The sequence below is a fragment of the Melanotaenia boesemani genome, chromosome 3 (genome assembly GCF_017639745.1).
Source record: "Melanotaenia boesemani isolate fMelBoe1 chromosome 3, fMelBoe1.pri, whole genome shotgun sequence".
In the NCBI taxonomy this organism is placed as follows: Eukaryota; Metazoa; Chordata; class Actinopteri; order Atheriniformes; family Melanotaeniidae; genus Melanotaenia; species Melanotaenia boesemani.
This window is the reverse complement of record NC_055684.1, coordinates 23,546,102-23,834,459: the sequence shown is the minus strand read 5'-3', so window position 1 is coordinate 23,834,459 and position 288,358 is coordinate 23,546,102. Positions and strand designations below refer to the sequence as shown.

The 288,358-nt window shown below is 38.2% G+C and overlaps 8 protein-coding genes and 1 pseudogene across 13 annotated transcripts in view; 4 read left to right on the top strand and 5 right to left on the bottom strand.

Annotated features, from left to right (window-relative positions):
• igsf8 (immunoglobulin superfamily, member 8) overlaps positions 1-13,231 on the top strand; it is a 17,085-nt gene extending 3,854 nt beyond the window's left edge. Inside the window, exons 4-9 of one of the 3 annotated variants that reach the window (XM_041979601.1) lie at positions 1,309-1,770; positions 4,276-4,457; positions 4,695-4,947; positions 5,496-5,942; positions 9,120-9,290; positions 11,496-13,231. In XM_041979601.1, the coding sequence (XP_041835535.1) occupies positions 1,309-1,770; positions 4,276-4,457; positions 4,695-4,947; positions 5,496-5,942; positions 9,120-9,247 (1,472 nt within the window). In that variant the 3' untranslated portion in view covers positions 9,248-9,290; positions 11,496-13,231. Of the gene's footprint in view, positions 1-1,308; positions 1,771-4,275; positions 4,458-4,694; positions 4,948-5,495; positions 5,943-9,119; positions 11,456-11,495 lie in introns of those variants that run through there. The other 2 variants (XM_041979599.1, XM_041979598.1) reach the window with 2 other exon arrangements.
• Positions 13,232-14,255: 1,024 nt separating this feature from the next.
• Positions 14,256-26,465, bottom strand: soat2 (sterol O-acyltransferase 2). Its single transcript, XM_041979602.1, has 16 exons — positions 26,348-26,465; positions 24,395-24,554; positions 23,998-24,056; positions 23,708-23,847; positions 23,562-23,615; positions 22,272-22,379; positions 20,989-21,271; positions 20,714-20,789; positions 18,980-19,064; positions 17,743-17,788; positions 17,315-17,444; positions 16,803-16,900; positions 16,194-16,292; positions 15,905-16,040; positions 15,264-15,409; positions 14,256-14,404 (listed from the first exon to the last, which is right to left on the bottom strand). Exons 2-16 carry the CDS (start codon positions 24,471-24,473, stop codon positions 14,348-14,350), a joined length of 1,596 nt encoding a protein of 531 aa, XP_041835536.1. The 5' UTR covers positions 24,474-24,554; positions 26,348-26,465; the 3' UTR covers positions 14,256-14,347.
• Positions 26,466-31,816: 5,351 nt separating this feature from the next.
• On the bottom strand, positions 31,817-96,976 carry kif5ab (kinesin family member 5A, b). The gene is made up of 29 exons (XM_041979945.1): positions 96,488-96,976; positions 77,958-78,045; positions 73,173-73,246; positions 72,726-72,830; positions 72,265-72,313; positions 71,009-71,064; positions 69,654-69,741; positions 69,297-69,421; positions 65,594-65,698; positions 62,665-62,813; positions 61,428-61,576; positions 57,936-58,162; positions 57,143-57,211; positions 55,848-56,054; positions 51,994-52,140; positions 51,445-51,633; positions 50,792-50,909; positions 48,664-48,728; positions 47,549-47,658; positions 44,701-44,802; positions 44,137-44,197; positions 43,943-44,014; positions 43,714-43,818; positions 41,462-41,678; positions 38,063-38,321; positions 37,304-37,365; positions 34,887-34,914; positions 34,403-34,485; positions 31,817-32,900 (listed from the first exon to the last, which is right to left on the bottom strand). The coding sequence occupies exons 1-28, from the start codon at positions 96,614-96,616 to the stop codon at positions 34,416-34,418; spliced, it is 3,225 nt and encodes a 1,074-aa protein (XP_041835879.1). The 5' UTR covers positions 96,617-96,976; the 3' UTR covers positions 31,817-32,900; positions 34,403-34,415.
• Positions 96,977-98,195: 1,219 nt separating this feature from the next.
• dctn2 (dynactin 2 (p50)) lies at positions 98,196-113,615 on the top strand. Of its 2 annotated transcripts, XM_041979946.1 has the most exons (15): positions 98,196-98,399; positions 98,704-98,772; positions 101,620-101,625; positions 102,415-102,511; positions 104,170-104,231; positions 104,875-104,973; positions 106,194-106,354; positions 107,481-107,634; positions 107,874-107,939; positions 108,141-108,179; positions 108,382-108,459; positions 108,930-109,001; positions 109,667-109,769; positions 111,583-111,674; positions 112,816-113,615. In XM_041979946.1, exons 1-15 carry the CDS (start codon positions 98,364-98,366, stop codon positions 112,900-112,902), a joined length of 1,221 nt encoding a protein of 406 aa, XP_041835880.1. In that variant the 5' UTR covers positions 98,196-98,363; the 3' UTR covers positions 112,903-113,615. The 2 variants fall into 2 exon arrangements, with proteins under 2 accessions (XP_041835880.1, XP_041835881.1); XM_041979947.1 differs by lacking the exon at positions 101,620-101,625.
• A 5,727-nt stretch (positions 113,616-119,342) lies between these two features.
• On the top strand, positions 119,343-123,492 carry ddit3 (DNA-damage-inducible transcript 3). The gene is made up of 4 exons (XM_041979951.1): positions 119,343-119,502; positions 120,849-120,909; positions 121,384-121,592; positions 121,771-123,492. Exons 3-4 carry the CDS (start codon positions 121,437-121,439, stop codon positions 122,551-122,553), a joined length of 939 nt encoding a protein of 312 aa, XP_041835885.1. The 5' UTR covers positions 119,343-119,502; positions 120,849-120,909; positions 121,384-121,436; the 3' UTR covers positions 122,554-123,492.
• An 87-nt stretch (positions 123,493-123,579) lies between these two features.
• Positions 123,580-145,757, bottom strand: mars1 (methionyl-tRNA synthetase 1). Of its 2 annotated transcripts, XM_041979948.1 has the most exons (21): positions 145,524-145,757; positions 142,564-142,654; positions 141,914-141,992; positions 139,364-139,495; positions 138,723-138,798; positions 138,396-138,580; positions 135,831-135,940; positions 135,543-135,659; positions 135,035-135,238; positions 133,381-133,582; positions 130,488-130,562; positions 130,064-130,234; positions 129,321-129,416; positions 128,495-128,612; positions 128,113-128,326; positions 126,879-127,010; positions 126,604-126,708; positions 126,213-126,408; positions 125,468-125,539; positions 124,743-124,874; positions 123,580-124,155 (listed from the first exon to the last, which is right to left on the bottom strand). In XM_041979948.1, the coding sequence occupies exons 1-21, from the start codon at positions 145,624-145,626 to the stop codon at positions 124,006-124,008; spliced, it is 2,760 nt and encodes a 919-aa protein (XP_041835882.1). In that variant the 5' UTR covers positions 145,627-145,757; the 3' UTR covers positions 123,580-124,005. The 2 variants fall into 2 exon arrangements, with proteins under 2 accessions (XP_041835882.1, XP_041835884.1); XM_041979950.1 differs by lacking the exons at positions 123,580-124,155; positions 124,743-124,874 and adding an exon at positions 124,889-125,187.
• Positions 145,758-146,123: 366 nt separating this feature from the next.
• Positions 146,124-197,257, top strand: arhgap9 (Rho GTPase activating protein 9). The gene is given in 28 exon segments (XM_041980906.1): positions 146,124-146,347; positions 159,038-159,369; positions 163,606-163,792; positions 163,913-164,298; positions 169,820-170,071; positions 173,373-173,462; positions 177,831-177,845; positions 177,847-177,897; positions 179,446-179,543; positions 179,545-179,587; positions 179,718-179,816; positions 180,644-180,667; positions 180,669-180,707; positions 180,799-180,894; positions 181,344-181,439; positions 183,337-183,435; positions 184,329-184,346; positions 184,349-184,379; positions 184,382-184,438; positions 184,800-184,864; positions 184,866-184,886; positions 184,888-184,921; positions 188,027-188,125; positions 189,937-190,014; positions 190,367-190,420; positions 191,246-191,380; positions 193,021-193,126; positions 196,063-197,257. Coding segments are annotated over 27 exon segments (2,682 nt in total). The 5' UTR covers positions 146,124-146,347; positions 159,038-159,147; the 3' UTR covers positions 196,250-197,257.
• A 2,388-nt stretch (positions 197,258-199,645) lies between these two features.
• LOC121635268 lies at positions 199,646-226,629 on the bottom strand (annotated as a pseudogene).
• Positions 226,630-231,462: 4,833 nt separating this feature from the next.
• Positions 231,463-286,376, bottom strand: gli1 (GLI family zinc finger 1). Of its 2 annotated transcripts, none has more exons than XM_041980937.1 (13): positions 286,036-286,376; positions 246,125-246,234; positions 242,863-243,095; positions 242,425-242,523; positions 242,130-242,328; positions 240,723-240,891; positions 240,422-240,532; positions 239,985-240,125; positions 238,787-238,936; positions 238,279-238,443; positions 237,159-237,401; positions 236,741-237,041; positions 231,463-236,649 (listed from the first exon to the last, which is right to left on the bottom strand). In XM_041980937.1, exons 2-13 carry the CDS (start codon positions 246,193-246,195, stop codon positions 234,101-234,103), a joined length of 4,431 nt encoding a protein of 1,476 aa, XP_041836871.1. In that variant the 5' UTR covers positions 246,196-246,234; positions 286,036-286,376; the 3' UTR covers positions 231,463-234,100. The 2 variants fall into 2 exon arrangements, with proteins under 2 accessions (XP_041836871.1, XP_041836872.1); XM_041980938.1 differs by having other exon boundaries at positions 240,422-240,529.
• Positions 286,377-288,358: the final 1,982 nt, after the last annotated feature.

Genomic DNA, 288,358 nt, shown 5'->3' with positions numbered 1-288,358 from the left:
GGTTCTTTAACATATTATTACATATGTTTATCATCACTGTGGCTTTTTCTCAACCATAATTCGTAGCTACTTACATGCTGTTGGCTAAACAGACTCAACTGAATAGTATTTTCTCCACAAAAAACCAAACTTGTCAGTAAATTCTCCACAATTACAACAGCTTTAGCAACGCTTTAGTTATTGTTATCACAGGATGGGGCCAGTTTCTGTTTGTATATACATGCACATATAGTTGCACACATTTAGACCTTAAAATATGAATTTTAGGGCCTCAAAATATTAATTTTAATTAACTATTAATAACTATTTAATGAACAGATGTGTTTTCAGTGGTTTGATGAATGCGAGGGATGGATTCCCTTATTTTATGAAGGTTTTTCTCACAAAAGCTGCTTGTTTGTATTATTTTCTGTGCAGATGTTAAAATTTGACATTGATTTCATTTATACATTCTTATATATTTTATAACTTATGGGATGAAGAGTTGTGGAAACTGGAACTGAAAGTGTGATCAGTTTCATAATCTTGCTCACTCATTTTTTTGTTAGACATACGCTGATTTAAAGCACAACTTTTAGTATTTATGTAAAACACGTATTCTTTCAAATAAATATAAAATATTTAGTTTGGTTTCCACTGCAAAAGCCTTTTATCATCGAATACTGTCAGGAAGTTTGAAACGATGCCCCACCTTTGTAGCAGCTAGATGACAATCATGGTTTCGCTGTGACGTATACGGCTTACTGCTGCATCCAAGGATTATTATTCGTGAGGATTATACCATGACATGATCTTATCAGAAACTTTGCTTTACATCAGCCAGATGGATGTCTCAGTGAGAATTTGTAAAACAAGATTTGTCATTTGAAAATGTTATTTATACTTTCCATCTGGAGTTTCCACTCTGCTTCTGTTTGTGAACTTGTCACACTTGCAGAGCTCCATCTGCTCAAGCTGTCTAACATATTCAGGCATTTTTACACCAGCCGTATGCTTACTAGTTCAGTTTCTGTCAATCTTCCTCCTTGTGCACTGCTAAGTTTATCCATGTAGGATTCTGGGTGTTAGATTTTTAGATGAGCATAGTTGGTAACTTTTTAATCTTGTCCTTTTTTGGCAAAGCCACTCAAAGCCTGGTTAAAGAGTTGGAGCCACTTTCAGCCGACCCACTTCATGCTGTTCTTTCGTGCTCCAAACATAGAAACGTATAGACAGCACACAGACAATAGAAATTATTTGTTCCTCATGTCCGACTCCAGTAGATTCACAATGTGATGTAATTATCTGTATGTCTTTGTACATCTACAGTGATACCAGACACTCTCCAGGTCAGTTTTACACGGTCACTCACTGGGCAGCCCATGCCGGAAGGAGCTGAATTAACCCTAACCTGCTCAGCCAGCATCCAGTCAGAGCAGCTCACTCACCTGTCCATCACATTTGGGAAGCGTGGCAGTGGAGAGGCTTCAAGCAGTGGAGCCAGAGGGGAGGTCAGCAACGTTAGAGAAATTATCTCCATCGATAAATTTCTGGGGGTCGTCCCCGGGCGACTCTACAAAAAGCGCTATGACGACGGAGAAATCACTCTTGAGAAAAGGAACGGAGAAGGAGGGCAGGGTGTGTACATGATGAAGATGAGAGCAGTGCAGCCGGATGACACCGGCTCGTACTTCTGTGAGGCGTCACAGTGGATTCTGGACCCTGATCGATCATGGCAGAGGATTGCTCAGAGGACGCTGGATATTGGCAACTTGACTGTTCAGCAACTAGGTCAGTATAAGAATAACATGGAGCAGGGGCCACAGGTCACAACAAGCATGTTGCACAACAGCTGATTGTTTTCTCCCGTGAACAAAAAAGAATAATATCTTTTATAGCACCTTTAAAAACTGTGTTTAAAAAGTGCTGTACTAAAGCAAAATAGACATAGAGGTACAAATAAAAGAAATGTCTAAACATGTCAGATAAAAGATTTTGAAAGATTTTCACGAACAGGAAAATTTTAAATTTGAGAGTACAAAGAAACTTAATGTACATGAGTTAAGAAACATCAATAAAATTGTCAGAAGTATCAGCAGAACTCAGAAAAACAGAATGAATAAAATCAATCAATAAAAGCAGAAATCTCTATTTTAAACTGTTTCTGTTGTTTAATTATTTAAAAATAGGGAGCAAGCATATATATATAATATATATATATTATTATATATTCTCATGTAAATATGCAAGTCGATAGCCAATAACTAATTTTCATCTTTAGTCCCTAGGCTGGTAGATGGGCTTACAACAATAAAGTACAATGACATAAAACACAGACAACATATAACATAATAGGTCTGTTGATTTTCAACTCATTCCTCAGAAAGTAATCCTTTGGAATCTTCTGTGGATCTATTTGGATTTGATGGATGACGGTCACTTTCTTCATACGGAAGCAATGGGAGCCTGCCTGGACTCATAGAGTCAATGAGTACACTGGACTGTGTCCAGAGTTTTACGCTTGGATGTTTGCGTTACTTAGAGCTTAAGTGAATGTTTTGGCTTGCTGACCCTTTTGCTTGGCGCTTGTACGGGTGGTTGGTTGGATAAAAAGATGGACATTTGTATTCAAGCTGTCCTGCCTGTTAGCATCTTGGATAAAGTGCACTGAATGTAGTTTCAAAGAAAGTTTAACGCTGGCTGATATCTGGTAATGAAGGTTTAAACTAAACATTATATTCAGTAGTTTCATAATGAAAATCACTGTCAACAGTAGGTTGACTTCATCAAATGTCTCATTTAATTTATTTTAATAAAATAAAAAGGTGGTATAAAACCCAAAAACTGTATTTTGCCATGTTAAAAAAATGGGTAAAATAAATTGTTACACTTTTTCCTCCTGAAAATGATCATTAATTTAAAGTAGTTACTAAGGAATTTTCTCCAATTCTGTCTGTTCAGCACTGGAGTGGTCAGACCATCTAAATATACAGCCCCCGCGTTGCTTATCCAGCTGGATTTAATAAGTCAATAGCAGGCTGACTGCATGGCCAGATAACTGCCTGTGGCCTTGCTGTAGATCTGAAGGATTATATCATCTTTTCTCCCACCTTGGCCTCTTGTAGCCTGCAGGGAGAAATGACTATCTTTCTGTCAGACTGATGTGTCTATTCTTTTTAAAGTTGTACTGCTGTTTCAATCCCTGTTTCTTTAACCAGGTTTTTCATTACTTCTAAAATAACATGTTAGTGATGAGAGGAAGGACAGACACAGGTTTTAAAATGCAGCAGAGCTTAACATTTTTAGGTTGTATTCTTGAACTTCTGCAGTAAAATTGTGGCTATACTTAACGAATGAGAACTCATCAGTGCATGCATTGTCTTTTTTTAAATTACAGACACTCACAGACAAGCACGACTTAGTTGTGCATTTTTGTGTCCTGTTGTCAGAATAATACAATGGTCTCCTTTTGTTTGCATAAATAATGCATCTTTTATCAAGAGGCATGCGTGTTGTGGTTAAATGAGTTTTTGCACACAGAATGCATTAGTGTTGACATCTTATTATGCTAAGCTATTAGTGAGGTAGTTTATTTACGTGCAAACTCAAAGAGTGAAGATGGATTTATGCATGTGCTGTTGTGAGTTCATGACCCTTGACTGTATCTGTTGTTGATGAAGCTGATAAGGTGCACATTCAGTGTGATGGTGGGTTTTTAGAGCACATTTATTTTATGCATTATGAACAGAAGTTGCCATGAAGTTGCCATACATTTGATTACCAAGTCATTTACCTAGCATCATCTATTTGCTTCTGATTATTAATCACTGCATTGATATTCTATCTCTTAATACCATTCAGTAATATTGGTTTAGAAACCCAAATCTACCTGAAAGTAGAGATCTAAGTGTAAAATGGGAGCATTACTTCAACAAAGATGATTTTTTTTTCCTTTTCTGAAATATGTTTTATTACCACATTACCTCTCAGATTTATGTGCAAAACATTTCATTCATTGTTTTATTATAATGCTCAATTTTGATATACACTCCTGGAATTTATCATGTTTGAGGCAGTTTTGTTTGTTAGATTTTTGGTGTCTGGCTGAAGTGGAAATCCATTTTATCCTGTCCATTAAATGTATGATGTACCGGGGAAGCCAGTGTAGTCTTCCCACAACTTCTATTCACAATATATTACTTCCTATGATTTTTTTTCTTTTTATTGTCACAGTTTTAGTGCCTGTTTGAAGCCTCCACCCAGAAGAGTTTCTCATACTTCTCTTCCTCTCTCTAGCTGAGTCTCTGAGTGTAGCATCCTCACCCAAAGGCGAGGTAACCCTCCAGATTGGCTTCCCTCTCATCCTGACCTGTGAGGTGTTGGGGTTGCCATCTGAAGTAAATTCGGGCCTCCTGGTTCAGTGGATGAAAAGGGGATCTGTCAGCGGTGAGGCAGTAGTTGGAACCGGAGGAGTGGAGGTATTGTCATTCTCATTCTGCTCATTCATTTAAGATTAATGTGGTTTATTATTTGCAGCTCAGTGATTTTTCTTCTACCCAATAGGACAAGGCTGATGTAAAAGAATTTAAGTGAATACGCAACCCATAAAAATGACTGATATTTGACAGAAATTGTGATTTAAATGTATTAATAAGTCCTCTAAATTACATTTCCCTTTACAGTCTAACTGTACACTGTACTTCCTTTCTGTTTAGGTTGAGGTGGCCCGGATGAGCCCAGATGGTATTGTGAACTGGGGGGACGACCTCAGCAGAGCCAGTGGTGGCTCTATGGAGAAAGTGGGAGACGGAAAGTACTCTCTGAAGCTCTTCTCAGCCCGGCCCTCCGACTCAGGAGTGTATCGGTGTGTGGTGAGTGTGTATGCTGGCAGGAGGAACCCTAGCCTTGCTACGCCTGCAACGCTTACCCAGAGGTCAGAGGGAGTTACAGTCAACTTGAAAACCAAAGGTGAGGCCTCAGCTTAAATTAGGAGTGAACGATGGTTTGGTCATTTTGAAACTAAATTAGATGTTTTCTATCAGCACAAGTTCTGCACAAAAGTCTGGTTCTTTTCTGTTTTAATATTTTAGGAGCTTCTGTGTTATCCTGGCCTGAGAGATTGTTTGAAATTTAGGATTTATTGAGTGTCTTGTTGGCCAAAAAGCCTGGGATGTGTGCCATTTGGCTGCAAAATGTTGTGCTGAACTCTGTAGCAAGCCATCTAAATCTTTGTTACAGCATTACTGATGTGTCTCCAAGATAATTCTATTAAGAAAATCTGTAAAATATCTTAACAGAATATTTAAAAATGAAAATGTTTTTTCTGGTTTTCTTCAGCTCCTTGGATCAAGCACACACTTCTAAAAGCTTAAATTTGCAGTTTGATTCTGTTTATTTGATCATAAGATTTGTTTTGCCGCTCAACCATATCCAATGCCTCAATCACTGTGTTTGGTTTGTGTTTCATTAACTCTTGCTGTTTTTTTTTCTTTTCAATGTTCTGTTTCTTCCCTTAGATGTGTTGGTTTCAGCTGTGGCTCAGCTCCCTCGTGGCCCTTTGCTCAAACGGGGCAGCACCATCACCTTAATCTGCAACGCTACTGTGACTACCACAGGTCCTGCCCAGGCTCAGGTGCAGTGGCTGCGTTGGCCAATCCCTGAACCAGTTATCAGGAGGAAATCTGATGTTGCGCCACAAGATCCACCTGCTGTGCAAAAGCCTACACTGATAGCTGCTCTAATGTACAACGGTGTTTCAAACATCTACACCAACGGCAGTGAGATTAGCGTTGACCGGCTGTCAGCCGTCAGCTATAGACTGAGGGTCCACGTGGCAACATTGGAGGACCAGGGCATGTATGCATGCCATGCTCAGGCATGGGGGCAGGACCCACATGGAGGCTGGTACAACACTGGGGCCAAAGCAGAGTCAAACGCAGTGACTGTTTACCTCTACGCCAGAGGTAAGGACCTTCTTTTGGATTTTTTTCCTTTGCCATAATTATTGTAATGGTAGTTAGATATTTTAGGGACCAAACAATGATCCTTTCACTGAAAATATGGCTTCATATCTAATTTTTCTTCAGCTACAACCACTTAAATGTGGTTGTTACATGCAAAAAGGCTTTTCATCAGATCTTCCAGAGCAGTGGTCCCAAGGGGATCCCCCAAAAGGCATAGGGGGATTTCGAGGCTTTGACTGTTCAGAGCCAATGTGATTTAAATTAAGGCCATCTTCTACAGCAGGGAACTCCGGTCCTCAAGAGCCACAGTCCTGTAGGTTTTAGATATTTCTTTGCCCTAACATCTGATTTCAACAAAATTGATCAAGTCATCAAGTTTTGCTCAGTGACTTATTAATTTGAATTAAGTGTGTTGAAGCAGGAAAACATCCTAAACTTGCAGGACTCTTGAGGACCGGAGTTGCCGACCCCTGTTGTAGAGCTTTTGAGATTTTAGTGACATGTGATGCTCACAAGATTTATTTTGGCTTTCAGGATCACAGGGGTGGATCAAAGAAGGGGTCAGACTGACAAACTTTGGTTTTGGTCAGAGGACAGCCAGTGCAAATTTTAAGCATATACTCTGGATTTTGAGCAAATCTTTCACTTTCTGTTAGTTGATTCCACCAATAATCTTTTCTAAACTTTTAATAGTGAATAGCAGGGCTCATTTCCTTTGTATTTGCATCTTTCAAATGTGGTTAGTCTTACTTATTACTGATCTAGGTGTTTCAACTTTAGAGTTATGAAATACAACAATTTTGAATTGAAGTTGTGGTTCTTTAAATAATGGAAATTCACCCTGAACGTTTTTCTGCTCAGTTTTTTTTTATCCAACCTTTAGGGAAAATGTGTTAAAATATTTTAGTTGGACAGCTAGTGTTCACACAAGTCTTTCCAGCAGTAAGAGATTATTTATGATTCTTTCTGCCTCCCCTGCTGTACATTTGGAGGAGGTTTGGGTGCATTTTGTTTTGTTAGTCATCGAGATACAGTCTAAATATCCAGAATGTGTCTTCGATGTTTACTTTTTCTCCTGTTTGACAAAACATTTTGTACGCCTGGATCCTTGTTTACAGCTATAGTAAATGAGCTTCTGCAGTAATTAAATGAATCACCAGTGCAAACTGGGCTTTGTGTATTTTCTGTGTGCAACCTGGATTCACTTCAACCAAACAAAACTGTTTTCTTTGCTAAATTTGCAAGTTTCAATTTAGTTATTTGAATTAATTTGATAAATTAATTAAATCAGGATAGTAATTTTATATTGTGGTAATAAATGCTCACAAACATGATGGCAATGACAATATTTATATTTACTTATTTAGCTAGCATTATTTTTTTTATCATTATCATTACCAAAAGACTTAGAGGGGAGAAAAAGTATTTAAGCCTCAGCAAAATGAGAAACCCTGTCCTACATATATAAGTATCATCATCACTTTTTTAATTGGTCCCTCAAGAGGGCAGTTTGTTTTGCAGCAGACATGTACAATCATCAGTCATATTTAAAACACAAGACATAAAAAATAAAAAGCATAAAACACAAAAATATACAGAGCAGCTAATTAATACAGATGTGCCAAGTCCAATCATCTAAAAACAAGGTACACAATAAAAAATAAATAACCAACAATAGAGGTGCAAAGTATCTGCAGCGTAGTGCAGTTACCTCTTCATCTCTGGGGCATTTAGAGCCCAGATGGAGAGAGGCACAAAGGAAAACTTGTATCTGGTTTTTGTAGCAGGAGGAACAGGCAGGCGGAGACCAGAAGGAAGTAGCTTGTATTAATGGTTCAGAGGATGCATTTGTTAATAAAAATGGCTTTCACTTTCTTCATCGCCCTGATGTTAAATACGTTATCCAGGCTCCTGAATTTCTTCCCAGCTACTTTAGATGCTGTGCGCAGATTTCTTCCTAGGGAGTTCTTTTCCCTGATGGCAAGGTTTCCATGCCAACAAATGATTGAAAAGGAAATGACAGAGTTAATACAAGCACTATAAAACATTTTCACATGGCTTCTATCTATCTGAAATTTAGCAAACAAAGCATATCACAGTTCATATCAAACTTCAGTTTATCAATTATAGTGCCAAGATATTTGTAGTTGGTCACCAACTCAACTGGCTGGTTATTAATAACACAATATTTTTGCCTTGACTAGTTTTTCTAATTGTTTCATCATCATAGAGCTACCGAGGACATTCTTTAACTAACTGACCTCTTATGGTGAAGCTGCTAAGCAGAATTGTTACCCAATATATGTTGGCGTATCACATCATAAGCACTGGCGCTGCTGCGCCGCTCTGTCACCCGAGCCATGTTTCAGGTTTCCCCATGTTTTTGGTATTGTTGAGATTAGGACCTATGGGTTCATTGTCCTTTTTAAGAATCTAGTTGTGTCCAAGTTACAATTGTCAAGCTAATAGTTGAAGGTTTTCCATGTCATCAACTTCTATGTTTAGTCAAGTTTGATGGTGACTATTTTGGTGAACAGGCTTCTTTCAGTCAGTGGTGCTGTGAAACTTCCTGTGACTTGCATCTTTGCTTTTTCTTTTTATTTACTATTTTTCCAGATCATTAGACCCAGTACTCTGCTTTATTTTATTTATTTAGTTTTTGCTGTGGATAAGGTAATGGGTACTCATTAGGACTATGGGTTGCATAAAAAAGATGAATGTAGCAACCAACAAGGAAGTCCAATGCCATGGACTGCCAGCAGTCTCATTCAGCCTCCTTTCTAAAACCAACAAATTCAGATGGACTACTGAGTCATTTTTCCCCACAATAAAACATCAGGTCACTAATCATTTCAGGCTGGCCAGTGTACGGTGTATTTTAGATCTCAGTAAAGTGGTTACAACTCTGTTTTACATTAACCTACTTGATCTTTGCTCATTGTTTTGTGCAAAAACTGCTGTCAGATTTTTTTATGCTCTCTCTCATCACTGAAAGTAAATAAAGAGGACTCAGCAAGTTAAAATGGAAAGTAAAATGATCCTGATATCAAGTATGCTGACTTAAAACACTTTGTTGTGCTCACTAACATGAAACTAGCTCATGTAATTGTAGTTGCTCCATTATGATGTCAATTTCAGTTTATCACAATCTTGTTCTCTTTCTCCTCTTTTCTTCAGTTGCTGACCTTCTGCTCATCCCTTTGGTGATTGGCGTCTCATCCGCCTTGTTTGTTGGGATCTTCATCATTGCAACGGTAACCTGTTGCTTCATGAGACGCCTGGCGAGGCAGCGTGCCCAAAAATAAGTGTCTACTTTGTTGCTGATTTCTCATTAAGTGGCACAAAGAAGTGACACACACATTATAATGAGAAAAAAATGTCTTTCCCTTATGATTTCAAGACAAAAGGAAGTGGCATCTTTTCTGCTGATTTTCTGTGTTTTGTTCAATTTCTCATCAATGCAAAAAAAAAAAAAAAAAAATCTGCTTATTATTATTATTTTTTTTTATATATATTTTTTTTTATCCAAACCTCTGGACACAACATTGTTTAGTGGTGACACCAGTGGGCATGACAGATTTTTGCAAGTGAGTAAAGACATTTTTGGAACTTTTTTCTATGGTATCCTTGACCACAGTTTTAGTGATTTCCTTATTTCTCCTTATTCTTGTGTTTCCTTCTGGAAAAAGGTCAGAATGCATGTATAAAAAGTGTCAAAGCTGAAGAGGGTTTGTAAATTTGTTTTGACTAATCTAACTGTAGATATTTTTTTTCTGTACAGGCACTTGTCCTCTCGGAGGGTCCGTTATTACAGTGTGTTGCTACTAAACTCATCAGATGTTTTATATGATGCTGGATATGTACGTCATGTTATGACTAACTGTGCAAGTTTCCCATAAACAAGGAAAGTTCTGCATTTTCACAAATAGCTGATGGTGTTCCTGTTGCTTCTTTCTCAGATAGTATGTGGTTATTTTAACTCACAACCCAATAATGTGTAAATGTGCATGGTTGAGGTAATACTGCTGACAGTCACGTGAATGCTGATGGGAGCAGTTCATCCTCCAGATACTCGATATGAGCAGGGAGAGTCCAGCACCTACGGTCCAGCACCACACTGCATGCAAACAAAGTGTCTGTCTGTGAGTTAATAAGTAAGCTGCTGGCTGGGGACTTTCTGATGCAGACCAACTGAGTACCATTTGTAATTTTAGGCATTGTTTCCCCGTTATGCTTCTAGCTGTGATGAGTTTTCCAAACAGATTTGAAGATTTGCATTGTTTTGACTAAGATAAGTAGAGAGATAATATTGCACAGAGTTTAAATATGTAAATACTCAACATGATTTAGCTGTTCTAATATTTGTAGTGTAAGTAAGACTGTGCTGTAGCACCATGTTTCTTTGTCAGGCAGCTGTGTTTAACATTCTGCAGCACTCTTCTTTGCTCTTTCAAAATCACTCGGATAAAAATGGAACTGGGACCAAAGCTTCTTGGGATCCTATTACTTGACTATTTTACAGCTGAAAAGTAATTTCCTTTCTTTTTTTTTGGTGGGATTTTTCTGTTTGTGGAATTAAAGTTAAAGTGACTGAGATTTAAGAGCAGTACTGTAAAAAGAAATTCTTTTTTTTTACACTGTTTATGGATATTTGTCCCTAAGCTGAAGATGTCTTCAAGAGATCTACTTTTTGACTTGTCTCACTATCGGCGTCATCGTAGTCATCATGTGGTTTGGGGTTCTTATTTGTACTGCCAAGAATTGTTATGACTATGGCTCGAGTTGCTAGCCCACAAAAATCTGTTGGACAGATTTTCTGTGTCTACACACTTAAAATGGGAGAAATCCATTCTCTTTCTTTTGAAAGTAACACTTAAATAAAGTGTTTTCAGCCAAGCAGGTCCACATTGTCTGATCATGCATGGTTACATGGATGGAGTCTGTCAGTCTCTGTAGGAGTTCCTCTAAATCTCCTTCTCCTCCCTAAACTGCACTCTCTAAACCCTGATTATGAATATTTACAGACATTATGGAATAAAATCACAGCTCTGCTTGCTTCATGAGCCAGTTTGTTCCAGATGAACTGCTCAAAGCTGATCTGTTCCCACACATTGAACACATTCATACTCTTACACACACACACAGAGATATACACGTGCACACAACTGCAGTAGCAACAGGACAGTGGTGGCTGGCTGGTATTTCAGATGGAAGTAAGCGAATATCTGCGTGTTTATCTCTAATCCCTGGTTATGGCTGCAGTATTATGCTGCCCATCCCCCCCGCCTGTGTGTGGCTCCCATACGATTCATTTCAGTCTCTGCTTCCTGAGAATTACAGCCCCTCGTGAACGGTTTGAGTATGAAAACAGCTGTTTGAGATGTGTTTTATGTGAAACCCTTTCATGAAGGTGTTTTATAAATGCAGTTTATTGTTAAGTTTTGCTTTTCATGGTGCTTTGGCAAAACTGCCAGCTGATAAAACCAATAAACCACTCTGGATTTTTAATGTCACTTTACCTTCTCTGTGCCTTTTTGTTTATTTTTGACAAAGGTCCATCTTCAGACAACTTGGACGTGTTCCAGTTAGAGCCCACTGGGGACAACTGAGTCATTGCAGTCTGTTCTGTGGGGAGGAATTTAATCAGTCTGTCTGACAAAGTACTCAGGAATTAGTTTACATTTATCTTTCATCCTGAAGTATGAAAAACCAGAATATTTCTTATGGTTGCTAAAGTTTGTTTTCACTAAAGAAGAGGCTTGTATTTTAGCTCAAATTTGCATTAGCTATTTGTTAGTCTTTCATTTTGCATATATACAAAAGGTATTCCTGTAGAAACGATGCCATTGAAAGCTGTCAAGAGTAAGAAAAGGGAAGATACTTTTAACTGCAATTATCTTTATATAAACGATGTGGTACAGTGTTTTTATTTTTACAGTTCATGAATTTAGGTTTTTCTTTTGCAATTAGTGTCATCTATCCTCTTTCATGGTGCATAAAGTAAATTTGATCAAATAAGGCAATTGCTGTTGCAAATAGCAGATAATGTTTGCAGCTAACTGGTTATCACAGTAGAGCATTTTGTAGCTGAACAGTGTGATATTACTGGAGATCAAAGAAAAACTAATGCGAGAAACATGATTCCAAATTAATTACAATGTTAGATTTCTTATGGATTTATGAAAAGACAAAAGGCAACTGGATTTGTTCAAATGATTTAATGTGGTAAATACTGGGGTTGGCTCCTCTTCTTGGCCACAGTGTCCAAACTATATTTAAGTGAGGAGGCATAAAGTGGTGTGAAAGATTAAAATGCAAACTTCCATTCCTCACCTCAATTTCACATTGGATCCAAAATGTGCATTAGGAGGCTTTGAATATTAAATAGCTAAATATAATGGCAAAATCCATGAAAGCAAATATGCCACAGCCCAAGGATGTGAAGGAGAAGAGAATTTGGGGATGAACAGTATGTCAAACTTGATGTTAATTAAGAAAATGGTGTATTTAACTTTTAATAGTTGACACAAGTCTATTAAATTCCTCTCAGCCTCTAATATTTTCTGTCACACCTTTGCCTTTCTGAGCGCCAACTTTATGCTGTATCAGTTTACAGAGTATTACATCACTAATGCAAACACTGTACTAGTGTTAATCCTCTTCTTCCTGTGTGACGTTGCAGGCAGCCTAACAAAAGCTTTGTGGCATGCTGATAAGGCGCTGCAGCCTGTGGTTGATTGGTTACCATACCTGCTACATCGACCAATCCCTTCCTGCTGAATGTCTACCAAGTCAGGACTAAACCTGCGCCATGTGCTGCAGGACAGGGACACAGCCTCTAACTGTTACAAAGCCTCTTCATAGATGCCTCGCAACTGAAAGGTTTTGAGCTTTGTTAATCTCACCAAAGGAAAGAATGAATGATGACTAAAGCGATGAAATCTTAATGAAACTAGAAATGAAATTATTTTTTTTAGGTTTTGTAATGCTGTTCATAATAAATACAGCTGAAATAAATAATAATAAAAAAAACAATTATTTAGTTTATAGTCAGTAAAACTGTTTTGTGGTCTGAGTCTCTCAGAGCTCATTACATGGAAATATGTAAATTTAACTGCATTTAGGGAGGATATGATTTATATTTTTAGACCTCTTTAGCTTGTGAAAAATACAGTACTTTTTCCTCCCATAAATTACCATTCAGATGACTAGCTTAGCTTGAAATAAAGAATGGAAATAGGCAAATGAGTGGCCTGGCTTTGTCTGAATATAGCACCTCTAAAGCTCAGGAAAAAAGAACATCAGATGTTGCTTAGCCTGAATAAAATAGAAATGTATAATGACTTTGCACTGTATAATTGTCCAAACTGCCAATAAGCAGGCTACTTAATGATGAGTGTACACTCAATTCCAGACATGTTACTCTAGGTCAGTGATTCCCAAACTTTTCTGCAGGGCCCCCTATATTATTTATTGACAACAGTAATGTTTAGCCCCCCCCATCTAGTTTTGATACCTGTGCAATAACTATTAATTTGATTTAGTCTGGCTATGCACCTCCTGCCCATCCCCCAGTTTAGGAACCACTGCTCTAGTTGCACTTAAAAAAATAATAATCCAGCAACATAACACCTGAATAACAATGCAGAGATAACAGTGAAGAGCACATCTTAAAATTTAGAACAGCATATAAAAACATCCTCTGTAGCTTATTTACACATCATTCCTAAAATCAGTAGCTAGACTCTTCTCCTCTGTTGTTCCCCGGTGGTGGAACGATCTACCAAACTCCGTCCGATCCGCAGAGTCCGTATCCACTTTTAAGACCAAGCTAAAGACTCAGTTGTTTAAGGAGCATTTCCACATTTAGCTTAACTAAATGAGTCAGAAAGATTTGTCCAGCTTTTTGGCTCAACCAAGTACTGAAGAAGCTGTGTGCACTTATGCCCAAGATGATATTGTGTGATGAAATCATGCACTTATGCCCAAGTTGATATTATGTGATGAAATCATGCACTTATGACCTAGTTGATATTGTGTGATGAAATCGTGATCCTGTATTAAAAAAGAAAAAAAAGAAAAAAAAAAAAAAAAAAAAAAAAAAAAAAAAAACAATTATATGCACTGCACTAGCACTACATGACAGCACCTGGGTCCAACTGGACTCAAAAGCGGTCTGACTATCACTTAATTATGACGTCCCATCTTGTTTGAATTCATGCTTGTGTTGTTCTTCCTCTCAAATGTAAGTCGCTTTGGATAAAAGCGTCTGCTAAATGACTGTAGAATAGAATAGAATAGAATAGAATCTTTCAAGTTGTATCCTCCCTTTCTCTCTTTTTTGTTAAATCCTTAATGGCTTTCACAACCTCCTTAACTCCTCAAGCTCAGGACGAAGTTGGGCTTCATGTGCGGTAGCTGCAGGACCAGGATCGAGGCAACATCCCCTCCCAGAAGTTATCCTGTTGGGAAAAAATTGGAGAATTATTGGAAATGTACATGCAGCACTCCTCCCCATTCGTCTAACAACAATAGCTGCATATTTTTAAAAATGTGATGATTTAACATCTATTTGTCACGTTCGACAATCTAATGTTGCAGACTGGACTTCTATTTTTAGGGAGCGGTTATCTGTGTTAAGCCATTGTGGGTGTGAATGATGCCATTGGTTTTAGAGGATGTCTGAGGATTCACTGAAAAGCAGAGGTTTATAGTGGAGTTAAGTATGCCAAGTACATCTGTGCCCATCTGTCATACAAATCTGTCACACCCATGACTTACATTATCAAACCCCTGGCATAAGAAGGGGGCTTTCTAAGAGTTAAATACATGTTGTTTTCACACATTTATCACCATTACATGGGCTTATGTGTGTATGTTTTCAGAACATTTTTCTGTACAATATTAATGTCCGCTGGAGTTAAAGTTCATTCACCTGCTGACCTGTTTTCCATTTATCTGAGACTGGGGTCAAAGTACTATGTAGTAAGATCTTTCTAGTAATACAAATAAATAACTTGCTGTTATGTAAAATGCATGAAACACAGCCACCATCTTTTTTATGCATCTACCCCATCAACAACATGAAGCACTTTTTTGAAGCCAAGAGAACTACTTTTTTATTATTATTATTAAACCAGACTTAAAGAAGCAGTTCACTATATATTTCATTATTATTATTATTATCATTAAGGTCTAGAATAGTTGATGAATATTCCAGAGCAAAAAGACTATCTTCCATGCATTAACCAGCAGAGCTCTATAACCATCACATTAGTACTTTTAGCCTCATTGTATAAAATGTGTGTGTGGAGTACTCACCCCAGTCCGTGGACAGTGTATCTGGGCATACCACTCCTGGCAGTACAGGCACACCTGGACTCCCTGACCGATGAAGAGACACATCCACATGATGACGTTGAATACTGGGCTCTGTCGCTTGTCATTCATGGTAAAGTTGAATGCCACTGAAAGAAGATAACATCGGGGGGAAGTTGTTTGTTATGACTGCAGTTAACTGATAATGCTTTATTTGTGTTATGGCTGAAAAAACAAGTGAAAGGTGAGGTTTAAAAACCAAAACACTTTAAAAATTACTTCTGTTTGAGTTTGAGTGAGGTGAAAAAAAAATCCACAAGTGTACTTGTTTTATTATTATTGACAGCTCTTGAGAGTATTTAATGTGTTCTGGATTGAATTATGAGTCTCGAGACTATAACTTTGAAGGCGCAGCCCAGAAAGTAACAGGGGATTTATGCATATTTTTAGCAGGCTATGGACAAGCAACTGAGACTGTTTAATTTTAATGATGTACCCATATCTTTATATTTTCCATTTTTGTCCTTTGAAAAAGCTTTTAGGCCCCAATATGCTTCTCTGCTGCTGTGCCAGTGGATATATAATCATAATTTATGTTAATGTTGTGGTAGAAATAATTCCCTGAACAATATTGACATCCCCACCTCCAAAGACTGCAAATAGACAAAACATGACGGGATAGAAGAAGCCAAAGCCCATAGCCAAAGCATATTCATGGACAACGGCAGAGATGATGAATACAGAGAGCATGGCAGCTGTTCGGCATCTTCTTTTTGACAGCTGTGGGGATCAAACAGAATAGAGAGAAAGTTTGGGTCAGGGTTTAGGGGTCAGGCAGGATCAGCTGGTGTTAAACTACCAAAGTACTTCATAATGGGACTCAATGCTTTGGAAGCAATCAGCTTTAATCTTGGATTCTGGTATTTTACTCACCCAAAGGATGTCTCTGTATCCATAGTAATACAGCCAGTCATGAACGACTACGTTCCAAGTACGATAATAATTAGCAAAAGATGTGGAGTTCCACCAGTCCTGGAATAAAAAAAAAGAGTTCAGCATGAAAGGATCAGAATAAAAGAGGTAATTAGTTTTGAAGCTTTAAAACAACTTGCTTGGCTGTAACTAATCACATTGTTATAAATTATTTTCTTTTTACTTGTTTTCAGGGTATTCTAGTGAAGATTCTTTTAAGGTCACAAATTGATTTACCATGTTCATATGCTTTCTAAAAGCATATGAACATAGTAAATCAATTTGTGACCTTAAAACTCAACCATAGCAATGCTTTGAAAATTAGGCTTGGAGATGAAGACGTGGTATACCATTATTGGAGAAAATGAAAGAGGTTTTGGTTCAAGGATCTGAGTACTTCTTTTGAAACATTTATTTCTTTGTTATAGAAAAGAAGCAAAAGTTTAAGCAAACATCCTCCTCAGTATAGCTCCATGTGTGCCACATCCAACTGGGAGTATAAGGTGCCTGTAATCAATCAGGCATCAAACTGCTTTTATGATGCCACGGAAAATCAACTGTATCACACACCTTGTAGAACATCCTATCAGCAAAACGTAGTAGCTCTCCAAAAAGGTTAAGCCAGCAGTGCAGGAAGGCAAAGAAGCAAAGCAGGAGGAGCATTATTCCTGCAGCGAGGGGAAGAGAAAAACATCAAGAAGACCACTTTCCACTGGGCAGTTTCCAGGTTTCTTAGTAGAACCGTAACTTTACTCTGACACTTTAATACCAGCATTGATTCTAAAAGCTCTTTACTTTTAGACAGTAATAAACCTGCCAGTCTTTATTATTCGTACCTGATTGTGTAATAGCATCAGTCTTATCTTTGACTCAGAAACACTCCTTTCCTGCATTTAACTGGATGTAATATACTTAACAATGATGACTCACTGGAGATAACAGATGCTACGAACAGATACAATGTTGGGTTCAAACTCCAAGATAAATTTGAAACTATTCATCTTTTATGGATTTGACTTCTTTTAAATTTTTTTCCAAAATTTGTCTTGAAAACAAGTTGATTTTTGGAAGATAGAAAGTACCTGGCAATATGGAGTGAAACACAGCCAGAACCATGGTTCGTTTACTAAATGGCTGGTTGGTCTCAGGTCTGAAGACGGGGATACAGAGACGTACCAGGATGAAGTACCCATAAAATAGGCATCCCAGAATCTATCAATTAAGAATTTAAACATAAAAATGGACAGTTAAAAAAACAGAAAAGAGGAATTGAAATGGGGGATACATCAGCTAAATAAATGTGATCTGTGAAATCAGATCATTAAGCATGAATAGTTAGTGGCTGGTTCACGGTCACATATGCTCAACTTCGTGCTTTTTTTTAGCCCAGTAACCTAAAGGCCATCTCAGCAGACTGTAGAACAAAATTTCAAAATTAAGGTGATTTACTAAAAAAATAATAATAAAAAAAAAAAAGAAAAGAAAAACTTTACTTAAAGTTTTATTTTACCTTGCCAAGGGTAACACCAACATACTTCCACCGTATGTGGCTATTTCTGTGAAGGAAAAAAAAAAAAAAAAAACTTCATCATCGGATTGTTTTTACTATGACCTGCACTCTGATATATTGTGTCATTCCTCAATGACAGTGAAACTTCTCCCAGAGCATGCTTTGCAAACTGCCGATTGATTGTACTAGAAAAAAGCTGAATAGAGCAAAGCTACCCTTGGTAATACTGTTGTTTCAGTTAACCTAATAAAGTCAATATGAAATGTCAGGCAGAGAGAAAAGTAATTCTTTTCTCCTCTGTGGACCTCTCTATCATGTTTGCTTAGGCTGCTCAGCCTTATGGCGCAGTTAAAATTCCAGAGTTAGGTGACGTGGAATAAAGCATATAAATATGTTGTAAGAGCTGAGGCTGCATTCATTTTCCCACTCTCTGGCTGTGCTTGATTTGATTTTTTTTTGTTGTTAATATAATAACTTAAAAAAGAAAGAAATTTTTGGCTTATATTATTTTACCTTCCCTTATCTAATCTGAGCAGAAGAATTGCCTTTTTGCAACCCCACAAAGAAAAAGCTGTTCAGACTACTTTGTAAAAGGAAAAGTGGTGAACAAGGGACTACTACTAAGGGGGATAGCCTTGACTGTAAAAGAGGCATTTCCAACTATTCAAGAGCAATGTATTCTGTGGGAGAGAAGGCATTGTTTTGCTGTTGGCTTTGCAAACTTTTTTTTCTTTTATACATCAAAATCTATATTAACCCAAAGAAAGATAAATATCTAAAAAGCATAATATGTATTTTTTTTAACAAATAAACTGTAAACCTTTGTAAGACAGGATGAAAGTCTTTGCTGGTCTAAACTGGCCTAAATCAACTATGAGGAGAGAGGGAAGATTCTGCAGCTTCATAAATCTAAAACAAAACCAATCCTGAACCCTAAAGATCATCACAACAGAACAAGTCCCACCAGTTCCATCTTATACTGGTATTAATCTGTGATGAAGTTGTGTTCAGTGCTGTCTGACAAATGTAACAATAACTACTGTAGGTTTGGCCTACCGTGGTTAAGATGCAGGAGCTTTCTTGTTCGGTTTGGCTACAGTGTAAAAACTGTTATTTAAACGGGAATATTTCCTTCCTGTTATTCTTCGTCCAGAAGAATTACAGTGCAGATGTGAATGTAAGTGAACTTGACTCTTCTAGTATAACTGTTGTAAGGGATCCAGGCAGCGTGTCTTACCGAGGGTATGACTCCTTGTAGATGAGGGTCGGACAGAAGAGAAAATACAAATAGCTGGAAAATGATGGAAACTTGGGACTTTCTTCTGAAAAGCAAAGACAGTTCAGTTATTAACACTATCACACTCAGAATACCAAAAGACTTAACCATGCACAACACACTTGAAAAAAGTTTAAGTATAATTACTTGATTTTAGATCTGTGGTTCATACTTATATGTCTCATTTCATTCTTCCTGTTTTATTATGAGCCATATCATCAGTAATGTGAACTTTCCTGTTTGCAGATAATGATTGGTCACTGTGCTGTAATGCAAAACTAACAAATGTCTGCTTTTAAAATGATTTTTCAGTACATCATTATATTATAATGCAAGCCTTAATAAATCTAATTCTTGTCCTGATTTTCTTCTGTTCTTTGTTCTGGTTGAAGACAACCCTGTAAAACAACGTATTTAAAAAGCTATCCATTTTAAACAACAATCTTACTTTGTCATTTATTTCAAAACTGCAGTCAAATTATCCAGACTGTGGACACCTCTACATATTATCATTTTATTCAGGTTTCTTACCTTTCTTTGAGAGCATTTCCCTACAACATTGTCTTTTAAATGTTCTCATCCCATTTGGATTAACTATATTTCTGCATTTTTATGCTTTACAGCATCATCAGATATTCACACAATTTTGTCAAAAGATCCAATGCATCATTGGGGATCATTGCTTGGTGTTGTCCTGATAGTGGTCTCATGAATATTCATTATTATGTAAAAAGCCTTTGGCTGACCCAGAGGGCAATAATTCTCTTGAATTCCCTTCATATATTACTAACTGACAGCAGATTGGTGAAGGTTTGTTGCTCTTACCAGCCTGAAGAACACCAGCATCTACTTTTCTAAATCAACAGAAGTCCTTTTTGTTTTTGCCACTTTCTTAATTTCCACAGACATGTAATCTTACATAGTTAGGCAGGATGCATAACCCAAAATACAGTTTTGTGAAATAGAAACTCTGATGTACAATCTCTTTAAAAGTGAACCATACAGAACACCAGGACAGCAAATGCTTTTTGCTGATCAATGTTTTATCTTTATGGTGTCTTTTATTATTAGATGTCTTAATTCGTATTGATGTAGGCTTATTTGTGATATGTATTAATGTTGGATTTCCCCCTATTAAACTGAATTACTTTACGGTACAGTGAAATATAGAAACAAATAGTTTCAAACTAAACGCTAATACCGGAGGTTTTGTATATTTTTTCATTTATTTTTTCTTACTTAAATGCATAAATGCAATATTACATGATACTGATCAAGTATAATATTTGTCATATTTGTTTTAACTGGGTTTACCTTAACAACCTGTGGTATCTTTATAATATTCAGATGATATTTTGGATCATATTTGGGCAGAAAATAGTTTATCATTGTACACTGTAAGCCCTCAATTAGGTTTATCATTTTTATCTTTAAAACTACAATTCTCACCTTCTTAACTTGTAAACTATATTTTTTACAATAACAACTAATGGGGCTGCACATATTCTTGTGCTAATCTACAGTATGTAGGTCATTTTAATATTAGGTTTAATGTTATTGTGAGACATAATTTAAAAAAAAACCTGCTGAGTTTAGTTTTAGTCATTTATCTTATGAGTCTGGGAATGTCACTGTGAGTAATGATAGAGCCTGCGGAGTAAATATACCAGACACCAAAACAGTATGGTACATTACCTTCCTTTGGTGTATTCTTGATAATTATAGGAGCTGTTTCTCTTAAGAATGAGTAGGTTTTCATCTGGAATCGAATCTGAGAAAATTTGATATGGTTATTGTGTGGAATTAGACAGTTTATTAGTAAAAAAAAGTTTTCACTTTGTACAACTCTTTTTTAAATTTCCCTTCGGGAATGCCTTATTAACTTGTTATGCTGTTTCTGTGAGAATTCAAATGCAGTATACCTGCCCACCCAACAGGGGGGAAAAAAACCTGCTCACATACACACTTACCTGCTCCAGAATTACAATGAAGCGAGAGGCAGGTGGCAGCTGGTGATGCACAACCGTGTAGACTGGGAACAGTCCCAGTACGTAGGTCTGAACAGCCGTTAGAATTAGCCCTGTTCCCAGAGACAGGCCCAGCTTGGAGGGGAATTTGTGGTACCAGGATCCCCAAAACAGCAGAGTGTAGTAGGGAACAAACAGGGTATAAACAAACATAAAAGCCCAGGCCCTGGTGACTGTCTCCAGCTTCCCAAAGGCAAAGAACAGCAGGTCGAACTCCAAAACCAGTCTGAGGTAAATAAAAAAATTTAAAGAAAAAAAAAGAAAAGAAAATTAAGTAATTACATGGACATAGAAAAGGAATAATGCTAAGAAAGATTCTTTAACTTTTAAGATAAATGTAAAAGTCTATTTGAAATTTTAAAGGGTCCTCAATTAAGTGTTTCAATTAGTATCTGCTTTCAACATGACTCTAAATGCTAATATTAAAGCAACACTGACTTCAATAAATGGCAGGAACAATAAATACACTGAATTCTTTCTCACATTTAAGTTTTCAAAAAATAAACCACTCACTCCAGCGTGCAAGGGTGATATTGCTATTTTTCATTTTTATCTGTTTACCCATGTTGAAATCATTTTTTTTAAAGGTGAGAGTATCAGACAATTTTCATACAGACCAGCATTGTCAACGAGCATTTCAAAGTGTAAACAACAAATCAAATCATTACTGAACTGCCAAAGCAACAGCAGGAAAACTCAGAGGGATTGATTTGTGCTATCTTTCTGCTGCCAGATGAGCAGAGAGGCAGTTAGGAAAGGAGGATGAGACGCAGCGAGGAGAAACAAAAGATAAGAAGTGGAAAAAGAAGTTTCTGAAGGCCTAGGGGTATAATTGAGTCCTGCTTGGTTTGGCTCAGGGTTATAAAGTTTGAGATGTGACAGAATCATGGACATCAACTTTTTTAGTTATACGAACAGATGTTTGACAAATTAAAGAAAAAGCCTAAACGTTGGTGATGGAGGGGGGATTTGGTGGCTCTGCTATGGTGAAGGGGGGATTTTTCAAGGCTGGGTCCACTTGTTGATGATAAACAAAGAGCCATTAAAAGAACACAAGGAGCCACTGATGATGAGTATGAAAATTGTGTGAATCATGCTTTCTGGTTCTCACAATGACCTGATGCCACTTAGTTCGGTGCATTATCATCATTAACAATAATATATATTTGTCATGAACATATATTTTGAAAGAAGATAGTTTCATCCCTCCAGGGAGTTCCACAGACCTGCCCTGGTCGATGTAGTCAACAGCCAGGGTGCTCAAACAGAAGATAAGGAGTACAGCTATGAACATGTGGTAGATGGTTCTGATGTGGCTGATCTCAAATAATTCGCTGAATAAAAGAAGAAAATACAGAAACAAGAAAAAAATTTTAATACTTAGGCCAAAATGTGACTTTCATGTGCATTTGTTCATAGCAAAAAATTCACACAAATATTCTAATTAACACAGAATAGAGCTGTATCGGACTTTTAAGCAGTGAATATTACAAGTTAATGTCTACTGTATATTATATCTACTCTATAATTCTAAGTATGAAAATCCATGGGCCATTTTTTCTTTGAAAAGCTTTTATCTTTTACTAAAATAATGAATACTGCTTATTAAAAGGGAGTGCTAGCCTAGTGGGCTCAAGTCCTTGGACTGGAACGAAGGTTAACCCCCCTTAATTGCTCCCCACTGTAATATGGCAGCCCACTGCTCCTAGTCCAACTAGAATGGATTAAATGCAGAGAAATAATTTCCCAGTATAATAAATAATATAGGATAAATTGTTATTATAATCCCATGGTGCTCAGCAGCCAGGTAAATAAAAACAACATATGGACACAGTGTATAATTTTGCTGTATTTACACTGAGTAGAGGTTAAAATAATTTGTCAGTTCATTTATTGAGCAAAATGCTAAATGTGCTTTTCTTCAGACATCAGACATGTTCTCTATTTTGTTCCCTCTCAGAACAGCAGATTTTTATGTTTTATGGCTTAAAATATTGTTGGCGGGGATCAATGGCTCTTTGATGTAGCATATACCTAGTAGTAAAGCTACATACTGCAAAAACAACTGCATACCCAAACCTTCCCTCCTACACACATATACTGTAGGAGAAACTGTGGTGGTTGTAAAAAATGCAAAAAGCTAGTGTCTGGTTTGTCTAGCCTGGAGAAACATGGCTAGATGACAGTCAGTGTGAGGAAGAGAACCTGCTTCAAATAAGCATTAATCGGTCATTTCTAAGGTAATGAAAATAAGATAACCCTTACTTCCATGTGCCTGGAAAATCTACAAAATTTGCCATTGCCAAAACTTCTCTCTTAATAAAGTTTGCCCCCCTGTCTGTCTCATATAATTGCAATAAAAATGCTTGCGCAATATTGATTGTTCAGACACATGAAGTGAGAATGAACAGATTTCTCTTACTATTTTTATACAAACTGTATTAGTTGTAAAAATAATCTCTCTAGTGGAAGTTTTACAATAAACATGATAAATCTTCGGATTTAAGAATACTCACTCCAGCAGTGATGCTCGTTCCATAAACACTTTGCCATCATCCATTCTCTGAGATCTAACACAAGACACACAGAGAAACAGTCCGACATATGTCGCTGCAGAGAGTTTAATATATCTTCCAGACAAAAAAATGTGTCTCCTTCTCACCTTGAAGCTTGTTTTTTTGTTGTCTTCCCATTAATTGTTGACTTGACATATGTGGAGGACTGGACTGACTCATTTAGAGCTCTGTCAAGAATTTCACTGAGGTGATCCTGGACCTCCTCTAGAACTTTTACCTTTACTTTCTGCACACACACATAGACACACACACAAACAAAATATTCCCAGCTTATATTGTGAACTTCAGTGTCCATTTTTAGTGAGGTCCTTTGTAAACCACTATGTTAAAACCCCCAATGTTTCATGTGTGTTTCTGAGGAAAGTTATTTAATTACCTGCGTATATTTTTGCCACTGCCTGACATCTTCTTCCTGCACATTTTCGTGACTTGCAGCTGCAACAAGGGGAATACATTTAGCCTAAATTGTCTGCTAATCTTTACAATATGCAAGACATATTCTACCAAAACTATAATCTTCCACTTTCATCAGCATTAAGCGGAAAGAAAGGAATCAGAAGATTAACACTTTGTATATTTTTCTGCAGAAATATGAGATGTTGCATTTTAGCAAAAGATGTGACTTTTTGGGTTTTGTTGGCCTTGAAAAGATTCAAACCACACCAAGTAATACAAAACCTTTTACCTGCTCCGCTTTGTTTTTTCTTTATCACAAAGATAATAAATTAAACTACTTCCCAAAACATACAGTACAAAAACCTTTTTGAGCATACCATGGCTAGAGATGTCATCGGACTGACTGGTCTTGGTATTTCGATGCCATAGTCCATTAGGGGGCTCAGCAGTTGTCATGGTTACCACTGGACCAGACCACGACTATAAGGACCAATAACTAGATCTCAACTGGAGGATGGTGCACTTCAGACACACTCTCTGGAGATAAATGATGGAAAAGACAACCAACAAGGGGAATGGAAGTGATTAGTGCAGTATTTGTGGATATGATATTTTGATCTAATGTCTCAAGTTCTCCTATCTTGACCAGTGCATCACTTGAAGCATGGATATGTGAATGCTCTGCTCTCTATAGAATGGACATAGAAAGACCTAATCACATATGTCATTTCTCCCTCTTAAAGTGTTTGACGTCAATGGACAATGTTGTAACATTGCTTTATGTTTTAATCCCCACAGTGCGTGCTAGCTGGATTTATTCTGTGTTTGTTTGCTTCAGCTTTGAAACAGGAGATTGCTTCAGATCAGTGGAGAATTACTAGCAGGATGAGTTACTGCATGATGCGGGAACATATAGGTCAGGAGTTTTGAACAATGGTTATCCTCAGAGCGATCTTCCAAGATATCACCAGTTATTGTAGTTCAAGCCAAAAAATGTAAATAATGATAAAAAGCTTCCTGTCACCGGAGAACACTTACACACTAGAGATAAGATACACAGAAAACTCACTGAAAGGTTGTGTTGCACAAACTTCCAGCAAGGGGTGAAAGACATGGAGTAACCTCATTTATTAATCTATGTTGTTTAATCACTCCTCATGAGAAATGTCAATATAACAGATAATCTTTGCACAAATAAACTGGTGTTATGAATGATGAAAAAAAAAATCACCTTTATGTAATCTAAATTTAGTTTAAGATGAGTTGAGTATCATTTCTTGTCATATTCCTTCTAATAAACTTGGCATGCTCATAACATTAGTAAAATGTGTGTTAAGCAGATGTGTGTTTTTGATTAAATAATTCTGGTGCTTTTAAAATTGGAACTTGGGTTTATGCCCTACTTCCATGTACACAAAACAGTGGGAAAGTCCAAAAAGAGGCAAGATAAGATGACTGTTTGGTTTTCTGTAGCTACAGGTAACAATGTTGTTTTGATACTGGACCGTCAGGCACAAAAGAACCTTTGAACCATTCAGCTCTTTTTTACATCAGCATATTCACTTCAACTTTATTTGTATAACCCAACAACATCATCTGAGGGCACTTTACAGACAGATCAATTTAGGCCAATTCACTGTGAACCAATTAGTATTTACACAAGCCAATTTCATAAACAATAATAGCCTAGCTAAGGAAATATTAGATTTATTTACTGTTAAGCATATTACAAATACAGGAAGTCCCACAGCCTGGTCAGCTCTGTTTTCATTACTTATTATTTCATTTTGGACAGTACTGTGGTTCTTGTGAATGTAGATACAGGGAAACTGAAATAAGTTTATAACTTGTTTTATTGTCAAAATACTAAAGATATTGATTTGATTTTAGAGAGGAAAGCTGTAATATAAGCTATGAGATATAAATGTATTCAGTCACAAACCAGATCAAATATATGACCGTTAAAGTGAAATGTGCAAATCAGGTACACCAATTATAGTAAATTTAATTTAGTAACATTTAATGTTGTTAATGACCATATTAGTCAAACTTAACTAAACTAATGTTAAAGCCATCTATGGAAGTAGATGTAATATTGATAAAAACAAGCTCAAAATGGAATAAATTATACTCTGGCTTTTACAGCTCGTTGGTTTTGAGTCTATCACAAAAATACTATAAAGTACTGATCAGATTTGCTCTCAGAACAAATACATATTAAGAAAATGCTGTAAAAACTTGATCTTATCAGCGTCATATCTAAAACTACAACTCAAAAACTAAACTGAAATAAGCAAAGTGACAGATGTGTCAGGTAGATTTATACTCACAGTCCTCAGGCAGCAGCCCACTAGATGAGAGGCACCTTTGTGTTGACGATTCCCTCTGAGAGAGACTTGCTAGTCTATGTTTAAGCAAGACTGTGTCATGGCTCTTGTGATCTGTGTTGTCCTCTTTTACTGATATTTTGCACTTTGGCCTTTTGGCTCTTGGCCTGAGCCAGCCAGAGTCTCTGCTGCCCAGCCCCACTTCACCCCGTCTGCTGCTTGAAGTCATACAGAATATCCAGACTCAATAATGCCTTTGATTTCACATCTCAAAATCTAAATTTGTAATACTCATTATTAAATCACGTTCCATATAAAATGTGTTTGTGTTTGTTTGGCACAGTACAGACATATATAAATACAAACTGCTGATTCATCAGCTGCTGAATGAAATTTTTTCCTTTAATCTGATTTAAACATGTGGACAACAGTTTGTCAAACTGCAACTACTGGTAGTCTAATCATTCAGCTTGACAATTTCAATATAAGAAATTTTTTTCAAAGTGAAGCAATTGATGTTTTAAAATTACCTAAATGTACGTGTCTAGATTAATTTATAATCAGGAAATGTTGCTATATTTAAAACCTTATTTTGTTTTTAAGGAAAAAACAAACAAAAAAAAAAAAAAACTATTTAAAAAAAAATGTTTTTTTTTTATCAAGCAGTCTCTTAACATGTTTAAATATTTTTAAAAATAAAAATCAGGTATGTAGGTACCTGTATTGTATATAGGTAGGTATAGTTAAATGTGGGTATTTTGGTTTTGAAAAGTACACATGTACAGTTTTGGACTTATAGATATACGAACTTACCTGCTAATAACAAATAAGGACGACACTAAATGTACGTTATCCAGAGTAAACTACTGCCAATACAGGTCATCCAAAATGCATCCTTAACAATTATATGCTCGAAAATAATTCCTATTTGGCAGTTTTAAACACAATTTTGACCTGATTTTAAGCAATGTAATCCAAGTAAACACAATGCATCACACACTCTTTCTTTTGTGTACTTTTCCAGTTTCTAAATATTGAATCTTGACAATAATCTTAATAATGAAACTTTAAAATCATTCTGTTTATCACAAGTTTTATTTTTACATAGAGCTACTACAGAACTTCATCAAGACTCAGGGCAACATTACTCAATTTTATACTTTACAGTAAATAAGAATAACATCCTGAATGATTCTGTCCTAACAAAAGAGAGAAGAAAATACCATGAGATTTTAATGGCATTTTATATGAGCAAGCAGAACAGATACACCACTGTCATCAGCTCATGTCAAATAACTTACTCACTTCTACAGTGCTGAGTTATCCCTGTGATTCCCTACATGATCACAGTAAATGCAACTTGTATTACTTTGCTAATCTGAGCATCTCAAGGCTACTTTTGCTACAGCTTCCATTATATCAAATCAAATCAAATTTTATTTTATTTATAAATCGACTTTCTGGCACAAATCAACACAATTGTTTACATAATATGTAATATATGTAATTTATAACAACATGAAGCTTGCATAAGAACAAAATTTCATCACAACAACTACTGATTTGTTTTGTTGAGAGAAGACATTGGCCCCACTGCTGCAGCACTTTTCAAAGCTGCTTTCACTGTCCTGGCTCTCTATCAGCCTGTGAGTTTACTGCCAGCAATTATAACCTCTAAATAATTTTTACAGCTCAAAATATGTCTATAATCACAAAGAAGTTGAGAATAATTCTTATACAACACGCCTTTTATTATAGCATTAAAGGAAAAAAAGTAATGACAAACCAGCAAGTTTATGGACACAGGATCATATTTATTGAAATTAGTTTTCATGTGATAAGAAAGCTGTTTCTCAGCAGCCACAGAAAAGAGTACTCCATGCACTACATCACATACTATAAACAAATCAAGCAAGACACAGCTGTACAAACAAACACAGACATTTTGTCTCTAACTTTTTTGAAACCACTCTACCATTCCTGTTGTTTCTGTATATTTCGGATACAGTATCACACATAATTTTTCTTGCCAGAATATTTTCGTTGATTGTTTGCAATTAATGTCAGACAAACAGAACAGTGAGACAAATAAGTATAAAAATAACAATTCTTCACTCATCCTCGCAGGTAAGTTTGCAACCATAGTGCATGTCAGCAGAATATCTGTTTCAATGATCGATCGCAGGTTGGCCATTCACATTCAGCACATGTAGGTTATGTAAACACATTTAACCTCAAATTCAGACAGAATACAAACAGTTGCAGTGTTACATACTCAGAGAAAAGAGGGATGAGGAGGTACAAACAATAACACCATCAAGAAAATATTGCTATAAAGTCAGTATAGTATATTAATTGGATGAGTCGGTCTGTAACTGTGTTCAAGAGGGGAAAAAATGAAAAAATACCAAATTATAAATTATACAACTTAAAGTATCCTCGTAGTTTCTTTCTAAATTTCACTGTTAAAATGATTTAAAACTTATTTAAATCATTTTGTGTGTTCATAGTTATTTTAAAATTGTTTTACTAATAAAAAAAAAAAAAACTTTGCAGTTTGGAAGATTTCCCTCTTCTGCTCAGGTTTTTTTTTCCATGAGTTTTCATGTTTTGTCCTGACTGGAGCTCTACACAACATCTGGGTCAAACAAGTTTTCTTAATAAAGGGGTTACTGTTTTAGTCACTTTAACAAAACTTAATTACTTTACATGTTTACAGTTAAAACATGTAGTATAGTTTAATTTTAGGTCCATCCTTAACACAAATCTGTTTGTTGTTATTGTATGTACTTCTTCTTCTCAACTAAACATATGCATATGTATGATTTCCACCATCATTTGCGGGCTAGTATGACTGGTAATTGGTTTATTTTATTTAAAGGGTCTCAGAATGCGAAAATACAAGAGCACTTCTAATTAAAGAAAGACTTTCCTAGAACATAAACAGCATACATAAAAGTGCACACAGGCACCGTTGCAGTGCGGCCATCGTCAGTCTTGACTCTCTAATCCTGACTGTCTGATCAGGAGGTCAACAGAGAAAGTTTGACAGTGGGTCAGAGTGACAGATCATTGGTGCGTTAAGACAGTGAGACTATTAACTTATCTGTTCAGATATCTCAGACTGCACCCACTTCATGTATTTTCAAAGGTCAAACACCTCACTGGCTGCTGAGATGCTATATCTGTGTATGTGTGAGTGTGTTAGTGGGATAAGACAGGGTTGCATCAGCTCTTGATAACCTGCAGTAACCCTGGTGTCATAAACTAACTGAGCCTAAAGGTTGTAGGTTATTGCAGTACAAGGACTTTGTAAATGATGCACTATTATCAGTGCTTTGGTTTCACTCTGAGGCAGTGCAACAAGGAACCAGAGTTCATCGTCACTTTAACTAATTCCTGTGGAATGGCAGCTGCACACATACATACACAAAACAGTGGGAATCCAAAGGTTTTTTCATTCTGGTAAAAGAAATGCGTCTAAAAATAATTCATTTGCAAAACACAATATAAATGAATCACAGTGAACAACAGGTATAAATTAAGAATAAGTAGCAAATAAATAACATTTTAAATAGAGCAAATAATAAATAATATATATATATATATTTCTTTCTAACTTTTTCTAGGAATATAAAAATAGTTGCTACACATTTTTTTCTATTCTGCCATGCTGTTCGATGACAGGACAAAGACTGAATGTTTCACTACATTCCCTGACAGGCATTTTTTTTATATGTATAATAAACACCTTAAAAGTCTCTTCACAAATACAAGATGAGTCATTTATAACAATCATTCTCTGTGTCTTTTGTTTTTTATTATGGTTCAGATGAAGTTTCTTTTCAGATTAGTCAAAGCAAATAATGTGCATTAAAAGTCAGACATGCTGCAGGGACTGCTGTCAACAATGGAATAATAAAGTGTGTTTTTCTTAACATTCAGTTAACCATCATTTCTTCTTTAAGAAAAATCCTTTTCCTTCCTTTGTAAGACAGTGTGGGTGTCAAAGCTTTAATGGTCAAGAGTGTTGCAAAGAGGATTTAAGAGTCTGTTGCTTACTTCCACTAAAAAGTGAAAACTTTGCAATGTATGAACTTATGTATGATCCGAGTTTAAAAATCAAATATGAAAGGTCATCTTTGTCTTAAGAGGCTTGGTCAAGTTTTATTTGTTGCAGGTGTGGATGTATATATATCCTAACTTGTTGTTGGTCTAAGTCAGTAGTTCCCAACTTATTTTCCCTGAGGACCCCCTTCCTGCAACTACCAACTGTCACCACCTGTCCTGCCACTTTGCCACTTGCAGTTCCCTGATCCTCCACACCTGTGTCTGATCCAGTCATTACAATTAGGACAACCAGTCACACCTGCCACTCCTTGTTTCACCAGCCTTTATCTATCCCAGTTCCGCAGTCATTCCCCACTGGACCTTGATGCTCTTATCCTCATGGACCCATCTCCTCTGCTGTGAAGTAAGATGCTTCCTGTTTATTCCCTGTCCAATAAAGATATGATCACTGTCTTATGTCTCTGTGAGGTCCATGCGTAAAACCAACAAGCTGTTGACCACTGCTCTGTGTTGAAACCATCAGCTTTCATCAGCTTCTTCTCACCATAAATTATGCGTTCTGGCTGATTCCATATTTTGATAAAACCAAAGTTGTCTCTGTGTGCCATGGCCTTCATTTAAATCACACTACTCCTGAACAGTTAAAGCCTCTGAGACTCTTTGGGGGACCCCCTTGGGGGTCCAGGGACACTAGGTTGGGAACCATTGGTTTAAGTGTTCCAATCCTGCAACCATAGCATATAAAAAATTAATATCATACTGAAATTAGACTTGTCATATGTGATTGTGGTTGGAGGGGAAGGGGGTATCCTACCCCATCTCCTTTATTTGCTGATGCTACTGCTCCATAGAGCTGATGCAAAAAAAAAATGCTTTACATTTAGCTTTTGTACATTATTAATCTCTCCTTACTGAACTATATTCAATAAAACAATTTTGAACGTTCATATTAAACATAGCCAGAATTTCAGAGGACAATATTAATATGTATAAAAGCAATACTTGTGGACTTTAGATTGTTGTGGATATGAAGCTAGAATTGTTTTATGAACAGATAATCTGTTCATGAATTATAGGAAAAAATAATGTAGGTAGGGAAGGGACAAGATTGCCCCAGCTGGAGAATTGTAGTTTCCATTTTTAATTCACTGATCTTCGAAGTAGCATTAACCAATTGTGTCCAAAAGTTCTCTTTGGCTACATGTAAGTTAGCATAGAGAAGCAAAAGTCGGAGAACACACACTGAAATACAACTGTGAAACTTTAATCTAATGAGTATTTGTCTTTGTATTAACATTTGAAAGCATTAACATTGACATATTCACAAGATATGATCGAAGCCTTGAATTATTGTCAGCTGTGAACTAGTTATTGGCTTTCAGATTGATTACAGTCCACTCTGGTGGACTCCTAAAGATAAAAACCTACAAATATGCATGACAGATTCCCTTTAACGGAAGAGTGGTGGAATTCTGTTACTTTCCTGTTTTCAAGAAAATAGTTCAACTGGTTTTGCAAATTTTAGACCAAAATCCATTAGGGAATCGCAATGTTGCAGTTAAAAATATCAATAGAAAACATATCTTTATTCTTGGCTTCAATCAGCATCTTCAGTTCTCCAACTGGTAGTGAAATGCATTTTTTAAAGGAATTAATTAATATTGTTGGCCTGTTTTTAGCTATTTACTGAAAAACAGAGTGAGCATGTCAAATAGTGCTGAAAGACAACCCAGTGCATCATTGGTTTCTTGGCTTGTAATATGTTTTGATCACAGTAAACAACACACTGAATATTGCTCTGTAAACTGATGTCTGTCTTTTTAGTTTTCCATATACAAAAACTGGCAGAGTCTTCTGTATTCCTGCTGTGACCAAAATATTTTGAGACAGTTTTGCATCCCTAGGTTTGTACCTTTATCCTGTATTTTCCAAAAAATACTGAAGACAAACGTAAAAAAAAGCATGCAGTAAGAGGTATAAATGTTAGTAAGGTGAGCGCAGGTTTTCTACTGTTTTCATGTTGTCAAACACATTTTGGTTTGTATTTTCAAATCTTTGTGTTTTCACATAGTCCGTATGTTTACCAATGGTGATACTAATAATAAATTTTCTCTTAACTGCACTGTTTTTTGTCCGCAGTGTCAAACAGAACCTCTCAGTGGTAGCCTATTGTACTGCACCTTCTTTTCCTCACCTCTCTGTTTGTATCCTCTTTGAACTTCCAGTCATGGGGGGTGTAGGGTGCAGCAGCAGGTGTAAGCTGCCAAGTTGGGGATTTGGGATGCAGTGTATGCCAAACTGTTACTATCATACACCCCACACACCAGAGTAAAGAAAGAAGGAATCAGAGAAGAGCAAACAGGGTTTTAAAAATAGACTGGAGGACTTTTACAATGAGAGAGGATGGGAGAGAAAGGGAAGTTGGGAAGGACGGCAATCAGCTGCATGCAGATTTACAGAAGTGGCCTCAGACAAAATTGTCTGCCTAAAGAGAGAAAGACACAGAAAACAGTGAGAATGAAAGTCAGACGGATTTTAGGATAAATGGGGAGAACAAAAGATTATAGAACAAAAAGAGACAGCTGCTTGAGTCATGTCCCGGCATTGCCAGAAGGAACATGTCATTTTATGTCTGATGCCTTCAAGGGGAGTTAGTTATGTTGGGAAACTCATCTCAGAGAGCAAATTTAGTTTTTGCTGTAAAATTCACAAGCTGCAAAGTTTAATATTCTGCAGAAAACTTTACCCCAGTTTACAAAATTTGGGTAACTTTTAGATCCTCCTTATATAACAGCTTGGTTGCAGTCCTGAGACTGCAGATAGAATATTTGGTTTTATTTGAATGAAAATAAAAAATAATCTCAGTAATTACTGAATAACAACATTAGTTTTGCAAGTTAAGTTTGAAACTTAAAAAAAAGAAAATGAAAGATCGAGCTCTAAAAGATTTGGCCAAAAATTATAACTTAACAAAAAACCCTGCAAGAGCAGTGGGATGAAGTAAGCAGAGGTTATTTTATTCCTATTATTCACAAGTTTCCTTTTGCAAATTGAAAGACTGGGCTGCTATGTACAACTTAGTAGATTAAAAAAAAAATGGTGCTAATAGCAGATAAATGAGGCTGTCCGTAAGGCAGTTTGGAGGAAAGTGCATCTAGTTTGTGTAATGCAGGAAATCCTATTCTTCCAGTCTAGCAGCTGGCACAGTCCCAGGTGGAAACTCACATCCAAAAAGAGATATAGTGATGTTTCACAAAATAGGATCAGCTCCAATAAATCAATTTATACAACACATCACACTAGTACAGTTAATTTCTATAAAAATATAGCAAAAATAAGAAAAGAATGTTTCTGTTCCCCTCAGTGAATGAAGCTACTAGCTGCATACTTTTCAGCAAATGCTTCATAATGAGCTTACAGTTTTAATTAATGCCCAAACTCACATTGCGGCATACTGCAGGTGACACCAACCAGTAATGCCACACATTACTTCTGAAGATATGTATTTCAATGTGAGAGGCCTGCATGTCATACAAATTCATTGGCATCGAGAGATTTGACATTCCTGTTGTTCACAAATCAAAAAGTAAGTTTGTGTGGTATGTCTGTGGCTTTTAACATTTCCAGCCAAATGCAGCTTTGTGCCAAGGTCTACAACACCCATCTTTTTTTATATTTTGCTTCCTAGAAGCCAGACTTTCTTGTAATCTTTTAAAGTGCTATTGAGTGCCAGACTTTATGAAGGTCTTTCAAAGTGTTTCTTTATATACATTCTGCTTTTTTAAAATTAATTTTAAGTCCAGTTCTTGCATTTTCTTTAATTATTTTGTTAAGGTACTAAACAGTCACCTATGAATCATTCAACTGATGTGTCAGTAAAGATACTCAAGTAAGTAGCTTTTGATTTATTCTTTGTCTGTGGTGCATTTTCTTTACAAAGAAAAGAAAAGCTCACTTAGCTGTTTCTTTGTATTTCTGTGTTCTTACCTGCTGAGGTCTATTAGCTGGCTGAAGCCTCGGGCTTCAGGTTGTGGAGTTTGACTGGGTCCTGGTTGTCACAGACATTGGTTCTGGACGCAGAATTCACATTCAGACACAGGCTAAGCAACACACCGCAATCACAGGTTGTAGCAGCAGTAGCAATGACAACAACAAGGGGGCAGCGAAGCAGCAGAGACAGCAGTGAAGAGCAGCTCCTAATGTGCTTGTTTTTAAAGCCCAAGTGGAATCAGTGCATGCAAAATTAATGTGACAATATGACTCTTTAAGTTTTTTACTTTCTGTTAGCAAAAATGTGTCACCTGTACTGTATTAAGGTATACTGTGTTACTTGTAGACACTAATTTGTTTACAAAACCCTGCACAAGTTATGTGTTAAAGATTTCAGCTCGATGCTGACAACACAGGAGCCACAGCAAGGTAGACAGCAGTGGGTGTTTTGCAGTGATCAAAATGCATGCACTAGTCTTACCTGTTGTCATTGATATCTGTGGTGTTTCCTGCGGACAGAAAGAGTGCATAAAGATGCAGGCAGGTGCACAGCGACAGGGATGGTGGTGTGTAAAAAGGAGAGTGGGGGTAGTGGGTTTGGCACGTAAATACAGCTCAAAGCCTTTGATGATATATGACTTTGGAACAAGCAGCTGCTTGAAACAATCTGACAACCCTATCAGCTAATTCATGAAAGTTGGTAAAAGCCTGAGGTCATCTTTACAAGAAATTAATATTGACTGCTGATTGGTGTATATTTTTTTATCATCTGTCATCACCTTTCCTTGTAGAGCTTTCATGAATGGTTTAACTTACTGTAATAAAATCTAATGAAATGAAAAATGCTGCAATATCATTAAATTTCTAAAAAACAATATATATAAAAATATATTATATATATATATATATATAATATATATAATATATAAAAAATATACAGACATAAATGCAATTTGGTTATGGAATGACAAAGGCAAGACAAGTTTATTTATATGGCAATTCAATTCAATTCAAAGTGCTTTACATAAAACATTAAAAGCTTTACACTGGGGTGAAGAAGAATCATTAGAACAAACTTTAAAAGGAAATAAAAGATCTTTAGACAGACAGACAGATGGCACAAAGAAAAGTTTTTAACCCTGATTTAAAACTGCTAAGTTTGTTCCACATGTGAGGAGCATAAAAGCTAAAGGCTGCCTCTCCATGTTTAGTTCTGACTCTGAGAACAGAAAGTAGATTTGACCTTGATGACCTGAGGGATCTGGTTGGTCTATAACAAATTAATGTAATTTGGCCCTAAATTATTCAGTGAAGTGAATGTGAAGAGCAAGTGACAAAGGAACGTTGAAATTATTGTTTATTCTTTCACAATTTCATTAGATCTTGCTGGAGGAGGGCAATCTACCTACTACTGCTATTTCTGCTTGAACAGCTGATAACAAAGTACCACCTGGGCCACAAGTTTCAAAGACTCCCATCCAGGGAATGTTCTTTCGTTAAAAGCCTATCTCTCCTAACAGCTGCAATTACCAGTAGATGATCATTGCAGCAGAGCAGCACTTAATATGGGAAATGGGATTTTTAAACTTAAGAAGCTTCTCTGAGGCTCTGACTGAGCTTTCCTAACTGAAAATCATATCACAAAATATTGTTTTGTGTGTTACAACACATTGGTAAAAAGACAGCTTCACCTGCTATAAGCTTGTATTAATTCATTCATTGTCAATTCATTGTTATGCACTGAAGCAAAATTATTTAATTTGTGTACAACTTCAAGCTTCAAATGAGTAGAACTTCCCTCAACACCCCCCCCCCCCAAAAGAAAAACAAAAACTCGAAACATAGTGACAATTCATAAAAAATTTTTTAGAGCAAAATAAACTGTCAAGGCTCCATGTGGCAGACTACAGAAAAGCAATGAGAAATTTGGGGCACAGACCTTGAAGATCCATTTGGCTTTGAGATATAAACTTTCCCATAAACTCTTATTGAAATTCATGACACTGAGTACAAGGATGAACCAGCAAGAACTTTAGCTTCAGAAGTTTGACCTAGTAAGTAAACTGAATTAAATGCAAATGACTTTCGTAACAACAGGACAGACATATATTTCACATCAGCTACAGCAAGTTTATGATGGAGCAAACCATCTAAAAACTAAATCCAGCCTGATTATATCCAAAAAGGACTCAAAGGACAACAGTAGTCAGATCCGATCATGAATAAAGGGCATGTGCTGTTGCAGCAGATTGATGAATCAGCTCTAACCCCGTTTGAGACTTTTATTGATATTCCTGGTAAATCAACTGGGTGTGATGTTGTTGCACAACACAACAGCTGTCATCACTGGGTCAGAGGCTGAGTTGGGCATCTAGCCTGTCTGTATGCACTTTGAGTAATGATACTGCAAGCCTAATCTATCTCCTACAGTGTTAACACACACATTCACACACATGCATGAAGATGCACAAAACCCTTGCAGAGCAGGAGAATCTTAAATTTGACTGCACATGTTTTTGTTAAATTGATATAATGTCAATCTATATCTTGTTATAAAATGGAAAGTTTATGCAAAGCTGTCTGACCTACATTGAAACCCACCGCCTCTCTCGTCACACTGACAGCTAAAATCTACTGACCATAGGCCCATGATGTGAAAATGAGAGCATGAAAGTGGAAAAAAAATGCATTATGATAACTGCAGCAAAATGATCACTGTAAACTAGTTTAAGACATCATTCTGTATATAAAACAACAATCAAACATAATGGCTGGTATGAGGGCATAATGGGCATCACTAAATAACCCTCATAAAAGAAATGAAATTACCCATGCCGATCATAATCTAAGCATTACTCGTTATTTCAAAAGACTTTCTCTAAGGGGGGGATGGCTCACCATTTTCTGAATCTAGCATCTCAGGAGTGTTGTCTGCTGTGCTTGCTGGTTCTGCTGGAACCCTGTAAAAACAGATATCTATGTCAGTCTTGCTGTGCAAGATTTTGGTATTTTGGTCTTTGAATCAATTAACATATAACTTTAATTAAACACAGAAAGTAAGTGTAGATCTGAACATAAATCAAATTATCACATTGCATTTGTACAGAGAAAATCCTTTTCAGTTTCAAGATAATTAATTGTTCAAGTTTTTCATGATGAGAACACAACACAGATTTATCACTTACAAATTAAGAAAGACATTGCAAACGTTTAGCTTTTAATGACAATTCCATAATTGGAAGGTTGTCGTGACAACCAAACCACACTGTGGTTAAAAGTTACAGAAAGTCCAACTAGTGAACCTTGATGTAAGATATTTTTATCAAACCAAAGTATCAGAGTTTAAGAAAGTGTTTCAAAACACTAAAAAAATAGACCTGTCAGTGAGTCATCTGAGATAATAACTATCTTGGAAATGAGAAGTAGGAGGACTTAAAATTATTTAGTCCAAATACAATGTCCATGAACAGAAGAGAACTTGCTAATAAGTTGATCATGTATTAAAGCTGAGAAGCTGAGAAATTAACTTTGAGATACCCCCAGTCTGCACCAGAAATGTTGAGGGGTTATTTTGTCAAAGTCAATGAGGTAAAAAGTTGATAGAGAATACCAAAGAACCACCTGCCATCTTTACCACATGAAACTGGGATTACTTACATGTTGTTCTGGGCATCACTGTCGTGTGTGTCATTGTTCTGGGAGCCAAGGTGTTCTGTAGGGCTGTTCTGGTTGGAGATGACCTCAGGTAACCTGGCCTCATTTTCTGGTGTTGCTGGAGCAGCAGGAGCAACTGCTGGTCGGTTGTTTTTGTTGTGGAAAACAGCATTGCAGAAGGCAATGGGATGTTCACTATAGCCTCGGATGAAGAATGGGTTGGTGGGACAGACTGGGTAGTGACCAGGGCGCACAGCTTTTGCTGCAACAGAGGATGTATTGACTGAGCCATTCATCCAACAAACACTAATTCACACATAGAACATCTTCCGTTTGACTAAGATTGTATATCACAGCGTAACTGAGGGGGAAAAAAAAAGTAAAAATGTTTTGATGCATCTGGAATGCTGTGATCATATTAATGTAAAGCAGTTTCACAGCTGTTATCGGCTGCATTGGTATAATCCTGTGATAGAAATGGTCATTCTAAAATCTCTCACATAATCAATGACTCATTTCTCATAGCAGCAGCAGCAAATGTCTCTAATTTCTTTAATGCAATTATCTTCAGATGAACCAGTGATGAGAGGAGCTGGTGATCAAAATGGATTACAATGCTTTGCTGAGGATTTGCATTCATTCCACCTCTCAATATGAGCATTCACACTGTATGCACACTAAATAAAACCTTACATGAGCAATATTTCACTAAACTGTTAAATCCATTCAAGCATAAATATTTCTTAACGTTTGAATTGTTGCTACATTTTAGTACAACCTACTTTATACAACACATACAAACATTGTTGTTGAATATAGTGTACAGGGACACCTCATAAGCAATGACATTACAATATATATGTATTTATAGCACTTCTGTTTCCTGACTTTGGAATGGATTGACATCTCCATCAGCAATAAGTGCTGCAGCTTGCTCATGCAGTGTATAAAAAAACAGTGATGTGGTAGAGGGAGAGAAAGAAATGATAGATAAGAGGAAGGAAAGCATACGATGGATGTTATTTGTGAGGAAGGCACATGAGGGACATGAAAAGGATGGCTGCACCATGGTGAGAGATTTCTCTCACTGTGGGATGCAAAGGAAAGAAGCATCAGAAACAGTGTTTACATCTGGAAACCAAAACTGACGGTGCTTGAATTTGATTCTCTTGCCCCTGTAGTAATAAATATGGATTTGTGATGTTAATTACAGATTAATAGTTTCCTTTATTTCCCTTGATTCATTTCGTGGTATTGTCTCTTTTCACAGTTTTGTCTTTGAACAGAATATGTGTAATAGTGCAATAGTGAACTGGGAATCTGTACCACCTCTACTGTGTGCAATGCTTTTTTATATTGTTTTATTTAACTCATCTTATTGTTATTATTGTTATATTTATTGCATTCTGTTTGCCTCTATTTTGCTTTGTACCTGTATATATTGTGTCTTGTGCTTGTCCTGCTTTACTGTTGGTGTTGTGTTGCTGCTGGTACCCAAATTTCCCTGAGGCTCTCCGGAGGGATTAATAAAGTATTTCTATTCTATTCTATTCTAATAGTGAAATGTTGATAATCAAACACACATTTTGGTGTTGCTTTTAACACACTTTGTCATTTTATAGCCTGATGCTATCCAAAACTATCCAGAACTTTGATTTGGACATGCAGGCAAATGCACCTATTACACACTTTAGATCCCCTGACTTCTTTTTCATATCTTATTGACCAAGGACGTGATGCTTTCATTCTTGTTTTATATACATGCACAAACTTTTACTAAATTAAACCACCTCTGACTTTGAAACTGAGATGCTTAAATAACCCATCCATCCATTTTCTATACCCATTTCATCCCATTGGAGGTTGTAGGGGTGGGGGGTGGAGGTTATCCCAGTTGCCAATAGGCAAGGGGTGGGGTACACCCTAGACAGATACAATCCATCAAAGGGCAAAACAGAAACAAGACAAACAACCATGTACACTCACGCTTACTCTTTGAGCCAGTTTAGAATCTGTGGACAAAACCAGCTGTATTTTGTTAATATGGTTAGATTAATGGACTTTTAGAACGTAGAAATAAAAAAAAAAACAATCACAACTAGGACTGGGTATCGTCACAAATTTCCTGAACCAATTTAATTCACAACATCTTATTTAGATTTGATTTAGATTATATCAATACCAATTTTCTTACAACTAATTATGTGTGTTCTGTATTTATTTCAAAGTACATATGTGCATAGTGACATCACTTCCTGTTGTGGTGAAACATGCAGGTGCACTAATATGAGCGGTAATACGCTGCAAAGGCTTTAGAGATGAATGTAATCCACATAGGTGAATGAAAAACTATGAATGTGACATCATCTCGGCAAGAGACGCAGATTTTGGACGGAGGCAACACAAAAAACCTGTTGTGTGTGTGTATATATATGTTAAGATCTCACCAAACCTCGGTAAGTGAACCTGAGAGTAGGGTCATGTTACCGGAAATGACATTAAAAAAATCGACCTACAAGTTTTATACATTCATTTTTTTTTTTTGTTTGTTTAATAGATTAAAATTGATTACTCAATTTTTTAAACCCAACTCTACTCACAATATCTTATAGTGTGTTTGCACCATTTTTATGCCTATATCTGACATAAATCCAGATGATGTGTTAAAAAAAAAAAACAAAGCTATTTAGAGCAAGTTCTCATCTTTTCAAATCCAAATTATTGGCATGCTGCTTACTTCTGCGAGCCTAAATAATTTTTTTTCAATTCTTTTAAGCAAAAATGTAATTTTCCATCTGATCAGCTCCTTGTAGAATCTGTTTGAACTGGATAAGTGATATTTTACTAAGAAAAAAAGAAGGAAAGAAAGAAAGAAAAGAATATGTTGTGAAAGCCTGCAAACTGGGTTTTCCTGGTATGCAGAAAACCCAGGAAGAGTTGAAATGTCCCCTTTCATTCAGATGCTCAGTATTTTGATGCCCAGCTCCTCTACATCTCAAGCTGTCCTTAAGCAAGACACGGAACCCATGTTTCCCCCAGTAAGCCAAATGTTGTGTGACTGTACAAAAGAAAATGTACATATGAAACAAGATGTTTTGTGTGTGTTTGTGTGAATGACAGACACACCTAAAGCACTTTGTAGAAAATGGATTAAGGTTTAAAGACACCATTTACCAGTAAATAAACAGAAATAATATAATACTCAGACACCAAATATAATGGTTGCAACTTCTCACAACTTACCTGTAGATGCAGTAATAATACTGTCATGTAGTCTAAATACTGTACATAGCTCATAAAGAAACATATTATGCAGCGGTGTGATGTAAGGTCTAGCTCTGCTTACAGTGTCTGTTACTTAAATACAAACAGCTGAATGTGTGAGTGAGGTGTATGCGTTACCTATTTGTGCAGCATGGGGCCGACGAAAGGGATTTCGAGCCCTCATCACGTCTTTGATTCGTTCCACCTCCTGCTGGTAGCGATGACGGTCATTCATGGCCCCCTCCTTTGCCTCTTTCAGCGCACCCTCCAATGCCTTAACTCGCTCAGCTGTAGAGCGAAGGCGTTTCTCCAGTTTTGGTAGTTCACAGCGAAGATCTGCATTGTCACGTACCAGCTGGAACACACACAGGAACATACATGCAATACACCCAACATCAGACAGAAAGAATGCCAGTACAAAAAAGAAGACTAATGTTTGTAATATTTTAAGTCTTGAGTCTTTGTTTTTTTAAGAATTTTGTTTAACTTTAGACTACTGACTAACAAACCCTGGAATTATTTGTTGACTGTTTGCTTTGATGAGTAAGTTGTATCGCTTCAGCTGGAAAAGCAAGATGCCTGCATTTAGCTTAGAACACAAAACCTCTTTGTCACTTGATGCCAAATTGGTGCAGTGAGCTGAAAGGTAGGAACACCATGTGCAGCCTTATAGTGGTTTTAAAAACAATCAGCATCTCAGACTTAGCTGAAAACACAAACCCAGCCTCCCAGGTGGCTACAGGACAGTGATCTTTTGCAATTAAGACTCAGAGATTCACTTAAATACTAATCATGTGTAAAAAACAATATGGACATTAAAGGGAAACTAATTCCCAAGCTTACAAAGCTTTATACAGAATGTCAGAGTGACTGTCTGCTATTTAACTCAAGCTTACAATTAATGCAGATACCTGTAATTATTAACATCACTGCTGAGTTAGAATACAATTTCTGATCGCATAGTTACTGAATATACAAGACTTGAGATTATGAGATCTTATAGTAAGTAAGTTATACAGTATAAAAAGCACAATATAACAATGATGATGGGTTAAAGAGCTGCATTGCTCGTGGATTATTCTATGATTTGTCTAAAGAGGAAAAACTTATTGAAGGTTTAAAATGTCTTCATGTAATGTTTGTTATGTTTTTATTTTATATATATATATATATATATATATATATATATATATATATATATATATATATATATATATATATATATATATATATATATATATATATATATATATATGCGTGTTTATGTGTGTGTGTGTGTATTATATGTATGTATGTGTATATATATTCACATCATTTCACTGTACATGACGTGCTTCCTGAAAGTGGGGGGGTAAAAATACTTTAAACAGTCTGCAGGCTCATCTGTCCTGCAGTGCTACTAAGCACAAGACCTGAGGATTTCACATCCAGATGAATTTATCTAGCTGGCAAAAATAATAAATTTAGTTATTCCATCTGAGGCCTGACAGTATTATTTTATCATTTGTTGCTGAACCATTTTAGAGAAAGAAGAAGAAAAAAGAATAGCAGACAGATTCTCGCAGAACGTGAATGATTTTATAAAAGAAATCATGACTGTTGTGTGTTCACAGCTATCTGGACAGAAGGATGATTAAATCTGTGCACCTTGTAATCATTGTGCACTGTCCCAGTCTCTGTCTTTGAGAGCCTTAATCACGTAGCATGGGGAGTATTCTGATTTACAGCCATGACTTTCCTCCATTCCTACAACATCAGCAGGCGGTGGATGGGATGGAGACGTCCAGCAGTTGCTTTAGGATTGTTTTTTTTCCTGACAAACTACTGCAGTGCAGCTCTCACCAATATGCCTGTCTCTGATCGTTCCCCGGTGTGCAGAACATTCAGCACATCAACACACAGACCACTGCAAAGGTCCATTTATGAATATCAAATGAAGACATGAGGTGTGTGAGCGCTTAAGTCCAATTTTTTAAGGGTCTGTGTATAGATTAAAGAGAAGAGAGAGACTGAAGTGTTTGTTTGCACCTGTGTGAGGATGAATTCATTTGTGTTTATAAAATTTGAGTTCATGCTGTGCAGCTTCATTTCCCTAAACCAGCCTGGTTTAATGCTTCCTGCTGCTCTGTTTTCAAGGAGACACTTGTGTGAAGTTGCAGTAGTAAGATGATTGATAGTACTATCATTGCCTTTGCCCATAGGACAGTAAAAACAAACGGTGCACACTGCATTGTGTTTTAATTTGATACTATTAGCCTCCCTCCTATGAGGCTCAGGCTAAACCAAAGTACAGTAATGATGTTTCATGTTTAAAAGGTAATGGACAGGTAAAATGTTTTCTGTCTCTATTACTATAATCCACACTCTTTATATAGCAACTAGTTGGTTACCTGTTTGTGAACCTTTGTAAGCTGCTCCAAGTTGTTTTCAAGAAAGGAAATCTTTTGTTTCTGAGTGATAAATCCCCCAGTATCATCAGGCTCCATCTCTGCACTCTGCAAGTAGAAACAAATATCTTTTAGAATAGTGTACACAAAAAAATACATTGCTTTAAAAAGTGCTTTACTGTATAGAAGAGTCTTTTTTTTTTAAATAGCAGTTCTGTTATGTTCATCTTACTTTTCTAACTCGAGTCGTGAGGTCTTGAACAAAAAGCTTGCGGAGGTTGTGCAGGGTGTAGAGCTCACGAGCCTACAGTATGAAGAGAAAATTTACAGGGTGGAAATAGCACAGTTAAACCAGTTACACAGTATTTAGGGGATCAGTAGCTCCCGAGGGAGCTGAATGAATCATGACAGCAAATAATATCTTACAACAGTCTCCTCCAGCCCTTTGAGATCTTGTTTTGACTGTTCATGACGCTCATGGAGAAATCTATGGGTAAACAGATAGTGGGACAGAAATATTGAAAACTCAAACTGAACTTTTCTTTACCCAAATGATTACCTCATTCATGACAGAATAATTCATGACTTGAGAACAAAGGCAGCATAGACTGGCTGCCCCACTCGTGGGGTCGTTACCCATCTGCCATCTGATGCAATAAGCTGCAAAGGTCAGTGCAGAAAGAGATCTATTAGCAGCCAGCTGATACCTTATTCAAATAAGCTCTAATGGAGATGCAAAAAAGAGCTGGACAGGAAGAATCAGACCACAAGTACAACTAGCAAGAAATGGGTTAAAACAGCTAAAGAGTCACACACATTATAAACAGACTGTTAGACTTCCAGCGTGAGTAGATAATAAATAGAAGGGAAAGAAGGAAGAAAAATGACCAGCAGATATGGAAGACATGAATCTAAAGAGGCAGCTTGCCTCCTGGACTCCATATGGTGAGGTGTTTGAGAGCTAGCCAGGACAGTAAAGCAGAGACTCACGTCAGTTCCTCCAGCTGCTGGCTCTTGTGATGCTCTTGAGTCCTGAGGCGTTCAAAATCAGTATGCAGTTGCTCCAGCTCCAGCTGCTTCTTCTGATTGCAGCTGAAAGTGCAAAAAGTGTTTCATTCAGGGATTAAAAAACATCTGGAAAATATTGAAATGTAGCTCTTAGAAAACTAAGCCAATAAATTATAATCCAAGGTTGATAAAAAATTTTGGAAAACAGAAATACATTACACTTTGCCAAAGAAAAGTTATACTCACACTTGAATGTTTCTACTATTTAAGTTGTCAATTAGCATATTTTTACCTGGCCTGCTTGTGGATAAAAAGGTTTATTCAAATCATCTAATGGGAAAATTTATCATAGCATGATTGCTTTTGTTATGTTCTTTTCTCTCTGTGTTTTCTATCCCCCTTTGCATCACATGAGAAAATAAATTATCTATCCTGAGTCTGTGCCTCCAGCTCAGTTACATGCAGCAAAAATGATGAAAAGGCACCATCTCTACATCAGGATTTATTTTTGCCCTAAATTCACATCAGAGATGTGCCATAACTATTTTAGCAGAGCACAAGGATACTTCACGGACCAAATTGTGTAATTAGGTTGCAACTAAAGGATTGAAATGTCCCCTTGAACTAAAACCACACCATATCTTAAAATAAATTAATAAATAAACAGGGCATTTGTAGACATCAATGAATGCATCCCACATTTTGGTAGTATTTTTAGAGGTTTTCCTTTCATTTCCTGATCTATGCATCTTGAATGAACATTTAATCTTCACTTGCCTTATTCTATTTAAAGGATGTGACAGGGATCTCTTTCTTTTTTTACATGCGTTCCACCTCACTGACATCCATCAATCCATTTTCAAGCCGCTTATCCAAATCAAGCTGTACAAGCTGGATGAGCAAAGTAACCCCAAATGTCTATTCACACAAAAATTCTCTGCAGCTGCTGCTCTGGTGTTAAACACTCACAGGCCAGATGGGAAATGTGCTTCAATTTCCTGAGGGGTCTACCCAGTGGTCTCCTCCCAGACAGTCATGCTTGCTGCATTACACGGTCAACTCTAAGCACTTGAAGGGTGCTGCTTGGCCAAGCCAGGCCAGAAACTCCTCATGCTGAGATTCAGCAGCGGCTCAGCTCTAAAGTCCTCCTACACCACAGTTTCCTCACCATGTAATCCACCCACACATATTCATCTTAGCCACTCTTGCAGCTATAGTGATGGATTAGACTTTCTGGGAATTCATCTATAGAGGCAATTTTAGGTACCTTATGTAGCTTCAATTTAAGCTTTTTGTTTTTTTTGCCATCCATTACAGCCTTAATTTGAGAAACTTCTGATGCTGATGATTTGCACACTAGTTAACCTTATATTTATTTCCTGGGCAATCATGTTTTTCATCTTGAGAATGGATTTTGCAAACTAGACAGTTTTTGAATGCATTGCAGACCATGTTGCTACGTGATGCTGCACAATTGAGAAAAATGTAAATGACTGTCTAATGTAAGAATTAACATATTTACCATTTTCACATGAATCGTTCAAAAGTTCTTTTTTTATTTATTTATTTATTTATTTTTGTGCTTTTTAGTCATCTTAGATCTCTTACAGTATTCCTGTTCAGAGTAGATTTAGCTTTAGCTTGTCCTTTGGGAAAGCTTGTTTTTCTCCATTAAGAGTGCTCTGATCACTGTCTACACACAAGATACCAACTACTCATAAGTATTTCATACAACCCCACTTAAAAGAGCATTATAAGTTAATTTTTTCTTAAGTTTTAGTGAACTATAAACATATTGCTGAGATTTGTCATGACTAGCACAGTAAAGAAAAGAGTGTGGAGTTTCAGTTTTCTGCTGAAGACCAATGCAGCTTGGTTTGAACTTGGACGAATATAAAAAATGTAGAGACTGAGTAGGTAATGTGATGAAGAAACTTTAAATATCCCACTAAAGTAGATATTTTCAAATCTAGAGGGTTCAAAAAGTGAAAGGGATGTAGTTATTAAATGAATAGTTATTTCAAACAAATACAGCACATCCCCTTAGACACAAAAAATTCCTTTTTATTTACATGTCCCCATTTTTATTCATATGTGTCATTGAAAATTTTCAGTATATGAATGTCAAAAATTACTTTTTGGTTTTTAGATATATGCTCACTTTGAATGTGATGTCAGCGAGATGATTTAAAAGAACGGTGATTCAAAGAACAGTTCAAAATACAGCATCTGTGATTATAACTGTGGGGGTTCATTAGGACACATGGCTCATACACATGGTAACTTGAGCATCATGGTCATGCTTTCATCAAGGCACTACTAAACTGCAGTCCACATGTTGTTTAGCATCAGGATTCTGGGATCAAACCCCGCTGACCTGCTTGCAACCCAGAACAAACACTCTGAAAACACTTGATGCATTATGAAAAGAAAATAGAAATTTCCCAAACTGTTGAGCAATTCCAATCCTGAAAGGATGCAAAAGTTATGAGAGATTTAATTTCAATATTAAGATTGCTTTCTTCTGTTTTCATTTACAGCAAAAAAAAAAAAAAAAAAAACTGTCAAAATATGTTACTGGTATCACATTCAAAATGAGCATTTATTTCAAACCAGTCCTGATAACCTTCACTGTGCTAAAAAGCCCACACCTATTCTAAAAAGAACAAGTAAATATTCCTTTAAAATGATATTCAGAGCTTAAGACTTTGTGAATTGATGTCTCTATACACCTACACCTCTTTTGATATTGTTGTACAGGTTGCAAATATATATAATAGAATATTGATTTAATATCAAACAAAGTGAAGAATTACAGTGAAGCACTGACTCAGTTAAGTCGTCGATGATCTTCTGCTTCTCATTGATTTCATCTCGAAGGCGGCCAAGCTGCTTGGTGTGCGCCTCACGGTGTGACTCCATCTGCTGCTCTAGGGCCCTCTGAGGTATCACCAACAAGAAAGAAAAAAGGAGAGCTAGATAAAGTATAGACTGACAGAGAGGAGGGAGAATGGCATGAGGTGGGAACAAAGAAGCACAAAATGACTAAATACCAAGGGAAAAAAATTACACGCACCAGTGCACATGTGAATATGAAGGGCCACAAGAGCATTGAACACACACCAAATTGTGTCAGCACTGCCACTGAAAATGATGTGAGACTCAGCTAATGAAACTGGAGCATGTTGCCTGGAAACACAAACACTGACGTGCAAAAATAATCACACGAATGCAAATACGAGCACATAATAAAAACAACAAACTGCCAGCTGTAGAGGATGATTTCACAGCAGAAACAGCATCTGTTTATTTCTGTTTGGAAAGTTGGTTCCATTTTTTTCCCAAAATATTGTAACCTTATTGGTATTTGTAACACATGTAATATTTATATTGTCATTCTGCTTACAGCAGAGTGTGTTTTTCCTACAATAAAGTGTCTTTTATCAAATTACTACCCAATTACGGATAAACAGAGAAGCCACACCCCAGACTGTATATGTAGAAAGATGCTTTAAGGGGCAGTGTACTTCAAAGGGAAAATCAAAAAAATTCCAATGATCATCATTCTCACTGCTGTTGCTAATGACAATAAAATGTGATAGGATGTACCCTACATTTTTGGAAACATTTAAAAGACTTTCAGGCTTTATGATGAGCCAGCTGCTGGCTGCACGTCTTCATGTGTGCAAGTGTCTTATTTCTTCATATAAACCCTCCAAAAACCAAGATGAAATATTTCTGAAAATGTTTTTTAAAGTGGTAAATCTTTTGTAATGTGTTGTCCTGGAAACACTTTTGCATTAGAAGCACACACAACTATCTAACATGCAACTGGACAACTGGGAATGACAAACATACATATGCACACTTTTAGCAAGCTGAGTGTAGAGGCGGTATAATAAGCAGGTAAATACCCTAAATTGTTCTCACTGTTGTCATAGTTACCTTTATATCACTGGAATTCTGGATAGACATGAAATTTTCTCCCCTGGTAACCTGTGACATGCTCTCTGAAACATACATTTTTTTCAACAAGAGACAGAAAAGATAGGTGTGAGAGAAACAAACATGAAGAGTGACAGTGTGTTACTGTTTGCAGGGTAACACACAAGAGGTGACTGTGACCTGACTTTGACAGCCTAGCTCTGCATTAACAGCTCTTGATGTTGATGGAGGTCACTGTGATCTTTAGTCCTTCCTTACCTAGGTGAGATAATATCTGTTTGTAAATTACATCTGTTGTGCTATGCCAACTTGATATAGACTCACTGCTGTTTCATGGGGCCAGATGATGAAATCACTGCGCTCTGCTCTTTGCACCAGTCTGTGTGAGTTCAATATGACCTGTGGCATTTTGTATTATTTCTTTAAAGACCAATGGGCATGTGTGTTGAGGAAATTAATTTACAAGCTTTCAGATCCACTGGTTATTTAATGCACTCCTCTGAAACTCCACAGGAGAAATGGCTTACATTGCCTCTAGCCAGATTTGTGAATTGTGTCAGTGCACTGGGAGTATTTGCAGTTAACTGGACCTTGCACAAATTTCAAATGTACATTTAATCTTTTGCTTTTTTTTACCCTGTTTTTCTTTTTCATGGGAGAACTTTTGGAATTGACTGAAATTACTTACTGAAGAAAAGAAAATTATTTAATTTTTTTTTTTTTTTTTTTTTTTTTGTCAAGGCATAATATTAGTCTGTGCCAGACAAACATTAAGCCTAACTTTAAAATTGACAAGACTACAGTTTATCAAGACTAGCCACTCAGAAAAATCTGAATTTTATCCTTCACTCTGTAGTGAAACATTGAACATCTGCCAGCATCTCAGTTTACTATTTTTATTTAATTAATCTGTATTGAAAGAAATTTGCTTATTTGTAGTATTTTTTACCTTAATGTGGATTTTTACTGAGAAAAAAACTAATCTTCTTTAACTAAATTTACTGTTTTAGCTCTTTAAGCCTTAAAATATGATCATTTTTTTATGATTTTCTTTTTTTCTTTTCTTTGACAGGTCACATACAAAGTTGCAGTGTTGATCCAATCTAGTTTTTTTTTAGAATTCCAGTTCCAAATCTAAATAAAGTAAAACTACTTGTTGTGATGTATTTAGTGCTCTTTTTTAAATTTGTAATCAGATCCCTCATTCAAATAAGCTCCGAAAATGGATACAGCCACAGCGACAACTGTGTCACTCCACATCTGCAGTTCTAATCATAGCTACAGTCGGCCCCAGCTGCAGCCAGTGAAAGAGCGGGTAAACCAGCTTCACTAGTTTTCATTTTAAATGCAGCTGTGCAGATTTGTGTTTGGGCCACTACAGCTGAGAGTTCACTGGTCCTTGCTGTACTGTAGTCAACAACCTGCAGATAGCTTAGCCTTTGTTTCATGGGTTGGAGGAAACTCAGATGTTGCTGTGAAGTACCACAAAATGATATCGTTAGACACCATCTGAGAATCATAAAATGAATGTTTCCTCAAAAAGTGTGAGTTTTTTCTTTTGTTTGTTTGTTTTTTTACTGTCTCTTTAAAAGCACAGCTTTATGAAGGGTGGCTTTTTGTCACTTTGTCACACTGTTCAGACAAAATAAATAAATAAATAACGATAGATTTCAGTGAAAAAAATTGTAATCCTTGGAAGAATCCAAATGACCTCTACTTGAGATGATGATGATGTTTCATTAACTTTTCCTCCAGTACTATGGTCAGGTCAGATTATTTAGTTATACAGTGAGATTTTTTTCTTTCCTTTTTTTTTTTTATTTTTTTTGTACGTTGTTGTTGTTAATTGTTTGAGTTTAGAACAATATGTTGTGCAGGTTAAAAATGTTAGCATGCTATGCTAACATGTTGAAAATGCACACTAATATGCACACAACTTAACATGGTAATGTTAGCAGTTTCTTTAAAGTTCTCATGTTCACTTGCTTGAGTACAGTGTATTGGCTTTGTTTGTGTACTCTTTTACTTTAAAATGTTTTTTAATCATTAATGCTGTTTTTCAATTTTTCTTTTCACTGACTAATTACATTTATGTAAATACTGGAACTTGGTTATTACTCAGTTGTACCTTGAGCCTGGAGTTTGACTAGCTCTGCAGTCAGAGAGTCATAGCTGTCCTCCAGCTGTCTCTTCTTCAGCTCCACGTTCTGCATGTACTCCGTAAGAGAGCGGAGCTTTGCCTCGTGCTGAAAATCACAATATGGATCACAGAAAAAGAAATTTAATGGTGACTGCTACCCAGGAGGACACTAAGGATATGCACTTGCCTCTTAGCTTAAGGAAAATTGTTTTTCACTGAATATTTATGATCTCTCGTTATTAAGGGAACTTAGTTTAAACACAGAAGACAGTAAAATTTACATTATGATGGCTTCCGGCAACCTCATCTATAGACAGTACGTAAGGCAGATTATACTTTAAGAACAGTGTGCAAGGAGAAAGTTTCCTCTGTAAAACACAGCGCTTAATCAGAGTAATATACATCAAGCAAAGGACTACATAACTATGTGTGATAGTAATAAAGAGAAGTTATTTGTGATGATAACTAATATTTTGCACTGGGAGATTTTTATGACTATTGTCTAATTTCCTTACAACGACAGTATTTCCCTCTGGAGTTACAGATTAACAAACTTTTTCATTCATCAGATGTTGTTTGTTTCTCCAGTACTAGTGTATGTATGTGCCTTCTTGTCCAGATATCACAGTCTTAATCGTCACCTGTGAGATGAGGAGATGGCATGATGACAGCTCTCTGCTCGTCTCTTCCATCTTGCAGTGACACTCCATTTGGAGGTTCTCCAGGTGCCGGCAGCGCTTCACCATGGACTTCACCTCTGACTTTATCTTACTGATGTAGAGTCGAGCTACAGTGAACTCTTCCTCGATTGCACCAGTGATATCCATGGGCTGGAGATCAATGAGGTACAGATGAGGTGAGATAGTTTAAAAAGTAGTAAAGTTAACGTTCGATCAAAATTGAGTGGGGATGACAAGTAGAAAATTAAAAGTGTGAGAGGGAGGAATCTAAGAGTTTTTGGCATCTTGTGCGTATAATCATTAGGCTGACAGCATCATTTAGCAGATGTTGTGACTTAACTGTGCTTTAAATATTACAGATAAACTATTGAAGACGTTCTGCTGTAGAAAAAAAAGGAAATTTTTTCTCAATTAACATCAGATGTTTCATGTCAGTTCCTTCAACTTCAAAGTTATTGCATCATCAAGTGAAAGTAGTGACTCTAAACCTGCATATTCTGTTCCACTCACCAGCTTGATTTCCCTGTTTCCAACAATGGTGCTGAACTCATGCAGGTCCCTCATGAGCCCATTGAGAATCTCAGCGATGCGTTTTCTTTGGTGGCTGCTCACTTCCTGGATATGGGACAACTCCATTTCTAAAGCCCTGAGGTGAGTCTGTGGGAGGAGGGAACAAGGGAAGGAGGGCAGATAAAGGAGACATGTTGTGTTAGGGGAGAAAGAGACCATGTGAAAGAAAACTGATGAGCAAGAGGAAAAATCCAGAGCAGATAGTAATGAGTAAAAAGAAAATTTAGATAAAAGGGAAACAAAATTGTGTAGCAAAGGATTGATAGAGATGTGGTTTAACATTTTTTAACCCTGAGCACACCAGTACTACTGAAAGAAGTATCTACATTTAAGTAAAAATACTAAAATTACATAAATATACCAAGAAAAGACAAATTAATTTAAAGCATGAAAATTAAAGTACATGTTTGGCACTAAACTACACAAGGTTTTTGTAACATGTCAGAAGTAAAAAAAGAAATGAGTTGGTTTAATTTTCGATGATGCATTGTGTTCTACAGGCTTATCCACTGCATAAAAATTTAAAAGGTGTTCATAACTTAAGCTGATAAATAAATGTACTGGAGCAGAGAGTGCAATATATTTCCTCTTTAATGAGGTGGAATGGAAATTCAAAATTCTGAAAATCTAAACTATACTCACTGTACTTTCTTATGGAGGTTGGTGGATAAAAGGATCAGGAAGGAAGAGTGATTGATGCATCTTACTTCTGTACAGCAGGCAGTTAAAAAAACTGTGCAACCCCAATGGCTTGAACCCAATGCAACCATTTAAATTTGATCAATACTATACTCTAAAAGGGTGCTACATTTTCTACACTTTTTCTTTACTCATGGTTTTCAAAATGATTTTCTTGGGCAAGAAGTGAATCAAAACATACATATATATATGTATTCTCAGTGTAAACAGGAAAAGAAAATAACATAACTTTGTTTTAATGGAATAGAAAATATAAATATGACAGAATATTATTTTATACATTTTTTATAGAATAACTACAAATAAACTAAAAGCCTAATGAGATTAAATACAAAGAAAATCATCCCCATTCATGTCTGTAGAAGTAAAATATTGTATGTAAAAAAAAATGTGACACTATTTTTTTCATAATTTATGTATCACAGGGTTAATCACGTTTCCAAGTCACCTCTCCAGTCAAAACATGAACTTAGAAGTAAAGGAAAGCATTTATTCCTTTTTAATAAATAAAAAGAGAGGACATGAAAGGTCGATGAAAAATTTCACTTTAGCTGAATTAAGATTTAGAAAAAAGATGCTAAAGTGATGAATGGAATTAATCAAAAAGGAATTTAAGTGACCAGATGGATGAAAGAAAGAACTAAAAGAGAGCAGATGAATGGCAGTGACAGTGAATGATGATATAGCCCCCTGCAAAAGAAAAGAGGAGTTTCCTCTGAAAACAAAGTCAAACTGTGAAGACAGCCGAATGATTAATGTACTCTGTGCTGCCCTGTTTCAACTGTACATTAAGAAAATATTGAAAACTAGAACGTTGCAATTATCAAAACAGGTGAGATGCTGAAAGTGGAGAAAAAATCCTAATGAGCCAAGATGAGGTAGAGGAAAAGCCTAGGAGGCTAAAGTAATGTGATTCTTGTTCCATCACTTTGTGTTGTATCCACTTTTATTGTATTCTTGATGATATTTGGTCTTCCATCTTGTCAGACTGCCAGGCCATATCTCTGAGAAGGAGTTCTGTTGGATGAGAGATGTGGGCAGAATGGACTAAGGGGAGGTTGTGTTAAGTGAAATGATTGAGAGGAAATGGCAGCGTCAGCTGGGCTTAGCAGACTAAATTGTGACTCATTACATTGCCAGGTCCTTTCATCAGTGTTTGGACCAGCTTCTGAGAAAGACAGAGGAGACGGCGTTCTGGCAGATTGTAGAAGAGTGCATGAAATATTCAAAAGATTTTAAAAGGGTTAAAAACAGCTCACTTGGTTTACTGGGTAAGTCATAACCATTGTACTGAGCTCAGGCCAGTTCTGCCACTGGTCTCCAATCAACCTCCCATGTTCAACAGTGGTCTTTGAATTGTGAGGAAAATCCCCCTGTGATACACAGAATTTTGCAATTCAATGTGAATTACCCTTTCCTAAGATGTATCATATAATCATGTTCATTGCAAATTGAATTCCATGACTGTACTGAGAAACAATGTTTGATTCCTTAATCTAGTGACATCGAGGAGATGCTACAAACAGGAAACTACTAAAAGGCAAATCAGACTATAGTTGTCATCCACGCCCCTGTACTCGTGTGTGTGTGTGTGTGTGGTTGTGTGTGGGTGTATGTGGCTATGGGGCATGTCTTTCTGTTTCCCTAGGGACCAAGATCTCCATCTGCACCTCATCTGGTAATTGGTGGCAGTATTTTTTCCTGCTTGGCCTTCCAGTCACCAGATTGTTAGTTTACCCAGGGGTAACAGCAGTCAGTAATTCTAGTTTACTGAAACGATTTTAAAAAGTCCTGTCTTTTCCCTGAGTTTGTTTTAATCCTTGTCTGTCTGCTCTTTCAGGAGCCCAGACCGGCCTGCCGCTGACTGTCCACCTGTCACAGCCCTTCAGTCCTCTGCTCTGCTCCAGCCTGTTCTCATATCTGTTCAGTGGTACTCAGCTGTGTGTTCGCTGTTGGATCCTGGTCTCGCCTGAAGAGCTATGTTTTTTTTTTTTTTTGTTAGTTTAGTGCATATACATTGCACAGACCAATTGCCTTCAAAAATGTTGTTCTTCATGCATATTCAGACAATTTAAACCTGCAAGTGACACTTCAAAGAGCTGCCTAGGAAAACATGTATTGGGTTCTTTTATTACCTGGACAGATGATGACCTTAAGCTACCATTAAATATAAGTAAATAACTGAAAAAATAGTTGGAAAAAAAGTTTAATGTAATATAACAGTACTAACCAGCATAACAAAGGGTTCTGATCATTTGCATTTGAGAGTCTATTACCCACTAATTAAAAACCAAGACCAGTTTTTGGAATAAAAGGACAACATTCCCTCAAGAGCAAAGCGGCACTTTACTTTCACCTGTATTAAAAGAGGGCTGACTTCAATCAAGCAAGCCACTGCACTCATAAATTAGTGAGTGTAGGGAGCCACTTGACAGAAAGTGCTATTTATGCTGACAAGTAACAGTAATCTACTGGTAGCAGTTAACCAATCACAGCAGCTCTTCATTTATACATATGTGAAAATATAACTGTGATTTGCAATTATTATGAAATGCTGTAAGATATAGATGCATCTCCATGGTAAACAGTCACTGAAGGGTCTCCCTTTATAGATTAGAACATTATTTATACCAGGTTTGATATACTAAACTAATCTTTGAGAGCAAGAGCTGATAAAAGTGACAATGTGGTTTTTGTGTTATGTAAGAGTCAAAAGTGTTCCCTCTGTGACTAAAGTTGACAGGATTTTTCAATATTTGGCAGTGGTGCCAGGTTTCCAAAATATTATTTTTTTTTTATTCTTTCAAGAATCTGTCACAGACTGCAGGTGCAGTTTGTCAAATGTGTCCCTTATCACCTTTCATACACGTCTAATTTTCTCCATATTTTAAATCAGTGATTTGACATAGTCTTTTTAGACAGGAGCTTATATAAACTGATGGATAGATCTCATAAGTGATTTCAAGGACGTCTTGGTCTCCTCATCTTTGCTTTTGTTTTGTCTTCACTCCTCCTTTCTACATTTCAGCCACAGAAAATGTTCACCTTTGTACTCTGAGATATTTAAACATAAGAGTCTTGAAAGTCAGACTCACCATCTTTTTTGCAAGCTCTTCAGCGAGGAGCTTGTTCTGCATGCTCTTTTCTTCTACTTCCAAGCTTTTCTGGTCATAGTTTACAGCCAGCTCCTCCAAAGCCTGAAGGACCTCTTTCACCTCTGCCTTAGCGGATTCATTTTCTGTTTGCAGCCTGCCAAGCTCCGACTGCACCTTCTCGCTGTCACCCCTGGATGATGCCAGTAGCTGAGGGGACATTTAGATTCAGATAAACATGAACTATATAATGCAAACACTTCGGTTAGAAGGGAGCAAAGTCAACTGTGGCAGTCACTCTTAGGCATAACTGAACAGACTAAACCATTTTCAAATATTCTTCTCAGATGATCAACAGGCATTGTAAGGGCTGGTTTTATTTTGCCACCAGGATGTTTCATGCTCTGCTGTAGCCTGCTGTGGGTCTTATTCCTGAATGGGTGTCATTAAACATAGATACTGTTCCTCCGGGAGTTCCTTAATATTTACACAAGCACATAGCCTCTGCTTGAACAAATGGATGTTATTCTACACAGTCTGTGGTTCAGTAAATGGGATTTTGCCAGCTCAGCCCACAGAGCGATTATTTGGGGATTCAGTATGAATAAACAAATTTAGCAAATATGATAAACTTTTCTTAGCAAAGAACCAATATTAGGTTACGTTGCCTCAGTTATGAATGCATACTATTAACACTTTTATTAATTAGCATTTAATAGACTAATTGAACTGCTGTTTTCCTTTATGTATCTATGATATGTGTACAAGTACTGTACTTCCAGATTAATAAAAATCCACTGAACTCTCAGCTAGTATAATCAAGCTCATCAATAAGAAATTGAATAATATATTACTGGAGAGCATTAATATACTTTTTAGCAACCTAAACTTAGCCATGTTAGAAAAAAAGCAACAAACAAGGAGGTATAATGCAGCAAAATCAACTTTAACTTCAGCTACTGCACATCAAGCTTCAGTCCGTCTCCTCTTTTCCTATTGATTCTTCTCTGAATAACTTGTACCTGAGCAGCCACTGAAATACAGTCTATTTTAAGTTGCTGTTAACATAAATACACTTACAACTAAGCAAGGACAATTTAATTTCCTCGAGTGCTTTCTGGCACCTGAAAAGAATTGTTTTTCCGTGTCATTCATCTCAAGGGTAGAATAAAAAAAAAACACTCATAGTTTACTTTTATTTAAACTGTGAGCGACACTGGCTTGTTTACAGGAATAGCAGCCCACTGAGCTATTTAACCAAAGTGATAAAAAAATGAGGTAAAACCAAGATCTTTTACCTCCTCCTGGTCGAGCATCTGCTCCTTCAGTTTCTCCACCATCTGGCTCTGATGGTTGATCTCATCGTCCTTTAGTAGGACAGAAGCACATGGCACAGATACAGTTGATTTGCAGTGGAATGTATTACAGTATAAACACTGGTACAGTACCATCCTGTGGGTTCAGTGTTTGATCACAGCAGGACATTTTCACTTCACTGTGCAAATAATACACAATATGAAGAGGTATGAGTACCGGTTAGTAATAAAAACTGTTATAGGTTAAAGCTCAGGTTATTGATGAAAGCATATCAAAATGTTTTTTTTGATGGTCTGTAATTAACATGTTAATTAATCATGTATTAATCAAACAGGCGGAGCAAGACCTGCTCAAAGCTAAACTTAACTACCTTAACCTCAAAATATTTACCCAGAAATATATGCATCGGATTGATTGACTTGCATGCACATACACACACCCAGACACAAGTGACTGAAAACATAAAGCCACTCTAGTGATGCTACTATTTCTGTATATTTGATAGAATGTTAACAAAAGCACTATTATGAAACATTAAAGAACTGTGGAGCATAATAAATGTGTCCAAGGATGATGTGTTAAAAGCTGTTATTTCCCCAATGATATTCATTCTATGCAGTTGCTACATTTGTTCCATAACCTTATGAATAATACATGCACATTATTGTATAATTTGCAGTCATGTGCGCATACTGCGAGCCAAATCTTAGATATAGTGTTTAATCAGCTCTACACTACTAAAGAAATGGTCCTCATGCTGCATTCATTTATCACCTTATCATCAAGCTGCTTGTAAAGTTTGCGGATCTCCTCTTCATACTTCTGCCGTTCCTCCTCTGAGATGTGAACAACGATGGAGGAGGCTATGGAACATGGGGTGCATGGAGTGCATGGGGTGCATGGGGTGCAAGGGCTGCATAAGTCAAGAGCCGGCTCCTCAGAATCTGGAGGCACCAAAAAGGCATCCTCTGATTCTTCAGTCAGCAGAATAGTAGTCTCACCTAGAAAAAAGAAAATATATATATTTCTCTTGTTAATGAGGTGCCCTTATCTCTGGAAAATCCGAACCTATAGGATTAATGCATGAATAAGGGATTATAAGGTTAATCTTCAGCATGTCCTTTCCTTACTCCTGAATACATTTAAATATTCAGTCTGGTGCTCTTAGTGCCATAAATGCTCTTTTTGCACCTCAATGAACACTGTTATCAAGAACGTTGCACACTAAATAACCATTTGGCTTTCTCTCAACATAAAAGGTCCTGATATGACTTATGCTGGGAAGCTGGTACAACATAAATCAAATGGAGCTGAAATGAATAAGGCATGAAGCGCACAGAAAAAAGGTTTAACTGATATTGATAACATTTTAAAATTATGATGCTCTGCAACCAGCATCACGGAGCATTTGACTGGTCTCTACATATAACAAATAATGCAATTAACTGAAAAACATTGCACTAAAAGACTATTATGACACAAAAAACTGGGATTATTACACTATCATTGAAGAGCATATGTCTTATTCACAGTGTCTGTATTATAATTGATTTTTTTCTTTATATCTTCTACTATCTCTAGCATATAAGTATAAACCTGTACTCCAATCCAAAGTAACTCACAGAACAAGCTTTTATTATATTTAATAATATAAGAGGGAATCTCTTGTGTCAATTTTTAGCTTCATATTTCTATTCTGCAACTCCACTAGAGTTGCCTTATGTGTGTCACAGCTCACATACTGACCCTTTATGCAGCCCCTCAGTCCATCCTCTGTCTGGTTGTATTAGCTCTTATCTCTTTGAGCATTCAGTACACTTGAAGTGGCTTGATATTTATATAAAGTTTTATGATGTCACATTGGTTATTTTTATAGTTCAGCAGCTCTTCTGTTTTTTCTTTGACATAGCTAACCCTTAAAGGAAGATTTCTGTCTGTTCAGATTTAAATCACTGATCGCTGAAGTAAGTAACGTTAATCATGATGTTGCAATGCAATGTTCTAATGAAAAACCATGGTTGCTGGTATTCATGTGGTTGTTACATACCACTTACTCGAACTAAGCAAGCCAGTGCTTCTCTAGTTAAAAGTGATCTAATTAACAAAAGCAGCCACTATTGACACCTACAGAGGCTTCCCACTGCAGACTGCAAAGAAATGCATATTCAGTTGCATTATCAAGATAAAACTGTGGCATCTATTGCACCTAAAGTATCATTGGTTTTAACTGACGAGTTTAGCAATGATGGACTAAAAATGGAGGTCAACAGCATTCACCTCAGGGAGTTCCTGGTCTCAAGTAAGCAGCAACAATGAGACCAGTGAAAAGGAAACGTGGGCGAAGATGTTGTCAAAATGATCTATTAGCAAATTAAAATCACTCAGTTGGGAGTGCGATAAAGAGGACAAGAGAACAGGGAAAGACTGTGTGTGTACCAAAGGATGGAGTAAGTGAATGGGATGAAGCATCATGAGAAACCGATAGATGTTCAATAAAGATGTGTTACAATGTGTTTGAAATTCAGGTCAACCACTCAGGGAGTTTTCTTCAGCATCAAACAAGATTTAATCCATGACTTGAATATTAAATGATCAGTACCACAGAGAGCACTGACATTTAAAAAGTCCAACAGAAGAAGACAATTGTGTGTCAATGTTAGTGTATGTGTGCATCGCTAATGCAAATGTGTGTGCAGGTTTGTGTATGTGTGTGTGTGTGTGTGTGGGTGTGTATGAGCGGTCAGGAGTTGTGATATCTTAGTGGATGTGATGTGAGCCCTTGTTGCTGTGAGGATTATTAAAACATAAGGATTCATAAAACATAAAGTCTGCCATATTGACTGCTTTTAGTATAATGTGATGGGAATCCATTTATGCAAAGTGCAAAAGTCAGAAAAAGTGGAATAGAGGCAGCTATAAAGCAAACTGTGTGTGTTTTGGGCACACGTCCAACAAGTCTGTTTGGCTGCCCTCTTCTTATATCTCCACAAGTATTTAAATTAGATCAAATGAGGTAAAATCTGCACTGATGGGGAATGAAAAGTCACGTCTGTGGGCAGGTGAAACTTTCATTTCTGTTAGTCAACTCTCTTCCATACATAAAAAGGGATTTAAATAGGAGAGATGTGCTATTGTTTCTCTCTGCAGACAATAATTTCTTGACTGTCATATGTTTACAGCAAAAGCTTTTTACCTGCACATGCTGTCCTTCCTTTATTTTATTATTTATTATTTTATTATTATCATTTGCATTGTTTTCATGCATGTTTTTTTACCTAAACATACATGATTTAGGATCTTGCAGATGTCATAATACTATGTAAGATTCTGCAACAATTTTCTCACTAAAGAATAAGGGAAAGTATTTCAAGTAATAGATATCACAATAATTTAGATATTATTTGTTACATACATAAATAAGTAAATTTTCTCAGAAGGGACAATGGAGTTTTGTCACTCTAGCCAGAACAAAGTGTTTTTTGCATATTTGGACTATAAACAAAGAATAAATAAACACATAAATTTGTATTTTAGACTTTAATTCCCACTATTCTGACAAGGAAGAAACTTGATCAAACTGTGGTTTTGTCCAGAGTGTCCCACACGCTACTCTTAAGTTAGAGTGTTAGCATGCTAATCGTTACTGCTAATGTTGGGAATGTATTTTGTTTTAAAGTTGTCATGATGCTAGCTGCCATAACCCTTCTTCATGGGTTCATAATTGAACCGAATTTAATGGCAATTCGTACTACTTTCTTTGAGATGTTCTTTCAAACTCAACAATGTCAATCTGAAGCTGAAGTAAGAGGAATATCTGAGCATTATGAAGAATTCATCCTCTGGAGATCATCAGTTGAAGGCAATGATGACTCAACATTTAAGGCTCTAAGCTCAAGCCTCAGTAAAAGCAAGCTGCCACTATTTAGAATATGAAAATGCTCTTGGACATATTGTATCTCTTCAGTGGGCTTTATCACTGACCCTGGCTTCCTAACAAGCTGTGATATATGGGAAAAAATAAACTTACGGTAGCTAATGTATATGAGTCAGATAAAGGCTTTTTCTTTGTCTGCACCCAATTTCATTGCAGTCCATCCAATCAACAGCAATAAATACTACACACAGCCAATAGGCTGGCTAAAAAATTCACTTTTTAAACTTCTCCTATTAAACACAGGTTCCTGAGCAGCCATTTTCACAGTTTACTGAAAAGAAAATGATATTCAGAGTATTTGTAAATCAGTTTGATATCAGTGTAAATATTACCATCCCTCCAGTGGTTCAGCTCAGCTTCAAGCCTTTGAATAGTCTCCTTCATTGCCTTGTTCTTCTCCTTTTCCTTTTCATACTTCTTCTTCCACTGCTCTGCTGTGAGCTCCAGATTCACTGATACAGTATTTCTAATGGTCTTGGCTCTAATTGGAAGGGTATAGCGAAGGACAGAAGGGGAAGGAAATGGTGTGAAGTTAGGAGGGTGACAGCAAGATAAAAACAAAGGGAGGAAAAAGAAAGTGTGAGGAAACAGAAAAAACTGTCACAGAAGCATTTCAGTTGTGGCTGCTCATGAAAATGGGCTTGCATCTCATTAATTCATATGCAGATTGGCCTTCTGCCAGTTGTGTTTGGTGGTGCATGTAGGGGGAGGGAGGTACAGAAGTTAAATGCATCAGACTGCTTAAAAATAAAATATATATATATACAATACAGCAATCCTACAAAATTATAAAGGGATGGGATGCAGATTATTCTTTTATTATAACACAAAGAGGTAGCGTCATTGAGTTATTAACATTCAAGACAAAATAGCCCCAATACGCAGTGGCAATCACCTAATTTCACACTCCAGTGACAGAACGCTATGTTTTTATTCCCAATATTAGTGAGATAAACAGACTTATCTAAAGTTGTCTCATCATATCAGGCTTTGGATAGCATACCATTTAGGCAGAGAAACATCAGGTGGCAGACAGTTTATGTTAAACATAATGGTAAAGGCTTGTTAATGCACAGCATCTGCAAACTATGTACTTAAATTCACAACCTAAGCAGAAAACATCTATTTTGACATAAAAAACCTAATTACTTTAATCTATAGGATTACCTTTTGTAATATTCTGTTGCTTTTTTTTTGTTTGTTTGTTTTTTAATCAAGCATAAAATTTTTTTTTTTAGTTGTGATCATTTAAAAACAAAGTTTTACATTAGAATATGAACAACATAATTTCCTTTAGTCTGTGAAACATTTTTTTTAATTTAATCTACCTCTTCGGTCATATTCTGTTGACATTAAGAGGTAAAGGGTGGAGATGCATAACCAGCCTTCTTTTCTACCTGTGACTTTCTCTGAGCAGGAACAAGCAAAAGCTGGAAAAGAGCAAAAAGTCTGCCTCTGTTGTGGTCTTTAAAAGCAAAGCTGATCATTCAGTAATGTGTGAACCTGCATTAGCAGCTGACAGATACAGGGATGTGTGTTGTTGTGCTGTACAGCGCAGATGCATGTTACCGTTGGCCAAACATCAGGGTGGATTTGGTTTCTGCATCGTTGTAGCTAGAGGGAGAGCAACAGATAAACATGGTGGTGCGGCAGTTCCCGCCCAGTGAGTCCTGAAGGATGCGAGTCATTTTGCTGTCTCGATATGGCACATGGGATTTCTACATAGGGATAAAGAAAGGACAGAAAAAAGGGAATCTAAGATTGCAATAAAAGCAGGGAAAAGACAGAGACATGGATTAAAAAGCTCAAAGACCTTCTGAATTGCTGCACCAGTATGCTTTTCTTTGAAATATGTGTCATTTAGCATCAGCAGTAGAGCAAAGAAAAAGAGCATTCCTCTTTTTTCTATCGCATCATTCACGGTATTACCATTTCAACCTCTGGAATGCATTCTTAAAGACCGTGTCCTTGCTCTGTGAATAACAAATGAATACTAGTGTATTTCTAAAAGACTGGTGAGCCATTCACAGTCTGTCAGCTTTCCCATTAGGTTTATGAGGAGTTTCCTGAGCCATCAGTTACATAATAAGAGATGGTGATTGCTCTCATTACAAAGATGGGGCTCAGAAGGACCACAGAGTGGGTCGAATGGATCAGATTACCAGTTGTAGCACCACTGGGAATTATGGATGAGTGGGACAGAAAATCAACTTATATGTCACAGTAGGTTTTATCTAACCCTGCTGCAAAAAGACAAAGGTCAGTGTGGGAAGATTCAAAAATCCCCTATTGCCAGTAGAGGTAAACTATGGCTCCATAATTTTTTGGAAACAGAAAATAAATAATGAAACACAACACAAGTGAAACAGTTACATTCATCTACAAGACAACTTTGCAGCTGAATAAAAAAGGCTAAGAAATTGTTCAATGACCCCATTTTCTGACTTAATTCCTTATACTTAAATGGGGCTGCAGCTTCAGCATCCCGATGTGTGATGAAGCACACATTCACCATCTCACAACATTCTTTCTAGGTGGTTACGTTCATGCACAATATTACAATATGTCTACATCTTACTGCATGCACATTTTTGACACTTGTGGAAGTAATTTTAATGCATATGGTAATCGATCATATTTACTCATACAACAATCACAAGTGTAATCATTCTTTTATCCATATAATACATTTATTCATTCATTACCCTCAATTACATTTCATAATGTGTATTTTCCTTATATAGAACATTGAAGTTATTATTCTCCCTTTGGGTTCTTGTGTGAGTTCAGGCTGACCACTTTTCTTTCAGACTCGTGATATGGGGAAAAGTTGAGACTGATGGGCAGCTGCTAGAAACAAACAGTTGTTTAGAAAATAGCAACCTGTTTGGGCGAGACAATTCTAGTCTCTCTTCTCCTTTTTATCAGTTTAGAGACTGGCCTTCAGCTGGGGTCAGCTTGAATAAAACTGATTCCTAAAATGCAGCAAGGCAGAGTCCTCTTGTCGGCTTCTGGGGTCAGCAAGACAGCTCTCGAACTTGCAAGTGTTGCCTGTATTTTATACTTCTCCTGTAATAAACCTTATATACTTTTACTCATCCCAGACTCTTGGTAATTTCTTCTACAACACACTGTTATTTTGGATGCTTATTAGGAAAAGGTAGGCATTAAACAGCTGATTCCCATGCTGGAGACCAAAAGTATGATACCAGCAAAGTTTTTAACAGTCTCTTCACTTTTCCAGTTTCCTTTCACTTGTGAATACCAATAGTCAGGAGTTAAAACAAGTAGTTAGGTTTGGATATCCCAAATACACATGGTTTGGGCTGACACATTTATCCACTCATCACATCTCACAATTACGCTGACCTACACAAAACTACAGCCTACAGTTGATAAAGGACCCTATTTACTGACTGAACTGATTATATGTAAGAAAGCAAGTTAATGTTGAACAGTGATTATTTTCGATGAAACTACTGCAAGATAAAAAGGAAAAAAGATATTCAAGGAGAGGATGCGAAGTCTCTGAACAGATTAGCAGAGCTTTTAAAATGAGAACTGTGCTTATATTGTGCAAAAATTCAGCTTAAACACTAGATTCTTTTTAATTAGGATGTCAGTGTTTAGTCATGAAAACATACCTTGCACACCACAGAAATAATAAAACAGCTCAGTGAGCTATCAGCTGTCAGTCATGACCCACACCAGCAGCCTCAAAGCCCCAAACCAAGTTTAACTTTGACCTTTCAGGCAGAATGCAACATATATACAATTTTCCCCATCGAGTCTGATGAGCATTGAAGGTAAAGAAGAAAAAGCCTTTTTCTTGGCATTAAAATGATTTACATGGATGCCCTTCTCATATTTGTCATCTAACTGAAACGTTTTAAAAGAAGGAAATAGTTTTATGGATACAAAACTCAAATCTGCAATTTACACACAGACTACACAGAAAATTAACGAAACATGTAATGACAATAATGAAAGATGAAAGCAGAGGTTAATAGATTTACTTACAGCTCATTACTACCCTACATTTTAGTTCCACAGTGGGTTTCATATTGTGCAAATCACTATATTTTGTAAAAGCCAAAGGAATCAGTCACAGCTGTTGTGGTCTGCATCATCGCAATATACAGCTACATTTTTTGCATGTCAGGCTAAGGAAATGGTAAAGTTGCATCCATCTGATATTGAAAAATAAATCCAGCTTAACTTTTGCAAAGAAATAAAATGAGATTAACAATGAAATGGGTTACTCCTTTAGCGTAGGAATTATGTTATCCGCTATGATACTGTGTAATTCATAGTACTGTTTGAGTCAGCTGAGCTAATTCTGCATTTAAGTTGTTCTAAGCTAACACTTGCAGCTAATTCACACCAGCCAGAGCAGATATTGTTTCAGTGACAATCATGAGATATAAACAAACAATCAGAAAGACAAGTTGGAAGCTGCTGACAGATTAAAAGGACTGTGTAACATTTTCCACCATACCGTTCCTTCAGCCAAAGCTGAAATGACGTTCCCCAGGGCTGACAGAGACTTGTTGATGTTCTTGGCCTCATCCAGCACCGCTCCCTCTGCACCTGTCTTACTGACCTGACACAGATACACATACACATATATACAGGAATTAGTTCATAAAGTACATTATCCAGGAGTGATTTCTGATTGTGACTGTCACTTCGAGGCTCATGTGAAGAGGAACATCTCCAAAGAGAGACAATTTGTCTCTCTGAGCAGCATGGGACTCAATAATGAGCAGAGAGGACTACTGTAAAGCTTCCTGTCTGGAGAGGAGATTTTAATAAATCAGCTTGATGAGTGCTTAAGACAAAACAAAGGCATTCATTATGCCTACTTAAAACTCTTCAGATTACCTGGATTATTCTGCTTATGGAATTCTTTTATTAGTTTTTAAGGCACTACAAAATGGCCCTGCACCAGACTGCCTCTCAGAAATAATTAAGGCTTATAAAGGTCCTTCAAATCCTCTGGTTCTTTTCTTTCAGCTTTCCTGGAAAGCAGAACAGAAACAATATGCTGCAAGCCAGCTAAAAACTACCATACTATAATACACTTTTCAATAGTGCATTATAGTTTTATACTTTCACTCTGTAACTATAAACTTCTCATTTAATCAAATGTTATGATGATCTTTTCCTTTTTAACTCAACTGCTTTGACCATTGTTTTGCCTTTAGATTAGTACCCAAATCAATTTTCTAACCCCTGCATTTTTTCAGTAGCTTGAAGGTATATAGATTAAGTTTAATTACTCGATTGATTATTTGATCATAAATGGTGGAGCCATGTTTATTTTCCTGCTAATACTACCATTTATTGATCCCAAGAAACCAATTTGTAGCTGTAAATTCATGGGGCACAATGGTAGACAGCGATTATGTGGTAGTTATTGTTTATGATGAATTACTACAAAGAGCAGCTGGTTAGTTGAGCAAGATAAACACATTTGCAAAACAGGCAGTATGCAGTTCAGTATATATATGGAAAGTTACCACGCAAACACATTTAATCAAAGAAAAAAATAACTGAAGTCTTAAAATCAAGAAAATGATCATATAGCTTGTATTTGACATGGTATTCAATCTTTATGTGAAAGGAAAGAGGTACAGTGTCATATTGGCTGTGGGATACAATAATATATAACAAGATAACATGAAGCTTAAGGAAAGCAAATTTCCCATCAAAACCCTGTGGAGGTTGCATCAGTTTCCCATTCAGTTTAGTTGATAATATTTTATACTGATGCTTAAGCTGCTGGAGCAGAACCTCTTCTTCACTGTCCTCCAGGGATGACCAAGACAACTTACAGATGCAGCATCAGCACTTATTAGCTCAAAAGAGCAGCCATCAGCATCGGTCCAGACTATACAGCTCTTTGCTACTCTTAGACTCTTACCACATAATGCTCCATATTTTGCATTAGTGCTGTCGACTCAAGGCTTTATCCAGGAGCAATGGGCTATGTTTAGTTTAGTAGTATTTCTAATGTATTTCACATGCGCACTTCAGAGTATGACTTATATCCGGGCTTTAGACTGCTTTATGGATGGGCTCAGAACACTCAGATTTCACCCAAAAGAGCCTTGACAAAGGAAAATGATGGTTTTTCTTTTTTTCCTTTTTTGCTCTCTATCATTTGATGTTAACTTGGATTAAATTATTCCAAAATGTATGAGTTTATTTATTTTTTCATCATCACCAGTGTTGGTCTTTCTAAGTGACTACAGAGATGGTAGCTTTGGGCACCATCATGGGCATCAAGTCAAGTGCTGACGAACTCAAATTCTTAAGTAACTTCATAAGTATTATAAAGTTACTTAAGCAATTTAAGTTTTTTTATTACTGTCTCAATCAGTTGAGGCTAAATAAATAGTTAAATAAGCTGTTAAAATTGACTATTTGTTGCTTTCTACCTCATGGGTATTTTTATGAGCACAGTGTACAAAGTTTGAGATTTGATGAGTCGTTCACAGTTTAGAGCAAATTTAGGAAATTAAAATATCATTTGTTTATAGGTTAAAGTATTTCATCCACATGGATTTTAACTACCATCATCTATTTAGTTGTTTATTTCAGCATGGGCACTGATGTCACTAACATTAATTCAGTTGATCTTTATTGATTTTGTTCTGTTGTAAAAAGATATTGAAATAAAATCAGAATATTTGTAGGTGCTTTTTGCACTTCTTCTCTTTATCATTTCGATGTATTTTCAAAGCATCTTGGTTAACTTTTTCAATTTGGTTCTAAATAATTTAATACAGTGTTTTTCTTTGTCTCTATGTGGTCTTTGGTTGATAGTAACAGGGTTGGAGATAGCAGAGAACAACATTAAGCAAAAAGCCCTGGGCGGGGGGGAGTGGTCGATGGTGCCCTGGTTCCTGGGGTGTGCAGCTGGAACATTGGCCTCTGGGCTCTTTGGGCCCTGGGTCCTTCACTCTGGCAGCCCTGGATGGCTGGTGCCTGGCCACGGGGGGCTCTGGCTGGGGCTCTCCTCTGGGTCCTGGGCTGTCTTCGTGAAGGGGTGGCTTGGGTTCAGGCTCCGGGATTGTAAAAGCTGCAGGAAATTCTCTGGTGTTTTTGTACAAGCGTAGCAGTTGGTTGTCTGGTGATAGTTTGGATTGAAGGGTCATTGCCTTCTATCTCTTGTGCTTTTGTCTGTTATTTCTTCATTCTTCTTTCCTTTTTCCTTCTTTTTGCTGTCTTCCTCCTTTTTCTGTCCCCTCCGGTCAGGTCCAGCAAGATTACATAGATTCCTCAATTAAAAGTTAATAAATAAATAAATGAATCAGATTATCAAGCAGAGCCTTATACCCATAAACCTACCCTTGGCAAAGCAAATTTGTTCGGCACAACATAGCAACCAGACCATTATTCTGTTTGCTACAATGCTGGACAGGACAAGTTGAAAGAATAAAGCCATGGGCGAGAATGCCCAGGCTGGCTGAAGGAGCTGTTTTTCTGTATATGCTGACTGCTTAACCAGTTGAGATAAACACCATCGATAAATGCATATTTTATACAAAATGTTTATGCTACAATTAAGATCTAACATATTACAGTAGTTAAGTGTGAATACATGCAAATCCAAACACACTGTGTATATAATTATTAGAAACATTCTGGTTTTGTGCATGGTCATATTCTGACCATTTCTTTTTAAAAAGTAATTCATTTTGAAGAAATTTGGGTAACATTAGTTTTTAGTGGTGGCCTGTGTTGTACTATTCAATACTATTCGGTAATACTGTAGTAAGACATCAACTCTGATGGTTTTGACACAGAACTGGTCAATGAAACTAACCTAAAAATGAGCTGGTATTGAATCAGTAACCAATTAAACCCCAAAAATAAGACCTCAATTCTTACTCTCTAAATTATGTTATTTCTAACACAAAATTCAATAAAAACAATAAATAAAAAATGGAATGAAAAAAATAGCTAAATAAAAAATAACCCATCCACTTCATTGAGTTGCAGAAAGCGAAAAAGAATAAGGTTAGGGGGATTCTGCATTGTTTATCTACTACTTTGATGTCTGAACAAAACATTTCTTTGAAAAGGCATCTGGTCCCAGAGTTAAAAACTCCAATCAAGATTAAATATTGTGAGTTGATAGTACCAAAAAGCACACTTTAACGTTTTCAAAGAAAAATCCCCATTCTTCCTACCTTTTCGCTACCAGCTAAGTCTACTAGGTACAGTTTCCCACTCAGCTTCTGCTCTGTCTCCACATTTTCTTGTTTGATGTTTATCAGGAAGATGCTGTGACTGCGGGAGCTGTGCTCATTCATGTCTAGAGAGAAAAAAGAATGAGTAAGGGGAGAAGAGGCAAACAGAGAAGTCTTCACTCAAAATTTCATTCAATACACTGTTTCCTATAGACATATAAAATGTAATCTTTACTTTGCTCTTCACCATTCATTCCTCCCATCTCACCTTATTGTTAAACTGTGAAAAACAATCTGACATGAAGTGCCTGACAATGAAAGCATCAGATCATCAGGAAGATCAGCAATGTGACTCACTGGTGACAGCTACGTGACGGTTGGCCTTCCCCTCATCTATCACATCCATCACTTCCTCAGGACTGGTAACGAAGCGTTCTGTGCAGCCCTTAATAAAACAAACCCACGTGCACACATTCATTTAAAGTTGTCAAGAAGATAATACAAACTTCACAAAGAGCATTGTGTTGTATAAGTGAATGATGCCTTTAGCACACCTGTTTTCAGTTATGTATACCAATCTACATACAATCATGCCTGCTCAAATACAGCTCTGTTTACACATGCAAATGTGTACATATATGCACATGAACTAAGCTTGCAGCTTTAAGGATCGGCACCCTTAAATTATAAAGCATATAATGTCATATTTGTTGATTGCTCATTTAGTTCGGCATAACCTCACAAAAAGCATAAATGAGAGGATTGATAACAGTCTTTATGCTGTTTGATACTATAAGGCAACAGCCACATGGTGAAAAACAAAAGAAACAGCTGTTGTGAATGTGTCAAAACACTATTCAAATAGCAACACTATATGCAGTTTCTGCAATGATAAAGGTGTAAAAAGTACATTTCACTTTTTCTTAGGGTTGGTGGTTCCCCTATGACTGGTTGTTACATGGTTTTTAACCAACTGGCAAAAACTGTCTTCACCTCAAGGTATATAAATATGAAGATAAAAGGTTATAATAATACAGTACATTAGAGAGATTTAAATATACTGGTCGCTAGACCTAGCTAACACACTGGTCATTATAGCTGTAATATAAAAAATACACACATAAGAGTGTTGTCAATCTTCTCATCTGCAACAGAGAGTGGATAAGTGTCATTTCCAGCATGTTGCAATTTAATGGTGCCAGGGGGCAAAAATGAAACCCATTAGATGCTGGTAGGAGAAGCCAACATTAGGATCAAAGTGCTAATCTTGTGATTACAATGCACTGAAGTGATTTGTGAAATATTCTTAAAGGAGGTGTGCAATGATTTACCAAATTCCTATCTTTGAAAAATAACAGATACACAGATCTGGAAATGCAGTAGCACTTCAACCTCTTAAAGAATATGGTGAAAAAAGAAAATGTTAGACGCAAAGGGTTTAGTTTCATTTAGGCAAAAAACAAGGAAATGTACAAATGTTAATTTCTAACAGTACTACATTCACCTGATCTGTTTTTGAATTTGGTGATTAATGTTTAAAGATAAAATGGGGCACAGGTGTAAAGTGGAAGTGTGTTAGCTCTATGGCCGCTTTACTTATAGCACGTTTGGTTGGCTCATCCTTTTAACTTAAATTATGACAAAAACAACACTGTAAAAAAAGCAAGATTAGAATTTGCTGCCAAACCAAATCATGTCTGAAGGTGACTCACCTTCACATAAGGAACTCTGTGTTTGTCTTCATGCACTGACAGGTTGGTTTTTGTCACTGTGACATGACAAAAAATAAGGAGAGAAGACATAGTTTTACTCAAAGCATTGTGTGTATGCATTAGTAAATGAGCATCTGCATGTTTCAGCACAACTTTAATGTGACCTGACAAGGTCCCCTTTATGTTTCTGACTCAGCCTCCATTTCCGCAATGGGAAAGAAAAACATTGGAGGGTACATGTTTTTGTTTTTAATAAAGATATTTTTGACAAAGTTAATGAGAAGTTAATAACACGTCCCTGCTAATGTCAATGAGCAAAATATAAATTTTTGATAATAATGGCAAAATCCAACATTAGCCATTTCACATTTGACAGTGTCGTCATGTATATGATAATTTCAAAGAATTGTGGAGACTGCTTTTTCCTTGAAGACGTTGTGTGTGTGTGTGTGTGTGTGTGCGTGTGTGTGTGTGCACGTGTGTCCCTGTGTTTGTTTTGTAAACATAGTCATTTTTTTCTCACAAATCCCTCCTCAGGGTGTTGTTCTTTTTGCTGCTTCGATTCATCTCGCTTGTTGTCGACTCTTAGCTTCATAGCTTAAATGTTCTTTAGACTCTGCAAAGTCTCCTGCATACATGTGGGGGCTTTTACTACTGTCTCTGGCTCCATTAAAGATGTAATCATGGGGTTGTTGTGCACTGCTTTCTATCCAGACCTCTCTATCATTTTACACTGGCTATATTTTTCATTAAGTTTGTGTTGTGTTTGTTTCAGTGTGTTGTGCTGCATTTGTGTGTTCTGTATAAAAAAAAGATAAATACAGAAAACAGAAAAAAAACACAAAAATTTACTGTCTGTAGCCATTAGAAAAAACATAAATTATGGTATAAAATTACAGAAACATGTTTTGTTTTGTTTAAAATTAATCAAATTACAGTGTTATAGTGACAAACAGAAAATGATGTTAGAATTAATATTGTGCTTTTGATAGCCCATTTTTGCACATTAAATAAATATTAGAGAGTCTAGTTTCAGAAAATATAAACTTAAATGTGCATTTAAAAACAGATAAAAATAGAAAAAAAAAACAGATAAAGACCAAAGCACTGAGTCGTGTCTGCAGCTTGTCTAACATATGGCCCCGGATTCTTTTGAGCGTAACTGTGAGGCTTTAAATTCCCAGCTGTACAGCAAAAATCTGTGTAGTGTTCTCAAACGTAGGCTATGCTTTTACAGCTTCAGAGCATAAGCATACCATCCAGCAGGTCCCGGATTTTATCCAAGTAGATCTCAAAATAGGAGACCTGCAAAAAAAAAAAACATACATGGGACAGCTGATGTTTTTTTCCCCCCGTAGTTGACAAACAAAGCATCTATTACAGATGAATGTGAAACATGAAATAGCTGCTCATTGTACAAATAGAAAATCCTTAATGATGTTGCAGTAATCTGTCCTCCAACCAGTGACGTATTACCATTATCCTCTGTTTTAAGACTGTGGCTTACAAGAGAAAATACAGTAGGATAATACAGGTTTATATATGATGATTTATTGATGTTTGTTAGGATTAAATCAGTGGTTCAAGTAGAATCCCCACTGAATATATTATGGTGTGCATGAGATAAACTGGGCATGGATTGTCCAGTATTTGTGTCCCAACTGCATGAAGTTACAAATACACACATAAACGGGCATTCATAAAAGTAAAAACTAACCTTTATGTGGAATTCTAGGTTCTCATCCATGGCAAATATATGTTCAAAAATGTCCTCTGCTATTCGGGGTATGATTCCCATTTCCTGGGAATCATGAAGGTTTCCCTGAAGGAAGAATAACACAAACATGTGAGTGAAAAGTAGGATAAATGCAAATCCCCGGACAAATTAGGCAGCGACTACAGTAAGAGAAAGGAGAGCGTAGAGGTTTTTGACTAGAAAAGGGAGCAGGGTTGTTTCTCAGAGATATGTGTAAAGGAAGTGAGTTCCTACATAAGGCTGGGAGTGAGAGATAAGGAGTGATGGCTGTGATGGAGGTGGATATACTGTCATGGCGGGCAGAGGCGGACATAAAAAAAAAAAAAGAAGAAAACCACATGTGTGCTTGTGTGTATGTGTGTTCCACGACAGAAGGTCTGGCTTTTGAATTATTTAGCAATACTCTACCTCCATAGTGTGTGTTTTTCCCGAGGAGGTCTGCCCATAGGCAAAGATAGTCCCATTATATCCACCCAGCACATCTAAAATGAGGTGGAAGAAGAAAATTGTTTTAGTAAAACAAAAAAAAAAAAAAAAAGAAAGAGAGAAAATAAAGTGAAATATCACAGATTTAATCCAAACTGGAGTGTAAACAAAAAGACAGGAAATACTCAGAAAAAGACAAAAGTCTTTGACCTTTGCGCAAATCTGACTCTTAAAAACTGTGTGTACTGAGAAGCACAAGGTGTTTAAGCTCGAGTAAGGTTCTGAAAGGCCTCTCTGGCTGCACACAGGTAAACAACAACTACCTGAAGCTGTTGTCACCAGGAGTCACTCCACACCAGGAGAGCTGGCTAGCTTGTATAGATTCATTATTCTCTGTATTCATTTAGATAAATGGCAAAAACAACACCACTTCACTGGCTGAGGTAATAAAAAACCCCGTTGTTGAATGTCATATTGCTGACACAGGCCAATAAACTCCTGCAGTAAAAATCAAGCATGGGTAAAGAAAAACATCAACCTGAAAGGCCAGCTGCCACAGGTGAGCTGACTGCAGACTAATCACGAAGGCTCTGAGCTGAAACCACGCAAAACCCTGTTCCTCCCCTCCTCTCCTGCTTGATCGCATATCCCTCAGCTCAACCCTTTTCAGCTTTCACGCTGGTCAAAATGGGACCAAAGCAGAGAGCGATGAAAAAAAAAGCAAAGATTTGAAGCATGTGTCTTTGAAAAGATATAAAGACAGAAGGAGACAACTGCATCACAGAGGAAAACAGGTGAAGAGGCAGAACAAAAGTGTGAGGAAGACAATGAAGCAGGGAGAAAGAGAGTCTAAAAGGGAGAAACAGATAGTCAGAATGATCCTATGGGATTTTCCAACCTTGTGCTGCAGCCCATCTCAGCTTTTTATTTCTTCCTTTCTAAGCCAACGTGGTAATCTCACACTCTATAAGTAATATCGCCCACTAAATCAATCTTTTTCATGCTGCATCTAGCTCACCAGAGCTCTATGCTTTGAAGATAGAAGAAAGCAAGATCCCAATAACAAGAGAAAAGATTACAAATATGTAGAGAGGTGGAAAAGGTAAAAAGATTTGGGGCTTAAGGCTTTGTTTGATCTAAGTCTTATTCGGTTCATGGTGCATGCACAATTATCAAGCAAGTTGTGCTTTTCCTGGGATTAATTTCATTGGTGAGCAAATACAATGCTTGCAGCAGTTCAGGATGTTTCCAAACTTCAATGTTTAACACGGGAAAATTATCGTTTTAAGTAGCCCATTAATACTTATTGTAGGTAAGTATTAGAGTACACAATTAGAAGACCCATAGCTTACCAGTAGAATTTAGGTTAAGTGAAGAATAGAAAAATATTCATATTTTGTCATTTTTTAGGCCTTTGCTGGCTAATCAAGCTAGCTGCTAGCTAGAGTCCATGTGATAGAGTTCTCCATAAAGGGAATGGCTTTATTACATGCTTCAGGCTTCTTGTTTTAAGTGTCTTACAGCAAGTTTGGGGGAAGATTTTCAGGCCATCTTCGACTGGAAAAATGTACAAACCTTCTTTTGCCCTGCTGACATTAGACTTAAGTGGTGCTACGCATCCATTAGTGACCCACCACAGGTCCCTGCCCCTGATCTATAAAAAATCTACCCCCTTTTCACTGATCCATGAAGCCTTTGAAAGGTTTTTCCACCAGAGTCATGACTTAGGCTTAATGTTTCTGTGTAAATTTTGTGCATTTTTGCCAAAAAAAAAAGGGAAACATACACAGAGTATTATTGAAATGTGCAAACATAAATTGAAATACAATCTAATATGAGGAAAAAGTGAGAGAAAGTAAAATTCTAATGAGTTTGAAAGTCAGCATTTGGTTTGGCTAACTTTATTCTTCAACACAACCTAAACTGAACCCAAGCTTGCTTGTCCTTTCTTTAAGTGGTCCTCAACTTCAGGTTTCCTGAAGGGCTTTCCAAAGCTCTTCTTTGGATGTTGGCTGCCTTTTCTTCTGCAAGATGATCCTATATTGCTTTAGTAATGTTGAGGTCTGGGCTCTGGGGAGACATCATTACTCCATAAGACCAGTTGTTACTAATTATCAGTCCAGTTCTTTTGTAATCTCTTACAACAACATTTTCTCTGAGTTTAGGTAAATAGGAAGAAATGGCTTATTGACAACCACCCTTCCGATCGTATCTAATGAGGCTTCAGTCACTATTAGATGGATCAGCTCAAGAATCAGATGCATTTTCATGTGTTTTATTGTGTTTTTCCCCCTATTTCTCAAGGACATCATTTGAGATATTCTTCATCATGAGATAGTTTTCAGGCCTGCCACTCCTGTTGTCCACTTTTGTCAAAATTTTAATGATATACTGCAAACCAACACAATGAGGTATGCCATGTTTTCAGCAAAGAGCTGGTGAAACAAAATTAACGACTGGCACAGACATACAATTCAGTGTTTTCCCTATCCCCGCCTTCCCAAGAAGGTCAAGTTAATTTTATCCTCTCCTAATTTAATCCTCCCCATCACCCCCATGCCAAAAACCTCAGGGAAACAATCAAATTGTATTTTTGTCAAACTGTAATATCTTTGGCATTTTTCAGAGATAGCAGCTAAAGAAATGGGAAGAAATCATGCTTATTTGCAAAATGCTGATAGTAACAAAATGCCTAGGGATCAAATTAAAAAATAGTTTATGTGTAGACACAACACTGGCTCGTCCCTTGAATTAGGTGACCTTTTAATACTCGCATGATTCATAGGTCAGTGTTAAGTGGCTTAGAAAACAAAAAAACATGATTCTCAGAAAATGGCCATGTACAAGAACTGGACTGAAAATGAATAAAAATGCACCCCATGTTCAAAGAAAAACTTTGAAAGACATTCAGAAAAGCTGAAGAACACGTGCTTAAGACCATTATATAAATTACAAGAAAGTCCTTCTGCAATCAAAAAGAAAAAAAAAGGTTTGGCTCAAGAGTTTTAAGGATTAGAATAAGGATTATCATCGCAGTTGCCCACAACTAAATTATTTCCAGCTTTCTCACACAAAGCAGTAAGATACACAAGTTAACTTCACAGTAAATAGACATTAAAACAGCAGCAGTAAAAACAGTCACAGCAGTTAAAAAAAGCAGCAGCAATAAATATCCAAAACAGAATATGAACAGCGGCATGTCTTCATTCCACAGTTGCCCAAGTTTTTATAAAGTAACACACTTTTTTTTGGACTGTGTTGTGGCTCTAGAGCAGTGGTTCTCAAACTGAGGTCGCAAAATAATTGCAAAAAACATATGAATAAATTTGGGATTTTTACCAGGGCTGTCAAAATTAAACTATTAATGAAGAGATAAATCTTTGAAATTAGCACCTTAATTTTTTTAACACATTAATGCAAAAAATAAACAAATAAATAAAGTTAGTACACATGCCATTTTAAAATTTTGAATTTGCCATTATCGACATTAGAGAAGCTGATTTTGGACAATCAGGTGCCTTGTCATGTGGTGAACAACCAAAAACCACCTTATCCTCCTCATTTTTAAAGATTCTGACAGTTTTCCAGCCTTACATTTAGAGGATGCTGCAAGATGACCCATTTGATAGATCAAACAATTAATCACTAAATCGTTGCATGGAGGTGGGGGTCGCTAACATCCATGTACAGTATGTTATCTTGGGGGTTGTGGCTCAATTTGAGAACCATTGCTCTAGAGGAGAATGGGTTCTGACCAGCTTAATGGTCATTTTTCTGCACTTTGAGTTTTCACAGCTCTTTTGAAAATTCAAAGTTTGTCTGTCTTGAAAGAAATCTCACAGTTTTTGAGCCTTTGGTCTCAATTAAATCCCTTTTCTTTCCAACGTAGCCCGGTAATTGTAGAGTCTAATTATTATCATTATGTAGGTAGTATAATCACATTTAGATGTGCTAAGCAAATTATGCATAAGGATCTGTTTCTGTATGTATCACATGGGTCCAGCACAATGGCCTTCAGAGTAGACAGTAACACATGAGCTTGGTAAATTCAATTAACCCTATAGAAAAGAGTGTCATGTGTCTCCATATGGAAGTCTCGTGACTGGTTCCAGATGTCAGCTTAGGAAAGCTCTTTGTCTGTGACTCTATATAAGGGCACTGGTATGAATGGTTAGTGGGATTTCTACATTTGGCTTTAGAAACCTTACAGATGCTGTAGATCTGTTAAAGATGTCACGTCTTGTAATAAAACCTTTTTTATTTATTATTTATCAAGCTGGCATCCAGAGCTCTTTTTACCTTCAGCTATTTTTAGCCACATCATCATTATAATTAAATACTGAATGTGTTGAGGTCACAAAATATATATCCCCTGAAAACAATAACCTTAGTGTTGAACAGTTTAGAATAGAAAAAAATGTGAAAATAAATATATGGTCAGAATATCCACTTGCCAAAAGGTACTGTTATTCAGATATACAGCAGGCACCATGTTAAGCTGTTCGTTTTAATCCATTTGGATGCTCATACCTGTAGGCTGTGTGACTGCATCGTGTCACGGAAATAGGTTTCCTGCTGTCTGTAAGAAACTGCTGCTGCATGCACCAATCACTGAAGTGTGAACAGACACAGTCAACATGGCGATCATGATTATGGAGGATATGCTAATGCAGGATCTGCAGGCTTTTTCACTCACAGCTTTTGTGTCATTTATGCACCTTGGAAATAAATAAATAAATAAAAAGACAAACAACCTATGCAGCTCACCTTTGACAATCTGTTTGGCGCAGGCGTTGTAGACTTGTTCTTGTGTGGTGTTAGTCGGGAAGACCTGGTCAAACACGTACAACTTCCCCTGTGAATGCCAACACAAACTGTCAGTTATGACTAAGACATTTTGCAGAGTGTTTTAGATTAGTGTCAGCATCTCAGCATCTCCTGTGACTTGCTGAAAAATCCGTCACACAAAGTTTCTAAACCAAAGCACAAGTGTGTGAGTAAGAGGACGAAATTTTCCACATGATTTAGCACTAAAGTCTTATATAAACCTTACATTATGAATGTTGTGTCCATATGTGTGTCTGAAGCAGAGCACATATCACATTAAGAAGCCCATCTGTCTCCTTTAGTTTAGTTCTTAGCATGCATACTTGTTTGTATTTTATTCTACTAAAAGACAGTGGTTTTGATGAGAGTAGTACCTTGTGGAGCTTTGGGTAAATGGTCGTTTAACCCCAAGAGAGACTGACAGAGATTCCCTCTGAGGTGAAGTCATTAGAAGCAGCATTCAAGGACTTCAAGAATAAAGTCATGCATTGGTGAAAAGAAATGGTTTGGAGGAGTGTAGCATAAGAGTGGAAATGTAGGTAGGGAAGATGAAAACAAATGACCTGAAACCAATGTCGGAAGGCACGGGAGTCTGTTCTTTTGAATTATTTAGTTCTCCAACAAGAAAACTCATAAAACGTGTTAGACAAGTCAGTTAACCAGTTCTTTAGAGGTCGTTAAGAGGTCATATGTTATAGCCATAGGTATTTCCAGCCAATATGAAGGCTTGGAGCATCAGCTAACTAATTAATGGCAGCTGCAGAAAATCTGGTTAACCTTGATGTGACCCAGATTATTCAGTCTCAACCACTGAGTCCAGCAGTCAGACAAGCTGACTGCTTAAAAGAAAGCAACAATACAGCCTGCAAGGCTGTTCTGAGCCTTGATTATGACTGCACCAGCAGTCTCAGAAAGAATACACCAATAATCCGCTGCACCTCCAAGCATTACATACAGGCCTGGCTGCTTCAAGCATCAAAATGACAACAAGCTCAATACCAAATCCCAAAGTACACAAATTTATCAGAGCCTTACATTCTGTTTCAGGTTTTTCAGGGATGAACACTTTTGTAGTTCAAGTCACAATGTAACATGTTCTTTTTCAGTTCATTAGCACATTTATTATGACTTTCAGTCACACTGAATTCCAGTGATTTGCATTTAGCTGTTACATTAAGCTCCACTTCTGCAGGTTGTTGTAACACAGAAGGACATGTCTCTTTCTTTGATCTATAATGAATGTGAAGGAGTAATTAAAATGTTATCTTTCATGAAATATAGTATTCAAACTAAGATATCTATTTGCTGGTCAGTCTTAGCTGCCTCATGGTGTTGCTACCCTATTTTCAATAGAAATTATTACTTTTATCCCTGCCTCATTAATTAGTTATCAATTATGTGATCAGAAAGAAGAGAATTTCCCTCTTCTGGTCTGCACTCAATCATTGTGGTCTCTCTTTTGTTTTACTCTTCTGGATTTTCAAATCCAATTGGGAAAGCTTAAATAAAATTGTTTCAGTCTTTACTTACACTTTCAGTATTCTCTTAACAAAATGAGTAAATTTTATAAGGTATATTTATTCTACTGGAATTTATTGGTGTCACAGTGAAGATTACTCAATACCTAGGTTTGTTAGTCATGACTCTCCTTATGTAGTATTTCCATGCTTACTTTGATCAGCTTCAGATGCTCATAAAATGTACATCCCATAAACAGGCTTGATAACTGAGTTTGGCTTGCATGTCTGGACTTTCTTGGACTTTTACCACTGGGTTCCTAACTCTGCAGTCTTTGGTTTGTTTCACTGACGTCTTTTTCATTAATCAACTGTCTGTGGTTCACCACTATACTGCAACAGCCAGTTTTAGCATTTCATGAAACTTGGTAGAGAGTCAGACTGTGGACAAAGAGGAGCTGATTAAATTTTAAGACAGATCTGTATCACTTCCTTTTAAAGTTAAGAGATAAATCGCTGGCCTTGTTAGACGATGTCCTCAGCCAGTGTCTTTCTAGTTTATCAGATTAGACCTTTGAATTCTAGCCATCCCAGGTAGAGCTGTTGTACCTTTGTTGTCCATCGCCATCCTTTCTGTAAAGTAAGCTAATGCAATTCACATGTGTGTGTGAAAGGACAACCAGCACAGTGGAACACACACCTCTTAGGAACAAAGCCTTTTTTTTTTTTTTTTTGCATGCACACACTAACTTGGAGTTACTAAGCTGCCTCATTTTGTCAGTATGAGTGTGCAAAAGTGAAGAAGAGCAAATCAATGTGGATGTCTTTTTGCTCCAGTGTGGCACAACCACTGTGAGAAAATATATAGTGAATTTCATTCGCCATTGTTACAGTTTAAAATTTGGTTGGTGCTGCTATTCAGTCAGCCAGTGTATATAATAAAACTATTAAACCCTTTTCTGTAATTAGAAAAAAAAACACCATTTAAAACACAATTATTTTGAGACTTCCATTGACTACCGGCAGAATTCAGTCTACCTCAAACTTACCACAACAATTTGCATATATATTCTAGATGCTTTTCTCAATGCACTGAAATTTTTTGCAATTAATTTTGTCAAGAAAAGCTGCTGAACATAAGAAGCAAATATATGCATCAGTGTTCCACAATGACACTTTACAGTTTAAACTTTGCATAAAACAATTTGTTCTTGACAAAATTCAAGCTTCATTTTTATGCATTTCAGCTTTCCTCCTTAATGAGCTGAGCTGTTTGGCTGTTGCTTTCAAGTACTGTAATCACAGCTGCAGGTACAAACCAGCGCCCCTTCAGAAGTGATTATGACTGACTCTGTTAGCTATGAGTCAATTGTACTGCAGTACAGAATACACATGCAAACCAGGCTAAATAACAGAGAGAGAGGGGGGAGAGGAATGAAGAAGCATGACGTGGTTTTTATTGGTGGGGGATGAAATAAGTTAGTTATATAAGCTGAATAAAAAAAATGGACTTTCGCCAATTAGTCGTTGCTGGCTCCACTGTTAAAGCAATATAATATAATATAATATAATAAATTATGATATAATATAATATAATATAATATAATATAATATAATATAATATAATATAATATCAAACATGTATTCAGGATCCTGTAAGCTCTCCATCTGCATGTCTTCGTCTCTGCCAGGCCTGTCGGTCCGGTCAGGTATAAACATATTTGCTTGTTTGTCTGTTTGTTTAATTTAACGGATGTCTCCTCAATTATGTGACTGGACACTGATGTAGGATGGGGGGAATGGGAAGCAAAGGGTGCTTAAATGTGAGTAAGTATATGTTTGTGTACTCATGCATGCATGTGAGCAAATAATGTATCAAATTATGCTTGTACATCCAGACATTGTTCATGGCCCTCAGCTTTGTGTGGCATGTCAAACACCCACATGGCCTGTCCAGCCAGCAATCTGCTGCTGTCTGCCAGGAAACAAAGAGGCAGCGGGAGAGAGAGACCAAGGCACAAACAAACTGCAATGCTAAACAGAAACTGTGAAGGCTATTTGTGGAAAACAAGAGCAATTTAAGCTAAACAGAGCCAAAAGGAAAAGAAAAAAATGAGAAGAATGAGAAAAGCAGAATGATCAATACATATAAGGAGGGGGAAAAAAATGGGAAGGAAATACAATCAATATACAAAATGACAAATGAAAGAATTGAAGAAATGAAACAAGAAACACCATCGACCAAAGGTTAGAGAACAAGCTAATAAGAATTAACTAGACAGGGGTGAATGGTTGTCTCAGCAGCTGTTGAAAATAGATGGGATCAGTGTTTAGCAGTTTGTCTACCAGATTTAAATTTAAGCATTTTACATTTCTACCATCTAGCCATCGATAAGTCCCAGTCCACTCTTACTTTTAAACTGTAATAGAAGTTTTAAAAGGCTGTAGTTAAAGCTACCCGTGGTCTTTTTCTAAACCAAACAAAGACTATTTGGTGTTTGAGCAAAGCACTTGCTTGGAAATTATGAGTTGACACTTACTAGTGATTTTCAGAAACATGAAATGCTGGATCTTTGCTCTAATAGTTGGGCTGTCTTTAGGACTGCCTCCCTAACTTGGCAGCATGACAGAAGTCCCACAATGATGCTAATATGGCACCTGACCATATAAACTAATGAAGGAATACTGCATAAGGAAGGTTCGATGCATCCCTTAAATTCTCTGTTTCATGGTGGTGGTTTACTGGTGAATTAATAGTTTCAATGTAAGGCTTTCACTCAGGAAGCCTGGATTTTATTCAAAGGTTAATCTTATTTAGATATTTTAAACTTAGTTTGCTTATTTTTTTATCTATCCATGTAAGCATTTGTTTGTTTATTGCTTCATTTTCATTTTCACATTTTAGTGAGATTCCTCAACAAAAACTACTTGGTTGGGTTTAAGAAAAAACACTATGGTAAAGTAATTTAGATAAAAACACTAAAGTGACATATGAGAAAAACTTATTAACCTGGCCTTAAAGGAGAAAAACTGAACAGGACTCTGTAGGAGGATGTAATATTTTGGAGAAGATATAGTGGCCATGAGTAACATTAAACTTTATAGTACTTCAATGTTGGCTTGGTTGGACACTTGGCTGGCGATGACAATGTCTATCATTATGTATTCATATAATAGCAAGCTTATCTAAGTCTCTCCAGCTGAACAAATGTGGATTTGTTTCCATAAATTGTGCAGAAGTCATCCATTAAGGTGTGATTTCTCAAAAGGAAAAATAACATTTATGGGGAAGCATGCCCCCAAATCCCTGTGTTATCAGGTTAACAATTTTATGCTTCACACTATGCTTCAGCTACCAGCAAATTGCTCCAAAAGTACCTGGACGTCATCCAAACTAAAGAAAATGTTGTCTGCCAGGGCTTTACAAGACGAACAGGATGCTTTGAGACAAGACTTCCTGGGTCTGTCAGTGAATAGTTGCAAAAATCTACACCAAATATATTTCCAATATATATTGCAGTCATTTTCTTGCATTAACTCCAATAAAAACACCTTACCCTTCTAATTAGGGCTTCATCAATGCATTCTGGGCTTAGAGCCACACAAGAAAACTATGATTGGTTAAAAGAAAAACAAACAAGCAAAATGTTTCAGTAAAGAACATTTAAAGCCTTTTGTGCTGCCTCCAACAGCATTCAAGAAGGGTTAGCAAGTATAAAAAAAACATTTATCTGCTAAAAAGCCAGCTATTCACTAGCAATTTGGGGTAAATAAAGCCTAAATAAGAATGTCACACACTTTTGCATCAGTTATTTATCCACCTTTTTTTCTTTTTATGAATTCATGAACTCTATAGCATGTACGCAGTGTCTATGTTCAGTCTTCATACTTTTAAAGAAGGTGTTAAAAAGCCACAGGTTTTATAGTTTTGGAAACAGAACATTGCCTCTGGTATTTTTTAGGTGTAATTTATACACATTTTAAACTTTTGGCGTGTCACTTTACACCATTATAAACACACCAAATGGTTGGGAAGGGTGTCGTCCTCTTACTGTGCATAGTGTGAAATGATATTCAAAATGACTAAAATCCATACTAATGACAGACAATGTGTCATTTCCTGCCATAATTGTGCCTTTTATGAGACTAGGCTGAACTTACAAAGGACAACAGTATGTATTTGGAGCATGAAACAAAATCAAATGAAGCCTGATTTCTGATAAATGATAGACTTAAAATGAATTCATATAAAAGCAACTTTGATTGCAAAGAAACCCTTCAGTGGACCTTTAAGGTTAGATAACTACAATCATGGCTATAACATATCAATCATGGTTACAAAACCAACGAAAGGTGTCACATGAACTGCAAACAGTTCTTTCCTGTGTCAAAGTCACCTGCTTCATTTTGCTGTGCCTTCCATTCACCCTGACCTCTTCCCTGAGAGGTTATCCAGCTTTGTAATTACCTCCTGCTACATCAACCTTTGCTTCTGCCAGACAACCTGCATTACTCATGCAGCCAAGGACATTTGCCAGAAAACTGTTTTAAATGCCTGATCAGTTGGCCAGTGCCTTCATTTTTTTTTTGCTGAGGACAGTTTCAAAGATGCAACACCCTCTGCATGTGGTGAGTTTTTAGTGACTGTCAGGACTTGCTGCACACAGGTACATTTAGGTCCCATTCATTCTTTTTCTCAACAAGTTTCACATAGAAGTGCTCGTCACACTAACAGAAGTACGCAGATTAATATTCTAAATAAAGAGCTGGATGAGATGATAAGAAGACTGAGCATGTGTTCCTCCCCTTCCAGCATGTTGGTGGGCCTACAGTCTGCTTTTCTTTTTTTTTCTTTTTTTTTTTTTTATCACCATTGATGGTTTGTAGTGGTTTGGTACTTGCAGAGGAGGAGGGGTCCTCTTTTTTTCTTATCAGACTCTGTGTGCGAGAGTGTGTGTCTTTATTAGTCTTCCCCATAAACTCATCATCTTTTCTCTCTCGGCTCACACACACAAATGCACAAGCAGAGCTACACTGACAGGAGAGAGGACTTCAGGCAGCCAATGTCTGCCTCATCCATCTAGCTAATCAAGCTCCGAGCACCAGATAACAGCATCATTAGCGATTCTCTCGGCAACAGAAAACCCCTCACAACTGTAAAGGCTCCAGTCACACATTATAACCAAACATTATTGTATTTCCTATACACACTGCTGACAAGTCTAAGCAGAGTCGGCTGGCACTGTGCCTCGGGGGCAAAGCGGTTCAGTGCCTCAGCTGTACTGTAGTTAAGTCTGAATGCAGATTAAGAAGTGGTGGTTTAGGGTTGCATTTTCTTGCAGCACTGTCTTGTACTTATCACAGTGGTTTTTGTAGATGTTTAACTTAATAACTAGCTGAGGGAACTGATATTTACTGCTCAACATTACATAATTTAATACTCATCTAATAGTTTAGCTTATTTTTCTTAGTCAAGTTGTTTATAATAGATCCAAACACGGAAGTAGAGCAATTAGTTTTCCATTACAGTGAAATATTCTGCATAATTTATCAATATAAATGAGGGGAAACAAGATACACAGGAGAGGAAAACGATGGAACCTCTTTTCCTTTCTATGTTTTGTGGCTCCTTTCTCCTCATGTTGTCAGTGACCTGGAAATCAATTTCAGCACAACATCTTGAAAGAAGTTTCAATTACTAAAAGCATCCGACGGAGAGAGGAGTGAGGACAGAGGACATAGGATGCTTATGAGTGCAGCTATACCTGAGGCTGCACAAATCTATTCTTGATGGAAGTTTTCTTGGATTGCGTGACTTGTATGTTCACAATAACGCTACGCTGTAAATTAAATTTATGTAGATTTCTACATTTTTACAAACACTGTTGTTGCTCAGATCATAAAATGCAGCAAGAGGCTGTGAAGCAATGGACAGACGATGCAGCTCAGCCACACATAAAAATTAGCCCACTACTCCAATTCCTCTGCTTGCATCTCTTATGAGAAGGCACTGGGAATCAATGAGATGAGGTGATATTGAGGATGCCCCAAAAGAGAAATGAGAAGACAAAAGAAAAGGAGAAATTTGGCTTTGTTCATAAGAAAATTGGAGCAGCTGTCTCCCAACGGAAACTTGAAAAAAAACATCGAATTGTGGAGAGTGAGTGTGAGCAACTTATAAGAATGCAAACTGTGAAAGATAAACTGAGATGTCAGACCTAAAATTACAGAAATTATAGAGATGGAAGACATACTGCAAAGCCAAAGCAAAAAGGCTGAGAACATTTTTTTCACATTACGCTGAATTTGTGTGAAAAACTAATGCATTCATTGAATTTTTAATGCCCATCACAGCTTGACCTGTTTGTTTGCTTCAAGATATTTTGGTAGCAGAGCATTGGAAGCTTAAGCACAAATCACAATTTAGGTTCATCCCTATTCAGTATGGATCAGTTCGATCCTGTTGAGCCTTTGTGTGTGGATATTTAATGTTTCCCTGGTGCTGCATGGGTTTTCTCCAAGTGTTTCAGTTTTATTCAATAGTGCAAAGATGTGTCTGTTACATTTCTAAACTGGCTGGAGGTGTGGATGTGCATGGTTGTCTCTTTCTCTCTGTTAGCCTTATGATGTTCTGGCAACCTGCCCAGAATGTACCCCTGCCTCCTGCCCAATGACAGCTGATGGGCCCTTTTACCGGAAAGGGTAGTTATATGGATGAATGAACGTTGCTATGGTACTGATCTCTCTAAATCTCTGCAGGAAAGCCCATTTTCCTCATTGTTTCTTGAAGGTGCTTCTTGAAGGTGAAATTGTTTAAGTGTTCACGAATTTAAAAAAACTGTGTAAAATCTCTCTGCAGATGAAAAACAAATCCAAGTAAACTTAGCTCCGCAAAAGTATTTAATCGCTGCTTTTTAAAGACAAAAAATCTTGAGTCACTTCTGCCAAACAACAAATGAGCCAACTTTATTGCTTTCATATATAAGTAAATAAAAACTAAGAACTACACTAAAGAAAAGAGTCATGAGTGACTTGTACCAAGCAGGTGAAGAGAAATGTGCCTCAGTCAGAGTAGAAATGCTACTAAATGATAGAAAGAGAGAGATAAAGCACAAAAGGAGAAGAGGAACATTTATTAGAAATGACAAAAAGGCGTCTCTCTGTGAGCGTGACACGGACTGTTCCAGTCCTTTTCCTGCAATGTTGCATTTAAATGGACCTTCAGCCTTTATACACTTTACATTTATTTATGCCATGGAACTGCAGAAATCACACAGAAAACTAGAGTGTACATTGAGGAAGAAACGAGTTATCCAACATGAACTGAGATCAGCGACTTCTGTCTGGAACAAAGCTTCGATCACAACCTGAGACAGCAAAGAACCCCAGTCCCCCCACCCCCACCCCACCCCAGAGGGAATATTTGATGTCAAAAGAAATATTTAAGGTCTTTTGGTCTCACACTCATTCTCTCTTCCAGCCATCAGCCTGCAGATTTTAGCTAGGCCAGCATTTAAGTAAATGCAGTCAACATTAACTCATGCAGGATACAAGATACCTCCTGACAGCAGCTTTGTCTCTGTCTGCAGTGCTTTAGTGAACAAGAGGAAAAGCCAAACACATTTAGTGCTAAACACCAAAGGAATTTTGTTTTTAAAGGAGCAAGCTGAACTGGAAAAACACTGCACCTCAGTATCAGTGCAGCTAAGAATATATTAAGTAATTCATTTAAAATTTAATAACACTTTAAGTACAAGGAGAGCTAATTTCTTCACCAATGTTTCTCATTAAAAACAGATATACAGTGTTTTTTTCTTTTACAAAAACACATCATTAATGCTCATTTCTTCTTTTAAAGAGATTTAAGTTTGTTAAACAAGAAACCTCTTAAATCACTGAGTAACCTGTGCTAGTAATTAGATTGGTAAAGAACCCATGAGCCAACTCGCCACCAAATTGAAATGGGGTTTCTGTGGTCTTGATCCACGCTTCAAATTAAACTTCAATCCAGAGCTTTGACACTGTGACTGAGCCTCAGGAGCACAAGAGAATGTAAGACACATGCAGTGATTCAGCAAGTACACCAATGATCTGCATGGCACTATTAGTAGGAGTCCTGTTAATGACCATGTGGCAGAGAATTAATAATAAATCCGACCATGAAAGGATAGAGTGGAAGAAGCTGAGGAGATGTAGCAACATAAGCACACATTTCTATCAACTTGTGTGCAGGGGAAGCAATTATCAAGCCCAGTGAAGCTGTGAGGGGAGGAATGTGCCAGGATGCAGCTGGGTTAAAAAAAAAAGTGAGCAAAACAAGCACTGGAACTGAGCAACAATCTACGTTTTCTGTATAAATCAACAACATGGTTAAGGAGATTCTTTTCTGTAACTCCAACCAACACAGTGGCAGAGCTGTGTAGCCAGTAATTTGCATAATAAAAGGCCTCCAGTGGGGTGAAAAAAAGAAAATGGTATGAGTTGCATAAAAAAGTAATTCATTATCAACTTTGGGAGATAGAAGACGTGGAGTGAAAATGCAGAAAAATTGTTGATTACAGATGCACCTACTGGGAGTCACAAAGAGCATCATCGTTCTATTACCTGAAGTGCAGTAATTTTACAGTCAAGACTGGGACACATTCCTGGCCAGGAAAAGATTAAATAAATGCCTAAAATACATATTTGCCAAGATTTTCCAAGCCTCTTTCATCTAATGCAGCTTGACTGAAATCCTAAAATCAGGCCAAATTAGATTACCATAGATCAGAAACAGCTAGGAAAATGCACTTTAAAGCATGTTACCCCTGAGAAAGAAGAGAAAAAAACGGATTTGGAGTAGATATTTGTGCTGTCAAATGTCAATGAACTGAACTCTAATTAAATGAAGGAAACAGAACACCTGCAGAAGACTGTGGAAGTTCATCCCTCTCAGTGGGATTTCCTTGTTTTTCTATTATCAAGCTAATATGGCACCAACTGCTTGGGGTTTCGGGATGTGCAAACACGTGTTCAAGCATGTGCAGTCAGATATGATGTGTTGCCCACACATGCTGAGGGCATACACGGGGACCAAGCAACATCCAGGGCAGAACCATTGGTAATGGGGAGAGTATGTTCCATTACACTCCCCAGAGCTTAAAGCCTGGTGTAGTCATCGTACACTTCTGTCATGAAAAGCCAGAAATGGGAAGGAAAGCTGTTGATGAGCTGGCACAAGCTTATCTAACTGTGACACACATGCACACTCAGAAAAAGTAAAGAAGAGATGGCAGCGAATATCATGTTAAATATGGCTTCTCTTTAAATTGGTGTCGGTATAATGTTAATATTAAGGAACAGATGGGAGTGAGAGCTGACAGTTCTAATTGGTATTTGAGGTTTTCAAAGTTATGAAATAGGTCAAGTTAACCTTATAGTAGAGATAATTAGGATTTCTGTGTTGAAGGAAAAAAAGAATCTCATTTTATGCATCCTTGGGTACCAAGGCAACATGAAGTAAATTTCACCATAGTTGCTTGATCCCTATTCTGGTACCAGATTGACAGACACTTCCCCAGTTGACACCATTAAAACCTGCTAGGAGCCTCCACAAAAATTAACAAGGTGACAGACAAGCCTGAGCTTCTCTCACATCTTCCCAAAACCGCTGGTGAGTCATTAGGAAATGAGCAGCAAAATCATCCCACCTTGAAAGAAATACATTGAAGCATGTAGCAAGGAAGAGAACAACAACAATGGTAAGAAAGGGAGGAGGAGAGGAAGTCTAATCCCAAAATGAAGCAACTCTGTTGGTGGCAGCCAATATCAGAAATGGGTGGCGATATGGACCCAACACAACAATCCCTGTACAATCCTTAATTGGAAGGGTGTGTGCACTACAGTGACATAATTAAAGCACTAAAGTGTGCACAGGGTCAGGGGACAGCAGGGGAGCCCTTGGACATCCATTTGTGATTTTGTTTGCTTTGCAGACAGTTAAAACTATTGCAACATATCCTCAAAGAAAAAAGGCTTCTGTGGAACTATAAATAACAAAAGGTATGAGACAGGTAGATAACTTAATGCACTGCCGACATGCACTGTTTCCACAGCAGCTGTTTCCCTTTCCATTTTCTACCTCAGCACATAATCAACAGAGGAGATTAAACGAGGATCAGTTCTCAGCTGAATGATGGGAAAGAGCTATGGCCCATCAGAAATCAGACATTTCAGAAAATAAGTGGCTCCTAAGGAATAATCAAGTTAATTTCTAACTGCATTAAATGCATATTTTGTGCAAAACGCATCATTAAGATCCAATTCATTCACAGAGAATTTAGGAAATTATTTAGGAAACAATGGCAACCTTCCTGTGGAAAAAGCAAAGCCAAAACAACACCTGAAAGCTGAAGCACTAATAACCGTACAGGGCTGTTAATCTGCTATCCTTCTTAAACGTTTGTGTATTTCACAGCTATGAATTCAGCAGCCACTGCAGCTGCTCTAGAAGACTTGTAAGCATGTGCTGGAGCAGCAGACATTGAAAGGTAATCCATACAATTATAAATGGAGTGCAGAAAATAGGAAAATCAATAATTCTTTATTATACACATTTCAGATGGGTTCACTAACATGGGTGGACGAACCCACTTCATTGCATTTCTCCCATCTGTTATGGTCAACAAAAGCAAAAAATTAATCATGCAGCATACAATGATGGCAGGGGGTCATTGAAGAGGTTAGGCCTATCTGCTTATACTCTACACACACTTTGTTACCAAAACGACACAAGACTTATTTCAATCTATATTATAACTGAGCTAGATAAGCGAGGCCATGCCTGCTCTGATGCAAACTCATTAAAATGTGTCTGCAATCTTAAAAGGGATGGCCAAAGATTAAAGGGAAGCAATACTCCAAAGACCCATTGACCTGTGTTTCCCTGCAAGTCAAATCAGATATTTTTCTCTTGCTCATTTTCTCTCATTTTAGGTAGACCCAGTTTGACATGAACAAAACATATTAAACTTTCTCATTATTTCTTTAATGATAAAACTAAGCCAAAATGCACAAGCAGGATGTGAAATATCAAGTCCACCCTTAGTACTTCCACAGGAATTAAGAGACTTAGTATCAGCCAAGTACTCTTAATGCACTGGATAAACTGATCATCAGTAGGCATAAGCACAACTATGAAAACAGACGTTTTGGCACTTTGCTGTTGTGGAGTATTTAGGTATGTTTTAACACTACACCAACAAGCAAAGACACCAGCAATAAATTTAGAGAAGCTCAATTGGATCAATTGAGAAACGCAATTGTTTCTGCCAATCAATTTTGGGGTCCAGCATTCTACAGAGAGAAAGGATATTCACAAGTTTAAAAATATTTATGACACCTGCTAGTTTTCCCAAGGTTAGAATGTGCACTGCTCAGAGAAACTGCAAGAAAACAAGCTAAGTTCTTAATCTCAGACTCTATGGTTTCCGTTCAGTTCAAATGTTCGACTTCATGACAGTACAGCTTGGAAAAGAAGAAAAAAGATTGCCTGAAGATTGCCTCATCTCTCCAAAAACAACGTGGAGGCAAGTTTAGGTTTACAAGACTGCATTTGAGCAAACTACTACACTTCAGGGACAAAGTCCTTTGTACAATGATCAAAATGTTGCTGTTTGGCATAAAGCAAACACCAAACACAGCATATCAGCACTAACACCACAAACCAGGTGTCAAACACGGTGGTGGTCCGACAGAGAAAGGTTGGTCATGCAGCTTGACAAAGATCTGAAACATACCCAATACATCAACAACAGAATGGCTGAAAATCAAAAGAACTGAGGTGTTGCAAGGGCCCAGTCAAAAGTCCAGACTTCAACTTGATTGAAATGCTGCAGTGGGACCTTAAGAGGGCTTAATTAATTGAAACAGGGTTGTAAAGAGGCAAGGGCAAAAATTCCTCCACATTTTCTGTCTGATAACACCAGACTGTCTGATAATGTCAGGCAGAAAATGATTACTTTGGTTATTACTGATAAAAGTAATTGTACAAGATGTTATATCATTGGGTTTTTCCACACACTATTTCGGCATTTTGACTTAAGTGCAATATGTCATGTGTTGTTGTTCACCTGAGGTCTTATTTACCTCATTTTGAAGTCCAATTCATTTCTATTATACAATTAATTACATAGTGATATGTAAAACCTTTAAATTAAAAAAGGGCATAATTTCATTTACTCACTGACTAAATTATTACATGCTGACAAAAGACATAAAAATCTGCATAAAAGAAATTCTGTCATTTTCTCTTACTGTCAGCACCTTGAGTTAGCTCAGTTCAGGAGGTTTTCATTCTAGCAGCCAAATAAACTGTTCTTTTTTATTTTTTTGTGGAAGAAAATTAAAGTGATGCTGTTTATCCTCTGGAGTACCCGTGAGGCTCGGGAAGCTCCATCAACTTAAGTGCAATGCTATACAAAAAAAAAAAAAAAAAAAAAAAAAAAAAAAAGGCATAAATAACAGAGGTCTGAAGTGAAACATATTTCTTACAGAGTCCTAACTTATTTCTTATTATCTAACACAGCCACACATGGCTTTTAAAAACGCAATCCATTTTTAATAAGCTTGCCCTGAAGACAGCTCATATGGAACCACTATGTGATATCTATATGTCATTTGCAGAGGACACGGAAGGAAAATAACTCCATATCTTACTGCCACTGAAGCGACTACAATCATTTATTTATTTATAGAACTGAAAGTGTGATTCATCATGGCGGGCATTTTTGCCTGCCAGAAAATTAGGAGGGACAATCTTGCCCATGTGACACTGCACTATTACAGACAGTGAAATACTACAGACAGCTGTGTCACTCTACTGTGGAGCGAACACAAAGGCTGTGCCTTGAAGCAGTACAGGCTGAGAAATTATTACTGTCACACACACTGCAGATCCCTGCGGGCCTCCACAGGTGGTCATGCATGTGATGATGGAAAAAGATCTGAGAAAGAAAACATATCAATAAACATGTTTATTTTTGCAGAATACAGGTGGAGGACTGCTGGTATCAGAATTAGAAAATAATGATGTTGATATTGTCCAGAAGTGCTTAGAGGAGCTGTTAAGAAGCTTAACTTTTTGATGTGAAGACTGAGTTATTAAACCACATAAAAGCAGGGAAGCTACATTGATTCCTCACTGATTATGTTAAATGAGTACAACATATAATGATTTCTGTTTCAGCAGTCCCAATTCTTCAATGTTGAGATGTATCTGCACAGCACCAAGCACAGGACAGACATTGATGGCCATAATGATGACCACTGAGAATGGATTAGTTCAAAGGAGTTGGTGGAGACCCAAACACTGATAATTCATCAGATGGCCAAATACACAGCTCGTGCTGAATGCTAATGCTGCTTCATGTCTGCTAGGTGAAAAGAGGCAACACTCACAATAGAACTCAATTATCATCTAAGTAAGAATATATAAAGCTTAATAGAGCGAATTTTCAAAAGTGAAAAATTGATTTAATGAGCCATTTGCTTTAAATAATCCCTGTTGCTATTTCACAGCACATAAATTAATAATTATCTATTCAAGTCCTAGCAGCAAATGTGCAAAAGCCCCATTTCTTTTGTTTCTTATTTGTTTTTCTTTCTTTTAAAAGTTTGTGCTTCAAAAACAAAAGACCTAGAGATGTAAAGCTAAATGGTATGATTATCAAATGTCTGCTGTTGCTCAGTCTACAACCCGAGGCACTGCATCCGTAGGTGGTACTATAATAATATGTCATTATTATCTTGTTGCAGCTGTCACAAAAACAGCAGAGTTCAAATTCTTTTACTGTTTTGACTTTGAACTCATCTGCATCTTTTCTCAAGAGGCATTTTTCCTTTAGAAATTTAGATTTGTTTTTATCGTTTTTCACATCTTAAAGATATGTTTAAACATATTTTCAGAAACCCCTGGAGAAATTATGAGCATCACTGTATATTTCTACCAAATATTTCATTCCTACACAAGCACATCTCATTCTATTTTATGAGGACACTAAACTACAGTCTGACAGAGGGCAAAAACAACTTTGAACTGAAAGGGATGACCACAAATTCATCATTCAAGAACCATAGGCTGACATCAAGTATCCATCAAACACAGCAGCAAACTGAGACTGGGGTGAAGTGCACTGCAAGAACAGCTGGAAAACAGGCTCCTACAGGCAGGACTGGAGTCATGCAGAACTCACCTGAAATGGTGAGAAGCAAAGACCGAAGACTGAGGTTTGAAAGAGACCACAGGAATTGGACAGTAGAAGACCAAATCTACTCTGAGTCCTTTTTTCAGCTTTGCCCAACTTGTAGTGGTTTTATGGTTAGATGGAGACCTGGAGAGGCCTACAAGCCACAGTGTCTCACACTGACTGTTAAATGCAGAGGAGGACCAGTGGTGATCCGGGGACTTCAGCAAAGTTGGAATTAAGCAGATCAGTCTTTGTGAAGGATGCACTGATAAAGCCACATGCAAGATTATCCTAGAAAATCATTTACTTCCTTATGCCAAGACTGTGCTCCCCAACTCAGAGGATTACAGCAGGACCATCCTCCATGCCACACAGCCAGGAGAACCAAGTTCTTGATGGAGGATTACAACATCAAAACCTTGCCATGGCCAGCTCACTTTCCATTTGTTTGATGGTTTGTGACCAACCATCTTCCTTTTGGCGTCATTCCACAGGTTTTAACAGGGTCCAGATCTGGAGATTGAGCTGGCCATGACAGGCTTTTGTTATGATCCTCCATCCAGACCTTGGTGTGTAAAGTGTATACACCATTTTATAAGGGTATAAAATCAATATTTGTAGGTGACAAGCTTTCAAATGCTAAGAATCTGTTCATTAACTGATCCTAAAAACTACTTAGGCCCGTATCAGGGCTCATGTGGCTGTACTGTATTTCTTATGGTTATTTTTTGTGATTTATCTTTTCTGTTATGTTGTAACTAATGCAGACTTTCCCCCTGGACAGATGTTCATATCAAAGCAAAATGTTACATTCCATTTTATTAAAGTGGTTGTAATTTTTAGGTGGTTTATTTTATGCAGTGTTTTTCCACTTGCAGTCAGATGTCACCACTTGACTGTTGAAGCTGCAGAGATGTCCTTTCATGAGTCCACAGCACACCAACAGACCATTTTCTGCAATCCTTAACGTCTTCAATTCTCATCCTGCCTGCCACTAAGGTGCAGCCAAACCATCACTCAGCAACTCAAATAACTGCCTCTGCCAGTTGGCAAGTTCTGGGAGAAGCCTTCCTTGAGTAGACAAATGTTGGCCCATCAGCATTGCCTAGATGTGAATTGTTATTTTTCTTCCGCCACAATGTGAGCATTAACTGTTCCTACTGTGTCCTAACAGTGCGCTGGCTTGCCTGTTGGCCTGATATTTTAAATCCTGATCCAGTGTGACATCATTTCAAATCTCAGAAGATATGTTCTTTTAAAACGTCCTTATACTGGAGGGAAAATACAAACCCTGTATAAATTTTACACATATAAAATCTTCTTATGTACAGCACATGCCTCCAAAGAAATTACATTCACAAAGATTGAAACTGCATTCACACTTTTATGATTGCATTCTGAACAAAGGGAAATTAAAAGCCGGCTGCATTAAATGACTTGACATACAATTAGAAAACGGCCTGCTTCTGTTTCCAGAAGTTCAAAATGCATTTTGCTCAGTTTGGCATATAATCCAACACAATCATTTTACATGTTTTGTTAAACTGAAAGCTTAAGTGAAAGTTTATGATGATTTGATCAGAACATTACGTCCTTTTTCTTCTAGACTCTTCCAACACGCCCAAAATACAACTGAATACAGTCACCAAGATTGATGCAGTAATTATTGATTTCAAGCTGTTACTTCAAACTGACATCCTCAAAAATCCTCAGAATGTCAATCATTACTTAAAGTCAACCCTAAGGCAAAAGGATGTGGGTTTCTATCTCTCTCTCTCTCTGTGTGTGTGTGTGTGTGTGTGTGTGTGTGCGTGCTTTATGATAGGAAGCAGGTGTGTTATGAGTGTGAAATGTATGTTTATCTGTGCAGATGCTTGTGGGTATGCCTTTCTGCATGCACATCAAGGCATTTATAGAGATGTATGTGCTTTGGTCAACATGTGCAAGATTTGCATTTCGAGCACTCAAACCTTCTGCCTGCATTGAATTAATTTAGCTAAAATGTCACATGGTGTGGGACTACAATCGCACTGTTTTAACCTCGGCCTCAGTTGGGCATTTATCAGAATGAACGTTTTATAGCCTGGTTCATTTCCATCGCGGCTCATAAGCATTGACAGTGATCATCAGCTTTTCTTCATTTTGTACTGAAACAAAGCCAGAAACCATTCACTGATCAGAAGCAACCCACAGAGCATATTATGACTTTTACTAGATCACCTGATATTTCACTTGCACATTAAAAGCTGACAGAAACATCCATCATTGAGAGAATCGATCAATTACTGCTGAATATTTATCAGAGAAGTGAAAAACCAGAAAAATCCAGCAGACCAACAGAAATAATGAGCAGTGAAGCAGAGCAGGATCACAAAGGTGGGGTCCAGATATATTTCAGAGATAATGAAGATTTTTTTAGAGTTTAGTGACTATGGACTTCAGAACAAACTGGAGCTTGCAGATCGCCTTCAACAACACTTTAATTGATTGTTTATCGTTTTTGTTTACATATAGGCTTTTTTTTTTCAACAATGCTTGATTTTACCTCACATTTAGGAAAGCATTGCTGCCCTTTAAAAGCAGCTGCACTTGCGGCATGCTAATCGTGATATCGATACTACTGATAGAGGCTATACTTAGTTTGATCCCTGTCAGAAGCCTTTAAGCTTCCAGTCCTCAGTCTGGCCAGTATCTGACGTGAGAGTAAGATGATAATTGTAACCCCCAGCGTCCACCGACTGCATAACAAGGTGCCATAAAAAGAAGAACAGTAAAAAAAATAACTTACCCCGAGGATGACGGTGTCTTCTCCTTGAAATATTGGGATGAACTTATCTCCACGGAGAATTTCGGACTGGTTCAGCGGACGAAATCGACACAACACCTTGATGTTGCATTCAGCGTTGGCATCAGCCATCGTGGAAGAAAAATAGTGGATGCGCTTCCAAGAGATAAAGGTGAATTTCTAAATTTTATAAGAATAATTAAGAAAAAAAAAATCCCCTAATCAAGCGCTGCCCTTAAATACCTGGACGCAGATTTTAACAACCGGTTATACCCACATGCAGACTCGTGGGCGAAGCATTTGGAAGAATGCACAACGAGTTTTGGAATCCAAAACAATTCAAGAAATGTGAAATAAAAGCAATAAAAGAAGCTGATTGAGGTTGATTTTTCCTTCTCTTTTTTGTTTTTCTTTTTGGTTTAAAATGCTCTCAAAACAACCCGTGCAGCAGAGTGGTGGGTAACATATGGAGACTTGTAAATGTATAGTCCAAACTGGTCCGGTGTGTGTGTGGAGAGAGGTTGCAGGCTTCTCAGAGGCATGCCTTGCATCACTGTCATCAATGCTTTCTCAATGTGGGCGGGGCATTGTGGAGTAGCGACTCCCATCCTCCCTCATCAGCACCATTGAGCAGAGCCATCGAGGAGCAGTGAGAAGAGCTGCAACTCTCTCTTTTATTTACAAATGCACTGTTTACTACCTAAAGCTCTGGATAGAGCTTGCACAATTGCTGAAAGTATCTCCAGTCTAGTGGAGACAGGTCATTTTTGAGGGTCGCCTCTGGTCTGCAGTGGACATGTCGTTGTGGCAATGCTGCTTTGTGTAGTCGTGTGGGGATCAAATATTATTTCCTCCCAGAGATTCAAAGTATTTTCAGTACAGTGTAATTATTGGAAAAAGAGAATGCTTAAAAATAATGAAATGAAATTTTTTTCTTTATTAATTTACTTGATACAAAATAAATAGAGTAGTTGTTACAACCAACATTGGATTAAAGTACTATTAGAGGGCGTTTTAAATGCTGATATTCCAAAAATTTTGTATTATTTGGCACATTTCTTTATTTAATTATCATTTTTTATTACCCTGTTTCTTGTCTTTTAGCTGATATTGTCACCTGGTGCAATTTAAGACAGACTTGCATAAGAGAGTTTTTAGAATAGCCTAATGCCTTAATAAAATAAAAACAATAAATGTGAAACATCTGATTTTTAACTCATTTGTAGAATACTCAACAATCACAAGAGACAGTTTTTTATCGTTTGTTTTTCCACAAAGTGCAACATCTTCTTAATTGACCATCTCTGCACGATTGATTAAGGCGTTTGCGCGTACAGTTGGCGCCACCATGTGACGACTCTGCTACAATTCAACATAACACTTTAAAAACGAAACGGCAAATAATTTGGTTAAATATGTAGATTAGTTTATGAGGATATCGGTACAAACAAATATTCCAGCTGCACTTGTAAATGAAAGGTTATTATAAACAATGAGTTATTATTTCAAAATAAATAAATGAATAAATAAATAAAAACGCAGGGTCACCGTGAAATAGCATTGGATAAACGGAATGACTGCGTAACCACGCTGCCCTTCGTGGATGTTTGTTTTGTTGCCCCTGCTAGTCCGTTCTACTAGTTCCCCTAGATGTGATATACACAGTACCGCCCATACGGCAGTGACATACGTACACCCAGCAGGCAAATCAAACGATTGACCACATCAGCCTGCAAAGCTCCGCCGGCTGAGACTGCTGGCTCATCCGTTGTTAGCTTTTTTCTCAGTGGGATACGGTGCATCAATAATTACAACGTTTTAAGGACTGTTATTATATTCTGTTGTGTTTTGCTGCTCACGTTTCTGCTCCTCGTTGACAATGGCTGATCCTAAATACGCAAACTTACCAGGAATTGTAAGTGGCTAAAGCTAGCAGAGAAATTGGCAAACTGCTATGTTGCAGCGTTAGCTCGGTTACAGCAACATTAGCTGACATCACTGCTGTTTACTTTCCTATGTGCTTATTGTTCCAGTCACTGTACTTTCAGCGACAGCAGGTCGAACTTTAGTGGCTAACTTTTCAGTTAACATGGTGCATTATCATGCAATTACATAACAAAGCAATGGTTAGCAGATTCGTGTTGTTGAATGGGCCGGGGCGTTGGCCAGGCTAGCAACAATATAGGGATAAGTAATCATGTCATTTACTGTTTTATTAGGCTTTTAACGAACCGGACGTGTACGAGACCGGTGACCTCCCAGAAGATGACCAGGCTCAGTTTGAGTCGGTAAGTGGGCCTTTTGTATTGACTTTGACAGGAGTATTTGCATATTTGTTAACGCTTAGCTTGCTGCGATAACACGAGCTAACAAGCCTGCATACCTTTTTTTAAACGGATGAAATACCAATTTTCTCATCGTAATTTTCATGAATTACTATGCACAAATTAACACACAACCTCGCAGTTAACCAACTGTTACTACTAATGGTTTACTTGTAGTCCCCTATTAAATAGCCCATCACCTTGATACTGTTCTGTTAATCTTGGGTGTGACTTTTAATTATTTTATTTGTGCTATTTTGAAAAAATGTTAGATGCTTGAGGAGTATTATGGCAAGTTCAAGTAAATAAATAGATAAATACATAAAAACTTATTGCGTTCAATACTTTATCCAAATCTTTCTCATACAGTACATAACTGCTTATGTTTGTACAGAAAAATATATTTAAAACAATCTTTCAGCCCTTTAATATTCTTCTAAAATATTTTACAGCTATTTACAAGTACTCAGTAACAAAATGTGCTGTGTGGGTTTATGCCATGGTGGTGATCCTGTGACTTTCATAAATCTATCTTCTCATTATCATCTACTGTTAGGGATGAGATTGCCTTGCAAGAACGGTAACTATCACTCACCCTGTTGAAGGGTGATGATTTCATTTAGCATCTAAACACATCTGGGCTCTTTAACTGACCAGCAGACTGAATCCTAACAGGCATTTTTACATTCATTCTTATTTCCTTGCTCTTGTTTTGACTCTGCCCCACCCCTCCTGGGACCCTAGTTTGTACAAGTAAGACTGGATCCATCTTTCTCAGAAAGCTTAATGTCTTTTATGCATGTTTTTCTTCTTCAAAATCTACTTTTTTAACATCTGCTGATTTGGATAAAGTTAAATCCATGTACTTTCTTTTTGCTCTGTGATTTATCAATTTTTGATTATATGTAAAGGGAATTAATTCTGTTCAATTTTTGTTGCTTATTTACACATTTGAAGGGCATAATGATATGTATTCAGCTGCAATGGGTTACTTTGTGTGCATATGTGTGTGTGTGTGTGTGTGTGTGTCTGTGTGTGTGTGTGTGTGTGTGTGTGAGAGAGAGAGAGAGAGAGAGAGAGAGAGAGAGAGAGTGTGTGTCGGTGTGGAGCGCTGACATAAGAGGGGAGAAAAGCTTATTTCAGGTGTTATCTGTTTATCCCATTGCCTTGCTTTTAACAGTTACTTCCTGGCTAACTATATTATTCTGACTAACTTGACTTTCTAAAGGCCTCTTTTCACTGTGTGATGAATTCTTGCTGGTTTTTTTGTATGCCATACTTTGCAAGTTGGATCAAATAGAATCATCATCACATATGTGATAGACTGCAAATAATACATCAACAGACTTTTCCATAAATGCCTAGGAAAATCCTTGTTTTGTTTTTCAACAAAAGAAATTAGCAGAAATATGTTAACTTTTGTAATCCACCCTCGTTTTTCTCATGTTTTGTAAGTATAGGCACACAAAAGTTAAGCTTTGGCTATGGCACAGTCGGTCCAGCAAGACTTCATTTCATTGCCATAGATCCGCAAGCTTATTTTTGTTCTGCCTCCATTTTTCCGGAGTATGCCTGATATGTTTCTCCAATATCTCTCTCATAATGTTCTGTTGGCCAGTGTGTTCTTCATTATTTGGGGATGACACAGATTGCTATGTGCTCAAATATGACATGGATTAGGTCAGTGTTTGTAGTTCTTTTTTCCACTGTTATATTTGTTCAGTTACAGGTGCCTGTAGACTCATTTAAGAGTGCTATTATCCACCTAAACTGTAACAAGTTGGATAACATTTAGTTTCATGGCATGTATTGATTGATTGCTTTCTTGCTGTTAGGTGTAGAAGCAGACACACCAAATTTGGTTCTAAAGTTCTTTGAATTCAAACTTTCTTTGTTCATCAAAGTTCAAAACGACCCCTGACCTAACATGTCTGGCAGTGCAGCAAGGGACAACCATTAAACTAAAAATTAAGTATATTTTTATGTTTGGGAAAGTACTAAATTACACAATGCAGAGGCGCTATAACATAGAGCAGGGCTACTCAATTCAGTCCTACGAGGGCCGCAATCCAGCGGGTTTTCCATGTATCCCTGCACCAACACACCTGAGTCAAATTAGGTGGCTCTAACAGCCAATCAGGTTCTACACAATAACTCAGTAATTTGACTCAGGTGTGTTGGTACAGGAATACATGGAAAACCTGCTGGATTGCGGCCCTCGTAGGACCGGATTGAGTAGCCCTGACATAGATATTGCTTTGGTTAAATTTACAAGACACATTTGTAATGGAGTACATGTTCATAAGCAGTACATAAAGAGTGAACTCTCTTAAACTGATTGACTCATTGATAGATAACAATTTGCCAAATGCTTTTTATTTATTTATTTTTAAAGGGTTTTCAGTCCTGTTACGTCCTCACATCTCTTTGATGCTTTTAATCCATCTATTACCCATCATTTTGTCATCTTTACAAACAAAGTAAATCTCTTTTTAATATAAATTAGAAGATGATTTCAAAAGAGAGTAACTCAGTGGCTTAAGTAGACCGCCTTATCGCCCTGAATGAGGGAAGAGGAAAATAACTTAAGACATAAGCTGACTGTAAAACGTGTCTCTAGGGATTTTGGCAGCAACTCTCAGAACACTGCTTTCTTTCTTATCTTTCCCCAACCCTGGCCAAGTGTTCCTGCTGTGTGCATGGCATGTGATAACCACATTAATCTGTGTTGTCTTTCTCCTCCCCCCCTCCCCTACTTTTTTCTCTCCCTCTGCTCTTCCGTTATTTTCTTTAACTCTTTGGAAACCCAAGGAGCTGGTAAGAGCCTAGCTAACTCTCCTCCTCTTCCTCTTCCTCCTGACATCTGTTGGAGTTTTTGTGTGGTTTTTGTGTCACCCTATCCGAATCTGTGTGACTACTCGTGTCAGTTATGTGTATGTATTAGTGGTGTTTTAATCCTCCTCATACCCTGTAGTTTATCATGACTGACCACTATTATTTATTTTTATCACTACTATTATTTTGTGCTCTCCAGTGTCATGAATCAAATAGCTGTCATTTAGAAAGAGTGAGTGACCTCCAGCGTTGTTTCTGCCCTTTTTCCTTCATGTAACATTTTTAACCATAATAGAGTAACACAAGGGTAAAAATGTTTTCGAAGGTGGTTGTAAGAGTGTACGGTTGTACCTAGGTGTACAGCTGAATGTTGACTGCGACATATGTCACTTTTCTCACGAGCTGTTGCCTTTTACTTTTAATTATGTTGAAATTATCCAGTTCTTCTTAAGAGAGCTTCAATTGATGTATGAGAAGCTCTTGTAAATTTTAATAATTCACTGTGGAAACTGGTTTAAATTCCTTAGGTTATCTGGCTTTGCTATTTAATGATGCACTCAATTCTGAATATTTTGAAAATCATTTTCTGGGCTTTAATCAACTGTAAGATTTTACTGTCTTATCAACATGTTTGAAGTTAATCATGGGATTAGATATTGTGGGTCACTGGTTTACCAAGTTGAGTCTCTCTTTTCATCCCTGCTGTATCAATAAGGTTTTTGATTTTGTTTATGTTCATCTGACTTCTTTTTCCTGGTGTTTCAATGACAGGAGGAGCTTTGCAGTGACAGTGTGGAGAGAATTGTGGTCAACCCAAATGCGGCTTATGACAAGTTTAAAGACAAGCATGTCAGCACCAAGGGACTTGGTCAGTTTGTACTGGATGATAAACTTATTTTGTTATCACAACATAATATCAAATTATTACATATTTTTTGTCTTTACCTAAATAATACTAGAAGTCTTGTTTAAAAAAAAAAAAAGTTGAAAAGTTTCCTGAAATGCAGCAAAGTCTGTAGTTCATTCATTTGTTTGTCTTTTTTGAACAGACGCAGGTATGAAGGAAACATTTTTCAGTTTCTTCATTAACCAATTTTCATTTTATGTAGAAAATCTAAACCTATCATGTTAATGGCAGAAACACTAAAAAGGAAAGACGCCAAGTATTGCAACTCTGAGTCCATTCTTGCTGAATACACAATTTCAGCTGTTTATCGATCTACTTTGACATTTTCTTGAGTCTCATTCTCAAATTGCGCAATACATTTCTGGTAGAGGACAGATCAGCAGGCAGGCCAGTCAAGCATACACACACTGGTTTTCTGTTGAAATAACTCTGAAAAACATGCTGCCTTGATGATGGGGTTATTGTTTTTTTTCTAAAATTTTAATATGCATCTCTGCATCAATAGATGCTTTGTGCAACAGGAACAATTTAATGGTTTTTATAACTGTTGGAAACAGTTCTCTGTTCTTTTTTGTGTCCACACCGCTGGAACTGTGACCAATTATAGTTAATGGAACTTCTAGTGAGAGGGCAACTGTTCATTAAGCAGCTGTACGGAGACTGGTCCAGACATTGTAAGGGTAGGTTGATTGTTTGAACATAGAATTACAACAGCAGAACCTGCAAAAAGGAGATAAAGCCATAAGCATCTGTTAAAAGTCCATTAACCTCTGAACAAAACCTAAACAAACAAACAAAGGAGCTCCAGTGAGGTCCAGGGTTTATTGAACCTGCATCTGATGAAGGAACTGATGTGATTTTCACTCTTTTCGGGCCTTCAATAGCTCAGGAGGAAGAGCAGTCAGAAAGCTGGTGGTCAGTAACCATTTACCAGATTTCACTCACACCACAGTTAATGTATATGTGTATATGACAGAAAAAAAGCTTACAAATGTGTGTAAATGTGGCTAAGAAAAGTGCTTTATAAATGTTCATTTACTACTTACCCCTAGTTGGCTAGTAAATGTATACAGCATCCTATCTGCAGAGTGAATGCAATCAGAGATGAAAGCCCTTGATGCAGATAAGGTCTTCAGTCCCCAAAACTTTCAGAGTGCCTTAGAGCTGTTTTGTCCGTTTGCAGCTAATGGTATTTTGACACATGTAAGTCACCCATGCCATTGCCTCTGATGAACTGCCATACTATCCAAGTAATTGGCATCTTCATCTTTAATTGATAACAGCTTGGTTGGCATAATTGATTGTGATGTGAAGATAATTTACTCATGGTGTTCCATCTTGACTTTTATTCACTGAGATTTCTATAGACTCCTTGAATCTTTTTTTTTATCATATTCTATGCAATACCCATTAAAATAAAATGGTAACATTTTCTTTTAAATACCTATTTGGAATTTTAAGGGAAAAAAGAGGAGGGGGGGTATTTGACATGTACTTTTTTCCACTTTTATTAATGATGATCTCTGAGGTATTTACTGTCATATATTTCCAATATTACCACTTAGTAGTTACTTTGTGTTTCATCTTATTTACTAACTAATTTGTCTCTTCTTTCAAAGACTTTTCAGACAGAATCAGTAAAAGCAGAAGAGTGGGCTACGAGTCGGGAGAGTTTGAAATTGTGAGTACATCCTGTTTAGCACAAATTCACTTGTTATTCTTTTTGAAGATGATCCATTCTTGAGGTTAACACAATAATTTTTCTTTCACTTGCTGCACAAGTTTTTCAATAGAGTCAAAGAGGAAGAGATGGGTGTTTGATGTTTCCACTTTTCTCCGTCTTTGTAGACCCACTTGGCTGTAGGGCTGGGCGATATGAACCAAATCTTACATCAATATTTTTTTACCTGAATCACAGTATACGATATATATCTCTATTTTTTATTTTTTTTTTGCCAAGTAACCAAAAAGATGGTTCTAATTTACAGCCTTCAGTGCTAAATATAGTTTTATTAAGGATCAGCAGCACATCTGCATTAAAATAGCTGACTGAAATTACAGTACCTTTATATTAAATTAAATACTCCTAAAACAAAATAAATGAAAAATACTTTTCAATGACCATAACAAAAATACAGCTGTGCAAAATGCAGAAGAAAAGATGCTTTTAACTCAAAACAAGCTATCTCGATATAAACGATATTCCCTCCTTCTATATTGCGTCTGATAAAGTCTCGATATATTTGAAAATCTCGATATATTGCCCAGCCCTACTTGGCTGTTGTGTAATATTGATGCCATTTCTCTGCACTGTCTTCGTTTAGCTCGGAGAGGGCTGTGGAGTAAAGGAGACTCCCCAGCAGAAGTATCAGCGCCTGGTGAATGAGATCCAGGAACTCACTCAGGAAGTGGATGCCATCCAGGTGGATTGCGAGCAAAACACACAGACAACACTTATTTGCACAAAGAATCTCCATAGATGGCCATTTTCTTTAATCTGCTCAATGTGATCATAAGGGCTACATATGAATTCAAAGACCTTCACTGTTAGACTTTTCTCTGCAGTACTTTCAGACTTTGTAACCATGTATTTTATAAAGTGCAGCTTTAGTTGTGTATACATATTCATATTAATGCACACAGAAGACCTCAGAAATTGGTCCAAAGATCAGTATCATGTGGGCTCTAAAGTTTAAAATTTAAATTTAAATTGAGTTTAAGACCAATGGAGTTTTCTTATTAAACCAACAAAGACTGTGTTAGATGTCATGAATTAAAATGAGCTTTTCATTTACTTAGATGCAAGTATATCAGTCTACCGTTTTATGCTTTCAACATTGCAATTCAAGCTGCTTGCTAGCTTTTTTTTTTTTAAACATATTCTTTTAGTTACAGTATCCATGTTTTTGAAGTCATGCAGATCATAAGATAAAAATGGGAGAATATGCAACCTTGTTGCTGGTGGGTCTGCAGCTCTGCTATTTTCTGTAATTTTAATGTTATAAATGACCATTAAAGCAAATGATATTCTCCAACTGGCTATTCATTAGAACAAATCCCACCAATAAAAGTCCAGTTTTGCATGAACACACTTGAATTCAATATTACATTCAGTAACATCATAATATTGGGCCTAAAAATGTCACAGCACATGCAAAAGTCTATCTGACAGCAGAAGAACGTTTCATGAAATAAAGTTTGCTAGTATAAATGTTTTAGGACAGCAGTGGTAGCTCTCGGCTCAGGTCTTAGAATTCTGGTTGTACGTCATGAATAATAGAAACTTCGTATGAAATTTGACAGCTCTGTTGAAAAGATTAAGGAAATGTTTCTCCAGCTAAAGAACATGTGTTGAGGAGAAACATCTTAAAGCTGAAAGATGTCAATCAAAATTTTAACTTGAGTTGCTTAAAAGCTTTTTGTGTTAGCATTAGTTAACACAGCAATGATCCCTCATAAATTTTGTTGGTTTACAGGCAAATTTGCCCAGAAAAATATCCTTCTGAATTAACTTGTGACAAAAAAAAAAAAAAAAAAATTGTTCTGTTTGTTGTCTGGTATTAGATGTATGTTTCATGTTTTGAAGGGTTTCAAAGATTTTTGGGTACTTAAAGATGTCTGTGTCACCCTGCTCTGTTTCCAGGCTGCAGCAAAGGACAGTAATGCAGAGGAGCGCCTCACCCCAGTTGTACTCGCTCAGCAGGCAGCACAGCTCAAACAGCAGCTGGTGTCTGCTCATCTTGACTCACTGCTGGGACCACAGGCACACATCAATCTGGCTGATCCAGATGGAGCCCTTGCCAGGTGAGTTGCAGGGGTAGGGCGGGGTGACATGGCAATAGCATCCGTACCAATGTGTTGGCCTGGTGACCTGTCTGGGATAGGCTCCAGCACCCCCAAAACTCTACATTGGAATAAGTGTGAATTATGGATGGATGGATGAATAGATAGATATATAGATTGATTGATTCCCTCCCCCCCTTTTTTGCATGTCAGGCTGTTTCCACCTCTCATTCAAGATATAAGATATAGAGCTGACAAGCTTCCCTCTCTGAACCGGTGGGTGGAGCACATGGGTGTCTGAGTATTTCTTTATGCCAGTTCTGGAAAAGATAGGTGCTTAATTCTCTCATATCCAAGAGGAAAACAAATTTCTTTGGAATGTTTAATAATCCAATTTCTGAAATGCCCTTTTCCTTTCTGGTTTGTTTTCTTCCAGAGTATATTCAAACATTAAATTTATTGGGATCCATCCATTCACCCACTTTTACTCTGCCTATATACAGCTGTCTTTTCACCACGAGTAACAGATGTTGATTCATTGGTGTGCATCAAGTGCTGCTCATGCCTGTTTTTTTACAATCCTTGTTAAAGTAGCTCATATTTCACTGAAAGAATGACAGCAGCCAGTAACATGTGAATTAACTTTTTTTGAGGCCACAGTGTTTTAGATTTAAGGGGGGCAGACATTAGTTAAATGACATTTGCTTGAACTTCAAAATCTCTACAGTTTGCCAACAAATTAATTAATTAATTAATTAATTCAAATTAATTTTGCTGATTGATTTATCAGGTAATATTTGTATTTCATGTTTGTTTTTTCAAGTGGCTGAGATATTAAGTTTTAAATTACTTGTTTGTAGATCTTCCTTTTTGAAATGTTATTTCAGCATACTGTATGTTACAAGCTACAAATAACTTTTCTGTCTTTAAAACAATAAAGCCCTTCCATATGGCCTACAGAACTGAGGGAGAATGAAGGAGGGAATGATGAAAATAGTTGAAAAGAGATTCAAACGCACCTTCAGTTCAAACTTTAAAATGGTGCTTAAAGAAAGAGACAGACATTAGACAGCAGCACATAGGGCTGATATCTGTATTAAACATACAGTTTAATCCCTTTGTGTCTACCTTTACCTTCTTCCCGCAGGCGTCTGCTCACCCAGCTGGAGGCAGCTAAGGGCAGCCGTGGCAGCACAGCAGGAGACAGCAAACCGACTGCTTCAGCAAAGGGCCCAGATGGAGTTGTACTGTATGAGTTGCATAGCAGACCAGAGCAAGAAAGATTCAATGAATCTGCCAAGGTAAAGTGGAAAGAGAGGTGCAGACAGCAGATTTAAGTGTCTGCATGAATGCACTCAGAAAAAGAGCAAACATTTCAGTCGTGTTAGCTACCCTATGTGCCTTTTTTTTCATTCTCTTTAGAGGAATGTCGGAATATTTGATGGCAATAAACAGGACAATAGGGAAAGTGTGTGCGCGTGTGTCCTGTAGGATGTGTTTACTACTGCCAACCATGTGTTGCCTTGTTCCATCCCTGTAGATGGCAGAATTGGAGAAGCGTCTAGCTGAGTTGGAGATGGCTGTTGGCTCAGGATCAGACAAACCGGTAAACAATCGCACACAGTCATTACACACACACGCTCATTTAAATGCTTTTCTCTGCCATTGTTGTAGCAGGAATTTAGTGCCCATGTTGTTGTGTCACTGTACACGAACAATATAATCTTTTTTTTTTCCCTAAATTATGAGTGAAGCTACATTTTTGTCTTTGTGAGATATATTTTCCTTCTTTGTGGTTACATTGTAGGGACCTCTGAATGCTGGTGTACAAGGAGCCAGTTTGATGGTAAGAACTCGGCTGCTTTTTTTTTTCTTTTTTTCTTTTCTTTAATATTGTCTGGAGTTTATTTCTGAGTTGATAACTGTGATGTCTAAGCACAGAACTGGGTTTTACCTCAAAGATCACATCAGTAGTAGGGGCAGGAAGATAAAGCGCTGGGTTCAAGCTTGGCTTATGTATACTGGACTTCTGTGCTTCTTTTGGGCAGGACACCATCGAGCTCCTGCAGGCACGGGTCAGTGCCCTGGACTCTGCTACTCTCGATCAAGTGGAGGCAAGACTGCAGGTGATTACTTGTTTTACAGCACATAGCCGAAGGTTCAAACAAAGATTGTTAAAATATTACGAGAAATGTATCATTCAGTCACTTAATTGATAAGCTCTGCATTTCATCCTTTGTATTTAGTATGGAGTTTAGACAGAGTTAATCAGTTGCATTGTATTCTGTTGGTGCTGCTTTCAGTACCTACTCAGCTGTGGGAAAAGACGACCTTCAGGTGATAACCTGCATGTTAAAAATGACAAGTTTGAATGAAGGTTCATATTTTAAGGAAAAAATGGAGCCTACTTATTGATTTCAAACAAATAGAAGGTTTCACAGAATATGTTGCCTAACAGGGACGTTATTGTCTTTTTTTTACCCAAAGGTTCAAACAAAACATCTCTCTCCTTACTGTTCTTTTTTTTTTTCCTTTTATCTAATTGCCCCCCAAAAAAGCACCTCTTAGTTTATCACTTGTTTTCTCTCCCCTACAGAGTGTTCTTGGAAAGATGAATGAGATTGCTAAACATAAGGCAGCGATTGAAGATGCTGAAACACAAAACAAGGTTAGTGAATCTTTTACATGCATCTATGCTAAATAAATGCAGGAAGTAACTAAGATGCACATATGTTCTGTAGAGAAATGCTCAGTTTCTAGGCTCATACTGTCAACGCCACAGTTTCACAGCAGTCATGAGAGTTGAGATCTTTTGTGCATATATCTGCAGATGTGTTTGAAAACTGTTCACTATAAATTGCCATATACATGTCTGGCAGCCAAACTAACCACTGGAGCAAATCCCCACGTGTTCAGTTTTTTTTAATTGAACGCACAGAGCCTTTGTCTAAGTGGTGTATCCTTCACTGAAAGTCAAAGTCTTATCAAGCAGGTTCATTTTATTATTTTGTCCATTTTAAGCTGCTAACGAACCATTTTTCATTTTTTTTACATAAAGTGCAGCTGGGACACTTGCTTCTTTTCCTGACAGATTTCTTTTATAAGCACTAACTAATCTGAGATAATGTACATTAAATAAGCCATTAGAGGGCAGCCCATGATAATCAAAGCAGTGCTGTGAATAATAGTATGGATGCACTGGGCTGTTCTGGTGTCAGCTGTGAAGAACAATTGTCAAAGCAAAATTATATCCATCATTGACTGAACAGGTTTTGGTTTATAATCATATTTATCTGTACAGATTTACATTTGTGCATTCCTTTAACCTGTCAGGTGTCGCAGCTCTACGATGTGGTGCAGAAGTGGGATGCCATGTCCACTTCTATACCTCAGGTGGTGCAGAGGCTTGTCGCTGTGAAGGAGCTGCATGAGCAAGGTAATACACAGGCACTGACTAACAGGGTGGCAATCCAAGGCCTGCTCTGTCCATTCACATACAGCAGCTCTTTCAGCTATTAAATTAATATGTTGAGATTTAATATTTCACTTAACCCCATGACATGAAATAAATATGCTCTGTTAATACGCTGAGTGACTGGCTCATAATGCAAATATTCTGATAATATTGCAGTATAAATTTCTATCCCAGTACAAGCAATACCAGTGAAAATTTGGGTAATTTGCGTTATGTTTTTCTTTTTTCTTGTTTTTTTTGAGGGTAGAGGAACCTTGAAATAACACCCATGAGAGTTCAAGGAGAGAATGTATGTAGGTTAGTGGGAGGTGGGGTGGAGCATTTTAGATTTTAAAACATGTAAGATGTTGCTATGGAATAAAACAGGCTGTGAACTGGGATCATGTATCAGGCAGCATCAGGGAAATAATACTTGGTCTGAATGGAGACAAAAGATAAAAACTGAGAGAAAATGGGATTCAAATGGATCATAGAATTGGCCAAAACCATGTCAGAGTTATATAACAGAGGGCAGAAATATCACAGAGAGAAAGACTTTTAAAAATGGTAACAAAATTAGACCATATCTGGCGATAGTGTTTACACATTCCCTGGAGGATAAAGAGATGCATGATATTATAAATAACATTATCATATTTTTATTTAGCACATGCAAGTGGAGCATCCACATTAATAGATTATGTCGATAACTCTCTTCTCAGGGCTAAAAGCGGTCATTTATCATCCAGCGTCTCTTTGCAGCAATTTGTCAGTTTGAATCTTAAAGGTTTTTCCCCATTTTCGTCAGATTTAGCGGAGTCATTTTTCCTTTACTTACCTAAGGGAACAAACCAAGCCAGAAATCTGGATGTTGTTTTGGATTCTGACCTGAATTTTACAGTCACGCAAAATCTGCCTTCTTTCACCTGAAGAATATTTCTAAGATTGAAAGACTGATGTGTCAGAGTGAATTGAAAAAACTGGCTCATGCATTTATTTTCAGCAGACTGGACTACTGTAACACTCTATTCACAGGTTTACCACAGAAGTTGATTAGGCAGTTGCAGTTGTTCCAGATCGCTGCTGCTCCAGTTCTAACCAACACCAGAAAGGTGGATCATATCACTCCTGTTTTGAGGTCTTTACACTGGCTCCCTGTCCAACAGAAAGTTGATTCGAAAGCTCTGCTGCTGGTTTATAAAGCTCTAAATGGTTTAGGGCCGAAGTACATCGCAGACCTTTTGGTGTCCTATGAACCTCCGGGTAGCTTAGATCATCAGGTGCGGGCTTGTTTTCCATTCCCAGAGTTAGGACCAAACATGGAGAAGCTGCTTTTTATACTGCACGAGTTTTTATGCACCTTCCATTTGGAATAGTCTTCTACAGATCTGCAGGTTAGCTGACACTCTGGCTTCATTTATATCACTTTTTAAAACTTATCTTTTTACTGTTGCATTTAACTAGTCTTTTATTTTGTTTTTGTTTTTATTTTATCTTTTTTGCATGTGTTTGTATTCACTGCTTGGAGAAGCTGCTTTTTATGCACTGTTATGCTTTTATCGTTACATACAATAAGACAATTAAGAGTATGTTTGCACCTGATTGCTTTGTTTAAAGCACTTTGAGTTACTTTTGTCTGAAAAGTGCTTTATACATAAAGTTTGATTTGATATAAAAGACATTACTTCTCTCACATTCGATTTGCTCTAGTACCTTTCTATTTATTTGTACCTGCAGAACTTATAATCCCCTTTTCTCCCTATCTTCTCTCTCACTTTGACCCATTGCCTCACAGCCATGCAGTTTGGCCAGCTGCTGACTCATCTGGACACCACTCAGCAGATGATCAACAACTCTCTGAAAGACAATAACACTCTTCTAACACAGGTAGGAAGTTCACAGCTGTGTTGAGCTAATTGAGCCATGAGTCAGTTGTAACGCTGCTGGGAGTGAAGAAACTGCATTTGAAGATATTCAGCTACTTAAAGTTTTAAACATGCCATATGTTGAACACTCACACAGCAGTAAAACTGCTATTTGCTATGTGATACCATGGCAGCGTGCAAGCGTTCAGCCGGAGGCTGAATTCTCCTCCAAGACAGACAGAGAGATACAACCAGAGGCAACATTGCTTAAGATTGAGGGATCTACAAGCCGGCTTTCACTTGTGATTTTGGTTCTGTCTGCTCCTCTAATATGACACTTTATTCTTCAGCCAAATGCTGCTCCTTGAAATTTTCAACGCAAGTTGCTAAATTAAAAGTGACATTTGGATCGCAAAGCCAGTTGATACTTTAGTTTGTCTAACTGAGTTTAAACAGTCAAATCAATGAATTGCAGGGTAGAGAGCTTTTTGAAGCTGAAGTTTTTTTTCATACCAAAAGTGAAAATGTTGGCTGGAAAAAAGTGACTCGACCTTCTTACAATAACCAGAGTAATCTAAGTTCAGTTCTGCTTTCTGAGTTCAAGGCTTCTTGACAGAATGACAGACATTACTTTTCAGAAGAATACCTCAGTTTTTTTTTAATATGGTATATATTTGAAACGAAATAATTTAAAGTTGGGAAAATCCATTTCCTTTTATGAGTGTTTTAACTCCTGTGAAATGTACCCAGCAGATTTAGTTAAAGAGGTTATCTTATTAACTTTCTTTTGTTTTTTAATCAGGTGAGATAGTAAAGAAGCAAACTCAAGTTCTTCAGCAGGTTTCTGCTGCTCAACTAATGACACAAGAAAAGGAAAGGGCTTTCTGGCTGAAGGTCCTAAAGGCACATTTCTACCATGATTAGAAGTGGGGAATTATCATGTTTGAGAAACTGTAAACACTCATGTTGGCATATCTGTTTAGAGGAATAGCCTGAAATAAAACTCCAGACTATAAAACTAATTGGTTAATTCAAAATCCTTGTTAGTTTACTTTTTGTTGTGCCTCTGCATCCTGCCTTAAATGCTGCCTGTTTGTTTTGTTGTTCTTGTTTCTTCCAGATCTCACTTAGCTGACTCACTTTTTCCTCTCTGTTTCTATCAGGTCCAGCAGACGATGAAGGAAAATTTGGTGGCTATTGAAGAGAACTTTGCCACACTTGATCAGAGGATGAAGAAGCTCTCCAAATAAATGGTGGCAGAGTTTGGATCAGTCCACATGAGCATAGAACATGGACAATTAAGAGATGGCTAGAGCACAGATGGGAGGGTTTGGGGTTAATGCTGTCTTTCCCTGCCATCCCTCTCTTGCTCTCGACTTCTGCGTCAGCTTTTTTTCACTAAGTGGAATGTTAGAAAGTTGACTAAATGGAATAACAGAAAGGAGACCAATTTTTCTTCGCTCGTCCACCTTTATTTCCTTCACCTTGCATTAAAGTGACATTTGCTGAAAACATCTTTGTCCACTCCATCGACTGATGGCAGTCCCCCGTTAAACATACTGAGACTGAAATGTTTTTATGATTATTGATATAATAGTCTCTTTCATTCCTTATTAAGAATCACAACAATTGCTGAATTTATACTCTAAAGTGGTCAAATGGATCAAAGTAATGTTGGGTTGCATAATGACAGAAAAAGTTATTTATTAAAAAAGAAAAAAAAAAGATGTTTCCCTTTATTGGTGTAGCAGGAGCAAATTAGTGCAGAAGTCAAGGTCATGTCTTAGAAGGAAAGCTTGTAAATATGCCTGTGTATCTTACTGTTTGTTCACACTCAGTCATTTGTAACTATATGACTGAGACCAGACGCCACAGACAAACTTTTAATCTGCTTTGTCATTGCCTACAACTATACTGTTCATTTGTGGTCACTGAAGCTGATCAATAAATTAAAATATAATAAGCTTGGCTCCTTTTATTTCTTTTTAGAAAATATTCTTAGCAAACAGTAATTACTTCAAATTTGCAGCTTCCTACATGTGGAAAAACAGGGGTGGGTTGGAGGTGAAGTATAGAAATTTAAAGTTATATAGTTGGTGCTGCTAAATGCATACATGTGTATTCCTGCACTTTTATAAATCAGTTTTATAATGAATTCCTTCAATCTTCCTGCCATTGTCTTAATTATTTATGACCACTGGGTGGCAGCATAGCATCTGTTGAAAAGGTCAAACCCACAAAAGAGGCTGTTTTTGCAACATACAATTGAAAAAATTAATAAAAATCTATGACAAAATTTTTGCCATCTTTACATATTTATGTCCAAGTAAAATTTCATGTGTAAATAGAAATTTGTGTACATTTTAATATAACAGCTCTGTTGGTATTAAAGCTTAAAACTCAACCAAATAAAAAGTCACATTTTCAACCACACGTATCTGGAATTAACAGTAAATGTTTACTGTAGGCTGTACAGTGCACTAAATATTAAAGTAAGTGTAGCACTTTAAGCATTTTAAAAGCTCTAAATCTAAATTGTGCTAAGTTCTGAGCTGTTGAGAGTATGTCTCCCCGTTTCTCTACAGTCCTTAAACAAAACCATAACAAAACTGACCTACGTTTCTATTAGATTTAAGTTTTGTCATGTTCACAAAGTCTTAATCAGCAAAGCAAATTTGTAAGAAAAAGAAATATTCTGCATTCAGATGTAACTGAACTCTAATGTTGCCGTCTGTCACGGTAAAATCAAAGGAAGCGCTATTAGTTTTTTTTTTAGGTCAATCTCAAATCGTCTGGCATTAGCAGGTTCATAAAAAGCATTGAAAGAAAATGTTGGCTCATGTTGGATATCAGGTGATGGTATTAGTGGCAAAAGCCAACAGATAACAGCAGGGTAAAGATCAGGTTCTCTGGGTGAGTCACCAAGACACATCAGCACAGAGGGTTAAGTAATGCCACCACAAGCTGCTTTGAGTGGATTAATAGTTCAATGAGGTGGACAGTCACAAGTTTGGTTTGTGAAAATGTCTAACTTGAGCATTTTAGTGTAAATGAGAAATAAATTAAGATAACCTTAGACTGTTTTTTTTTTTTTTTTTTGCTTCGTGCCCAGAAAAGTGCTGAATCTGGATTCCAGTTTCTTATCTCCTCTGCATTTGGTGGAGTTGACGGGTGGCCTGTTCAGACAAGTTATATCAAGTGTAACTGACAGGGAATTGGATCCAGAGTCCAACATAGAAGGGAATTCCCCAGATGAACACAGAGATATACCATGTACTGTATATCATATTTTACTGCATTTGTCCTGCTATTTTTGATATTGAAGACTGGGTCAGCCCTGCCCTATATGTTATATTTTGACACAATTACAAACCAAGAGGACAGCTTAACATGTTTTTTTGTTCTTTTTTAATGTAGACAATGAATGAATAATATAACAGAAGCCCTTTTATATGGACTCAAAAAAGCCTTAGAACAATATTTTTTTTATTCAAACGGTGGACTACTGTGCATGAAGAATTACAAGTCATTACTCTTCAGAAAAAAGGAAATATTTAAGTCTTCTGGCAGCACAGAGCAGACTGAGCACAGAAGAGGCTGTTAGGAGCACAGATGGCTCTAAAATCTGTTTCTGGAGCTGATAGGAGGAAATCTAATAGAGGAAAATAAGATGGCGTAAAAACCTGGAGTGTGTGTGTGTCACTGTTCGTATACCCACCTGTTTAAAGTTCAATGATCTACAGTGTTTATACTTTATCTACCCCCATTGTTTGTTTGTTTTTTTTTTTGTTGTTGTTGTTGTTATAAAAAGGAAAAAACAACTAAGACATCATTTTTAGAGCAAAGTGAAGCTTGCTAAAAGAAAAGAAAATTCTATAATAAAATTCATAACAAAATAACAATTTAACTTTAAATCTACAAATAATTTTACATTTTCATCCAAAATAAATATCATTTCTTACAATGATGCTGGAAATAAAATACAGGGAAGAGAAAAAAAAACAAGAGACAAACAACAGCTGATTTCAGAAATCAAATACAAGCCACATAAAAGAGAAACTGCACAAAAGCCGTTCGTCAATTTTCTTAGATTTTCCTGAATGAGCCTGGACAGGTGAGGAGCCTGTTGTGAAGCAGAAAAGGGGGCAGTGGAGGTGGGAGGACGTACGCAGAGTGAAAAGAGGGTGAATCGCCCACAGTCGTGGGGCAGAATGAGGCTTGTAGCGAATGAAAAGAGGGAAGAGAAGAAGACAGAGTAAAGATAGGTGAGGCTCAGAGGTAAACAGGTTTTAAAAGACTAACAAGATTGCCTGAAAAGTCATGCCAAAGCTCCAAACGCTGGAATCTCAAGTAGATGTGATAATCAGCCGGTAATTCTGGACGAAATGTGACTGAGTGGATGAGTTGAGAAATTGAACCCAAAATTATTTAAAACTTTATGGGCCACTTCACAGGAATGCTGGATGTCTTGTAAACGAGGTGATAGATTGGGAACCTCCTGTGGAAATAAAACCCCAATAAGTTTACTGATTGCTGTCATCACACACCAGCGACGTGCAGCATTTGTCTCCACTTAGGCGTTGCCAGGGAAGGTAAATGTAGAGACAAAAAGCTTAAATACAAAGCAGTTCTAGTAAAATCAATGGAAAAAAAAACATTAAGAAACCCATATTTTAAAAAGATGTAATTTTTTTAAAACATGGGGGTCCTTTCTGCTGGTTGTCACGGGACACAGAAAGAGGGTTAAAACACAGAATGAGAAACAGTAAGCCAGGATACAAAAAAGAGGAAAAAAGGGGGATTTACTGTATCACCAATACTCACTAACAGCTGTATCACTTGGTCTCAGTTCAGAGAGGCGAAGGATTCCGACAGCTGGTGTGTGTGTGTGTGTGTGTTTGGGTTGTGAGGAACTGGGTGTGGAGCCTTGACCAAGGGCACAGGACAGAAAGAGGGGAGTGTGGTGCTGTGGCTGGAAATTCCCCAGACTCGTTCTGTTTGTAAAACAAAAGAAATCAATAGTCGAGCTCTAAGTTTTTCAGACCATCACTCACAACATCCACTCCCACCACTGTCATTTTCTCTTCTTTTTGTTATTTCTAATCCTTGCTTAAATTTCATTCTGAAAAACTGTGGCAACACAACAAAGACCAGCAGTGTCTTACATTCTCAGACATTATCTCTGTAAAATTTGTTTGCTTGAATTGTGTTTAGAATATGTATACATGAATACCAAATATTCATGTTGTGTCTAATAAAGTTACGTGGCCGGAATAGGAATTGTTCTTAGTTTATTTGTTTCAAATCAGATAATAGGACAGTACAGTGACAGGTGGATCAGTGAAAACAGCGACTTTAGGAAAACAAAAAACATATTTAGTGAAACCAGGCGAGACAAAATGCACTATGTGATGACTAACATTTCCAAATCAACCAGTGAGGACTAAATCTCATCCAAATGCTGATCCACATGGAAGCTTACAGTTTGGAGCACTTGTTTACACTCTGCCAGCTCAGGGCTTTAATAAAATAAAAGTGGAAAAATAACAACATAAAAGATGAATTATATATTTTACTCATAACTTACTATATCTATCTATCTATCTATCTATCTATCTATCTATCTAATATGTATGTATGGCCTATATATAGTTATGTAAAATATATAAGTGGTCAATTAAAAGAGAGATCATCATTACCAGCTCACAATGCAAAGCTGTAATAAAAGATACCTAAAATGTGAGGTTGTAAACAGTGTTTTTATAATGACTACAACGCAGACGACGGGACTGACAAAATCAACAGACGGCCGGGTGGAGAGGGAGGGGTACAGAGAAAGTATGCTGAACTACTCGGCAACAGCCACTCAAGTCGTGACGTGTTCGCGGTGCTTCCTGCAGCGCTTTAACCCGGGTCCTAGAGACAGTATTTGAGCTTTCTATTCGCTACTTGACGCTGTTGCTATGGGGCTGTGCATGTTGGGCCGTGCACGTTGCACGGTGCGTGGAAAAACAGTTGGTGTGTGCTGAGTTTGGGATTAGGGTAGAAAGTGTCAGGAGCGGGTTGAGGAGCCTCCATCAAAAGTGTAACATGATGAAATCTGATTTTTATTTATTTATTTTATTCTGTCACTTATTTATTCATTTTTGTCGCCGCTGTTGTTTACCCCCCAACTATATAACTGTCATAGAGGAATTGTAGCCTCTGGTGAGTCTGAGATGATGACCTTGTTGAACTTTGTGGTTTTAAGCTCACATGTTTAGAGGCTACAGGAGTTTTATTACTTCCATGGTGTGAATTTGTTTGCACTTTGTGCTCTAGTCTTCCCGTGAGAATTCTAAATAGCTCATTTATTTCGACAAAAAATTTTATTAGCTTAATTATACAGACAGCAGTTTCTGTCTAGGTGTTCCTAAAATTGACTTTTTTCTCTCTCTCGTTTTTATGTTGTCAGACATAGCCTATATAATAAAACCGTAAACATTTGCAAAATGTGACAACACTTATTGTTGGTCTATACTCAAATCAAAAGGCACCTCATGTATCTGGTGTAAACATCTTTGTACAACCGTTGTTTTGTTGTAGACTAATGCGTTATTCAATAAAAACTTGTTTAAAATTCAATCTCCAGTTGTGGGGATTATATGGGGGGGGAGTCAAATAAATAACCATAACCGAAAAGATAACAGTACTATCAGATGGATAAAGATAGGATAAAAGTTGCTGTCACTGGGTAAAAAAAAGAGAATTCTTCAGAGTTTCATCATCAACAGCTGAAAATACAGCCGGACTTTAAAAAGAGGGACAGTCTGCTGCTGGCTCACGCCCAGCTCTGCCGTCTCGCGCCACAGACGCGCCACCGGTCTGGGCGTGTTTTGATATCTCGCGGAGTTCCAACAGAGCGCGCGGTATGAAATGTCGGAGACCACTGTACATGTGTTCCGAGTTTGTGGCATTGCATAAATACAAGAGAAATAACGGACACATGCTGTCCAGAAACACACTTGTTCAAAGTCGAAGTTGAGGGGGCGTCGGGTTGATTTATTCTCTGAATGTTATGCAGTGAAGGAGGTGCGTAATGACTGTCAACGACAAACTTTCTGTAATCAAAAGTCAGGATAAAACAAGGGGAATGGCAACACAATTAATAAACACATCATGAGCAAGCGAACGCTAAATTGACTGGCCAGATAACACCCAAGGAAAAAAAAGAAAGAAAGAAAAAAAAACGTATTAAAACGGTCCATAAAAAATCGATTAAGCTTTTGTGCTCCGGAAACAAACAATTCTTCGACATTAGATATCCATGCATATATGTATATTTTTAGATTTTTGTTAGAGCCAACAGTGTTTAATAAAACATGTTCTGATTCTGCTGGTGTTATCCCCAGCTAGAAATTGGTTGCCAAGCATTGCATCATTCCTTTCATGTGACTCCCATACGCCCCAAATTCGTCCTGGCCGTCTTATGACTGCATCACAATTGCCGTTCGAACAAACTATACAGGCTACAGTGAACAACCATCTCTAACAACTACAGACCCCGCCTGAAAAGTCTTATCTAGTCACCCTATTGGATGTCGCCAAGGAGAAGATCTTACTTCCGTTCTTCTGATTGGACAGCCACAACGCCAGTTTTTCCTATTTCTGTTAGGTTGTTACGAAACTACCTTCCCATGCATAGTTAGGTTGGCTTCTCCTCCAATATAAACACCGCCGGGAGTTTCCGTAAAATCACATTCAGCTGTCAAGACTGAACAATGGTTAACATGAGCTATCACCAATTTTTACTAAAATATCTACATTCGAATTCAAGACAGTCGAGAAGACGAGCGAATAAAAGAAAGAGGGTAAGCTCGTATTCTTTTTAATGGTTGTGACTGTTGGTTGGTTATGTTTTTTGGTGTTTCGGGGAGCAACTACTTGGAGTGAAGTACAGCCCCGTGTCTTGGGAAAAAAGAATGATGATGTTTTTAGCATATAACCCAGTGCCATTTTTAGATTAACAGCTGCACAAATCAATCATAAGTTCCATCGAGTTGTTGTATATGTTGTCTGCTTCGCTTGTAATGTTGTCAAGCTAAAATAGGGACTCCTTGCTAGAAAGTTGTTTGCGCTGCTGACTAACACATTTTTATGATTTATGTAGCTACAACATTATTTATATTTAAGCCTTAACAGATATGGAAAAAGTAGCCTACATAGGAGTTTTTAAATATTTTTTTTTTATGACAGCTCTTTGTTTTTATTTATTACACTCGATCCATCTCTTTGCGAGTACGTTGACCAGGGAAAGAACCGCTGGTGAAAATTCTCTCCCTTCTTTCCCCTTCCCAAAACCCACTCCTTTCTTTTCCTTTTGTGTCGCCCAATCCTCCAGCTGGATTTATATTTCCATGACGTAATTGTCTTGGTTTACAGTTAAATATGTCTCTTAACTAAAAATCGAAAAAAAGATTAACGGGGGTGAAAAATATTTTTTTTGTTTGTTTGTACTTTAGGAATTGGTTTTATTAATCACAAACAAAGTTTTGATTTGTGGTGTTTACAAGCGACGTTTATAGTTAAAAGAAAAAAACAAAAAATGGCTTCTTGGTGACTTTATATTGATGTCGGTAATTCAAATTATTGCCAGTGCTTCTTGAACATTGTTCAGTAAGGTTTTATTTAGTAATATTTCATATTTAAAGGCAAACTAATTTAGATTAAATCTGTCAGCTTCACGTTTTAGAGCGGTTATGCTTTTGTTTAGCAGACATTGTTTCAACAGCTGTAAGCAATTACTAAAAGCTGACCTGACTGTAGAAGACCTGGAGAAACTGATGAGTTTCCTCGTCATATGTAACCACTTGTTTATCGACCTGGACATGTTTTTAACACCGTAAAAAGCAGGGGGCGCAGGAGAGACTATTTTAGGTCTTTGTTTACAAGAATTATGTTGGAGAAAATTGATAGTTTTCATTGCCCTTGTCGATAACTATAATAAAACATATTTATAATTTCTTTGATCAAGATCTTAGTGTTTTTTTGTTCTTAAATCCTCAATGAAAACGTTTCATTTCATGCACCTTTTGTTCCCAGCCCAAGCTTGCTCTGTATTTCTGCACATCATCATTTTCATTCTGAAATCTCAGCAAATTTCAGATGTCAGATTTTTCTTTTTTAATACTAACCTATTCCATATTTTTCTTTTCAGAATAATTGGGAGAAGCTGTCTCCTCCAAATTGTCAGACCTGATTAACAGAGACTTTTTAAGGTAAATTGGCCTTTTTCTATTTGACTGCATGCTTCAGAAGTAAAGATTTTGATGTGATATTTTTCCTCACTTTTAAACCTTAATCGTTTTTATGCATATTAGAAGGATCTTTTTTTTAAAAAAACAAGTTTGTGTTGTAGTACAGTCTAATCCTCACTTAGTGTCACTGTTATTCCATTTTCACAAATAAGTGGATCACACAATATGCTGCACTTTGGTCTAGCTTGCTTTGTTATGGAGTACATAATTACATTATTTAGATTTGTGATTTTCACCATCCTTAATACTTACATCACCATTCTTTTTAATAAAAACAAATACAGAACTGTAATTACTGTAATGGGGTAGGTGGAGATATGACATGTCAGTCATCTAATGTGCAGCTGCTTTGTACTTTTCCCTTCATCCTTCTTATTTCATGACCCTCCTGTGTCTGACGGTTGTCCCCCCCCTCCCTCCCCCCTCCCTCCACAGGTCCAGTGTGAACTGTGTGGCCGAGTATCTGTGCGTTGCGACTGATTGGCGAGATGACTGCCGAGTGGCTACACCTGCCCCCGCCGTACCCCCCTGGTGTGGGGCCGTTGTATGGTGCAGAGTTGGAGGCGTGGTATGAGGACCTGCAGGATATTCTGGGCTCCGACACAGGAGGGGCAAAACTGGCACGTGCCCCCACATGCACCGAGGTCAGTAGTTTTAAAGGAGAAATATATTAATCACACCCATGAGTGTAAGTATTCAATTGCATGTATTTTCTCTTTCTTTTTCATTTAATTTTTGGGTAGAAAAAAATATAAAGTGATGAGAAATTACTTTCTCTGTTTATATCTGATGAGTATTGATATTTCCACTTTGTGTTTATAGAAGGAGCCAGAGTTTCTGGATGTTCTGGAGAGTTGTTCTCTGACATGGCTGACAGACGGAAACCAGACATGGGCTGAAGGGGTCCAGAGGGCAACAGAAGAGATCCACACCACCCAGCCTCTACATCACACCTCCTCATCGTCCTCCTCTTCTTCATCATCCTCTTCCTGCATGAGTCCAGCTGTTGCAGATGAGCGGAAGGTGGAGGCTGAGAGTGGGAGAGGTGGAGATAACTCGACAGGAGGCGGCAGTGACTTGCTGCCTCCGGAGTTTTTTGAATTGCTGAGTGAAGGAGGAGTGGGAATGGTGGATCCGAGCGGAGCAGTGATTAGCAGTGGCTATTATTATCACCACCATCAACACCACAACGCTAATGATGACCATCCTGCATCTCCCTCTGCCAGTGAGGAGGAATTGCCCTGCGTCCCAGATTCTCCTTCCTGCTCCTCTTCTGCGTCTCAGTCACCATCTCAAAATTGCTCTCCTCCCTCTTCACCTGTCTCTTCTCCCTCTGTCTACCCGTCCTCTCGACTGGGAAAGCGCAAGAGGACCACCAGCGAGAGGGCCAATAGTGCCTTGTCCTCCTTTTCTTCTTCAACACAACGCTCATCCTTCTCGTCTACCAAAAAGAGTCGCAAAGAAAGAGAGCAGGAGAATGAGAGGAAGGTGCAAGAACTGACAGAGCAGAACGAGCGTTTGAAAGCAGAAATTGAAAGGCTGGGAGAGGAGGTACAGAGGACACGAAGAGCTCTGATTGAGAGGCTGGTCAATACCAGGAAATGAGGGGAAACAGAAAAGGAATAAAAGATGAGCGTTCCTACAGAATTAGAATAAGCAATGGTGGGAAAAGGAGAATGTGGTCAGGTAATGCCTCACTGACGATGAAAAATGGAAACCAAAGAAATTTTTATAAGTGAAAAGTTGTTTGTTTTTTGGAAGAGATGTTAGTAAAGATGGCATGGAGAGGGAAAGTGATGAAAGTTAAGACTTGAAACGGTACAGAAGGAAGAAGCTGCAACAGCATTGCGGCAAATGTGGTGTTGAAAAGGCACAGCATGTATGATGGAGAGAAGACTCGTAGTGCAAATCAGGCAGTAGATTTCATGAATGTCATTTTAAGGAATGCATCAGCTTCCATCAAGCAAGACAGAATAAGTTGCAAGGATTTGTTAATTTATATCTATGACAGAAAGAAGCGTATGTTAGAGGGAATATTTCATTGTCATCCATTCCCACCATTCTGCAATAAATTATTACTCCTACTTTAAGGGCTGCAATCTGGCTAGCAGAGATTATTTGCCCCAATTTGTGGAGAGTTTAGGAGCTCAGGAAAAGTTTGAAAGTGCCCAGTGCAGTGTGAGTATGAGAGAATGGATTTTTTTTTTTTTTTTGTATACGTTTTGTATAACCCATAGTTAGTATGTATGTGTATTTAGATAAAGCAAGACCCAGCTATACTTTTAAAGCTGACCTTTTCTATCATTATGGGAATGTGGTAGAATTCTACCCTGACTTACTATTTTTATATAAAACTGTAACATTCAGTTGTACTGTAATATACCAACATACTGTTATTTTCTCATTGTAGTCACAAATTGTTATTGTCGGCTATTATGCATGGCTTTTATCACCGATGGCATCTTATTCATGTATTTTACATACTGTTCATTTTATCCTTTGTGTAGTTTAAAATTTGCAATAAAATAAAAAGTGTAACATTGAGCCCGTTATTCATTTGCCTTTCTAATGACTTTTTATTTTTTTCTGGAAAATACACAAACAAAAACAGAAAAAGGGAGAGTACAGACATTTTTTTTCCGGTGAACTTAATCAGTTTATTTTATGGATCCAAAAAGGGTATTTGTAGCAAAAAAAAAAAGAAACAATTTTCCAGAGGATATTAAAAAAATTCTTTAGATGTGCAACATACCTTCCAATGCTTATATCGTATGCTGACTTGATCACAGGGAGAGTATAAAATCAGTTTCTTTTGGTGTAGGGATTTGGAAAAATCCCTTCATTCTGTAGCTGTATTCATTTGACTGTGTCTTTGTGTGTTTTCATTTCCCCGTCGGCCTATCCAGCATTTCATTAGTCCTCTGTGCCAACACCACATTGTCTTAGATCCTGTCATGGCTTTGCTTTAAGCTAATACCCCTGTCTCTTGGTGTACATCTTGTTCCCATTCTAGGCTCTTCTTCCTCTGACTAACCTTGGGTTTTTTGCTTATCTGTCTCATTTCTTCTTGCCCTTTTGAGCTGCAGGCTCTGGGTTCTTCCCCTCCGCAAGAGCCAGTTGTTTCTTGAGGTCCAAGAGTTTGGACACTTCAGCAGCGATCACGTCTTTCTCTGCCTTCTGCGCTTTGAGTGCGCGAACCTTGTCCCCCTGTAGTAAATGAGAAAATACAATTTAATAGATACTTCATTAATCTCCAAGAGATGGATTCCACAAAAATTTATCTTGGATTTAAAACTTGGTATAGGTTCCATTATAAACTAGGAATAAAAATTCACTAAAACGGTATTTTAAGCGCTCAACACAAGTATGCCTTTGGTAAAGCTTGAACATAATGTCTGTTAAGTGTTTAATTTTAATGGACTACTGAGAAAATTTGTATAAAAAAAACTTTAACCAAATAATTAAAAACAGATTTTTTTTAAATATAAATACAGATTTGATGTAGTTTTTAAAATTAGCGTTTACTTGTTTCTTAAAAATTTTTGTAAGCGCACAATTTATTTTTAAAGAGAATTTTTTTGATTTTTGTAGAACCAGAAACCATTTTGTTTTCCAGTTGAACATAAAAAAGGAAAAAAAAACGTTTAATTTTCCAAACTTTTTTTTATTAAAATAAATTAGAATTACGGTGCTGTTCTAATAGGAAATTATTAATCTGTCCCCGATTTCAAATGTGAAGAATTGTAAAAAATTTGATAAATCTGAAGAATGTTGCTGTCAGCCAGTCATCCAACCTGCTCAGCCACAGCCTTTGTGAGCTGCTTGGCTTTCTCCGGGTCCACTCCGACCACCGTCATCCCGTCAACACCAACAGTGGGAGCAGGCACAGCAGCAGGCTGAGTGCTGGCAGCACTCTGAAGTGTCGTCTGAAGGTGTGAAAAGATGAAGATGTATTCCAGCCATTTCAACGGTTATTGTCTCTTCTGATTACTTGCTTCATTTAAGACATTTATACACAAAACTCAGCGTGTCCATGGGACTTTATGAGTCATTGCATGTGAATAGACAATAAGTCACACTGGTATCAGTAAAAAAAATAAAAAATATTAAGATGTTAAATTAGCTGCTAGTGTTAGTGAAGGCATCTGGTAATCAACACTGACAGCAGCACTAGCGTGAACTGACTCCTCACAAACAAATGCCACTCAATACCTTCTCATTAGACGGTTCATCTTCAAGCTAGAGGCAAGAGGGTTTAAAAAGGGATTATTTTTATTTATATGATAGATGCTCCATACATAATTTACATATTTACACTGCATTTGCTCTGTATCACGTTTTAAAATCCAGACACTTCGATAACAAGCGGTTCTAATTCATGACGACAGTCTGACAGAGACCTGTGAACAGCTATGCATTATATATTCTTAATTCATTATTCATAACAGGTGAATCTACATCCTTACATGACCTGACTGAATGCAAGCACAGACCATTAAGCATCATAAACATCAAATACCTGCTGTCCGCCAAATCTCTTCTTCAAAGCTTCAATCTGGTCTGCCTCCAGTTTCTGGAATAACGGACTGACCTGGGGAAAAAAAAAAAAACAAGTTGGAAGAGACAAAAAACCCAGAAGAACCTCATTTTATATATATAAATGTATATATATATATATATATATATATATATATATATATATATATGCAGAAGGAATATAATAAAAGTTTGTGATTGTAGATTTAGCTTAAGGCTAGTGCAGCAGAACATTTTACCCGGGGGCTATGTGAGAAAGTAGATGATCATGTATAAGAAATTTTCAAGTTTTGGCAATGATCGCTACTCTCAAACGAAATATTGCTCAAGAGGAAGACAGTTTGTCAAAAAGCTCATGTGGTCTTGAACGATACAGCGTCCTGCTCTTTGTCTGGAGGCCACATCTGCAATTCTTGACAGACTTGGTGTTTGAATGCAGCGATAGCAGGCTGCTGCACAGACAAGTCATCACAATTAGACCAGAAGGGACAAATGGCCTGAGAGAAATGTACTGCTTGCTGGAAGGCTGAGGCCTCCTTGCACTTTCGAGCCTATTACTCACAAGTCTGTGTAGGTGTGTGTGTTCACAAAACTACCATGCCCTCAACAGTACTGAAATAATGACAGGTTGTTGCATCCTCATTGTATCACCCAGCATCAATTTACTAGGAGTGTGTGTGTCTTTTCAGGTGTGACTTGAGTGTGTTACATGTCTCGGTCATACTCACATTGCCAATGCGGTGGCCTGGATTGAGAGCACAAGCAAAGGTACCAGTGCCCTGCAACATGGTATAGATACAGGACTGAGGAGCATTGAGTTGATCCCTGATGGTTTGGCTGACTGCTGGCATATAAGGCAAGAGCATTACAGACAGCAAGCAGGCGATATTCACAGAAACTCCCGTCACAGTGCCAGCCCGCTGCCTGAGGAGCACAAACACATCCGATCAACTCGTCTTCATGTCATTAATGTAAACATGACCTTCTTCAAAAGGTCAGGAGCTCATCTTTACTTTGTTATTAAGTGGCACATTTGAGACACATCTAGCAAAATTCTATCTACTGTATGTATGAGACTACAGAAATAAAGACTGTTACAAGTGGTCAGGACTATCTCACCTTTCTGAGTCTCCTCCCTTAATCTTTTTCCAGGGTTCATTGATCTGAATGTACTGGTTGCCATGACGAGAAATGTTCAGGATGTGTTTAAGGGCATCACGAATTCTGATAAAACATTTCAATAAATTAATACATTTTTAAAAACACATAAAAAAATACTGTAAAACTAAAGGTTTACATTTGTCCATTTTAATGAGCAATCATGTCAATGAAACTTATACTTCGTCTACATTATCTGAATTATTTTTATATTCAGCAGCTTTGACTGGTCTTACTTGACTTTGTCCATGAGCTGGATGTACTGCTGCAGCTCCCAGCCCACCACAGCCAGGAGCTTCTTATCTTCCTGCTGTAGCTCCATCGCAGGCACACATCCCTCAAAGAACTTGGTAACAAACATGCCAGCTCTGTAGGAAAGAGAGGGAGGAAGGTGTGTATGAAACAGAAAAAGCAGAGACCAATGTAATGTATGTTAAAGAGGGGAGATAAGTACTATGAGTGAGAGATAAACCAGGGAGGGGCATGTTACTTGACTTGCTAATTGTTTATGAATTATAGATTTAGTTGTCATATAAACTAGTGTTTTGCTAATGTAAACACAATAGTGTGCTGCACATCATACTTGGTTGATATTTGCTTTAATGTTGCTCTGTCTGAAACAAGTTTCATGTGCACATCACATGTTGTTTATTGTGTTCCATCTCTGATGCAACACCATGTTTAATATTTTACAATCTTACCATAAAAAGCAAGTCTTTTGGAGCAAAAACAAGAATGATACATTAAAAATTAATTAGGATATTGATGACTTTTTTCTCATCTTTATAAATAAAAGCAGTCTGAGTATTTTCTTTTTTCACAATAAGATAACCATTAAAATTTTATTTAATATTCAGCTGGCTGATTATTTATCAGACCATCTACAAAATGCTTTTACACAACTGTGATAGGATTGAACACTGTTGCCCACAATTATCATAATATCTTAAATCAGAGTACGAGACAGGCACACTGTCACTAATGATGTACTGACTCAGGGATTGGATCCACGAAACGACATAATTTCTTTTCTGAAGCAGAATTTTTTTCTACCTTAGGCTGGTTGCAATCCACAAGATATTTTTGAACCAATTAGGCATCAGCTTTGCTGCCCGAGACCAATTTTGAAGATCAAGGTACTTTGAAAAAAAGCTGCCGAGAAAAATCTTTGATGTGGGATTTAACCCTGATCTTTTAAAAATCATTTGAGGCAATGTAATTGGGGCTAAATTACACCATCCCAAACAAATTTAGAAAACTAGGGGGAACGTCTTGTAATAGTTACTGCTGTAACAGACTTTTTTCACACAGTACAACAATCTGAAAACTTACTTGTTAATTGGACTTGATGACAGTTTTGCTGTATGTTTACTTTTGGAGCAAAACTTTTGTAGAAAGTTGAAATAAATCCAACCATAAGCAAATCACATGAAGCAGGAATTCATTTAACAACTTGTGACAATCACTAACCTGTTGATGAAGTTTCCCAGGTTATTGAGCAACTCAGAGTTGTTCTTCAAAGCCATGTCAGCCCAGGAGAAAGCTGAATCTTGTCCTTCTGGACGCACGTACAAAAGATAGAACCGCCACACATCAGATGGGATACCTGTGTCTTTTGCCATGTCTCCAAAGACACCAACGCCACGGCTCTTGGAAAACTTTGTGTCCTCATAATTCAGATATTCTGAGAGAAATAACAGCCTGCATTACTGTTAAAGCACAAACTCTCCAAAAATACAGTGATTAAAGAAAGCGTTCATGTGTCATTAGTGTGTTTGTAACCCTAAAGCCAACCAAATAACCTATCATATAAATATTAAATCATTTGGTGAACTTGGTAAATTGTACTTACCAGTGGCAACAAGGTGATTGACCAGAGTGTAGTTGTCCTGGGCTCCCAGTAGAGAGCAGGGGAACACCACACTGTGGAATGGCACGTTGTCTTTGGCCATGAAGTTGTACAACTCCACCTGGTGGCAGATATACAACAGTGCACTATGAGGATGACATCATATTAGATCATCATGAGATCATCCAGTTCAAAGAAGGCTTATCTGCTTTCCCCAACCCCCCATCTCTTTTTCTCTCTGCAAATACAGGGCATCACACGCTCATAAGAGGGGCTCAATCCTGGGGTTTTACATGGAGGCATGAGATGCAGGCTTATAAGAGCAAATGTCAGATTTTTGAGCCTCCGATATTAGGTCAGTTGTGTCCACATGTACATGAACAAGTTAGCTAATTCGTAGGTGCTTCTTGTTAATATTTATTAGTTTATATGTGGGATGTTGAGCAAGTGGTGTGCTTAAAATATCAACCTCAAGTGTGTCAAAGGCTTTCTCTTTTTTAAAGTAGAAGACAGCATTACATAAAAAATCTAAAAGAAAGAAGGAAAATAAAGCTAATTAAAACTTTTCTGTTAAAAGGAAATAACCTTGACTCCAGCCTTCTATACTGCAATCTACTGTGTGTACTGTACTGTAGATGCTGGTGTAAAGCTGAATGCTAAAAATGTTGCCTTTCTGTTTGGGAATTACACTGTATTTTATTGGAGGGTGAAAATACTAGTTGGGGCAATGAAAAACACAATCATGCCCATTCAGTCAGAAAAAGGACAAAGTCTGTGCTTAGCTAATGGCTCATAAACTCTGGCATGCGCTAAGGTTGCAGCTTGGTACCTGATGAGGATTCTTCCACCACTTTTCCCATTCATCGGTGTAGTTGGCGGTAATAGACAGATAACCAATGGGGGCATCAAACCACACATAGAACACCTGCAGAGGAAGGAGAAGAATACTGAATGACAACAGAAGCCCTGGTGTGTTTTGTTGCAGAAGTTAACCTAAGATGATGTTATCAAAGCAAAAAAAAAAAAAAAAAAAAAGTGGAAATAAATCCAAAATCATTTAATGACCAGTCACAGAATCAAATATCCTCATACATTTGAGTGTGAAGGACAATTTCAGAGGTGTATAAAGTAGTCAGTGTTGTAACATCTTCAAATTTATAAAACCAAAGAAGCCCTCCTAGAAAGGTGTTTCAGTATCATCGGGAATGCAGCAGTTGTTAAACTTTTCCATCATTTATGATGTTTCTTTACAAACATGACCTAAATTATTGAGTGTTTTCACTCAGTACTTCCACAATGGCTGACATAAAGCAACAAATTTTTTATCATTGATCATTAAGGAGGGCAGAACATCAGCCTCACAATGGGACTGAGTGAACTACAAGTTCTCTTATGGACATGTAAAACTGATGAATTTTGCCTTTTTCTGAGTTGTTGCTGCTTGTTTAAAACATTTTAATGTCTCTAAACTTGATTTGTAAAGACATTTTGTACACCTGAGTGCAGTAACCTGGTTTTTGTGTTTCCATCAGTGAGTTAAGTGTAAAAAGGGCATAAGCGATAAGAACAGACCTTCTCTTTAAAGTCAGGGTGTGGTACCGGTGTCCCCCAATGCAGGTCCCTGGTGATACAGCGAGGTTTGAGTCCATCTCTTAGCCAGGACCGAGTAATCTGTTTGGCATTTGCTGTCCAATCTCCAGTGCTGGTTGACTTCTCAAGCCACTGCTCCAACTGAGTTTCTAGCTGCAACAGAAAAGTGTGAGAATAAAAAAAAATGCTGACAAAACATTCTCTATCTTAACTCAGAAGTACAGCTTTGAAAAGAGTACTGTTATGTCTTTATATAATATTGCCACAAGGATAACTGTCTTCCTCAAGCTCTGTCTAGCTCAGATAAAGTCAACTCGATTACTGTCTCTTACTGTAACTAAAGAAAACGGTGTGTAGCTGGAGTGCAGACCACCCATTGCCTTTTAGTGTTGTATAAAAGGCATACCTTAGGCAGGTCCAGGAAAAGATGTTTGGAGGAGCGGATTACTGGAGTCTGCCTGCAGACTTTGCACTGAGGTTCCTGTAGAAGACAAGAATTATTACTAAAAAGGAAGAAAAAATAAAAAAATTTAACCAGACCTTTTAAAACTTAAAGGTACCACTCCTCAAACAGATCAAAATGCTTTTGGGTAACATTCTACTACTCGTTCTGCTAATAATCATCAAATGGCTCAGCGTTGCCTGATGGCTTGTGACCATCCATTTTCCTTTTAATGTCATTCCAGAGGTTTTCAACAGGGTCCAGATCTGGAGATTGAGCTGGGCATGACAGGCTCTTGATGTAATGATCCTCCCTCCAGACCTTGATTCCCCTGGTTGTGTGGCATGGAGGATGGTCCTGCTGTGATCCTCTGAGTTTGGAAGCACAGTCTTAGCATTAAGAAGTAAATGTTTTTCTAGGATAATCTTGTATGTGGCTTTATCGGTACATTCTTCACAAAGACACATCTGCCTGATTCTAGCCTTGCTGAAGACCCCCTGATCATCACTGATCCTCCTCCTCTATATTTAACATTCAGTGCGAGACACTGTAGTATGTAGGTCTCTCCGGGATTCCATCGAACCATAAAACCACTAGGTGTTGGGCAAAGCTGAAAATTCGACTCAGAGAAGATGACCATGCTGCAGTCTTCTATTGTCCAGTACCTGTGGTCTTACTCAAACCTCAGCCTTAGGTCTTTGCTTCTCTATGATTAAGTTGAGAAGCACCTTAATTTATGTAGATTGGTAAATACATTCAGTTTAGAGAATATATATATATATATATATATATATATATATATACACACACATACATACACACACATATACATATGTGTGTGTGTGTGTCAGGCAGTAAATCAGATTAGTGTGAAGTGGCTGGAATGAGAATCAGCACCTCCAAATCCAAGACCATGGTCCTTAGCCGGAAAAAGGGTAGAGTGCTTTCTCCGGATCGGGAATGAGGTCTTGCCCCAAGTGGAGAAGTTAAAGTATCTTGGGGTCTTGTTCACGACTATTGCTAAAAGTACTGGCTCACCTGCTTTGACTCTCACATGAGCTTAACAGGCATCCCGTTCTTAATTAAATTAGTTCAATATGACGTTGGCCCACCCTTTGCAGCTATAATAGCTTCAACTATTCTGGGAAGGCTTTCCACAAGGTTTAGGAGTGTGTTTATAGGATTTTTTGACCTCCAGAAGTGCATTTGTGAGGTGAAACACTGATGTTGGATGAGAAGGCCTGGGTCTCAGCATCCACTCCAATTCATCCCAAAAGTGTTCCATCGGGTAGAAGTCAGGACTCTGTAGCAGCAAATCAAGTTCATCTACACCAAACTCACTCATCTATGTCTTTATGAACCTTGCTTTGTGCACTGGTGTACAGTCATGTTGGAACAGGAAAGGGCCATCTCCAAACTGTTCCCACAAAGATGGGAGCATGGAATTGTCAAAAATCTCTTGGTATGCTGAAGCATTCAGAGTTCATTTCACTGAAACTAAGGGGCCAAGCCCAGCCCCTGAAAACAACTCCAAACCATAATCCATAAGGATTATTGAGCCATTCATTTAATTCAGGTGTTAAAGTAGGATTACATCTAAAACATGCAGGACACTGGGTCCCGAGGACCTGGATTGGGAAACACTGCTCTACACCAGTGCAACTCAGGTTTTGCATTGCTGTATATGGCTTGGCTGCAGCTGTATGGCCATGGAAACCCAATCCATGAAGCTCTCTTTGCACTGTTCTTGAACTGATCTGAAGGCCACATAAGGTTTGGAGGTTTGTAGCAATCAACTTTGCCGAAGGTTGCCAACCTTTGCGCACTATGTGTCTCAGCATCTGTCAACCCCACTCAGTCATTTCATGGGGCCTACCACTTCGTGGCTGACTTGCTGTCGTTCCCAATTGCTTCCACTTTGTTAGGATACCACTGACAGTTGACTGTGAAATATTTAGGAGGAAATTTCACGACTGGACTTGTTGCACATGTAGCAGGCTATCACAGTACCTGTCCTTTCTGTCTAACGTTTTAGAAAAAGTTGTTTTTATACAGTTACAGTCCTTGAAAAACAACTCTGGAAAGTGCTTTCTCTGAGTCGGGAATGAGGTCCTGCCCCAAATGGAAGACTTTACGTATCTTGGGGTCTTGTTCATGAGTGAGGAACGGATGGAGCAGGAGATCAACAGGCGGATCGGTGCAGCGCAGTTTAGTTATACAGTGATGCAGACTTTGCATCAATCTGTCATAGTGAAGAAAGAGCTGAGCCAAAAGGTAAAGCTCCCAATTTACCGGTCAATCTATGTTCCTACCCTCACCTATGGTCACGAGCTGTAGGTAGGGACCGAAAGAACAAGATCACGAATACAAGCTGCCAAAATTTGTTTTCTCCGCAGGGTAGCTGGGCTCTCCCTTAGACATAGGGTGAGAAGCTTGGTGATCCGGGAGGGGCTCAGAGTAGAGTCATTGCTCCTCCGCATCGAGAGGAGCCAGAAGAGGTGGCTCGGGCATCTGGTCAGGACGCCTCCTGGACGCCTTCCTGGTGAGGTGTTCCAGGTACGTCCCACCGGGAGGAGGCCATGGGGAAGACCCAGGACATGCAGGATGGACTACATCTCTTGGCTGGCCTGGGAACGCCTCAGGGTCCCCCCAGATGAGTTGGCAAATGTGGTCGGGGAGAGGAACGTCTGGGCTTCCCTGCTTATGCAGCTGCCCCCACAACCCGAGTCCAGATAAGTGGCAGAAAATGGATAGATGGATGGACATTTAGTTTTATAAAAGAATGATAATGACTGTTTTCATCATATTAAACCTACCATAATCCCATTAGATTCATCACCTGCTCCTCCAAACTCACCCTGAGCTCCACAGCATTAATGAGGCGCCCACATTTGTCACACTGATCACCGCGAGCTTCTGGGTAGCTGCAGTGGGGACACGTGCCTTCAACAAAACGGTCAGCCAAGAAGCGCTGACAGTTTTCACAGCGTAACTGCTCCACTGTGTCTTCCACAAGGTACCCATTTTTATGGAGCCGCCAGAAAATATCCTGAGCTATCCTGAAACAAAAAACAGATAAAGGTCAAAATATTCTTCACGTGTGTGATGAAAGAGAGATTTTACTCGTGTTAACAAGTTAAACAGTGTACAAATGGAACAATATGTGGAGATGAGCTATTTCTGTAAATCTGACCAAAGTTTTGCCAGTAAATTATCCTATTCTACTATATTTGTTAAAAAATGTTGCAAACTTGTGTCAGGAGGGGGGTGATACTCAATAGAAGATCAAGGGAAGAGTTCACATTATTGACTGGCAGAAAAACTATGAAGTAAAATAGTACAATACATAAATAACAAATGCAAATACAAAAAACAAAATAAAAGCAAAGCTGATCAGTTGGTTGTGGACTCATAAATCTAAAATCTAGGACCTAGGCCCCAAAGCTTTTCTTATGAATCAAGTCAAAAGTCTGCAATCTGAGGGAAGAATATGGTGCTAGTGCTTGGTGTTTGATGCCTTTAATGTTGTATGTTATCAAAGAAAATATCCAAAAACAACAGTTTCTATCATCTTAATCACATTCAGTATACAAGCATCAGGATTTAAGTCTGATATTTAATAAGGAAAAGTGGCTCACATTTGTATCCTATTTTATGTTGGTGATTTCCACAAAACCTTGTTTTAAAGTATTATCTAAACACCAACAGAAGAAAAAACTAATAATCTGGCACAATTTCCACACAAAAACTGACAAAACTAAATAAATAAAATCATACCCACTTTCACACCATTTCACACCTTTCTTTGCTTTAATAATTTCTCAAAGAGAGGGTGTAATTTTAAAATTACAAACTGATACTTTACAGAAACATATCTTTCTAAAAATCAAAATAAAATAATTAAATTGATATTTCCTAACTGCCAAGACTTTCCAATAGTATTTTCTTACATAAACAAGGAAAATTTATGTTGCTTCTTGAATGAATAAACTATCGTTCCATCTAACATCTCTGAGATTAAGATGAATGTTTTAGGGCACTGTCTCTCAATTCTGGTCCTCAGCGATCACTGCTCTGCATGTTTTAGAGGTGTCCATATTTTAGCAGACTTGACTCAAATTAAGGGATCATTAGCATGCTTGCAAAGAACTTAATGAAAAGTTCAATTAAGCTGCATCAGGTGTGCTCAACTTGGAATTAACTAAAACATTCAGGGCAGTGATGAAGGACCAGGAATGAGAAATACCATTTTAGAGGGATCGATTTCTTATGTTTCCACTAACTGTATCTTATGTAAGTTTAGATTAGGTGAATTACAAATTACATTTATATGTTTATCCCTTCACACTACATCAAAACCACAACCATCCTATGTCTCCAACACACTCTTGCAGCCAGGTTTTTATTATTACCAGACTTCTCTTTTTAAAGATGACTGTGTTTTCGAAAATTTCTGAAATTACAACAGATTCACTCTTTCTCACCAGTGTCACTAAAACCAACTCACTTACTCAGTCTGCTTGTTTGTGGTGGTTCTGCCAAAAAAGTCAAAACTGATCTGGAACCATTTGTAGATGCTGGAGTGAACAGCATGGTACTTGTCACAGATCTGTTGAGGTGTCAGGCCCTCTTCTCTGGCCTTGTTCTCCGTAGCTGTGCCATACTCATCTGTACCGCACACAAACAATAGATTCCAGGCCCGAAGACGGCCGTACCTAGGAGACGTAAATCAACAGTAAGTGGTGCAAATGAGACATAAAGAAAGATGTGTGACAACAGATGCAGCAAAGGGGGGAAAAAAGGAAGGCAGCAAATAATAGAGAATTGGGTTTTCCCATGAAAATTTAATGAACATCAGCTACTAATGAGGGAACGTACTACATATTTTTTAAATAACATTCAGGTATTTGTTCAGTGTAATAATTTACATGGATACAAGATTTTCTGTGCTATTAGACACTTCATGTTAAAATGTGTTTATATAGCAAAGACAAAGAGATTTAAGGATTTAAATGTTACCTGGAGAAGACATCAGCACTGAGAACACAGCCAATGATATTACCCAGGTGGGGGACGTTGTTGACATATGGCAAGGCGCTGGTTACAAGGATGTTGCGTTTGCCTTCTTGCGGCAAACTTCAAGTAGAAGGAAAAAAAAATAACATGTATATGAACATTCTCACTAAATGTTTTCAAATTTTCCAATAAGTAGTCAAGCATCAGTGACACAAGTACATCATAAATTATTTTGACATGTGTGCTGTCTGTTTACAGAGCTTTTTTTTTTTTTGGCTACTTGTTACTTACATGGGGTTTTGTGTGTCCATTGCAGGAGAGCAGGTGTTTAAACTTTTACGCCATGTGAGATAAGCTGCTTCCATCTCCTCCTCTGAAACAAAACGCTCACCTTCCTCACTCTGAACAAAAACATGGATAAAGAGAACCTGTTAGCCAGACATTTTACCAACTTGTAAGTTTAGATATCGCCACAAGTAGTATCTGTGATTGGAGATCTATCCATCCAATCTAGGAGGCATTGCTGCTACTCCATAATTTGATTGGCACAGTTAAAATCCTGGCATACTTACACAAGTAAAAAAGGATAAAGAAATAGTGATGTTGCACCTCCACGCTCTATAGCCTAAACTAGGTGTATGGGGGGTTTTCTCTATATTTAATCGAGTGTAATTGTTTGATTTGAGAGCAAAAGTTCTTGTTTTCACACTCAAATATCATATTGCTCTCTCAAAACGCTGTTGTCCCACTCAAAAAGTTCCTTCTTGCTTTCAAATATATTGTCCTTCCTTTCAAAACTCTGCTTCTCTTCTCAAGTTTAGTGTTGCAGGTTCAAATCTCCTGCGCTCAAGCTTGGTCTCTTTCCCCCACTCTCAGACACATTCTCTACTCTCAAAACTTCTGCTCTTGGATATTTATTCCTGTCTCTTGGGTTGCTGAATGAGCTGTCTGTCAAATGTTCTCCACTCAATAGAATACTAGATCTATGATGACCAAGCAAATTGTCCCCACCTTCTTCAGGGTACGCTTGTTTTACTTGACAGTGCATTCAGAAAGTCGGTACTTAACTTGGATCATCAGTTAATGAGTATGGATAATCCAACCCAGCAATTTCTAATAAGCATTGTTTTTTTATATTAATTTTTTTTTATATATTTATATGGACATGGTTTTTTTTTCAGTGAAAGAGAAACAATGACTTGCTAACTCAGTAAAAGTACTCATTTTAAAACTAACTGTTATCTAATCAAATGTACTGTACGCCAAGTATAAAGATTACATTGAGACATAGATATTCTGCTTTTATGGTACTAGAATTAACCTACGGTGAATTAGCAATTTCATACTGGTGTCAGAGGTCCAACAACGTTGTTTTCAAAGTGTATTACCCCAAATTCAGCCTTGGTCCTTTATTTCAGCCCTTCCAAAAGTAGCTCTAGGGAGCTCTACTGAGAACAGGCTGTTTCTGTGTCTGAATCTTTAAATGTTCATGAGTGGTGCCTGTCCACGCTCACTCCATGCCCCTCTCTGGGAGAGGATCCGGCTTTCGCTGGTGCCCACTCTCTGATTATAAAGGGCAGGCTCTGCTAGCCGGAGGGGCAGGTCAATGGCAGTATCCACTACCATGGGTAGTGGTTATTTCCCTTCGTGAGGTCACAAAGGGAAGTATGTCAGACTCAACCGTTTGAACACACAATTGCTAAAAAAAAAAAGTGGAGCAAGCACGTGAGAGAGATGACAGAATTTTCTCATTTTTGGATTTCATACACAGGCTATGAGGACACATATGACTGTTGGAAAACCTTAAAGTGAATTTTGCATAATGTGGGACTTTCAAGTATGTATCAGAATTATCACTGTGTACAACTCATAGTGTTGAGTAATTGAGATGCATTACCATGATGTCAGCCTTGTTACACTTTGTCGACTAAGTAAAACATTTCGATCAATGTTTCTTTCTCACAAAATACATAACATGAAACTAACCAGTATTTTCAAAATTTCAACCTCAGTACTCCTACAGGATCTGCTTCGACATCACATCTTGAAGAGATTATTAAATAATCCTGATGTAGACCCTTATTATCTCTATGTGCTCTCACGAAGTCATCTAAGCTGAGGTAGTAGCTGATCACATGGATTTACCTGAGGTCCAATAAGTTGTATTACTGACAGTTAAGTGTCTACTTTTAAAAGTAACGAGAAAAATTGTCAGATGATTATAATAAGAAATTGGTGGCAATAAAAAAGAAAACAGTTAACTAGTCTGGAATGAACTGTGTCAAGTAAAAGAAGCTCACCCGACAGAAGGCGGGGAATATTTGCTAGGTCAGCATTATCTAGTATTCTATTGGCTGGAGGATGCTTGACAGACAGCTCATTCAGCAACCCAAGAGAGAGAAAAAATATCCAAGAGCAGAAGTTTTGATAGAGCAGAGAATGTGTCTGAGTGTGGGGGTCTTGATTAAAGATAGGGAAATACCCCCATACAGGTGGTCATTTAGTTTTCACTGAGCATTGAGGCTGACTTACACTTCTAATAGAGCACATGATCTGACAAGTTCAAGTGAGGTGAATTCAAGCCTTGCAGGTATTTGAATAATTAAACTTGCAAACAAATAGATGAAAAACACTCATATGCAGTGGAGTTATGACAAATCATGTATCTTCAGGTGTTTTGCATTTTTGTTAGTGCATCTACAGTTTAAAGAAGAGGAAAAACAAAGAAAGCGTTCTTAGTAATCCCACATGTACATGCTTCCTAAAGTACAGTTTAGCCGTGACGCTCCTAGAAATCTATACTGTTCGGTAAGAATCTTTGAAGTCTAACAGTTAAAGTGATGATCTAGCAAATACCTCAGCAGGGTTGCTGTTGCATGGCTGTGAGTCTCTGCACTGGCTGCTCTGAGGAGCAGGCTGCCTCTGCATGAAGCTCTTCATGGCCTGAAGGCCTTTTCCCTGCAGCACTTTTTGGGCAGCGGATTGACAACTGTGCATAGCTGCCACACGGTCAAACCAAGTTTTCACAGACTTCTGCTCACCTGAAAGAGACAGTAAAGTAAAAGAGAGAGCAAAAAGATGCAGAAAAAAAGGAAACAGGTTGCAAAAAGATATTGGATATAAAATATATTTAAAGATGTCAAGTAGAAAAAAAAGGGGTGATTTAAGTTTTTTAGCACTTACCCGATGCGAGTGACGAGTCAGATAAAACCGGGTACAGTGCAGCCCACAAAACAACATCAGCAAGTGAAACAGATTCCTGAAACACAGCAGCTTAATTAACATAATTTATTTCACTATTCATACCCAATGTTCATAATCATAGCATGTTTTAAAAACCTTAACAGTCCTTGTAATTTTCTATATATGAATAATCATAAGCAAAAGTTTGCAGCTTGACTGTTTAATGTGCACAATTCTGCTTGTACGACCATGGTTGTCATGGCAGTAACCCTTTTTTCCCCACATATAAATGGAGAGAAGAGAAAACAGAAGAGAAGAGAAGAGAAGAGAAGAGAAGAGAAGAGAAGAGAAGAGAAGAGAAGAGAAGAGAAGAGAAGAGAAATGTGACTGAAAGTACTCAAGTAACTTCGACTTATTTCAGAAGAGACATTAAAAACATTAACTGTAACTAATCATGATTAAAATTTTTAATTGTTGCCCAGCACTAATTTAATTATATTATTATTTCATTGGAATTAAGCATTTTTCATTTCATTCCATTTCATTAAGAAGGTTCTGTTCAAGAAAAAAATATTTGCTCTATGTGTCTTAGACATGTAGTACCAACTGCAGCACCTAATTAGAAGATTGTGATACTATACCCCAGTTAAATATGGCGTGATCCCCTTGCTTAAGTTTTGGTCCAAGACGTTTAAGGGACCCTTAAGAACCTGGATCACCTCTGATCCTTTTCCCTGCAGCACTGCCATGTGAAGCGCTTGTAGCAGTGCAGGCTGTGCAAATAAGAAAACAGATTTTAGGTTAGAACTTAGTGAGCGACATCTGTAAACCAAAGAAATGTCTTGTCACAACGGTGAACAGAATCCACTGAATACCACTTCATCCTCCTTATTTATGAAGATTCTGACAATTTTCAAGCCTTACAATTAGAGGATGACCGCAGGATGACGCAACTGATATATCAAATAACTTTGTTTTCGTTCCATGTGCAAGTTGTGCTGATCAGCTGTTATGGTTCAGACATGATCTTTTATGGAAAGTGATGGTATTGAGGAATGCTTACAATTAATTAATCATGGCGTTTAATATAGTGATTAATAGTGAATATAAGTAATCGTGACACAGGGTTTTCCACACATAGACCAAAGTGTGGCACAGCACCAAGAAAAAAAAAAAAATCAATGCCAAGCACCATAGATTCATTCATATTGCTCTTTCTCCCACCATGCTCGCTCTCACACACACACAGAGAGAGAGAGAGAGAGAGAGAGAGAGAGAGAGAGAGGTGCATACATGCCAGTGATGTGCAGTTACACTCGGACCACAAGTATTACTATTTTAATATTAACACTATCATGATAAAACAGGGTACCAGATCCGCCTCCCCACAACTTATTTTAAACGGTAGGCCATGCTCTTGATGATAGCATTATGGGCTTATGTGAAACTGACATCCCTGAATCATACACATTTAAAACAAGGTAGTAGGCTACAATTTTGATGCATAGCAGTTTAATGTGAGGAACGTGCATTATTGAATGAGCCTATTTTACACTACTTCAGCATTCATTCAAAAGTTAGAAATAATGGATTAACGTTCATAATAAATAAGGATTTCCCACTAGCCTACATAAAATGTTGTTTGAGCAGTTACTCACGGGGATGCCTAATTGATGCTTTCTTTGACGTTTCTTATTTTATTTATTTTAAGAAACCCCTTTATTAGCTTTACTGATGACTCGCAACCGTTCAATGCGGATAAACCCATGCAGCATTGATACATGCACACACACTGAAAGTTTATTCGGCTGCTCCTCCTCTCCACGCACAGTGCACTTTTAAAAGAAAATGGAAGCAGCGGAATATCACGGAAAAGACATTAACAACACCTAGAGTTTACCAAAGTGTGATATACTGCTCTCAAACACACCTGCCCAAAGATTATTGTAACTCAGAAAAGGTAATATAAGCCTTATGAACTAAATGTTATTATTATTGAACATCTCACAACCCAAGTCAGCATATAATGTTAGTAATGCAGCAAACGATGCGATTAAGATGAAATGCAATTATAGCTGAGATAGGCTGCGGTAGACTATATGCACTTTATTAAAAAAATAAATAATAAAGAAGACATTTTTTAATTTAGTATTATTTTTTTTCTTTTCAGTGATTCTGAATGTTTACTGCTATACTCAAGATGAGTGCTGAAACATTTTTCCTGCACCAAAAAAAGGCCTCATCCAGAGGAGACAGAGCAGCTTGAGGAGGTATCAGTCTAAAATAAAGTTGTACCAGCAAATGGCTGTGGTTAGTAAATGGTTTTAAATAGTATATAATTTTATATGTTCCTAAGCATAAAACAGTGCTGAACAACTCAGTACTGCTCAGGAGAGATAGGCTGGGCTGTAAGACAGGCAGCTGCTGAAACAACAGGTGAGGTGGAAACAGATTAGTTTTCTCTCTTTGCTTACTTTAAAGAATTAAGATTGAGCTGAATAATTTCAAATGCTTCTTGTAGCTTTAAAATGGTCTCAGCAGGCGACTGAAGAACAATAGATAAGCATACAGGTGTATATTTAATATGGCAGCTCAGAAAATGTGTGTTTTAACTGCACACACTTTGCATACACCCTGATGACTGACTCCACCAACCACCATGACACCGCAACACTCTATTCTCTCACGGCGCCAAGGAAGTACCACAAATTGCTACCTGGTCTGTGGGAAACATTGACATCTCTCCACACACACTGACATGTGAAGCATCCATATTTACTTGTGTAAACACAGCATGCTGCATGTGGCGTCACGTCTTCCTCTGTGCAAGCGGATCACTTCATAGTCATACATTGTTTACACTAGAATCTGATGGAGACCATATTTAAATTATAACGTAAACAACCAGCAAAAGATTGGAATTGAGCATCAAGGCCTGCAGTGTAAACATAGCCTTACCCTACATTTTAATGGTGAGAGGCAAGAGGGGACCTGGATAATGGAGAATCAATGTCCTACAGAAACCCATGGATGAACTTTAATAATTTTCCTTATGTATTTGCAGAATGTTTGCTTTGGCAACATGATGAAGCATATTAGCAGGATTAAATAAGACAGCACTATATGAAAACTGTTGTCAAAAATAGTTCTATTGACATGCTAAAACGTCAGCTTATTTGTGTCGAATTTACCTGAAGAACTGTGGCCTCCCATTCAAGCCACTGATTGCAAAGTTCACTGGATTCTTGTCCATTTGATTCAAACAGGTATCTGTATAGTGAAAAGTGATAAAAAAAAAAAAAAAAACAGACTGACATGTAAACATAATAGACAAACGAAGTACTTAAGTTTTTACTTTAAAATCTAAACATAAAATTGCTTTAAAAATCATCTTTCTTATTTACATATGCCATTAAAATCAAAATAGACAAAACACAGCGTTGTTTATTTCTATGTTGAGAGAAAGAAATAACTAGGGATTAAACCCAATAAAATGAAGTTGCTGAAGTTATTTTATTTATTGTTGTTACCTCCCCCGAGGCTAAGGTCATGTGTTCGGCAGTGTTGGTCTGTCTGTCTGTCTGTCTGTGTGTGTGTTAGCAACATAACTATAAAAGTTATGGATGGATTTTGATTAAATTTTCAGAGACTCTCAGAAATGGAATGAGGGAAAGGTGATTCGATCTTGGCTTGGCAGAGGTGTGCGCTCTCTCTAGTTTTTCCACTAACTCCTCAGGGTTTTAAGTACCTTAAAAGTTCTGTATAAACCAGAGGCCTTCATACTTGTGTTGACTGGCATAAACAAACAACTGAGCAGAAAGGAGTATGTTTACTCTACTACCTGCAAATGGCATTGGAGCTGAAAAGGTGTTGCCCGTTTGGCAGGAGCAAGACTGGCAGAGTTGGACGGCTTAGGAAAGGGACCACTTTCTCTGTGGAAAGAAATAACAAATAATAAAACACAAAAGTATAAAGCTTTGACGTATTATCATTTGTATTCATATCTATCTCCTTTACTCAACAGTATCCAGATAATCACATGCGGAGGTCATTTTTTTTTACTTAGGTAGCACTGGTAGACAAGCTTTCTTTTTAAAAAATACTACCAACTATGGGTCAGAGCTTCAGTTTTGATAAGTTTGTCCCTAATTTAGCCAAGCATGTCAGGTACATAATTTCAAGACTGTAATAGCACAAAGATTTATGCTGACTTAAAAAAAAACAAACATTGTTTCAATAACCTTTGCAATGTCACAAGATTTATTTCTATCCAGTGTTGCATTGATTTTTCACCAAGATCTTGTATTGATGATGGGAGAGTCCATCCACTGAGCAAAGCCTTGTCCAGCACACCCAAAAGATTCTCAATAGGGTTCAGGTCTTTAGTCTGTGGTGGCCAATCCACGTGTGAAAATGATGTCTCATGCTTCCTGAACCACTCTTTCACAATTTGAGCCTGGTAAATCCTGGCATTGTCATCTTGGAATATTCTTGCGCCATCAGGGAAGAAAAAAATCTATTGATGAAATAACCTGCTCATTCAGTATATTCAGGGAGTCAGCTGACCTCATTCATTGAGCACATAATGTTGTTGAACCTAGACCTGACAACAACCCCAGATCATAGCACTGCCCCCACAGGATTGTACAGTAGGAACTAGGCATGATGGGTGCATCACTTCATCTGCCTCTCTTCTTATTCTGATGCACCCATCACTATGGAACAAGGCAAAACTAGACTCATCAGACCACATGACCTTCTTCCATTGCTCCGGAGTCCAATCTTTATGCTCCCTAGCAAATTTTTAAAGTTAAGCTCACTGAGTAGTGGTTTTCTTATGGCCACACGCTGTTCAGTCCCAATCCCTTAAGTTTCCTTCACATTGTGCAAGTGGAATGTTCTTACTTTCACTATTAAACATAGTCCTGAGCTCTACTGTTGTTTTTCTTCAATGTGATTTCACCAAACATTTAAGGATTGATGATCATTCAGGATTATTTTTTCGACCACATTTCTTCCTGGAAGACGATCCCCACTATCCTTCCAGTTTTTAATAATGCGTTGGAGAGTTCTTAACCCAGTTTTAGTAGTTTCACCATCACCTGCTAGATGAATGTCAATGATTTGTCCCTTCATAAACAGACTGACAGACAAACATATTTTCCACGACCGCCCACAAAATGTGTCTTTCCACATAGTTCTTAAAGAAATCAGAAGCTATTCATTGTATCAGTTTGGGTTAAATAACTTGTTGCCAACTGAAAGATCATCACCTACGCAGTAATTAACCAACAGGAGGTTCGAGTCTATTTGCTTAGTTAAATCCAGGCGGTAACTTTTTTTTTTTTTTTTTTTGGCCAAGAAATGTATTAAGCCTATATGATTGGGGAAAAAAAACAAAAACAAAAAAAAAAACAAACAAACAAAAAAAACAACAACCAAAAAAACCAACCAAAAAAAAAAAAAAACAAAAAAAAACGTGAAGCCGTAGACATTATACTACTCAGTAGAATACCTGTCAGTCTCAAATGAACTGTATTATTAAGAATTACTATTTATCCCAAGAAAGGCTGAGTCATTTCTTTAAAATGCATTTTTAAGAACATCATACTGTTTTTATATGGATTAATTAAAAAGGCCAACCACATTCCGGACTCTGTATTTAATGCAGGCTCATTGTTTATTTATCAAGGTTTGTTGTTGGGCACACCCTGCCCTACTTCGTACAGAAAAATGTACGAATGTGCCAGATCACATGTTTACCTGAGACTGTTAAAAGTTTAAATCTGACAGACTATTTCTGACAAATATTTATCTTTTTCATCAAAACTTAAATGCTTCATAAAGAAAACTACTGTAAAAAGTGTGATAAAATGTAAAGAGGATAAAAATATACCTTGTCATACTTGGTGGCTTCATAATCTTTAATGTTTTATTGTATGTTGTATGTTTATTTTAATGTTTAGTATTACAAAATAATAGCATTTAAATTGCCTTCTGAGGTCTATAGATTAATTAAAATAGGTGAATTAGTCACTAAATTCTCCGTAGGGGTGGCGACCTAACCAGGGTGTACCCTGCCTCTTGCCTGCTAATGCTGGTATATGCTCCAGCTTCCCTGAAACCATGAATTGAATTATGCGGTATAGAAAATAAATAAATGAATGAATTCATTAATTAATCATTCTAGTTTAATTACTACTTGAAGGGTACTGACATTAAATAAACCCTGAATGGATCTAAGCTGTTGTCAATTGACAAAGGCATTCATGTTATTCTGCATTAAAACAAATCAAAGCACTAAAATGTTCAGAATATTGTGGCAATTCTCAATCAAAAGTATTGGATTATGTTTTATTAAGTCCAACATACTGAATCCCACCTATACACAGCTAATTTGGTATACTGTAGTATTCTCAAAAACTTTAAAGAAATAGAAATACAGCTCTTGTTGCTATACGCTGTTACAAAAAAGGACATGAAGCAGCACACACCAAACAAAACGTGAGGCAAACACAGCTGTTATGGGCAGAAAGAGTGTTTTCCAGCCGCTTCTTTACAGTCACAATTCAGCCCATTTGTTTCACTGACACTGGCAAGCAGACGCTACTTGATGAGAGCTAGTTATCAAGCTAGTGTGATACCACAATAATAACGACCATTACAACTTACGTTAAGCTCAAACTTGACAACAGTACATGTTACGATTAGTTAGTGCTGATTTTATCAAAAGACGGATGTTCTCTAAAGTACTTACACTTGTATTCACATAACTATGATAAGCTAACCATGCTTTCTCACCTTCGTGGTTGATATACTCAACACCGCACTGAACTCCTGTCACTTCCAGCGCAGCTAACACCTTCAGGCAGTGCGGATTTCCTTCACTTACAAACAGCTTCATCTGGTCGTTGGCGCTCCTCTGCTATAAAACTGTTCAGGGGCTTTATTGACAATTTTTTCTTTTACTCTTAAAGATGACAAGTAGCTGGTAACTTTGCCGGTGAGTGCTCTCCACGCTGATGCAAGCACTGTTAAACCAGTAAAAATGGCGGAAATGTAGTTTTCGGGTTAGGGCTGTGGCGGTGATAGAAACGGAAACTTCCTGGTTATTAGACTACATTTCCCATTACGCCTTTGCGCATTGCGACTTCAACATCATTTGGGGTAGGCTTGTTTTGTTTCTTTGAACCGGATCTGGCAGGCAGAACTAGTCTCTCATCTTAAAGCATAAAGTGCCGGGCGACGGTGTGCAGTTAATTTAACGCACCACAGGACTGTTTTATTTCCAGTAATCTCATTGGTTCTATGTAAAATCATAATGCATGATTGTAGCCAATCTTAAACCACCAAACCCCAAAGAGCGCAAGCTATTTTTTATCTGCTTAAAGGGCGAGCAAGCGCTGTCGTCATGGGATGTAAAGGTAACTAGTTCCCAGGAGTGAATGTTATAATTTGCAAAAGTGCACGGTGGACTTTTCCCCTTGTGCTTTCATTAGCTCAGCTATGTAAGGTTATCAATACTAGGAGAAAATCGCAATAAACTTATTCAGACAAAAACGCCAATCTCCCTGCAGTTCACTCCAAAAATACAACTGAGCTGTCACCATTTACGTCGCTGCAAGGTGAGTAATGCCTTGTATCTCACAGGCAAAGATGAGACCGGGCAAGTTATTTTCTCTAGAAATATAAATGTTATATTTTGGCCAAATGTGAGGCCCGCTCCTTGTGATTTTTTCTTATGTGTTATTAGTATAAATATGGAATCAGAAATTGCTAGAGTTTGCTCTACAAAGAAAAACAACACAAAATACAGGTGCTTTGACTGTATTGTGCCTAAGTAAAAGAGTAAAGATCTTTTTTTACCTGATCTGAGTATCACAGATGTAACATTTTACAATATTTACGTTACGTTATTACATCCTATATATATATATATATATATATATATATATATATATATATATATATATATATATATATATATATATCATATTGTTGCTATATAACAAAAGTCTCTGCTAAAGAAAGAAATATTGACTAACTGGATAAGAAACATTTGTGTGTGTGTGTCCAAATAAGTGTGGGGCAAAGATAATCCTTCACAATTAGGTCATGCCTTATACATTTACAGTTAGTATAATAATAGACCAGCTATTTCCAAAACAAGTTATTTTGTTTCCATGGTATACCATCAAACCACATGTAGCCTGTGCTGTCACATCTACTCAAACTTTGAAATGAGCCTCAAAGAGCCATTTTAACCTCCAAATTTTTCCATTAAAGTAGCATCTTTTACTTTTCACTTTGACGTTCAACCCTTGCATCTAATAACAGATTCCATTTTGTTTACAGGCTTTATACTACTTTCTTGTTTTAATATCAGTAGACATTGTTCAAGCATTATGCATTGTTTCAGACACAATCACCCCACTGTTGGTGATCTGCTTAAATGTCACTTAGATAAGATGCAATTTACATGTCACATATTTTGCAAAGAAATATTTGCATGCGCTTGCATGTGAAGAAGCCCTGATATGCTACACAACTGCATGGACAGGTTAACCACAGGGTGTGATGGAAACAGTTTTACTGATACATTGCATTTTTGCTGTTTCATAATCGTTCTTTAACTCCATGCAAAGCTGGAGATTTTCTCCATTTTTTTGCCAGCCTGTGACGAAACAGGCTTGAAAGATTACTCTCCACTTGCGACTTTTCTGATTAAAAGTGCACTGTACCTCGTGCAGTATTAGGAAGAGGGCCACAAATCCACGGTAATAATTACTAACATGCCCCACACACTACTGTTGTAGATAGTGTTAAACATGGACTAAGACAACGAAGACTGATGTTGTGATTTTACTGGTCAGCTAACACTGATGCTTTATATTCTTTGAGTATATCTGTGGGATGAAACCTTTAGTTGTTTTGAAGCATGCTGCAGCACAACCTTATCTCACTACTACGCTTTGTCCTGTTCGCACCAGGAAATGGCCACAACAGCCTACTGGCACCTACTGGCTTTGTTCTTGATTTGATTGTGTGGTAGTTCCAAGTAAGTTCTCATGGTTGAAAACTTCATTTTGTGAAATCCTGTGTTGCTAGGGAGGGTTGCCTTCATATTTCCCACCTTTTATTTGTGCAAAAGCACCACATGTTATTGTGTCATTTTTTTTAGAAGTGGTGAGAGTTTAAAACAAAGTCACATAATGATTAAGTTGCACTTAAAATACATTGTATTTGTATTTAAAACATGCACAGATTGTGTAATCTGTTCACCAAAATAAAACAAATATAGCCAACAGAAAAAAGGGTGATTGTTTTCACAGTTTTATAGTTATTTACATCCTATTTTGAGTCCTATTTATTTACCCAAACAAGGGAGATAATAGAAAGAAAGGAAGGAAGGAAGGAAGGAAGAAAAAGAAAGATGAATTTATCTGATAACACTTTTTTAAGGCTTTCTTTTAAAAACCTGTTGTCATTACTGTGTCAGGAACATCTGATTTTGTTTTTTATTACTGTAATTGTGGATCAACTAAACTAAATAGCAATCTCAAGAAACCCCATCTTGAATAAGTATTAGATGGGATTTTGTAGAAAAATGTCTAACAAATACAGATATAGATTTAAGAGTTGCTGATACGTCAAATTTCCATCATTCACTTATTTTCCTGATTGTTTTCTTTGATAGTAATTACACTGGTCATGTGGTTAACACTCGCAAAGACTAATTTCCAAACCTGATCAAGTTGTGACTTAACTGTAAATTATGCAACACCATTATTTTTTAAATTAGCTTTGAACTAAGAAAATCAGTTTTAAACATATCTCTCCCCCTCAGTTTAGCTTTTATTCTCTATTATGAGTTTAACCATTACTGGGTAGGAGCACTCGTTCACACAGGTCTTGAGGCCACAAATACACTCAGCAGTTCACTTGTTTACTCTTGCACTACAAAATAAGAGCATGACAAACCAACAAAATCAGACATGCTACATTGCTGCATAGATTGATTTGATGCACATGTATGCCCATGTTATCAGACCACCTGCAACATAAGATGATAGTTGAGTTTAATTTAAAACAGATTAGGTACACTCCACTACAGATTTATCACTTTGGCCAAGATCAAGAACAGAACCGAAGTCACCATTTCAAACCTGGACCATAACCTGTGTGATGAGTCACGAAGACCGTCTACTGCACAGCATCGATTCATTTGCTGCAACATGCACATGTGGTTGGACCGGCTGCAACAGTGGAGCTCAGATGATGACACACACAAAGACAGTTCGTGTCTTCTTCAGTAGGGATGCCATTAAAGCTTTGTCATACCACTGTACAGTTAAATGTTTAAACAGCAATGGCTTTCAATGTTTAGGTTTAAAGTATTGTACACTTAATTTTTAATGAGTGTGGAGAAGCCAATGATAATGTTTTCTCTTTAGTTAGTCTTTAGTCTTTAGTTAGTCACTTTTATTTATTCATTTCTGGAAGTGGGTTGTGTGAAGGTATTGTGGGCTGTCAGTTTTTGCTTGTGTGAGTGATTGAGGTTTGACTCAAACCTAATGTAGATACATAAATACTCATAAGTTCATGTCAATCCCTTAAAACTCTGTTCATTTGTAATAACTATTAAAAAAACAGGATTTAAGAAGAGATCATTTTTATCAGTTTGTACAGAAATGCTCTGCTTATTTCTGAATTCTGATTAACTCAGTTAATCTGAGTTTTTTTTTTAACTGATTAGACTTAATCTCTGATTATATTAATCTTTATTGCAGCAATTTTAAATAACTTAATTCTAAAATAAAAGAGTTCCAGTCACAATTTCACACAGCCCAAAAAGAGGACCTGAACCTTTTCAAAACCCAAAGATAACCCCAATTAAGTCACATATTTTAGGCATTTCAAATGCAGCCTGTTATCAAAGTTAGAGCCAAATATTTGTTGACATTTTATTGCAGTCATAAACACAATGTCATATGCATGATTGTAGCTGAATGACGGTGACATTTGGCCAAGACACTGGAAAGCACAATAAGAAGAACTCCAATAAAAAGGAAGCAATCGTTCTTGTTTATCCACCATATGATGTTGTCTAAATGAAATCAGCTCCCGATTAACATAGTATATTGTACTAACTGCACAACTCATCATGTTCTGTTTTAATCCAGTTTAATCCTGCTTTTACCTTTAATATCAGTGCAATAATTTTTATTCATGAGTAAACAGCACTATGGTCATGACAGATATTCTGATTATTGTGGAAGCACAGGAAAATAAAATCCTTTTAAATCATAGGCTTGCTGTTTCCTAAACTGTGACAGGATTTACATTAAATAGTTTGCTGGAACAGTTGGTTAATATTTTAGTCAATCACAGCAAAAATGTCTAATTTTAGTTTTAGCAATTTATTTGTGCAAAGTAGCCACATGCTGCTCATTCTCTGGCTGCAGCTTCTAATACTGCATGATGTACTTTATAATATATCATTATAAACTGGATATCTTTATTTCTTGGTTAGAAAACAGCAACAGAAAACTGAATGAACCTGCAGGTCCTATGGGTAATCACTTTAACTGGTCTTTACTGTTGGACATGTTGTTATTTGTGTAATGCTCCTTTATTGAACAAATAACCCCCTGCAGACATCAAAGCTGCGTCTGTCTGTGTGCTCGTGCCGCTCTTCTCTACCGCTTGCCTCGGGAGGTTTAGCTCCTTTTTCCTTGTGCCTCGGCCTTGTGCTCACTTCGGCTGCACACAGCTAAAAGTGGGTCTTCGACTCGTCTGATAGCTTTTGACAGCTCACTCTCATCCCTGGTGGATCAATGGAGCTCAGCACTTTTCATTAGAAACATCAATGTACCGCACATTCCCACAGGCTCAGCAACAACAACCCACCAGCCCAGTCAGTAAAAATTCATTTAATTTTCATTCCGTCATGGATCACACTTGACTTTGTGTTGCATTTTATTTTCTGCAGGTTGAACATGAAGAAATTTCTTCTTTGTGTCAACAGCTTGTTTTTACAGGCAATGCACTGCAGTCAACAGTCACCTTTTGAATGAAACAAAAAACATTATTATTGAATTAGATTTGGGATGCATTGAATAAATAATACTTTTTATTCCTCCCTCACATTCTGTTTGCCCGCTCCATACAACAAACATTACACAGTAAGATTCATATAGTTTCTTTTCATATTATTTTTTAAGATAGACTTTAACAAAGAAACAAATCTGTTTATATATTGACATTATATATTTTTACGTTACTTTGATAATGTATGAAGAAATGCTGAAAGAATGAGTCATTAACAGAAAAACCATAGTAGAAAACCAGGTTAACACTTTTCACACAGAAGAAAAGGACAAAACAAGCAGTCTAACAACATTACCTTCAACAACGCATCTTTCTCTATTTCTCACATTTTTAGGTTAAAAGTACAATTTATATCCAGGTTTGCCATAACAATAATAATTAAATCTGTTAAAGATGTGCTGATACCTCAGTATGGTTTTCACCAGTGTGGGATCAAAATTTTGTGCGGTTTATGAATGCTGCTAACTAAAATAATTGGCATAATCTTGTTTTTCTTACTGAAGTAAGCTCATTACTTTTAAACACACAGGCAGTTTGTTTTTCACCTTTTTTCTAGTAAAAATGCATACGCTAATTAAAAGGGGAGAAAAAAGGAAAAGAAATGTGATGCTTGAATTAATTCTTTCAAGACTTTAAAATGCCTCCTGGACAATTCTTCTCTATTTTGCCTAACCGGGGAAACGCTGGTCTTTTTAAAAATGTTTTTTTTTATATTTATATTGAAAACAGGGGAACGCGAGAACTTGAATATTATTATAGAAGTGAACTCTGAAGAAGTTTGCTATGTGTCAATGCAGGCTTCAGGGTTCATTGTAAACACAAGCATTGCGTCAGCAAGCGCTTGAAATGATGGCATCACACATGTGAAATATTAGTATATGCAACAAGGAGGAAAGCCACACATACTGGAGACACTGGTGATCGCAGTTGGTCACAGATGTTTGTTGTCATGATGGCAGTAATGAGTCTGAGCCAATGGCTGCTTCATTGTCATCATCTGCTTTTCGATTGGCTCTCTGTCACTTTACTCAACTAATCACCAGGAAAAATCCTGCCCACCTGTTTAGGCACACACACGCACGCACATGCATCTGTGCGCATACTCAGCAGCCAAACGTCACGCTGGGAAACGTAGTGTGTGCTTCAGTGTCTCTCTCTGGTCTGATCATCAATAATGCATGGCTTTTGGGAGGATGAAAGGCTGTTTTGGCTTGAGGCATGTGTCTCTTATGGAGAGAGAGAGACATCACTGCTGGTAGCTGTAACTGTACATCCATAGACAAAGAGACTTCTCTGTTGTAGGGCTGTTGTCAGTATAGCTTTTCCTTGGCCTGAAAATGGGCTTTTTTCATGTATACATTAGTGAACTTATCAATACTTTATTATATATATTGCCATTTCACACTGTTTTGTCCTCAAACCCTTAATTTAGAAGACACAAATGTTAATATTGGATATTAGTGTATGTTGTAAAGAAGCATACATTATGTCATTTTGGTGCATAGAAAATCTTGCCTTGACTCTTTTTGCTGTGGCATCGACCCTGAAATAGTTTCTTGTTAATATTTTAAAAGTGAGCATTAAGTGTAAATTCTCTGAGTTAAAGATTTTTTTTTCTTTGAATGTGTTTCAGGTGTAGATTAGGTAAAGTAGTGTAACATTCAGTTTGGTGAAGCATTGATTTTTCGGAAAGTTTTAAGGCACCTCTGTGCTTACTACTGCTGTGTTACATCTCCTTTTACTCATAATGTATGATGTGATGCAACACTTTACTCCACTAGCATCACCTGACTACAACATGGAACTAAAAAGTCAGATTAGCTGGCAAACCTGGATGCTTGTTTGTGTATAGTAATCATGCACGGGCAGAAGTTATCATGCCACTGTGAAGAACTTGAGCAGCTATTTGGCTGACACCATTATTAAGTCCACGTTTTACTTATTGTCGTGGTAATTAATGTTACTCTGTGCCTCATGTGCAGCAACTTTTTCTCATATTTTCCTGTGGTGCCTGTGGTTATAGACATTCATATGTAAATACATTTCGGTGTACGTGCATATAAGTGTGTATCTGCCATGTGTATATGTGAGAGTCTGTGCAATAACTCTTTGAAGTTGCTCATTCACTCTATATTCCTCCTCTTCCCATGTCTCATGTCTCTTTGAACACCATGTAGCCATGATTATTAAAGCCGCCTTCTTTCGACTTCAAACGTATGGGATGAATATGGATATGATATGACGCCAAACTCTCCACCAGCAGCCTGTACTCCATTCCAGTCCTGGCGTGCCATAAAGTTTGATAGACCCAGTATTAAACAATCTCCATTGGAGCTAAGCCTGTCATTCACTGGCTTGTCTTTGAGCTGGTTGAAGTAGTTATTACATAGCTTATCTGGGACGACATTGAGCTGCAGGGAAGATTTAAACATTGACTTGCGAACTTATAGTGCTTGTCATTTTTTTTGCTTCTTCAGGTGTTCTGCTCTGTATCAATCTAACCTGAACCTAACCCTATCATCAGCTTGTCTTATTCTATAAAACTGTCATTTATTATGCTGTTATTTACATTCATTGTTAGGTCCTCCAGGACCATAAATTGCACGTTTTTTTCCAGACTTTACACATCTGCTTTTCCCAGAACATACCATAAGTTTTTATACCTGTTTCAGATGTCACAAAGCCTTTTAATTCACCTGCAAAGAAAGTTATTATAGTTTTAATTGTGTTGCATTATACTGCTTAAAAATTATGCATGTCACTATCATTAAAACTGTACATATGCTATTATTACTGTGATTGTATGTAAAAGATGGATGTATCCAGTGTTAAATCACTCGCCTTGGCAAACTGCCATTGTGAAGCCTCCACTTAGGCATTTGGCTGTTGTTATCTTGGTGTTTTTGGAGCTAGAAGTGACCATATACAGACAAGATGGTGGAGCTAAAGAGCAAAACTGGAAGTCTGACAATACTGCATATCTTTGAGGCCTAATATCTATTTAAAGTTCTGGAATAGATCCCAAATATCCTTCACGGTGCCCTCCTCATCCTTCTGCCACATTGCATCACCGTGCTATCACAATAATCCAGAAGCAATAAACCACACAACAGGATTTTTAAAAATATTTTCATGGCTGCATGTAGGTTAGCTATGTGAGCAAAAATTCATTTGGTAGTAATTTGTTAATTGTGCAACTGGATCTCACTACATCCTACAAATTTGACTTTTAATTGTCAAATCTTGTTTTTGTAATTAAGTTTCAGTAATGATAACAGCCATTGCAAAAAAAAAATGCAGTTAAAAGCACTTCTGCACTGGCCTCACATTTGATTTTGGTTAACTGTGTCAATATTTTAAATGCAATGTGTGATCACTACGTTACTTAAATGTTTAATCACATGAGATTGAACACGAGTCAGACTGCTTAAAAGCTGTTTGCAGATTATTTGTTAAACCCGGAAGTTTCTTTATGATTGCTGTACATCTAAACGTCACACCTGTAATATGGTCACATGACTGTCAAGTGGGATTTGGAAACTTGCAACTTCAAGCATTCTCAGATAAAAAGTTTTTCATTAACGTAAAGTAGCTAAGGAGCCCAGTGGCTCTTCTACCACAATGAATCTCAAAGATAAGGAACGTTTCCATTGCTGTTAGTTCAGCTATGTGTTTCTCAGTCTTACACAAAAAACTAGCAAGCCAAGCTTTATTACACTTAGTTGAGATCATTTAATTTCAGTGTGGATTTGTATCAGGATCCCCTGAAAATGCAAAAAAAAAAAAAAAAAAAAAAAAAAAAAATATATATATATATATATATATATATATATATATATATATTTATATATATATGGCTTTGAGACAGGAATTGTTCTTGTACCTGCTCAAGTTAAACTTAAGTTTTGGTCTGTGAAATGATATAGAGTATTTATATTTGTAGAAAACATCCTCTAAAGGATCTTTACACTTACAAACAATTAACGTTTGTTGCGTTATCAAGCTTCAGGTCTGGAGCTGAATTCCATGACTAGAGGTGGAAAAAAAAAATCTGAAAATTAACTAAAACGTACACACTTTTTATGTCATGTTTGCACTCATGGCCAATTTAAACTAGAAAGTTAACCCAACATGTATGTGTTTTGATTGTGGGAGGATAGCTCAGCACCTAGTGAAAGTCCACACAAGATTAGCAAGTTCAAACCCTGAATCTTCTTGTTAAAAAGCATCAGTGTCAAACCCCATATCACAGTGAGTGCTCCATCTCCAGTATAATCCATGAAGTCATCCATGAAGTCACTGGATTTGAAGTCAAATCCAGTGACCTATCACTGGATTAATTTCACTTAAACATGCTGGTGGTTTAGAACCACAAAATGTATGATTGATTCTGTGTTTTTTATATCTATTACCATAAACTTAGCAAGGTTTTACAGGTAGTCAGACATCAAGCAAAACATGAGAAGAAATATAATGTGCCCTGCTTCACTGTTAACATTCATGTTGTATTTCTGATGTGTAACAGCACAGTTGACCAGTCCGCGTTGCGCTAAAATCAATAGCTGAATCAATCAGTTGGGCTGCTGGTTGTTATGATTTGGTCAGCACAGTGGTCCTCTGTCTCTCTGTTTCTCCCCATTGCTGTGTTTTTCAAGTTCATGTGTGCTTTATTTGGATTGATGGGAAATGGCCTACTGATGGTCTCTGTAGTCATCGCATAGGTAAAATACTGGCGAAATAGGGGAGAGTAAGATCTGTGAGGGTTCAGTGAGTAAAGCCGGGTATAAGTTGTCTGCATAGGATTAATTGTGTTTTTGTGTGCATGCATGCAAAAGTGAAATTATTTGATTTTTGGCAGATTGGAGCTGTTAGGTTGTGTCCATTCTGGTGGTTGTGTTACAGCCCTTTTATTGAGCCATCTGTTTTGGTTTGTTTATTGTTTCACACCAGTTGCGTTTTCTCATCTTGATTTTTTTGTGTGTTTATGTTTAAGGCTTATGGAATGCATGTTTCTGACTACAGAGAGGACTGGTGACCTTGCTAATACACTCTTTTACTTGAGGACTATGGTGAGTTGCTCCTGTTCTCTTGCATGCATGCACAAATTGCATACTTTCTATTTCTTTGAGTGAGTCTGACCTGTGTGCGAAGTGAGTCAGAGCTTGAGCAAATGCACTCAAGCAAAGGCAGACAGATAAGTCACTTGCAGCACTTACTCTCAGTTTTCCTCCTTCCTCACATATTGGTTCCATTTCGATTTTTTTCCCTCCATGTTTTCACCACTATCTCTTTTTCTATGTTTATTTTTATTTTTTTTGCTGCTGGCACGAAGTGATGAGCCTTGTTCCCTCACTTTCTGGCATGCTCTACCGTTGCCTCTTTGGCAGCTTTGACATGGCTCCTTGTGTATGTTTCTGATGCCATATGGCCTTCTCTGTATGTTGGGGTATGTGACAACAATGCCAACTCTGCTGCTGTGTGACCTGCAAATAGAAACACAGACGGACCTTATTTCACTCTTTGCACATCTTCTTGGAAATAGTCTGAACAACTTCCCATCTTAACATTTGCAGAAGTTAAATTTAGCAGTTTGTAGCAAATTTAAACTTTGAGCAGATTTTTCTTTTGCTGGGATTTTTATCTGTTTTGAGTTAAATAGCCTCTCATGTTGCTATGGTGAATCAGACACAAAAAACTATAATTAAAATCTTGAGTCATGACATGACAAAAGCCTGCACCATTGCAGACACATCATCTCTCCCCTCAACCAAAAGTTTTGCCCTTTGGGGCCAAAACCCAGAAAAATACAACTCAAAGACCTTAACTATGCTATCAGCTTAGTGTGCACCCACATTAGAGCCTTCTGTGGCTGGGGAAAGGTCTTACTTAAGTTAAGTCTTATTCCCCTTACAAATGTTTAATTAGGCACAACCTTGTTGCAGCAAACTTTGTTAGCTTAGTCTGCATTTCTTCTGTTTTCTAACAGTTGTTTTGAGCAGCCAAGAACGACAGGAAAAGGAAAACAGGTGTGCAGTAGCATCACTGAAACTCTTCCTGTCAGTGCGTGGAGAAGAGCTCATGGTGGACAGCCTATATGAATACATACTGCTGTATGTTTTGGCTTTTCTTTCAACCAGAGGTAGGTTGTAATTATTGCTGGCCTATCTTAATTGCAAATTACACATTGCTGAAGCCATGCAGCAGGATTGTTAATCCAAAAACAACTACTCTCTGCTTTAAGACTCGGTTTTGTAGTAATTACGTGCTGACAGGTACTAATCATCATTTATTTTAAGTGCTGGTGCATGCAGCCAACTGGAGTCTGTCTATTGGCTGTTTGTTCTTATAGACGGTAACTAAACTGTTAAAACATATATGAAAAACAAATGTCAAGACAAATGTCAAGATGGAAAGGAAATGACCCAAACTGTGGTTAAACCTTGGTGTGTCTTTGCAGTTTCCTGTTTCCTCGCTCGTCTCTGAATTCTGCCTCCGTGCTTTCTACTCTCAACATAACTGTTAAAAACAGTTACTGTATACTATAACCAGGAAGATCATGACTGCTTACAACTGTTTTTTTTTCTGCTTTGTGCCACTTGAACCAATCTAGTTTAAGTGGAGCCATCTAGTTGGTTTCCAGCTCCTAAAAAATAGCCACATTAGCAGCTACTTCAAAGCCTAACCAACAACCAGCTTTAGCAACATGAGAGAGGGGCCTTAGCAAATGTCTGTCTGGTTCATAATGTTGAATGTTATTTATTCTGATTCATTTAAATAAGATGCATTTAAAGATGCTCCTGTGCTACTAGGGAGTGATTCTTATAGCGGCGTTAGCCTGTCAATCATCCACACAAGCAGCCCTTCTCCCCATGTGCTGGTGTAGAGGGGTTTTACTGTAATTCTCTGTTGCTGTGAGAGTCACAGATTCATTCCTGTGCTTTAATAACAATGAGATTATCAAGGTTCAGCCAGCTATCCCATCTCACTCTTTCATCAGCTCACAGCTCCATTTAGCTTCATCTGTTCCACCGCTGCTCATGTTTTTTGTCTGTCTGCTTTTCTTGTCTAATCCACATTTCTTGACTCTTCTCACTGAGATGGGATTGTGGAAAGTTTGCTTTTCTGCTAGTCAGTGTTGAAGCTGTATGAATCTGTGTCTGGCAGAAAGTTAGATTGTCTCTTCTTATGTAAGCGGGTCTTGGCTGGGTAAAGCAAGGGTTTAGCTTGGGGGATGCTGGCTCAGGTGGCGAGATGGAGACAGGTGCTATTTTAGGAATACTGCACTCCTTACATCCTCCAAACACGAGTTATTCACTCACATGGGTGTCTTTGTTCTGATGGGATAAAAGGACAATAGAAAAGTGGAGTACCGTGGTTGTGTGCTTCATGTTCCTGCCGCATCTATCAGGTGAACTAAAATTAGACCCTGAAATTCTGTTAATCTGCATATATTGTTGCCGTAATCTGTGTTGTTAGCAGACAGTATTAAGTGCTAGCTATGAATAAGAAGGCTTCAACAGCACCACTAAACTACCTAAAGCTGAAGGTTTACACAGTCACTAGACGGTTGTAATGTTGTCATGAGGCAACAATGGATGTCTAACATTTGTGGTACAAAATATAATAAAAATTAAATAAAGGAAAATATATACATATTTTATATATATATATTTTATTTGGATATGAAAATGATCAGCCTGGACTCACTCTTGTGCTCTTAAATAAACATAGTTGTGCTTTCAGCAAACTTCTGCAGGTTTTTGGTACTTTATGATTTAAGGATAAAACCGCAATATTTAGATTTTCATTATCTATAAATCTCACAAAAAAACCTGAACTGACACATTAGTTTCATGGTGTTTTTTTTTATCTATAAGCATCATCTAATACTTTATCAGTGTTCTGATAAGATTAAGTACAATAACATGCATGATAAGTCTCCATACAGTAAAATTATTGTTTCAACTTACTTGACAACATATGAATCATAACATCTGTGCTACATAAAACAATTGAACAATGGAAAAAAAATTATTTTTACTTAAGAATGATTTCCCCAGAGGAAGGCTTCTATTTTTATCATGTTTTATAAACAGATTCATATTTTTTTCAGCCTTTGACCCAGTCCAGGCGAGATTTGCGGTGTTCCCTGCCAGCTCTGCTAATCTCTCTCTCTGTCTTGTTTTCTCTTGTGCCTTTCCCAGAGAATGGCTCTGGCCTGGCTCCAGTCTCACCTGCCCTGTACTATCCCAAATCCTGTCACACTTGAGTGTATTCCTAGCAACGCTTGCTGAACAGCACAGCGTGGAGAGTCATGCTGTCTGGTACTTGGCGTCGCTCTGTGGGGCACACACAGTCTGGTGCGACACCCACGGTGAGCCCCGGCAGGATGACAGTGTGTGGGGTCCCCAGTGGGACGGTGGTCCTTGAAGCCCAGTATGACTACAATTACCGTGGAGCAGACGGACGGCAAGTTTGCATAAGGGAGGGTGAACGGTTTATTCTCCTGAAGAAGACAAATGCTGACTGGTGGCAGGTAGGAAAATTGTTTAATTCAATTTCTCTTGTGTTCTTAAATAAACATGGATGGGCTTTTAGCAAACTTCTGCAGGTTTTAAGGACTTTTTAATTGAAGGATAAAGCTGTAATATTTATATTTTGTTATCCATAAATCTCACAAAAGAACCTAAACTGACACATCATGGTGTTTTTGACCATCAACTAATACTTTATCAATGTTCTGATAAGAATAAATAAAATAATATGCATTAAAAGGCTGCATGCAGTAAAATAACAATTATCAACTTATTTGACAAGAATTATGTCATTTCTGATTATTTTACACATTTGATAAATGCCACACGAGTTACAACAGTTGGTTAAAAAATAATCTTGTCACATCCTTTGTTGTTTGCTGGTGATTTCCCCTCATCTTTGCTGGATGGCTCTATACATAAACTCCTAAATGTGAAGTATAATATACACTCATTTAATTTAAATAACTTTCTAGAACCATGGAGAGGACTGTTATTACTTAACTTTGTGCAATGGATTTGATGTAATACTTATTACAATATGTAAGCCATGTTCATCCTGATGAAGCAAGTTGGTATCCTGTAAACTTTTATTTAAAGGTGATCATCATCATAATAACTAAATGTTTTATATCAGAAGATTCAGATAAAACATTTCAACACAATGTAATAAAGGAAAGTGATGACTCAAAATATAGAGAAAAGTAAGTAGTAAGTAAGCTGAATATTATATAATTACTTGAAATTAAAATGGTCAGCCTGGTCTGATAAAAACATATAAAAGATATGATTGTTCACAATGAAAAAACGTGAAAAATAAGCATCATAATAAAGACTAGAAAATTGTAATGGCAACCTTATATGTTGACTATGGTTTTATATCAGGCAGATTCATGTAACATGATGATTTTGTCATTTTAAAGCTTAGCTATATAAATGTTAGTAACTAAACATGAGTGATAGTGAAGCAAAATAGTGAGAGAAGTCTATAAAATGCTGAATGGGGTGGTGCTTTAAAGCAGGTCTGTTGCATGGCAGTTCACTGATTAAAGCCGCAGGCTATCCCTTCACACCTCCTTTTTTGTTTTTATGGATGTTAAAAATGGCACACATGAATTTTTTTACAGCTTTGAGTGCTGCAAAAAAATAATAATAAGCTTCACAAAGTCTAAAGGCAAATGTTGGTATGTAATAATTTTGGCTTTATGAAACTAGACTTAGTTTCTCTGGTGTGAAAACATGTTGAAATGATTTGAGACCAATGGAAAGATTTACAGAGGTTTAAGAAAGGATCATAAAAAGTGGCACAAAAAGTATTTGTGCCACTTTCATATCATCGGGCAGGGATCCCAGAGCTGAGGAGCTTTGGTTGAAACCTTTGTTTACCCTTAGTCTTGGAGCTAATTTTAAGAAAAGCCAGAGGATTTATGTTTGGCTCTGAAAACTTGAATGTCACACCTGCAAGTGCATTGGAGATTGGCAGGGCTTATGATCTGCTATAATATTAATATCATACCACTGTCATATGGTCCTTTACAGAGGTCTGTGGTACTGGAAGGGTTCCAACAATTTAGTATTATAGCTTTAAAGTGTGTTAACTGTCATTGCTATGACCTTTGTAATAATCTTCATCATGTTTATCATGAAACTCTACTTGCTAGAAGGTGTGATTATTTTTTGTTCTTAATATATCTGATTTATTTACTTTAAAATTAAGATGTCAACAGACATCATTTATCCTTTCTGCCTAACCTGGTCAGGACACTCTAAGAAAATATATTTTAAATCTCAAAAGTTACAGTTTATTTCCTGTAAATTCCAGTAAATGAATCTGCTTACCACTTACTGGAGATAAATGTACTATCATGCACCACCATCTCTGTGCTTAATACAGTCTCAGTCCAGACTGTTCTTAGTTGAGCAATATTCAAGAGATTTCAAGATTCAAGAAGTCTTTATTGTCATTATGCATTCACATATGAGCAGCCACATTGCAGCACACCAACACATCTAACTCACAGTAACATCTTCTGCCTATACACCATCTGTTAGATAAATAAATAGCTTAATGCTTAATGCAGTTGCCTGCTCACACAGGATCCCAGCCTCCTCAGCAGATATAGACGACACTGACCCTTCTTATAAAGAGAGTCGGTGTTATCTGTCCAGTCCAGTTTATTATTTAGGTGGACACCCAGGTATTTGTATGTCCTCACTCTCTCGATGTCAAGTCCTTGGATGTTTAACGGTGCAGTGGAGGAAGGTTTTTTCTGGAAATCGACCACCATCTTCTTTGTCTTGCTGGCATTTACTGGAAGGTAATTCTGCTCACACCAGTCGACAAAGTCCATGATGACCTGCCTGTACTCACAGTCGTTCCACTCCGACACACATTCCACTATGGCAGTGTCATCGGAGAACTTCTGGAGGTGACAACTGTCCGTGGAATACCTGAAGTCAGACGTGTACATTGTGAAGAGGAAAGGTGATAGTACTGTGCCCTGAGGGGCCCCTGTGCTGCAGAACACCACATCCGACACACAGTCCTGCAGCCTCACATACTGGGGTCTGTCAGTAAGGTAGTCAAGGACCCATGCAGCCAGATGGTCTGACTTCCGCCCTCTCCAGCTTCATTCTTAGTAGTGAAGGTTGAATCGTGTTAAAAGCACTGGAGAAATAAAAAAAAGTGATCCTCACAATGTTTCCAGTGCCCTCCAGGAGAGACAGGGATCTCTGCAGCAGGTAGATGACAGCGTCATCCACCTCAATGCCAGGCTTGTATGCAAACTGCAGGGGATCCATGCTTGGGCTTACCAGTGGGCAGAGATGGTTAAGGATGATCCTCTCCAGTGCCTTCATCAGGTGAGAGGTTAAGGCCACAGGTCTGAAGTGGATGGGCTCCTTGGCGCACAAGGTCTTGGGAACTGGGACCACACAAGAAGTCTTCCTGACCAGAACTCTTTCCAGACTCAGGCTCAGGTTAAAGATATAGCAGACCACCTGGCAGAGCTGGTCTGCACAGTCCCTGAGGAGTCTGGGGCTGATGCCATCAGGACCCGTGGCTTTCCTGGCTTTGATCTTCTTTAGTTGCACTCTCACCTGATCCACTGTGTGTCCACAAAGAGAAGTGGGTGGTGGAGAGGATAGCCCCAGAGATGGTGGTGGAAGTGAGGGTTAGGGTGAGAGACCCAGAGATGATGGTGATGGTGGTTGTGGTGAGGTGAGGTGAGGTGACAAACATGCCAAGGGAGCTGGGGGTAGGCTGGTCTGTGCTCAAGCTAAGGGGGTTTGGAGTAGGCCCAGTATCAAATCTGTTGAAAAACAGATTTAACTTGATAGCCCAGTCTTTGTCTCCAGCAGGATCCCTCCTCTTGCCCTTGCCCTGCCCTGATATAGTTTGGAGTCCTCTCCAAACCTCCCTTGCGTTGTTCTTCTGCAGGTGGTCCTCCATTTTCCTCCTGTAGCTGGCTGCATTGGCGTTGGCCGAGGGGGGGATGTACACCGTTATTGCAATGACATGTGAAAACTCCCTCGGCAGGTAGTACGGCGGGATGCTAACAGCTAGCAGCTCAATGTCCCTAGTACACTGTTGCTCTTTAACATGAGTGTGCCTAGGGTTACACCACTTATTGTCCACAAACATCGCTATTCCCCCGTCCTTCTTCTTACCACTCTCCCTTAAGTTTCTGTCCGCTCTGACAAGATGAAATCCGTCCAGCTGCACCAGTAAGTCCGGGGTGAGCTCGTTTAGCCAGGTCTCCGTGAAGTGAATCAGACTGCACTCCTGGTCTATGTCACAGTTCATTCAATTGTGAAATAAATTACCCAGAACTGACTTGATTATATTACTAAAAAAACTGACAAATCTTAAATTATGTGACAGTCCTGGTGAGTAATTTCTGTCATTGCCTGTTTTAAAATACAGCATCCACACATACTAATAAGCTAATTGTATAAATAGTGCTGTAGCAAAAGTGATGATTTACAGATGTCTGTTATGTAAACTTTCCACAAAAAAGTACATCAGAAACACCGACATTAGCGATAAAACTATATAATCTTGTCAGAATGAGAGAGAAGTTTAGTTTTTGCATCACATCTGCTGTATGTCAGGAATTGTAGTGTTTGACATTTCCACCATGACTTCAGCCCTCAGCTGTGTTTACTGCCGCCTGGTTGGCCTAAGTGGATTCATATGGAGGAAAAAAGCATAAAAATTTGTATCTGTTCTTTGACAGGTGCGGAGAATTGGGGCAGCCAGTAAAACAAAGCCACTGTATGTGCCTGCCACATATGTGACCGAGGTTCCCGTTGCACCGATGCCCCCGCCCCAGCGCCTGGTCATGTCTGCCTCCCACGTCAGCATCATGCCACGGGCTTCACTCTCTCCCAGCCACACAGCAAGCTATAATGAGCAGCGCCAAGGTAATGTAATAAACATAATGAGAATAAAAAGCTAAGAAAGCCTGTGGTTTCAGCTTTCATGGAAACATCTGGATGTTAAACAGATGAACTGATCTACGAATTTAAATCTTCTTCCCACAGTTAATAAACCCATCTATCGCTCCATGGAAAACCTTAGTGCCTTCCAAGGGTCACACAAGAACACAAGCATCGGTGGAGGCCATTTCCCTACGCTCCCTCTCTCTGGATTCACCTTTACCCCCAACTCTCCCACCTCCCCATCTGGCCACCTTATGGTCCCCGGATTGCCCGCAGCCTCCACAGCTCAAACAGTGCCACCAAACCCCAGGGTGGTCCCCATGATCACCAGGAGCCAGAGCTCCAGCAACCTGCCTGAAAACCTGATGGAGAACCCATATGATGAGGTGGGGGGTGGCGTCAGCAGTCGTGTCAACCACAAGATCCCAAAGAAGTCTTCTAGCCAATGGGACATGGTGGACGCTACAGGCAACAACAACCGGTTGCAGGTAAGGAGAAGCGAGAACTTACTAAGATGGCATCCAGATATGTGGTTCACATGACAAGGAACAGGGAAATTTTGCTGCTATTCTTATATTTAAGTTTATTTAGAATTTACCTTAAAGAAGTCTTTTTGAGCACATTTACATGACACAAGTATAGCTCAACTTAATGTGTCAGTCGGGCCAAAACCAGACATTTAAAATGTACACAACCGGTCAAAAGTTTGGACACACTTTCCCATTAAATCTAATGGTAAACATGTTAGATTGAAATCATACCGGGCTAATGCATTCAAAGATGCTTTTAAAGTTTAAAAGTTTTTGACCAGAATCACTCATACAATCATTCTAGCTCTACTAGATTCAAATGGGCTCACATCCTCTTCTTTTTTTTTTAATGAAAAATGTAAGTATGTTAATATAGCCAAATTTCCAATAAGGCTGCTCCCTTTACATTCACTGTATTTCTGTTTTCACATAAACACACAAGAAAATTGTGTATGATATGACAAGACATTTTCACTACTGGCACCTTTCACCTTCATACCTTCGATATTAATTAGTATTAAGAACAGTGACGTTACCTTGTGGAAAATGGGTCAAACAAATCCATCACATGCAGTTTATTCAGAAGGAAGCATGGGATTAATTTTGACTTCCTCTCATTGACATTCTCTAATCTGATGGATTTATATCTCCAAAACTGTATTTTTGATAATATTTTGACTTAATGAACCAAATAAAACAATTTGTTAAGGTTAAATTTGGCTGGATTTTAGACGTCTACTTCTCAGTGAAACTTCAGACTTTTTCTCTTTTTATAAAATTTAGCAGTGGTAATAATATTAATATATATAATATCGTATCAATACAAATCTGTCTTTCCTAAACAATGAGTTCAGACATGGCAGCAGAGACTGGATTTGATTTACACTTGCACTTGTCCTCAATAATCCTCCTAAAGCAGCAATCAAGTCAGCATTGTCATGACGCCATAGCTTCCCTGCATTACATCAGAGGGGATTACACAAGGCTTCGCTGGTGAGAGAAGTACTCAAGGTTAACGCATCTGTCAGATGAGGGAAACTCCCACAGCTGAGTACAAAAACTGCCTCTCCAAATGGAGTTTTATTTCCGCTAAACTGCGTGTGCAAAAGCGACATCCGACTTTGGATAGATATGATCTCAGTGGAAATGACATTGCACTTTTTTATCTACCATTTTTCTCCCCCTCTGTCCCTTTGTGTCTAACTCTCTGTCACTCTCTCAGGACTCTTTTCGTTCGAGCCTCTAATACCAGTAAGCAGGATTAAAGCAGCCACATTCAGGTCAAATCTCGCTGTTGTTTTACTCTGACCAAAGATATCTGCCAGACGGTTTTTATCAGTGCCGCCACACTGATGATGAATTTTTAAGTAGATTTAATCTCAAGTCTTTAAGATGAAGCTGACTGATTTACTATTTTTAAAGTACTTTTGTAGTATTTTTAGCTCTCCTGTATGGCCACAAAGACTTATTACCAAAGCCAAAGACATGCTGATTCTCTCAGATGACGTTCTCTCAACTTTTAAACTCAGCCACATATGTGCACTTATTTTGGACCATGAAGACTGGCTTTTACCCTGAGGGTGTTGAGGTCAGCTTTCACTACGGGGCAGTTAGGTTTCTTAACACAAAGCAACACAAAATCTTACTATGCTTACACTATCCTCATGTTGAAATCGGCCAAAGAAAAATCTATGTCTGAGTCTGAGCAAAGTGTGTAAACAAACACACGGCATACCTACATCTATTCTCTAAACTCATACTCTCAACATAAGTGGAGATGATGTTCTTCTCACCTATGTGCACTCTGATGGGTCATCCTGTCAAAATTTTACACCTATTTGTTGGGCCTGAAATATTGTTTTAGTAAATCTAGATCAATCCTTCTCCATCTTGTTGTCATGTGTAAAGTCAGTAAATGAAGTTCCTCCGCCTCACTTCCGTCATGTTGCATTTCCCCTAGCGAGAAAGCATCCTACTTAGTACATGCTCAGTCACAGTTCAGATGAATATGACGATATCAAACATATAAAAAGAAGAGGTGCAATAGGAAGTAAAAGATAGTCTGTCATGGCAAGAAGAATGTTCAAATGTGAATTACTCAGGATCCGCCTCATTCGCTTTTGATTTCCAAACAATAATATCAAGAGATCCAATTCGAGACACCTCTGGACAAAAATGGATCTACCTACAATCAACCTGAGTAATGAAATCTATGATAAAGGGGTGAGCAATATTCCTCTGTTGTGCTTTTCTTACATGCAATCTTGTGGTGTCAGGTTTGATCTATGTCAGCCAAATTGTTGTGATTAGTCAGAGCAAACTTGGTGGAAGTGTATTTTGAGTAGTAGTAAAACATCCACACAGCAGATTTTTTTTATGGGGCTTTACAGGTCACATTAATAGTTTCTCTTTTTTACTAGTTTAGTTGTTAAGCTTGGCTTTGTTTGTATTCACGCTCATGTCTGAGTGAACTATTTGAGTGTTATGGTTTTGTGATCAAGTTTAGTGAAGTTCACTTTGAAATCAAAATATACCCAATATATGCTCCAAACACCACAATTCTCTGGTCTTTTCATTATGATCCAAATGAAGTATTAAAATGGCGCTTTTCTTTGCATAATTTCAAATCTGACATGTCCATGTTTGATTTTGCTGAAAAAAACTAACCATTGTTTTCAACAGATGTGGTGTGGTAGTTAGCCCCATCGCATCACAGCTTCGCAGCAAGAAGGTTCCTGGTTTAAACCTCATCTGTGCATGTTCTTCTTCTGCATGTATGAGTTCTCTTTAGATGCTGGTGTTTCTAAATTTAATGTAGGAGTGAGTCTGAGCATGAGGGGTTGTTCAGGGCCTGTCCAGGGTGTACCCTAGCAGCTCGGATAGGCTGCAGTGCCCCTGTGGGACTGCACTGGAAGAAGAAAAATGAATCGATGGATGGTAAACAGAGGGGAAACTGCGAGGCATGAATCACCAGGTGGCTAAAACATCCAGTGCGGCCACCACAGTGAAGTACAGTCACATTCCTTTTTGCATCACTTCCATGCATACTTAAAAACACCGTCCCCCTCTGAAAGACAGTGTTATATAACAGGGATCAACCAGCAAGTCGTCAATCAGTTTTTGAATTATGTCTCGGCTATATTCTGTGGACAGATGATCTTCTTGGTACACATTCCTCCAGTTTGTTTTATTGGATTTACAGATGTCCCTCTCTTGTTGCTGTTGCTTCAGTGCTCACAGTCTGTGTGAGCAAATGTGTTTTTGTAAGCTCAGTCTTAATCCAAACTCTGATGGGTTTTTTTTCTATAGCAGGAAACTGTAGGATTTATTTATGGCTCTTTATGGTTGTTATGAGGTATGTGTTTAGTCTTTGCATGTTGGGTTGACTGCGTTTGTTCAAGCTACTGCAATCTGCTGCTTGTTGTTGCTGAACTGTTCTGTTATTTTTGTTTATAAGCTGTATGTGCTAAAAATTCAGGCACTAAAAGTAAAGTGAAGGAGCTTTGCAAAAATCTGAACTATCACTCAACATTATGCATATGCAGTAACAACAGTTTTCTTTTAAAAATGCACCATTAGTTGATGTTTAACACTCTCTGAGCTGACTTACATTGCCAAATCCGTTTCTAAAAACAAAAATTAAAACTTAATTCTAATAATTATGATGAAGAACACACAGATAAATCAGTATCATTGATATCCAGCTTGTTCAGTACAAATGTTCAGTCCAATATTTATATATTGTGATTTAATTGTGTCACACTGACTTTGCCATGAAACTGACAAACTTTACATTATTTACATTTCATTTTGTTGTCGCAAAATTAAATCTAAAGTTAGTCTTTTGAAACTTTTTTCTTTTTTTATTCAGAAATTTCTTTTTTATGTGAAGCGTTATAATGAGGGATTTTTTTTATACATTTGTATGAAAGACTTCTTGCTCATTCAAAGAGAGCGTGATGAAGGGCTGAAATACTTAAAAACGGTTCAAATTAAAGACAGCTAGTTTTTAGAATGTAAATTTTCTTTGGCATTAAAGGGAAATAACATGTGACCAAGTTACATGTTAAGTTGTAAGCTGATGACACTTTAATTTTCTTAAAATTGCTCTCTTATGACTCCGGTCTTTTGCTCGTATTGTGTAACAAGGGTCACTTTTGAAATGTGGCTAGATCATTAGGTTAGATCCTAAAGATAATTTTAACAGAATTTATTTTACTAAAGATTTGTTTAACTATTTTAACTAAAGATGATGGTTATTTTCTCAGACTTAGTAATGTATTTGAACATAAGAAGTGTGCCTCAAAATAGCTCTGATTGCTCAACTTTTCCTTTTGTTTAAATGTGCACACTACGTATTTTTTAACTTTTTAACCATTTATTTCTGTTATCATATTTCACATTATTTTATCTTAAGATATTTTATTTATTTAGTTGTTATTGACTATTTCTTTGTTCATTCTTTTAATATAATAATTTGACAGTTTGAAAGAAGGTCCATCTATCCTAAATAGCTATAATCATTTAAAAAAGACTGCCTTGTTTTCATAAATGGTGAGTGTTACAGAAACATTACAGAAACACTAAAGATCCCTCCTCTTCAACCACCTGAATTTGCAGATGAGCAGTGCCTTTGTCCTGCTACAGCATTATTGAAATAACATCTGTCCTGCATCTTCTTGCCTTAGAAATCACCTCTATCAACAACACAACTAAGCTCTTGTGCAGTGAAAACAATCACCTGTCTGGTGGGAACAATCCTTCACCTTTCTCTGTCCTTGTGCGTAAAATACACAAGCACCAGATAGTGTGAAGCAGACACTGTATTAAAAACTGAGAAATTAAAATATGACCTGCATGTGTTTTTTTTATTTTTTTATTTATTTTTTTATTTATACTCGCTTAATATAACAGAGAGGGGCTGTAGCCTATCCCAGTTTCTAATAGTTAAAAGGTAGGGTACATTCAGGTTGCCCATCCAGGTTAACAGAGAGACAAACAACCATTCATACTTATCACCTTCATATTTGCCTCATTATATCTGGGAAATGTAAATCGTGAATAGAATATTTTTTTTCCACAATATTTCTTCTCTCTTGAGAAAACACTGGAATATTTAGAAAACATTTAGAGCTGCAGCCCCAGACGCCCAGACTAAACCCATGGGTATTGGCCCAGATTGTGTGTCCCTTGCGTTCTCTGACAGAAATGTTAATGTTGAGGTGAGGGCTCTGTCAACATACAGTCCTGCTGCCATAAAAACTTGCTAGAGCAAGACTTGTGTGTCAATCCAAAGCAGAAAACAGTCCTCAGGAAATGTACCATTGACTCTTTTTTTGCATAATGATTGCTATAAAGTGCAGTGCCCTGATGTATGTCTTAGGAATTCATAAAATTTTTACCTCTCCGTCCTCCATATATACTTCCACCTTTGTTATTCTCACTCTTTTGTTTCCCCTTTTCTCTTTCTGCATAAAAGGTCCCAACAGAGGCCTATTTGTCCCAGCTGTCCTGGCAGAATTCCCCTCTTTATACCAAAATGCAGACGGAGAAGCATCAGCCACAGCTGGAACCACCCACCCCTGCTCCAGGTCAGCAGCCTCTTCAGATTATGGACCTGTGGGAGCAGTACTCTGACCCAGCTACAGGCAGACACTATTATGTCAATAGAATTACCAGGGAGAGGTCCTGGAAACCCCCTCGCCGCGCCCGTACTCAAAGCGCCAACAAGGTAAAGCCCTGAACACAGCAGGTATCATTCACTGATCCTCCTTGTAATCTCTACTGCCACTGAGCTAGCCTTAAAATGTGAACATTTTGGTATTTTCTGAGCTGGATGAAAATGCCTTTTTTCAAAGGGAGAGGGTAGAAAGGGTCAGGGTATAGAAGAAATGATGAGGCTCATTTACATGCATGGGTGGTTTGTCTGTATCTGCATTAATTGGAACATGTTCAGTCACAACTCTCCACAGAGCAGCCTGGATGGTATTTTCTCTCTTTACTTAGACACAGAGGATTTGCAGACACATTGATCATAGGACTGATTTTATACTGCTGGAATCTAGTGGACAAGAGGAGACTTCAACATGAGTTTGAGAATTAGAGGTTGATACTTTGGCATAAGGTCACAAAAGTCACTGTAGATTTTTCTTGTAAATAGATCTTGTAAGTAAATCTGTCACATATGATATACTGTAAACATAATTTCGCTTTGGAATTATTAGTACTAGAAAGGACGTAAGTAGTTTTTTTGTTTTCCTTTTCATTTTGTATAACAAATTGTGTCTGATTATTTAAACAAGACCTACATATTTTTTTTTCAAAATTGTTAGTATTGTTTAATTAGCATTAACTTGTTGTTAGTTTATTTGTACTAGGGGTTGGACTCGATAAAAAAAATAATCTACTTAATTAGAGGCTTTATAATCTTGATTAGTCGCATTTAAATTGCATAAAAATAGTAAAAAAATAAATTAAAAAATACCCCTGGCCAAAACTGAACAGACCTAAAGTTAAAGCGTCATTTTAAGTACTTTAACCAACAGCTCCAGCTGTTCTCTAATTAAGAGTCTAAACATGTTACAGTACTTTTTAAACTCTTTATTAATAGGCATTAATATCTGACGGTAAGCCAGGGCGGAATCAGCCATGGCAACTTTGTGCTCTTCATTTCCATTCTGACCCCTCGAGCAGAGATGAACATCTGCTCTGACTGAAGCTAAGTGCTTTTGGAAGGGTGAGAAGAAAGCGACAGCACCCCAGGCTCACTGAGAAGAAGTAAACTATACGTTCTTTCACGTCAGTGTCCAAAAGTCTCAAATAACACCAGAAAAAGTCACTAGATTTGTCACTAATTGCTTTTTTGAAATAGAGTTGCTAGAAAACTCAAAAGCAGCTAAGTTGGCAACACGTGTTAGCCGAGCTCTGACATGTGCATCAATGTAATCGGTGTGCCAGGAAATTGTGCAGTAACAAACGTTCCGTGTTCATTTTTTAACCCGTTATTTATTTTGTAAATAATTAATCGTAATTAACACGTTAAAAGTCCCACCCCTAAGTTGTAGCACTGCTAGAAGTCACAAACTAAACAAAATACATTTAAGTTCATATAATCTAAATATTGTACAAGATTATTGATATTAACTTTGCAGAATTACAGGACATTTATAGAATAAGTACACTTTCTTGCATCTTAGGATGCATTCACCCCAGGATTGTTGGGGGTACCCTGTTCAACTGGGTAGGAAATTCTGAAAATGTTTGCACCTTCCGTTGGTTTGGTTGTGCAGAGTTTCCAGCTGAAAGTTGACATTCACACTTGACTGTAATGTACATGTTACAAAAACAGACGATTTGTGAAAAGAGTGAAAAAGCATCTCTGTAAAACAGGAAAAAAGAGCACGTGACTCCTGACAACACCTATTTAACATTCACAATGCAGGCTAGGTGGTTTCTTTATCTTGAAGCATTTTCAGTATAAGGTAAAAAATGTTCAAGAAGTCCAGTTGGCTTCTGGTCAAGCATTTAGTATAATTAATATAGTGAGAGTTCAAACCTTGATTTAATTTAAATTTAACATAGACTTTTAGATCAATTACTTCCTTAAAAATTGTTAATGTTTAATTTCTGCAGATTTTTCCAGCTTCCAAACTAGTTTAAGAATGACTGAGGTAAACAATTGGCCTTGCTCCATCCAGAGTGAAGAAAATAACTAAACATGTCTGATAAAACTTTTTAAGCACACATCTTTTCTGTTTACTTGTATAAAATAACAAAAATAAACATGCTTTATGAAGGCTGTTTGCTGTTTCTGCTCTAAAAAAGAAAAAAAGTAAAGAAGGTAATTATGTCCAAGATGACTCTTCTGCCGGTCAGAAAGAAATTAATTAAGGAATTAATTAATTAGAAAAGAAACAGATTTTTTGCAAAAATAACAAATTATTTTATACAAACAGCCAGTTTACACAACAATGCTGTAATTCTCCCCAAGCATTATAAACTTAGCACAAAATGTAAGAAAATTTATGTTTGTTAGATCATTTCTTTCTTTAAATAATACCAATTATTGCTATATTGTACAGTGTTTGAAAGTCTGAGTGGTCACCTTTACATCGTGGTATAACTTGTAAGGATCGTGCATTTGCGGAATGAGCAACACAGCTAAATATTATGAAAAATGTGCCAAAATCCTCTCCAATATTCTTCTCTTTTTCTCCTGTTCCATCGAGCACCTTAAAACTCTTATTTTGAGTTGCTTGGTGGAGTCTGTTTTGTTAGATTGGATGATTGCACTTTCCCACAGTTATAAGGAAAAACAACACATATTGGCCTTTTTTATACTTCATTTTACATTGTTAGAAATTTCAGTAGCGTGTGAAAGATCCATATGCAGCTAAAACAGCTCTGCACTTCCTCCTCATGCTGGTCACCAGCCTGGTCACATTTTGCTGTGAGATGGCATCCCATTGCTCAGCCAGGAGCTGTTGAAGGTCAGTCAGGGTGGCTGTGCTGGTCATGCTATCACATGCAGCACAATCAAGCTGATTCCACACACATTCAGTTGGGTTGAGGTCTGGACTCAGGTCAGGTTTTTCCATCTGCTCCAGACCCAAATTCTGGAGCTAGACTGTAATAATCCTGGTTCTGTGAGGGAGTGTTTTCATCCTGGAGATAGGTGCCAGATTCTGGAGATAAAGGATCGCCACTGGCTCCAGAATCTCATACAAATTTGTCTCTTTATTACTTAGGTGTCAGTGAGGTGTTGTATGACACTTAGGTGTTATACAACTTTGGCTGCTACTTACCTGGCAACACTTAAATCTCAAACAAGAGTAAATACCAATAAGAGAATAAATACATTATGAGCAGTTTACCCAAATAATTAACCAAACACAAATTTACTTTACTTTTTATTCTAAGTTTATGTTATGTTTGAGGCTGCCAAAGTGCTGTTTTGTTCTATGATTGCAGCTACCTGTAACAATGTACTGAAGACACTTCCTCGTTACAATCTGTGTGTGTTCGTTATGCAGGTCGGGCTGGTACAACCTCAGATGTTGCCCCGGGACACCAGCCATCTGTCACTGCCACTTACTGAGGCTGGCAATGGAACTATGCACAAGGTAAATACACAGTTTTCCCTCCTAAAAAAATCCAACCTTCCTGTGTCATTATTTGTTATTCAACTTTTGCATCTGATATAACCTCCTCAGTAGTCCAAATTTATGAATATTTGGGATGTTTAGATTAGACTTTTTCTCGTGATAAAATTAATGAGTGTGATGAACAGATGTTTTGGCTTTGTTTTCTTCTTACCTGTGAACAACAAGAACAAAAAGCATTCCTTTGTCCTCTTTCATACAGGCACTGTGTGTGTGAAATAAACCAACGAAATAAATCACATAAAAGGCAACAAAAGTTGTGCATGATGATTGGTTTCAGTCTTCAGTATCATATTAAAATTTCCTCCAATATTTTCTTAATATACATGTCTTCCACTGATATAATTTAAAAGTAATAGTAGCACTAATAGTTCTTAGCGACTTTTTTTTAAAAGTGAAAATACCTGTTCTTTGACATCATTTACAAAAAACGCCCTGCCCACTGTCTGGATGGTTTCCAACTTCCTCAACTTCACTGAGAACCAAACTTAAGTTGTCACCTTTGGGGCCAGTGACAATGCCATTCATTTTTTTAGATCTATATAACCTGTTAAAATCCTGTTATATAACCAGTTAAAATCAGGTGTTAAAAAGTTGGATGTGATATTTGACTCAAACTTTAATTTTGAGAAACAGATTTGTTCAGTGGTAAAAAGATCTTTTTTAAGCTGAGGCTTTTTTTAAGAGTTTAATTTGTAACTCTTAAGGACTATAAAAGGTTGATTTATGCTTTTGTTACATCTCAACTGGATTACCGTAATTCTTATACGTAATACAGAGGTGATCAGGCCTTTTCAGTGGCTCCTAAACTGTGGAACCAGCTGCCTCTATATCTAAGACACATCCTCCAACTCAATTTTAAAGCTGTACAGCACTTTGGCCAACCGCAGTTTTTAAATGTGCTCTATAAATAAACTTAAACTTAAACTTGTCTACCTCTGTTAGGTGAACACATTGTCAGTCTCTGTTTATCACGCCTCTTCCAAAATAGCTCTGAGCTCAAGACAGACAAAAGTACTGACTTCGGCCATATTAAAAAGGATATTACATTTTTCTAGATGTACCAACTCTGACACACACATCAATGATGTTTAAGTAGGGCTCACCTCTGAACTTAATAATATCTCCCCAGCTGATCCAGAGGAGCAGAGTCTGTTATTGGTCTCAAATTAGAAGAAAGAGTAGCATTTGTAAATTCAAAATATTACAAAATAAGTTAAAAAAATGTTCACTAAAAGTTCCCAGTAAGCCTGAAACGACTCCTTGAGTGCATCGTTTCTTCTCCTTCTTATAGGCTTTGCTTTACAGGAGTGTTTACAGCCTTCAAATGAGGAATCTGATGTTTGGTGAATGTAGTCAGTGACTAAAATGGACCTGTACTCCAAATCAGTGATGACAACTAGGAGGTGTAGCAGTGCAGGCTGAATGATCCAGATTGCCCGAGATAAGCATTTGCGTCTGAACGATACATTGCTTCAGCATTGCATCAGTGTTTCAAATTTAATGTTGTTCATCAAAAAAAATACCCACATGATCAAGAGCAGTGGTTCCCCCCATCAAGTCAGTTTGAGATGCGTTCTGTTGACCTATATGTGTCACTTTTTATTTTGTGGTAAATGATGTATAATGCATACTGCGTGCCACATTGGTTCATGAACCGGGTGTAAAAACCCAGGTGCCCATATTACTTTTTATTTTTAAAAATAATCTTTGTGGTTTCCATTTCTACTCTCACACTAAGCTCATCTTTAGAGTTGTACAAAATGACTCTGAATTTCTGTCTTTGTGAATAAGTAAGTGAAGGATGAACTGATCACAGAGGAGCAGAACATTTTAGATAGCACATTGTTTTTAACATTTTAGACAAGACAGGTGAGAGATTTCTGCTCTGTGCAGTTTTGGAGTGATTAAAGAAAGCTCAAAGAAATGTTTTTAGTAGCTGGTGTCAGACCTTGATTAGCTTACTTGGGTCACGGCTTGTTCACTGTCACAAAGAAAGACCAGGTGATGCACATTTCAAAGCTTTATAAATGCTCCAGCATGTGTCATTAATTCTCTCTTTTTCACTAATCTGATGCAACTCAATGTGTCAGTGTCTAATTTAAATGAGCACCCTATTTTTTTGTATTTACATTAATTACAAAGACTAAACTACTGCAGGCATATTAGCATACAAACATGCAATGCAGTGTCAGGCTTATCTGACACGAGTGAGTACCCCACACAAAAGCCAACCAGGCTCCTCTGTAGCACATACTGTTCACTAAGCTTTGGCATGTACGTGGCGCACATTTACTACAAGCCATATACACCCACAATTTTAGAGTCTATGCAAAACTTGGGGATTGAAAAATCATAGTTTTGATGATGGGGGCAGATGGTTGTTTTTTTCCTTTGAGCTACAACTACCCTGCTAAGTGAAGTTTTTAACCGTTTTCACAGCGGTTGTGTTTCACACGATTACAGCGCGTTTTGGTACACTATTAGGAAATGTTATAGCAAGATGACAGTGAAGAATGACAGAAAGATGCAACTTCACACCAGTAAATGCTTGAGACAAAACATCACTCCTCTAAGAAAGCTGGAGGTAAAATGAGAATGGTTTTAACAACAGGATGATCCTAAATACATTTTAAAATTCTCCAGTGGTGCAGACTGTAGGTGTTGCCTTCAGAGGAGCTGAAACATCCTCTCATTAGCGCTAAACATCATGTTCCAAATGCATGTATTTCATAAAATAGGTCATTGTGACAGAAGCAGGATCAGTGGACTCGCTACTCGTTGTAATACTATGATCTGCAGAAGTTGTTTCTAACATTTATCCAGCACTAACTGTTCCACTTGCATGTCTGCAACTTACCACATAACCTCGATCACAGCATGTGGTCATACACCTGTGTTAGTTAAATGGGAGGCATGCTGAGTGGTGCTGGTTTAACAGTTTATTGAGGTAGTTGCCGTTTTTCTCAGTTGGACTGCTCAGAAACTAGCGGGCCAATCCCGATGAGGACATGGCGTAGAGGTAGAACTGTGGACAAAGAAAGAATCAGTTTCATTCAAGTGCTGATCTGAATCAGTCACCACCTTTTTTTTTGATTGAGAAAATAACACACTGGTATGGTTGGAGGTTGAGCTCATGAGTGCCTCTTTTAATTGACAGACAATCCTCACATTGGTTTTTAACCCTGTTTCTTTTGTATCTTCTTTCTGAACTCATATTCTTAACACCGACTGTACAACAGTAAATTAACACTGTAGTGAAACTATTTATTTAAAGGGTGATCTATCTTAACTTGTAGTAGGAGGCTCAGCTAAGTCCTCCACAACTTCCTACAGTGACCACCAGACCGTGCTAACACAAGCTGTTGGACGGTGGTTATGTGGCAACATTAGTGAAGTGCTGCTGTGATGATATTCATATAAGCCACACGCCTTCCTGTGTGCTGCCATACATGGGGACTAAGTGTAGTGGCTAATAAAATAGCTTCCTTCTAGAATGGGGAAGTAGACAGAGGCTGACACACGAGCGAAAGGATGGTTTTTACATTTTTGCACTCAGACAAAAGAGCGTTCATGACTCAAACCGCAGGATGGCTGAAGGTCTAGGTCAACAGATAACAAGGTCTGGGACTATTACCTTGGCCAAATTTTAAAATCGGGTGGACAGTCATAATGAGCACGTTTGCTGTGAGTTTCATTTTAGTTTCCTTTTCTTTGATATTTATTTTCCATGTACTGCTGTTTTCATTCTTTACCATTTCTGCTGTTGGAAAAGTTTGTTGAGTGTCACTAAATATGCTCAATTTGACTGTTGTACATCTGTCTCTCATACTGGTTTACCCTAGAGGAAGGTTTTGGGGCTGATCTGTCTCAACAAGTGACCTGCCTTAAGTGCAGCCTGAAACCAACAGATTTGAATCAAACATGTTTCAGTCTTACTAGAGCAGCAACTGACGCTCATTAACTTATGGATGGGTGTGAGTTAGTATACTCAGAGCTGTGGCAGTGAGGCAAAACAGCAGGATGTCAGCGGGGCAGACAAGTAGTTTCATCATGATGTACGTGATAGCACCACGTCGATTACTACTCTGGGAGGGTGGGAAGTTTGTCAAAAATTTGATGTGTTAAACCTCCACATGCACAAGTAGTTGCAGCTTTCATTTTCACCCAACCAAAGAACCAAAAACAGCACCTTCGTTTTATTAAATTTCTGCTGTCAATTTTTAAAGAAAAGGAAGTAGGCGTATGTTTTAATCTTGAATTGAGTACACATTGCAGCTGTTAATTTCTGTGTTTCCTGCCTTTGTTTTTGCGTTTCCTTCTCTTAAGTTGTCACCTGATTTCAATCTTTGGGAGTCACCAGAGAAATACTGACAGCGGCTGGCAGATGAAACAGGTAAGACTCTCCTCTACCTGTCCACACTTTCATTGCCAGAAAGGCATCTGATCTGTATCACCCTGATTCTTACCTTGACACCGGTCAAAAACAAAAGCTTCCTTTGCCAGTTTTACATATTTTCCCCTCTGCAACAGTATGCATTTGCTTAACAAAACAGGACATCGTGAAACTTTATTAACTCGGTCAACCAGCTTGTCTTCATGGCTGCATCAGAAACAGTCTTGCTTCCTGTTAAGCTTGCATACATTAACTACCTTCTGCACATGATTATCTTTAGATGTGTAGGGATTAAATGGACTGCTTTGCTTTTCTTTAATAAACCTTTTGCTGACAACCCTATGCTTTGTTTTTTGTAACATTAGCCCGGCTCTGTAGGTAATCCTAAGTGTTTTTTTTGTACGTTTAAAGGGCTTTTGATGGAAGGTATTTTGCTCATAAAAATGCAACAGAACTTCGGTTCTTTTAGATTTGCAAAAAACTGCATCTTCCACTGTATTACTGTAAGAATACATTAAAGTAATGCCAGCTACGCTCTTTAGATTTCAGCGTTCAGCATTTATGCATATTAAGGGTGGCGAAACAGCAACTCATGGTGCTTAAAAGAAAGGCTGTTACCCAAGCCGTTCTTACTGCAACATGTTGCACTCACAGTAGGGGTGTGGGTGCACATGGTTTAAAGCCCTTTTAAAGGCCCCTGCTCTTTGCAAAGGAGCAGATTGGCTCATTAGAGTTAATCCTCCTTGCATGGAGAGATGCAAACATTTAAGTAAGGATATTTAGGCTGATTGTTATGAAACTAGGTTAGAGGGGATTGGGAACTTAATTATGACGGTTGCTGACATGAAAAGTTGAAGCTGTATGAATTTACACACAATTTCTACACAATCCATATGCAGTTGTTCATGATGCATGCGTAAGTTATAGTTGCATGTTAAGTGGATAATGCATGCTTCATGTCCCTTATCCAACCCCTTAGCTGAATCTGCTCACCCCCATCTGAGAATATATATCTTGTAAACATATTATGCCTCACTTTTTTTGCATAGGATATATTCAACTTAATTCATACTTAATCTGGTATGACGGATGGTTTAGTCAATTTGCAGAGAGAACTGGGAGTAGCTGAAGTATTTGGAGCTGTGTGTTTTGTATGAATAAAGGCTCACAAGTGTTTTAATGATTGATCAAACCAACATTGTGCCACAACTTTATTCATTATTTTATAACTTTTTCTTGGCTCTGTACATCAGTCAAGGAAAGAAAGCAATCCCAAAAAATCTGACTGCTCATCCCCTAAAATCTGATATTACAACTGGCATTAGTAACAGCTAGGAGGAAAAGTTACAGCCTGTGTTGCCAGCGATCATGCAAACTTTAACACATTAAAGAAATTGATCTCATTCTTGAGCTAATGACCTTTGGGTTTCTTTTTGCCACTACTTGATTGTGATTCAAATAATTTGTAGATATCAACATATTCACACCTGTTGTTCTTATCGTTGTTTGTGTTTTCACACCTGCACCTAAACATTTGACCACAAAGAGCATGCGCGTGCTGCCTCCTCTGACACCCTGAGCATGATGACATTCAGTGATACAAAAGCCCAGTGCAGCAACTCAGTGCCCGTGCATGACCCCAAGCAGCACTCGCCACTCACAGTCTATGTTTCTGCCTGAGAATGGCAAGGTATTCACCTCCACAGTACACACACTCACAAACCCAACTTATAAACTGTGTATAGAATCACACAGATAGTCACACAATATATCATAGCAAATGCACATATGGTATGATACCACTCGTGCCCATTTTTCAGCTGGTGCAGCAGTACAGTGATTATTCCTGCAATATGACCAACATCATCGTGGAGGCTCCATCTCCTGTGAGCTCTCCAGACAGTGATGGCTGCACGCCGGTGAGAAGAGCATCAGATGTTTCCATGTAGATAAAGATGTATGAAGACACGTATCCTCAAATTAAGTGATTTTGCATTCCTCCTATAAACTGTTTTCCCAGCTCATGTCACAGTTATAACAGGATGATATACTAAAATTTAATTTGATTAGTAAGGATTTATGAAGCTTATTGATTTTTTGTATATGCAAGAGCTGTCAGGCACATTTTCTTAGCAGACGACGCTTGGACGAAAAAATGCTGGATATGTGCTTTTTTTAGTTTTCCTCAGTTCAATCTACCCAAGCGCTGGTCCACCGTAAAAACAAAATAAGGAAAAGCCAATGTATTTTCCCACAATCCCCTCAGCGAATCAGTAAATCTCATAATTTTAGTTTTGTTTGCCAGCAAATAGAGCACTACTATTTGTGTATCTTGATATTTTTCTCAGTTTTCACTTCACTTCAGCTTGTTCCTTATTATCTTACTTACAGTAGTGCATGCTTACAGTATAGCTTCTTAGTATAAGAAGTGTTGTTCTTCTGCACCTTAACGGGGCCATACCGCAGTGGGAGATTTAACTGCAGCTGCCCGCTCCTAGTTTTTTTTTTTTTTTTTTTGGGGATTATGCAACACCAAGTTAAATGGCTTTGCTCAGGATGCGAGTATATTACTCTGAGGAAAAGCCCTCAGAGGTACTAAACTGTTAAAATTTAAACATGTCCTTATATACTCTTTTATTCCAGACATCCTGCCGTATTTTAAGTCACCACCATTAGTGTGATGGTGTAAATATGAATGAGTTGGTGCAGGTTTTTATTTGCTTTAAATCCTTTAATGTCTTCTCAGGAGCTGGAGAAAGCAGGCCTTTTATAACAAGACAAAAATAGCAGAAGGAGGTAGAAAACTGAGGGTAAAGCTAAATGCAAAGTTTATTATAATTGTTTCTATATACATACAAATAAGCTGGACTGAATGCTGAACAGATTATGTGGTGTTCGCAGGGTTGCAGGAAAAATTGGAGTCCTTCCTGGGTGGTGCTAGTTGGCAACAGCCTGGTTTTCTTCAAGGATCCTAAATCACAAACACCTTCCAGCTGGGTATGAAATCAGAAAAAACTTTGTTCAGTTATTTGAATATATGATATAATCAAAATGCTCCTTTTTTCTGTATAAACTTGATTATAAGAATCAAGTTTCCTGGCTAATAAAATCCTCAGACAACTCTTCAGTCAGTTTTGCTGCTTTTTATTTAGAGTTAGATATTGCAGGGATATATTTAAGGGTATTTTCACAAAATCCAGTAATGAGAGATACAACAACACACACACAGATAGAACGACACTCATCATCTTATCAGGGTGAAAACATAAGGCTTGTTGCAGGTGTTAGGTGTGAACTTAGGCTATAATAAGGCTCAGATAAGGCAAAAAGTGATGCACTACTTTTTTACTTTCCCCCCTTAGTTTTAGAGACATATCTCTGTCAACTCTGTTGATAAAGTGGTGAGATAATGGTTAATATGTATTTTGTGTGTTGGTGAAACACAGAAACCAGGAAACAGCCGTCCAGAGAGCAGTGTGGATTTAAGAGGAGCACAGCTGCACTGGGCCAACGAGCTGTCCAGCAAGAAGAATGTTTTCAAGGTAAAACACAAACAAGTGGAGCTAAAAATAGCCAACTAAAAAAAGAAATTTGTGGTTTGAAACCATAACCTTAAAACCCCAAAACACCTTTGAGATATTCAACAACAAGCTGCATGCAGACAGTGAACGTGAACAGCTTCAGTAATGTTTTTGTTTCTCTAAACAACTAAAACTATTTAACTGACTAATTGTTGATTTGAGTTTAGAGAAGACAACACGGTTCCCGTCTGAATTTAGTCCTCATAAATGAGGGAAGTGAGAATGGGAAGCTTTATCTAATCCAATCCCCATCAGTGACCTGCCATGAAGAGGAAGCAGTTTAATTTGTTTGGTAGTCTTTTTTTCCAGTGAAATGCAAAAGAATGAATCAGACTGTATTTAAAGTCAGAGCAGTGTGTCTAGAAAACGTTCTAAAGCCAACTTCGTTAAAACTGGTTGATAGAGAAATAAACAAAAGAACTATATCTGTTCTCATTGAGGTGTTTGCACTTGGTAAAGTGAACCATTAAGTGGACAGATATTGAAAAATTACCTTTACTTTGCTTGAAGACACATGTTTGGTTATTTAAAGTTACCGAAAAGCTCAGACAAAATACAATTACAGCTGTACATCTGCATGTTACTTTGAAGGCCCTCTGTATCTGTATTTTACTCAGTGATTCTTACCACTGAATAACACAAAAGTTATCCAGCCTGCCTCCTCTGTATCGCTGCTGTATTAAAACTTCAGATAATACCTCATTGCTGTACCATGGAAGTGAAGTTGGATCTCTTTTCCTCTTGTCTTTTGCTTTGCCAGTTAACATCAAATCTAATTATGTTGTTATTTAACTGAAGAATAGGTGATACGATAATTCTCCAGTACTTGGGTTTATGTTCTGACAAGGAGTTGTCTAACTTCTAGTTGAACTTTTATTAGATGGTAAATAAAACTTATTCCTAAAGCACTTTCTGGCTTTATTTGGCCATTTAAAGCACTTTAAACCAGTCTCACACATGTTTATGTAGCCCCTAGTGAATGGTAATTATTTATCATGCAAACACATTCTAATTTGGGGAATATGATCTTCTGACTTTCTAACTGATAGGTAATTGTGCTTTCTCTTAGATCTGCAGCTGTGCCAAATTTCGAAGGAGAATTGGTCACATTGGAAACAGTTTGCTGCTGGAAACTTTAACAAAGCTCAGAGGAAATGAGTGACAGGAAAGTCCAGATTTCATGAGGCGTAATAGAAGAATTACCACATGAGTTCTCAATTATTTTATTAATCGGCCAGTAGCTGTAATGTCATGTGGTGTGACCACTTTAACACATGACTTTCAATGAGACTGTGTCTAAAAGAGGAATCTGTACCCTACCAAATGAATTTCCCTCATCTAGTACAGGGAAATGTATTTTTGTAGGCTCATTTTATTTGAGAAGAAAATTGCCAATGAATTATTTTTCTCTCAGTTTAGAGTGTGGTCTGAGCTTTGAGGCCAGAGGTAGGAAACTCCGGTCCTCGAGAACCACAGTCCTGCAAGTTTTAGATGTTTTCCTGCTTTAACGTACCAAGTTTAACTTATCAAGTTCTGCTCAGTGATTTATTTGAATCAGGTGTGTTGAAAAAGTGAAAAATCTAAATCTTGTAGCACTGGGGCTTTTAAGGACAGGAGTTGCCCTGTCCCTAGGTTATTTACTGTTTGCACTCATGTTTTAAGGGTTCTAGTACTATAGAAAATGGTCACTCTAATCCCCAAAAACAATCATTAGTGAATTAATGGAAGAAAAAGACTAATTAGTTTATACTAAAGCATGTTACAGACATTTCACTAAGACCTTAATAAATGATGCCAGTTTTTATGGTAACGGGTGTAAATGTGGTTTCTTTAATATGGTTGAACATATATGTTTCAGCTGAGGACAGTGACCGGCAATGAGTTCCTGCTGCAGTCAGAGACAGAGTCTCTGATCAAAGAGTGGTACAACACCATAAAACATGTCATCGAGAGGCTGGTGAGACACGCGCACACACACACACACACACATAGTTCAACTTACAACTGACCACTTCTCCATTAGTGGCTAAAATGGTTTCCTTTGGATGAAAGTCCTGCTTTCAGTATATTTTAAAGTCTGTTATCCACTTCCAAGTCATATACTCTTAGATAAATGTAAAGGTTTCTCTATTTTTTCCTGGTAGAGTTGTTAAAGCTCAACCAAGCTGGATGAAACCCACCAGTTCACAGCCATTTTCATGTCTCAGAAGACAGGTTTTGATAGGTTCAGGTCCAGACTCTCCTTTTATCAGTCAAGGATTTCTTGCTGCAGTTCAACATGCTTGTGGTAGTTTTCTAGAGCCTGAGATCATGAGCATCTTGAAAAAGATTTATTTCTCCTCATATTTTCTGATTTGGGCCTCAGCTTTGGTCACTGACAAAATATCCTTGGTCGCAAAATGTACAACTTAATCACATCAGAGATTTTTCTTTTCTTTTGGTCTAGAGTCGTTTAGGAGAAATTCCCATCTGGCAATTAGATGAAGATCAGCAAAGTATGTTGTCTTACAGTTCCTCAAACAAACTCATGGTCTCATTCATTTGACCCATCAGTTTTTGTTTGATGGCAAGATCTAATGGAGACATTTGGCCCTCATTTTAATTTGGTCACATTTTGTTGCAGCAGAAAAGCTACTGTATCCTTTCTTGACGCAATAACATGGCACAGTCCTGTAACACAGCCCTTGACCTCATGTGTTTTTTTTTTAATACATATATAGATTTGTTTTTAATTAAGAGTAAGCACTTACAGAATGTTTAAAGTGCATAGTAAAGTGACCTAATGCGGTTTTAAGTTCAGTTAAAGGTACAGGTGGACTCTGAAAAAATTTCTTCTATCTTCCTTTTCAGGACCGTGAAAACCCAATTGGACCAATGTCCTTTTGTACTCTTTGAGGAGAGCAGCAGCGTGGAGATGCTGGACAACAGTGGTGATGAGGATGATAGGCGACATCTCGTAAGTGATACCACTCATCACTTTATGATGACCCTTTGTCTGCACTCCCTGCCCCCCTCTCCAGTTCACAGCCTTTCTCTCCATCATCATCAATCTATTTTCTAAACTTTCACACAGGCTTCCTGCATCCTTCTATCCTGTCCTCCATCCTCTCTTCATCCAGCCTACTTATATCTTAACTCAGCCCCATGGCAGATAATCCCACCATCAGTCCTGTCTCACCTCCGTCGCCGCCCAGCTCTCCCACTTTTCCATTCTCACCACATCCCCTCTAATTTGCTGTCCGCCCCGCAGCCGAACGCCCCGCACTGACCTCCTGCACCTTCTCTTCCTTTCCTCTGCATCCTCATTTTTAACCTCTGCAGTCCCTCGCTCGTCATCCAACCTGGAAAACACAGAAAGAAAGAGAGTGAAGACCCGGCTGAAAAAGGCTAATCCTGAAGAGGCCTCCTCGTGCAGGCCCTGCAGGAGAAAGGGCTCATTAAAGGTAAGATTTCTGTTTGAAGTTCAAGGCTGTTTCGATGTAGGTATCCTTTATTCAGTAGGGATAGGGATGATCATGGAATGTATGTTCTCTAACACTTATTTGTTAATACTACAAGCTGGGTCTCTCACAGCAGCCTTTTTCTGTTGAGTTAAATAACTTTTGCACATTTAAGTAAAGTACTTTAAAGTGATCAAGGCAAGAAGGAAATTTCAGCATTTATCTTGCAGAGATGCCACATTCCCCAGTGAATGTGTGGTGCAATCCTCCTTATCGGTTTAGTAAGGTTTCACCCTAATAACAAGGCATCATTTATTCATTTATCTTAAAGCTGTGATAGGCAGGAATGTTTATCTTTATTTGGCAAAAAATTTAAGAACCATTTAACAAACCGTATTTCAAGGGGTGTCAGAGGACAAGAGGCCTCTGCTTTTTCTCTTGACTTTGTATTTGGACCTGACAGTCAAGTCCATGAGGGACTGCAGTCAGAGCAATAGATCACCCTGCTCCATGATCAGACTGAAAAAAAACGCACAAGTTTCCGCTGGCTAATCCCGCCCTGGCTTACAGTCAGATATTAATGCCTATTAATGAAGAGTGTGGATGAAAATATTTAAAAAGTTATGAGTACTGTAACATGTTGGAGACTCTTAAATGGAGAACAGCTGGAGCTGTTAGTTGAAGAACTTAAAATCAGCATTCAGAAATGTCTTTATTATCCTTGTTGCACAACAACGAAATTTGAGCAGCTGCTCCTTAAAATAGTGCCTTTTAAAATATTAACAAGTATTAAATAAATACTGTAAAAAATAGAAATATGAGTGCAAAAAAGTATATAAATACGATGGAATAGTGCAAATAAACAGAATGTAAACAGTGAATAGCGCAGGTGGACAGAATGTAGAACAGTAGTCTTAGTCATTGCACAGAAGGACATTTTGAGCAGCTCTTATTGGTGTGATTTTGAATTGTAGTGTGGTTACTGCTTTGGGTAAGAAACTCTGTTAGTCTACTAGTCTGGGCTCTGTGTGACCTGTAGCACCATCCCAAGGGTAACAGCTTCAAACAGGTGGTAACTGGGGTGAGTAGGAGCCTTTGATGATGTCTTGAGCTCTGCTAAGGTAGCGAGCTCTGGCAATGTCCTCCGAGACTTGGCAGAGAGCAGCCTGTGATCCTCTGGGGCTGTGTTGATTCACTCTGCAGCGGCTGTCCTATCCGCTGCCGAGCTCCCTGTGTACCACGCTGTGATGCAGAACATCAGGATGCTCTCTATGGTGGCTCTGTAGAATGACACAAGCAGCTTCTCCTCCAGGTTGTTGCTCTCTGAGTACCCTCAGGAAATGGAGTTGGCTGGTGGGCTTTTTTTCACCACCATCATGGTAGTGTCTGTCCAGGAGAGGTCATCAGACATCTGTATGCCCAAAAATGGCACTGTCCATAAAAGTTATAAACAGAATCGCTGACAAAGGACAGCCTTGACGGAGTCCAACCCTCTCTGGAAATTAATCCGGTTTACTGCGGACCAAGCCCTGTCGCTGGTCTATACAGGGAGTGGCCATACAGTGGACCGGATAGCTCATACAAGGGGATCCGCCACGCCATACTCCCCAAAAAAAAACGCTCCCCACAGAAGTCCTCGTGGGCCATGGTCGAACGCCTTTGTTACAGCCACAAAGCACATGTAGACTGGTTGGGTGAACTCCCATGATCCCTCCAAGATCCTGGAGAGATTGTGGAGATGGGCCACTGTTCCACGACCAATTATTATAGGGGTTGTCTCATTTACATGTGCCTACCATTTCCAGTCTGTGCCCAAACATGACCCACCATAAACATTTTATAGAACCGCTATAGCAGATAAAGAGAGATTCAATTGTCTAAAGGAAAAAATCTGATGAAGTTACATGTTTAAACTTATTTCTTTAATAACCTCACATACCTGCTGCTCTGTTGTCCCAATAACTGACTCAGATTGATGGAGTAGTTTGGAAAAAGAACAATAAAAAAAATGGTAAATTGGCGCAGCACTCAAAACTCTTTGATCACAGATTTGTCGGATAGACACAAGTTTTTGTGTGTCTGGTATTGCACAGCAAAAGAACCAAGAGTTTCACTGTCTTAATTGTGAAAAGATATTGTTTTAATTACTCTGAACAGAAAATTGTAATAAATATTTATTGTTTAAGATCACATAATGCAGGGCTGGCTGATGTGTCACGGCTCAGCCCTGGACAACCTAAGACCTGAGGCCCCCTCCCTTTTTTTCCACTCTCCTCTGAACAGCATCAGCGGCAGCTTCCATAAAGCTTTAATGCCATAGCCCCAGTCAGAAATTCATCCCTGATGGAGTCTGAGCATGCTGGCTTCATGTCATGAATAAGTCACTCTTCCTGTAATCTTACTAGGTCAGACCTTGTAACATTTACATATCGGTTCCAACATTGCTTTAAGAGTCTGGTATGTCCATGGTCGTGAGGTGCTGACTGAATAAAATAAGAGGGTTAGTAGAGAACAATGAAAGCAAGAGAACCAGAAACAGGCCATGCTGATGGAATCATGATGGAAATTAATTCAGCTGTTATGTGGTCAATGTCTGAGAAGTTGAACAGGCTTATATTCGGGTCTAAGATTATTGGAAGCGGGGGTCTAACCTGCATCCTCATTCATAACAAGTTTTTATGCATGTTTTGTTCTGATTAACGTTGAAGCATCTGCAGATTTCTAATGCTAAAGAGCCATCTCTTACCTTAAGACCTCAAGATCACAAGATCACAAACATGCTTCTGTGGAGAGGTGATGAAGTGCAGCACTAATTGTTTACTCCAAAAACCTATAGTGTACTCTGGATAATGGTATGCTCTTTAGTATGCCGTTAGTCTATACAGTACAGTGCATGAGTTGCATTGCATCATTTAGTGTGAGCTTACATGTCTGCCGGGAACCAAGTCAAGCATGGAGGTTTTCTCCCATAGTGAGTCTTAAACTTACCAATAGATTAGCATAAGCTTGGAGCTCTTACATCATGTCTTAGTTTAAAAAAATAAAGAGTGTGGAACTTCTAAACCAACATAAAGAATCTGTTTGTGTCCTCCTGTCATGGCTTCTCAGATCAGGTGTTTGGCTGTCGTCTGGAGATGCTCTGCGAGAGAGAGAAGAGCACCATCCCTCGCTTCGTCAGACTTTGTACTGAGGCTGTGGAGAGGAGAGGTAAAGTGGCTGCGAACACGTCTCCTCTGATGTGATCTCATCACATGACACATGAGACACTGGCGAAAACAAACACAAATCTGTGCGAAGCATCAGCTGACAGCAACTTTAACCTTAATTTTATAACAGATTTATGAAGTAAATCATCTACCCCATTCCCTCTAAATCATGATCGTGATGGTAGAAGATACAAAGCAGACTAAAACACTGAGCTTCAGAGATGATGTTATGACAGCTGCCAGGCAGGGAGAGGTATGAATGAGAGAGGATTGACTCGTTTAGAAACAATGCAGGAATAAATGTTTAATACGCACACAAACAAAAAAGTAGTGTTAAACGTTTTAAAGATCTGGTATCTCATGTTGATTAATGAAATAGGCTTTAAATAATTTATAGAGCAAAGTGAGATTCTGGAGGTCATTGGCTGTTAACTGAAGCTTCTTTAGAAAATTATCTCCAAGGAAGGGTGGCTGTCAAGAAGCCATTCGTATAGAAGGGAAACGGCGAGAAATGGCTGAGGTATGACAAATGATGCAAGAAGTGGACTGAAAATCAGTGGCAGCAGATCTTATGGAATGATGAATCCCCCCCAGAATCCACACTTCAACATTACTGAAGCAGTGTGGGATCATTTTGACAAAGAATGAGAGAAAAGGCATCCAAAGAAGACCTTTGAAATATCCTTTAAAAAGCCCGGAGAACTATTCCTAAAGACTATTTAAGGAAATTACAATAAAGCTGGTCTTAGAGGGTTCAGACTGCATTGGAGAATAAAGGTGCTAATGCCAGATATTGACTTTGAAGGTCGTTAGATTTGTGCAAAGTCTTTGTTTATACGTGTTTTAATAAATTACTGCACTCACTTCCTGCCAGTACATAAAGAAATTAGTGTCTCAAGATAGAGATTGCACACAAGCTGCCTCACTAAGAATTTTGTAAATGATCAAGTTAAGGATATATATTATGTTTCCATACCATCAAACAAAATATGGTTTTTCTGATGGTGTTATAAGATACTTATCCAAAGTGCATGCAATACTGATGGCAGCCTCATGGCTGGAAGGAGATGCTGTTGCACCACTGCCTTTATCAGCTACTTCGTTTATACTCTTGTGTGTCTTTTGTGTTTGCAGCTTTGATTAATCTTATTTAATAAAAACTGTGTTAAATCAGCAGCTCCTGTTCTCTTCTGAGTTTAGAGATTATTTGAGTTGAGTTTTTGCAGAAAGCAACTTAGTGGTTTCAATTCTCTGTTTGAGAAGGTGTCTGGCAGTAGAATAAAGCTGTGAACATGTTTTAAATATATTTTCCAGTTCTTAGCTGTGGTTTTAACTACGTTCTTTGTCAGTGCTGAATATTAGAATCCGTGTGACAAAATGACTGATTTTTTTTTTACAGCTAATACTGAAAGTAGTGTGGGAGAAAGAAGAAATTCTTCATCATTAAAAACAACAACAACAAAAAAAAAAAAACAGGCAATTATCCAATATGCCTGTTTTCAACTTATTTTTTTTATAATTTTTTTTTTTTAGATGACTAAAAGTGCTAAAATTGTTCATTTTCTTCACTTAGTCACACATCTTTGGGCACATATGCCACATAACAAACTTCCTTAGTATGCTAAATTATTGATTCACAGAAAATGTGACTGCCAGGACCAGCAGAACAATCAGATTTACTCAGTCTACGTTCAAATCTAAGGAAACCACTTTTTACACTCATTAAAGAGTGAAACAGTTCAATTTTGATGCTGACATTCTTAGAGTAATGGAGATCCCCCTGTCTGACCTGTTCTGTATGATATGTTGCAGGACTGGACGCTGACGGCATCTACAGAGTGTCAGGAAACCTGGCAGTGATCCAGAAACTCCGCTTCCTGGTGAACCATGGTGAGAATGAAGAGGAAGGGAAAACTGAACCAGAATTGATTATTGTTTCATTTTATGATTTGAGTTCAGACAGTGAAAATCTCAAGGGAGGAGGAGGAGAAATAGATGTTGATAAATGGGGGACTTCCTCTTTTCCACCTACTTACACTGATGATAAATGCTTAGTGATGCTGTTTTTTATGTTAATGATTTAGCTGTAAAATAAAACTCTTCTCACATCACACTTGCTGTAACCAAAGAAATCTGTTCTTGTCCGACCCCCCCCCAACACACACACATACACACATACAACATCCCTTTGATAAAGCAGACGCAGCAGATAAGCCGTCTGAGTAACTGTTGGTTTTTGCAGAACGAGCGGTGACCACTGATGGCCGTTACATGTTCCCAGCGGAGTTGGTGCAAGGTAGACTCAGGCAGACGGAGAGAACGGCCGTTTTCATTTCTTACTCAGCCTGCTTGTTTTGTGCATCATGTGCTGCATAATGTGAACAGCTCAGTCTAAAAAAACTCCCCACAATCCCCACCCACAGCGCTGACACACAGAGCTGAGCTGCTGCACAGACGGGCACCGTACAGCATTTTTGTTGTTGTTGTTGTTGTTGAGCTACCATTTGCTTGATGTGTGTGTGTGTGCGTGCGTGTGTGTGTGTGTCTGTGTGTGTGTGTGTATGTCTGTGTGTGTGTATGTGTCCCTTAAGGCTTTTGTGCTTCAAGTTTTCTGATGTAATAACATGCAGCAGGTTGTACAGCGACGTCTCACACAGTCCATGGCTGCCACCAAGTGGACAAAGTAGGGAATCAGCTGCTTGTGAGGCGTCAGGCTGATGTTTCTCGTCTTGAAATAAGAGAGATTGTACTTGCTGAGAGCTCATAGCTTGACCCAATTGATATAAGATCAAATTATTTATTTATTAAAATTTTTTTTTGTGCTGCTTTCATCCAATATGAGAACCATTAGTCAGACCTGTGTGGCTAAAAGAAGTGTGCTTCATTGTCTTGAGTGTGCTGCTTGTGTCTTCTCTTACTTGTCTATCTCCCTCCTGCAGCTACAAGCCTTGGTGTTACGCCTCAGCCCTGAAGTCAATTCATGCTAAATGATGCTCTGACCTCTGTTGTTTAAACTCAACTCTTTGTCCTTGTTTTCCACTTTTCTTTGCCTTTCTTTCACGTCCTTCTGACTTTGTCTGCATGAAATTTTCCTCCTCCTCTTTTCTTCCCCATGTCTCAGAGGAGAAGCTGAATTTGGACGAAAGCGAGTGGGAGGACATTCATGTCATCACAGGAGCTTTGAAACTTTTCTTTCGCGAGCTTCCCGAGCCCCTTGTGCCCTATGGCTTCTTCACCGACATTGTGGAGACAGTCAGTGAGTGACCAGCTTCGTTTGTTGTACATATTGCATACTATATTCAGCCTTTCAGACAAACATGGAGCATGAGAGTGTCAATCATCTTTAATCAGTCTCAGAAATAATTTTAAAAAAGGTCCTTACTTAGCCCATCACTGCTTAAAAGTAGGTAGGAACTTAAAATATTTCAAATGATCAAATAATCTGCTTTATGTTTGTGTTGAGAGATTTATATAGTACATGTTATCTATTAGTTTTTGCCATTTACTCGAGTTTACAAGTGTGAGTAATATGGTGCAAGATAAGACATCTCGACCACCAGGATGCCCACACAGGGTCCCCTTTTGACCTACCTCCTAATTCCCCTCAGATGTTGTGATATTATGAATATACACACATCAGTGTTGTGGTCCTAATGAGTCAAAACCAGGGCAGAGTTTATTGTGTTTTACTGTAGCATTTTCACCTTTTGCTAAGTTGTGGTTACAAGTAAATTCCTGTTAGATTACAGTGTATTTACAGTGTGTGGTACACAGTGTACTTTTAAGTTCATAAAAGCTTTATTTCTATATATGATATGGTCAAAAATAAAAAAGATTTAATGCAGAAAGTAGAAGTTGTGAACAAGCAGGATAAAGATGTCACATTCTCTTATTTATTTGCTTAATGAACAATGGATGGATAGATGCAATACTGTTTTTTTTTCTAAGCAAGTAAACCGTTATGTTAATTGGATTCTTTATCTACTTTTAGAGCTTTTGCAAAACTTGTGTAAACTATAATCCTCAGTTCATGCATATTTACTGTTAGTCATATGTGGATTTTGATACCTGCAGTTAAAGGATAAAAGTGTAGTATTGGTTTTGTTATGCTTGTCTGCAAACATCATGAAAAACCCTAATTAACACCGGATTAGTTCATCCCTCGCAACTTCTTGGCCGTCTTCATGGCAGTCCACTTACTCCCACTGCTGCAGAATTCAAACAAAGATTGTACAAGGTTAAATATTTTTCTAAAATAAATTGGTTGCAGAAGTTACTTAAGTAGGAATAAATTTTGGATTTCTGGTGCACTTGTCCATATCTGCAACTGTGGGACTGTGTGAGTTGAAATGAATCAAGATAAGCATCAGTTCCTATAATGCTCATCATGATAAAAGTTATGCACTGCAGCAGTGTATCATAATGATTCCTTGCTGCACCAGATCTGGCAATGTTTTTTTTTTTTATAGGAGATTTGCAGACAGTCAAAAACCAACTTAAATATCACAAAAAGTTTCAGTTAAATAAATTTAATTTGTCTGAACTTGCCTGTGATAGGTCTTTATCTTTTACTAATTCTCAAGAGTGCAAAATAATCTGGGTTTTTATCATACAATACACTCAGTAAGAAAGCTTTTATGTGAAGATACTAAAACATATTTATAATGAACATTTTAGTTTTTTTTTTTTTTTTTTACCAGCCTATACAGCATTAATTGCTATGACTGTTCATCATATTTGATAGCATACCGCTGTTTGAGATTAGATAACGGAGGCTTGTGGAGTTCATATCAGTGTGGATATGTAAATCGGGTTTCAGATGCTAATAAAGTGCTGGAAATAGAATATAAATGATGACATTTATTGTAATCTGACATGCCTTGCTCTGTGTTGCAGAGATGTCGGACTACATGGACAAAGTGGATCGCTTGAAGTGTCTGGTGCTTAACATGCCTCCTCCAAACCACGACACACTGCAGTTCATGTGTCGACATCTCAGACGGTGAGAGGATGGAATGAAATGAGGTGTAGCCGTCTGTCTGCCTATGATGGTTCAAATTACAGTTCAAATGCATTTATTTATAAAGCAAATGATCTATAAAACATATCTTCCTTTTAATGGTTCCTTTTGAATCTGACCACAAGAGGGGGTAGTTCCCTCGTTGGTCTCTGTAATCTTATGTTAAGGATTCTTTGGCCGCAGTTCTCCAAATACGCCAGTGCTGTACCAGGATCACACTGTTGTTAAGTTTGGTCCCTGTGAAGATGAAAAGGCTGGCGGAAGATGAATGGCGTACAATGCTCTGCAAGCCAGTTCCTTTTACAGTACATAAAATGTGTGTTTTTTACCGCCTATGGTTTTTCCTTCCACTTCAGAGGTGAGCGTTCGTGTTCTGAGGCTGATGTTTGTGCCAGGGTGTGGTGGGCCCCATGAATTTGTCAACTATGTGTCTTTCTTCATTTTCTTTCCGATGTCATTCCTTTCTCTTCTCCCTCTGTTTCTCATTTATTATTCTTTCTGCTCAATCACCCCTCCCTCCCCTTCGCTCACTCACTATCATCCTTTTTTTGCTTCCTCCTATCTCCTCACTCTTTTTATTCTTCCTTCCCATTTCACATCCCTTTTTCCTTTTCTCTCCCTCACTCCCTCTTCCCTCTGCTCTCCTTCTTGCCTCGAAGATCCCATGAGAGCCTTGTGGTTCGTCTGCTGGAAGGCATACCACACCACCGCCGCCACCACTGGAACCTCTATACTTCGTTCTCTTCGCCTTCTTCCTTGCTCACGTCTTTTTTTTTTCCTCTTCCCTCTCGTCATTCCTTTTTTCCTCCTCTCTTTTAATGTGGAAGTTTTGAGCAATTGCTGGCTTTTCTGTGGCTTGGTGGGAATGGCATTTTTAGAAGAATGCTCATACTGTGGCTTTAACCCGTTCCCCCCCCCCCTAACCCCCCCCCCCCCCCCCCCCCCCCCCCCCCCCCCCCCCCCCCCCCCCCCCCCCCCCCCCCCCCCCCCCCCCCCCCCCCCCCCCCCCCCCCCCCCCCCCCCCCCCCCCCCCCCCCCCCCCCCCCCCCCCCCCCCCCCCCCCCCCCCCCCCCCCCCCCCCCCCCCCCCCCCCCCCCCCCCCCCCCCCCCCCCCCCCCCCCCCAAGTCACACACACACACACACCAACAGGTGCTGGAGGTAGAACACATTTATGCAAAAATCCAAGGTGTAAATCCAACATATATGTGCATAAACATGCATGCAAAAATGAAAATAAGTCACTGGATCATACAAACATGTCCTTTTAGTAGCTACTGTGAGTTTGTTTGATGTTACATCATGACTGAAAGCTTTACACTGTATGAGCATCTACATGCCTGCAGTCACAAGAGCCATGCTGGCAAGCACTTCACTTGCAAACATGCAAGTATCACTAATCATGAATTACAGCAGCAGCTGTTGGGGAATGTTGTTACATTTGCAGGTATTTGGTCATGAACCAAAAAATGAGATAAACTTAACTTCCTCCAAGTGATTTCTTAAGGGGGATTTGAGTGTTTAGCAGATTTTATGGCACTCAATTTAAGAGTGGTTGAGACATTTCACTTAAAGCCACACATGTCAACTTCATGGTGGCCCTTTTGAAAATGTCAGTATCACCAAAACAAGCAGATTCCCTCCTTTATTTGTTGCTGAGATCCAGCAGTCAGTAAAAATCTGTGGGCCTTTTGGAATGATCAGGATTTCTGTGTTCATTAATCTAAAAATGTGGTCTGATCTTCGTCCGTGTCTGTCTAACATAACTACAGACAAAAAGTCAAAAGTTTCAGGTCTTTATTGAATACATTTTGAATGCATTGATTAATCACTTGCAGTACAGGCTAGTAGACATTTTCAACCAGCACAATTGTTTCAGCTCATTAATATTTCTCGGATGTCTTAGCCGAACAGCCCTCTTCGTGTCATGCTTCAGCAGCTTTTTTGGTTAAGATCAGGAACCTGACTGCTGCATTACAAAATGGAAAGGTTCATCCTTTTCGACCAACCTGTTGTTTTTCATGCTTGTGGTCACTGGAATGTGGGATCATCCAAACATTTGCGCAGAGACTGCTGCTTGATTTTCTCCAGGAAATCTTTTCAGAATTCAGACTGTCCACAAACACTTTAAAGCATCCAGACTCTGACATCCAGTTATTCTGATCATGTTTTTTTTTAATAAAAGTTTTTTTCTTTTCTTTTGCCTACAGAAAGTCATGCATGGAATCCCTAAATGTCTTATTTAATGTTTATCCTTGAAGCAAACCCTCTCTCTTCACTATCTCTGCAGGTGTTCTGCTTTTACCTTTGTTTTCTTTTCTTTTTCTTTTCTTTTTTTTTTTACGTTTCTTCAGATTGCATGCTGTGCTCTTTGCAGGATGCCCACTCCTACAGAGTAGCAACATTTGTGAATTTCCTTCATTTGTGAAGAGTTTGTATTTTGCATTTAGATGAATTTTGATCTTTAGAAACGCTCTGCATCTTTTTCTGCTATCGCAATTATTCTGCCATACCTGTTATAACTCCAGTGTGTGAGGCTTCACCGAGGTGTGCACTGAGTAGCTGCCATCGTCAGCAGGGGTGCGCTGCTTACTGTGATGACAGTGTACTGGAAAATTTGTTTTGACAACACAGACCTAATTTACTGCACCCCTATGCTGCATAACTCTTCCTGTAGACGACAATCTACAGGAATACAGTTTTTAATTTGGAAACTATAATAAGAACTTGTACAATTATGCAGGATTGACCAAATTTTTCTGTACACCTTCAACTGAGTACAAATGTCATGTTAGAAGATCCTATGACTTGTTGTGATTAAGTGATCTGGGACAACTGAAAATCCTTCATTCAGAGCTGTATTTTATTCTTATTTAAATCACTCAAGGTTGTAATAACCCTGCTGTCTTTTTCCCTGCAGAGTACTGGAATATTCAGACACCAACAGAATGACTTCCCAGAACATTGGTATCGTGTTCGGACCTACACTGATGCGCCCAGAGAGGGATAACGGCAACATGGCGGTGAATATGATTTACCAGAACCAGGCAGTAGAGCTCATCCTCAGCGAGTACGACCACATCTTCGGAACAAGAGGCCTCTCTTGATCTTTCACCCCTGAGGGGAGGGAGGTGGCGGTTCTATGTGCTCCTGCAGAACTGACAAAAGCATAAGCATTGCAGTAAAGCCTGTAGACTCATATGGCGTAAAATGGATTTCACATCAAAAGATAATTGCGGGGTAAAAAGAACCAGGACAGAAAGCTGCTAATCATGACATCTGGCCTCCATAAAAAGCCGTGTTAAAACAATAATAGTAAAACAAGCCAATTTTAGCTGCAATACTTGTGCCTTTGAACGCAGATGTGGATCTCAGCCATAGTTAAATGCTGGAACAGACACCACCTCGTCACTTCTTGACATTTCAGACTTGATCAGGCTGAATAGTTAGAAGAAGAAGAAGAAGAAGAAGAAAAAAAAGCCATAAAAATGATAAATCTCCTCCAGCCTGCCCAGCTAGCTGTATGTTACTCAGTAATTCATCACGGAACGTGAGGAGGGATGTGTCTTAATGTAGCACTGAAACTAAACTTAGCAGAACCATCTCACTGTGAAAATATAAGCACCAACATGTCTTGCAAGACAGACCACAGATCCCACCTGCAGCGTTAGTGTGGATATATCGTGAAGAAGAAAGAAGCCAGCCAGTCGTGTAAATCTTCCCCCATCGCCACTAAAGTCAAAGTTTAGATGGAGAGTTTAGAGATTATTAGAGAGGACTCTTCAAAAAATGTAATTTCATTGATGGGATGAATGTGCCAACAGGGCAACTGAAGTTCCTTTTTAGTACTTTGTAGATTGTGGCCCTTCAGAACTTTCCTTGTGAAATTATATTTTTGTTAGTGCAAACTCCTTGTATTAAATTTAAATGGTTAAGTTGTAAATATGTGAAATATTGACTGTCAGTTAGTAGCACTTTGCATACAGTGTGTAACCTAAATATTCGTTTGGCCAAATTCAAACTGATGCATTTGCTTTGAGATGAAGAGTATGTTGTTTAAATGCAACTTGGACCTGATTGTTAACTCTGCTCCCAATAAAAACATGTGAACAAACTGATGTGATCTGTTTGTGATATTCGCTCAGGATGTGTCTGTCAGGTTGTTTGTAGCGAGCGAAGGGTTGCGTGAGAGATAGTGGAGGCGTGTGGAGGTATGTTGGCCTCAGAGACTCGGCGGGTGGAGGCATCCCCTGTGATTGGTGCAAATGCTGCTTTTAATAACAGAACAAAAGGGGAACTGGAAATGCATATGTTTTAAAAATGTGGATTTTCCCCTCAAACCCTCTCACTCTGTGGCCTGGGTAATTTTATATTGACTGTGGGTTTGGCAAAAGACGAAAAAGAGCTGAAGGGAGGCACTGCTGGGGGGTAGGGAGGGAGGTGGAGGGGGGCTTTATTAAATATATTCCTTCATTTTTGTGTTTGTATCAATTTAAGTCATGTGAGCCTGTTGGAAGGGGTTAGAGTTGTGTGTAGCTGATTGATGAGGAGTTGTCTTTACTTGATTCCGTGTCCACTGCCAAGGACGTCTTTAAATTTGATTGACTTAGAAATATTTTTAGCTTGACTAGACAAACCACTCTTGTTTATTTGATCTAAATCTATGTGTGTACAGTGTATGTCAGAGTTTATATGCACTTCAGCCAGTCAATGGGGTTCTCTTTTATGATTTTTTGTACCATAGGCCCCTTATATCAGATGTTTGCATTAATTATGTTATGCAAGTAAGATCTGACAGCCTGAGAGCATTGATTCTTCCACTATTTCATTAAACATTTGTGCTGTATGTTTTGTTCTTGCTCCAAATTCTGAGACTGGAGGTATTTTTCTGTCAATAATGCCGCATTGGCATTAAACTGCTGCAGAGTGAGCTCTGTGATGTGTTTCATTCCACTTTGGTGTGATGGCACTAATCACCCCCTGAAGTTAGAATCTTTCCATCAGAGACACAATCAGATTCTCCTCCCTCCTAATCAGCAGTTTGCTGGCAGCAAGAGTCAGAGTCTCTTACATCATTCTGTTCTATTGTCTCTCTTTCCTTTTTTCTTAATTAAAAGCAAAATACAAATTATGCTTCTGTGTCATTCAATGTGAGCAAAAAAAAAAAAAAAAAAAAAGCAGCCTGATAAAATTTTGAAGAAACCTGCCTACAGCAACACATTTTTGACACTTTGAATGATGACATGCAACAATTCTACATTATTTTCAAACCCATTTTGCATCTGTAGGTGGTTATTTTGTTTGTGCCATCACTGAGACAAAATGGTTTGGGGTCTGTGTAGCATTTTTTAAAAATTGTGAAAAGAAGTAAATCAGAAGGTTGTGAAATGTTTACATCTGGTACATGTTTTTCAGCCAAGCAGCTCTCTAACCTTATTCAGTATTTACCACTGAAATTTGATTGGAACACTTGGAAAGGGTAGATTTTAAGCCTTTAACTGACTGACTCTGAGCCTGCAATTAGACAGTGAGGTTTAACTTTGCTGAATTAAGATAAAAACGTTTGTCTCAACTATCCTTTATTCAGGTTTATTCTTCTCCTTTATTTGCCTTGTAAATTAGCTGTAGGTAGAATGAAGGAAAAGACACGTCAAAACATTTTTCTACCCACCACTGATCTTCATCTTTAGCTGCATTCACCATTCTTTCTGGGAATTGAAACTTAAGAATGCACAACACCCATTTAGACAACTTGTTGCACATGTATGAGAGTTGCTGTGCCAATGTGACACCAATGTTTCCAACTAGTGGACGGGAGCAAAACATCACACATACAGTCACTTCCCCAATACATGGCATTCTACGGCTCATCAGCCCAACTGAATGAGAGAAAGCTAACATCAGCAACTGTAGGTGCTACAGTTGACTTAACACTGCTGATGCATAGCATCCACGTCACCTGTGATGGCACCTGTTAATGTTACGGTAAGCTGCCCCACCCCCCCGCCCACTCATCACTACCCCCAAACCCCACATACACTCAAGATTCTCAACAGCAAAGCAGGCAGCGCTGATGAATCATCATACAAATAGACAGAGCCACAACAGGCAGTATAAGAACACGCTCTGGAGAATTTTAAGTGTTGACTAACTCTCTTTACTTTCATGAGAAACTGAGAGACCCAGGCCATAGCTAAGCCTCAACACTTTTTCATGCAGATGTTAGCCCCTATATGGAAAATTCATTGAAAAAAACTTTGCCTTTTCTCAGTCCTTTTCTAAATTAAAATAGCTTCATCATTCACATTTATCATAGCTACTTTGAAAAGGAAAAAAGCCGTCAGTTTGTAGAATTAAAACAATACCTAAGATGCTGACCAGGTTATAAGACCTATATTTTTTTTAATAAAATCTGTACTGTGAGGACATAAATCAGGACGAGACAGGAAAATATTTACATTTTTAATTAGAAAAATAAATGAAATACAAGATTCTGGTGACAATTTATGTACAGTTTTATTACAAACATCAACAAACATGCAAACAAGGTTAATACAAAAGTTACTTAGGTGCAAAAAAAAAAAGAAAAACAGTACGTATTGTGAAAGAGTTTGCAGAAATTGAGTGGAAGAAAAATATTTTTTCATCTTAAAATAACAGGTAAGGAACAATGCAAGAAGAATATAGCAGTTGCCGTGACACATATGCATATCATATATGCATATATTTGACGATAAACACACACACACACACACACACACACACACAAACCTATTATGACCAAGAAGTGTCTTTGAAGCATAGTATGCATGAATGCTGCAAGCTTAGTCACACCTCATGCACCACCGTCTTATCGCATCATACCAAGGCTTTGTAAGAGTGCTCAGTGTCTGAGTACATCTGAGGCACTTTTCATGTTGACTACACTGCAGTCAGAAAGAGGAAGTTCAAAACGAAATGTATGCGTCCTGAGTCTTGACCTTCTTGCCACACCTTAAAAGATAACCTAAATGTGTGACTTTATTCCGGGGTGTAAAATGAGGCTGCAGCACACGTATATTAGCATGAAAAATATCAGAAATTTGAACACTACTTGAAGATTTTACGATTATCAGACAAACAGGGGGAGATAGTGTAAACTGTATCTGCCGTGTCGAGGGAAAACCCCCCCGGACACTGACTTCATTTTTTGCCCCATTAACCTACCAAGCAGAGATACAGAAATGACTGTCCTTGCAAGGCATACACTTAAAAAAAGAAGCAGTTCACTGCTTTTGTGTGAACAATAAATAAACATCCACCTTTCAGTGGTTCCTCTTTTTACTGCAAGCTTGTAACATTAAGCAGATGGTTGATTAATTAAAGCCACAGAACACCGTAGTTGACCTGAATGCAAGAGTTGTTTTTCCTTTTGATTTCACAGCATAAATAAGAAAAGTCCTGTATAATTGTTATTGTATAAAATCAAATACTCATAAGTTTTGAGACAAGGTTATACGTGCATGTGTTTTTTTGACAGAGAACACTTTACAATTATTTTTGAAGTTTAAAATTGATGTATCAAAAATATCATCTAGATTGAATATTACATTATTTTTGCCCTCATTAAGAAGAATAAATTTCTTAGCAAGGTATCTGCTGATATGGCTGCACCTGCAAACCTTGACCACAGGCTCTTAAAGCACGTTAAAGGTGTCTGAGCCTATTCATTGGTGTAAGTCTAAATGTAGACTGTAAAATTATTAAAAAACAAAAACAAACAAAACAAACAAAAAAACCACATTTGTTACTAAATCATTGAAATACATAAATATTTGTTTTGTGCAACAGACAGCAGCAAGCTTTTAAAAAAGATGTCACATAGGATGTGTAACCTGACGACCTCATTTTAATCAGTGAATATGTTTTAACTGCCTGGAAAACAACAAGCATCAAAACAAACACAAATCTATTAGTTAGATCAAGTCTATTTAACATGAGAAAATACTGGCATGTTTATATTGCCATGAATATAACTTATATGTGCTTCATCTCCTGTAAAAGTCATGTATTCTTTGGTGGTTTTGTGCATTTCTTCAAGCTGTGAAACAGGTAACTGAGAGCTGAGTATGTTATATTATGAAAAAAGGAAAGAAAAATAATCACAAGTTGTGCATTCTAATGGCTCGTTAAATCAACCTTAGGTTTTTATTCTGGGTAACTCTGTAGAATCCAGGCTCAGGTCACATTTGTCTAAGTCTCCATTATTGGTCTTCAGTGTTTCCGTCCCACAGGTTGTTTTCTGTATTGTCGATACAGTTTCCTGTATCAGAAATGCTTTCATCGTTTTTGACTCCATTCTCCCCTACAGCTGATTCATGAATGGGACTACCTCCTAGCTCATCTGCAACCTCGGTAACTCCTTCATCCTCTTCCTCTTCTTCTTTGAGAGCATCCGGAACTCCATCCAGACTAGAGTCGCTGAGAAAGGAGTGGGCAGTTTGGGTGTCATCCATTGACAGAGGGGTGTTTTCAGGGCTGCCCACCAGGCTGCTGCCTGCTCCCAGGGTGAGAGGCACCTCCTCCTGGTCTTGGTCTGGATCCTGGTCTTTGCTGCAGTAGGCGTAGCGGTGGTTCATGTGCTGGGAGTAAGAGCCTGAGTGAGAGAAGCGCTTACCGCACTTGTCACATTGATAGGGTTTCTCTCCGGAGTGAAGCCGGCTGTGTTCAATCAGATGGTGCTTATGCTTGAAGGCCTTGTTGCAAATCTTGCATTCATGGGGACGCTTGCCTGTAATCATACAAAGAAGCGGCTTCTATTCAGTGAAAATAGTAGGTATGTGCTTTTTTTAAGTAGGAAATGTATTTAACACAATTTCATTAAATATTTTAAAGAAAGTAATAGCTTTTTTATTTTTTAGCTTTGTGTAATGACCGGAAGAAGTAAAACAAAACAAACATGGAAATCACTTTGTGGTACTTGTATAAACAGTGCTTTATAAATAAAAATTTGATTGAGTTAAAGACCTGTGTGCTCATATTTGTGTCGGAGGAGAGAGCTGCTCTTCTGAAAGGTTTTTTCACAGATGTCACAAGCGTAAAGTCCCTCATCTGTCTTCCTCAGCCTTTTCCGTGCCGGCCCTCCTTCCACCTCGAACCCGTCATCAATTAGAGACAAATAGTCCAGAGAGCTGCGATTTAACATCTCACCCTGCAGGACAAACAGGGTCAAACAGCAAAAAAAAAAAAAATCTTATACAGAAGTCTTTACTTCAGTTCACTTTTGAAGCATTTTACTTTGGAGATCATTTGTGTGGTAAAGCTTATCTTGATAATTTAGTTTGTGCTCCATTTAAACGCTGAATGAAAGGCTTACTCACCATTACACCTTGTCTCTCCTGGTAAATCTTTTTTAATGCAGCCTCTGCATCTGCTTCCATCATGTAACCTACAGGAGAGAGAAATCCCGGGCTGTTTGCTGCTTGGCTGAATGGAGTTGGTGGTATGCCATCATGCATTGAAAACCCAACACTGGACTGATTGAAGATGGGAAACCCGTTACATAAAGAGCCTGGAAACACAGCAGCGCCAGCACCGCTGAAGACTGGGTGCTGGAGCAGAGACAGATGTGAAGTCGGACTTGTTCTACCAAGCTGCTGTGTCTCAAGCGCTCTCCTCTCCACTCTGCCTAAGATGCCATTAGGAGTTCTGTTGCTCCCTCTCTGCTTTGAGAGCTGCTTGGGCAAGGAGAGGTCCAGAGGTTCATTTTGTGCAGACCAGGGACTGCAGGTTCTTTCTGGGGTGAGGAGATTTCAGGATGGACAGCTGGTTAGATCAAGGCATGCAGGTGAACTGAATCCTGAGGAGGAAACTCTTTTTCTGCCTCGAGTGATGACAGCTCTGGGAATTCATGTATAATCTGACTTGGAACTTCCCTTCTCCTGGCTGGCCCAGAACATATCGTGAGGACAAGGGTCATGGTGGGGTGAAGGAGACTGCTTTGCGATCAAAGCTGTTGTGGTACAGAGTGCCTGCTGGGTTTCTGTGATGGTGACTATTTCCACAGAGTCCATTGGTAACTTCACTTGTTTGTTCTGTTTTCTGGTTGAAGAACAGATCTGGAGAAGAATAAGGTGGTGAGGAGTGATCTTTCTTTTGAAACCCCTCAGGCAGCTCCACCGCCTCTCTGTTGATCTTACAACAGGTAACGCTCGTGCTGCAGGGAACTGCCAAGTTGGGGAAAAAGCTGTGAGCACCAGCGACATGTCACCCCGAGTACACCTCTCTCCACTTCACTGATGTTACTTCAACCCTTCTTCTGTCAGGTGACACTTTTTTTCTCATGGTCCTCCTCCGTTGTGAACAAACCGCCTTTCTCTACATCTTTATCCATCTCTTCATCTTTCTTTACATCTTTGTGAAGCATCTCCTGCAGCATCTGCTCAAATTTGGTCCCAGAGTGACGATAAGGCAGCAGAGTTGTTTCTTTAGCCAAACTGGTCCTCAGCATGACCTCTGGCAAAGGCTCCCAAAGCCTTGTCAGATCTGAAAAACCATGGGGGCTTGTGATGTTCTGGTTGAGGTCATGGAATGACAGCTGGTGAGGATCTGCTGGTACTCGACCCAACGGCCTGCTACTGTCCTGGTTTCGTGAAGCCAACACAGAGCCTTTTTCATTACTGGATCTACCCCCTCCAGCAGAGGGAGATGTTGGGAGTGAGTGTAGGTAAGAGCTTTGACTATGTCCATTAAATGTTCCACCAGTACCTCCTGTGCTCCCCACAACATGCCCTCCACCACTAAGACACTTTTTGCTGCTTAAATGGGAGCTGTAGGAACCAGAGTGAGAAAAGCGTTTCTTGCAGTTGGAGCACTCGTAAGGCTTCTCGCCTAAAAGATGAGACACAAAGAGCAGGCGGTGAAAATACGCCAAGACTAAGTTGAAAATTCCTTCAGCATGGACGTGATCTTTTTCCATAAGGATCTTGTCCTGTACTGAATTATGTAAACTTTTTTTTATCAACACAGCAGTTTAGTTATAATTTTAGACCATATAATTCTCAGAGTAAGTAAAGGTTAGTGATTCAGTGGAGACAATAGCAAATTGATGGGTGAGTACAGCTGTTTTGATGTTATTCTGTCTCACCGCTGTGGATGCGGAGATGCTCTTTGAGGTGGTGTTTGTACTTGAATGCCTTCCCACACTGCAGACATTTGAACTTCCTGGTCTCAATGCCTTGGTCTAAAGTAACGGCACTCTGGAATGACAGGACATTTTCATCAGTTTGATGCTGCAAAACATACGGGAAGCAATTTCAGGGTATGCAAGGGAATAATTGTCTGTCAAATTAACCCAAGCTTTTCAATAAACTAGTATCTAAAACTAAATAAATAAATATATATATATATATACATAATAAAATACAACGTAGAAAGGATTTATTGTAGTTAAGTTTTTTACATTTAGTTTCTTTTAGACTGTGTCTCACCTTGTCCTGTATTTGGTTGTGGAGTGCTAGGTGCCGCTCCATCTGTGACCTAAAGTTGGCAATGTATCCACAGAACGGACAGACCATGTGCCCCCCCTCCCTCTCCTGACAGTATTTAACATGGTCCCTCAAGAGGCTCCGCGCTGATACGTCCTGTGGCAGAATGGGCAAGCCTGCTGGCTCCTGCTTCCATCTGGAGGCCAGAGAAAGGCGACATTTTACAAAGACTAATTAATTTTTTACATGTTCATTAAAAATATCCATTCATCCATTTCATAAAGCATATTATACTGTTAATGACTCCGGGGCCTTAGAAGTATCCAAGCATGCATGAGCACACACTGGACTGTATGTCAGCATATCAGGGAGCCACGCTGTATATTAAAGAGGCACCTGTAATCACACTCTTGTGTTCCCACTCTAATATAGTTTTGGTAATCTATATTAAAACAGGTAAGAGCTTTGGCCTGATGGTGTGACAGCTCTTCTTTCTGATGTCCTTTTGTTTGTGTTTTTTTTTTTTTTTTTTTTTTTTGTTTGTTTGTTTTGTTTTGGGTGCATCTTCAATACTGTCAGTGGCAGAGATGCTCCAGCAGTTGTCAGAATAGGATTCTCTATCTTTGTATCCTAACAACAGACACCAAAATTACATTTTTTTTTTATTCATTTTGAATTTTGATTTTTTTTTAGTTTTCTCCACATATTCAGAACTTTTTGTTATACTTTCTCAAAGTCCAGAGGTGAACTTGAGTAACATTATCTTTATGGTGCAGTGAAAAGCAGAGGCAACAGGCAATAATATGGTTATTCAATTAATGGCTTAAGAGTGCTTTAGTGGTGACAATGACAATGACAATGACGTGATCTTCTACTTGAATCACTTACTAAATTTTTTATAAAAAACATTTTTGCCATTTCAACAGTTTCTTGGAAAACGTTTGATTATTGTGTCAGGTTAACAGTTGGCAAAAGCTTGCAAAAGCATTAAAATAAAGCCTTTTATTTCCATTTGGTGGAGTTGGGGTCCTGTTTGTGAGCCAGTTACTTTACTGCAAGAGTACAGTTGTGAAGGAAACCCCTTTTACTGTCTTTACATCCTCTTGTTAAAGGTAAATGCTGCTTCAAACACTTTTGCTACACACGTGAGAAAACTAAGTACAACAGAACTTGGCCACTGTCTGCCTATAAGATCTTGTTGTCTGAAAATATCATTATATTAGTCATTTTCTGTGGGGTGAATATTGTATACAATATATAGTGATGTTAAATACTGTATTTTGTAATATTGCAGTCAATAAATAACCACATATGGCACAATGCTGAATGCAAATTAGACTTTTTTATATAAAATGTTGAAAAAAATTTATTAAAAGTGTATGAGCTGTGTAAACTTGATGAGGGATCTTCATGAGCTGCCATAGCTGTCAACAAGTTGATAAGTCTGTGTTCTGTCTTCTCAGGAACTTTGCTTTTACAATCAGATAAATGTGTTATCACTGTAGTTTGTATCAGGTCACTTCTTGAAAACAAACAACGCCACTGATGTCACATATTTTTGATTTTATATTCAGTAATATGCCAGCTGAGGGACATTTTACCTGCTCCCTCAGGTGAGCAGTGCTGAGCTCCTGGTGACCAGATGGCAGGAGGCAGCTCATCGTGCCTGCTGCTCAGATGGTATGCTGCTGGTTTGCCGTTGTGATTCAGGTGATCCAAAATGCTCGCCGAGGAAGAGGCCTTCCTCAGCTGGACCACAAAGTTGTAGCGGGCTAGATTCTCTAAGGCATTCTGGGAGTCCGAGTTCTTACCTGGTTTAAAAAGAAATATTGCAGAGTGTGAAACATTTCTAAATGGAAATATTTTCAACCATAAGGCACATGGTTATGGCAAACTGATCTGCCTACAGCATTTAGAAACACCCTAATTTTGATACTTGCGTACCCCCATTTCTGTTGGTTGCAGTTACACAAAATGCTGCAATATTTAATCTGTGTATTAGGTTTAAATTCTGACTAAGATAGAAACTCAGTAAAAGGCAGAAATAAAGAGACAATGTTTTGAAGATTATGTAAGCTATCCAGACAACAGAAAAATGTTATACACTAAACGAAAGCGCTTGCTTTGGTTAAGTAATTTGTAGTGAAGATGCAGATTCATATATGTATTGTTTTTATAAGCTGTGGTTTATTTAAAAGCTTTTTGATTTCTACATGATGAACCACTTCCTTGTCAGTGGGAGCATCAGTGTAGTTGTGCCTTGGCTGCACTTGTATTACATATATGATTTTTTTTAGTGTCTCAGAGTTTGTATATGCTTTGTTCATACATTCATGTGAGACAGCAAGTGTGTGTATTTGTGTGTTACAGAATGGGAATAATTTACAAAGTGACATTGAATCTAATGGAAATAAATTGTTTATGTAAAGGCAGAAAGATAAAACAATAAATTCAAGGAGCCGGTTGGCCAGATATGGAACTAAAGTTAAGAATTTCTTTCTGGTTCCTGCCCTTGAGAACAGTGACAGGCGGGCGGTGAGACAAAGCCACAGATGTACAAGAAGAAGAGAGGGCGCCTCCTATCACAACTCAAGCCAATCAGCTTTGCTTACAGTGACTTTGAGGAAGATTTTTCAAATGTTTGCAGATGTTGGCATATTTTGAGCTGTTTTTATGTGGTGAAGGGAAGAGCCTGTGTGGTTGAGTGTTGTAAAAACTCAGCTTTGCCTTCATCAGGCAAGGCCAAATCACACAAGGCGAGGGAGCTAAGTGATTGTTAGTAGGCAAGCCGTATGAGCCTTTGATCTCTCCTAAATAAAAGAGAAAGCCTCACGTCGTGCAGTGCTGATTTCAGTACCGTAACGTCACCTCTTTGATGCATGGAAATATTGTGACATTGTGTGGGATGAGTTCTTTTGTCATGCTTTCAGAAGACTGCCTTTTCAAAGAGAAGAGTAAAAAAAGGAACAGCTTGTAAGGAAGGCATGGTTTCACAAGGAGCTGATATGAAGGTGTATCTACAGGGCTCTGAGAAGCATCATGACTGACCGTCTCTTGCATCAGAAAAACACCACAAACTTGTTTACACATACAGTAGTCATGAGCGGCAGTCACATAAATATGTTTGAATTTTACATACATATTGCCTGGCCACAATCTTAGCAAGGCCTTCATACTTAAAAACAAATTATTACTGAATGAAGAGAGTATTGTTTTTTTTTATTTATTTATTTTTCTAAGACACTTTATTTAGTTTATAACTTACAGTACATCCTCAGTGGTTCCTGATCTCCCTCTCTATTGCTGGATGTGTAGATGCCGTCCTCCTCAGCCTTGGCCTCTGACTCCACCTGCGCCCAGCAGTTCCTGATGCCAGGGCTGAGGCTGTGAGGCTGCGTGGACTGAGCTGGGCTGCCGGGCTCCTCCGTCCCCTCGCTGGGTGTCAGGCTTGTCTTGTCCAGGTTCTCATGACAGTCCAGGCTCCACAAACCCACCTCATCCTCCTCCTCAGATCCCAGCGAACAAACTTGTTCAGCATTCACTACAAGATGGAGAAAAGACACGAAGACTGATTAAAAAATGCAGCAAATGTAAAATCTGTTTATTTAGGTTTTAGGTGTAAAGTAAAAAATGTTATTGTGAATCTCAATTTTAAATTAATATTATTAACGCTCATCTTTAATCTCTTTAGTGCTTTATAGTTTTAATGTTTGTTTTTTAACCATTGTTCCGGATAAATTTCAGATTACATTCAGTGGAATAAGCTTCAGTATGCAATTAAAAAAAATGAAAAGACACAAGGAACTGAAACCAAACGGGGAAAACACAACTACATATTCAAAATGTTTTGGTAAATTTTACAGGTTAATATTACAAATGTTTGAAATGGTTATTTCTTTTATAAAGAGTGCAGATTATTATTGCTTGCATTTCAGAGTTCTCCTTTGTAAATGAGGACAACATTTTTTTCTCGTGAAATTGCTTAGTGTGTTTCTAATCCTGTGAAACTCTATATGGTTTTGTGCATTTTGAAGAAATTCTAAACACAAGTGTTTGTTATCTTATTATTGTTTAAAATTTTGGCCATTTCACTATTTTTACTATGTTATTAACTGACCTTTCAGCCATTTGATAATAAACATGATTTATATCATCATTTCAGAAAGAAAAAGAAAAAAATGCAAAGAAAAATTTTCTCTTCCTTTTTTTCTTAGTGTGAACTTTTGTTAAATAATAAGTCTAAAAGAAAAACTTTAAAGTATCAAAATAAAATCACAATTTAACCAAAAATGCTCCACTCTGTAAACACTGTGATCAAATGTTAAACCATAAAATACACCTTGTTGTAGTCTTAGTGTTAATCACCACATGTATACCACATGTTGCCCATAGTTTGCATTTTTTTAAATTTAGTCTTACTTTAGCTAAAAATCTGTAAATGACTGTAATAAACACAAAATAAAAAAAATTTAATAAAATAAAAAAGATGCCTATATTGTTAATATCCCCACTTGTAGAGTAAAACCTTGTGTAAGGTGTATTATGACAATGTAACAAGTAAAAGTAACCTACTCTTCACTAAAAACTTACCCTCCGTGCTCAGACTGCAGCAACACTGGAAAGGCACATTACTTTTTCCCATGGCAAAAACAATAAATGAATAAATCACAAACACATGCCTGGGATTTCAGCTGTAGGATCTTATTTCCAAAGCTTTTTTTTTTTTTTTTTTTTGAGGACGCTCTGCCTTCTTGTCGCTGATTGGCAATATCTAATCACAACCAAGTAATGACCACTTAACAACACAAATAAACTCTTTGAAATGTGTCACCAGAGAAAGCCAAACCATTGTGGAGGGGTGGGTGACATAGGCTGTGCCAACATGCAGTCAGCTATATTTATTTTCTATGTTGTCGGGAAACAAGGTTTTTTGATTAGCATGCAGTTTAAAAAACACAGAAATACGATATAGCAATGCATTTTATTTTTCTACTTAGCCTTAAAAGAGTGCCTCTTTTCTCTTTTCATTAGATCAGAGAGAAAATATGGTTTCACAGCTCATTAAATTTCACAAAACACAAAGATTATTCATTAAAATGTCAAAACAACAGTAAGTCACTATTGAGAGTTTCTTTTTATTTGAAGCGCTCCAGTTACGCCCTTACTGGCTGGTGGATACATTAATTGATGAGAACTTTGCTTTCAGCTCTTTCACATTTTCACCTTTGACCCGCAGCACATAGGCAGTCACATAATTCGACAGGGGGACATTATAGAAAGTTTGATCATAAACTTTTCATCACGAAGGCAGAAACACTCAAACAGACTCAGTCTGATACTGAGACACCAACAGGAGTCCCGAAGCTACAGAGGGGGCGGCCCACAAACGCTTAACAATTATTCATTTAACTAGTTAATCTCAGAATATAACTCCTACATGTGTCTCTGTTTGTATCAGCTATTTTTCCTGCCTCAGCTTTTTAAAATCCCTGTATAAAGTACACTCATGCCAAATTCTGATTCACCGAAGATCAGTCAGCCAAAGCATGTTTCGTTTAGCATACGTGCATGTGGAATGATTTGTTCTTTTGTGGGGTCTGTTTGGTTATCAAATGTGTTTTACTGCAGCACGACAATCTATGATGTTATGTGATTTAGCTGAAGTCAACCTATAAGTCCCACAGGAGATTACTGGGGTAATGGGACATACTACTGGGACAAAATAAGAGGAGAATCTGGTCAAGATTAGCATCAAACTGGCTCTAATTTTCTCTCCCATGACAGTGAGTGACACCGAGTCAGCATGTGCTGTCATTACTGAGCACAAAGCTGGAATGGATTTTATTATCTGGTTTACTGATTTATTTATTTGAATAGTGATTGCATCCCTCAAGTAGGTTATTTTCTTAGTTTGAGCCAAACAGCAAAGTCTTTGAACAGCCAAAGAGTTCTGGGACTGCCTGCAATTAGAGCATGTGTGTAAAGCTATAGAGGAGCTTTAAATGCTGGACTCATGCAATGTGAAAGAGTTTTAAGAAAGTATAAAGTTTTAAATACAGTAAAAGGAAAACAGTATGCTTCTACTGTGTATGCACTGTAGAGTGCGTGGGAAGAACATGACTCATATACTGAGAGTAATAACTGAACTATGCTGCATCATGCTTGACATTGTCGATCACTCTGTCTTCTGGGACTGTTTCTGATAGTTTGACAACAACAGCGTGTTCACATGAAACACATCAGCACTATTTTAATCTATCTGATGTTTTCCCTATCTGACAGTGACTGAACATCTGAGTGACAGTTGGCCAGGCTGCCAAAAAACAAGTCTACGATTTTCTTTATTTCTTTTTCTTTTAACACCAGTCAAAATTTTACATTGGAAATACACAGCGTCTCTCTTACAATGCGGTGGTGTGTGATCCCGCTTGACTCTAACCTGATAATCTGATGACCTATGGTAGTTTCTTTTAATATTTACACAGTTGAGTCAACTTTCCAAAGTCAGAGGCAGATAATGATTGAACATCTTTATGGGCAATTATGCGTGGGACACATGAAGACAGATTACACAACATTAAAATACAAACCACAAAGGAAAAAAAAACAAAAAAAAACTGAAATAAAGAAACAGTTTCAGCGCTGGTCTCACTCTGCAGTGTTTATATACCAGAGGGCATCTACTGTACAGCAACACGCTAAGCTGCAGTTTATTTTACGATGCACACATGTGATCTGGTAGTGGCTCAGTAATTATGTGGCTAAATGGTAGGCATACAATAATTACCTTGGAATTACCTTGTTTGTTTCTTTTGGTTTTAAATGGCAACAAACAAGGCCAGGCCCAATTTACCGCACAATGTAACCAATCCAGCTCTGCTTATTTTTACAATTAAACAATGTTACACCAAAGCTTGAATAACAGAGATATAATATTAACAATGCTATTTAATAGATTCAAATTCCCTGTTTGGGACAAAAACTTTCTATAAACAACTTCCCAAGCAAATATTAATTTGAGACAATCTGGTTACAGAAAACTCCCAAAATAAAAATAAGCAGTACTTTAAATCCCTTGATCAAAGCGTAAGACATTCCTTATAAGAGGAATTTGTGTAAGATATATGAAAAGTTGTAGTGTTTATGCATTGAAAAAACAACGAACAAACAAACAAAAAAAACTATTATATACATCTTGCGTGCAAACACCTAAAATGACCTCAATTAAAAATAGAATATTAGCCAAATAGTTATTCTAAAAACCTGAGTTCAAGTTTTTATAGGTTTTTATATATTTAAATTAAATCACTATTTAAGATTTCTAGCATCAATAAATTTATTTAGCCACACAGAAGAAATAGGAACCTTGTTAAACATCATTTGTACGTCATGTATGTCAGTGTGATGTGACATATTCATGTAGTACATATGCAAGAATACAGTACCATCTAATTCATGTCATACAGTACAGCATGTAGATGCTAAATGTGTCAGATACAAGCAAAGATTCAACCAATTAAATACACATCAACATTTATAAAACCTACACAAAGGTTGTGCCGGAATAAAGGTTGCATGCTAAATCTAGTTGAAGGTGCTAGTACGTCGTTTTAACACTCTTTTTATACATATGTTTATTTAAATACATGATCTAAAACTGTTTCTCATGCTGGCACAACAGAGTTGGTTTTACTTGCGCCAAAAGAAACACAATGGTATCTTAAATTCTGTAAACTACCACATGAAGGTCAGCAACATCCACATGCTAAACAACAAGCAAGAGCAGGAAGTATAATGTCATTTAACAATACCTATGAAAGCGGCTCAGAGGAGAGGTAGATCCATATTCATCTGCAGACTGAACTTGTGTGACAGCGATCACCTCTCTTAAAATTTATCGCAGAAAGCAAACATATCACATAGAAGAAATTCACACCGTGATGGCTCCCCAATTCATACCTGAGGTATGACATTCACAAAATGAGTCAAGGGAGAACCGCAACCAAGAGCAAACACCTCCCACTTGATATCCCTCATCTAAGCAGACACTCACTGACACTGTAGGTGATGGTGCCTTCTGATTAATGGTACAGTGGCTTTTTCTGGTTTGGTTTTACCTGCATTAACACTCAAAAGTACAAAGAGCACATTAATATCAACGTGCTAGTCAAGTTTTATCTACAATGATACCTACCTAAATAATAACAGATAATTTATTTTTTTATTTTATTTATTTTTTTTTTTTTTTTTTGAGAAATATTAAAACTGTTTTTGATAACAGAAAAAGGTCAGCTGAATTGTCCAAAACATTGAATTTTCCACTTAGTGAGTGAACCTCTTTATATAAATTTTCTTCCCGGCTGTGCAGATGATACTATGAATGCTAATGGATGATTAAATTATCTAAAATTACATGTTAACCAATAGGAATGATGGTAATGTGGCGTTTTACTGCACTTTTACAGCATTTCTGTGGCAGATGAAAGGACGTGCAAACATTCTTGTCTAATGATTGTGAAAATAACCACAAATATATTGATATGAAAGTCCAAGTTGCACAGTCAAGTTGAAGGTTAGCAGAAAGAACTTTCTTTGCTGACTAGTAATAAGGCAGACACACACACACACACACACAAAGAAAAATTTATATTCGCTGACAAATCAGTGAGACTGAAAGTCTGAAACCATGATGGAGACTCTAAAGGTCGTATTAGTGTGGAGGAAGAGATGCTAAAATGCAATGTGCAGTGCAGTTTGTGATTCTGCATTCTTGCAGTGTGCTTGGTACACAGTGTTGTGGTGTGTGTTAAAGTTAGTGATAGAGGTGTAGAGACCAATGCATGAAGAATGCTGCACAAAGCAAAAACTGCACAAACAGCAAGAGACAGGAAAAAACAGATAGGAAAGAGGTTGATAAGAGAACGAAAAAGGATGGAGGAATTCAAGAAGAAAAAAGATGAACAGACTGAAAGTGTCACATCAAACTGTCCATAACACAAATCTCCCAAGTGATGTCTAACTGTGAAAAACACACTACAGGGGGGAAATTCCCTAAACACATAGATACACACAAACACATGTAGGGTATAGAGAAATGCAGAAAAACAAACAAACATGACCTTTGGGCAAATCTTGGTGCAGCAAAACAATATAATATGATCAAATGCAACAAAGAAAATACACATCAGTCAGCATGTGTGCATGCTTGCATGTGTGTGTGTGTGCACAAAGCTCCAACAATATCGCTACAGGAATCAGAGATAGAAAAGTGGAAACCCATTCAATGTCACAGCAGCAAAGTTACGGCTCTCCGCCTTTAGATGTCCTGCTCATTAGTAGACACCACCCCGTCAGAGTATTTAAACCACCACCACAGCATGCACAGCCGGTTTGACATCTGGACTTTGAACACTGCAAAAAACAATCAGCTAAAGAAATAAACGCCAAGCTAATTGCCTCATATTGATTAAGGCTCAGCAAGGACGCAAGGGCGTACAGCAGCAACAGAGATCTTTAAATTAAGCAGTGATCTTTAAGCTGTGACACAATACTGAAACTATTTCGCCTTTGTTCGGTGTAGATTCTACTGATTCATTTCAATTATGGCCCTTGTGACACAAAAATAGAACTCTTTTGGCATTTTATTAGCTTCAAAGCCAATGAGCCACTCACAGATCCTCACAAAGTTGATTTGTCAACTAGTTACACTTTTAGTGTGACTGCGCTGGTGTTAGATTCATTATTTCTATGTGCGTAATTTCAGAGTATACTTGGCAAATCAAAGTACTGCCCCCAATGACATTGAATGTAATACTCCAATGCTGTGTACACATGCCTTGACTGCTCTGAAAGGGCTGAGGCATTTGAAAATTGATTGATATCAGCTTTGGTGATCAGTTTTCTGTATCTAGATGTCACATCGCGAACCACATATGCTTAGTGGAAACCTGCACCAATCTGACTTCAAAAGAATAACAGATTAAAACAACGGCAAATAAGCAGATACTGTGTAGTTAAACCAACGCAGGCAGCCAACAAAGCTGTTACTTACTGTAAAGTCTGTATGTAGCAGGGAAAGCTCATCTACCTCCAGAAGAAACAACTTGTCTGCAGCTGTCATTTGTCTGTTAGTATCTTTATCTTTACCTTCAAAAATAAATAGATAAAAACATAGCCAGCATTTTAGAGACGGAAAGAAAGACAAGTGGTGAAAATGAGCAGACACGAGAGAAAGATTCAAATACCTTGTGGCCCATACCACAAAGAAACATATATGTGTTGCTGAAGTGAGAACACTGAGGTACAATACAAGAAACAGATGGAGAAAAAAGAAAGACACTCACCCCATCTTGTAGATTCCTACCCCTTAAATGTATTCTTAGATTGTAATGAATCAACTGTAGACATCTATGATATATTTTTGTGGCCTATAATGATGTTAAATGATGCCAAGCACAGCCCTGACACTCGCTTGAGCAGAAACTTCAGTTTCAAGAGAAGAGGACAATTAGCTTATAGTTCAGCATATCATTAAAACAAGAAAATGTAATCTCTTTTTACATAGAGGGCATGTGGTTTAACTTGAAATTTCTTAGCTGATGGTAATCACAGATAACCCAAAACCAACCACATAGGGTTCAACCCTCTAAACACCAAAGTCACAAAAATTGCGACAAACACCAGGAAGAGCGCTTAAACCTGTTTCCACTTTCCACCACTAGGTAGCAGACATGTGAGTCTTCAGTATAACATTACTGGTAAATGTGGGGAGGGTGGGGGGCTCTATTTAACGTTTATGAGGAAATAGCATTTGAAAGACACCATATGGAGCTGATGAGGAAGCAGTCATGGTCGGGCAAACAGAATGGATTAGCCTATAGAAGAAAAACGCAACATATCAAAACGCTTTTTCATTGTAGTACTTTCTCAGCTATTAGCCATCTCTGATTCTGGAGGGGAATATTTGCCTCCTGGCGATGATAATTGGTCATATAGCGACAGTGAAAATGATGCTTCTGTTGGAAATCCCAGTACGTTCGTCCATAACAACAACATACCTGAAGGAACACGTGGGAGATAACAACTCTGAGGCACAAGGTTGGGGAGGCAGAATTTCAATATTTAGGAGAGTTTAGGAACGTGGTAGACGCAGCCGGGAAGGAAAACCTAACACTGAACAACCTGTGAGAGCAGCATAGCTCCAAATAGTATTATAATTATCGATGATGATGGCTGGGTGTATTTGAAAAATTAGAAAGTCACAGGTAGATCAGACAGTTTGATAAGACAACTGGGTATTTTGGAAATTAAGATTTGATAACTATGATAAAGTATATATCCATAGATATAGTTTGACTATCTGTCTAACTAGTCATATATTTGGTAGTATTTTACTGCAATCATAAACTGTGGTTCATATTCAGCATTTTTTTTTTTTCCATTTACAGTATGCCTTAAAAACTTTAAAAACTAGGGTGAATATAAAGGTTAAAATAGAAAGACCTCTAATTCTACGAAGGCTTAAAAGAGAATAAACAAACAAACAAAAAGACTGAATTTCACTATTTTTTATTTTTTATCTGATACTGCAACACAACCTAGGTGCTGTGAAAAACATGAGTGCTAATAACTACAGAAACCTATGTGTCAGTTAGCTGTTTACCCAACAGACTCGTAACATACAGCATAACACACATACAGCAATCAGTTTTCTCTTTGCAAAAATAAGACAAGGTGTGAGTGAAGAGGTGTGCAAGAAGCCTGTGTGGTTGTCAGTCTCCTTCCTTTCGAGGTTTCCTGTATGCAGCTGCTGCATGTTTGCCAGCATGTTAACCTGTCCTGTGGACCACCACAATGACATTTAAATAAAAAAGAAATGTTACCTTGATTAACACTGGTCTTAACCTTCAAAGCAAATCCATGTGGTTTTCAACATTTGTGCCACTTTTAAACTTGAGGAATAGTTAGCATCTAATACAATAATATAAACTCATGTTTTAGCTGCTTAACTAGTTTTATTACAAGTCCATGTGAAAGCGTGTACTTTAAATTATTTAAAATATAGTTTTAATATCAAATAATTGCACATAGTAAAACTGAATGCTTAAACATATAGTATCAATTAGTTAGTCAGTTAAAATCAGTAAAAATATAATTCAAGACATTTGCCATTGATGGAGGTGCAGTGGTGAGCCACTATGGGCCCCAGAGCAAGGACTTAACCCCCAAACTGCCCTCCAGGTGCTGAAACATGGTGGCCCACTGCTCTAGAGTAAATCTAGAGATGGGTCAAATGCAGAGGCTAATTTGCCACTTGGGATTAATAACGTAAATATTCATTAATATTATCATTAATTACAATGACTAACTGCCTGTGACGGCATCCATCATCACCTTTCTCATTGCAACACCACAGTGAACTTTCACAATGAATTAATTTTCCATCAACCTGACAGCATCATTCTGAACTTCCCTGCTATTGTCATGCTAAATTATTCAGTCTGAGTCACTTACTTGGCCAGTGACTAACCTTCAGTGGCAAACTCAGTGAGCAACTGTGTTCATACTGTGTGTATGTACATATGTATAAGGTTATGTTAGCACAGTGTCAGTGCCACCGCGTCCTGTGTGCATCTGCTGCAGTGGAAGCAAAACCAGTGTTTGTGAAAAGGTTAGCTCGGTTAGAGGAACACGTTATTTCGAGTTGGCCCTTCGCCTCCTCCTGTGGCCCGCACTGGTTTCCGTGTACCGAGGGATCAGTGCTGGAATGCAGTAACGGTCACAGAGGGACCCACGCACTCACCACATTGTGAATCAAAACCCAAACCCTACTTCATTAGGATCCTGTCATTGCAGAGACTCTCACACCACTCTATAAATACCCCTGTCTCCCCCCTCCAAATTTGTTTTCCCTCTTTTCTTACACATGAAAATGCTCAGGGACTGTTCCAGCTTTCTGATGTGGCTCTTTATTTTGTACACTGGTGCAACAAACCACACAATAGTGGCTCCTTTTGAATATTAAAACATTCTCTGAAAGCGTACAAAGGTTCTGAAGTTTTTTAATAGGGGTAAACGCTAAATAAAACTTCTCTTTGAGCTTAACAGCTGAGCAGTGTGGGATTTGGTTGCTTCAACTCAAGTTGTGACTACATTACTCAGAACAGATCTGTTTTGAGGGTGAAACAAATATGTCTGGTATCCCACTGGCTTTGTCTAAATCAAACTTTGACAAATGAGAAGAGTTTTTAATTGATGTAGAGTCCTTTAAAGGACTGTATTAAAGGCCGATGTATACAAGATTTTTGAGGAACATGTAGATATAAAAGTTCACAGGAAACCACATTAAGGCATTACACCTGTATGCACCGAAACACAACAAACTCCCTCAACTGGCACTCACCCTGATATTCATTCACTACAAATTCAACAATAAATCCAGAGTATAGTATACTATAGTATGATCAAACACTTTACAATGTAATAATACATTTTGCTTCATTAGACATTGCTTCTAACTCAGGCATTCAGTTCCTCCCTGGTTAACATACAAAAGTGGCGCCATCCTCTGGCCCACAAAGACATTACAGCCACCAAAATGAGCGATGATGATACGCTGAAACATTTCAAGTAACCACATGTGACCTCGAAGGCTTTGAAACATAGAAAAGATGTGTCACTCTACTTTTATTTCCTTTGTCTTTCTCTCAAACGTTCCTCGCATGCCTTCACACCCAGTCTACGCTCCCTTTGTCCCTGCTTGTCTGTCCCACTGCTTTCCTTTGTCACTTTTTCTGTCCTTGAATGCACCCATAAATTCATGCAGGCAAAAAAAAAAAAAAAAAAAAAAAAGAGAAGAAGAAGAAGACACGTTATCAAACTGGTCTTTTTGTGGTTATGAAGTTTTCATTTAGAAGTCGAATCATACTGCATATTATTTACACACATCCATATATTAGTTTGAGCTTGGAGCATATATCTGAGAGTGTGAGTGCTGTGCATGTGAAGCCCAAACCAACGCCTTGAAAAAGAAACTAATTAAAGTCATGAAGAAAAATGCAAAGACAGCAGAGCTGCACAAGAAAGTGTGTGCATGTCATTACTGACCTGGCCCATGTTGGAGAAAAAAAGTGATGGCAAGAAGAAAAAGAGAGAAAGAAAGAGCGAGTGTAAAACCTCAACCGGTGAAATAATGTACATAAAAAAGACTCAACAAGAAAAACGTTTAAAAAGCAAACTTGGGGAGTTTAAGAGGATCTTTGATGTGTATCAGAAGAGGAAAGCAGCCTTGCGACTGGGACGACAGTAATTTTAAGTCAAAGCAGAAGGCTGGCTGACTGGCTGCCTTACTGGCTGGCTGGCTGACTGCCTGGCTGACTGACTGTGGTCTTTGATGGCGTTGGCTGTTTGAAGTGGTTTTCGGGGGATGGGAGCAGCGTGTGGTGTCAGTGGGACAGGGGAGAAGGGGGGAGCATGATGGCGACCGTACAGGACTGGGGGAGTCCAGGCTGGGAGGAGTAGAGGATAGCTAGATGGAAAAAGAGAAGAATAGAAGAGACATAATGGATAAAAATGGAAAAATCAGCAAAAAGGAGAAAAGACTTAAGAATAGAGATACACAGAGACAAAGATAAGGAGGGATCAAAGGGATGACAAAGACATGAAGGAAAGAAGATGGACTAATGAAACAGAGATAGCTTTACTCAAACAAAGACAGAGAAGGGAGAAAGATGGATAACAGATGATAGCCAGAAAAAGTCTGTTGATGGGAGCAAAAAAAGAAGAAGTGACAAAGCAGTCAAGGACATAAACTGTCCAGATCTGTGTCTTTAGAGCCCTGTCCCAGTATGAGGCTAGGATACATTCACACCTACCTATTACTTGTATCATTTAGATGACGTTACCTCCCTCTGATATGCTGCCAGGCTGCCTTATGACTTATTTCTCCTTCCATCCTCACTGCAAAGCTGGACACGTGCACTGTATAATCATAACTACACTGTTTCCCTGAGGTACCAAAGTTAATCACACAGCCACAAGGGGAAAAAGACATGGATTCCACACTACAAATAGTTTTTTAACCTTGCCTTTCCATTTTCATTTATTAGTGACTTACCTTTCAAATTAAAAACCTCCCAAGTTTAGTAATTTTGCAATACCTAAACCTGTCATGTACCATGAGAATTTCTTTAAAGCAGATAAGGCTATCTACTAGATTGTTACATGGTGATAAATGACAGAGTGGACTAGTGTATACTGCGTTGCTTCCTTTCTAGCACAAAATACTTCCGATGTATGAATCCTGTTCTTTATCATACCTGAACTAAAGATGAATTCTCATGATCCTTCAAGGTTCTTTCACTGCTAATAAATGGAAATTTGACCAGATTTTCTTGTCATATTCACCTCAGAAGCAAGTGCAGAAATTACATTTTTTTTGCTAAAAAAAAAATCTTGTATTTTTTGTCTAATTGTTATAATGTTAATCTGTGGTGCGTTTGAGACACTGGATGGATAAATGGATACATACGCGAGAAACATCTGCTGAAGTAATGCATGCACTCACTCTCAAACAGATTGATATAAATAATAAGTGTCTTTTAATAAAAAACTGCCAACCAAACAGAAAAAAAGGGAGGTTAACTTATTGAGATGTTGACATCTAAAGCCTCGACTATTACAGGTGGCCTAAAAATCTATGAAACATCCTTTCTCCATGATGGAATGTGTTTACTCCCTACTGAGTAACTGTGTGCATGTACATTATCTCTGTGAAAGTGTTTGTGTGTAGGCAGTGGGCGGAGGGGGAGGAGGGATTAGATAATGTAATGTGCAGGTCAGATGAAGGTGGTACCAGGTGATCACAGGTACAGAGAGACAGAGGGAGAAATGAGGAGTAGACTAGCAATCGTCTGCCATGCCGTACTTGTTGTCAGTCCTGGTTATACTTTTTTTTTCTTACCTGGGCAGCCAGAAATAGCAGCACAACAGCTATTTCCAAAAAACGAAGCTGTGGTGGTGGACTGGGCAGATAGATTTGTTAACTCATATTTGGGTGTACTCTCTTTATGGTTAAGATGTCTGCAATGTCCCAGGTTGTACTGGGCAATCAGTGGTAGTAGTAATTAAGAAAAAAAAAATGTGTCACCACTGTATTCTGATCAAGAAAAAAATAGTATCTGAAAGAGTACATAGCTGAGTCATTGCCGTGTGTGTGAAATTAGCTGCTTTTGCAGAACAGTAAAATGAGATTGCACCTCTCACCACTGGAAACGTGGATAGCACTACCATTTACAAACTTTCTAAAGCCTTCGTAATAAATTGATGAATTAAGAAAAATCACTAATTGGAATATTATCTTTATGACCAGTAATTTAATTGATTTTACATTATTCTCCCATTCAACAATAATATTAAAGAACCTGTGATAAGTGGAGTAAAGAAAAGTCAATCACAGAGTTAGAATGCAATGTTCTCCTGGGAAACTTTGCCTCTACTTGATGGCGAAGGCACTCTCAATGCCAGCAGGCTTTCTCAGCCAGGTCATGTGCTGCAAAAACCTTCTAAAGAACAACTCTACAAACATGACATTGACCCCAAAGTGTCTGCCTCAAAACCCTACAGTTCCAAGGCTGGTTAAGCATATAATGATATCCCAAAACAAGTGATTCACAGAGGTCGAAACCTGCAACTAACTGGACCCAAAGGTCAACCAAGTCAAAGGTCCTGTGATAAAGGCAGAGCCAAAAAAATTGCTTCTCCTGCCTTGACTGTAACAGATACAGACGACATACTAAACTGTTTGTCATTCAACCTGCTACCTTGCTTTATTATCTAGTCCCTTCATTGAAAAATGCTGACAAACTCATCCAGCATTGTGGGCCTTTTAATGCTGCCTGCCTGGCTGCTTTCTGCTTGTCTCTGTTTCTACTCCTTTCTCTGCCACCCATCTGGCCCTTGTAATACATGACAGCTGAAGTAAGGTTTCCAAATTAAATCTGAGGTGTGATAAAACAGCACATATCTATAAATTGTGTGCAGTGAGACTGCCTATCTGGATAGTTTTAGTCTCTTTCTTCTGTCAAACATATGCAACATATCAAACACACAACTCCAGTCTGCCTGCAGTGAAGGAAGATCCACAAATAGACTCAATAGTGAGGACAGATACCAAAGCAATGATGAAAAGCATAATAATAGCCTAGCATTGGGAAGACATAAAGAATAAATAGGATCAATTTGCAGAATCAAATCTTACAGTTTCTAAACTGTAAGTCCCTGCAGCCTACCAGGTAGTGTGTCTCTTATGAGTGAACAGAAATGCTATATGGTTAACAAGCTCCAGGAAATACAGTTGGTGATTAAATGTGTGAAAAGCCACACACCTTTATACATAAATGTGCTCACACTGCGTCTACTAGTGTTCCAATTTAAACGTGCGATCCATCTACGTACTGCATTCGTTTCTGCTTGTAAGTCCTGCAATCGCTGTTCTCCTCCTGGTTGTCATTAAGATGTTGTAAATGATCTTAACAACTAAAGTGGACAAGTCCTTTTTCTATATTGTTTAAATACAATTTTAATGTTAGTGAGCACACCTCAGAGTTTAGATATTTGTTTCATACATTTAAATGCAAATCAAAAGATGCTTTTCTAAAACCATTTTTGCTTTAGAAAGGACTGTGGCAGCCATGTGCGGGAACATGTAGTTAGGAATGGGGGTGCTTTGGGAACTGAAATATTATAATATGCAATTAAAGAAACATGAAATATTCAAGAGGTACCCAATCAAGAGACTTCCTATTACTCGTGCAATGGTATGGCTTTAAACAGACAGATTAATGATGGGAGAAATATGTGATGACTGGAGCTGTGGAACATTGAGAAGCAAGTGAGGAAGCACTTTGATTATCCCACATTCTGTCACCCATCCTGACTCTTCTGTCTCTGCCCTCATATACCCCTTAAAACTTCCATTTCTCGTCTTCAGAATTGTTTTTGCTGTCTCCAGCCCTGTCAGCCCCATCAGTTCTCCACCTCATTCATCCTCTCTTCTTCTATCCATCCCACCCGCTGGTTCTGACGCCTGAGCTGAGTCCCTTGAAGAATCCTGGTAATAAACTGTGGTGCCTGGGCTCTTCATTGCTGTCTCGGTTTCCCCACCCCTCATCCCTGAGCGCCGCTACATCTGCCATTAAAACAGGATCGGCCCAAAAAGTCCAGCCCCACTCTGTACAGTGCAAGATTGTTGGTGTTTCAATTTCCAGTGTTTTCCTCTTGTTCTCTCTCTTTTTCTTTTTCCCCTCTTTTTTTTGTTGCTTGAGTCCTTTGTGTACAGTGTGCTATGCTCACTGTGGCAGCACTTTGCCAGAAAAACCCACACAAACACAGACACACACACGTATGCACGCACATGCACAGTCACAGACACACAGCTGGGCCCCAGCTGCATACAAAGACAGGGGTTTGGAAATCAATGAAGGAGAAAGAAGAAAAGGGGAAAGGAGTTTAAATAAATTGGCACTTGAAAAAAGAGGAAAACGAGAAAGGGAGTGAGGGAAACTGAGAGAAAGTTCTTAAGAAGGCACAGCAACTCAACAACAGAATAAGGTTTTTTTTCAAAATAACAAATCAGAAAGTACAAGACAACAAGAACAAATATGTTTGTGGTAGTGAACATCAAACACAGTTTACATCGGATTCAAAAGCTTGACAAGGCTGTTCAGTAGTACAGATGTCACTCTGGTGAAGCTGATGTTGACTAAGAGGAATGGGAAAGCCTGGATGCAGAACCGTTACAATAAATAAAAAGGGTTAAAAACAATTAAAAGTGAAATCGAAACTGTGTTGCCTCTGCTAACTGTGAAGAAGAGTTACAGAACTATTAGGTGACTATTTTGAAAACAAAAGACAGAATGGACTTTGACAGGCCATTTAATAACGGCTATCATACAAAAATTGAAATGCATTTTCAAAGATATTCTTTAAATTCTCTTTTAAATGATTTTCTTGTAAAGAAGCTACAGTCATAAGCACTGTTAGTAGATCAATTCATTTTCATGCTTTTTTTTTTAGCCAGTTAATAGAGGTTATCCTTTTAAATGTGCGTTGCCTTTCATGATTCCAGCACTGTTTCCAATCTGCTAGCAATGAAGAGCTGTAATTTCCTCACTTTGCTTTATATTGCTGAACATTGACGGTTTTATTGAGGGAGACAGAGACATAATCAATAGGCGCCTTGGAGTGAGAAGAAAAGTCAGCCTATGTTTTTCCTCTTTCTTCTGGTTTGGAAAAGATCCCCGAATCTCTGTCTTATGAGTTGGGCCTGCCAAATTCATTTGGTTTTATCAAGGACCTTTAACTCCCTACTCACATTCCAATTCCTGCACGCAGCTTTAAGACACGCATTTCGATGCTGACATGTAGATGCACACACATAACACATCCACTGACATAAACCTTTTACATGCACCGATGCATGTGTGACATATGCTCCCTATAAGTGCACACCTAACAGAAATATTCTCTGATAATTCATTAAGGAAAGCTAAATAGATGCAAAAGAGGAAAACTGTCCCAAAGTAACATTCTCACAAAAAAATGCGTTTAAAAATCACAAAGATAGCATTGAGCAATGCACTCTTTAGTGTGATACCGTTAACTGCATTAGTTCCCTTTTTTTCCACATGCATGTTTAAAATTTCTTAAGTTCTCCAAATCCCACCCTAACTTTTTAACTTTAGAAACATTTTTACTAGAAATTGACTGAAGGTAGTGCTTATCTCTCCTGTGAAGCTGTTGCAGAAATTAAAGGAACTGAATTGTTTTTGTGGGTAGTCTGATAAGTGACAGGTTCTTGTCAGTTAATGTGCCGTTTAGCTGATTAGGTTTCACAGCACTGTGACGCTGTTGATTTGTGAAATAGAGTGCAGGCAGTCGACAAACTGCTATAAGACAGGCAAAGGTGAGAGTGTGCGTGTGGGTACCAATGCATTTAAGAGAAGCAGTTAACACTAAGCAGTCAGAGAGGATCTCACTATGGTGACACTGCCCAGCTTCACACCTTTCTGAATAAAATGAGGAAACACTCACAGCCAACTAATGAACACGAAAACTGACTCCTTACAGAAAATAGCTGCATATCAGTTTAGAGGTAGAATAAATAAATTGTGTGGTTTGTAGCAGAACTTTGTAAATGTTAAACTTCAGAAAGCTCTGGAATTTGGCTTTTTTCAACTCTAAAGCTCTGAGTGATCGCAAGATGACAGAAAGCATACTGACCAACTCAGTTCTGGTTATTTTCTGGGTTTGGGGGCTTCATTTACATCTACAGTAATGGCTTTTTTCTGCAAAGAAGGCCACTGTCATTTGTCACTCAGGCACTTTATAATCAGTTGCAATATTTGTAATAGGATTACTCTCAGGTTTTAAGATTATATTGAGATTTGAGACAATCAGAAAGGGGCTGAAAGTTAAATTGTGGGTTACAGAAACGTTCATTATTCAATGTTGTGGATAATTTTAGAGTTAGGGGTTGGGGAAGTAAAGTTTGATTCACACATATATTTTCAGTCCACATTAGAGGGTAACAAGAACAAATATTATGTTACTGTAAATGGGCAACAGTCTGCAGGTGTGTTTATTCTTACTTTTGTTTGTGAGTTCAGAGAAACACATTAACAAGACACTGCCTGATGCGTGCAGAACAAAGTCTCAACAAAGTTTCTAAATTCATCATGTTGTCTAAAAGTTCCTCTTAGATCTGTTGAAGGAAGTATATTCACAGAAACCAATGACTGACATCATCTAAAGCCAGAAGATCAACTCAAGATACCGCTAATTCTAGATAAGCTGATTGTTAGTAATGTGAGAAAAATAATGATCAAATCTCTTCAGTGTGCGGTAGAGGGATACATTTGTCAGTGTACTTTGAACCACTTTTTAAACCTTGTAGGTTTAAAGAAAAAGGTAGATATCTATATGAGATATGATTGTAAACATTTTTCAAATAGCCTATTTGTCATTCTATTATCGGTATCGCCCACATTTAGATATTTGTGTAGACCTGTTATTTTGAGATCTAAAAAAAAAAAAAAACAAAGAAAAGAAAAGAAAAAACGTGGGCTTATACACTTAAGTTCTTCCATTACTTTGCATTCTGTATACTTAAACATTGTATTGAATTTGCAAAAGCTACAGCATAGACAAAATGCCAAATCACTCTACACACCAAGACAAAGAATGCAACAAATAAGAGAGCAAAATAAAGTTTTAATCTCAGATAATCTATTTCAGGGACATAATGAAAGACTGTATGAAACATAAAGAGGTACTGAAGCTTATGTGCAATGGACAATATGTTGCTGAACAAACAATATTTCTCAGTAAAGAGAAATGGTAAACGGTAAACGGTGGTGGATTCTTCTAAATTGTTAACGTCTTCTGTGTAAAGTAGAAACTTCACTATTTTAATTGTAAATCTAAAAAAATTGTACAAAGCCCATGAGATGTTCTAAAAAATAAATAAATAAAAAGACATACAGTTGTAGATTGTGGATTATGTTAAACTGCCTGCACATTTCATTCGAGTGCTCAGGTAAGAGTTCAGGTAGATTGATGCCAGTGGCTCTCCACTAGACCAAAACGAACTGCTTATCTATACAGTTTGTGTGGCAAAACCCTCCGAATGCACGAAGGCAAAAAATTGTGTCTGAAAAAAAGGTTTGGTGTAGCAAACTGCTGTTATTAAAAAAAAAGTTAATTGTCTTATTTTGTTTGTTTATTTTAGCTTTTGTTTTAAGTCTAGAGACAACCAGCGCGGTTTGCACAAGGGCTTCTGCTGCAGCAACATCTGCTGCCCCATCATTTACCAACTTATTCAAAGTTTCCAGCGCTGAACGCTTCTTACCTCGATTTCTCCTTGGATTGGCTTGTTTCCTACGCTTCCCCCTGCTTTCTTCTGTCATCGTCCCGCTGTAGCTATTTTCAAAAAAAGTTGTCCAGGGAGCAAAGCGAGTGTGTGACCTGAGAGCCTGCCTGAGAATGAATGGTGTTGAGGCATCGCCTTCGGTCACAGCGGGAGACGCGGAACTTGATGGGACTCCAGGCAGAGGCGACGAGACGCGAGGAGGGTGATGTCAGCAGCAGAGGCTGGCCCTGAGGTCAGTCTTGGCACAGTAAACATACACCTTCCTCGAAGTAAAATGCCACTGAGACCTACTCGTATAGTCTGACCGTTATACCCTTTTATTGGCCAACTTTGACAATTATTCCAAATTCGCTACTCCGCTTCCTCTCCAGTGAGGGAATCCCGAGAGTCAACCTTGTTATTTCCTATAAACAACGGGGAAATACAGAGGGAATACACGTTTTAAAGGTATCGTGTTCTCTACGCACAGTTGATCAGATACATAATTAATAGTCTATTTGTTCTTATTAAACAGTTCAGACTAATTACTTTGAATCATTGCCTTACTAGGCATTACATGAATGTTTGGAAGATTCCATTTTATTCCATTCTATTTATTTGTGAGCTTTTTATACTCTAACTGATCGGAAAAGTTAACTCCTGTACTTACAGAGGTCTCAGGATCATAAATTTAGCCTGCTCGATGACAAGGTAAAATGAAGCCGTTAAGCAGCTCTTTTAGCAACATTTTCACCACAAAGATATTATATTAACCGCAGGTTAATGAGAACAGGTATGTGCTCACCCCCTCTACTCCCCATCTCCCCTTTATGTTTTATGGGTTCACTGCTTCACTGTTATGTATGTCGCACCTGCGCTCAAGTGGCCTGGAGTGGACCCCGTCCTGTGCTCCATTCACCCCTGGATGACTGTAGGAAGTGGTGCATTGACAGTCCTTTGTGTTGCAACCTGGGCTGTAATCTGTTTTGCAACTGAAAAAAACATCCGAAGTAAATCTCTAACGCAGCGTACAGGACCCCCACCTTGGCTTTATAGTGACCCCCCACCCCCCACCTTTAACTCTGCCAAATGAGTGCAAGCCGGGGTAGCTTTTCACGGTGCATAATGGGTGCCGCTAAAGAGTCTACGGGGAGTAAACAAACAGGGATCTGACACTGTGGCACAGATTAAGTAGGTTAAAGACAGAGATGCACAAAACGGGCTATCTACTCACCTGTCACTCAAAAACGCTGCTCCTAATGGTCACACAGTTTACTGAGCATAAATAGTTTAAACAACCACAGGCTCATAGCTGCCATAGGAAAATAATTACAACCTTTTCCCTGTTTAAAAAGGCATGAAGACTGAATTAATACCAGTTGGTTAAACATTGTTATTTTGGATTTATAATTGAGTTTTACAACAAAATTTCCCCTTATCAGCTCACTCACTTTCACCATCAGCTCATGGTAAAAAAAAAACAAACAAACAAACAAAAATAAAAAAAAAATAGAATACACGGCCCTTTACTCATTCACCAATCATGACTAGGGGTTTGTTTCCTTAATAGATTCTGGAAGAGAAAGCATCCTGAAGGTGGGGAGGGAGCAGAGGGACGAAGAAAGAGAGGGACATAGGGGTCATCCCGACCCTTTGTGGTGGCATGGTCGGAGGAGAGGGAGGAGAGGAGCTGGATCAGGCAGGGGCAATAAACTTAGCTACCATTGAGGGTCACAGAGGTGCAGAGGTGCTTTGGAGGTCCTGGGAGCTTTTTTTTTTTTTTTTTTTTTTTAAATTACCTTCAAAAAGTGGAAAGAGGAATATTCTCCAATGAAAAGTTCAAGCAATTACATTTGCAGTGTACTCATTGGTCTAAGGCACATTCTTATTCACACTCCTCGATAAACCAGTTTCTACTTGTTGATAAAAGTGAAATCTAGTGGTTTCTCAACTTTATTTAAAAAGTGCCATATTAAACTTCCATCGATGAGTCTGCCACATTCTGACACATCATTACAGCAACAACTGGTACATTAGACATCTGTTCTTTCTAAACATAGTTTTACAGTTATGCCATGTAAAAAGAATACAGAAGTGCTATAGCACTATAGTTTAAGATTTCTACTATCAACAACAACAACATACTTTCTCTCAAACACATTTTAGGGAGCGTGGACGAAGATGTCCCACAGGGTTTTGTCCCAGTCTGAGGTATAGGGGGTTCAAAGCTTCTTGCATGGGGATGAGAACCCTTATACAGCATATTAAGCAGGAGTTAATTATATGCCAACCTAAGTGACAAAGGAAAAGAAAAGCCTTCTCCTGAATGGCCAGACAAAAAAGAGAAAAGTCATTATGCTGCCCACTCCTTTGCATTTGAAAAACTCTGTTCTTATTCCATTTGTAATGCTAGAAGAGGGGATCACATTGCTGAGAGGTGACAGTACTACCTTTGCATCTGTTCCATCTAACCTTTCATATTTTATATTAAAAAACATACTTCAGTCAAAAAAATACACAAACATCCACTCACATACACAAGCACACATACACAAATAGACTTGAATCCTGTGGGTGGGGGGCTATTAGGGATATTTTACGCTTTGGCTGGAAGAATGAGACAAACTCGGGCTCCAACCATGTTATTTGGGGATGTTTGTCTAATTTTGAGAGCTTTGACTTTGTATGATTTCAGTCAGATAAACACATTTACGTGTATTTTAAAAGTCTGGTTTTGTTTGGACTAACAGTAATTAATCATATTCTAGTGTCATGTAAATTTGCTGATTGTCTCCAAATTGTACATTCTGAGTAACATCTCTGTGCTGGAAATCTAATTATTTTTTATCATTATGTCAAACAAGGCTTGAGCAAAAACAAAGACATTAACAGAACGAGTGTTCAGGTTTATGAGACATATTTTTTTTAGTATTTAATATAGAATCCTTTTTTTTTCTTTAACCTGTGATACATTTTCCTTACCTCCATTTCTGTGAAGAACACGTAAAAATAAGTGTCACAGTATACTTCTATATATATATATATATATATATATGGCACCCAAGCTTATAAGCTCATGTACAGTATACTTTACATGAGGGTAAAAAGAATAGTTGCTAAAAATATGTTAAAAAAATTAAACAAAATGTTTGCTATGTGACTTCATTCTATTTCTTTTCAAACGTGGAACTGCTGTTAGTGTGTGTGTGTGTATGTTGCTTAATGTTTAACATATTGTAAAGCATCTTCCGCACTATTTGATAGACATTACCTCTGCATTGTTTTACAATCCTCACCAAATCCCCAATCAGTGGATTAGCATCAAAAACATGAAAAGTATACAACTGTTGAGTCTTCTACATTATCCGCATGTATTGGTCCATGCCTTGATGTCTAGTTTTGGTTAGATTTTATTAAAGATAAAGATTTAGCTTTGACACAAGCCTGCTCCCAGCCTTCTCTCCAACTGACACACAAGGGTTAATGTTCTGTCATTTCTTTTAAAAAAGGACAGCCTTCTAATTTAGTGTCTGCACCTTATTACAAGGATGATAGTTTCTATATGGGTACATAACTTTTGATGTATTGCACATATTTTGAACGTTTCAGACTCTGTGCAATTAAATGGTGACCTCCAGATTTTACGAGGTGTGGGCCCACAGAGGTTGTAACATTAGCTTTTTCTTGCAATGATATTTTCCCAAATGTGTGTATTCTACACATATGGCTATAAAAAATGTGAATTGTAACTGTCCCTTTAGTCTTCTGCCAGCTTCACCCTCCTTCAAACACTATATGTGTCTCTTTTGTGGAAACTGAGCTATTGTTTGAAATCACAAATGTGGGTATGCCAGATTGCAAATCAGTAAGCCGTCAGGAAAACTTCCCCTTGCCTTGGAGCAAATGAGTCAGCTTTAGCATCTTTGCCAGGCTGTAGTGGCTGCTGTGAGTCTACTGTGCCATGCCACAACACCACAATGCCAATATAGCACACTAAGGCCCCTAAACCAAAACGATCCAACACTGTAGAAAGTAAAGGCAGTGAAAATATTTTACAAAGTCAGTTATTCTAAACAGCCTACTGAGCTCACAATAAGAGAGAGATAGAGAGCTATCACATTAGGTCAGTGACAGCTAGCAAACAAAATTAGCTACGAACAAATGGAAAGTTTATCTGGACACCTATTATGACACAGGACATACTTAAATATTCAAGCGTATTGTCACTTACAACTTGCGTCTTTAAAATATCCATCACCTGTCATTAAAGGTTTAAAATGTTGGTTTTAACACTTGGTTCAATCTGTTGAAAACATGTTAACAAGTTTAGCTAGCTGTTGTACGTAGCAGGTGTCCATTCTGTTCCCATGGTTACTGTGATTTACTCTAGTGTGCGTAGTACTTCACTGCAGTATTTCTTTCAGATAGGATTATCAAGCGTAAAAAAATAATGTAGAGTGAAAAAGACACTCTTTCATTGAACTTGTCATGACTCGTGTTCACACCACCATAACATGTGATGTAGAAGACAGAAATATATATGACATCATTTTAAAGCCAAAATGATTGGGAGTCACTTTTACAGATGTTTATTAACAGTTCCATACTCCCATTTTTAAGCTCAGTTTCCCCATCACGCTTTCATATGAGGTGATTTAAATCACAGACCGTTGTTGATAATATTTTACAAGCCAGGTTTGTGTAGTTTTTCTTTCTTACAGCATTCAGCAGGCCGCAGTGCCAATCCCCATTGACCACAGAGAGTCTGTCCAGGCACTGATGTCACCAAGAGCCACTTTTAATGTTCATCTACTTAATCTTGGCAGGTCTTTATAGCCCATAACAGGCTGCTGTGAGGTCTAATTCATATTCAGAACAAGGGGTTTCCAATTAGTCCATGGGACAAAAAAAAAGAAAAAAATTGCGTGGTGAATGGGTGAATTGGGACACGTGCTTTATTCTTGGTCATTTGGATAGACTTTTAAATAATCTCAGGGAGAAATTGTGTAAAATTAATGCAGTTTAACTGTCAGGAGTGACTGTCTATGCAGAAAAAGAATGTAACATTTATGTAATTCCTCCAGAGATACATCCGTGGTATGTCAAACTGAAGTCTATGCATGCATGTTCACAGGCTGTACTGCACTCTATGGGATGAAAGGAGTTACTGCATTAGGCCATCAGGCATAGAAACAAGTCTTCCAGCAAGAGCAGATATACTATGCACTTATATTTATAAGGAAACATGTTAGGATTATTAAAATCTTTATCTAATAATTACAATAATATCATCACAGCCTAAAATATGCCTCTTTATAGGTTATTAAATCAGCTTGCATAGTACCACACAAAGGTTTTGTGAAGTTCTGACAATCTAAGCGGCTAAGAAAAATGTGACAAACATTCTGAATCCATCTCAAACTGCACGTTTATTCATAAAATGGTAAAATATAGCACATATGTATAAAAATGTAGAAAATTGTACACAAAATATAACACTTCACTTTGATCTATTATAGTTATCGCTACCATTATAGCTTTTTATGTCGCTAAAGGTGATATTCTTTTGCCAGCAAAAAAGTCCAAGTCCAAGTCAGAATGAAGGATGACAGTTACAAAACATACACACACAGACTGCAACATCCATAAAGTTCATTAATATAAAAGAATTTGTACAAAACATCTCATACATTCTAAATAACAGCACTAACAGTCAATATTCACGTACTTATTGCTAGTGTTAGTGTTGAGTTATAATACTCTAATTGTGCATCTGTTCCTCAGTCACTTTAAGATGTCTTTGGTAGGTTGTGCACAGGTTCAGAAATGAAGAAATGTTCATTTGTGCTAATACTTGGCAAACACTGAAGTGATACTATTATGTTATGCTGATGAGTCCCATGAAATGCTAAAGTAAAACTTTAATGTGACCCCACTGAGCGCAGGCATGCTCAGATGTTTTTTTTAGTAACTGTCTAAAAAATTACTGTATAAATTATGTATTGTTATCAAAATGAGGTTTGCATGAATAGTTGTAAGAGACAGAGATCTTTCCACATAGTGCTGAAGTCAGTGCAAAGCCACAGTATACAATTAGTTCTCCTACAAAGAGCTGCAGCTTACTTCCTGGGATACAGCTCAATAGTTGTACAAAGTACTGCTCTGTACCTAAAACAAAACATATTTTACTACAGTGGTAGTCACTGATCAAATTCGCACTTCTTGATCCCCTCTCCTGAATTAGTTATACAAAATTTTCCATATAACTCCTCTTTGGGATTAGAGCCAGTGCAGAAGCACTGCACTATGAATGTTCCTCACTTTCTAAACTGTAGGAAACTACTGCATGTCAACAGGCACAAACCAGCTGAGTTAGATATCATTCAATAGCTTCAATAACCATCCTCAGTAGAGTCATGTATGGGTCAGTTTGGGTTCATTTTAAGCAAGGCAGTATGTTGAAGACATACATACCGCCATTTGGAGATGAATATTGATACATATTATACTTGAGCTTTGCTCATTTTATGTACCTTAGAAGGGGTAGGCACACTCCTTACAAACACAACTGAAAAAATTAAGTTGCTTTAGGAATACTTTTAGTAAACACGTGGAGTGCAAACTCTCTATCTGGAAAGGCAAGAACAAAATACATGTAATGTGAATACCAAAGATTCAAAACAAGTCCTGAGTGTGCGTGTGTGTAGGCACAAGTGTTAGGATACAATGTCTGTGATTGCTCTGCATTTGTGTATTTGTAGAAATACTGATAGGCCATTTGTACAGATTGTGTTGATCCTGAAAAAGAGGAAATCCCGAGCAATACTGAAAAATATTTAGTCGCTCAGGAAAATATTTTTTCAATCGCTAAAAGCATACCTTTCTCAGTTCTTCAAACAACCGTTTGAACAAACATCTCAGCCCTCGAACAGCAGGCTTCAGAATTCAAGCAGACTATCAAAAGACAGGATAACTGTCCAAAGTCTCATTGTCATGTACTCTACATTCTGTATATATATAAAACTTATTTACATGTATACTTCTCTGCTCCACTGTTGACAAAGCCCTTTGTAAAAGGAACACCTGTTCAGCAAAAAAGTTCAGCATTGTCATTACGTAAAAGGCAAATGGTTTTGTGTCTCACACTAAGGCACAAGGGGGAAAAAAGTACCAAAGCAGCAGGGGTGAAATTCAGAAATAGGGGAGGGGTAATCAGGTACCTTTGGTTTTAAGGTTTTTAATTTTTTAAACCTTTGAAGAGACCGTAGAGTATCTTGGTCTCAACTTTTAACCAAAACATAGCGATCCCTTTTACATGGGTCTACAGTAAGCTACATATCCCTTGGTAGTTTAGGATCCTGGCAGGTTGGGCTTTATGCATAAAGGCATTTGGGTCTTATGTAGAAAAAACAGTACATAATGTACATTACTGATTTGTGAAATGTTCCATTCAAAGGTTTTCTGTCTCTTTATTGCAAATACAAGGAGAAACCCCTCTAAGCAACAGAACAGACTTTTTAGACCCTAGGCAAGGCCAAAGCCAATGATTGTTAGTCTGAATGTATGTTTAGCTGCCCAAGAGTACTTTAAGATAAAGTGTTAAGGTACTTATTCTCCCCAGCCAGTGAGGTAAGCATGGAAGTCATGTCACCCACAGCCATGTTTGACAGGCCAGAACCTGGAGCAAGGCTGACAGAAGTTTGTGGGGTGGTGAGGCGAGAGGAGGCTTGAGAAGTTGTCCCAGGCTGACCCTGAAGAGGATTGTTGACTGGACTAAATGAGGAAGAATCAGCATCATCGATAATTGAAGTGAAGTCTATACGAGCATTGTCCAAGTCAAGGTTTTCTAAGGCATTTGAAATGGGGCCAGACTCTGGATAGGGAGCCATGGGGGCAGACTTTACACCACCTGTTGGATCCAGATTGGAACCCATACTGTGCTGCTGGCTAAGGCAAGGCCCATTCTGGGGGTCCATGTGCTTCTCTATGTCCATGTTTATCTGTCCAGAGTAGTACATGTTGTTGTTGTTGTTGGAGGGAGAGAACATTTCATTTTGAGGGTGCTGTGGATGCTGGACTGGAGGAAGACGAACCCCTCGTCTAGGGCTGGAAGTAGAGTGGACGGGGCTGAGGTGAGGTGGGCTGCCAAGGTAGCCTCCTCCAACCTGTGACAGGCTGTTCTGGCGACTGAGAGGTTTCCGTCCCTGAGGGGGCCTGGGGACCACCATCTCCTGATTATAGCATGCACCTTGGAGAGCTGTGAGTTGTTGGTCTTTAGGTGTCACTGAGCTGGTTGCTTGGCTGTGGGCACTGGGACTCATGACCAGATTCTGGTTGGGATAGGATGGATACGTCTGGCTGGAATAAAGGCTCTGGTTTTGTGGGCTATGTTGCATTGCTGCTGTCTGAGCACCAAGATCCATGTTGTCAGAAAGAGGAGGCGGTTTAACTCCACTTTGCTGCTGTTCTTGTTGCTGTTCCCACATGAGTGCTTGCTGGGACTGCACATAATTCCTCACCATCATCTCCTTCACCTGGATCATTGGGGTTTCTGATCTCTGGCCATCAGACAGAGTAGAGCCAGTGCAGCCTAAGCTCAACCCACCTTCACTGGGGAAAGAGTTTTGCCCTTGAAAATTACAGCTGGGATTGTTGGAGTTCCTCATCAATACCTGGCCCGTCTGTTGTGGGTAACCCCGTGTCTGCTGTAGAAGCATCCGTTGCTGATGGAGCTTAGCACTTTGACAGGCATTTCCACCACCCATCCCATGGTGAAACTGGTGCTCGGGCTTGATAATGAGCTTGTGAGTTCCATCAGAACTGTTGTAAAGGGCTGTTTGATCATTGAAGTGGGCCTGTGTCTGCTGAGGCTGCAGACTCGGATCTGAAAACTGCATTACTCTCTGGTTCTGAAGAGCATGGTTGGAAGTTTGGACTTGATTGTGGGTGTCATTCCAGGGGCCTCCAGTGTCACCACCTTGGCCTACATTAGGGTAGTGGGGGCCTGAAGGACTGAGCTGGCAGGTGCTCATACTGTACTCAGCCTGTTGGATAAGTGCATTTGACATGCCCTCTGGCTGAGTAGGCCTTCTCTGCCCCATTGGATTTCCACCAGCCCTAGAAGTGACTTCTGTTCCTTGGCCTGGGTAGTGCTGCTGCATGTAAACTGGGTCTGGACAGCTCAGAGAGTCATGCCTTGGGGACAGTTGGTTTGAAACAGGGCCTCCACCTGCAAGGGTCTGATTCTGTTGCTGGTAGCCCATGAAGTTTCTCTCTCCAGGGGTTATCATCATGGCACGATCCCTGGTGTCAACAGGGGTGAGATGGTGCTCCATACCCATAGCTTCCATCATGACATTCTCTGTAATACTAGGAGGACGAGGGGAGTACATGTGGCGGGCAAGACTGGTGTCAGAGCCACGGTGTTGGAGTGCATTCCTGCGGCCCATCATGGCTACATTATTAAGGCTATTGAATCGTTTGGGAAGAGCTTGTGGATCTGCTGCTGAACGAACTGGATCACTGGCTCGCCTCGTGTTGTTACCTGAAGCCTGGTGAGGGTAGATTACACCTGTGCCATATTCTGTGTTGGCACTGTGCCTACGAGGACCACCTTGCTGAAGAAAAGGAGGCAGGGGTTGCCCCTGGTACTCACTTAAAACACCTGCTCTTCTGCCAGGAGTACCTGGCTGCTCCATATTAGGTAAAGGAGTAGGTGGTGGTCCTCCAGTGGCTGCCGCATATTTGGCCTTTAGACTATACTGCTGCGCAGGTGTTAAATTAGGAAGACCTGGTAAACCTCCTCCTCCAGGACATGGAGGTCCTCTCCGACTGGTCTCAGGTGAGAGGGGGTCTCCCCCAGTTTGTTCCAGGCTCAAAAGATGACATCCTCCTCCTGCTGTTCCTCCCATTTGTGAGACCTCACTAGAGCGTCTGCTTGACAGGTAAGGAGACACCATAGAGGAACGACGGCTTACAGTGTAGGCAGAGCTTAGGCTGCTCGTGCCACTTCCTCTTCTATCGTTAGTGGAGCAGGCAATCGATCCCCCTCCAAGCTCATGGTTGGACAGCTCCATAACACGCCGATTTGAGAGAAGTGGGGAAGGTGCACACATTCCCATGTTCTCCCCTGGACCTGCAAAGAAACATCCAAGAAAATAAAAGAGTTAATCAATTTTAAAAATCCAGAGTTATTTTTTTTTATCTTGTTTTATCACAATATGTACCAGGAATGGCAGGAAGTTTGTTGCCTGCACAGCGACCAGGAGGGGTGGGCCTGCGAATTTGTTTCAATTTATCAATCTTCAGATTCTCCAGCCTCTTCAGAGCCTGTGCTGACATCCCCATTGTTCCTGGTTCCCCTCCGCCTCCTCCTCCTGCACCTCCATCTTCCAATGCTGTGAGATCTTCCAAGCTGCCCGCTGCATTAAGGTTCATTTCCACACCGCTGTCATTGTTGTTTGTGCTCCCCAGTGGAGAACGTTCACTGCTGCAAGATGACTGGCCACCGGGGCTTGGCTGTGACTTCTGGAAAATAAAAAGAGATAGAGTTCTAATTCATCGAAGACAATTTGAGAATATGAATTAAATGAGTGTTTTTCCCTTATTTTTAGTTAATTGCTTTCAGTTAACTTTCACACTCACCAGAGCAGTCTCAGGAGCCAACAGCTTGCAGTCTTCTCTGCGTGTCTCCTCTTTCTCCTGCAGCAGTTCTGAGTTTGGGCCTCCAGGGATCATAGCTGATCCAGGGGGTCGGGGGCCTGTGTCTCCACGGTGTTTCTTCGTGATATGGGCTTCAGGGCCGTGTACAGTCTTAACGTGTTTACGTAGAGAGCTTGGATCTGTGTATCGCTTAGTGCAACCAGGAATCTTACAGACATAAGGTTTCTGTAAAAAAGCAAAACAACTGTTAGTGCACAAAAATAATTTTCTGCTGTGTCCCTACATGTCAGTTCTACATCAAATATCATCTTTGAATGGAAAATTTGATCATTCTTCATCATTATCATTCAAATGTAATCTAGTGGCATGAAAAATTTTGAGCCCCTTTGTTTAACATGACAAATGTCTTCAGTTATTTAAGTCAAAGTATTTTTACTTCTAGGTTTTGCAGTTTCGCTATAACCAACAAAAGGAAAAACATCTGAAACTAAAGCTAAACAGCTAACCTGTCCATGGTGTACCCCTCTTTACGAAGAGTTGAACTTTGCAACAAAGTTTGAGGAGTCACAGTATTTGCAAAGCTTTGTCACTTTTTTGCTAAATGTTTCCAAAGATAATTATGAACCAGTCATAGGCATACAAAGGTTTGGTTAAGTTGTGAGAAAAAAAGTTATTTGACAGCTCATGTTTCTAGGGGTGTTAAACTTGTCTTCTTTTGCCTTCATAAATTGAAAAAAACAAAATAAAACAAAAAACAAAACTATACACCAATCTTGCAAGTAAAATAAAAATAAATATTCCCACATCTTAATGTGCTTTCAGGTGATTCCTATGCCTCTTCATGATAGCAGAAATTTTGACAAGAGGTGTCAAGAGTTTTGCAAAGCCACTGCACATGACACATTTTGCAATTACAAATACTTTCCAATGTACAATTCTCCTTTATCAACTTACAGAACTGTATATTAATTTATATTAACCCATCTAATACAATTATGTAAATAACTGATAACACTACTGGAAACTACTGGAAAGAAAAATCTCACTGTAAAGACAGCTAATGGACTGAGTGGTACTTCATTCTTTTTTTATACTACAGTACCTCATTGGAATGAGTTCGGTTCTGATGCTTTGCCCGGTCCGAAGCATTGGAGAAGGCTTTGTTGCAGCCTTCATGTTCACACACATATGGTTTCTCACCAGTATGGGAGCGCAAGTGGGTCTTCAAATTCTCCAGGCGAGAGTAGGCCTTATTACAGCCTTCAAACTACAACAGAAAATAAAGACAATAATTTTACAGCAGCTACAGTAAAGACAACAGAAATCGTCATTACACACAACTTTAATGCATTATGCAAAGTCACAAGCAATTGCATTAATCATTACCACAAGATGTTCCCTGACAGTGGTTTCTTCTTATTATTAAGTTGTAATGTATGCCTAGTGAAATCAATTAGCAAGGTATGATAGTACCAGTTCAGAAGACAGCTCCTTGCTGAGCTCACCCTGAAGCTACACTGCCACCGTCGCCTTCCCCACAATATATTAACAGCTGACTTTTTTGTGATAACTTCCGAAGAAGAGTAAGAGATAGACAGATTTCCACTCACAGTGCACTTGTGTGGCTTCTCTCCTGTGTGTCTGCGCATGTGAACCACCAGCATGTACTGAGCTTTGAAAGGTCTCTGTTCTCGAGAGCAGTCCTGCCAGTGACACACAAACTCCTTCTTCTCTCCGTGGATGTGTTCATTGTTGATGTGCTAAACAATACACAGACAAATATCAGACATGAATTGAAAAAAAACATTCATCACTTGTACATCTAGTATATATATTTATCTAATTTTCACTACTTTATGTTTATTTAGCATTTTAGTTATGGCTCGTTGTAATTTTATTCAGTTTTGTATTCTCACTTTCAACATTTGATGTTTTCTGAGAATAAAATATGAGATTTATAAATCACTGTACAATATATAAATAATAGTGCTATCAGTTGATTAAAATTTTTAATCAGATTAATCACAGCTTTAAATGTTAACCACAATTTCCAAATCATTTAAAAATAATTAATCACCATTTGCAAGTTTTTATATGCCTGAAATTTTTTACTGTATTGTATTAACAGAAAAATCCCATGCTACAAATATTTACTGTTAACTGACCTTCTCTTGGGTAAACATCAGGTGTCCAATGGTCAGTAAATGCAGCATGTAATGTACTTCTATATGTTGTTCTAAATGATCTCTACCATGTTCTAGAGTGTTTGTGCAGCAGTGATAAAAGTTCTACAGCAGCATCACCCAAAACAAGTGTTGATGAACTATATCATTGGCTGCTTGTTTTACTAGTTTATCTTCACCTTTTTTACATTTTTTTCCTGGTCAGTGCTCCTGCCTGGCCCCCCATCAGAACCTTTCTAGACCCGCACCTGCACAGCTGAACTATAAATCCTTGCTACAGATACACCCTTTCGTCAGCCACTGTGTTAGAGAAGGTCCTTCCAAAAACAATGCCACACATGCGTTAATTGCATTAAAATTTTTAACACAGTTAATTACATAAATGAATTAACACTGTTAACGCATTATTTTTGACAGCCCTGCACCCCGTAATTTGTCCATGCATAGTTTTTATGTATTCCTTGGACTTGCAAAAGCCTACATTCCGCTGAATGGCTTTTGCCATTTTTTTCTGTCTTGTCTGTCAGTTTTTATGGGCTTTCTCTTGCTCTTGGCTCAAGACACCTACTGGCAGTCTGAATTTCACCCCAACTGGTAGTTGTACCCTGGTTTATAAATGTCTTACATGAACTAGCTGGTCTTGAGTGTCAAATTCCTTGTTGCAGCTCTCCCAGTGACAGTTAGTCTCATAGATGGCCTCAGCTTCAGGCTTTCCATCCTCCTTGTCCAAGTCATCTCTACCATCCAGGAGGCCCAACAAAGGGTCCTGTTGAGACATTTGCAGAAAAGAAATTCAGTTATTCCAAATTTTTTCAGTACATTCATCTTAAAAGCATGTTTACCAAATGTTATATTGGAGATGTAATCCACAGGTAATATGATGCAAGTTACTCACCAGCTAGAGTTTCATAAACACAGACTGTAATGTGCAGCATGATCACGAGTAAGCTGTGCAATCCGTTTGTCTTTGACATACAGTATGACACACACAATGCTTTTACATTCATTCATGTGTATTTGACATTAGTGAATGTGGCAATTACTATAGAGAAGTCACTGTACCTGTGTGCCAGTAGAGGATGGACTGGCTACATCTCCCTCCGACCTCTCCTCCAGGCTCTTCACATTAATGCCATCCATCACACCTCCCAGTCCTGGTTCTGTCTTCAGCTGCTAAACAATGCGCAAAAAATACATTTATTGTCTGTTGTTGTGCTTTAATGTCAAACATAAAATGAGTGTAATCATACATGTTCCCTTAGATTTTTTGCCTCCCTCTGTTTTTTATCCCAGCTGTCAGAGAGAGAAGTTTCACAGATGCTGAATTTACGCTGTGTTGTTATGCAAGTTTGAGTCATCTTACGTGTCCATGCTTAGGTGGCACATGGAGACGAGGATTGTGGGGTGGTAAGCGTGAAGCTTGGCAGGGACCTGGTGTGTGGCCACCCAAAGGTGTCCCCCCATTTCCTCCATACATGGACCCTTGTTGTCTGGACTGACAATTGATGTTGCTGGAATAACCCAGTGATGGACTGCAGAGAAAGGGAAGAATTAAGACAATTCTAGGAGAGCAAAACTATAGACAGTAGTGAAATATTTTTGTTGAGTTTATAAAATCACTGGCTAATTTGCAGAAAGATTGGAATAAGAGGCTGAGCATGAAGATGCTGCAGACTCATTTTTACTTGTAGTTTAAATGTAGGTTAATGTGAACCAGAAACTACCTGGTCTGTTTGCTTTAAAGGTACAACCAATCGACATTCAAGATCTTTTATTCCTTCAGCTGTCACACTTCTTAATTCTGACAGCAGTCATTTTAAATGACATTTACTCTGTCATAGCTTTATTTTAGCTGAGCTGACAGATGTCTTAGCCTGTATCCGTATTTATTATTTTATTGTTAATTATTTAATGTCTTTCAGCAACCTCATGGGTACTGTGTGCGGATTATGTCTGACACATTGCACCTTGCATGCTAGCTGTTGTCTGTGGTAAGCTGCAAATGAATTGCCCATATGGGCTAAATAAAGTTTTCTAAATTTGAATCTGAGTGTTTAACAAAATCAAAGGTCACTGACAGAAAAAAAAATCAATAAAAACTTTGTTGGTATCTAATCACTTCACTAAAATAACTGTTATTTTTACTTTCTTTTATAATGAGCCATTTATATCTAGTTGCCGTGGGTCCACATACATGGCAGCTGCCATATTTGTGCCACCTTGAACTACGGAGTCTCTGAATGGACAAACAACTCCACGTGTGAAGTATGAACCCTCTAAGTTTGAAAACTGCCGTATTGGCTTTGTTTGACAGGTGCTAGAGCACCATTTGGTGTGCCTTTTAATGGACTAAAAGGCACACACAAGAAGACAGTAGACATGTACATAATTTCCAAGTAGTTACCTGTCATGCAGTCATCGCTGCACATCAAGCCACTGGATCCACTCACAGATGACAACACGTTTATGTTTGGAAGAATTTTGGCCAATGACAGCCACGTCCATTCACAACTGTGGTTGGCATTTGAGATAATTTGTATGCCCATCTTTACCACTAGATGTCAGTCATTCTTACACACTGTACCCTTAATATTTGTAGCTCTGTCTGCACTAAATGACTCCAACTGAAGTTTAATGTGGTTACTGACTGGAACAAATTAACAACAAGCTATCATTCTTTTAATCTTCTTGCACTGATGAAGGCTACAGAAATGGATATTTCCCTCTGAACATTTCATCTTGAATGATACAAAACAAAAACACGTGATACCTCATGGCGCTCACAGAGAGATGACCATAGGAGCTGGCACCGTTGGGGTTGCAGCGAGAGTTAACAAAGGCCACCAGGGAGTTGGGTGAAGTCCGGATGACCGTCTGCAGGTCTACACTGGCATCAGACAGGGGTGAGATGGACAGAGCTCTCTTTTTACTCAACTTCAGCATAGAGCGAGGTGTGGAGAATCTCGAACCTAAAGAAGACAAGGACAATGAGAAAGAGAGGGGTCATTTTATAATACTTGTTGTTTTTGTTACTTGATTAAATTAAATTCAAACTGCTTTCTTACCATCACCTGACCCAATCTGATCAGAGCCAGGCTGAACCTGGCAGAAGTTGTGATGTGATGGCATCATGTTCTGGTTGCAGTAGGGGGTGCCATTGCCACCTGTAGTACATTACAGAGAGAAGCTCTGAATCACACAACTGCAGAGATCCATATTCAATTCTTTAAAATCATAAACTCCGTTGAGTTATAATAACTCAGAAACTGAAAAAGGCGCCAGTAAGAAGGTAACCTGAAATCGTGTGCTTCTTAAGCTATACCGATTTGATGTGGAGTAAAGAGTCAAGCATCTTGAGGATGGCTGACCAGCAGTGGTCTGATATGAGGTTTAAGATGTGACCAAAACATTCTTGTTTTTCTGTTTCAATTTAGATTTTTTTTCTTTCTTTGGAGAACATGAGCCAATGTAGAGAAGGAGACGAAAAAGATACTCTGACTCACCCTCTGTGGGCGGCATGCCTCTGTGGCCCATCAGACTGTGTGGTGGAGGGGCCTGAGGAGGCCTCATATACTGATCCAAGCAGTGGCCATTCCCCTGCCCTGGTCCCGATCCATGAGTCATGCTGGGAGTCATGGGATTATACATAGCATGGCAGTCTTGGGGAGAGCAGTCAAGGAGTGGGGCTCGCAGCGAAGACACATCGCTGTAGGGTGACTGGTCTGATGTGACAAGGCTACAAATACCAGAAAAGTAAGGGTGTTAGAAGTTAGAGAGTAAGAGAAAAGCGCAAGGGAATGTGGAAAATGGACGGGAACTGTAAAAACAGAATATGATTAATTATTTCACAAAGGTTCAAAAAGTCTGACTGGGTTTTGTAGCTTTACTGATGATCCCTTTAAGAACGTTCTCTCCAGCATACCTGAAGAAGAAATGATTAAATCTCTGTATATTTTTTTTTCCAATGCAACATAGTAAAATTGTAATAAGCGCACTTAATTGTGTTGCAAGTCATTAAGAGGCAGAAAGGATCACAGAACGCAAATATAATAATTGAGTACTGGGGCCAACATGTCACCCAAATGAATAATTAAGGAATTAATCAATCTTTTAAAGGGTTAATAAATAAATCTTAAAATATTCTGTGTTCCTTCTGTAATTTTTTTAACTCTGAGGCAAAGCTTAACTATAGCTAAATGGCCAAAAGTAAAGCAATAATAAAACCTTATTGAGGTCAGTGTGGGGTTAGAAAAACCTGTCTCCTCTTAGCTGGTGTGATGCCTCTCTTCCACCACTAGATGGCATATCGCCATTATCTTGCAATACACTATGGAAATTAACCCATCTGGGTTTTCCCCTTTCTAAAGGAAAAAAACAAGAAAAAAAAACTAAGCTTGGAACTTTCCGGTTCTTTTATGACTTTCAATGGATGTTCTGATGATTTTTCTGCAGCTTTAAATCTTTCCCTCCTTCTCTCTGTCTCTCTTGCTCATCTTCTAGAGGGACAGACGTCATCTATCCACTTTCTCCTTTCAGTCGCCCCTTTCAGTTCTTTAATTCTTTCACCACAGCGTTTATTCCACACAGGAGCTTAATCTGTCCTCTTTAATCCACTGTGCCCCCCAAATTTACCACCCTCCTCTTTTTTCTGCTTCTCTCTTCTACCATTCACCCCCTTCAGTTGTACTTTTCAGTCCCCCCACTCCCCGCCTTCCCTGATGCTCCTCTGTCCTGCACAGCCACCTTTCTCTCCAACTCTCCCTGCTTCTCCCTCACTCTGGGTAACCTGAGTGGGGCGTGAGGCAGTCATGCGGAGCGCAGCGGGGCCTGGTCAGCCTGTAATTAGCAGCTGTCAGAGAGAGGCCGAGTCCACCCGCAACCTGGGTGGCATGAGCAAGGGAGGGAGACAGGGAGCACAGGGGAGGAGTGACAGGCTAAGCTAGCACTGTGTCCACAACAATTGCACGTAGACCTGGACTTCTGTATCTTCTGAATAACTGTGATTAAAATAGAAACAGTTTTAAGGCCTCTGGATGATTTTTCTGCCTTCTAGAGAAGAAAAGTTGTGTTTCCGCTTGTTTCTTAGTAAATAAAAATATATATAAAAAAGAGGAAAATCACAAGATTCAGAGATGCAAACCAAAATGAAAGAAAAATATAGTTTGGTTAGCTGTGATGAAACGATTGATGCCTCACTTAGCAGAAAATATGAAGATGGAAAGTCAGTATATTTACAAATCTCAGTTATTTACACATCTCCAGAGCATAAACACAAATTAAAATGTGTCACACTTTGTGTTTTTCGGGGGAGTTTCAATAGAAAAACCAACATTTTTTTGATGCTTTAAAATTTTGACAAAGTATAAGCATTTTATAAGAGTGTGAGACCTTGATTCAGAGTTCTGCCCCATACTACTTCTATCACCAGTCCTTCAGATGCTTTCACAGCTTTCCTGTAATCCACGTCACTGACATAATTTACTGCATATCATAAGGAACAACACAGATCTGTCTACGTCGCATTTCATACATTATGGCATATGAAAGGAAAATCAAGTCATGACATCAAGAGAACTGTGAAACAGGACTGGCTCAAGGTGCATCTCTGAGGAAGGATGCGCTAAATGTTATGTAAAATTATGATATCACCCAGGAACGCAGAAGTTTCTTATCAGTTCAAAATGGAAAAAGTTTGGAAGCATCACCACGCTTCATCAGTCTAGCTGCCAAGTCAGAATTATCACAGATGTAAGATTTTTGCAGACAGGTAACTAATGAGCCAACAGACAGAAGTATAATTATTAATCCTTCTTTGCCTCAGTTAGAATTTTGTGGCAAATTGGTCAAATGGAAGCAATTTCCCACTAATAAACCGCATATAAACCACCTGATAGTTCACCAAAAACATCTCAACTTCAACTTACCAATCACAATTTATATTTTAATGTTATCCCTGCAGTCACACATGCTGATGGCAGCATTATTCTGCAGGGATGTTTTCTTTCATAGTAACATAACAGAAGACAGATCCTGAATCATATCAAGGAATTCTGACTGAAAATCCTTTTCAGAGTGCTCTTAATGCCAAACCTGGGTGAAACTTAACATTACAAAGACAAAAACCTAAAGCATGTAATACAACAATTTAAAAGGTTGTCTTTGGCAAAACTGAAAGCCCTGATGAGTGCCAGAGTCTACACCTGAATGCTTCAAGTCTAGAGCATTTCTGAAGAGGTTTAAACACGTCTGCACTAATGGTGCAAATTCAGTCTGGTTTAGTTTGCATGCTTCTGCTTAGAAAGAATAATGAGCCTTCCAAAGGAAAGGTGTGCTGAGCTTTTAGGATCATACCAAAGGAAAAAAAAAGAGTACTGAGTGAAGGAGCTGAATAATTATCTTAAACAGACAATTGCAGCATTAATTTCAAACAAATGTTCCATGTCTTAATCTTAAATGTGCTAACTTCTTATCAGGGAACTCTGAGCTGTGGAGGCAGATGATGCAAAGAGGTGATCAGCAAATCAAGAAAATCAGCTTGTGAAAAATGAGCAAGGTGAATTTATTTGGTAAGAACAGATTGTGTTTTTATACATATAAGTTGTCCAAAACAACAAAGCAACATGTGTACATGGTATGTGGAGTACATACTGTATGTTAAATAAAATTTCTGGTTTATATGTCAAATTAAAAAGGTTAGTTTTAAACTGTAGTTGCTTGTAATCTTTTGTCATTGAATATTAAAGATCTAGCTAACTGCTGTCTTACCCTCTAGAGGGGTGACTGGGTGAGGTCTCATAGTAATACAGCCCCTGGTGTGGCTGCATGTCCACTGGCATTAGAACTCCGGGACCTACTGCTCCCCTTACAGCCTGGACCTGGAGAGAGACAGAGAAAGACGGTAAAAAAACAAACAGAGTCAGCTCAACCAAACAAAGCTGAACGCCTTCAGTAAGAAAAACCAAATACACACAAACAATTGTGGCTGGAGAGAGAGAGAGAAAAAAAAGTGTGTAGGATGTTAATAACAGACCAAGCCAAAACCAAGAAAAACAGTTTGAGGACTAAATAAACTCTGTAAAGCTTGAATCGTGCTTATTTTAAACAGTGTTAGTTCAACGTAGTAAACTTGTCACTTATGTAAAAATAGGAAATAGAAGGTTGGGCGTAAAATGCCATTAGGGATTAGAAGTCATGAGATATACCTGGCTTCGTGGAAAGATTTAACTGCAACATTCTACCTTAAAGTAGACTTTAAAAATAGAAAAATTATTAAAAGAGAAAATCAGCTACAGCACAATTTAAAAAATAATGTTAAGTATTTCATACATGACGGAAGGCTACTCAATTGTTTTTTGCAATTAAAGAAAATTTAACTGAAAATTAAATTAAATCAACACGAAATGTTGATTTTATTTAAAAATGGATTCAATTTTAAAATAAAATAAACCTTTATTGTGCCAACAATTTGACCAAAAGCTGAAGCATCCAGACATTTAAAGCTGCAATTACAATTTTTTAAACCTATTTCTGAATTTTAAAAAGGAATACAAAAACAACAGTGAATATTGTAACCATAAACCTTTTGCTTTGAAGTAATAAAACGTGAGATTCTCCTGTTGGGTAAGTAAACATGATCACAAACAACTAAGTGAACCTCTTTGCATTTATTTATTTCTGTTTATATAGACAATTATTTTAGTTTTATAATAGTCTATATTCTAAAACTTATATTTTTATAAAACTTATATTAAATTATAGAAACTAGTTTTTTGTTTTTGTCACTAATCTTACTTCTCCAGACACTGCTCACACACAGACTTCCAACTTACTTTAATGATCAAAAATATGACAAAAATCTGAGGTGTGCGTCAAATGTTAAAGGACAAAAGTTGAGGGATGCTAGCAATACAAATAGAGGAAAATGAAGGCTAGACAAAGCAGCCTTTTGTGTGAAGCTCATTTTGAGGGGGTATCTTTCAGCAGGATTGTATGTGTAAGGTAATTCTAGCGGAGAGATCTTGGGAACAAGCACCTGCTCATTACATCCGAACTCATCAGTGGAAGTGGTAATAGCTGAGACTATGAGGTTTTATCGGTGTACAAAAGTAATCAAACCCCCAAAAAGTAAGACTGTAATTTCTGTATATAATACACATATATACATTTAGCTTTAGTCCTTTATTTTACTCATCTTTGTTTTTATATCTACATTGTGATTAGACAACATTATAAATCTGACTCTTGCACGGTGCATTATTGCTGCGCATGCAGGAGCAAAATATCGCATTGCATCAGTTTATGTGTCAAGTGTTCAGACCTAAACTGGGACAGCTTCTGTCTGAGGCAGATGAAAGCTCTATGGTTTCAGTGTTACAGGTTGCCAGGCCAGTAATGTGGTAGCACAAGTGTTAAAAGGGCAGCAGGGACCTATTTAAGCCCACAAGTTACCAAGGGGGATTTGGTACGAAAGTTAGCAAGTGGCTAAATTATGTGGGCGGTCTTGGGCTGATTGCACATATTCAGCGCAAGCTTTGGATGTGTGTGTGTGATAATTAGCCGGAAGTGCTAAATAGAGATTTGCCAAGCACCTCAGCTGTCCAAAACTAATAAATACCAAGAAGGGGGACCCCCTGACAGCCTGATATATACACAAACACACACACGTCACTGTCACACCTGTCAGTCTTGACGGGGGTAGCATGATGATCCAGTGGCCACCAAGAATACAGAGATACTGTAGAGAACCAGTTTATGTAGTGTAAGCCCAGTGGAAGGTGTATATGAGAAGTGTATATGCAGTCTCTAATTTAAATGTGTGTGTCTGTATGTTTCTAATAAAGCGGTGGATCTCAGGATGAAATTGTATAATATATGAGCCCACCTGTTCATAAACAAACTGGAATTTAGAGAAAAAAAAATAAAAAAATGTTTGCAAGTATTTCTCCTGGGAGTGAGTTAAACTCTCAAGCATGAAAGTACCACTGTTGTAGCTTCATATACACACCACTGTGTGTTGTGTCATCAATTTGTAGGGTACATAGCTAACATAGAAAATGTAAACAGAAAAACGTTTACAAACTGAGCAATTCTGTCTCCTAGATATGATGTTTTTATATAGCAAATACCTTAAGATTTCTCTCTTTATTTTGGCAGTCAGATAGTAAAACAGCAGCACAATCTTTAGCTTCAACAAAAAAGTGAACATTGCATTTTGCAAAATGTAAGATTTACTGCAAGATCTAGTGAAGTGCATGTAGACCTGCTTGAAAACAGGATTTATATTCTCAAGCATGTGTCAAACTGTGATCCTTGAGGTTTTTGTTCTTTCCCTGCTCCACCTGACAAAAATTATTAGGTCACTGCGAAGAAGTTGAGAAGAACCTGTTGGATCCATTTGATTTGAATCAGGTGTGTTGGAGCAGGGAAACAATGGAAACCTGCAGCATAGCGGCCCTTGAGGACCGGAGTTTGACACCCCCGTTATAAAGCATGAGCAGACAGATGATTTCAAACACAGAGCGGAAACAGGTGTTATGGCATTGTGCTATTCTCAGACAGTATTTTGTCAGAAACTCTGAGTGATTTTGCTCCCTGGTGTAATTTTGTGGTGCAGGGCTTGAGAAGGATGGGGCAGCAGCATATTAAAAACCCCAAGGCCATAAATCAAACAGCTGACCAAACAAGTTTGCTCTTCTGTGGCACATAGCGAGCTGGTCAGTGAGCAAGGAGCTGACGATGAGGACAGAATTTCCAGCTTTCTTCTACACCCTACAACCCCACCACCACCACCACCACCACTACTATTACACAGAAAAAGGAGACATAATCCTCTACATCATCATATACAAAAAAAAAAAAAAAAGGGGGGGGGGGACAAAACAGTGCATGCATATAGGATTCAGGCAAACAGTAATATTTATGGAATATTAAAAATATGCACTTTACTTCTGCACTCTTTCCTCTCACCATTTGTAGTTGGGTTGTATGTGGGATTTTATGTTAGCTGAGCTTACTTCAATTCCTGGATATTATCTTACTAACCCTACTTCTACTACATCTTACCTACTTACTAACCAAAACAACACAGCTTGCCACCAATAAATTAAATATGGTTTGTTATTTATAAAATTCTTACTGATTATCAGTAACTGAGCAACTGGATTGTTAAGCTCTTCATCCAGCAGGAAACACTAACTACAACAGCAGAGCGGGGCCTTGGTCTTCTCTCAGTGGTACTCATTGTAGAAAAAAATGCCTAAGGCATCAACAATTCAGCTTACAGGTTATCAGCAAAACTGAAAAATTAATACTTATAAAATAATATAAAAAAGAATTACCCACAGATTATCCATCTGAGATATACAACTCATATCCTTTGTAGATGGATGGCACTTTACTATAACACTGCTTTGTACCACTAGATGGTACATGAGTCACTGTTGTGTCTAATGTACCCTACAGGCAAGAGAAGAAGTCAAAGACAAAAACAGTACATGGTGGCAGCTATAACATGCAAACAAACTGACAGTAAACAGAGCACAACGATGATTAGAGATTAATGAAAAGCATAGTGATTGTAACTAACTGGTATGTGTGAAAGAGAAACAGAGACAGGTTAACAAATACACCTTTTTTTTTTTTCCTTGGTCCAAAAAGGGCGGAACCTTGTGTGCAAACAGCTATAGTGTTGATGTTTGCTTCCGTGTTTGTGCTGAAGACAGAGCTTCTTCTATAATGTAAACTATCAACAGTAAGATCAAAATCAGAGTATGCTCGGCTTAATTTTGACTGTTGGCTGGCTATTTTTTTGTCAACACAGACCTTTTTTTCCTGTTAAAACTTGTGGAACCAGTGGTGAATTGGCGGACAACATAGACAATGAAGAAGAATTTTTTCACATATTGTTATCACCGGGTAGACTGAAAATGATGACAGATGTCTGTATCAGGCACACCCACAGGCTCTATATGAATGTGTGAGTGTGGGTACTAAGCTGATATGTCCCGTTGAGAGCAGAGTCATCTTCAATGTGTCAGTGGTGATAGTTGTGCTGTTAACGCCTGTTGCAGTAAGTGTATCATATCACTCAGTAACTGAATTCATTCACTAACATGCTGTACTCTGCCGCTATGTCTGGAATTATCATAGCTCACAGAATATCCAGGAGATATAGCTTTTCCAAATATGTTTTATCTAAGCCATTTTTAAACATGATATGTAACATTAATGGCATTAATGTACACTGTTGCATGACGTTTACATAACTAGCCTTTAGTGTGTATTTGTCCCACTAGATTCAGCTCTCAGGTGGTAGTTTGTGTTTGTGATACAAAGAGAAACATTGTTTGGGCTTGCCCAGTTTGGCCATTTGTGACATTCCCATAAAGTGCTGATCCTCCTCCCTCTGAAGAAGTCTCCAGAGAGAGGACAGACATTTCCACAGGTCACTGGTCATGTCAGACAAAAGGTCTGATCCAGCCCTGCTCTGCTCTACTTTTACACTCCTCTTCTCTTGGGTGTAACTCTAAACTGGGGCTCACACACGTCCCCCCTTCTCCCTCCTTCGCTAATATAAAAAGCGGCATGTAATGACATCCCCTTTCCTCTTAACCTCATTTCTCCTTTAATCTCAGATGGGAATGTGGGTGCTCGTGTGTGTGTGTGTGTGTGTTTTCAGGATAATCTATTACTTGGACAGTATTTGCACAAGGCAAAAAGCTTAAATAAAACTTAGCACACATCTTTAGACTTTGCAGTTTTCTATGTAAACACCCATCTGAAAGTATTTTGTTCCCGTCATTCTCCCCCACCCTCTACTTCACTCCCTGCTGCTGTCTTCTCATTCTGCCTTTTCCACTGCTCTGTATCTCTAACTATCTCCTGCTCCTTCTTCTCCCCCGCTACCTCCACCCTCTCCCTCATTCTTGCAACCTCGCCCCTCCCCCTCTTGGCGGAGCAGCAGTCGAGGTGGGTGTTCTCGGGCTGTTATGACTTGAGAGACGATAATGGCAGCTATAATGTAGCCAGCCGTTCCTGATGTGGCTGGGCTTGTGGGGGATTCTGTTGTGTTAGGGCTGGAGATGGAGCGAGGACGGGAGGGAGAAAGAGGGCGGGGCTCGGGTCCTCAGCCAACCAATGCTGCTTATTCTGCCACAGTTTCTTCTTCATTTTTCTTTTCTTTCTTTCTCTCCTCTCACACTAACTTTTTCTGGCCCTGTTGTTTTCCTTCAGTGGTAAACTTTGTTTTTAAGTTCTTGCTTTGTTTTTGTAACCCCACCCGCCCCTCTTCCACCACCCAATGCAGACTCCTCCTTTCCTGCCTCCCCCCTGAGCCCACCCTACCCTGTGTTTTTTACCCCTTTTACCCAGACTCTGTGAATTCCTCTCAGCTGCTGTAACATGATGGGGGTCAGTGGCGTGACCACTGAAAGGCCACAGGGCTGGAGACATCACTGTAACGTACAATAAGCCCCAGTCAGTGACTTACAGCAGAGGAGATTAATGTCATATCTACTTACGAAAAGCTATTTTCAGTTTGATTTTAAGGCTTTTAATGCCTATCAAGTTTTAGGCTGACATATTCAAAAGATGCCAAGCTTAATTAAGCATCCTTATAGAGAGAAAACAAGCACAAACTGGTGATCAGTGCGTTTGTTTACTCATTCTTGGTTGCATTCATCTTCCATACCCACTTTATACTGTCCAGGGTGGTGGGATGCTGGAGTCTTTCTCAGTTACCTTTTGCCAAGGGGAAGGGTACACCCTGGACATATTGCCAGTCCATCATGGGACAAATACCCCCTTTTATGTGCCAGGCCAGTGTCCACAACCAAAATGTTTTGTTTTTTTTCACCCACAAATTAACCCTCACCTATACTGCGCAACACTACCCCCAATGAGTTTCAAGTAGTACTCCTATATTTGCTATGTTTGGCTACACATCTGCAATCTCTCTACAAACTAAATGAAATGTCCATGAAATGAAAGCAGAGGACAGACAGAAGGCTCAGTCTGTATGCGTATGTGTATTTAACGAAGAGCATAAATGAGTCCTAAGCAATACTGGGACAGATTTGCAAATGTTCAGAAACACTTTAAAAAAAGTTTTACTAAACTGGATTGTTGGGATACTTGTCAATGAAAAAAAACACCATTTTTGTTAGGAAAATATAGATCGATGGGTTACCAAAGTGTTCTAAGTAAGCTGTCTCCCCCTTGTAATTCTTTTCTGGCCTTAAAGTATTGTGTTACAAGATTAAATCGTTCATTCAAAACTGAAATATGTCCCACATGGTAGCAATACAATTACAGTATCTTAAAGATATTTTTCCTCATTTATATATGTGTATATATATATATATATATGAAATATCATTTGTAAAGTAAATATTAAATGTCAATTTAAAGTGGAGAAGAAGAAAGTATTATGAAAGTACTTGTCCTCAGATTTATTTAGTGTATGGAATAGATGAAGAAAATGACATAAGAAGAGGTGGCTGAGCCCTGAGCATAAATCAAATCAAGCCATCAAAAACTTGTTAGCTAAAAAAAGGCTAAAAAATTTGATGGTTCTGGGTGAAGGAAGCAAAGCATGGCAGAGGAAGCTGCCCTAACATGTGTCTGGCCTTGATCATCATTGGCTGGCCTTGATGAGTTTGCCTTGTGTTAAGGCCCAGAACACACAATGAATAAGTACATCAGTTAATACATTAATTTAGTAAATGTATTTAGTCTATTTTAACATTTATGACATTATTACATTCTAGTACAAAGAATATGAATATTTTTTTTATACTTCCTTTACCAAAGCAAATACCCTCTATTTGCAATGTTAAATAGTAAGGCAAGTGATTCAGATCTGCACCAAAACTAAACACCTTTACCTTCAATTCTATCATGTTTCAGATTCAGCTTAACAGACAAACAAATAGCACAGAAAACAAAAAATACAAGACTACAAATTTGTTGTATAGCAGCCTTCATGAGAGATAGATCCTTAAAATTACTGTTGTTTATTAAAGTCACCAGCTAAACCCCAGCTTCAGATACACTGATTCACATGTCGCGTATCCCTGCACTGCAAACTGCGGCACTAGGAAGCTGTGGTGGTGATGTCTCACTGCTGGGGGTTCTCACCTCCTCCGAATTGAAGAATGAAATGTTAATCCCTTTTTGCTACACAGTTGGAGTGTCTGATGACAGATAGTGGAGGGCTCGGGTGAGGCTACCTCAACATGACTTGCAGCAAACGAAGCAGGAGAGAAACTCTACACAGTAGTAATTGAAGATCAGACCAAGGGAAAGCGCTGAGTTTGGTGACATTTTGTTTATGTTAAGGCAAGCTGAAGACATGTTTTTATTTTCAACATGATTAAAAGTTTTGCTAGAAGAAGCAGAGAGGTTTATGCACAGACTGTAGTTAAACAATGGAGGGTGCAGGGCAAAGTGCTACTTTTGCTGCACAGTCATGATTACTGTTTTAGCACTCTTGTTTGTTTTGGGATTAGGAGCAGTTAACCTCTCTTTGTTTTCATTTGCCTTTACAAGGATGGTTTTGTCTCGCTGGCCTCTGAGCAGCTTCACTTTCTCAAAGGAAGTTCCATTTTTTGTCAGACCAGGGATTTCTACCAACAGCTCTATCAAGACAGCAGATGTGCTGCTCCCAACAGATGTGAGCACGCTTCCTTCATCCTCAGTCTCCCCTATAACTCAGTGTTACTCCACTCTTTCATAATCCCACTTTTTCTCCGTCCTCTCTCTAGGCCACCCACCCACCGTCCTCTACATACCTGTGGTTTCCTGTAACCCGCTCCTCTCCTCCCTCCTCTCTTTACCTCCAGCCTCTCCACCTTTCTCCAAACTCACACTTTTCTCTTTTCTCTGTCTCTCAAGTATCAAACTCCTGTCTTGTCTTTCCCTCTTATTCTTGTACTACTTTAGCATAACTTCTGCCTGCCTGTGTTTCAAATAGGTAAAGCCCCAACCACAAGTATTTCTTTGAACTCCTTATAAGGAATAGAAGCAAAGGAAACAAGGGGGAGGAACAGAAGGGAGAGAAGGATGGATGGATAAAGCAGATGAGGAAAGGTTGATTCAAGCAGCTGGCTCCCAGCTGCAGGCAGAACTGCACAGAGCTGCTTCATCTATAAACAAGAAGGAGCCCAACCCCCATATTTAAGAAGAAAACCAACATATCTTTGTCATTGTAAATCTAATACTCCTTCCCACTTTCCCCTTTTTATTTCATTAGCAAATAATTCTTGCTTTTCTTCCAGTTCCTCTAATTCACTAGTCATTTCTCAGCCTTAACCATCTCTGGTGCAATAAAAATACATTTAACACTCCTGTCAATTATCTACCTGATAAAGTCAAATGTCCTGTATAGACATGCACTGAAGCTAGCAGCTGACTTCCACCAGGTAAGAAAAATCCGATAATAATCTGTTCAGTTTATAGAAAGACCACAGTGATAATAAGTAAAATAATAATACTAACAGTCTTGGGTGGGCAAGCAAATTTATAGCAGGCCTGCTGCTACTTATATTCCTTTACTGTATAACACAGCTGGGAGTGGGGGAGGATAGAACAGAGTTGGAAAACTCATGAGGAAAAAGAGACAGAGGAGCTCCAGGGGACGGAGGTGGAGAGATCGTGTATGTGGAGGGGTGGATACCGAGTGCATGTGTGTGGCTGAAAGGCAGAAAAAGACAGACAAACTGAAACTGCCCGAGTGTACATTTGTGTGTTTATGTGTGTCTGTGTGTTTGTATTCGGTGTGTGGGAGAAACCGCAGCTCAGTCCCTCCAGAAGATGACAGCAGCAGGCAAAGTCTGCAGGCCACCAGACGAACACAGTGACCACAGTTCTGAGAGGCTCTCACAGAGAGGAAACAAGGGGATATATGACACAGGCAGCACAGTTATAAAACCGAACAAACAGAATTTATCGAGAAAAGAGTCCTCTGAAATATGCAGAGGGCTCATTTTTGTCCATTCAGCTTTTATTTTAGGGGCTGAAAAGCCTTCCCTGTGGAGGTGATTATAGAGGACAGCAATATGGATAGATCCTGGGGGATACTGCAGCAGTGTGAATTGTCATGGGCAAGGTTCACTTCTGGAATGAAAATATTGTAAAAGCAACAACTAAATATGAGGTCATCCAGACTGTGGAATGAACATGTAGAAGAGGCAGCAACAGGTAAATATGAATGCAACGTAAGAGCTATTTTTTGTGGTCATGAACTATCATGTTAAAAGACATACAACCTTTCTTTTATTTCCCTAAAAACTCTGCATGGTCACCACTGATAAAATCTACCCATCTCACTTAAAGTATATTTATCGAGACATCAGTGTTAAATGGTTTTATGACTAACACTCTTGGGCCATCAAATTAATTTTTCAACATCTCCGTGTTGTATGCAGACAGATTTCCCAAACTACATTATTAAACAAATAAATAAAATAAAAATGATTGCAAAGATTGGATCCAAACTGCTTTTGAAGTCTGTTTGAATGCAATTCTACTCATACATCAATAAGTTGATACTACAGTGGCTGAGATCAGATGCCACCTGATGCTTTTGTGGCAGCGTGTGTGGATTTCTACAGCATCTCACCCCCAACCCCATCTTCTCTTTTTGTTTGTCAGCAACAAACTGCTGTACTACTGCTTATTTTCTACTGCTACTTCTTCTCATTGTTGCAAATCTTAGCAACTGTGCTTCTTTTAAAAAAGAAAACTAGTTTTACACATGGGGACATATTGGACAAGCTGTGACTAAATTCTTTGGAGGAGTGTGGCCAGAACAACCCAGGAAGTTTCTTTCCTTGCATTTGAACATTACTTACTTAACACACAAATACTAACACAGACTAAGTCAAAGGTAATTTTTTCAGAATGGGTTGCATTTTTAAGTCAGTGGTCGTTAACTTTGGTCTTAACAAGGCTCATTTCACTATGTAGCCATATAGTTTTAAACAAGGAAGGCCTCTTATTTTTGTTGTTTATATTTTTGTTACTGGCAGAGCCCTGTAGGAACAGCGGTATCCCTCTTTATATTAAATATTTATTGTTCTTTTTCTTTGTTTCTAGTTTTTTTTTTTTTTTTTTATAAAATTCTGATATATATTAGATAATTACCATTCAGACTAAAATACCAGGATATGAAGTTTGTTTCGGGGGTAATGGTTTGAATGAAGAAAGCCGAGCTTTTCATTAAAGAAAAGACAACATATTTGAGTATACAGTGCACTGCATTCAATATCAAGGGATACCTTGTGGAAAACAGAAAGAAAACTCAATGGTACTACAAAGGAACTTCACCAGTCTAGGGCTATAGCCATTTGCATTTAATGTGTTCTCCTTTTTTTATTCCTATATGGTTCCTACATTACCCATAATTCAATTCAACAGGAAACTGTTGAGTCCAAAACACAAGGCTTTTTCCACTACATTGTCCTCACGACCCCTCCCACATCTATTATGCATTCAAAATAAAAGTTATGGCATTTTAATGCTGTACTCCAGCATCTCTAACACTTAATGTAACAGAACTCTCTGAACATGGACTACTGATTTAAAAACAAATCACATTGTCCTGTAACGCAATCCAGTGTTTTCCCAGTTTTTCTCTTTTGTACATATCAGTGCACACCTGTGCAGTTTCTGTGTCCTTGTGTGTGACATGGTATTATATCATCACTTTTACGCTCGTGCTTTCCCTTAACACAACGACCCCCTTCCTTCTCTGTTCCTTTCCGTCTCTGCTCCCATTTTCATCTCCTCTCTGTGTTCAATAATTCTCACGTGGAAGGAAATGAAAAACCCTTACCGCATTTTTAATGTATTGTCTACATTTTTGCAAAGATTTCCAAAAAATAAGTGACACAAAATGAAAGAAACCACACCTGTCTTTTCTTTACCCACACTACATTTACACTGAATGATAAATTAATCAAGCAGTGATTGTTGGTGCAATCTGCTTACACACTTGTTGATGCGAAAGCATAAAAATGATGATCTCCTTTTTCATTTTGCATGCCATCTAGCAAAACAAACCTCATCAATTCACACAGTGAATAAGTTGGACTGCGTGCTAAATTGTGCGCTCCTTCTGTGTGGTCCTCCTCTTAGCTGCTGACTTCATAACTAATATACTGCAGGCGTTGAGTTTAATACCCAGATGTTGGTAGGAGAAAGGCATCCGAGCCTGCATTAGCTTTTAATTGGCTGGGATCCCTGAGCTGATGTTTAGGGCTTAGCATGTGACTCAGAGAGACACACAAGCATAAGCGCCCACGCACACACATATGTATGCACACACTTTTCCTGAGCCAATGAAAAGACTGGCCGGTCTGTGGCAGGGCGGCATTCTCAATCGCTGTCAGGAAGAGTCGAGTCATGGCTGTCTTGAGGAGTCTACAAACTAAACAAACACATACATGCACACAAACCCACACATGCACACACATTACATTTTTGAGATCCCAAGACTGACTGACGCCATGCAGCAGCAGCCAGTGATATAGGCCAAGTAGATTATTACAGTGTGGACAAAGAAGATGCACATCAGAGAAAGACAGAGTGAGAACTTTAGAGGAAGAAGGAAAAATGAGGGAAGAAGAGAAAAAGACTTGGAGGGAAGGACTATGAAACAAGAGCCAAAGAGAGATCCTAATACATTAACGCTTTTTGGTAACAAATAAACTACAAATGAAAGAGAAGGTGATTGCTATACACTTCATGTCACAAATACCAACCCCATTGAGACCAAATACCACTTCAGCAAAGCAGCACTTACTGTGTCCTGGTTGGGGTCAGGCGTGAAACAAGGTTTAGTTTTAGTGAGGGTTAGACTGTCCACTCTGAACAGAAGTCAATGCAATGTCCAAGGACAGCTGCTTAAGCTTGCATTTGTTTGAGTGTGTATGCGATGCAGGGAGAGAGAGTCTCCCAGTTCCCACCAGGTATGTAATTAAGTGGCATTAACATAACTAAAAGGCAACAAATCAGCTAATCAGCTAACTGCTGTGAATTGGAGGGGTGAGGAGCTTAGACTCCCCCTGCCCCCCCACACACAAGCGAACATACACGAAATAACGACATTCACAAACTTCTGAGATTAAAAACATGAGGAGTTTCAAAGATTTGAAGCTGGTTGTGTAACCCTTCAGATGAGGAGGAAAAAAAACAACATTTTGCAACATTTTCTCATTTCTGTTTTTTTGTGAGACCCCACACTGCGAGAATGTTTACTCCATTCTGGCCACTTAGTGTACCTCTGTAACAAGCATGTTGCGGGTTAGTACAACCACAGCGCATAACATAGTTTTGGGACCACAGACTGACCTCAGAGTTTGAGCAGCCACTTGTACTGCTGCTTACATGTCAGATACCTGCTACTTGTTTTTTGAGTACTGTGTATTTAGATAACTACAATAACCGCATGTATTACTACAAGTAAAGCTTGTAAATTATTTAAAGCACTTTTTTTTTACAATCCATCAATGCAGCAGGAAGGGTTTCAGTGACGATGGTGATGTGCAAAGGAAGCAACAAGTGTTGAACCACAAAAGACAATGACAAACTTAGCACCTTATTCATTACTTTTATTTGAGCTATGAGCATATCAAAGACACCAGCATGTCTCTCACATATACCTGAACATATAGCATGTGTTTTGTGTTATCAGAATGCATTTTCCAATATATAAAAGTATAGATCAAAGCTGGTACTGAATACATCTTATGGTTCTCCAAGTCTGTTCACATATGTTGTAGGAAAAAGGAGTGTATTACTACTAACTGCAAAGGAAAATACATTTGCAGTCTAAAGAATAAAAAAAGCAGAAACAAGGGTATAAAACTTCTACACAAACAACCGATTAAGTGCCTTCACCATTTTATCCAGGCATGAATGATACATGGAAAATATTTGTTGTTTTTATTTCTGAGAAATGTTTACAGCATACAAAACTGTTTGAAATAAATACTTGATTTATTACAAAACCATTAAATTTTCATCTTGGCCGGCTCGTCTGTTGACTCATTATCATCAGTTTGGTTTTTATCTAAATAAATGGATCACGTGTTATTTTTATTTTCAATTAAATTTAAAACTAATCTGTTTATTAAAGCATCTAGTCTATGAACAATCAAGGATAAGCCACGCATCAGCTTTCATTTTTGTTTATAAAGTAGGCTAGTCTGATAATGTTTCAGCATCTGCCAAATGTTGTAATCAACATCAGAAAAATGTTGGAAAAGTTTTGCAGTCACAAAGACTTTCTGCTGTTTGAGCATGTAAACACTGATCTTATCTCATGCATGAGGAAGAGGCTCCCTTTCAATGCTTCTTAGCTCTGAATTCCACTCTGCATCTCCATGCAGTGCTCACTGATGCGCATAAAGCACATGTTAACAAAATGCACACACATACACCCAGCATCTCGGGTACACAAACACACATGCATGCTGTATACACAGTGCACAAATATTTACACAAAAACTATGATACATAGCCTGAAAATAGATGAACATCCACACAGGTAGAGATATACAAGTCTGCAAAGACACACACATAATGCCAAGATTGTGGCTGATGGACCGGATGACCCAGCAAGTTGATGTGGATAACACAATAAGAAGGGCACAGTTTACGTCAGCAGGCAGTGAATGGCTCACTAAAGATGTGCAGACACTCACACACACACACAAGCTTGTGCCAGTTTTTTTTTTTTTTTTTCTTTTACTGGCTCCATTCATCCTATCCAAAAGCCCACTAATACCCAGGAGTTTTTATCACTCACTGGCTTGTGTCACATTTGAAATCAACAGTCAATCCCAACCAAACCACAAACCCTACTGACTTTTGTACCGGATCTTAAAAATCACAACTCCACCACCAAAACACTAAACAAGGAAATATGTTGAAATAATAATTTGCAATCAATGCCAGAAAAATGTCCTTTCATACCCTAACACGGGTCTTTGGTCATGTGAACATAAGAGAACCACTATTAGTGCTCTTATTGATTCTTCTGATGGCATAAAAACATCATTTTGTGTATCTTAATAATAATCATAATAATACATTTTATTTGTGGGCGCCTTTCTTGACACTCAAGGTCACCTTACAGGATAAAACACAAGAATAAAACAAATCAATAAATACACTCATAAATTAAAGGATGCATAAAACAATAATAAAAGCAGTGTGAAATATTACAGTGAGTATGCCAGTTTGAACAGATGTGTTTTGAGTTTGGATTTGAACAGTTGTATAGAATCAGAGTTATTAAGTTTATTAAGTCTTAAGTACCAATTTGAGATGGAATCTCACTTCCAGCTTTTTATGCAAATACATACAGTATTTCTGCATGCAATGACCAAATGTAAGTCCAGCTGTGCAAAATTCCTTTGGCTGGACCCTTATATTTAACCAGATAAGTGCCCACATGTTGTTATTTGTTTATTTGTTGCCTGACTTGCTCTGCAATAAAAATGGGTTTTTATGAAACTCAGTGAACATAAGCATTATATTTAATATCATGCAGTGCACAATGACCACACATGCTACTCTGCAGTCTCTTTTAGTTGTTCAGTAATGTGAACAATTGAATTAACACTTTAACTTTCTCAGCTTTAATAATCCATCACATATGAAAGCAGCACAATATAAATGAGAATGTGGAAAAACCCCAAAGGCAGAAAACTAATCTACCCAGCGGTCTTTTATTATTATTATTATTTTATTATGTGGCAAATAATATATATTTTTTTGTTAAATGTTTAAATATTGTCTATTATTTTCCTTTTTTGTGCCTTTATTTAATATATTTTAAACAATTTTGGGGAAAAAACGCTGAGGACTTAAAGGCATTTTTAGTCAAATGTCCTCCTTTTAGTTTAAAATGCATAGTCGTTTAGGTATAGATAAGTTATAAACAGGTTTGCAAAGACTTAAGCAAAAGTCCTTACAAAAATAAAAACTTAATTAGCACTGTATCCTGTAGAAAGTGTCAAGAAAAAAAGCTAGAATGATTCAATGAGATGGAAAAAAATGTGGAGACAGTGATGCTGTGCAGTGGGTGACTCAAAGTCTGTGTATGCCCTCTTTGCTTCCAAAAAGACAGAATAGAAAGAAATCAAAAGAGGCAGAAGAACAAAGAAATACTCAGATAAAATGAATGACAGAGAATCAACAGAAGAAAAACAAGTTAATGAGAGAAGAAAACAAAACAAAAAAAAAGGTGAAAAACAACAGGAAGTACTATGCTCAGGGAGTCTTTTTAAATGACAAGTAAAGGCTAAGAAACTTTCTTTAAAATCCCATTTGTCACTGTATTGTCTGACATTATCAGTGCAGGGTGATAAACAGTAATAGTAGATACTAACATAAGCCCTTACTTGTTGTTTGTTGCAGAATCAACAGGAAATCTTGAGTCTTTTCTTTGCAAATGTCAAAAACATTTTAACAAGGTAGGCTAGTTTGGTATATAATTTGGTTTGATTTATTAAGAATTATACTTCATTTCACATTTGTGTAAATAGGACCTTTCATTAAGGCATTACATTTGTGTTATACAGTGGGCAACTTGTTTTCTTGAAGTGACGTTACAAACTGTTAGCTTAGAGTTAGCATTAAACCTGAAAAATGGAGGGAAACTGCAAGCTAACATCTGTTCACACAAAACAAAATGCACCAGCTAACATATTTACAGATTTTAAAAAATATTTTTATTTACACTATAGGTGTGAAAAGTTGCAATTTACAGGAGTTATGTGCTGAACTATTTGCTGGCTGGTCAAGGAAGCTTACTGCAGTTTTTACTGGTTCCACTGGCAAAAATCTTGATAATGTCTACGTCTCAAAATCAGGAATATCAAAGTTTTCGAGGGCCACTGTCCTGCAGCTTTTAGATATTTTCTCGTTTACACACACCTGACTGAAATTAATCAGTCATTGTGCAGAACTTGACAACAAGCTGTTGGATCCATTTAATTTGAATGTGTGTACAGAAGTTAGATGTATTAAGAGCAGAAGAGCATCTAAAACCTGCTGGACATTGGCCCTCAAGGACCGGAGATGTCCTCAAGAACATCCCTGATCGAAATGGAAAGAAAGAGATCTGTAGTTGACGTGCAATGTAAAAAGTCACAGTCATACAAAAACTTGAACTACACATTAACAAGGTTTTACAACATCAAATTCATCTGCAACTCAGTTCACAGTGCAAAACCAAAGCAAGGAATTCTTGAAGAAATGTCAAATTAAATCACATTATGGATACTAAATGCTCATATGTATCGCTTTTAGAAGCCCACACACAATTAATTTGACAACAACTTTTTATCTGTACTTAAGAGGGTTGGAATATACTAATAATTTAATATTGAAAATGCATGTAAATTTAAATAAGGGACTGTGGAATGTACGAATGGATGTGAACTGAAAAACATAAATAGTTTGACTAATTTTAATAATTTTATTTGAAAACTGCCTTGATTTGGACTTTATCATTCATATCCACAGTACAAACATTACATCTTGTTTAAAACATGTCATTTATGTTGCTTCTGCCCTTTAAAAAAACGACCTTCTCAAATTTTCTGTCTAAATCTTACCCAAACAGATTTAGTTATTTATTTATTATGTTTGTTAATTAATTTATTACATTTATTTACATTTTTGGTTAATATTAAACAATAGCATGTTCATTAGGAGAGTTCAGAAAGCCAGACTTTTTTTTTTAATTTTTTTTTACTTTGGATAGAGCTGAGCTGTTTCCCCAAAGTCAAAGATTAATATTTATTCTCTGGAAGAGTCCAGATGTTGGAATAATTAGCAGGTTCACATGATGAAACTATTACTGAACTGCAAAACAAAACTGACTGAAACAGAAACGTATACAAATGAAAGCAATACAGCAATATTAACCGCAAATAGCGGGGGACAGAATTGCTCATGACTTTTGATAGAAGTGCAGAAATACTTTTTGTTCAAGTTTTACAACTACAAATCAAACAATGAAAATTCCACCTGTGCTAAGGACATGAAAAGCCCTGCTTTTGGGTCACCAGACGTTTCTTATTCATTACGAGCTATAAAGCCTGACAAAGACACGGCTTCAAGCCCTTCATATGCCTCTTCATTCCCCCACTCCCTCTCTTCCTCTAGCTCATCTTGAAGAACAGAGTAAGTGCCTGAAAAGGTTAAAGTCTAGCTGTAAGCTGGAGCTCCTGCGTCTGCCAGGGGCACCTGAAGAGGGGCAAACATCTACCGGCAAAGAAAAGAGGGGGAGTGAAAAAAAATATCAACAGCCTGCCCAAGAGCTGCAGGGTCTGCAGTAAGTGGCGGTGTAGGGCCCTTGGTGAGTTTGTCTTGTAATTGAGTCAATTGTTGACCCCCCTCTCCGTTCAGCTTGCCTAGGCAAATCTTGGGAGGAAAAGCCTGCCGAATAATTAATGTCCTCTCCCTTGCTCTCCCTCTTGCTCTTCATCTATCCATCTTCCCCTCCTTCTCTTCACTCCCCCCCACTCTTTTCTTACCTCCCTTGTTTTCTGTTGTCTCAGAGGATAACTGTGCAGAGAGTAAAAGGCTGTCATTCAGGGAAAGGGGGGGTGCTGTTCAGGGATCTGCTGAGGCTTACAATCTTCTTTTCAACCCAAATCTTTCTTACCCCCGGCTCTTCTCTCCTGCATTCTCTCCCTTTTTCATTCCTCCTTTTGTTTGCACCGTGGGATGAATTTTAATCACTCTGCTCTCCACCTCCAATCTCAAACCTTTTCTCCAGTGTGGCCGCTCTTTTTCCAGCAAAAATATCCAGCACCGTAGCACCTTCTCTGCTTTCCAATCTTGTGGAGATCATCTCCAGCACTTTGATGGCGAGATGAAGGAAATATTTGTCCCTCCAGGTTTAACAAAGGGCAAAAGTTTTTGAGCAGCACGGTGACGGATGAGAATAGGAAGCTGGAGAGTGAGGAGGAAAGCGATGAAAACAACAAAAAGTGGGGGGGTGCATGGAGGTGGAGATGGTAGGGCAGCAGGACAGAGAGAGGAGGATCGTATTCTGTTTGTGAAGAGCGATTTCTAAACACCTCCTTCATTCGAGGACACTTTGTTTGCACAGGAGTTCTACTGTTGTTCTTCTATTGTGGAGGCTGATCCCAAGGGACAGTCAAGCCAGGGACATTGTTGTTTTTCTCATTTCACACATTCACTTATTAGGACAGATACAACTTTGACTATGGAGAGAAATAGCATGGTAGAATGAGGGCAGCATGAGAAAATACCAAGAAATAGTCCAACATAATCAACAAAGCGGATGCTTCCTGAGAAAGCAATGGCCTCTTAATTTCCCTCCTTTAGTTTATACGTTTGACCTGCTCTTTACTGGGCTGTACCAGCTAACACATGTACGACATGACCTGGGAGGGGGTCACATGGCTATTCTCTTTACAGTGGTGTTAAGTTGTCGTCTGCATGTCTCATAACTTGGAAGTTTACTTACAAATAGCATGAACTCTTGATCCTTATAAAAATATTAGGATCAAGTGTTATTTATTTATTATTATTTTCAGAATAAGTATGCAACTATATAATTCTATTCCAATACATTTTGCCAAAGATTTTTTTTTCTTTCATATGTCCTTTGTCTCAAATCATATTTCTTTTTACATTAAAAACATGTGATCATCAAAACTGAGTTTTAAAAATCTGGAAAATATTTTTTTTGTGTGTGTGATGAAACTGTAAAAACACTTCAGAACATATTGTGGTTTCAAACAAAAATAGTCTAAACATGCTGTAGGTTAGCCAGAGGAATTATTTAAGATGTCATGCACTTAAATACAACAATCTGAACGTGCAATGATCCCACTGTTACTTCTAACAAAAAAAGGAAAATGGAAAATATGCAGATATAGTCGTGTTGTAGTTTCAAAAGCCAAAAACTTCGCATTTGAAGTTTTTATTTTCAGGTTTATATGTTCAATAATGAGTTTTTGTCCTTAAATGTTAGGCTTGCTTTATACACATATTTTTCTATACATTTTTTATGCATTTGCATTAATCATCCACATGTAAATGTGATTTTTGGTCACTGAAGCCAAACATTTAAGAAAATGCCAGTATGCCCAGTATGTCCTTGGTGCACCATCACACATGTGTGCCAACCACCCTATTGTTTTCAAGGTAACAGTGGAAATAGCAAAGATAATTTTGTGATAACCTTATTTAGAGAACTTTTTATGTCTGCACATACCACATACATTAACAGTTACAATGCAAACATAAAGCAAACTTCAATCACACAGAACAGCAGCACTGGCAGGACCAGATCTGGTTTGACTTCTATTTGGTGGGACATCTTTGAGAAAGAGGTGATACTCATTGAGAAAATATTAACTTATTTAGGACATTGCTGATGCTTCTGACTGAGCTGCTTTGTCAGCATAAAGATCAAAGCGGTTTTCTGTGCTTTATCATGTCGACACAGATTGTGTTGGGTATATGTACTGTTTTTTGGAAATCCCCCATTACTTTACATTGTGTCAGCCTTTTCCAGCTTCTCAAGTCAATGATGATAAATACTTTTTTATTCACTACTAAATGCTTGCGTTTATGTTGAGTGCTTAGACATCAGCATCCAGTCTTTTCATCTGTTGTTGCACTTGTAGACTCAAATCCCGCCTGCCTCTCTCTGTCCCTCTCCGTCCTCCATCCACAGCCCTCCTTGTGGAGTGTTTGTAAGGAAATCCTGAACAAACTGCAGCTGTTTGTTCTCTCTTTGTCAATGACGGGTTTTTATAGACTTCTACTATTGACAATTGTGTGACTCCTGTTGGCCTCACACAAGCTGGATAACACTCTGCAAATAGGTGTATGTACACACACGTTCACACTCTGTCAAAAAATGCTCAATATCTGTGTAAGGGATGAAAGCTGTGTATAAAGCAAAACTTTTTCATGAAAGTAAAACACCTTAGTTTATATTTCTGAAATGTCAAAGTGTGTTTGTGGAAGCCATTGATACTTAAAGTTAGATGCAACAGGTGGAATACGTTACACGGGCCCCCCTTTTCTTCAGTATAAGGTATTTTTTTCTTTTTTTTAACTTTAATTCTCCTCACCTGTTTAGGTTTTTCTTTTTTTTTAACTGTTCAGATTTAAGAGGCTTGGGCGAGGTTTAGCCGTAGACCATAATTTGGTAATACAATACAGCCTTGCAAAATGTGCATTATGTGGTGGGAGGGGCTCTTTTGGCACAGAAATACTTAAAAAATACAATATTTAAATCTGGTGTGCATAAAAACTGTGGACACTGGTTTGTTATGCTGCAAACAAACTCAGTTAAATCTTTGGCATTATCATGCTGATGCAACAAGATCCACTCCTTTCTGGCACTTCTTTTTCTTTGTTATGAAATTGGTGTTATTGGTACCTCCTGGCTTTAGCCAGCTCATGCTCAACATTTGACCAGTCAATATTTGATCACAGTTTAGTAGCTGTAGCTCATATATTTTTTTAACTTTTTGGAGTATTGTAACTATTTCTGTCTGCAGGGGCTGACAGCAACACAAACAGATAATTTTGTGAAAATGGTTCTTTGTAAATGGAAAATAAAGCTAATGGCGAGTTTCCTTGAACAGTCTCTCCTCAAATCAGGCCAGATATAATCGTAGATCAGGGCTTTAGTAACTACAAAGTTTATTTCTGGCTCGTGTGGGGTCGGTGCACTTGCAGTGAATTTTGGGATGTACATAGATCTTCACTGACCATTACAGACTTGGTCTAACTGTTTTTTTTCCAAAGGGACATGAAAAGCATGAATTGAACATTAGTACTCTTACCAAACCAGTACACTTAAACACACCATGATGATGACTTCCAACATATAATCTGAGCCTGCACAAGAAGACATATCTCGCCAGTGCAGAAGAGCTGCTGTGCTGTCAGGAAGGCAGAAGACCACGTAGCAAAGTTGCATGTGCTTTATATTTTCCAGTAATGTCAAACACAGTTGTATAATCTGGAGTCATGATTATCATTTAGTCCTCAGTTTCCACCCTCAACATGACCGTTTTGTTTTGAAGCGTGTTGCTTGATGTAGAAAACTGAAGATGACAGATGAGGAGTGTGTGACATGTTAAGTTGGCCATGAGGTTTCTATTAACACTGCTGCCAATCTTCTCGTGCATTCATTCGCTGTGCCGATCAACTAATTAGAGTGAGCTCTCACACAGATGGCAGAATGACAGCTCTACAAGTTGAAAAAAGATGCAGACAGGGTTTGACGATTGTGACGAGGTGAACACTTTGTAAATGCTAAAAAAAAAAAAAAAAGTTTACCAGTCTTTCAAACATTCCAAACTTCTGATTGTCAGCGGTGTACAAGTCCATGCTGATCAAGGTTGCAAAAAAGATTTTTCTACATCAAAACGAGGTTGTTGAAACATTCACAACAGGTTGTATAGTTTGCTGATGAGCGGAGCTCCTGTGCAAAAAACAAAAAATACCAGGCTCATTGCACACCACAGCTTAAGGCTTTCCACAAACTTAAATTCAAACAGTATGGAACGGGGCCCCTAAATTGCACACTTACAGTAGCAGTTGGTGAAACAAAACTACAGTAAGCTACCACCATTACCATCATTAGTATGAATCCAGTTAGCTCAGACAGAACAGAAAAGGGGTCTCCAGATTCTTTAGTTGTGGCTCAGAGCAAAAGGAAAGCTGCAGAAGGGTGGTAAACCCAGAGCAAGTGAATGAGAAAAAGAAAGGAAGCTGACAAAAACACACAGGGAGCTGAGCAGAGCTTCTATGTCAATGGAGGAGATCATGGGTGCCAGTAGGGGGCTCAGCCTTACGCACAATAGACCCCCAACTGAGCCAAGACCCTTAATACCCATACTCCCATTTCACACATCTTTTCAAAGCACCCATACAAACCACATCCATCTCCCCCCCGCCTCTGAACTCTGGCCGTGCTGTGTAATTGCAGCCAGCTGACAATAGCGTGAAACTCTTAGCGGTGTAACTAGGGGCCGTCCAGAGACTCACACAGGGACCATCAGGACACCTTGTCTTTGTGTATTGTAAGACAATAGTGAGATCTCAGGAACAGTGGTAAAAGCTTCCTCTGTCCTGGCAGGGAGCTGCTAAGAATGACGCAGGCATCAGGTGTCAGTGATAAATGGATCATTATCATGTGATCTAAGGTGATGTGTGGAGCTGATAATGAGTCTTTGTGTCTAAATCACAGAAACCAGCGAGTGCCTGTTGTGCTGCCACTGAAATGACGGCTGCAGCTACTTTAGACAGTTAAGCAAAATAAGGATGCTTTGCCAGTTGTAAGGCGGTTTTGCATAACAACTTTTAATAGTTTGAAGAATTAAAGTAAAATTTCTATGTAATGTTATGACAGTAACCACTTGTGCCTACTATAGTTTTGCTTATTGCCACTAAAATATTCAAAAACTGACTGCAGGCAACTACTCTGGCTTTTGGGTGTGATTTGGTCAGCGCAATGAAAAGACATGAAAATATTTCTCTTATGCAAAAAGAAAACATCTTGAAAAAACTAATCATCAGGAGAGGGGAGGAAAAATATACCTCAACATCCTGGGCAGCTCCAAGGGAATTCTGGCTCTGAGCCAAAGACTGGAAACAGCGTAAAGAAGGCCAGACTTTGTGAAGTAATGCGGTAGGGAGCATAGTGAGGAGCATTTGGTAACTAAGAAAGATTTACATTGGCAAAAATGTGGGATTTTGCTTCATTTATTTTTTAACATCAAGAAATTTACAGACCTTCAGAATTTTTTGTTTGTGTGTGTGTGTGTGCAAACAAACTTAATTTGTGCATGACACGAATATTAAAAAAGAAAAAGAAAATTAAAAAACTAACCCTGCAAGAATAGATTTTAACAAGCTATTTTTGTTTCTGTGGGAGCTCATTGCATCAGTGGCCTTGGGGAGTTCTCAGGCTCATAGACTCGCCTTTAGTCATGACCTAGCTTAGCTCAGCTAGCCTCTCAACTCGGCTACTGGCCTCCACTCAAGCAGACCCCCTCCTCCATTTACAAGGCCCTTCAGTAGACGGCTGGTTGCTAGACAATGTGCTTGGTTATGTGGGTTATGTAAAGACCCTCCTGCACACAAAAGCCAAATGTGGGCGCCTGTTATGTGCAGCTCTTCAGCGCCCTGGGTCAGTTAGCAGAAGAGCTCTGGTACTAACACTCCAAGTTAAAAACGTTTGCTCTTCAGTGTGTTTGCTGAGAGAGGAGGAGAATAAAGAAACGTCATCTTTTATTTTACTTGTTAATTTTGCGTCCTCTAAACTTTTAAACCCGACTGCTGAGTTTCAAACAACTCCCTTGTTGACCTGTGGTTGTATTTTAACTTCTGCTACGAAAATACATAAATGCAGCATGTGATAAGTGTGAATGTAGATACTGGAAAGATACCTTTAGTCTTTCTATCTCTGATTCATAAACTGCTAAAAACAAAAGAAATTTCTTTGGCAGACCTGAATCTCTTTATAAAAATTGGAGTTTTCTATCAGGAAACAACTCTATAGGTTCTCATGGCAACTTCTTATATTATAAAATAAACAGAATATGGAAAATGAAAAGTATCAGTTCTTATGTTTATTTTGACTTTTATCAAGTTGCAAGCAGGATGAACCTAAGCTGTTTTTTTTCATCAATTAGTTTTGGAATGCACATACATCTTTGCATTTGAGACCTGCAACACATGCTTAAATCAAAATTCTTTACACGCTTCTCTTTCTGTAGAGGACAGGTCACTGCAGGCAGGCTTGGCCGGAACCTGTAGCCATCACTGTCACCAGCCTGGATGGTTCTTTTCATCTTTGATCCAGTGCACATGCCCTTCATTTCTTCAAAAAAATACTGATTGGTTTAACAACTATAAATGTTTCCATGGTGTGTCCATCTTAGCTGCCTCCAATGCTCAGAGAAGACAACACCACTGCTGGACGAAGTCAACATAAGATGTCTCTTTTCTTTTTTTTTGGCTAACTTCTGCTTTTTTTTTCTTTTACATGCTGAAATTCATCCAAACAGCTGACATTATATAATAATTTTCTCACAGATTAGTTGGCAAATTTAAGTTCCTCTGCCCATCTTTGCCATCAAAGACTGAGCCTTTTATGGATGCCATCTTAGTACTAAATTATGACTAAAATCACATGCTGACATAACAGGTTTGAAACAACATTATTTTTTTAAAACTCATTACTAGCCGGGTTCATATCATCTTCAATTAACTAAAAGCCAAAGTAAATGTTGGAATAATTGCATCATGAGTTAGATTCTGTAAGCCCATTCCATGCCATCCCTGGTTCTGGCTGTGTATTAAAAGGGACGGTGTCAAACACAAGTTACGCAATAAACTATTCCTCAATAATCATTATATGGACTTTTGTGCTCCTATTCAAACATGCATACAAAAGGCTGACAAATTTGTTGATATATGAATCATTTAAATTCCCTGTTTAGCCAAACCCCTTACAGATATGCATGTTTTTACATTGGTCATTTTACATCTCATGTATTTAAATCAACATGTCAGATTTTTTATTTTACATATTAGTCTAAACAACAATTACTCAGGTCAAATGTCAAAATACTGAAATGTTTTCTCACATAGCAAGTCTCCTAAATTAGCATCAAGGCAAACGATGTACAGACTGTCCTAGTCCTAGTCCTGTTCCTAGTCTGCTGAAACAGATCTTTGCATGTAACATATGTGGTCAGGAAAAAAATGGCAGCTGAAATCATTCATGCCTGAATGAGGCGGTGAAGAACACTGACATGACAGAAACATGTGTCCGAAAGAAAGAAGGCAACGCCTTTACAAACAGATGAAAACCAGCAATGTTACATATCACAAGTTTGACAAGAGCCCTACTTTCAACACAGCCTGGTTGGTTTTGGTTTCCATTATCACTACAGAATCTGCTTTACTTTGGTGCATATAGTCCTCATTGTTCTGCAGTATTTTATACAAGAGCAAAAGTACACAACTAAAACAAAAGGTTACTTTTACACCTGGTGGTTCAGCAATTTGTGTAACTGTATTTTTTTTAATGTTCATGCCTTCATTTTCAACAACTTACAGAGCAGAAAAAAATGTGTGTGTGCACAAAGATGACAACAGACATGAAAAGCCCTCTACTTGGTGCTGAACCATACAACACCAATCTGCTTTGATGGCCAACCAGCAGGGGAATACATGCCGAGGTTTATTACATCATTGTGTGTGAACAGGGTCATCTTGACACACAGTTCTACTTGCTTACTTGATGTTTTTACACCACAGATCATCTCCCAACAAGATGCCAGAGATCTGGCATGATGTGGAACCACAGTAACATGCCCAAACCCCGACTGAGTGAAATTAAAGAACATCACAGTTTCTTTTTAATATAAGCCAAAGATTACGCTTCCAAATTAAAAGAGAGAGCATGAAATGTATTTGAAGACAACTGCAAATGAAGCAACTTATTTTTAAGAAGGCTACCGTGCTGAGGAAAAAGGAAGATCACTATTTATATAATCTAAAGATTTCGGGTGCTAATTTATTTAATTTTGTTAATGCAAAATAAAATAAAATAAAAGAAAATGCTTCAAAATTGTTCAATTACAAAGGTACCAAAAGGGATTGTAGACCACAATAAAAATAGACACATAAATAAAATTAAACAAATATTCTAGTTAGTGAAATAATTAAAAGAGAATAAATAAGTAAACATGAATAGAACGTACAACGGCATTAACTTCCTATTTCAGGGAGAAAAGACATTTAAATTATCTGTATCCATATAATAGGATATGATTAAAAGATCTCTTCTCACCTGAAGGATGTGATAGTGTAAAAGAAGATTTTCTAGGCAGGAGTAAGGCCAGTAAGACTCGTGAAACTATTAAGAAAAGTAATTTGTCCCCAGTAAATAAATATACTGCATCTTCAGTAGAATTTGTGTTATTCTTTCATGAGAGGAGATTTTGCATCCATTTGCCATCATTTCCTGCCTTTATCTGCATTGGTGGGATCACTTAGACACGTATCATGTTTACATTCTGTTTATTTTCCATTGCAACTAGAGACAGTAAATGTTTTACAGAGCCTTTTAAATTTCAGTGACTTTTCCCCTGCTGGATCACAATTAAAGCTCACAAAGCCAAAGTGTGTTTAGGAAACCTGAGATGAACATGGACTGCAGTGAACTCCAACTAATTGAAATTTTCATCATGTCCTAGACAGTCACCTCCACCCACAGAGAAAGAACACCCATATCTCTTAACATCTAAACGCACACACACTTACACAAAGAGGAGGCCACAGACACACAGAGGTAGAGGTTCACACACTGACATCCCACAGGCCTCGCACAAACTTATCCTGACAAGCTGAAGCATGTGTGACGGGGCTTGTTGCTTGGAAAGAGACATCCTTCTGCTCCAGGCCCCGCTCTGTCCCAGAGGAAGCTGGAGTGTGAGCTGGGATACACAACATGAGGGGGAGAGGAAGACGAGACTGGAATTTTAACACTGCAATGCTGATTGTTGGTACTGTTTAACTTACTTTTAGTTAAAAGATATTTCAGTTATTAATGCAATAACAAATGCACGAGGCAGAGAAAAGCATCCCACTGCAACTGCAACTTTATTTATAAAAACAAGAAAGTTGAACAAAGTGGCACAATATGCAACATAATATTGAAAACCATTAAAATAAATAACATATTCCACTTACAACACAGAGCTCCTTGGGCAACAACATCAGTCATATTACTCTGTTTTACTCCAAAACCTCAGTGCCACATCTCTCTGTGGTAGGGGTGTGTCAATATACCTGGTATCTACGATAATTGAATCATTAAAAAAATGTAAATACTGATAGTGTTAATAGAAAATAAGAAAACATGTCACAAAATGTTGTATGTTTGGGTGGGACTGGACGTACAGCAAGTACCTAAACTTTACATTCTCTTTAAGCATGGCAATATAGTAAATAATCTTACCACCCAGAAGAGACTGAGAAAGTAGGATGATATTACACCCTAACTCTGTTGCCTACCGCCATTTAAGATGAAGGAACAGGAGAAGAAGAAGCAGTAAATAGCGTACAACCCAGCCTCAGGAGATGACAAGTATGACTGAGATACAACGTATAAGTTATGGATTTGGGAAAAAAAATGTGTCTTTAGAATCTGAAAGAGAAGCTGATCAACAGCAAGGTCCAGAAGGGCAACACAACTAAACACAGCAATCATCCTGCAGTTTTTACGACAGTAGGAAGTGTAAATTGTTGCTAGTTTAAAGAATTAAATCAAAATCTAAGTAAAAATCAGTGATTATGACAGTTTCACATGATCATGTGACCAAAAGGTTTAGATAATCACCAACAACTTGCACAACACATCTGGAACCCTTCGCCCACTGTACGTCAAAACATGTGTGCACAGCACTTAATATTCACACAGACACACTGACACGCACAAATGTTCACCAGATTTTTGCTCCACAGCTGCACGAGAAGACAAGAAGGAATAAATAACGCCTTTGAGTGCGATCCTGTGGGTTTCAGAGTTTGAAACTTTAAACATCCAGTGATTGTTCTCCACAGTGTAACAGACTGTCATTCATTTCCAAAATAAAGTGTTGCTCTCACATCACTGAGAATTAAAAGACAGCATGTATATCTCAGTCTTTCAGCAATTCAGGACTTCTAATGTACCAGTGCCAGCAAATAAGAGCCGATAAATGCACCCTCGCTGAACAACTGTCTGAACGGTCCTAAATGGAAACTACATAAGGAAAATGGCGAACATGAGGTTTAACTGCCGGAGAATCAATCAGCAGTTGGAAAAGGTTTTAGATTAGAATAATCGGAATAGTCATCGGATTAGAAGAACTGAATTGGAAGGGTTTAGGAGAAATATTTTTTATTAAAGAGTTCAAACAATTATAAGAAAAGCCAATATATAAGTCAAAAGGACCACAGAGATGCCACAAAACGGCCATAAACCACTGAGATTCAAAAGTTCTTACTATTCAACATGAACTCTGACACAAACATGAGGATGTCATGATTGATCTCTAGCAGCATGTGTAACTGTGCTCTCAACTTTCACTCCTTGACTACAACAAACTACAAAGATCATCATAAAACTGTCAAGAAGCAGATCAGGAGGTTATGCAGTATTTTTGGCTTCTTTCCCTTTTTTTACTTGAGCTTCTTTCTCCTAGATGCCTGTGAGTTTGAGCCTCTGTTTTTTTAGGTTCAAACAGATGAGACCAGCCTGTACGGCACAAAAATAATTCGAGAAACATCAAAAAAGTTTATTGTGGCAAAAGATTTGTTCACAGACAATATAAAAGTTTAACATTCCAGTTTGTGTCCTGTACATGCACAGCTGAGTTAAGTCACAGTTCGATGTTCAACCTGCACAGTTAACTGAACCACCATTCGCAGTACATACGCTTAAAGGGTAACTGAGTTATTCTCCGATGGCATGATGGTGTGAACCTTGTGAAAAAAGCTTGAAGATATCCTGTAAATACTAACTATCTGCTGGAGATTATTGTACATGTAATTATAGGCAAATTTACTGCACAGATGTCTTCTTTAAGTCACTTGTATGTTGTTTTTGTCAAATGATGCAGTAATTATGATCCTGGAAAGCAGTTTTATACAAGCAGATGTAAAAAGATGGGGCTTTGGAGCTGTTTGGCCCCTTTACTAAATTATGTATGCTTGTTAGATTGGCTTTGAGAAGCTCATTATTGTATTATTTTGGTCAGAATAATTTAAGTGCACTTTAGAGATTTGGTTTCGGTAAGCCTGAATGGGCTTTCACGCAGGACGTGGTGGGAGCTGCGCTCTTCTTCCAAACTTGTAAACGCCCAGCTCAGAGCAGCCGCTTCATGTCCATCAGCTTCATGTGGTTCAGCTTAGGTCCACTGCTCTGGGACAACACATCCACACAGATCTGAACAAATCAGCTAACTCAAAGAAACAACGGACACAAACGGCGGACTAAAGTTGGTTCTCATTTTTGAGTTTCTTTTGTGAAACTCTTCCCAAAAGGAAAATTTTGGAAGCAAACCTCGAAGCAGATGCTGTACAAGTGCAGCTACTGGATGAGTGTAGAAACTAGAAATGAGACTGTTCCAAACCCTTGTGACTCTTCTGCTCCCTAACAAAAGAGCTTTCCAGGGCTTTCTTTTGACAGTTTGACAAATCCATCCTGCATCCAAGTCTGTAGCTAGAAAAAGTAGTTACTTCCCGGATAGCTTTTCAATCACCTTGTAGCTGGCACTGAGCTTGTGCACCCCTCTCCTATGTTCTGCATCCTGCTTCTGCAGTAAATGCAGCCCCATAACACAATAATCCTAGTATCATACATCTGGCAACATTTCCCATCCCTGTAGTACACTTTGTTGAGGTCTGAAGAAGGAGGCCTATCCCAGCATGCTCTGGCTGAAAAGACGGAAACTATTCTGCATAGGTCATAATGCAAACACAAAGTGGTGCAAAGCAAAATGAAAAGCAAGTGTGGATTCCTGTTGACTCTCCATGTATTCAGCTGAGTCTGGTCCCATAAGCTTGGGCATAAATGCCCAGCATGGCACTGGGATCCACCCTGCAGCCCAGAGACTAAGAAACTCCATCTCACGGCCTCTTCCTTTCACTCCACCCAGGATTCAGTCTGTCTTTCCCCGTCACTCACAGAAAGACTGCATCTGTCCCCCACCAGTTGCTCTTCCGTTGTTTTTTACTCTCTTTAAACTTCTGCTAGCAGGTGCATTACTGTGTGAGCTCAACCCCACTCTGCACCCGCTAGAATAAAAAAAGTGAAAAGCCAGTGATTAAGAGGCAAGAACAGCATCAGCTGAAAGAGGGTACAGGAGGAGGAGTGGAAAATAGCACAGACCTGAAAAAATAACAGCTGCGACAGCCGCATTGTCATTCTAACATTTGTTTCATGCTGAGTGCAGCAGCAGGTCAGTTCACAGCATGGAAACTGCAGGACCAGCACTTTTCTGCATCCTCGGCTTCAGATCTGCAATGATCATTTTACTGTTTGATGATTAGATCGATTTACCTTGATGACAGATTCATTATTTGTTTAAGAAAGACTACAAGACATTTTTTGCCACTATTATCTTAAATGTGCTTTTTTGTTCTTGTCAAAAAATATCATTATGTGAACTTTCTTTAGAGGCAGCACAATAGTGTAAAAGCCAGCACATTGCATTCATCCAGTCACAACATAAGCAATTTCTTCAAAATTTCTGTGGGAGAAATGGCCTGTAGGGCCAGAAACAGAATCTAAAGATGCTGAAGAAATAACAAATTATAGTATAGATTATACCATAAAAAACACAGTTAAACTAACTGTGGTGCTGCATTACTTCAGTTTCACACAAACATATAATGTAGATTTACTCAAGCTCACACACACTCCTCTACTCAGCATAAATACAGTAAGTGGCTTTTTAACCTTGGGCTGCTCACACATGGGAGGCCATGTTTCATGTTTCACCACACTCACTCTAATAATGTGTTTCTTAAAGTTCATCTTTACTGGCTCTCTTTTTGTTAGTTATTGGCTGCCAGGAAATGAGGGCCCTTCTCGTGTAATTAATGGGTGCAATTACATAATTGAGGAGTGGTCTGCAGTTTGCTGCAAACAGGTCCAGATGTGACGCTGGCCTGTCGGTGAAGAAATTGTCCCGTTGTCCCCATCACTTGCAGTGGGGTCACCATGAGTACCAAGACCTAGCTCGCCCCAGCTCAGCCACCCAGACCCTCTTTTCTTTCTCTTGTAAATGAAGACTTGATGGTTTACAAGCCTTCCAATAACCATAATACCTTCAGAGGGAATTAGCTTGCAGAGCAGCCAGACATACAGGCTGGAATGAAGCAAGACACCAGAGCAGGAGAACTTCTGCTGTCTTAAACTGCGTCATATTTATGTTTGAACTTTAAATGCACTTTTTTTGTTTTGTTTTTTTAGATACAATTTTTTACGATTTAAATCTTGTCAGCATTTCCAGGTGGAAGATAAATCACACCACTTCTCTGATGTCTATCTCTTTCCTGTCTTTCTTAGTTTTGGAGTATATTGCATGCATTATGAAGCATCACGAACATGCATGCCAGCACATTATCTTGATGAACCAATCCCTGTGTTGGAGTTCAGATTATTGCTCTGCTCAAAGATGATTTACATGCTGCTGTTGTCATCGCTGTATGTTACTGAAGGGAAAACCTCTCTGCTTTCAGATGTTGGAGCACTAAATAGGCCTCTAGTGTAAAAGTAGGACACAGCGTGAGGAAGAACTCAAATTGATGGGTATTGTTTGGTAGATTTTCACATTTTAATGCACAGCATGTATAGTTTAACTGTGAGCCACATCCAGTTTTGAGTGACAGATGTGACAGCTGGTTGTTGAGTGAGTTACCCGCCCTCACCCTAAACATCAGTGAATCATTCTGTAGGCTAGATGTGGGCCTGGATCTTTGTCATGCAGGGCAAAACAGTCTTTGCTGGCACGAAATACAGAGCATGCAGAATTACATTTTATCTGATCCAAGTCCTTGGGCTGTGAATAAAGTGTTTTTTTTTGCTTTGTTTTTTTTAAATAAAAGCTACTTTTCAGAAAAAAACATTAGTCTTCACACTGAAGTTATTAAGTACTTAAAAAAAACAAACAAAAAAAAAACAAGAAAACACTAACTGCAAAATGTCAGGTCATTAGTCACTGATGAAAACCTTTTTGCTTTCACGTGAACGCTCCAGTGTTCTAAACATGAAAGAAGTGCCACGAAGTGCACAGAAAAACTATGGTTGCTCAATAAGAAAAGCCAGCCACTGGAGTTCAGTCAGTTAGGGCAGGGCCAGGCGGTCAGATAGCCAGTCAGGACGGTTGAGTTGTGAATGTGTTCCAGCAGGAAAAGCTTCAGAGCAAGGCAAGCAGTCTGGTGTCGGCAACTTTCCCCAGCTCCAGCTAGCACACCGCCCTCTGTGCAGCCCACCCAAGAAGCAGCCCATGGGCATAAATTTGAGAGGCTGACTCGCTGCGGATTTAAAACAATCTGCATTTCTCTCCCTCTCTCCCTCTAACTTCTCCACGTTCACTATGAAATGATTCACTCTTTAACCCTGTATTCTATTTTGCCCTTCTTTCCTTTCCAACAAATTCCACTGTTAATGAAAATGGAAAATTCTTTCTCAACATCGGCCAACAATATTATTTTTTTTAAAGGCTTAATTAAGTTTGCAAAAAAACATAAAGGACCCATATCTTTCTGTATTACAACAACATGTCGATAAACGACTGACCTTGTCTACTGTAAAGGATCCCACAGCAAAGATTTGTTGAAATAAAGTTAATTACATCTCACAAAACTTCACCTTGCAGTAGTTTGTTACTTCCTGAAAGGATATTTTCTCAGACACAACTTGGACACAAAGGAAACTCCTAGTTTGCATTTATGTTTTATGGCAGTGGGCCACAGGGAATATATCTATAAACAATATCTGATGCTACAGAGGAAACCAAGTTCATTTAATTTAAGCTGAAATGATGAAACAAGCACACTGTGTCACTTTCATCAAGAGTAAGCAGTAGTGCTGTTTAGCCAAAATGGGTTCCACTTCGATGCATGTGTTTCTTAGAATCCTGCTTCTGCCACAAAAACAATCAGCAGATGTGGCTTATAAATCTGAATGAAGGTGCAGAGTTTTCCCTGAATCCTCTGATCAAAGAGCTTGGCAGTTGACACGTCATGTCAGATGTGTCATCATGAATGTGAGGCTTTTTGACTGAGGGTGCAGTTACTTTTGACCCAGAGCAGATTCCTGTCAGTGTATCAGTGACGGTCCGGCCTGCATTTGGCTTGCAGCGGTTGTAAGTCATGTGCACGTGTCACTGTGTTGCACATGTGGACCGACTTCCTGTTATGGATTCTGATCTGGCTAAAGTGGCATCTGCAAGTCACTGCAGCTTCTCACAAGTGTCAGAAAAATGGGTATAAAACAAGGCATGCCAAGCTAACCAGCAAAGAAAGAGCAACAGGAGAAAGCCGGGGAACATTGAAGAAGAGTAGTTGAAGAAGGAAGGTATATTTCTACATAAGTGGAAACTGAGAAAGAAAAGAATTCTTGTCTTTCTTTGTGGGTCTGAAATGAAGACCACAGTACTCTGCTCTCATAAACTTGTAATATAAAAGAAACAATGCTGATGAGGTTTGAGCTATTCATTGAAAGAAAACACACAAACCTTCCTCTAAACTGATGTTGCATAAACAGTAAAGCTTCATTTACCCTTCTACATGGGATCTTTGCTGTAGGTTAGCCACAGCAGCATACTTTTTCACCTCCGCAGAAATGTAACTACACATAATTGGTTCACCATTCATTAAAAAGCCATTTGCACATAGCAACAAGGCCTCTGTGAAATGAACACATCATGTGTACAGAGGTTGGCTCTGGCTTGCCTATACTGCAAATGCAAAAAAGCCAGTGTATCTGCCACTGTATCAATTTTCTAGGTATTGATTCAGTTGGTTCCAGTGCCTTCTCTCCATTATGCATCATTCATTAATATCTAATAGCTCACTCACCAATATGATTTGACTTTTGACTTTTTTTTGCTATCCCTTGTAGTTATTTTCTGTTGTTACAGGCTTCTTCTGGGTCGAAGCCCAGTGCAAGAACTGGGAACACCTGCAGAGCGTCCAGTTTGCGTTCATCTAAATGTACACAAGCATAAGTAATTACACTCCAAACTGCCCTATCTGGGTGTTAATTTGACTTTGAGAAATTAAGTTGTGTACAAATTTAACTGGACTAACCCATTTACATGCATTTTAAAATCAGACTAATACAGTATCTTGATTCTATTATCAGCAGCAAGTTATTTCAAATGGTAAAACTAACATTTGTGAAGACACATACAGTGCTAGCAACCCTTTCAATTTAGCTTATGTGAAATGCTGTTTGTGATTATCAGAAGAATTATTTTATACTTTTTTCTGGTGCAGCATACACAGTGCAAAATAGATCAATTTCAAGTTCCAGTGTGTAACATTCAGGACAATGTTGTGGCAGAAATGCAAGACAATGTTGATGGACTAAAAGGAGTCTCACTGCCATGTTAGCAAAAATTTGAAATTGCAGACAAGCTAACTCCCCTTGCTATTCAGTAAAAAAGAAATACAATATAATATACAACTGACAAACATAGAAAAAGTAAACCCAAAAATCATACATTCAGTCTAACTTTGCCATTAAATTGATCTAGAACTCAGATAAGTTAAGAGTTTGAGGGATGTTCACGAGAAAGAAAACAAAAGTGCCCGGCATGGGGTGGCAGGCACCAGTGTTGTGTACCAAAGAGTATAAAAGAACATGTTTGTTGAACATGCTTATTTTCCTGGTAAGGTTGAACTGAACAAAAAGGATTTGCAAATAAAAGACTTGAATGTGAACTCATTCACAATGCATTGTGCACTCTAGGAAAACAAACCAGCAATGCTCCACAGCAACGCCGGGGCAGACAAGCTGCAGAGGGCAGCATTCCCGTTAGACGCCTTATCAGCCTATGGAATTTACAGAAATATTACATACTGTCTGAAAATGAAATCTAACATTTCTGTGCAAATTATATCCGCCTGCGCTTAAAAAACTAGTCAGAACATCAGCTTCGTCAACTTCTAATTGTAAAAGACATATGCAGTTAAAGCATCAGTGTGAGAAAATATTTATTTATTTAATCATTTTTTTTGCTTTAATATTTATGGAAGACATAAGCTAAAACTGGTGTTTGACAAAACTGACCTTCTGTTAGACTGAAAAATTAAACTAACTACTCATGTTAACCTGTGGGGACTGAACTTTGAACTAGTTCACAAGAAGCATGAACTTGCACAACACTGGAAGGCACACATAACGGGGGCATAACTGGTCTGTTCTTGACAGACACGGTGATAGTGGAGCTTCTTCATATTTTTTACAGTCACCATAGTTTGGGAACAGGTTGATTATTGCTTATTATTAAGCCATTAGATTTCACTACATCCTACACACTGGACCTTTAAGCAAACAACTATAGTGTTCAGCTTTTATGTGACCTACATGTTTATTAAAATTTTATTAGTTTTCTTATTAAAAAAATTATACTTTATCAGATCCAATAAAAACATTAAAATCAGGCCTAAACATCAGCCACCAGTAATTTATTATTCAAACTCAATTCGTAGACATTCTAACTGAGCTGAGGTGTTGTACTTCCATTGACAAAAATATTTGATTTGTTTTGCTTTGCTTTTTTTTTTTTTAAAAAGTACCCATCTGCAGTCACTGTTGCTGACTGGTGCAGCAGCAGATAATAACATGCTGAATTAAACATCACATTTCTATCAGCATTTTCATCTTACAGAATACTTGAACATATGACATGTTGCACATTGCAGTATGATCCGTTTTTGCTGCTTTATGGAGCTATTTCTAGCATCTAATAGCAGAAACTGAGGCGGTGTGTGTTTGTGTGTGTGTGTATTGTGGTACTGCAAGTTTCCCAAGAACATATGGCAAGCCAAGATTCTTAGGATGTTATCTCATCTCAGATAACAGAGTTGTTGTCCAGAAGACCCATCATAAACACACGCAACATGAATATGCCTCTGTACTTTCTCCTCGGCTTATTGTCTCTCCCTCTGTCTCCCTCTGCCTCTCATTTAGTGAAACTCAGAGATATTAACTGCAGCTGTGAAATGTTTCAGTTTATTTGTGATGGAGTTATGCGAATCTGTAGCTATGGATCAAACCTATATAAGTTGGAAGAGTAATGGAATTCCAAAGCAACAACAAATCTCTCTTGAATTTCTGTCTTACAAGATAAATGAGACAGAGATGTGACAGTTTTTTTTCTCTAATTGTTTAACGTCAAAGAGCCCAACGTCACACAATGTGTTGCAACTACACTGATGATGGCAACACCGCAATGCATCGTGGCTATGGCAACCTGGTGAAACAATAAACACCGCCTCTTCTTCGCTTTCTGCCTGCCGACAGGGCAGCCAAACCTGAGTCATCAGCGACTAAGAACACACACATTGAACACACACACAAACCCAAAGACACTCACACATACTGGTACCTAATAGAATGTTATCTGAACGAACCTGCATGCTCAAACACACAGCTGTAAAGCAGCTAAATCAACCTAATGAAGCGACTGAATCTCAAAGGACAAGAGCAGATTTTCTTCACCTCATTCAGGTACAACTTAAAATCCACCGTTGTAAATCAAGTTGATGTAACACAGGGAAATGAGCATCAGTGTGGGTTGTGCTCGCAAAAGTTACTCAAAATTTCACCTGGATGCTGTTAGCACTTGTTTGATTTCTAACATCAACCACATGAGACGATAGTTAGGCATGCTTTACACACACACGCGTGCACATACATATATGAAAACCCACGACCCTAATTCAAAGTAGAGGGAGGGACGATTGGGAAACCATCAACTCCTCCTCTTTACTGTTAGCAGCAAATCTACATCACATGCATATACACTGCTCCCTCAGGCACAGGCTTGCACAAAACACAGTGAAATAGAGCCAACGTGACTTTTATTGTTGCGCACTGCGCACCATGAAACTAAACATCTAAATCATGTAGACAACAGGAAAATTTCCACACTGGAACCATTTTTATTTACTTTTTTTTTTTTTTTTTTAAATAAGGGAACAGCTGATGAGCCACAACAAGATTAAAACTAAATGAAACATGAGTGCTCCTAAATTGGTTTATTGCTGCCACTTTCAGTTCATTTCTACATTTTATTATCTGTCAACTATATTCTTTGATCAACAGGAAAATGTCTGGTCTAAAAATAATGGAAAATGTTGTTTGTTTGTTTTTTTTAAGACAAAAGAAAAAGGAAATTTCTATTGAAGAAATTACATTAAACCCATCTGACCTCTGTCTCATTTTCCTGTTGCCTTGAACCGATTGGCTGTGCAGATCATTTATTTAATCTCCTCTGCTGCAATTTCTCTAATACACCCTCTAATGGGTGGGAAAGCTCCAAGTGACCATGAACAATGATATTCAGAATATTTCCCATGACTGCAACATTTCCCGTCTCTATTATGTGTGTGCCCTTTGACTAATGTCATTCAAGCTTTCTAAGTGTCTAATGCCTTTGCCCTCTGGTGTCACCCCACTACTTAGTAACGACCCCCTCAATCCTCTGCCTCCTTTTAGGATTATTTAGTGCATTTAATTAATGTCATAAAGATCCTCATGAAATTATTGCTGTAATCTGAATGCATGCAAGAGCCGTCACACAGATTTCTGGTCTTTATAAGTGAGGCTTCTGCTTGATATAATTCTTTTAATCTAACAGAAAAAAGTGGGGCTCCCTAAAAATTAAAACAACTACCAGGACCAAATTTAGGTTTAAAATGCACACTGATGGAAAACAACAGAACCTCAATCTGGTGAACCAAATTGACCTGCAAATGCCTATCACCAGAGATGTGACAGACAATATCTCCATGTGCCTGGAAGTAAAGAAGCAAAGTGGAGGATGAGAAGAAAAAAAGAGAAAGAACATGAGAGGAAAAATGGAGAGAGTCAGCACCCTCTGGAGCATCCCATCCCATCCGAGGACTGTCTGCTCTGTTCCTTCTGCAACCAACGCTGATCAGCCCGGCGGTTTTAGCCAGGGTCGGCTCAGACAGACAGCTGCTATTAAACCCTGATTGTTTCAGGTTCACAGGGTGTGAAAGGGTCTGATTGAGGGGCTGTGATCCCAGTGAGGGTGGTCTGTGGATTGTGGAGTGTGTGTGTGTGTGTGTGTGTGTGTGTGTGTGTGTGTGTGTGTGTGTGTGTGTGTGTGTGTGTGTGTGTGTGTGTGTGTGTGTTTTTGTGGGGGGGTGGGGGGGTAGTCATCACGTGACACATGTTTCTTGCTGAGCAGACTAAAATGGAATCTGGTCAAAAACACACCACTTGTTGCTGCCTGCTTCTGATAATGTCTGTCACATGACCTGGGGCCAATCACAGAAATAAATTTAATTCTGTCCACATCATTAATGCCAATGACAATAAATGAAGAGCATCTACTGAGATATTTCTGTTCATTAAAGGTGTTTAACTGGACAGAGGTAGAACATAGTAGCTAACTCCATTAAATTAATTTATAGTTAAGCCTGATAGAAACTTATCACTGCTCTGATATGGCTCTGATACACCACATCAGTCCTGACCTGTGACTGGCTGTCGGAGGACAGTTGCTTCCTGTATGGTCTATTTGTTTAAGAACATTCCCATTAAGGAGGCTTTTGGCTTTAACACACTTGATGAAGACCAGAGAGGGTGAGGAAGCTTCCCTGTGGAGCTTTTCACACGTGGCCAAAGGACAAGTGCACTTTTCTCCTGCAAACTCACCCCCCATCTCAACCTTTTAAAATGGTCCAAATACTTGTCAAAATATGTAAAAAAAAAAAAAAAAAGTTTAAAAGAAGTTATCATTCATTAAAATATAACTGAAATCAAATTTAACAAAATATCAAAGCTCATATCAGCTCATGAACACTTGACTGCTTGCTTCTATTCCTGTGCATAAATTACAAACACAAAAAAAACAATTTGATAGCTTGGACACTTTGGGTTTGCTCAGTAAATCCTGTAAATTGGCTTTCTCTTATGGAGTCTACAAAGCCCATTCTCCCTCTGTGTATGTGTGTGTGTGAGAGAGAGAGAGTGTGCAAATACTGTTAAAGAAGGTTGCGACTTTGTGTGCTCAGCACTTCTCATTGTCACTTTGGAATAAATAAGTGTTTGGTTCTCCTATTGAGTCCAGTGTTGACGCTCTTCAGTCCAGGGCCGCTAACATGAAGACCAACGGCCTAATCTTCCCACATTAGCAGCTACAGTTGACTCTCATGAAGATAATTAGATTAGAATCCATAATCTAAGTAAGATTAGAGATGGATTATAGCAGACTTCAATGCATGTGTTATTTTTTTCAGCCAAACAAAAAGACTAAAAATACAAGCAAACACTGAAACAGAAAGAACATATTGCTCTTTAAAATCTCATGCAATGCTGAGTGATGGTGTTGTTCATGGGGTGTTGTGGCAGAAACTCCCATTTGGAAAAGATATTGGCACCTCAAGTATTTCAGGTTACAAGAAACAGCTGCTACCCTCCCACCCTCCTGACCTTAAACCGTGCAGACAGGAGAACTTTTAAGGGGTCTGAGGATGAGCATAAAAATGCAGGGCAACTTACATTTCTCATGTCTGAACACAAACAAAGCTAAAACTGTGGCCATATATCCTTAACAGCTACCAGTTACAGTGTCTGAAGCAGTCTGGTTTGTTAATACAGATACAGTGCAGCTTAAATTTGGATTGAAATTTGGGGGGGCAGAAAAAAAAAACTCAAAATCTCCCCAGGTTGTGGAACTTAGCACAATAAGAAAGATCCTTCCACTAAAAAAAAAAGCATGTAATTATAATGTAATCGAAAAACACACTTTTCAAATCAAGAATTAATTCATCCTGTTAATAATCGGTCGTGATTTCAAGCGTGAATATGAATAATCGGCGCTTCTTACCTCAGGTTAACGCTGGAATATTCAGCATGAAACTCCTTGACTGGATTCCCAGAGTCCTTGGAAGAGCTCAGAGGGTCCAAGGACTGTGAAAGTTTCCAGCTAAGCCTCCTCGTCTCTCGTTTTTTTTTTTTTTTTTTCCTCTACTTTTTTGGCAAGCGCGCTCGGATGAAGATGATTGGATTCTTCAGAGAAACCGACGCATTGTCCTTCTTCAACAACTTTTTTTTTCTCTTTTATCTTCTTTTACATACTTTTCTTCAAAGTTCCTCCACGCAGACGGTGACAAAACTGAACCCCATGTTCGGCTGTGGAGTCCCGCAAAGCGCCTTGGAGTTGGTTGCAGAGCCAATGCGGGAATGCGCACCCCCCTTCCCTCCCTCCCTTTCTCCAGTCTGTGGACCACCCCGAAACAGGAAGTTCACTTTTTGTTTTTCTTAAAAAAAAAAAAAAAAAAAAAAAGAGAGAGAGAGAGAAGCACGCTGCTTCAGTTTTCCCCTCAAAGTTAAAATGCGCCACAGAAGCGCAATCAAACTGACCTGATAGTTTTCTGGCTCCTTTTTTCTTGACGAAAGAACAATCTAACCATTTATAAAAAGACGTTACAGCACGCTTGCTTTAATGCTTGCATGGACATGCGCGTGTCTATATTAAGTAGGTTCTTATCTAGTAATTGGAATAATCTATCTATAAATGTTTGTGTTTACTTTAACGGTGTAACTTCATAGCAGCTCCTCGGACAGCGTGTGTGGCTTCGTGTGGGGATGCTGCAGATTGCTGCGCCCTGCCAGTAAAATCCACCACAAAACCTGGACTGGACTTCAGCTCGTAAGACCAAATACAAAGAATTATACAGAAATATTTAACATAAAAACGATGGGTATCTGTCAAAATGCGTGGAAAAAAGAGAAAGAAAAAACGCAGGTACGAGACAGGACCATTCAAGGGTGAAGGTTGAGAAAACTTATTAACTTTAAAAAAAAAAATCATTCAGAATACACAATAATACAGTTAAAAAAGTGAATCTTTTTAATGATTAGTTACTCTTTCATAAATCGTTTTAGGTTTATCATGTTTATTTGCAGATTTGTTTCCAATTGTGCTTTTTTAATTATTTTTGCTGCTGATAATCAGAATATTTCTAAAAAAAAATTGTAGTCAGATGTGTCAAGCAGAATCAGAAAGTGAGACTTGAGGCGAAGGTCCTCTGTAATTCAGCAGAAACAACATGACACAAATTAATGCAACACAAGAATAGCTGAAAATGAAAATATGCACTATATCAAATTGTCCTGCAATAACTCCTCATTGGAAACCCACTGAAAACTTTTTGAAGATAATTAAAGTCTCTCACAAGTGCAAAGTGTTCATAGACGTCTCAGACTTTGTCCTCAATATAAGAAAAAATATCACATCAGGACTGCCTGTGATTATTTCTTGTACATGTGATGATAAGAACATTCTTCTGGTGGTTTTAGTGCAGAGCAGCAGGGAAAGCTGAATCAAAGTTTGAACAGTTGGTGACCTGAACTGAGGCTGGATTGCATTGACAGCATACGGCCTGTAGTTAAATCAGATTTTGTCAATGAGAGTCGTGAGCTTTTGTCCTAATATATCTGCTGCTGTAGCAGCCAAGCAGGGAAGTCTTGGCTGTAAATAGTCCCACAGATGCTGGAGCCATATGCTACATCTGACTGCCGATAGAATCCAACACCGGCTTCACTTGAGATTATCAATGAGTGGGATTAAAGGTGAAGAGGCAAATCCAGCAAGCACAAGTATGGATTGCATTACTGCTTTTACTAGATCATGCTGTGATGCAAGGCTATCAGATACTCTAAAATGCCAATACAGAGTATTTACAACTGATTAATTGTTGTAAAAAAAGATAGTTGCTTGTGTAGTACATTTATATATTCTCTTGACTAGAAGGTTAAGGTGACAGGTGGGTGACAGAAACATTTAATTCGTTTACCCAATCTTGTTCATCAAGCTTTTTATCCTCACAGCCATAAAATTAGTGAAACTCCCAAGTTGCAGAAATAAACTTATCAAATATGAAGCATTCTGCTAATAGTGGCAATGTAGCTCAATTTTCTTTTATAAAGAATCAAATAAATTATCCTAAATGACCTGAAGTGTCCATAGAGCTGAAGGGGACGACTCTGGATTCATCAGTTTGGGGATCTTTCCTTTATGCCATAAATAATAAGCTTATGTATTGTTATTTGTAAGATCAACACTTTCCCAAGCCTTTCTAATTCTGTCAATGAAGCACTGAGAGGAAAGGTGAATGGGACAGAAATAAAAAGTTGCAGATGTCCAC

Excerpts from the sequence above, each read along its gene's own strand:
- soat2 (XM_041979602.1), bottom strand. The coding sequence starts at position 24,473 with ATGACAACTGCTGAGCCCCCTAATGGACTATGGCATCGAAATACCAAG. Across the intron at positions 20,790-20,988 it reads TCATTGTAATTCTGGAGCAG|ATTCGATTCCAGATGAAAAC; the intron begins GTAAGTGTGTAT and ends AAATTTTCTCAG. Across the intron at positions 16,041-16,193 it reads GATACAGAGACATCCTTTGG|CTGTCAAAAAGAAGATGCCG; the intron begins GTGAGTAAAATA and ends TGATCCCCACAG.
- kif5ab (XM_041979945.1), bottom strand. The coding sequence starts at position 96,616 with ATGGCTGATGCCAACGCTGAATGCAACATCAAGGTGTTGTGTCGATTT. Across the intron at positions 57,212-57,935 it reads ACAAGCAGCTTGATGATAAG|GACGATGAGATCAACCATCA; the intron begins GTGATAAATGAA and ends GTCCTACTAAAG. Across the intron at positions 48,729-50,791 it reads AGTCAAACTCCAGGCTCAAG|AGAGCATGTCACAGGTTACC; the intron begins GTACAACTGAGT and ends TGTATGTTTCAG.
- dctn2 (XM_041979946.1), top strand. The coding sequence starts at position 98,364 with ATGGCTGATCCTAAATACGCAAACTTACCAGGAATT. Across the intron at positions 107,940-108,140 it reads GCTCAGGATCAGACAAACCG|GGACCTCTGAATGCTGGTGT; the intron begins GTAAACAATCGC and ends GTTACATTGTAG. Across the intron at positions 111,675-112,815 it reads ATAACACTCTTCTAACACAG|GTCCAGCAGACGATGAAGGA; the intron begins GTAGGAAGTTCA and ends TGTTTCTATCAG.
- ddit3 (XM_041979951.1), top strand. The coding sequence starts at position 121,437 with ATGACTGCCGAGTGGCTACACCTGCCCCCGCCGTACCCCCCTGGTGTG. Across the intron at positions 121,593-121,770 it reads GTGCCCCCACATGCACCGAG|AAGGAGCCAGAGTTTCTGGA; the intron begins GTCAGTAGTTTT and ends TTGTGTTTATAG.
- mars1 (XM_041979948.1), bottom strand. The coding sequence starts at position 145,626 with ATGAAGCTGTTTGTAAGTGAAGGAAATCCGCACTGCCTGAAGGTGTTA. Across the intron at positions 139,496-141,913 it reads GGGAGGCCACAGTTCTTCAG|CCTGCACTGCTACAAGCGCT; the intron begins GTAAATTCGACA and ends TTATTTGCACAG. Across the intron at positions 129,417-130,063 it reads ACCCTGACTTTAAAGAGAAG|GTGTTCTATGTGTGGTTTGA; the intron begins GTCTGTTCTTAT and ends CTTCCTCTGCAG.
- gli1 (XM_041980937.1), bottom strand. The coding sequence starts at position 246,195 with ATGCCAGTGGACATGCAGCCACACCAGGGGCTGTATTACTATGAGACC. Across the intron at positions 240,892-242,129 it reads CTCTCTGTGAGCGCCATGAG|TCCATCACTGGGTTATTCCA; the intron begins GTATCACGTGTT and ends CTTTCTCTGCAG. Across the intron at positions 237,402-238,278 it reads ACCGAACTCATTCCAATGAG|AAACCTTATGTCTGTAAGAT; the intron begins GTACTGTAGTAT and ends GCTTTTTTACAG.